The 225,733-nt window shown below is 49.1% G+C and overlaps 13 protein-coding genes, 2 long non-coding RNA genes and 1 other non-coding gene across 27 annotated transcripts; 7 read left to right on the forward strand and 9 right to left on the reverse strand.

The window, feature by feature from the left end:
• Nucleotides 1-1,523: 1,523 nt before the first annotated feature.
• SELENOS (selenoprotein S) lies at nucleotides 1,524-23,274 on the reverse strand. 6 transcript variants are annotated; one of them, XM_030456868.1, is made up of 7 exons: nucleotides 23,270-23,274; nucleotides 6,508-6,542; nucleotides 6,256-6,390; nucleotides 4,676-4,782; nucleotides 3,369-3,458; nucleotides 3,187-3,265; nucleotides 1,524-2,012 (listed from the first exon to the last, which is right to left on the reverse strand). In XM_030456868.1, exons 3-7 carry the CDS (start codon nucleotides 6,317-6,319, stop codon nucleotides 1,933-1,935), a joined length of 420 nt encoding a protein of 139 aa, XP_030312728.1. In that variant the 5' UTR covers nucleotides 6,320-6,390; nucleotides 6,508-6,542; nucleotides 23,270-23,274; the 3' UTR covers nucleotides 1,524-1,932. The 6 variants fall into 6 exon arrangements, with proteins under 6 accessions (XP_030312728.1, XP_030312722.1, XP_030312727.1 ...); XM_030456862.1 differs by lacking the exon at nucleotides 23,270-23,274 and adding an exon at nucleotides 21,158-21,176; XM_030456867.1 differs by lacking the exon at nucleotides 23,270-23,274 and adding an exon at nucleotides 17,449-17,454.
• On the reverse strand, nucleotides 7,697-10,582 carry LOC115598820. The gene is made up of 4 exons (XR_003987949.1): nucleotides 10,495-10,582; nucleotides 9,306-9,379; nucleotides 8,787-8,882; nucleotides 7,697-7,857 (listed from the first exon to the last, which is right to left on the reverse strand). It is a non-coding gene; the product is annotated as an uncharacterized LOC115598820 (long non-coding RNA).
• Nucleotides 11,593-14,244, reverse strand: LOC103526631. Its single transcript, XR_003987948.1, has 5 exons — nucleotides 13,953-14,244; nucleotides 13,251-13,406; nucleotides 12,691-12,770; nucleotides 12,308-12,355; nucleotides 11,593-11,690 (listed from the first exon to the last, which is right to left on the reverse strand). It is a non-coding gene; the product is annotated as an uncharacterized LOC103526631 (transcript).
• On the reverse strand, nucleotides 17,704-55,354 carry PCSK6 (proprotein convertase subtilisin/kexin type 6). Of its 3 annotated transcripts, XM_030456859.1 has the most exons (21): nucleotides 55,168-55,354; nucleotides 49,291-49,395; nucleotides 44,081-44,191; nucleotides 43,319-43,462; nucleotides 42,600-42,676; nucleotides 41,799-41,887; nucleotides 38,759-38,931; nucleotides 34,791-35,003; nucleotides 33,287-33,387; nucleotides 31,373-31,476; nucleotides 30,800-30,917; nucleotides 29,561-29,749; nucleotides 28,748-28,884; nucleotides 26,321-26,500; nucleotides 25,675-25,777; nucleotides 24,870-25,066; nucleotides 24,362-24,449; nucleotides 23,066-23,157; nucleotides 21,485-21,614; nucleotides 20,366-20,478; nucleotides 17,704-19,400 (listed from the first exon to the last, which is right to left on the reverse strand). In XM_030456859.1, the coding sequence occupies exons 2-21, from the start codon at nucleotides 49,300-49,302 to the stop codon at nucleotides 19,303-19,305; spliced, it is 2,469 nt and encodes an 822-aa protein (XP_030312719.1). In that variant the 5' UTR covers nucleotides 49,303-49,395; nucleotides 55,168-55,354; the 3' UTR covers nucleotides 17,704-19,302. The 3 variants fall into 3 exon arrangements, with proteins under 3 accessions (XP_030312719.1, XP_030312717.1, XP_030312718.1); XM_030456857.1 differs by lacking the exon at nucleotides 55,168-55,354 and having other exon boundaries at nucleotides 24,837-25,066; nucleotides 49,291-49,387; XM_030456858.1 differs by lacking the exons at nucleotides 20,366-20,478; nucleotides 55,168-55,354 and having other exon boundaries at nucleotides 19,332-19,400; nucleotides 24,837-25,066; nucleotides 49,291-49,387.
• Nucleotides 55,355-64,697: 9,343 nt separating this feature from the next.
• LOC115598822 lies at nucleotides 64,698-73,190 on the reverse strand. The gene is made up of 4 exons (XR_003987951.1): nucleotides 73,119-73,190; nucleotides 72,300-72,409; nucleotides 70,947-71,059; nucleotides 64,698-64,807 (listed from the first exon to the last, which is right to left on the reverse strand). It is a non-coding gene; the product is annotated as an uncharacterized LOC115598822 (long non-coding RNA).
• Nucleotides 73,191-73,266: 76 nt separating this feature from the next.
• On the forward strand, nucleotides 73,267-100,448 carry PLEKHO2 (pleckstrin homology domain containing O2). Its single transcript, XM_030456861.1, has 6 exons — nucleotides 73,267-73,563; nucleotides 78,044-78,196; nucleotides 85,105-85,221; nucleotides 91,657-91,761; nucleotides 93,812-93,910; nucleotides 96,076-100,448. The coding sequence occupies exons 1-6, from the start codon at nucleotides 73,555-73,557 to the stop codon at nucleotides 97,303-97,305; spliced, it is 1,713 nt and encodes a 570-aa protein (XP_030312721.1). The 5' UTR covers nucleotides 73,267-73,554; the 3' UTR covers nucleotides 97,306-100,448.
• A 13,357-nt stretch (nucleotides 100,449-113,805) lies between these two features.
• ANKDD1A (ankyrin repeat and death domain containing 1A) lies at nucleotides 113,806-126,082 on the forward strand. Its single transcript, XM_030457153.1, has 15 exons — nucleotides 113,806-113,870; nucleotides 116,019-116,122; nucleotides 116,770-116,868; nucleotides 117,447-117,545; nucleotides 117,984-118,088; nucleotides 118,893-118,991; nucleotides 119,213-119,311; nucleotides 120,340-120,438; nucleotides 120,767-120,865; nucleotides 121,108-121,206; nucleotides 122,096-122,194; nucleotides 123,462-123,557; nucleotides 124,135-124,336; nucleotides 124,973-125,104; nucleotides 125,313-126,082. Exons 1-15 carry the CDS (start codon nucleotides 113,837-113,839, stop codon nucleotides 125,372-125,374), a joined length of 1,527 nt encoding a protein of 508 aa, XP_030313013.1. The 5' UTR covers nucleotides 113,806-113,836; the 3' UTR covers nucleotides 125,375-126,082.
• Nucleotides 126,083-126,268: 186 nt separating this feature from the next.
• SPG21 (SPG21 abhydrolase domain containing, maspardin) lies at nucleotides 126,269-137,458 on the reverse strand. Its single transcript, XM_008506156.2, has 9 exons — nucleotides 137,318-137,458; nucleotides 133,916-134,009; nucleotides 130,498-130,659; nucleotides 129,594-129,674; nucleotides 128,842-128,987; nucleotides 128,218-128,326; nucleotides 127,637-127,744; nucleotides 127,188-127,328; nucleotides 126,269-126,918 (listed from the first exon to the last, which is right to left on the reverse strand). Exons 2-9 carry the CDS (start codon nucleotides 133,976-133,978, stop codon nucleotides 126,796-126,798), a joined length of 933 nt encoding a protein of 310 aa, XP_008504378.1. The 5' UTR covers nucleotides 133,979-134,009; nucleotides 137,318-137,458; the 3' UTR covers nucleotides 126,269-126,795.
• A 758-nt stretch (nucleotides 137,459-138,216) lies between these two features.
• Nucleotides 138,217-162,515, forward strand: CLPX (caseinolytic mitochondrial matrix peptidase chaperone subunit). Its single transcript, XM_030456679.1, is given in 16 exon segments — nucleotides 138,217-138,353; nucleotides 142,247-142,407; nucleotides 143,856-143,973; nucleotides 148,608-148,708; nucleotides 148,710-148,763; nucleotides 149,586-149,745; nucleotides 150,946-150,987; nucleotides 152,058-152,234; nucleotides 153,048-153,212; nucleotides 154,965-155,053; nucleotides 155,609-155,773; nucleotides 156,762-157,061; nucleotides 159,192-159,284; nucleotides 159,533-159,616; nucleotides 159,618-159,640; nucleotides 160,574-162,515. Coding segments are annotated over 16 exon segments (1,893 nt in total). The 5' UTR covers nucleotides 138,217-138,283; the 3' UTR covers nucleotides 160,665-162,515.
• A 658-nt stretch (nucleotides 162,516-163,173) lies between these two features.
• Nucleotides 163,174-167,258, forward strand: PDCD7 (programmed cell death 7). Its single transcript, XM_030457424.1, has 5 exons — nucleotides 163,174-164,010; nucleotides 164,853-164,991; nucleotides 165,294-165,530; nucleotides 165,957-166,044; nucleotides 166,355-167,258. The coding sequence occupies exons 1-5, from the start codon at nucleotides 163,279-163,281 to the stop codon at nucleotides 166,470-166,472; spliced, it is 1,314 nt and encodes a 437-aa protein (XP_030313284.1). The 5' UTR covers nucleotides 163,174-163,278; the 3' UTR covers nucleotides 166,473-167,258.
• Nucleotides 167,259-167,323: 65 nt separating this feature from the next.
• On the forward strand, nucleotides 167,324-176,962 carry UBAP1L (ubiquitin associated protein 1 like). Its single transcript, XM_008506155.2, has 6 exons — nucleotides 167,324-167,358; nucleotides 170,400-170,551; nucleotides 171,541-172,278; nucleotides 173,443-173,652; nucleotides 175,219-175,320; nucleotides 176,056-176,962. The coding sequence occupies exons 1-6, from the start codon at nucleotides 167,343-167,345 to the stop codon at nucleotides 176,188-176,190; spliced, it is 1,353 nt and encodes a 450-aa protein (XP_008504377.2). The 5' UTR covers nucleotides 167,324-167,342; the 3' UTR covers nucleotides 176,191-176,962.
• An 896-nt stretch (nucleotides 176,963-177,858) lies between these two features.
• Nucleotides 177,859-188,074, forward strand: RASL12 (RAS like family 12). The gene is given in 7 exon segments (XM_008506153.2): nucleotides 177,859-177,967; nucleotides 184,656-184,705; nucleotides 184,707-184,773; nucleotides 184,872-184,928; nucleotides 185,933-186,006; nucleotides 186,125-186,315; nucleotides 187,072-188,074. Coding segments are annotated over 6 exon segments (816 nt in total). The 5' UTR covers nucleotides 177,859-177,967; nucleotides 184,656-184,663; the 3' UTR covers nucleotides 187,457-188,074.
• Nucleotides 179,832-181,968, reverse strand: KBTBD13 (kelch repeat and BTB domain containing 13). Its single transcript, XM_008506172.2, has one exon. The coding sequence runs from the start codon at nucleotides 181,847-181,849 to the stop codon at nucleotides 180,464-180,466; it is 1,386 nt and encodes a 461-aa protein (XP_008504394.2). The 5' UTR covers nucleotides 181,850-181,968; the 3' UTR covers nucleotides 179,832-180,463.
• Nucleotides 188,075-188,386: 312 nt separating the features above from the next.
• On the reverse strand, nucleotides 188,387-197,035 carry SLC51B (solute carrier family 51 beta subunit). 3 transcript variants are annotated; one of them, XM_030457131.1, is made up of 6 exons: nucleotides 196,826-197,035; nucleotides 193,358-193,458; nucleotides 191,829-192,203; nucleotides 191,479-191,607; nucleotides 189,672-189,762; nucleotides 188,387-189,007 (listed from the first exon to the last, which is right to left on the reverse strand). In XM_030457131.1, the coding sequence occupies exons 2-6, from the start codon at nucleotides 193,395-193,397 to the stop codon at nucleotides 188,800-188,802; spliced, it is 843 nt and encodes a 280-aa protein (XP_030312991.1). In that variant the 5' UTR covers nucleotides 193,398-193,458; nucleotides 196,826-197,035; the 3' UTR covers nucleotides 188,387-188,799. The 3 variants fall into 3 exon arrangements, with proteins under 3 accessions (XP_030312991.1, XP_030312989.1, XP_030312990.1); XM_030457129.1 differs by having other exon boundaries at nucleotides 191,479-191,610; nucleotides 196,826-197,034; XM_030457130.1 differs by lacking the exon at nucleotides 196,826-197,035 and adding an exon at nucleotides 194,417-194,437 and having other exon boundaries at nucleotides 191,479-191,610.
• A 3,694-nt stretch (nucleotides 197,036-200,729) lies between these two features.
• On the forward strand, nucleotides 200,730-207,782 carry MTFMT (mitochondrial methionyl-tRNA formyltransferase). Its single transcript, XM_030456797.1, is given in 10 exon segments — nucleotides 200,730-200,893; nucleotides 201,809-202,021; nucleotides 202,213-202,335; nucleotides 202,744-202,846; nucleotides 203,126-203,201; nucleotides 203,761-203,852; nucleotides 204,392-204,473; nucleotides 204,989-205,071; nucleotides 205,385-205,534; nucleotides 205,536-207,782. Coding segments are annotated over 10 exon segments (1,149 nt in total). The 5' UTR covers nucleotides 200,730-200,756; the 3' UTR covers nucleotides 205,626-207,782.
• A 2,869-nt stretch (nucleotides 207,783-210,651) lies between these two features.
• CILP (cartilage intermediate layer protein) lies at nucleotides 210,652-222,369 on the reverse strand. 3 transcript variants are annotated; one of them, XM_030456800.1, is made up of 10 exons: nucleotides 222,271-222,369; nucleotides 220,445-220,571; nucleotides 219,169-219,252; nucleotides 218,143-218,196; nucleotides 216,579-216,764; nucleotides 215,120-215,434; nucleotides 214,906-215,014; nucleotides 214,281-214,438; nucleotides 211,974-213,682; nucleotides 211,665-211,875 (listed from the first exon to the last, which is right to left on the reverse strand). In XM_030456800.1, the coding sequence occupies exons 2-10, from the start codon at nucleotides 220,503-220,505 to the stop codon at nucleotides 211,753-211,755; spliced, it is 2,799 nt and encodes a 932-aa protein (XP_030312660.1). In that variant the 5' UTR covers nucleotides 220,506-220,571; nucleotides 222,271-222,369; the 3' UTR covers nucleotides 211,665-211,752. The 3 variants fall into 3 exon arrangements, with proteins under 3 accessions (XP_030312658.1, XP_030312659.1, XP_030312660.1); XM_030456798.1 differs by having other exon boundaries at nucleotides 210,652-213,682; XM_030456799.1 differs by lacking the exon at nucleotides 216,579-216,764 and having other exon boundaries at nucleotides 210,652-213,682.
• Nucleotides 222,370-225,733: the final 3,364 nt, after the last annotated feature.

Consider the following 225,733-nt stretch of genomic DNA (forward strand, 5'->3'; position numbering starts at 1 on the left):
TCTAAAGCAAAAGGTTCTCTGCCTTTCCATTTTACTAGCTGGCAACTTTAAAACTCATTAGCAACATGTTCCTGATGCATTTAGAGTCAAGAGAAAGCAGATACTGCTCATCAGTTTATCTACATACACACAGTGTATGCCAATTGGGCATTCATATCTACTGATAAACACAGATATTCCAGGTGCTAAGTATTTAAAGTGTTCAAGCAGCCCTAAGCTGGGCTAATGAAACAGGGATGCAGTCTTTAATGCCTCAGTCACAGGGATGCATGTCATACACTGACAGTTACTTCACTCCTCATCAAGGACAGCCTGGATTTTACTTGTCTTGTTGTATTTTGTCCTGGAGAGATCAAGGGGATGGAATATTTGGAAAGCTCCATTGCCATGCCCAGCTCTACCTTTAGTTTCTATCCACAGTGCTGGGTACAAGGAAAAAGATCTCAGAGGGATGCAGACTCCTTCCAGTCCCTCACTTGCCAGCTGGACACATTTGCTAGCCAGAACCTCTTTGTCAGCACAAACAACCCTCAGGCAGCAGCAGGTTAAGAACAAACCTCAGCCCTAGCTGGGATTTTAGGACAGCAACCCAGCCAAGCTGTCAGCTCCCACCCCAAGCCACGTTCCTAACAAAGAAGAGTAGTTACAAAGTGAGTTCTTAGGGTGTAACCTTGGTGCTGTGTTACTAAAGCTACCCACCAGAAGTTTGCAGCTTCCCTTTTCCCACTAAATACCTGGCAGTGCTTGGGGTGACCATGCCTGGGTGTCCCCTCCTACTCAAATCATGTTTGCCTGCAGTAATTAGCAAAAAAACCCCCTCCCTGCTTCATCACATTGTTGCACATATTCTTGATTTAGATTCAAATAGAGCTGGAGTGCTGAACAACCCACAGTGTCTGATTTCAGGATCACTTACAGCAGGTGGGGAAGAGAACAGGGAGTTTAATTTTTAAACCTGGGAAAACTTTTGTCTCAACCTGAAGGAGATTCTTCTAAATGTCATGATTTGGAACACAACCAACCTGTTAAAAAAAAAAAAGAAAGAAAAGAACAACTCAAACCCCCCTTTTCTTTGTGGAGATAGTCAAATGAAAATCATTTCACTTGACCTCCCATCTTGACTTACATGTTTATTGCACTAGAACAAATGCCTTCTATATAAAAAGATGCTGTAGAAAAACACAAGATGGTAAATACTAGATCTAGAATTTGTTTGCAATTATATTTAATATTAACAGTATTTTCTTTTTACAAAGCCACTGAAAAAAAAAATTACTCCCCCCCCCTTATCTGCTGCCTAGAATCAGTAATCCTCACTGGTTTGTTCACCATTTATAAGGAAAACATCATTGAAGATAGCTTGTCACAGAGACTTTCTGCAGTAAGTGGCCTGCACTGCAAATCTGTGCTGTGTGTCAGGTCATGTTTTGGTTTTTTTCTCAGTCCCTCCTCCTAAATGTCAAGGTCTCTGCCAAGAACAGCACCTGCTGACAACAACATCCCTCCCCTCTAAGGTACCTGCCTGCCAAACACAGCAACTCTCTGGTAACACATGTCTGAGGATGGTAAATATCCTCATTTTACTGAGGTAAACCAAGTGTAGTTAATTCAGTTTGCCCAAGACCTGTCTCCTGAACAGCCACAGAACCCAGGTCTCACATTCTCAGGTGGAGGCTTGAGCTGGAGACCATTCTTCCCCTCTATGGAAGAGTGAAAATGAACTGATGGCACCCAAATTGTCTTCAGCCACTCTCAAAGGACCAGGTGTTTTTTTCTTGTGTAGTCTCAGTTTCTTCACTGCTGTTTGGAAATGGTGTAAATCAGGTTTCAAGTCCACAGCAGCACTAAGCCCCAGCCCCAAGGAGTCACTGTGACATGCAACCTGTAGGCAGTTAGACAGTGGGGAAGATCAAAGCTGCTGGGAGGTTAACCTCATCCTCCTGCTGATGGACCTCTCCGGCCTGGCCTCCAGGAACAAGTGCCACCTCCTTCACCAGACAGGGGGTTATAGCCTGGAATTACAGAGGAGAAAGCCACTGGATTAATATTCATCCTCAAAAGGCTTTAACCAACACACAGGGAACACACACACACAAAAAAAATCTTATCATTTGCCCCTCATTCATACTTACCACACAGGCAACGTTTTGAGGAAAAGCAAAGCAGAGAAAATATCCAGCCTTGAGATGGGCTGGTTTTGTGGTGCTCCCAGTAAAAGGCATTGCAAAAGTTGTGGTTTAATTTGACCACTTTGGATTAAATTAAATTGAAATTCATTAGCAGTTAATTTCTAAGAGTCTGCACTGAGGCTTTAGTGCTGCTCTGCAGAATAAAGAGAAGTCACAGGAACTCACAGGAAACCCTGCATGAGGGGCTTTATCTTTTATCCTGGTCTTGAGAGGATGGGATACTCAGAAGGAGGAAAGGTAGAGCCACTCATTGCTACTGCAAGATGTTTTTTAAAAGATTTTGAAAATGGAAATGCAGGCATTAAGGCAAAGAGATGCTTTAGCTGAACCTCCAGTGCCACAGCTGTAGGTAACTCCATTTTCTGAGTATATACTTGAAAAGATACAACTCTGCACACATCCTCAAGTTTGTTCCATCCATGGAAAAGGACAAGCAAAATCCTAGAAGTGGTGCTAACCAAGCAGGTTACAAATCCACCTATTCCACCAAAATTGAAGTATCACCTCCATCTTTGATGTTTGTTTCTCTCAGACAAGCCAGGTTCTGCTTTCTAGCTTAATTTAGCAGCTGAAGAGTGCAGGTGGTTCTTTCACTTCATGCTGATCTACCTCAGGAGAAGATCTGGGACCTTTAATTGTGTCATCTTTTACTTAAGCAAAGATTAAGCACCTGGGAGGGTGCCTCAGCCCAGCTGCCTTGATCCCACATGCTACTTCTCCTGTATTTCTCATTCCCACAGTGGTGAGTATTCTGTGCAAGAACAAGAAGGGATATTTGATAGAATCAGCCCCTAGATTTCACCCTTATTAAACAGCTCAGAATCTTCCTGATGGGTTTTGCATCAAGTGCAAAGCAGCCACACTGGTCTAAGGAGTTTGTGTGGCAGGCACATTTTGTTTCCTCCTCAAAGAAGAGAAAAAAAAAGTATGTACAAGGATTGTGTAAGCAACTGGATAAAGGCTCTGTTCCTGGGACTCTCAAAGATTTCCTACTTACCCCCTCCTCTCAAGGGTTTTTTGTTGGGTTTGGATTTGGGGACTGCTGAAGAGGTGGAGGCAGCAGATTCTGCTTCTTGCTGTTGACAAAAGCAGAAGTTACTCAGAATTTAATCATGGTGAATTTCAGCTCATCTAATGACCCTGACAGAACTGTAACCTGATTACCCACACAGCTGTTACCTGGTTCAGCTTCAGGTTTCCTTTATAGCTCTTTCCTTCCTGCATACTTTCCCACATTGCTATCTTCTGCCTTCGCTTCTCTTCTTCAAGCTGAGGGACAAACCCAGGACACAGAAGATTTCAGAACCAAAAGAAAACAGAAACAGCTCCAAGACTCAGCAAAACTCAAGGGATCTGTCTGCATCTCTGAGCTTACAGAAGCATTTACTTTCTAAAACACAAACATCTTCCCAACCACCCCTTCACCCTGTGTCTGCAGCTGCTTTTGGCCACCTGCTGCTCTAAAACATTTTCAAAGCAAAACAGAACCAAGTGGCAAGCTGAAATCCTGAGGTTATGAACTGTCCTGAGCAAGGAATACTGCATGTAAAACAATCCCATGCTTAACATATGGTTCTGCTGAGTAAAGTGTGGTTTTCAAATGAACAAGACAGCCAGCTGCATATTTAAATCTGCCCAATATACATGAACAACAGTTCTCTTTTAAAGCAACCTATCCCCAAAACAAAAGAAATTAATGATTAAGACAAAATGCCTTCTTCTCAACAAACAGGAGGGAAACAAGGTGACTGCTCCATCCAGAGAAAGCAAAGCTCCCCCAGTCCATGCTCATTGACTGAAGCTTTTCACATGTTTTCTTCCACAATATGACTTTTCTTTTGTTTTTCACTGCTAATTTGTCTGGGAGCATCAGCTGTGGATTAAGGGCTGAATGTAGCTGACTGCACAAGGTAAAGAACTGGGGTTAATGAGCAATGTTACTGCTCTGCTGATCACCTCCATTTTCATGCTGTGCCTCCTCATCCCAAGCTGCAGCTCAAACCACTGCATCACAGCAACACTAAGCTACATTCCTAGGAACTTATGTTTGCCTTTAAGAACAGAAAACACAGCACAGAGTTACTCTGAACACCAGTAAATCCCCTTCAGCCCTTCACTGCACACATAACTGTGTTCCTGTAGCTAGAGACAGAGCCATAAAAACACCCCAAACCAACAAAACATGAGGCCCACAGCATCCCAGAGAGATGAGTGCTCCAGGAGGAGCAGAACACTTCTATGTATCAATCAACCAAGAGCAGGAAGGCATCAGACCACACAGCATGGAAGTGCTTGCAGGATGGGAGGTCCATGGTGGTGCTCAGTGCCCCAAAACATCTCAGAAGTGGCCCAGGGAAAAACCCACCCCCTACATTCCAGCACGAGGCTCCTGTTCTCTGGCATCCAGTTGGAAAAAACCTTCCCAACAGCTGCAAAGTGCCTGGTGACAAATTCATGAGCTAAAGCAAGAAAGGAGCCCTGCTCACCTGTCTTTGTTTTTCTTTGTATCTTTCTGCTTGTGCATTCAGCTCCTCCTGCATCCTGAGGCGAGCTGCTGCCAAGGCTTCCTGCCTCCTCACCACCAAGTCAGGCTCTAGGAAAATTGGGAAAGAGTTGTTCAAAAGGAATTCTAGCTGGTTCTCCTCAAAGAGCTGCAAGAAGGAAAGGCTCACAGCTCTCTTTGCAGCTGTTCTGCAGAAAATGACACCTCAAGTTCAGTTTCCAGACAACCTTTTACAGTAATTTAGATGCTGATTTAAAATTCCTCATGTCTCAATAATCTCTAAATTATAATTCCTAATGTCTCAATGTTTTTATAGCAATTACTTCAACAGACTTTTAATTAATAAGGACAATTATGTATAAGAAATTATAATTGACACTTCTGGGATGCTGCCTTCTACATCTGAAGGATTTTTCTTGACACAAATAATCCCAGAAACACCAGCCATGCCTCACACTAACTCCACTTTTACCCAGAGAACTTATTTTAAGTAAAAGCATGAGGCAAGCACCCACATTCACTCCTACTCCTGGCAACTGGTCCTGCCTGTTTCAGTGGAGCAGTGGCAGATTGACCATGTCCATCAGCAGAGAAATAACAAGCAGCACACACATCTCAAGAGAAAACTGGCAGCCTTGGAAAATTAACATTAAGTCACCACCTCTCTCCATGCCTGGCCTTTAGGATAACTCAAAATAAAAGTTATATCCAGGCAATGGCAAGTATTACTGTTTTTTCTCAGCACCTGAACTACCTCCACATTTCTTTCTCTCTTTTTTACACTTGTTACCATTCAGTGCTGAGCATGCAAATAAACTCAGATGACCTTTATAGGCAGTTTGGGCAATTAAATCAAGATTTAATTAGCATGGACATGGGCAGCATGGCAAAGTAACCAGAGCCAGGCACTCCTTGTCCTCTGCTTTAGGGCACCCAATGTCCAGAGCAGGCAGGGAGGATCCTGAGGCTGTAAGACTGTCAAGCTCTGTCAGACTTGATAAGAAAGGGAGCTACACCCCAAACATACACAGTCCTGCCAGAGTGGGAACAGGGAAGGAATAATTGGAAGGAGAGATAATGAACGTTAATAAAATATTAATTCAGAATGTTCCTGTTCCCAGTATTTAGATGTGGATCTTTTGGTTAAGTTTGATGAGTCCAAAAGGCATTGAATTATTGACAATTAATTTAAAATCCATGTTCTCTCAGCTCCTGCACGACCCAAGCCCATCTGCTCCCTTATTCTGCAACACTCTGCTCCTTCTCTCCCAACCTCCTTCCTCTGGGCCACGACCCCTCCTGGAAAGCCTTTTAAGTAAAACACTTCTCCTGATCCCACTTCTTCATCAAGGGTTTCCTCAATAACACAATCTGTCCACTTTCATGGGCCTCCTCAGTTACCCTGAACACCACTCGCCACCAAAACCCCTCAGAACCAAACCCTGTTTGGGTTGTCATTAAACAAGGACCCTGTGGGCAGCTGCCAGAGATCCCAGAGCATTCCCAGGAGCCGGGGAAGAGCCTCAAGCACCGCCCTAAGCACCCAGAGAGAGCTTCACTCACCCACAGCCGCCTCGGCTGCTCCCTGCTGGCTGCCGGGCCTGCCCGCCAGGCTCTGGGATACCATCTGGATGAGGAAATAGATGACGACAGCGGCCAAGAGGATGAACCAGCCATAGTTGGACAGCAGGGAGCACACTGGGACACGGACAAGACGGAGGTGAGAGGGAGCTGCGGAGAAGCAGCAGCCCCAGGCACCCCCACGACCCCTTACCCGTGTGGAGGGGAAGCTCCAGGCTCCCCCCGACCCCTCACCCGTGTGGATCAGGAGCTCCAGATCCTCCCATCCCCTCGCCCAGGTGGATCAGAAGCTCGAGGGCCCTTATATCCCTTCACTCGTGTGGATCAGGAGCTCCAGATCCCCCCCCATCCCCTCACCTGTGTGGAGGGGAAGCTCCAGCCCCTCCCTAGCCCCTCACCCGGGTAAGTGAGGAGCTCCAGACCCCCCCATCACCTCACCCAGGTGGAGGGGAAGGTCAGACCCCCCCAGCCCCTCACTTGTGTGGATCAGGAGCTCCAGACTCCCCCTATCCCCTCACCCGTGTCGATCAGGAGCTCCAGACCCCTCCAGCCCCTCACCCGTGTGGAGTGGGAGGTCCGGGCCCCCTCCATCCCCTCATCCGTGTTGATAAGGAGCTCCAGACCCCCCCATCTCCTCACCCGTGTGGAGGGGAAGCTCCAGACCCCCCCCCCATCCCCTCACCCGGATGTAACAGGAGCTCCAGACCCCCCCATCCTCTCACTCGTGTGGGTCAGGAGCTCCAGGCCCCCCCAGCCCCTCTCCCGTGTTGATCAGGACTTCAGACCCTCCCCATCCCCCTCACCCGGGTGTAACAGGAGCTCCAAACTCCCATCCCTCACCGGTGGAGGGGAACTCCAGACCCCCCAGCCCTCTCCCGTGTGGATCAGGAGTCCCACGCTCCCCCCTACTCCTCACGCCGTGTGGATCAGGAAGCCCCACGCTCCCCCTACTCCTGCACGCCGTGTTGGATCAGGAGCCCACGCTCCCCCCTACTTCCTCAGCTCCGTGGTGATCAGTGAGCTCCAGAACCCCCCAATCCCAGCCCCGGGGCTGCCCACGGCCCGCCAGCGGCCCCCCCGTTCCCTCAGCTCTCATCCCCGCCAGGCCGCCGCTATCCGCCAGACTCACACCGGGAACTCGCCCCCACCGCTAACCAAATCACCAGCCCTCCTCCCTACGCCGCCACCACTTAGGGCCGAAAACCAATCAGCAGGAGCGCGGCTTCCCTTTCGCACGTACCAATGAGAAGAGCGGCAGCGAGACAAAGCTTCGACGCAACTCGGCCAGCCAATGGGAGAGAAAAACGCGCGCCGCAGCCAATCAGCGATAAGGAAGATTGGCGACGCGGCCAATCAGCGTGCGCGGGGAACACTCCTCCCCCTCCCGCCGCCATGGCCGCTCCGTCCCCTCAGCGCCGGGAAGGCAAAGGCAAGGCTCGTTTATTGAACACCGAAATGCGCACGGACGGGGCCGGACGGAGCCCCGGGAACCCCGGCAGGGAGAGCGGGGCTGGGGCAGGGAGGCGGCTCAGGAGCCGTTGGGAACGGGATCTTCGTCATCTCTCCTCCGCGTCCTCTGAGGACCTGGAAAAGACATGAGGGTGAGGGACTGCGAGTCAGGGGGAGCGGTGATGGTAGCGGGGTCTGTGAGGAGAGGAGTTGTAACCCGCTGCAAAACTATCATAACAGAGAGAGAAGCGGCAATACTGACCCAGCAGGGATCTCTCACTCCCTGCTCCCACTGAGGCACTTGGAGGCAATGGAGGCCGGGGCAGGTTCTGTAATTAATATTTTTTTTTCTTTCTCTTTTTTTTTTTTTTTTTCTTTTTCTCTTCTCTTTTTTTTCCCTTTTTTTCTCTCTTTCCTTTTCCCCCCCTTTTTTTACTCTTTCCTTTTTTTCCTTTTCCTTTCTTTCCTTTTTTCTTTTTTTCTCTCCCTTTTTTTTTCTATTTTCCTTTTTTCTTTCTTTCCTTCTTTTTTTTTTTTCCTTTTTTTTCCTTTTTCCCTTTCTTTCATTCTCTTTTTTCCTTTCTTATTTTTTTTCCTCTTTTCCCCTTTTTCCCTCTTTCTTTCCTTCTTTTTTTTTCCTTTCTTACTTTTCCTTTTTCCCCTTTTTCCCTTTTCCTTTTTTCCTCTTTCTTTCCTTCTCTTTTTTCCTTTTTTTTCTTTTTTTATTCCTTTTTTACTTCCCCCCCCCTTTTTTTTTCCCTTTCTTTTTTTTCCTTTTTTTTTTTTTTTTCTTTTTTAATAAATAAAACTGCAGTTGCCCACCCAGTGAATCACTTAGGGCTGACATTTGTCACTTTGCTCTTGAGTGACTCCAGGTCCAAAAAACCAGAGCCCAGGCAGATGCTGGTTATGGATGGTGATCCTCAAGGAATTCTGCTCCATTACACTCATTTTTACCTCCCTGGTTTGGTTCTCCCCAGTGGAAATCCCTCCTGAGAATGAGACAAAAACATGAGGAGAGGGAGGTTGTGTTTGGGAAACAAGGAACAGGAGATGGATTAAACCTGATTTTCTTTCTCTGCAGGGATCTGCCCAGCCTGCCAGTAAATCCCTTCAGTCGTTCCACCTCAGCCAGAGTTGTTGGCATTTGCAATAGCAGTCTGAAAAAAGTAAACAACAAAAAACCAAAACCAAACAGCATGAATCTTCACCTCCAGTCCTGTTTTAAAATAAACATAAACGCAAGGTTTTTTCCCAAGTTTAAGTGAAGCTGAGCCTCTCTAAAGTAAGTTTTTAGGAGATTCCTGGTTCTAGAAAATTCCCACAAAGGACAAAGCACAACCTGACTTCCCCCCCTTATTAAAGAAGCTGCTCTGGCCTGGGCAGAACTCTGAGCTCAAACCAAGTTTTTCACTGAAGTTCTTAAAAAAAAAAAAACAGTTTAAAAGAAAAATCCCAGACAAAGCAGCTATCCCCAAGCTAGGACACACTGGGAACAAACTCAGGGGATGCAAGGAGGAGGGAAACATCTTTTCCATCTGGATCCCTGGCAGATTTTCTCCTCCAGGTGTGACTTTCTTTACCTTTATGGCCTCCACGTCCCCTGGGAAGGGTCCAGATTCTTCTTGTCAGTTGGGAGCCCTGCCCAGGATTGAAGCTGCAAAGGAGAAATGAAAACCCATCACACCTCCTGGAGGCCACCTGCTTCTCCAGCTTCCAAACCAGGTTTGGGAGCCTTCCAGCCAATCAAGTGTAGTATCTTATCTTTGTTAACAAACTGATACAGTGAAGAATTGCCTCCTCAGAAACACCAGCAGCTTCTTCCTGATATCCCATTTTTTTTTTCCCCCCAACCTTAATTTAGGGATTTTGCAGCTGAATGAAACCGATTGGATTTGGATGTTGTTTGAACACTCTGTGGCTGTTAGAGAACAGGGTGGATAAATAGAGTGACCAAAAACTGGGTTTTCCTGTTCTTTATGTCCAGTCTGGTAGCCAGAGCTGTGTGTATGACAGCTTACATTAGGCTGGATGTCTGCTTGACACTAAAAAGGTTTTATTGCTGCTGCTTAGGGAAAAAAAACAATCTGTAGTCTGTGAAAATGGATGTATCAGCTGGAGGGAACTTTGCTGACCCAGCATCACCACCACTCCTTCTGTCACAGCCCTGAACCCTTTTCCACTCATGAACTAAAGCCAGAGTCCACTCATGACAGTTTTCAATGCTGAATACCTTCAAGGTATTTTTAATTTCAAACAGTGAATTTGGGAATGCTGTTGTTAGACACAGCCCCAAGCTTGATTTTGAACAGGTTGGTGAAATAAAACACATGGATGTGCCACTTAGGAATTTCAAGTAACTAAGCATGGATTTGTAATGGCTTTCACTACAGTTATGCATTCTGCATTTAATCCTCCTTCACCCAACAGCAGACGTATTTACAGTTTATAGTGGCCTGGTAAAAGAAAGAAAGTTTGGTTATCCCAATCATCTTAGGGTGAATAAAAATAGTAAAGACTGGCAACTTCTTCTGCAGTTAAATAGCAGAGAAAAAATCAAAATGAAAGTTTCCTGCTTGTCAACGTCAGTCAATCCACCCTGCCCAAGTTGCGCTCTTTCGCCGAAACAATTCTGATGTGTTTCAGCACCACCCAAAAGGCCCAGGGGCTGCCTGGGGTGTGGTTTTCAGCTGCAGGCCCAGTAGCACCCCCCAGAGCAAGTGGTGTTTCTGAAGGAAGAATGCCAGTTGAAGATTTGGTTGGTTGCCTTACGTTTTTGTTTCTCCTTGCGCAAATATCCCTTTGCAAGCTGTGCACTCCCGTTTGCCCTTTGAACATTTTCTCTGCCTCCTGGTCGCTCCTACATGATACCACACACACACACAAAGTTAATTTAAGAACATTGCAGCAGTTTGCAAAGCTTCTGCCTTTGCAAAGAAAAAGACAATTTGGCTCCTCCTCATCACTCAGCCATTGGGATGTTGACAGATGGAAGAAGGAGCACATCAAGAGTGTCCCAACGCTCAGGTTTGGGATGGATCAGTCTCCTGAAAGTCAGAACTGTTCCCCACACCCTCACAGAAACCAGAGGGCTCTGCTGCCATTTTTTATTTTTATTTCTTTTTTTTTGACTGGGTTGGAAGGGAGCTCAGAGATCATCAAGTCCAACCCTTGATCCACTCCCCCTGCGGTTCCCAGCCCATGGCACTCAGTGCCACATCCAGGCTCTTTTGAAATATCTCCAGACATGGAGAATCCCACCCCTTCCCTGGGCAGCCCATTCCAATGCCGGATCACCCTCTCCATAAAGAAATTCTTCTAATCTCCAACCTAACTGCTCATTTCTCTGGAGCTCGTCTTTCTACCAACGAGGGCCAGAAAAGACCCAGACAAACAAAGGCAGTAAAACAATGAAGTATCATAAAAGACTGAATCCTTAACAGAATGAAACCATAAAGGAAACAGCAAATGGCCAGGTTGGTTTTTTTTTCAGTGGTGCCCAGTGACAGGACAAGAGGTAATGGGCACAAAGCAGAACAGAGGAAGTTCCATCTGAACATGAGGAGGAACTTCTGTACTCTGAGGGCAGCAGAGCACTGGAGCCCAGAGAGGTGGTGGAGTTTCATCTCTGGAAACATCCAAACCCACCTGGACACCAATCCTGCTCTGGACTGGATGAACCCAGAGGTCCCTTCCAACCCCCACACCATGCCTGGATTTCTGTTTTTAGAGCCACTTATGAAAAAGAGTTTCAATAAGTTTACAACTAAGGGCAAAAAGCTGAATATTTTCTCTTGAAAATGCACGTACAAAGACATAAAGATATTTCTCTTTTCTCTCAGCTGAGTAGAACAAACCAGACTTACTTTTGAGGTTTCACTTTTTGAAAATCCAGCACTCTGACCTGGGAACTTTGTGGATTACATATAATCTGTAATGCTTCTTATTGTTACAGGATTCCTTAAATGCTGCAAAGTAAATAAAAGTTAAGGAAAGAGTTCTTAATAGGAAATCTGCAAAAATACATTTATATTGAAATGCATTCATACACCTAAAATCTTGTACCTTCTGCTATATAAAACCCAGCAAACAGCACCACTAAATAAGCCTAGTGACAATCTTCTTTGATATTATGAAAATATAGTAAGGAGAACATAAAGAACAACCTCAGAATACCATCAAACCCAGCAGCTACAAACATCACATTTCCTACAGAATGTGGGACCAGGACACCAATCAACCAAAAAATCACAGGGCAAATTGCTTCCTTTTTTTGTTCCTTGCCACCAAATGTAACACTACTGAAAGGTATAAATGTGCTGTAAACTACTTTTTGTAACAACACTGAAAACCTTTACTTTTAGGGTGTTTTTAAAGATTAAGGTTATTGTTTGGATATTGATTTACAGAGATGTCACATCTGGCTGGGCCAGCCAGGAACACAGCACCAAGTTTCCTGAAGCACAGGGGTTTATGGATTCCCTTTTTACTCCTGAGGAATATGTCACAGCTCACAGAAGGGAGTTTCAGAACTACAGAACCAGAACCAGAGCCAGAGCAGTTTTTCCCTTCAGAACTCACTCACCTCAGGTAAGTCAGTGATTTAATCGTTTGCCAGCGGATCCAGTTCACCCTGCAGCAACAGGAAACAGCAAGGGAACTGTCAGTCCCTTCAGCAAAACCCAAACACTTGAAACAAACTTCCTTGAACTCACAGCTGGTTTAGAGACTCGTTAGAATCACTGCAATTAGTGCAGCAGGAAAAGCACTGAGGCTTTGTGAGGGCTCTCTCACTGCACACTGCAAGTCCCGTCAGCACCAGCTCATACCCAGCCCCCATGGTACTGCTTTAAAGAGCAGCAAAGACCAATTCCAAGAGCACATGGCACTGCACTCAGGAAAAGGTTGAATTAAAGGCCAAAACACAAATTTCAGCTTGTTTAGAGTCATGCTGTGTGAGGAGCTTACCAGTTCAGCAATGTTGTTGTTGGTGAGGACGAGCTCTGTCAGGCTGGGCAGAGCCTGTTCCAGGCTCCTCACCAATCCGACTGAAGAGGAACAAAAACCAAAAGGTTTAGTTTGATGAGAAATGAAACACAGAGATCGATAACAAGATTAGATCCCTGCACAGCCCCCCAGGTTGAGACCAAGGAGGAGTTTTGGTTGGAATCCTCTATTTTCCTCTAATAAATTGGCAATAAATGCCAACTGCGCTACTGATTAGATGCAGGATGAGATTTTTGGTCATCCCCCTGCAGGGTAACACCATTTTTGTTGTCTTTATGATCACTGAAATCCAGAGTCTGTGGCCAGATTCCAACCTCTGCATCTCATTGTCTGAAAATCAAGTGACTTTTGCACCGACTCAGGACAACTGGAGCTGATCTCCTCAGCAATTTCTTAATGACAATTTTTTCTCATAAAGCTTTTCCACACCCTTACCCACTGAACACTTTCCTCTCCCCAGAGCATTCTTCCTCTGCCCCCCCAAAGGTCCCATCAGGCCAGTATCCAGCTCAGCCCCTTACCAAATCCTGTTGTTTATTCATCAGAAGAGTTTTCAAGCCTCCTCAGCAGAGGGAAACCCATCCAGGCTTACGGATCTCATTTGTCAGAGAAATCAATTGCATCAAACTGGTCTAGCGTGGGCACCCAGGTTCTCAATAAACTGGGAATTTTATAGCCTGGGAGAGAGAGCAAGACAGGATCGGAGGGAAAAGCACACCCAGCAGGGCGCAGGATCCGGATTGGGACCGGAGGAACCAGACAGCCCCAACACCTCCGGGTCGGCTCCTCCACACCACACACAACCGAACTACCCCTTTTCCTCCCCCCACAACCCACTCAGCTCCCTGCGCCCAGGCACATCCTCGCGTGTCCCACCCACACCAACATTCCCGCATTTCTCCTCAATTCCCTCCCCATTTCCACCCCTCCCGCTGCAGGCTCCATCACCCCCAAACCCCCGGGCCATTGGCAAGGCTCCGCCACCCTCCCCCCTTGGGCTTCCCGCCTCCTCCTGCCGCCCCTCCTCCCTCGCAGAACCTCCCCGCAGCCCCCCATGCCCCATCGCAGCCCCCCCAGGCCTCAGCGTTCCCCCCGCACAGGCCCCATCCCGGTACCCCATCCCGGTACCCCATCCCGGTACACGCTCCATCCCGGTACAGGCTCCATCCCGACACAGGCCGCACCGCGGCCCCGCCACGGTTCCTCCCGCCGAGCCCTCGCACCTCGCAGGTCGAGTTCTCGGTCGCGAACGGCGTTGGTGTATTGTGCTGCCTGCTCGATCAGCTCCGCCGTCAGCTTCACCATCCCGACGCTCCGCTCCGGTTCTGCTCCGGTTCCGGTCCCGCTCCGCTGTCAGGCCGCACCGCACCGCGCCAACCCAGGCCACCCCGCCGAGCACCGAGCACCGAGCCGGGGCAGGCGGCACAGCCGAGCGCCGAGCAGAGAGGGAGGAGCTCCGCCCTCTGCTCCCGATCCCTGGCGGGACCTGGGTGGCCGCTAGCCCAGTTCCCAGCCCCGCTAGCCCCACTCCCGGACCCGCTAGCCCCTCTAGCCCCGTTCCCCCCCCCCCCCCCCAGCCACGCAGCCCGGTGCCGGGCAGGCTCAGGCCGTTCCCCCTCAGAGGGTCCCCGGGCTGATGAGGGGGAGCAGGGGGAGTCCTGCAGCACCACCCGAACCCCCCATCTGGTTCTTTATCCTCCGTTCGGGGTCTCCTCCTCAGCCTCCCCACCTTTTTCACGGCGATTTTCCCCGCGGTTGGACCCGGGGCAGCCGCTGTCCCCCGGCAATGGCAGCGGCAGCGTTTGGGCAGCAGAGGGACCCGGTGTCCCGCGAACCTCCGCGACAGCGACAGCAGTGTCAGCCGCAGCCCCCATCCTACCGGGCTGGTTCGGCGGCGGCAGTGCCGGTGAGGAGGGCAAACACCCCCCTCGGAGAGGCTGCTGGCAGCAAAACCTCTCCCCGGCTGAGGGGGGGATCCCCTCCCCAGGGCCATGCGCTGCCCTTTGGCCACCCGGAGCCTCCCCGCAGCCGGCGAGGGCGGCACGGAGGGTCGGCACCCAGCCCACCCAGCACCGGACTGAGCAGGGGTCCGGCTGTGCAGTATAACAGCAGCAACCAAGAGGTCACCGGAGGTTCCCTCTCAGCTCCCGGTGTTGCCAAGCACAAGGTCTGGCAAGGAATGGAGGTGGAGCAGGCTGGGGAGGCTGCTGCTTTCCCTTTGGACAGAGTTGGCTCCTCCGAGCTCAGCCGGTGGCACTGTGCTTGTTCTAACAGATGCGGCAAAGCAGCCGGGGCAGCCTCCTGCAGCAGTCACAGCGCTTGCTGCTTTCTCTCCTCCGTGCGAGCTTAGATTCGACGGGGCTGCCCTGTAAACACCTTCCCCTCGCAGCTCTGTCCCTTCCAGATGGCATTCCAGGTCTCAGAGGAGCCGTGAGGGGCTGGGAACACACCTCAGACTGCAGCATTGACCTTCACCCTTTGCCTGGGGGATAGAAGAGGCTTTCATGTGTCACCACATCCCCTTCCACCGGCTTGAGGAATTTGGGGGAGCAGAGGTGGCTCAGACTGCTGTGTCTGGCCAGGCAATTCCACTCCAAGGCAGAGCAGGTCAGGAAGTCCACGGCTGGAAAGCTGCTCCCAGGCTCTTGGCCTCGCTGGCAGGGCTGGGCTGGCAGCAGTTGGGCTTTGTGGGTGGGTTAACCACAGAGCAGATGACAAGGACTGAAGGTGACAGGCCAAGGGAAGCAGTTGGCAACCTCCAGGTCCCAAATCCTGCTGAATATCCCCAAGCTCTGGCTCCTGCAGCCCTGGAGAAGTAAATCCCCCACCCTGAAGGCCCCTTGAGGTGAGGCAGGATGATTTCTGGATCCTTCGCTGTCGAGGAAATGTTTGGGTTTTTTTTTTCCTGAGTTGTGTCATCTCTCTGAACCCAGGGACAGGAGGTCAAACACTCCAGTTTGGCACCACAGAGGGATGGCTCACACATTTCCTTTGGGAGCATCTCACAGCATCACCCTGACAGGGATGCCTGGCTCAGGCCCCAGCACGACAACGTCAGAGCTGGCTCTGCTCTGCTTGGTGATCCCTGCAGAGGTCTCAGCTGGGGCCAGGCAGCTCCTCTGCTCCTTGCTTACAAAACACCCACAGCAAAGCTCTCCGTGCACATTGTCAGGTTTTATAACACCTGTGTTTGTTTACAGGGAGGAAGAAAAAAAAAGAGCAAGCTGTCCCAGGCAGAAATGAAGAATTCCTTGTACGTGAGTCGGGAATCAGGTGGTGGAAAGGACAACAAACAGTCTGTGCTCTTCCCAAGCAGTCATAAAAAGGAGACTCTCTGCATCCCCCTGGAAAGCAGGCAAGGTGGAGCTGAAGCTCTTTCTCCCAGAGCTTTCTGCTGTAATAGAACTGTCACTGAGAGCAGACAGATTTCTGGTGTACACCAGCTCTGAAAAGCCCTTTCTTTCTAATGGAAAGTCACAGCAATGACTTTTAAGATGTGTGTTCCCCACCTGCCAGCTGCAAAATGGCAGATGGCCCTGGATGCAACCTCCCAGCCAAACAGCAAACGAGGAGTCAGGCTGCACTAAGAAGATTTTCCAGAAAACTGCTATTATAGATTTGGCTTTGGTGCCAAGAAACAATAGAGAAACAGGCTTTAATAAATTGCCTAAATATGCATTTGTCTTGAAGACACAGCCACTTTGATCCTCTGTGCATACCAGAGACTTTAAGTGCTCCAAGCAAGCATGGAAATAGCTTAGATAAATAATCTGAATTTTATTATTTTCCAAGAATGAGTTCTGAGGGAGTTAGTGCCCTGGGAAATGCTGGAAGCTGATGTTGTTGCATGAACCCAACATGTAGAATTTGTTTCTTTCCCTGGCAGGCTGGAGGGCAGCAGAAAGCAGGACACAGCTGGGAGTGCTGGGGATTGGTCATCTTAAATTGCATTGCTTCACCCAGTGTCTATTTTAAGTTATGCCAAGGATGTAAGGGTAAACATCTTGGGTTTTTTCACATTTCAGTACATCTAAATATACCAATGAGCAGTATTTAGAGGCAGAGAACTGGAAGGCAGAGCTGACGCAAGGCTCCTGATTCCCAGCTCCTGGTTTTTGACTGTGATACAGCAACAGAAATGAAAGTTTGTTATTTTACAAACAAAGGGGCAGAAGCCAGGAACATTTCACCCCAGTTCTGACCTGTGGTTTGGACGAGACCGAAAGGGGAATCCTGGAACAACAGAAGGAATCACTGTGTGTGATAAATCATCTGATTAATTCAACATGTATCATCTGATAAATGTTAAGACACGGGAGCCCACAGTAGCACAGCTCTGAGAAAGCATCTTCCCTTCTGGGAGAGCCCCATTCTTTTCTCTTTATTTTTTTCACAGTTAAAAAGCTCAGTTCCACAGATCCAAGCACTACCCTGGGCACCTGGCCCATGGTTAAATATTGCAAAATCCACAAAAGGCTCCCCAGCTCCCTTTGCTCCACAGCCCACCAGCAGCTCCTCTCCTTCCCTGGCCAGTCGGAGGGGGAAGGTGGCCCTGGGGTTCCCAGCTGCTGCAAACTGGGGTGGGCACAGGGGGCTGCAGGATTTCCCATGTACAGGTGGGAAAGGGGAGCAGTCCTTCCTGCCAGCTCATCCAGGATCCTCCACAACAGGAGAACACACCCAGCTGTGCCAGAGAGCAGCCCCAAGCCCCTGCTTGACAGCCCTGGGTGCACCAGAGATACCTCTGAAGGTAAAAAAAAACTTCTGAGAACAAAAGGAAGGGTTTTACAGATGCAGCTTATCTATGGTTGAGCTGTTTCTCCCACAGATGCTCTGGGCTGATGAGGAGCTGAAGCCAGGAGAGCTGTTTTATCCAGCAAAATAAAAAGAGCCACAATGGCATCACTGCCCTGCCCTGCCCTGCCCTGTCAGGATGGTGGCTGCATGGATTTGTAAAAATCACAGATTCGTTTGTCAGGGGAGATCAATAGTTTATTAACTTAATGGTCAGTTCACCAAAGCTCCATCTTTCCCTGGGGTTGGTCCAGGCAGGTGGGGACAGGTGACAGGGTGACTCTCCCCTCTTCACCTGGCTGAGGTAAAGCTCTAGCAGGCAAGCCCAGGCAGGGTGAGTGTCATTGCAACCGAAACCAAGCAAGGGTTTATCCCAGCTCCGGGAGGAACTGGTGACAATTCAGACTGTGGATTTCACTGGGAAAAGGTTGAACGACTCCTTAAAACCATCAACACAACGGGGATCAGAACATGCAGTGGAGGAAAGAGTGTTTAGGGACATCTGGTGCAAAGAGTGGCTCTGCAAGGTCAGAGAGGAGAAAACAAGGAGGCAAGAGACAAAAAGGTTCCCCGCTCCCATATAAAAAACAGTCCATAGAGAAAAAAACAAAGGATTGTATAAGTTATTTTTAAAAAATCTGTAAAACAACATAGCCAAGGATATTTTAAACACAATTATATAAACACCACATGACTTACTATTAAGAGAGAGCGTGAAAAAGGTTTGTTTCAGGGGAGGGTTTTGTAGAGTGAAGAGTTTCCTGGCTGGATCCCTGGAATGCCTCTTTTGGAAACAGATGCCCAAGAAAAATCAGTCATGAACAGGAGGATTTGGTGAGACAGAAGGGTGTACCCAGCGAAACCAGGAAGATCATAAAGCAAAATGCCAGAAGAGATTAATTGGGACATCATCTCGTGTAGAGGAAGGATCTAGTGCGTTCCAGAACTGAATTAATCAGCAACTGCCTACCAGTTCCAGGAGGGAAATACATTTCATGGTAAGGCTGTGACCCCCAGGGGCTGCTCCATGTGGACAAACCCCACCCGAGACCCTACAACCCCCTCCCCCCTAGCAGGCACATGGGTTTTGCCAGCCTGCAATCACCTGCAGGGCAAAGCCCCCCTGGGCTGACCCCCCTGCACAGCCCTGGGGAGCAGCTTTGGTCCTTAAATCTCCAGTTTATTGCCAGGGCCAGAGAGAAAGAGCTAGGCCTGAATCTGAACAGGAGTCCCAGAGGGGGCTGGAGGGCACCAACCCTGGGGAGCACCTAATTCATCGTTTGATTTATGTACAATGGTCAGCTGGCTGCAATGCAGGGTTCTGTCAGCTGTCACCTAGCAGGAAAAGGTACCAAAAACTGAGCCAGAAGAGGCTCCTTCTTCGCAGATGAGTGAAGTCCTTGCATCCCTTGCAGCCAAGGCTCCCACCAGCTGCTGGGAGTGGGCATCAGGAGGGTTTCTGCGAAGACCCAAGCTTGGATGCATGGATCAGGCATCGGTCCCTGCTCCCGAGGAGTGTTTGAGAGTATTAATATCACCACTTGTCTGCTGCCTTTCAGGGCTTGATCACTCAGGGTGTGCTCCAACCTCTGCTTAACATATTGCTATAGAAACAGCTCTGACAGTGATATTAAAGCTATCAAACTTACGAGCGAATGCTTGACAGCACCAGGGAAACTCTCTCCCAAAAGCTGAAAAAATAAAACTGTTGTCCTAAACGTTTGGCAAAAACTGGGCTGGCAGTTGGTGGAAGTCCGGGATGGATGCAGCCGTTGAACTTTACCCGGCCATAAGACACGTCTGACAGCAGAACTGCACAAACAGCTTCTTTTCACAGAGCTTGTTTGATTTCACCATCTCACAGAAAGTCTTGTCAGCTGGGAGGCCGAGGAGGAACAAGAGAAAATGAGAGCAGATTAACATTCTAAATAAACAAACATGGCACGTAACAGGCGGTGCGATTCGCTCCAGTGTTGGAAGAGAGAGGCTTGAAAAGGAGCTGCTTTTTAAAGGCATCTTTCACATGGTTTTCATCAAGGAATAAAGCAGCTTTGCAGCAAGTGGGAGAAATCAGCCTCAAGACTCAAACTGTAACCAGATAGAAACGCTTGGATGCCTCTGAGAAGAGGCAGAGATCCAGCAGCTCCGCCAGGTCAGCTGCCTGGCACTGACCCAGGGACCACACCTTGAGTCCTGTGTCCAGTTCTGGGCCCCTCAGTTCAGGCAGGAGATTGAGGTGCTGGAGCAGGTCCAGAGAAGAGCAAGGAGGCTGTGAAGGGACTCCAGAACAAGTCCTATGAGAAGGGCTGAGGGAGCTGGAGGTGTTCAGGCTGGAGAAGAGGAGGCTCAGAGGAGACCTCATCACTCTCTGCAACTCCCCGAAAGGAGGTTGGAGCCAGGGGGGGGATTGGTCTCCCAAGTAGCTACCAGTAAGACAAGAGGGCATGGGCTTAAGCTCTGCCAGGGGAGGTTTAGGTTGGATATTAGGAAAAAATTCTTTACAGAGAGGGCGATCAGACATTGGATTGGGCTGCCCAGGGAGGGGGTGGATTCTCCATCCCTGGAGGCTTTTATAAGAAACTGATGTAGCACTCAGTGCCATGGTCTGGGAACCACGGCTGCAGTGGATTAAGGGTTGGAGTTTATGATCTCAGAGGTCCTTTCCAACCCAAATGATTCTGTGATTCTGTGACCCACTGCAGCCCTGCCCCTCTGAGCCCAAGAGCTGCAGCACCTTCAGCCTACACACTGTGAAGCTGAAGGGTTAACCCCCCCCAAACCCTCATTTTTTTTTGCCACCAATGAAGCACCAGAGTACCAGTGGTTCTGCCACACTCCTTACCATTGGTGCAGGTTTCATTTGTCACACAGGAGCCACCCAGGAGGCTGAAACCTTCTCTACACTTGAGGCAGTTCCCACTGGAGCCCTCGCAGGCGGAGCAGTGGTCATCGCACCTGGGGACAGAGATCCCCCTGGGGTCTGAATCAGAAGTGACACCACCAGCTGAAGTGGGCCCTCAGCCAGAAAACAGATCTGCTGGCACTGCCACATCCAGACCAAACCAGAGGACATGGAAAACGAGGAATCTGAAGCTTGAAAGGTTATCAAAGCCCTGGGGAAGATGGGCTCGGTGGTGCCAGCTCAAAGTGACAACAAGTGACATCCCAGTAGCACTCCTCTCACCTGCTGGGAAGGCTCAGTGGGACGCATGCACCTCTCCCCCCAGCAATCCCAGGTAGAAAAAGGGCTGTGGGGGGAATCTGTGCCTTTCCCACCCATCTGCTCAGGGAATACAGCCCTGTCCCCTCCCACCTGGGGCTGGTGGCTTCCCAAAATCCCTGGGAAGGGAGAGCGGTCCCTGTTCTTCCCTGTTGATACCCAGCACAGGTGAGGAAAACCCTGGGCAGGCAGGGACCATATTGTGTGTTCCCAAGTCACCTTTAATCCTTCCCTTTCATGTTTCCTTTCATGAGGCTGAATCCACTCCCACTCCCCACTTAAAGTGCAGAGTGGGAGCAAATTGCTGCCTCCTGGCATCTCCCCATCTCCTGTGCCCAGCCAAGGAGAGCTCCTCAACACAGCCTCGAGGTGAACAGAGCAGGTTTGATTGAAAGCTGGAATATTTGCCTAAACATCCCGGGTCCTCCCACACCTCCTCCAGAAGAACTTGGAGTTGGAACTGTGCTCCTTTCACCGTAGCCCCAAGATATCTTGGCTGGCTCTGGCAGGGGAGCTCTTAAATCTCCAGGGAGGGGCATGCAGGGTCCAGCCCCACGGCTGCTCTGGCTCCTTCATCCCTATTTTAATTTCCTTAGTAAACAGCCCCAGCTGCAAGCCGTTTGCAGCATTATTTGTTGGCTTTGTGTTGGTTTGTTGTTACTGTTGGTTTGTTTTTTTTTTTTAAACTCCTCACCACCAGCACTCCCAGCTTTGCTCTGGTTTAGCAGGGTGGTTCCTTACCTCTTGCAGACTTTGTTGGGCAGCCCGTGGCTGTCGGCGGGGTAGAAGCCCGGGTGGCAGGCAGGGACACAGTGCCAGTGGGGTGCAGGGCCCTCGGGGGGACAGGAGGTGCATTCCTCCTCACCTGGCCCTGTGGGGACAAGGGGAGAGGGCAGATGATGTGGGTGGTCTCAGAGACAGGAGCCATGGGGCACCAGATCATGAGATGGGGAGCAACCAGTGTGGATCTGCCCTGCCCGTGCCCAGGCAGGAACAAGATGTTCATTGTACCACTGGATGCTTGGGTCCCATCCCCCAAAAAACCAGATCCCATCCCAAAAAACTCAGCTCCCCTCCCTCAAAAAAACCCAGCTCCCATCCTCCCCAAAATCCACCTCCCATCCCCCAAAAAAGCCCATCTCTCATCCCCAAAAAACCCAGATCCCATCCCAAAAAAGCCACCTCCCATCCCAGAAAAAGCCATCTCCCACCCTCAAAAACCCAGCTTACCATCCAAAAAACCAACTCCCATCCCTAAAACCTCAGCTCCCATCCCTAAAACCTCATCTTCCATCCTCAAAAACTCAGCTCACAACCTCAAAAACTCAGCTCCCATCCCAAAAAACCCCATCCAGGACCCAGCATCCCATCCCTCTGCAGAGCCAAGAGTTGGCCACAGGGGGTTGGGCAGGGCACATCAAAAGCCCCTCCAGGGCAACAGCCACTGCTCCCAGGTGTGCACTGGTGTGGTTTTCCCACTCTGTGCAGAGAAACGTGGAAAAAAGAGATGGTAAAGTGAGCTGTGGAGGAGCTGGAGGAGGAAAGGGCTTGGGAGAGGAGCTGGGGAAGCAGAGGGTCAGCAAGCGGCGGTGCTGGAGTGGGTATGATGAAAGGTTTTCCACTTGCTGGGTTTGAGAAAGGGTTATGCAGGAAGAGGAGACTAAAAAAAGGCTTGAAAAATGATTGTGGTGAAGTCCATTTACACTGACTGGAATAAGAATTAGAAGGGAAGTAATTTTCTTAAGGAATTAAGAGCCTGCCCCCTTCCACGCCTGCCAACAAGATCAATAAATATTTTGGATTTAGCCTTAGGAAATTGCCCGTGGATGATAGAGATGCACACTGCCAAACATGAATTGTCTGGAGATCATCTTATGATCAGATCTGTGATGATTTTGAGGGCAGATGCAAACACTAACAATGGGAAACAATTGGACTTTCAAGAAGCAAAAAAGGCAGGATTTAAAGGGAACACCGAGCGACTTTGGGCAGCAGCAGCAGCCAGCCCAACATGCCTCAGTTGCCCAACATTTTTACATGCTGCAAAACCACCTTCCATCACCCCCAGAGGGTTTTATGGCCTCCCCCACAACCTCATTAAACTAAAGCATCAGAGGAATCAGGAAATAAATGCTAGATCTAGTAAAAAATGTAAAAACTCCCTAAAAACCTTCTTAATGTGAATATACTCCCAGCTTCTCGCGGGATGGGCTGGAGAGCTGGGATTGCTTCCCAGCTCCTGGTGGGTACTGGGAGCACCAGCTCTCAATACATGAGGGTTTGGGGGTTTTGTGGGGGGATATTGTGGGGTGAAGGACATACCCATGCTGGCAGGGCAGGTCTCACACCGCCGGGGCTCTCGGCTGAGGTACATGGTGGGCTGGCACTCTGGCACGCAGCTCTCTCCTGCCAGGCTGCCAGGAAAGCAAAGGGGACATTTGAGATGGAAGCTACAGGCTCTGGGGACACAACACAGCCCATCCTCATCTCCACATCCCCCAGTGCCCTACAGCACCCTCAGCCCACAGCCCAGGAGACATCAGAAAGCCAGCTGGAGCTTCAGGAGAAATTAAAAGTCCTTCCTGGACCAAAGGGATGTCTGCAGTTCCTTAATTATGTCTTCAGGAGGAAATAAAATGATTTTTTTTTTTTTCCCATGGGCAGCCAGCCCAGCTCTCCAGAGGACTTTTTGCACCATGAGGCTCCCCGGAATAAAAGGAAATTGGTTGAGTGCCACAGGGGCAGCTTTCCCATGGTAGGGATGATCCAAAATCCCAGCTTAAAAGGATACTGGACAATAAAAAGCAAGCGCCACACGGATTATGTCCAACAAGTGCCTCCACTTGCTTTTCTGAGGGAGTGGATAATCTTTTGGCAATTTCCTGGTCTGAGAGAGTCTCTCTGCACCAGCTCTGGCTGATTTACAGCCCCTGAATGATGCAACAGGATTTTACTTCCATGGGTGCCATGGGATGAAGCACAGCTCCTCCTGGCACAGCTGGGCTCTGCATCCCACAGGAGTCATGGGACCAACTCCAAGGGTGCCCAGTGCTCCCTGCAGGGTCAGGGCTGCCCTGCCTGCACCCACGTTGCTGGAAAACCACTACTCTATACTAGCCCCAGGCAAGAGGTACATTGGGTAAAACTTTCCTGCATGGATGGAAGGAGCTGCAGGAAGAATTTTCAGCCTGCCTGGAGCTGCTCAGCCCAGTAGGAAAAACGAAGCCCTAACAGAGCTGCCCTAGGAGAGGAGAGGTTTGCTTTGCAGCCTTTTCAGCGTAAACCTTTTCAGTTCTTTTCTTCTTCCCCCATTTTAGATGTTGGGATCTCAGAAGCTGCTCAGAAGATCACCAAGTTTCCTGAGCCTGCAGGACTGTACTTACCACCACCCTGGCAAGTGCTGGAGAAAAGGAAACTCAGTTATTAAAGTTACACCCCACTTTTCATCTAAGAAAGGGCCACGAAGCATCACCTTTAAATTCCCAGCTCCACACCACCATGGAGGCAGAATCTTGGGTCTTTAACTAATTCACTCACTAATTTCCCATCAGTTTTCTCCAGTTTAACCTACAGGTACCAATGCTGCAAGGATGAACTCCTCCCGTGCTGGTATTTTACCTGAATCCATCTTTGCATGCAGTACATTTGTCTGCTTCACCGACACATTTTTTACAGCTTTGATGACATTTCAGGCAATGTTTCTGACCTTTTAAAAAACAAAGGCAGACAGGGAGAGAATAAAACCTGGACAGTGATTTGCAAGCAGCAATCCAGCCTCCCTGCAACCCAGTACCAGCTCCCTGGGGAGGAGAGGCACGTCCCCCACCCCGCCAGGCCCCTGCTGTTGCAGATGACCTTATCTGTCACTGCTTGCTGAGAAGAAATATGCTTTGCAAGCAGCCAGGATCATTAATTACAGCCTTCTAATTAAGGGCTGAGCTGTGTGCCTCTGCTTTGCACCACCCAGAGGTTTTTCCCTGGGCAGCGGGGGTCCTGGGGGAGAAATCCAAAGCTGCTACTCAAAGAACCAAAGAGGATTTCTCCACCCGGAGCGCTTCCGAATGGAAGCAGCCCCACGCATGCACATCCTCATGTTTTCTGGCAGCTAAGTGGTGAACATCCTTACGTTCCTCGGCGTAAAACCCGGCTGGGCACAGCACCAGGCAGGTGCCCATCTCCTGGTGGTGGTAGAGGTTCCTCTTGCAGGCGGTGCACTGGGTGGGTCCCCTCCCCAGGCAGCGCTCGCAGCCCTTGTAGCAGCGGCGGCACCTCCGGGCACCTTTGTCAGCGAAAAACCCGGCGGGACAGGAGCTCACACACATCCTGGGGAAGGAACCAAGAGCACAAGGGGCTTTGGTGCCACCACCCAGCTGGCACCTGGCACCCACCCCTCATTTGGGGTATCCTAGCCTTGATGCTGAAAGAATCTTAGAGCTATGAATGGGGAAGACCATCAAGGTCATCAAGTCCAACCATCAGCCCAATCTGGGCTCATTTCCTTCTTATTCTTAAGATTCAGGGTGGCTTGAACATCCTGGTTCTGTACTAAAGAGCCAGGGACTCTCTTAGCCACCAACCCCAACTATGGCTAAACTTTCCCGTGCCAGGGTTGGAAACCTTAATTCCAGAAGTGGTTTTGGCACCTCAGCCAGCTGTCCCCTGACATGGTGACCCCTGCCAGTGAAGCCAGTGCTTCTTCCCCACCAGGATTTGCATGGCCAACGTCCTCCAGGCATTCTCCATCTCTGTGTTCCAAGCCCCTTCGTATCCTAGTCCAGGGCAGGAATCCCCACACCTTTTCCTCCCTCCATCTCTTCTCCTGTATGTTTCTCCCTCCATGAAAACTTCCATCATCCTCCTTATGGTGTGAGCCCTGGGGAAAGCTGCTGCCCCCATCCAGGGAACCCCAGGGACCCCCCTTCACCCCTTACCTGCCAGTTTTCATGCTGCCCAGGCTGTAGTGGATGCAGTTCAAGCACTGGTCAGCATTGGGGCCGTCACAGCCCTGGTCACCACACTCGGGGTGACACGGACCTGGGGAGGGAAAGATCAGCTCAGTGGGGGGAGAGACTCTGAGCAGAGATGAATGCACAGAAGGGGCTGGGCCCTTCATCTTATGCTGTATCTATTACCTTATAGGTCTTACAGATCTTATCCCATGGTGCTGCACAGCTCCAGATGCTCACCTCTCCTCCAGCTCATCCTCCCCAGCATGAACCCCACCCAACCATCCCTCCTGGTGCAGCTTTGAAAGAGGGGCTGCACCCAACCCTTGAGGACCAGCAGCAACGCCCACCCATGCCCATGCCAGGGTCAGGGGGAGAGGGTTGGAAGGTGACAGAGGAGCTTTTTTTACTCCCCAGACATCTGCACCACCAATTTGTGGTGGGAGTGCTGAGACGTTGCATTTTGCTACCTTCTAATTTCCCCCTCCTTGCTGCCCCGCGCCGGCCACAGGCACCGCTCCTCCCAGCCCAGGCTCAACCCTGGGCAGGATCAGGCCTGGTGGCTCCCCTGGTTTGCATTTTTCTGGGTGCTTTTTGTAGGGGACAACGTGGTAGCTCAGCTGGTGCTTACCTGAGTATTCCTCCTCCTCCTCCACCACCTCCACCTGGCTCTGCAGAAAAGCAGCTCTTGATGGCTCCATCTCTGATGCTGGCACCTCCAGCATCCTCCCGCGGGGCTGGGGGCTTCCTGGTGTGGTGTAGGGGTGCTCAGCTGTCCCGTAGAAGAGGAGGCTCCACTCCTTCAGCTTTCCTGTGGGGCAGCCACAAGGTCACCCATCCCACTTCTCCCTGGGGAACCCCCCACAGCATGGCCCTGGCTTTGGGGGGAAGCAGGAGGAGGATGGACCAGACTGTCCCTCCCCATTTGTACAACAACGCCTCAGAAATGTTCAGGAGCCCCTGAGCTCCCACCCTGCACAAATGCACCTACAAGGGATTTTTAATGCTTCAGTTCATCTGTTTGACCTCAGCATCACCACACCCTTCACATCCAGCACATGGAGAGAGCCAGTAGCTTTAAAAGCTCCACAATGGATTATTTCTGCTGAAAAATACCTGCCTGACACATGCTGGATTATTTCTTGCTGCTTTTTCTCCAGCCACTCTCTTATCCCAACCTCTCAAAGGGCTGAGCTCAGCATCTCCCAAAACACCACGGGGGCCACCAGAGCCCATGAGCTGGGGACCCCCCCAGACACCCTTAAATTCATCCCAGGTCCTCCCTGACCCACAATGCTTTGGCAAAGGGATCCAAAAAAATACTTCTGCTTCTTTCCAGCACTGTTTTTCTTTCAATCCCTCACCAATGTGAGCCACTTCACACCTGCAGCACGCTCAGCTTTCACTGCTAATCCCTGCATTTCCAAGAAGGACTTAAAATTTCCAACACCCAAATCCCTTGGCTCTCCAAAAGGGCTGAGAGGACCCACCCTGCTGCGAGGTGAAGCGGGGCCAGCAGAGGGGCGAGCTTGGGTGGCATCAGCTGGGAAAAAACTCCACAAAAAGAATTAAATTTGCTTTAAATCTAAACCGTCCCAGGCTGCATGGTACTGGGCACACAGTAGTGCCAGTGCCAGGACACCCACTGGATTTAATTGGTATTCAATTAACCCATTTAAGTGGTTTAATTTAAAGCTCTTAAATTAACATTTAATACCCATTTCTGGGAGCATCTTCCTTCTTTTTCCTCTCCGCTTCAAACCCAGCACAGACCCTTTGAGGAGGGGACTCAACACCCTCCTTTTCATTTCGTTTTGCAAAGATGGGCAACTCCAAACCCTGACACCCTTGAGGGGCTCAGAAACAGCCCCAGCAAACCATAAACAGGGGGAGAAAAGCAGCTCCGTGGGTGCTTGGCAGCTGCTCCCTCACAGTTCAAAAGCCTTGGGGTGAAGCAGGAGCAAACACAAACACTGGCTGCACAATGAGCCCCCACGTGCACCTCCCACCAGAAAGTTGTGTGGGAGAGGTTTTTTAATATATACTCCTGGCTTCCTATCAGTGCTGGGGGGTTTGTCACACCCCCACAATGCACACCAACCCCAGGCACGATGCTTCATACCCTGCTGCCACCAGCCAGGGAGGTGGCTGCCCCTTCCTGGTGGGATCAGATCCCACCATCCCGATTCCGGTACTGGGAACAGGTGGCCAAGCCAGGGAGCTGGAGGAGGACATGGTGGGGTTGGGGACACACAGAGGGGGCCAGGCTGAGCACAGCAGGGTGGCAACTTGGAGAGGGATGTCCTCCTGTCCGTCCGTCTGCCGCCCGCGGGGCATCGTCCCTTTGTACCAGTTGCACAAGCAGCCCACGCGCCAGCTGTCCCAGCAGCCCAGCAAAACAAACAAACAACAATTACAGCTCCTGGGTTTCCTCCTTTTGACTCATTCCCGTTTAATTTTGGAAACCTGGCTCTGCCTTGCAACAAGTTTGCTTGGGGGTGAGAACCCGCTCCTGGCTCAGCCAGACCGGCAGCCTCCTGCACTCAGGGCTTCAGTTTTAGTCCCATTATGGATAAATTTGGGCAACACATAGAATCATAGAATCATTTGAGTTGGAAAGCACCTCTGAGATCATCAAGTCCAACCCTTAATCCACTGCCACTGTGGTTCCCAGACTATGGCACTGAGTGCCACATCAGTCTCTTATTAAAACCTCCAGGGATGGAGAATCCACCACCTCCCTGGGCAGCCCATTCCAATCACCCTCTCTGTAAAGAATTTTTTCCTAATATCCAACCTAAATCTCCCCTGGCAGAGCTTCAGCCCATGCCCTCTTCTCTTAGTTGGGAGAAGAGCCTGACCCCCCCTGGTTCCAACCTCCTTTCAGGGAGTTGCAGAGAGTGATGAGGTCTACCCTGAGCCTCCTCTTCTCCAGACTAAACCACCCCAACAACACCACAGTTTGGGTGAAGAACTTAAAACTCAACAGCAAAAGTCACAACCAAGGGAAGCAGCCCGGGAAGAGCTCTGGGAGCCAAGGAGGATGGGGGACCCTTACCTTGGACTGTGGGGTTGCGCACTTGGGATGGGGTATCCAAGATCTCCAGGGTCCATTCCCCTGCCGCCCGCTCACCCCAGCAGTGGACGGTCATGAACTCCCAGCCCTTGAACCCCTCGTTGGAGTGGTCAAACACTCTGCAACAGCAACACTGCCCGTCAAGAAGCATAATTTGGAATGTCTTATTAATTGGAAAAGGAAGATGAGGACTGAGGATTTTATGCGATCTTTGCAGGTGTCCACCCTCAAACAAAGCCCTCCTCCAGCTCAGACTCAAGCACAGAATCACAGAATTGTTTGGCTTGGAAGGGACCTTCAAGATCACCCAGTTCCATCCCCCCTGCCATGGGTGGGGACACCTCCCAGTAGACCAGGTTGCTCCAAGCCCCATCCAACCTGGCCTTGACCAGCTGCAGGCACAGGACAACCACAGCTTCTCTGGGCAACGTGGGCCAGGGTCTCACCACCCTCACAGCAAAGAATTTCTTCCTTACATCTAGTCTCAACCTCACCCTTTGTTCAGTTTAAAGCCATCCCCCCTCATCCTACTGCTCCAGGCCCTTCTAAAAAGTCCTTCCCCAGCTTTCTTGGAGCCCTTCAGGCACTGGAAGGTGCTCTAAGGTCTCTCTGGAGCCTTCTTTTCTCCAGGCTGAACAACCCCAACTCTCCCAGCCTGGCTCCAGAGCAGAGCTGCTCCAGCCCTCACATCACCAGCAGCACGACCACACCTTCCCAAAAACACCCAGCAAATTTGCAGCAACCCCTTCACCAAGGATGCTGCCTAGCCCGGGCGTGTCCTCCAGCCACTCTTACCTCCTGCCCAGGAGCTGTGACCTGGTCCCTGCTGGAGAGATGAGGCTGATCTGGAGGTCTCCCCGTCGGGGGTGGGAGATACTGAGCCTCACCACGACGTGCTCCAGGTAAAGGACGTGTTGGTCCCGGTGCTCAGCGCAGGCGTTGCTGAGGGTGCTGGTGCGCAGCACGTGGTCCACACGGATGTACCTGCCAGGGATGGGCAGAACATCACCCTGGGGACAGCAGCTCTCCTCAGTTCCCAGCAGAGTGGACACCCAGTTATATTTGAACCCGGGCTCCTACTGCTCCACGGCAGGAATTATTGCTCATCCTCCATCGCAACCCGGTGTCCTAGCAGGGGAATTTGCTGACTTGCTTGATGGTAAAGGAGATGGGTTTGAACTGCCTCGAAGATCTGTGCCTTATGGGCTGCAAGGGCAATGCTTTATTATAATTATCAGCTCAACGCTCCTCTTTGGGTTGTAATTAGTGTCTGTATCAGATAAATAGTTTCGTGAGCACACTTGGCTTCAAATTGGTTCCTGCTTTGCATACATGAGTCCTTCTGAAGCAACTGCTTCTCCAATGAACAGCTCAACTTGCTCTACAGCCAGACAGTGGTAAACCAGGAGGGTCCATTTGGTCAGATCCCTGGCCTCACCCAGCACAGACAGACCTACCAAGGAGGAGATGTGAAACTGAGCTGGTTTGAACTTCAAGCCAAATTCAAAGTGACTTCCAGGCACTGGAAATTTGGGAACCCTTGCAATGAAGCACCAATTTTTGGTGCCTTCCATCAAGGCAAGGTGTTTGATGGAAGAGGGAGGAGAACCCAACACATGTAGGACCCATTAGGTAAGTTGGTTCTGGTCTCTCATCATCAGCCCTCAAAAATTCCCTACTGATCACCTGGCTTGGGAAGCAAAAGCATGGAAAGGGAAAAAATAAATCAGCAGCTGTCAAAGCTGGTCATGGAGAGCCCTCGTGGGACCTTCTCTGAGTCAAGCCATAGGCACAGGCTGCTCGTGGGGTCTTCTGGGTCAATAAACAGAACTCAGGGCAACAGTGTGGGTCACTGACCATAAAATCCAAGAACTTGCCTGCACATGGGCTTGTCCTGGCCACCCTGACTCCTAATTTCCCCTTCCAAACAGCAGGAGAGGAGCTGAGCCTTTGCATCACAAGAGCCAGCTCCACCAAAGCTCCTTCCAAGTGGTCATGCACCTCAGAAAAGATGTCCCACCCCGTGACACTCACTTGGGCACCCTGTCCAAGCTTCCCACGCAGGAGTGCTGGGGGGGGACTGCCTTCCACTTCTTGGCTTCCACCACAATAGCATCTGCATCCACCAGACCGAAGCCATATAGATGGCTAACTGGAAAGAGAGAAGACTCAGAAACCCACTCCCTCCCAAGCAGCATCTCCTTCAGAGCTTGGCGGAGCATAAGGAAAGGGGTGGAGTTGATCCTGTAGGATCCGAGGCGCCCCAACACACGGAGATCATCATCCTGCTCAAGTTCCACCCCAAACCCACGTTGACACAATTGAAAACCCATTGTCAGGAGCAGCCCACTGAAAGAAGCAGTCAACACTACAGCTCAGGAGAGCCTCCACCAAGCAAAGCTTCTACCAAGCAAAGCTTCCAAGCACCACACCCCAAGAATTACTTCCCTCTCCTCCCTCTGCTCACCACCCTGGTGGCAGGAGCTCCCAGGGCAGCTGAGAGCAGCCATCCAAGGTGAATGCTCCCATGAGGGAACCTCAGGGGACTTTTATTGTCCCTGTCATGGCCATTTTCACTACGCTGCCATCACCCCCCTGGCCCCTCACCTTTAAGCCCCGCGCCGTTGGTTTTCCAGTCGGCCGCTCGCAGGTGCACTGGCCGGGAGGTTCTGACCAGCAGATGCTGAACATCCCTCCAGGAGAGCCTAGGGCTGCAAGAACACATGGCTCATGGCACAGATCTGCTGCTCTCAGGTCTTCCCAGACAGCAGCAAACCCAAAAAACCTCAAAAAACCTCTTTCCTCCTCCAAAAGAGGATGAAGCACTGATTTAAAAGCTGCCAACCTGCCTGGAGGCTGGCCAAAAGCAGCATGGGGTGCCCCATGGAGGGATGTCCCACACCCATGGGCATTGAAGGGTTTATTCCTGGCCCAGGGGATTTAGTTCTGATGCTCTGAGGTAAAACTGGAGCAAATCAGGGAGTTTTTCCCCATTTTCTTGTAGGAGATTGGGACTGAAGCCCATCCTGAGGCAGGGTACCAGGCATGGCAGCTCGCTGATGCTCGCTGCTGAGCAAACCTTCTCTTTAGAACAGCAAAAACAACTGGAAAAAAAACCCCTGTTTTGCTCATTTAACAGAAAAAAATAAACCCCAAAGTGTTTCTAAGCCCCTCCAGGCTGGGTTTGTGTGAAGTTTGTGTGTTCAGGCTGCTGGACACTGAATGCTCTGTTGTTTTGAGCCCCCATCTCCCCATGACTCCAGCCCAGGGATGTTGCTGAAAACATTTCCAGGCTTTTCTTACAGTTGTTTTTTTTTTTTTTTCAGCATCTTGAGCTGGGATTTATATTGTGCTCAAGCAACATTTAGGAAAAGAAATTCAATTTATTACTTCTCATCATGATGGTGTGCCTGAGCACCAAGCTCTGCTACTTAATGTTGCATTTTATGCCTTGGCTAAACAATGCAAAAATTACATCTAAAGCTTTCAATGTATTTGTAATGAAAACACCATCTCCAAAAACAGGTTCACCCAACCTGGGAACTGGGATCAAACTGGAGGAGAGGGACTGGAGCAGACACACCACAGTCACCAACCCTGGACACGAGCACAGAGCTGCCCTGCAGCTTATTCCCAGCCTGATTTTTATTTCCACCCCATAAAAAGAGTAATAGTGAGAAGCTCCTGAGATCTTAGATCCAGATCTAGATCCTAGATCTTATGAGGTTCTTCAGTATGAGGATGAGTCTGGAACATAATGCCCAGAGAAGCTGTGGATGCCCCCTGCCTGGAGGTGTTCAAGGCCAGGTTGGATGAGGCTTGGAGCAACCTTGGTCCCTGACCATGGCAGGAAGGTTGGAGTAGATGATCTCTAAGGTCCCTTCACACCCAAGCCATTTTATGATGAAGATGCTCCATGGAGCAATGTGGAGGTGACCAAGGGGTGACTCTGGATCTCCCACCAGGGCTGCTTCTGGGCTGGGGACCAGGATGGGACAAAGATGGGGACAAGAGGCAAAGGGCAGCTTGTTTGAACCAGGAACCTGTGGCTGCTGGTCACTCCATGTGGGATTTTGACATTATGCAGAAGTAACCCTTTTCCCCCAGAAATAAAACACTGAAAACCATCACTTCTACAGACATTTTCCATTTGCCATGATGTTTTTTGATTTTTTTTTTCTCCCCAGGAAGTATTTATAAAATCTCCAGTTGGAGCTGGTGCTGTCATTGGTCTCAGCACACCAAATGAGAAGCCTGATTTATCCCACCAACCCCAACTTTTTTTCCATGCATGGCAACAAGTGAAGAATTAGCTCAATAAAACACCTGCAGGGAGATCAGCTGCAAAACAACAACACTGCATCAAACGTTGCCAAAATAAGAGCAACTTCAAACAGCTTTGCCCCATTTTGAGCTGCTCCAGAGGAAACAAAAACAAAAAGAATCACTTTTTGGCTTTGCTTGCCAGCTACTAAGTTTGGAAACAACCCCTTGCACGTCTGCTGGTGAGGTCACACTTACTTTGCCTCCAAAGCCAAGGCGATGATGCCCGCGACCATGGGGGCAGACACAGAGGTGCCTGTGTGGCCATCAGTGCAGCGGTGCCGGAGGTCTGTGGTGACCTGTGGGGAGAGAGAAGCTGCTGGAGATGCTCCTGGTGCTGGTTCTGCTCCATTTAGCACCCAGGTTTGCTTGGGATGCTGCCAACGAGCACCCAAGCCTGCAGGTACCCAACCCCTGCCACCGCTCCTACACCTCCGCGGAGCTCTGAGCCCCTCAGAATAGGATGCAGCCAGATTTAACCCCCCCCTGCTTGTGTTTCCCTTTGCTCAAAGGTAAAAATTATTTATTATATGTTATTTGAAAGAGGAAAAAACAAACCCAAACCATTTTGCTGTGGGCAGCTGGAGGAAAAAGCTGTGGGTGGAGTGGTGTGAGCAGGGCAGGGCTGGCGTGGGAACGCACCCATGGGTGCATGTTGAGCTCTGCCATGGTAAAACTCTTTCCTTAAAAGCTCCAGTTCCTGGTGTGAGGCATGAATTGGCATGGAGGGAAAAAAAAAAAAAGGAAAAGGAAAAAAAAAGCCATTTCCAGCTTTTTCATTTTAGGGCAGAGCACAATGCTTGGGTACCAACAACCTGGTGAGAGGAGGTGGGCAAAGAGACACTCCTTTGGTTATATTTTTTAAAGGCTCCTGGGTTTTAAGTTAATTCAGTGATTTTTGGAGGGAAGTGGGAACATTTTCTCCCTGAGGTGTCCCTGGAGGCTGATCTGTGCCCAGTGATGCTCCAGCAGCCCTGGGTTGGTGATGGTCTCAGCCAAGTGTGAAAATGGCCCCGAGGAAGCTCTGGGATTCTGGAATTAAAACTTTGAGGGGCCACACAAATCACTCTTGAATTAAAAAAAAATTACTTTGACTTGTGAAAAAACCTTTCAAAAAACCAAAACTAATCTAGGTGGAAAATTCTCTCCCAGCTGGGGGAAGGCACTGTGCTGGTGGGGGATGTTTTACTGCCTGAGGTTTGGATGATGCACGGGGATGATGCAATAAAAGGTCTTGCTGTGACAAGACCACAGCAGCTGTTGGGACAGGGCAAATACAGGGAAAAGCAGACTGATCCACCCCTCAACATGCTTTCAGGCTGTTCCTGACTCCAAAAATCTCTGCTCCTTCCTTGGGGTTTCCACATCCCTGCCAAACTCCTTCATCCTCTCTATTTTCCACCCCCCAACCAATCCCTCTCAGGTTAAATCCTCAAAATTCTTTTTTTTTTTTTTTTCTTTTTTTAAGGAAGGGATAGTGAGAAAGCACTTTGGGGGACAGGTAAATATTTGCACAGGTATTTCTGCAAACTTCCAGCCCCTTTCACCCATTTACCAGGGAAAACACCACAACCCTGAGCTCTTGCTGAGGCTCCACCACAAAAAGAAAAAAAGCACAAAACCCACCTCAGAGCAAAAAACCAAAACCCAACAGAAAAACCCCAGGAGATGCTTTCTACAGTGATTTTGGGGTAAAACTTACTATTTTCCTCTCGTAGAAAGCCCCACTGCTGTAGGTGGTGGCGAGGGTGGAAGCACACTCCTCCAGGTACCAGGGCTTGTAGCCGTTCTCGGTGGTGCTGCTGATGGAGATGGTGTAGATGCTGTTGGTGTAACCATCACAGGAGCAGTAGTCACCCTCTCTGCCACCATTCCCTGATGCCCAGACAAAAATGGAGCCCAAACCCTTGCGGCCCTGTGGGCAGAGAGAGGATGGAGGGTGAGAGGAGGTGTCTGGGGGGCTGTCTGGGCGTGGGGAGAGGCTCTCTGGGGCTGGGATGCTGTTGGAAAGCCTGGGTCAGGAGGTGGAATTGATCATGGAATGGTTTGGGTTGGAAAAGTCCTTAAAGACCACTTAGTCCAACATTCCACAGGCAGGGACACCTCCCACAAGCCCAGGGTGCTCCAAGCCCCATCCAACCTCCAACACTGCCAGGGACGGAGCAGCCACAGCTTCTCTGGGCAGCCTGGGCCAGGGGCTCAGCACCCTCACAGTGAAGAATTTCTTCCCAGGATCTCATCTACACAGGACAGAAGGATGGGTCCCATTCTGCCCAGTGCTCAGCTGCCTGGATCAGCACCCATGAATGACCCTCTCAGCTCGGCCACCCCACTTTGACAGACAGCAGTTCCCAGTGAGGATGGGAGAGCCTCAGGTGATGGAGATTTTGGCACCTTTTGTGGGCTCTCCTGGGGTGAAACACTTCAGGGGCTCAGAGCCCTCACACCAGGAGGCAACACAAGCACAGCACTTCCCAGGGCTGCAGGAGGAACCAGCAGAAAGCTCTCCAAAAACCCCAAATCCCACACCCCCAAGCCCTAAAAACCCCTCGTGAACCCACTCAAACCATAAGACACCTTTCCTGGTCTATCTTTTAGGTTCCTTTTGTTTGGGTTTTATTTTTAAATCCCAACTTTTTCTCCTCCACCTCCTCCATCACTTGGCAGGAACATCTGATGGAGTCATTCCCAGCAGCTACAGCCCACCAGGAATTTTGGGGGAGTGGGTGCAGGAGGGGTTCACCATCCACCCAGACCTCCCTGGAGCTGGGGGAAAATCCCACCCAGCAGCATCATCCACGATGCCAACAAGAGAGCCCTTAACACTGCCAAAGGCACAAAGCCATCCAATTATTCCAGGGGCACCCAGGAATCACCCACCCTCCCCCCACAGAGGGGACCGTGGTCCCAAGGGAGGATTTTTTTTTGGTGACCCAAGGAGGATGGGGTGGGATTTCTGTAGGAAATGAAGCAGCTGGTTGGCTTCCTTGCCCCACAAGGGCTCCCTGGGGAGGGGGGTTGGATGCTGGGCTTGGCAGGGGATGGAAGCACACAGCAATGATGAAATCTTGCTCCTCCCAATGCCCCCAAGAGTGATTTTGGTGCTAGCCTGGGCAGATCTGGTGTTTCTCTCCCTCCCACTGCTCTGCAGCAGCTTCCTCCGCAAAAAGGATAAAAAAAAAATAATAACAATAAAACTAATAATAAAAGAGCAGTTTTTGCTCCAGAGGAATTCACTGGGATTTATTGTGGGTTTGAAGCTCTGGGAGGGAGAGGGATGGCTGGATGGTTTATTACCTGTCTCGCCCCCCTCCTGGGGCAGAGGCTTTCCGAGCTGACCCTGCCTCTGGATACACAGGCTAAGTCAGGCTCTTCCCTTATTTTATGAAAGTTTTCATTATCCTGGCTGCCTCCCAGCCAAACTGGGTGGGTATTTCCCGAGCAAAGATTAAATAGAGCTGTCTGGAGCTCAGCAAGAAAAAAAAAAAAGTGCAACTGCAAGGGGGATTCTTGCCCTGCCCCTCAGTCACGGAGAGCTCAATCCAGCTCGCCCGCCCACTGCCCCTGCTGCTGGCACCTCCAGTCCTGCTTTCCAGGGTTTCCTGGCTCTCCAAGGCACCAACATCCCAGCCCACAGCCAGATCCCCAATACTAAAATCCACTCATCCCTGAGGATGAGCCCTGCTGCATGCAACCCAAGTTTCCTGAGGCACTCACTGAGCACAGGAATCAAACCAGGCAGCGACCACTGAGGGCGTTTGGAGACGCAGAGATGGTGCTGATGGGGATGAGGAGATGGGGGAGCTCAGCCCTCCCCTGGGCCCCACACCCTGAGCACCCCAGCCATGGGTGCTGCTGGGCCTGGGTCACATGAACAGGGACATAAATGACACCCCAGCCATGCCCACCTAACACCCACCAGTGTTTCCTGATGGAACAAGGGCTCACTGAGCACTGCAGCTCCCTCAGCTTGGAAAACTCCACCCTTTCCCTCTGCCCTCAATCAAGCAACGCCCAAGATCTCCATGAGCAGACCCCAAACACCCAACCCCTTTTACTTGCCATCCTTCCCAAGCCAACACCATGCCCACAAGGGGCTTCTTGGCCACTCCTAAAACCCAGCCCCAGGCATGATTTAAACCAGGGGATGCCTGCCCAGCCAGGGCTGGGGCTGCCCCAGCTCAGCCCAGCAGCACATCACTCAGATATGGGATGCTCAGCATCTCCCTCTCCCCCAGCACCTCTGGGGCACTCCATGAGAGCCCAGGATAAGCAGCCCCTCCTTAGCTCAGGAACTAAAATAAGGAGAGGCTGGAGGAGCAAGAAAGCAGATGATAAATTACCCCAGTGCAGCCCTATTGCTAATAGATAAAGGTTATTTTAATGTTTCCACTGAAAACTCAATTTTATGGATTTCTAACCCAGTTACAGCTGTTTGCTTGGGCTAAAGGTGGTGGGGAACCATTCCCTTGCACCTTCCACTGTTCTGTATGGAGAAGCTGGCAATGAAGAGCTGTGCATGCAGGATAGTGGGTGCCACAAACACGGGTGGCAGGGGATGGTGTCTCCTGGGAGACAGAAACAAGCACCCCAAAAACAAGGGGCGTGTGGGGCATGTACCCTGCTGCCACCCGTTTACTGCCAGGTGGAAAAATAAGGTCTAAAAAGCAGTTTGTTCCTCCCCTGTATTTGCACGGCATGAACTCCCCAGCACTTCCATGGATTCCTCAGCAGGAAATCAAATAAATAGTGGGAAAACCACTCCACCCTATTTGTAGATAATTGGCTGCATCGCCCCGAGTCCCAGCACTGCCAGAGGAGGGATGGGGGGGGCAGGGAGGAAAATGGGGGGTTCAAAGCCAAGCCTGGGGCTGGTGGTGGTAAAACCTTAATCCCAAATTTATCAAAACAGGCAGGGGACACCTGCTGCAGAGCCCCAGGTCCTGGTGACACTTACCCGACCAAGAAAGGTCATTTCCCCCCTCGTTTTTAGCTAATATTGGGCAAAAAGTGCCCCAAAAATGAAGGGGTGAAGGAAGAGCAGGGTATCCCCAAGAGGATTGACAGCTGTCAATCATGGGTGACACCAGCTGAGCCCCTCTTGGTGGAGAACTTTAGGGACAATAATCCCTGTGCACCCAATGCATCCTGCATTGACACCCATGTCCCCCCCAAGCCAGGACATAACCACTCATTTTGGGTGGAAAACCTGGGAAATGCTTAACGTGATGGAGACTCCCAGGAGAGGATACCAGGGGCCTGGGGTGGAGGAAGGGGATGGAGATGGTTGGAGGGATGAGTGCTTCCCTTCGTGTGGGCACCCAGGGGGACGTTTTGAAGTGCAAAGTGTTGATCTCCCCCTCCTCCAAGAACCATTTTGGGTTCCTCATCCCAGCAGAGCTCCACAACAACCTGGGGCCTGCCTGCTCTGCCGGACACTTCCACCGCCGGGCACCTCCCGCTGTCACCAACCTCGGTCACCAAATCCACTGGAGCTCTTTGGGGTGGGGAGGGGGAGGGTTAAACTAGGAAAAAATTAGAGATGATTCACCTCCCTCCCACCCCCAACCTTAGCATCACCCGTCCCCACGCCGGGTTGTCCCCCGGCACGCGTTCCCCGCAGGGCATGAGGAGGAGGGCGAGTGCATCTGGGTGCTGGGGGATCCACACCTTTTTAATGCCATGCTCAAAAGCCTGCTTGGCCAATAGACCAGGTCCATCAACTGTCTTCCCATCATCATCTGGCCCCCAGCTCGCGCTGTAAATGTCAATGTAATCGGGTCTGATGCCAAGCGACTTCGCTTCAACAACATCTGTTACATCGCCATCTAACATACGAATGCCTAAAAGCACAAAAACATCAGACATTAGGGCTGGATGGCTCAGGGGAAAGGGTGAGGGTTGCAATCAAAAGGCTTTGGTAATGGTGAGGAGAAACCATCCGGGCTCAGGCAAGCCTGGAATGGCTTCAATTGAGCCTGGCAGTGGGGAGCGGGGAACTGTTTTGGGGAAGTTTTCCCTGTTTCTGGCTTCATGGAGAGAGATGGAGGGGGAAGTTAAAACTTGTTTTCCCTCCATCAGCAGGGGTTGGGTGGTGGGAGCTCTGCTTTACTCCCTGGCAGCAAAATTCCCTTGCTAAAAAGCATGGTTTTCCCCTTTTTGCATTAATTAACTCCTTTCTCCACCTGGAATGCTCACAGCCCCCCTGCTTTGGGTGTGCTGATGGGATGAAGCCTCTCCCCACAAGTAGGGGTGACTGTGACCATCCCCAAAAGCCATCGCTGCCCAACTGATGCCAGCAGTGCTTGGGAGTGGGAGAAAACCCAGGAGAAGCCTCCAGAGAAACCCCAGGACAAGCCCCAGGCTGTGATTTGCACCACCAACATCAAAGCCAGGCCCAGCCCATAGTGGGACAACACTTCCATCTGGGATAACCTCACTCTTCCAGCCTGGAATGCCACAGCAGTTTGCAGCCAGAGCCCACCAGCTCTCACCAGGAGAGCTGCACATCCCCAGCCTGAAAGTGATGCAACACCAGGTTTCCAAACCCCACCATTCCCATCACCCTTTCCCTTCCAGGCTGTCCCCTCCACGGGGTGTGCAGAGGCTGCCAGCACCCCAAAGAGCTGCCCAGGAAGAGTTTTCATAGCAAAAGGGCTGGAAATTTTAGCATCATATTTTGCCAGCCAGGGAGAACCCAGTTAATAAAACTGCAGTTCCCTTTCCACATTATTTTTTCTCAAAGCAAACAAATGCAGGCAGATGTCATTGCAGCTGCAGTCTGGACACCAGTCAACTCAAATAACTCTTTTTGACGCTGTCAAAAACAAGCTTGGAAACACAAAACGAGGAAGCAGAGCAGTTCCTAAAAACTTTTGTCACGTTAAGAAGAAAAACATGAGGAGAAGGGGGCACAGGGCCAAGCCTGGTGCTGGAGCTGCTCTTGGCTGTGGTTCAGCAAGCAAACCAGCCAAGGGGTGAAGCTTTGTGCTTGCTGAAAACACAGCGAGCCCAAAACAGCCCAAAAGCCAACCCAAAGCCAACCCAAAAAGTCAACCCAAAGCCAACCCAAAGAATCAACCCAGAGAGTCAACCCAAAGAGTCCACCCAAAGAGTCAACCCAGGATCAACCCAAAGAATCAACCCAAAGGATCAACCCAAAGGATCAACCCAAAGGATCAACCCAAAGGATCAACCCAAAGGGTCAACCCAAAGAGTCAACCCAAAGAGTCAACCCGAAGGATCAACCCAAAGAGTCAACCCAAAGGATCAACCCAAAAGATCAACCCAAAGGGTCAACCCAAAGGATCAACCCAAAGAGTCAACCCAAAGCCAACCCCACCACACACCAGAAGTTTACAATGTGAGGATCCCCCTGATAAATAAGCAGGAAGGAGCGGTGCAGGATGCTCCTAAAGACATGAACTCTTTGGCACATAGAGAGGAACAGCAGCCTTTGGAGCAAGCATTCCAGAAGAGAGGAAAGGAGGAGAAAGAAGAGTAGGAGCCCATTTAGTTTCTCAAACAGCAATGTAATTTTTCCCAGAGCAAATGAAAATCCACACCAGAGAGCTGAGGAGCAGCAAGTAAATTTAGATGGTGGCTCTCCGAGTGTGACAAATGGCTTTTCCCAACAAGTTGTGCTCATTAATTGCTGCTTTATTTGCATAATCCATCTAAAAACCTGCAGCAGCTCTGGTGCATTCTCCTCCCAGCTCCCAGGATTGATAGGGCTACAGACATTGTTTTGCCCCAGTGTTCACATTGATGGGAGCCCCCGGCCTCCACCCCTTGCCAGGTGCCTGGCACTGCTCAACACCTCCCCAGCACATGGCAAGACACTCATTAAAGGAAGGAAATCAAAATGGGAGCCATTAGAGAGTCTACAAGCAACATTCATCCCCATGGCTGCTGGGGAGAAACTGTCTCAGGATGGAGAGTGGAGGTGACAACCTGATTCTGCAGGGTGGTGGCTGGAGGGGTTCAACAAAAGCCCCTCTCCTGCTCCAGAAGGACTTGGCTCCAGGCCTTTGTCCCCTGCACGGTCCCATGGGCCACATGGACACGCTCCCACACATCCTTCAGCCCCCCCCCATGCCCCCAGCAGTGCTGTACCAGCCTCCAAACCTCACCAGGCTAATGAAGATGACCTCTGAGATGCTCATCACCCACAGGATCCAATTTGGTGATAAGAAGCCACTTGCTTCCCACCCATCATGTTATTTGAAGGACCTTGCAAAGGTCCCCCCACTCTGCAGCCTCAGGACCCCACCCCCTCAGGTACTTTGGGCATCCTCCCAGACCCCTCCAACTCCAAACAACTCCTCTGCAGACATTAAACCTCACAAATGAGGGATTTCAGCTCTGAAGCTAAACCGGAGCCACCAACCACAGCAAACACAGCCACCCCAAAAACCACATCTCCTCCCAACCAAAGAGCAGCCAAGGGCTTTTGGGGACCACATCCTCCATCCATGCTCATCCTCATTGGTGTGGATGGAGCAGAAGGTTTCCAACCCAAAATACATGAAGCTGGTGTCCCCTCTACCCCACATCACCCATCCTCCCTACAGCTGGCACACCAAGGGAGACAATATCCTGGGGAGCAGCATCCCACCACCCACCCCAGGAGCCCATCAGTGTGGTCAGGGTGGCCACAGTCCCTGGGGATGGGGAGGGGCAGGGAAGGCACAGGCAGGCACAGCCTCACCTCCAATGTGGGCGTTGTAGGCGATGCCCACGATGCAGTACGAGTTGTTGGCAGCTGCTGCCACCTCCCCTGCGCAGCGAGTGCCGTGCCTGCAAAGAGAAATCCCTCATCAGCTGATGTCTCGTGGTGACAGATCCCCCCAAAAACTGTCCCCAAGGTCGGAGTGGTGGAGGACAGAGGCCCAAGAGCTGGAAAGCCCTTATCCAAAACCCACCGGAAGAAACTGATGCAACAAAAGCAACTTGCTGTTTGTGTTTTGCATCTAAGTGCAGTTTGCTGGTTGCATGTTGCACCCTAATGCAATTTGCTGTTTGCATCTTGCACCTGGAGGCAATTTGCAATTTGTATTTTGCACCTAGGTGCAATTTGCTGTTTGCATCTTTAACCTCTATATCATTTGCTATGTCCTGCACCTGAGCACCACGGGTTCTTTGCATCTTGCACCTACACACAATTCGCTCTTTTGCTTTTTGCACCTAAATGCAACCTGCTCCTCACACTCCCCTTTCCACACCTGCCACCACATGCAGGTCCCACTTTCCTTGAAACCCAGAGAGTGTCCCCAAGGTGTGGCACCTCAGCCACACAGCCTGACTCAGTCCCCAACCAGGGCGAGGAACCCGTTGGATGGCTTCTTTACCAATTACCCTGGTTGCCAGGGGCTGGATTGGTATTCAGTGCAATGCCCCCTGTGCAAAGCCCATCCAGCAGCATCCTCAGCACACCTGGAAGACACCCTGGGGAGGGGACAGGGACACCCAGCCCTAGGGACAGCCCCCCACAGCAGGTGGTGTCACTTACTTATTCTCATTGCTGGCATCATAGCGCGGAGTTGGATCATGGTCGTTCCCGTTGACATCGTAGCTTGCCAGAGGGTCCTGAAAACATGTGGCTGATGTTAGGGTTGAGTGACCAACACAGAAAGGGACAAAGTGGCTTCAGCAGCAGCATAGCCCTACTCTACTGCAGTCAGCCTAGTGGCCAAAAAAGCCACACTGAGCAGAAAACGCCATTTCCCCCTTATTTTCTGACTTGGGAGTTTATTTCCTTATTATTTGCTCAGAATAAATAGTTTTGGGTTGGAGCTCTGAGTGATTCCCCCAGGGAAAAACCCCTGTACTGTCAGGACAGCTCCTCCAAACCCCAAATCCTGCTGGGCCCATCCCAGTTCCCTCCCCACCACAGCTCTGGGGGCTCCAGCAGGGACTCAGCAGGTTCCTTCAGACTTCTGGCTCTGCCCTGGTGAGCAGAAGGGAGGTGGCCACTTCCTAGGCAGCTGCAAAGGGAGTTTCCCCCCAAACCCTCTTGTCTAAAAACCTCATTTCCTTCTTAAAAACATCTCAAGTTCTTTATAAAAAAAACAAAACCAAAACAAAACGCAGCATTTACTTCTAACCTGCCAATGCAGAGTTGTTTCTACGCTGATTATTTCTTCTCCATAACTCAACACGCTGCAAGAACCAACCCCAGCCCATCCCACCCCCAGCCCGTCCCCCAGCCCACCCACCCCCCAAGCTCACATAGTTTTGCAGGAGGTCAGGGTGGTTCCTCTCTATGCCGTCATCCAGGATGGTGACCACCACGTTTCTGCCACTGTAGCCCCTCTGCCAAGCTGCCAGGACATTCATCTCCGACCTGCAGCGACTGTTCCTATCGCCGCAGTGCTACAGGGAGGGGAGAAACCCCATTTCAGGCCAGCAGCCAGGCTGGGAACCCATTTAATCAGCCAGAAGATATCATTTACATCCCATCCCCTGCCACGTAACTCATGGATTTCTCATAACTTGACTCCATTGATCAAAGCCATCCAGGAGCAGTTAATCCAGGCAGGGCTCTCTCCCTATTACTCTTTTCTCCTCTCCCATTTCCAACGCTGCAGGCTCTTTGGTTTTGATGCTCTGGTTGCTGTTTCTGCCCTTAATTTTCAATGAATTTCCCCATCACTCACTGGTCCAGGAAGCAGGAGAAAAAAAAAACAAACCACCACACCAAATAGATGGTTGCAGCTCCTGTATGGGCAAAATGCATCAGCATCCCAAATCTGACTATAACAAGCTGCTAATGATGCTAAGGGGATGCTAATGACACACTTAAAACTAGACCCTCCTCTGCATTAGTTTAGGATTTTAAACTAATGGGTTTTCATTAATAGGGTTTCATTAACCCCTTAAACTAAGGGGTTTCATTACTGGCCGGGATGGTGCATTTGATTTAAAATAAATTAAACCCCCCACCCATAAAGCAGTGGGTTCCTTGCAGGGCAGCAGAAGGGAGATACCCACCATGTACCACATGTTGGGCCACACTGGGTCGTTGAAGGACAAGGGGTGTGGCTCTCCTCGGACCTGCCTCTTCACCCTCCTCTTCACCTCCTGCTGCTGCAGCCAGTCCACCTGCAAGCACAGCTGGGGGTCAGCATCACCCATGGGCACAGAGCCTGGCATCACCCACCCAAATGGGATGTGGGATCCAGGAGCAATGGGAAATCCAGCCTGGACCCAGCCCAGCCTCACATAGGATGATGGCATTGTTTGGGTTGGAAATGACCTTTGAGATCATCAAAGTTTAACAGTTAGTCCAGCACTGCCAAGGCCACCACCAAACCATGGCCCTCAGCACCACATCTTCATGGCTTGGAAATCAGTCCAGGGATGGGGACTCCACCAGTGCCCTTAGCCAGGGACTGACAACCTTTTCCTTGAAGATACTGTTCCCAGGTTCCAATCTAAACCTTCCCTGGCACAACTTGAGGTTGTTTCCTCTCATCCTCTCACTTGTTACCTGGGAGAAGAGACCAAACCACCCCTCCTCCAGCTCCCACCTCCTTTCAGGGAGTGGCAGACAGGATCAAAGTCTCCCCTCAGCCTCCTCTGCTCCAGGCTGAACACCCCCAGGTCCCTCAGCCACTCCTCAGAAGTTCTCCAGACTCTTCCCCAGCTCCATTGCCTCTCTCTGGACACACTCCAACCCCTCAATGTCCTTCTTGTTGTGGGGGGCCCAAAACTGACCCCAGGATTTCAGGTGCAGCCTCACCAGTGCCCACCTCACCACTCCACGCTCCAGCAAGCCCCCCCTGATCCCCTTGGCAGTGCTGCTGTGGAGACAACAGCTCTGTTTGGGGGCAAATGAAGGATGGATGGACAGATGGACAAGGCAAGCTCAGCCCTTTGTGGAAGCCAGGGATCAGATTCCTCTTCCAGTCCAGCAAAACCCAGAGCACAAACAACACTGGCTATGAGCATGTGGCCAAACCAACCCCCCCTGGCTCAATGAAGCACTGCACATGCACTGAAGTCCCACTAAAGAACAAAAAAAAATTATTTAAGTGTTTAAGCAAAATATTGGAGAAGACTCAGGTGCTTGGCTTCATTCTGGGGCTGGTCCTTCCCCCCTGGCCAAGAGGCAGCAGCAGCTCAGCCCTGAGACTTCACCACCCAGCTCCAGGGCTGCTCATCCTTCCAGCTCCTGCTAAAACCATAAAATTGAGGTGGTTTTACCCCAAAGCACAATATGGGTTTCCCAAAAAACCAGGATGACCACTGTCCTGGGTTTGTGGTGTTTTGGAAGCATGGGAAGGGGGGCATAGGGGTGGTTCCTGGTAGAAGCTGCTGGAAGCTCCTCCAGTTCCAAGCCTGGCAGGACCTAAAGTGTGACAACCACACATGACAGGACTCAGGGGACATGGTTGGCTCCTGAGAGGCATTTGTGGCACCAGCCAAGGGCGAGGTGGCCTCAGGGCTGACTGCTCTGACATTTGTTTGCTTTTCATCAGGGCACAACATGCAAAGAGATCAACTGGGAAATGAGCTGGAAAAGGCCAGGATTGGGCAATGGCAGTGTTTGCCCACAGCACAGGCTTGGAAACAGCCACATCCCATCCCTGAGGAGCATTTCCCCACCTCAGATCCATTATTGTCCACAAAAAGTGCTCTCCCACCTTCAGCAGGAGGATGAAAGACAGATATATTAAAAATAAATTATAATAATAGTTTCTTGACCAAAGCTTCACCCGTGCTCTTGGAGGAGAGGAGCAGGTGATGAGCTGGGGAGGGTTTCATGGCACATCCCTCCTTGCTGGACATTTTCTTCCTGGTGGCTTGGAGTCTCTTGGGATGGGCACAGCTTCTGCTGGGGACATCTCTGTTCTTGGGACTGTGATTTATGTGAAAAGTGGTGGCTGAACAGAGTTTCTCTAGCATGGTTTCTGCTTCCCTGCTCTGATGCCCAATGACAGAGGTGGATGGGGAGCTGTGAGTATCAGAAACCCAACAGCTTCCACCCTCAGGCTTGATTGTTAACCATCTCTATCTAAAGAAAGAAGAAAAAAAAAACTGTTGAAAGGAAAAAATATATATACACATCTCACAGAAAAATGAGTTTCCAAGCTGCCTTGGCTGACAGCAGCCTGCTGCTCTGCTTATACCATGATGGATTTAAGGGCTGGAAGCAAAACTGCAACTTCATGGTCTGGTTTAAAACAAAAATTATATTAAATAGAGGCTACAGCTCAATTACCCAGCTTTTCTCCTTAAAGCAACACTTCCTAGCAGAGTCACTGTGGGTCCTTCACCCTCCCCTGTGGCTTTGCTGGCTGCAAGATGATGGGAAGATGTGGGATTTCATGGGGTTTTGCTGGGGTGCCTCGAGGGGATTTCTTCACCCTAAAGCTGCTCCTGATCAACCCCAGTGCTGCCAGCCCGGGGCTTGATGGAGAAGTCTTGTGTGGACACAGAGAAACCAGAGGTTTAAGGGCATGGGTTTCATGAGAGGTTTTGCTGAATCAGGGTGGCTGGTGTGGGAAATCTATGGGTGAGCAGGAAGGAGCCCAGGGCATCCTGCAACCAGGTTGTGAAACTCAGATCAGCTCCCAGCCTCATCTGGGGTGGGGAAAAAAAAAACCTCTCAAAAAGTCTTTTTGCTCTTAGAAATGGCCAAAACTGTTACAACACAGCCCTGAGCCTGGGGGATCCCAGATCCACCCTTGCAAACCCAATGAGTAATATAAAGGTGACCTTGAGTAGCACCAAGGGACCCTGCTAGGAATCAGAGAGTGGTTTGGGTTGGAACAGACCTTTAAAGGTCATGGGGTCCTGCAGTGGGAGGGCCATCTTCAACCAGATTTGGTTGCCCAGAGTCTCGTCCAACCTGACCTTGAAGCTTTCTAAGGATGGAGCATCTACCACTTCTCTGGGCAACCTGGGCCAGTGTTTCACACTCTCATTGTGAAATCCTTCCTTCTATCCAGGCTGAATCTCCTTTCTTTCAGTTTAAAACCATCACCCCTTGTCCTGTTGCTGCAGTCCCTGCTAAAAAGTGTCCCTTTTTTGTTTTTTTAAAGGCCTTCTTGAAGTACTGGAAAGTTCTTCTTCACCTCTGTGGACCACAGTCCACTGAAACCCAGACACAGGCATCACCAAGCCCAACTCTTCGCCCCTCCTGGAAACAGAGGCAGTTTCTCATTTTCCCCCTTTTGAGATTTTCAGTGGGTGAAGCCCAGACCCAGCCACCAAACATGATGACCTTGCAGCTCCAGAAAAGCAACAGCTTGACTTAGCCCAGTGGATGTGTTGGAATTAAGGCAGGGATCCAGGACACACAGGATGGCTCCAGCACATTTGCCATAAAAACACAGCAGAAATCATTCAGGGAGGGGTTGATTTTGTCACAACGTGTGGCTAGAGGGGACTGTGACATCTCTGAAAGAGGCTGGAGGAGTGAGCCTGAAGGCTCAAGCACCAAGAGGATCAACAGGAGCATCTCAGCAAGCCAGGAAAGTTTATGGCAATGAGAGGTGCAAGCAGAACCCACAACAGGGGTGGGATGGTGAGGGGTGGCTCTTCTCTGCCTCCTATTGCTCCTCCATGCCTCTCCTCTCACCACCATGATCTGCCCCCCAAAACTGCTGGATTTACTGCACCTCTCCTCCCTTTCCATCACCTCCCACTGGGGGGGCTCATCTCAGCCCCAAACAGAGCAGCTTAGGGGGGGCTTTTGGGGTAAGAGGGGAGCTCAGTGGCAGCTTGGACCCAGAGGAAACCGGACCCTGGGTCTTCCCTGCCCCAGCTGCCCCCATCCTCAGCTTGGCCTTGGTCTTCTTGCCAGATCCTGGCCATCCTGCCACCAACCCCCAGAGCAAACTGATAAATAACAGTGCTGGAAACAATAGCCCCTGGAAGCAGGAACCACCCAACATCTGCAAATGATTGGGTTTGCTGGTTCTTTAGGATTTCTGCAAGATTTCTTTCCATCTTCACTCTTCCAGCTCCTGTTTCCTCCTGCCTCTTGGTGATGTTTTCCTGCAGAGATCTTCTCCTGCATCACCCATGGTGCCTCCAAATGCCAAGATATCTCCCAAACGATTTGCAAATGTGCATGGGAGACACAACACTTGCCAAGAAGTCCTGAACTCCAAATGTTAAGGGCAGATTAGAGGAAGGGGAGCTAATTGCTGCAGCTTGCAAGTCCATAAGAACAAGGTAAAGTAAATGTTAACAAGACTAAAAGCCGATTGATCTGGTTTGCATTGTAACCACTCATTTAAATGGAGGTATTTCAATTGCAAAGCTGAATGCACCCTTTCCTGGGATGCCTGGGCACTTCCCCGAGGGCAAAACAGCTTCCATGAGACCCCAGCAGAGGTCCAGGGCACCCACAATCCTCTCACTGAGCTTTCCATGTGTCCCTCAAATGTGCTCCAGACCCTGCCTGAATATTTAATAGCCAATTTCTTGGGATGGGACACGTTGTGCTGAGTGGGTTGGAAATGTCTTGGGAAAGAGCAGCCCAAGGGTGGCTGGGCGTGGATGCAAGCACCAGCAACTCGCAGCCACATGGCAACCTTCACCCCAGTGGCTTTTTCTGTTTATTTCTCTCTCTCCCACAAAATCCAGACCCTCCCCATGCATTCCCCCTTCCCCTGCTCTGCAGCAGCAGCCACACATCACAGGGCTTGGGTGGAGCTGAGAGAGGAGAAAAGCCCATCAAGAGCCCCAGCCCTTCCTCACCACCCTGAGACCAGATCTCCCAGGTCCCTCCTGCCCCTTTTTCCCTTCTTTCCCCCCCCCCCCCCTCCCTCCCCAAAACTTCTGTCAATTCAGCTGTGCTGATGATCTCTTGGGATGCCAGCTCTAGGAAAAAGACGCGCAGCAACTGCCAAGGATTTCACACATAGCAACCATTGAGGCAGTGAGTGTTGTGGCAACTGGATCAACACCCTGAGCATGCAACAGTCTTTCTATCCTGGAAAGCTTTTTTTTTTTTTTTTCCCCTCTCCCCTCCCCTTTTTCTTCCTCCCGGTTCTCAGGCAGATGTTCAAGTTTAGTCACTTCGAAGTACTTTTTGATGTCCCTGTGCCCAATGAGTCACCCCACACACCAAGTTCAAGGGTAATAGGGCATTGTGAGATGCTTTGAGCTCATGCTTGACCCAGACCAAGTCTGACAGGCTCCTCTGGAAGGGGGAAAAACCAGGGACACACACCCCAGCCCCATACCTTGGGGTCCATGCGGAGGAAGTTGTGCGGTCCCCGGCTGCTCAGCGTCGAGCGCTTGAAGGTCTTGCTGTGGTGGAAGTGGTAGTAGTTTTCTAAGCTCCCAATCTGCCAAAAAAAAAAAAGAAGGTTTAGGTTTGGTTTTTGATTTGAGGGTTTTTTATGTGTGCCTTTGTTTTTTGTTTAGTGTTTTGTGGGTTTTTTTTTTTAATAAAAAAAAGCCGTTTTCCCGTGGTTTCCTCCCATTCCAGCACTGCCCCCCTCTCCTCACTCACACAAAGGTGCAGGATGCTGGCACCAACCCTGCTGTCACCACCGTGGCAAACACCACTGGTGGCCAGACACTGCTCTGAGCCCGGAAAACATTTGTATTATTATTTTTTTTTATGATTTTTCACCCATTAAATGCATCTTTACAAACTGCCTTCCATCAGCTCCCAAGCAGAACTAATGAGCTCAAAACTGAGCTCAGCAGCTGCAGGGGAGCCAGGGGAGCTCTGCCTCCTCCTGCTGCTTTTCCCTGGGCTTCACCCCAGCAGCAAGAACAGCCCCGTAGGGAGAGGGGAACACTGGGATGCTCCTGGGAAGCCTGGGATATAAATGTGCTTTGCCTGGAGTCAGGGCCCTCTCCAAGCAAACCATCCCTTCCTCCCAAGGGATGTGTGACACAGCACACAGTGAGTGTGGCCAGGAGCAAAGGGGAGCTGGGAAAAGCAGCCCTGACAGCTCAAGCAAACCCCACACGCCTCTTTTACAAGTTTTTGGCCTTGTTTTTCATTGCATGTCCCACACTTGCAGGGAAACAGCATACCAGGCACACCACCCTGCCAAGCCCCAAGGGGACTGCATTGCCTCCAGCCCTCCCAGCAGCTGGATGTGCTGCAACTCTTCTTTTTCCATCCCAAAAGCATGGATAAAGTCTCAGGGCTATCCAACGAGCTGGGCAATCTCACCATGTGACCAGCATCCCACAAAGATTCACAGTTCTAGGGATAGGAATGCCCCACAAGCTGCCCTCACTGCTATGCAGCTCCCAGGTCTCACACAGTTTTGGTACAAATTTGGTCTCTGCTATAAATTCCCTTTTCCCTGAGGTTGGTTTTCTTTCCCCCTGCCCCCCAAAACCCAAACCTGTCCCATGGCCAGGAGCAGGATGCTGCAGGGAGCCTGTGGCAATCCCTGTGCCTGGCTCACATCTGCCACCCAGGAGCTGGAGTGACATTCCTGGGGGTGACATTCCTGAGGCCAGGTGTGACCCAGGGGCCAGGGTGACATTCCCAAGGCCAGACCAGGGCTGGCTGCAATGGGACTGCAGGGGGGAGCAAACAGGTTTGTCTGGCCCAGATGCCAAAGCAGATGACAACCACTTACATCTTTATCACACTTAATACCTTGAGATGTGCCCCGTGCCTCTTCCAAGCATCAAATATTTCATTAGCCTTTTATTCCTGAATGTCAATTCCCCAGTTTTCCTGCCCTTAGTGGGATTTTGATATTTTGTTTCCACTCAAGGCTGTTTAACCCCCCTCCTCCTGCTGCTTTTTTCTTTGCATCACAGCTGTGCAGCTTCTTAAACAGCCACATGCAAAGTTGCTGCTCCTCACAGTCTGCATTTGGGCATGAAAAGCACCCCGTGCTCCAGGTTCTTCATCTTCCCTTCCATAAATCCCAGGAGGATAAAGAGAAACCTTTCATCTTTGGGCCTAACTGGAGAACCAGCCCAGCTCTGAGTAGAGGTTGGAGCTGGTGACCTCCAGAGGCCACCTTCTACCTAAGGTATTCTAAGAATAAAAATTTTAATAAACCTTTTATTTTTATTTTGATAGAAAAGCATTTTTCTCCTCTTTGAGGCCCATCAGCTCAGTGAGGGCTCTGCAATGAAACCCCTTGGGATGAGAGACACCCAAGAGCATTGAGTTTTCTCCTGCAAGCAGAAACCACCAGCAAGGCCACAGCGATGGGGACACTGGAAAAACCCCTGGAGCACCCAAGAGGGAGGTAGCAGGATGAAACTCATCCTTCCTGACTACCTAGAGGAGGAATCAAGACACCCCTCAGCACCCTACTAGCCAGAAGGCAGCCTGAAAGGTCCCAGCTCCACCACAGAGGAAATAGCCCAGGTTGCCCTCACCTGCAGTTACAAAGCCCACCCACCCACCTGCAGCCCAGGGGATAACTCCAAGCAGCTCCAGGAACACTCATTCACTCCCCAAGCACATCTACAACCATCAGCCTTGACTTGGTTTGGCCACCTAACTTCTGCTGAGAACCTGGAGGGGAGGTTCTCATTCCCACAAGGATCAATTTTCATTTTCCCCACTGATTCACAGGGGGTTCTTGAGCTGAAAATTCAGAGGAGACTCAAGATTTCTTGAGACATATTTAAGGTGCACCTCAATAAATGAGGTGGTTTTCTTCCTCCCTGTTAACCAAGGCAGAGGAAGCCCCAGTTGGTGCTTCCAGCAAGCCAGAAGCAACACGAGCATGCTCTGCACCCTGCAATCCCATTATTGCACTGGTGTCACTGGTTCTGCTTCCAAAAAAACCCACACTTCCAGCACCAAAACCCAATGGGGAAGAGTTTGGAGCTGAAGGAGCTACTCATGGCCCTGCCAGGACCCAAGTGAGAGAGCTGTGGAGATGCACACCAAAAGGATGAGAAGCAAGAAGCTGCAAGGGAAGAAATCCTAATGGGGCATAAAGAGAGCAATTTTTGGGGCAGGAGAGTGACAGATGGGCCTGAGGAGCTGGTGGATCTCCAAGGTTCTCCATCCTTGGAGAGCACTGAATCTCACCCACTTGAGGCTCTGCACAGCCTGATTTAGCTTCAAAGTTCATCAGGAGGATTGGAACAGAGCCCTCAGAGGGCCTTGCTAACAGGAATTACTCTACTTATACAGTCCTTAAAAGTGTTAAAAAGGGGTACAAGTTGCAAGGGGGTTGGCCACCTCCTGATCTCTTTTTCCAAGCCTCTTTTCCCCTAAAATCTGGTTCCACCTGCGAGCCCCCCCATAAGTGGCACCAGGATAGGGAGAGGCACCCAGGAGCTGACCAGGTGGAGATGAGCCCAGCACCTTCCCTGCTTCATTAACAGCCATCAGAATTTTGGGCAAGTTCAAGATCTCTTGTAGTTAATGAGACACAGCAAAGGAGAACTTGGGGTGGGGACAGCACCAGAACCTGTCAGGGCATTTTCAAGCCTATTCCTTCCCTCCCCATCACAGCAAAGTCTTGCAGCATCTCACCCAAAGCATCTCATTGCTACCCAACACAGCTGAGGTGTTGGTGTCCTCCAGGATGGATCCAGCTGGGGAGGTCATGCCTGCTCCCCTCCTGGGGACACCACCATCCCCATGGGGGCCAAGGGCTCTCCTGCCTTTGGGAATATTGCTCTCAGATGGTTATGGCTGTATTCAGCCCAGTAAGAACCAAGCCTAGGGTTGTGAGGACACCATGGCTCCAGCATCCCCCAGATGACAGGAATCCAGGAAAACTCCAATCCCAGCCCCAAATGGATCCTTTCCATCTCCAGCACTGCTGAGGATGTACAAGCCCTCCCAAAACTTCTAGTTCTGCTCATAGCACAAGAAAAAACTCATATAAATCTTGTTACCAGGACAGTAACAGGCTCATTACCACTCTGGGACATCCATGGAGGTCCTGCCTGGGGCACCAGCACCATGCAACCCTCCCAGAGCCCTTGGCCAGGGCCTGTCCTGGCTCGCCCTGGCACAACGTGGCAAACAAAGCCTGGCAAGGAGGAAGGAGCAGGCTTTTGGGGGTGTAAAAACTTTTCCTTTTGTTTAATTGTTTGCTTCAAACAGAAGTTGATGCAAAAATGTTTCCTCCCACCTTCCCCCCCCCCGGGAAACGTCACTCTGCCACGACCCAGAAGGGTTGGAGGGCATCTTGGTGCAGAGGTTGGGCACAGGGACAGCTGGGGGGGGGGGTGTGTAAACCCTGGTGATGTCCTTCACAGCCAGAAGCCTGTCAGGAGACTCCAAGATTTCATCTAGAGGAAAAGAAGCCACCAGTGTAGGGCTTGACCATCCCCTCCACCCCCCAAGCTGGGTGACTCCATGACCATCACCTCTCCTCCTTCCCCAGGGCATGGTGACAGCCCCTCAGCAGGGCTCTGCAGAGGATCAGGCCCCCGGGGAGGACACATCTCACTAGGGCTGCTGCTGCTCCACCAGAAGAGGATGAAGCAGAAGCAGCTGGGATCACCCAGGCCCTTCCCCAGGGCTTGGCACACCAGGAACCCCGAGCACAACCCAGTCAATGTCCCCCACGAGCACACACACGCAGGGAAAGCAGCTCCTTAGGGTTTGGCCCTGGAAAAACACCTGTGGGAAAAGCCCATGGAGGGGGTGGTGGTGGTGGTGGAGAGCTTAGGGCAGGGCGTTGCAAGCAGCTGGAGAAGCCCCAGCGGTGCAGGAGCTCCCTGTATCCACGGGAAAGGCGGGAGCCAGGAACACCCTGATGCAACCACAGAAATATTTCCCTCGCTCTCCAGCCTGAGCCGGGCTGCCCCGGGGAAGGAGGGAGGGAAGGAGGGAGACATGGATGCTCCAAGAAGACCACATCGTGCCCATGGGCCAAATACCTCCAGCATGGAGGGGACAAGCCCGGGAAGGCTGGGATGCTGAGCTCAAGAAAGCTGGGATGCGATGGAGAGGGGAGCAGCTGCTCCTGCGGGCAGCAAAACCCCAAAGCAGGAGCTGACGTTAGGCTGATGTCAATCGGGAGAGTGGGAATTTCGATCAAGATATTCCCTGGCTGAACAGGGATAAACACCCAAAAGCTCTTTGGGTTGCACAACCGACTTCACCCAGCCCCGAGACAGAGCCATTTGAATAATAAAACCGATTTTTCTCCTTGGGAGGGTTTGAGGGTGGGACCTGAGGGGTTTCTCCCCCTTGGGAGACGAGGGACACCCGGAGGAGGAGACAGTGTCCCCCATTCAGTAAATTTGTTTACCCAGCACCTCGTGACTTTAATTATACTTAAAAGCAGGGTTGCGATATAAAGCAAGGTTATAATTTATAGTCCAGGAGACACCTTGGGCAGGAAGACAACCTGAAGAGCCACCCAGCCAAAATACATAAATAAATAAATAAAAAGGCTGAGGAGCCGGGGGTGCCGGAGCAATAAAGTCCGGAGGAAATTTTTGAGGACACCAGCTCATAGCTGGATTTACGGAGAAAGGGAAGAAATGGAGAAGAAAAAGAGGTGGAGGGATGAAAAGTCGCCTTTTAAAAGCACCCCTGTGCTGAGGGGGACTGAAAGGAAAAGTTCTTCGTGTTCCCAAAGTCTCCGATAAAGCCGGGTCAGAGAGCTCAAAGTCTGCTAAATCCACAAATGTAACTCTCTGGGATGGGAAGAACTTGTGCAACCCCCAGGCACCAGGGGTGGAAGGGGGCTCTGCAGGGCCAGAGCACCCCGGGACCGGCCGGGAGGAGGGGAGATGGGGACGACCGAGTCCAAAGCGCTCCCCCAGCATCGTTGCTGCGTCCCTATCGCGACAGCTTCGGGGGGCTAGAGGGGCCCATCTGCAAGGAGGGACCCCCAGCGTCTCCCCAGCCTAGGGAGACCCTGCAGCTCCTCGGGGCTCCCGGCAGATTCCCCGGTCCACGATCCACAGTGCGGGACCCCCGGTAGCTCCCCAAGTCCTCTCCGGTGCCGGAACCCCTGGCAGCTCCCCGGCACAAATCCCCCTTCAGCTCCCGCTACCCCCGACAGTTCCCCAGGACCCCCACCCCGCACCTCTCTGCTCCGGGACCCCCGACAGCTCCGCGGTGCCGGGACCCCTCGCAACCTCCCGGTACCACCCCCGCTCCTTCACCCCCCTCCCCCGATGCCCCCCCAGCTGCCCCTTACCTGCCCCAGGCTGATGTACCCGTAGGCAGCCGCGATGCGGGCGGCCTCGGCGGGCCCCCCCCGCACCCTCACGGCCCAGTGGTTGGTGTAGAGGGTTCGGGAGGGTTCGGCCGCGGTTCCGCGCCCGCTCAGCGCCAACGGCAGGGCCAGGGCCAGCAGGCAGAGGCGGGCGGGCGGCGGGGGGGCCACGGCCGAGCTCCCCGGGCCGGGGCCGGCTGCGGCGGGCATGGTGCGCTCCGCGGTGCCGAGCTGGGCGGAGCGGGGAACTGCGCCTTTTAAAGCGGCCCCGAGCCCGGCGGGGGCGGGGGGATGCTCCGGTGGGGGGGGGGGGGGAAAGGAAGGCTGGGGGGGTTGGAGGAGGTGAAGAGGGGGGGAGGGTCCGGTTGGGAGGTAGGGCTGGGAAAACGGGTGCTTGGTGGACGGGGAGGGTCGCCAGCACCCACCCACCCACCCACCCCCGACATCTGGCTTGACGACCCCCCTTTCAGCCTCCCCTCCGGGGGGTGCTTCCCTCGGAAATCCTCCGGTGCATTTCTGCATCCCCCCTGTCGGCCTCGGGGCAGCTGCCCGGACGACTCCTTCCATGTCCCCTGCACGTCCCTGGAAAAAACATCCTGCGTCCCCCTCCATCCCCCTTGCAACGTCTCCGGCCATCCCCTTGCAGCTCCCTAAAAAACCTCTTCTGTTCCGCTCCAACCCCCCCCCCCGCGTCACTGCGGAACGCTCCGTACCCACCTGCATCCCCCCCAGCTGCCGCGGTGCAGCCCCCAGACCACCCTCCCCCTCCCACATCTCCCTGGACAAGTTCCTGTACCCCCTGCACCCCCCGGCATCCTTCCCGTGTGCCCCAGCGCTGCTTCTCGGACAGCCCTTAGCACCCCCCTGCATGTCCCGACGCTGCCCTCCGGGTTTTCCACTCCCCATCGTACCCCCGCATCCCCCTGGGCATCCCCTCTCCAGCCCCCGGACATTCCCTTCCTCCCTCACTCCACCTGCGTGCCCTCAGCCAACCCCTGGTGCATCCCCCACCTCCACTCGCAGGGCAGAGCTCTGCACCCCCTGGCACTGAGCCCTGGGCATCCCCCCTTCATCCTGCCCCACCCCCCCAATTCCTCCTGCATCCCCCCAGGCATCCCCCCATCCCTCTGCACTACCTCACAGGTGCTCCCCACTACACCTCCATCATCACATCTCTCCAGATCTCCTCAGCATCTCCCCTACACCCTCCTCTGATCTCTCTCCCCCCCCCCCAAATGCCCTCATACCCCTGGGCATCTCCCCTGCCCCATCACCACCATCCGTGCTCCCCAACATCCTTTCTGCACCCACCCCCTCACTGTCCTTCATCCTTCCTGCATCCCTCCACTGCCCCCCATGCCAGGAGGGGCTGGAGGAGGGGAAGACTTTGGGGCAGACCCCTCCAGGCAAACCTGTCCATGGTGGGCATGCATGAGGGACACCACAGGGAGCCATGGGCAAAGGCAGAGGGGTTGGAGTGCTGCCTTTGCCACCCCCAGGCACCATTTGGGGGAGAGAAGAAAGCTCGTGGGCTATCAGAAAACAGGCTTTGTTTGGGAGGAGGCAGCAGGACGTACAAAGGATGGGCTCAGGAGGAGGTCAATGATGCTCTGTTCCACAATCCCTCCCTGCCAGCACAGGCAGGGGCCAGCAGAAAGCTCACAACTGCCCCAAAGGCACTTGTGTTTCACCCCAAACACATCAGGGCATCACTCGTGTCTCATCAAATCTCCAGAAATGTCCCCCACCCTGTGCAGCCCCTGGGGCTCACAGGGTCCATGCCAGGCACTGAGGGCACAATCACTGGCTCTGGCCAGGATGGTTTTGGGGTTGGTCATCATCTATTTTCCAGGCCCTGAGCAGATTTGGGAAGTGTTTTGGGGCACAAGACAGGGCCCTGGGATTTGTCCTTGCAGCCACCCCACTGCAGTCCATGCTTAAGGGTGGGTATTGAGTTGGGAAATATGACTTCAGCTGCATCCATCTGAATGCAAACATCCCCAAGCTCCAAACAGCTTTGGAAAACCCACCTAGACACAGGCCCAGGGCAAGAGGGTGTCTGGAAAGCCATGTCAGAGGCAGGGAAGGGACATGGGATAGCAGGAGGGGGCACTGGGTGCATCCTGCATCCCATTGCTCGAGCTGGAGGGAAAAATCACAGTCTCATTGTCATGGGTTGGTACCCATGAGCTGGGGATAGCCCAAGGTAACAGGAAAGTTCCCCCCCCAGCAGCAAGATTAAACCAAAGGAAATTTATGGGGAGTCTGTTCTGCCTCAGACAGGGCCAAATTCCTCCAGCAGCTCCCATGCTGGGCTGGACCTGGCCCTATCACAGCCATTAAGTCCATGGAAAGGGGCAGACAGAGGTGGAGCCCCTCACCAACCCCAGGCTGGTTTCATGGAATCAAAAATAGCAGCAAAGTGAGGATCTGGGGGGGGGGATTTGTGTCTGCAGATAGAGGCCATGCTTCTGGCATTAGGGATAGGGCAATCTGCCACAGGCAAGGGGGATTTGGTGACTGGTGGTGCTGTTTCTCCTGAAAATCTCTGTGGGTGTGGGTCACAGCCTGTGGGAAGGCTGGAGCCACGTGCTCATGTTGGGTCTCACCAACCCAGGTATCTTCACAAGGCCACCCATGTGTGGGCTGGGCAGAAGTGATGGGTTGTGCATGGCCATTTCTCCTGATAGAGCAGTGAAGGATGGTTTCCATTAGTGTGAGCACCCTGAGAATCCATTCCTTGTTTCCCACCTGGTTTATGGGCTTCTCCTTCAGCTTCCCATTGGTTTAGGTGCAGGAGATGGATGAGCTGGGCTGGCAGTGCCACACGTGTTGAGAGCGAGGTGGTGAGGCAGAGGAAAGGGGAGACAGGAGGAAACAAATCCCATTCCTTGGGTCCCTCAGCATCCTCCTGGCTCTGCTGGGGCTGTCCACTGCTGGCAAGAGCTGTAAAGGAGGCAAGAAATATCACCATGGGGAGTGGAGAAGGTGGAATGGGCTCTGGTTGCTTGGGATTTGATGGTGGGAAAAGCTTTCTGCTGGCAGAGAGTGAAGATGGGAAAGGAAGGGGATGCAAAACACATTGCTCTGCACAGGGGGATGAATTCCAGAAGAACCAGGCACAATCCTTGCACTCTTCAGCCTGCTGCAATGGCCCCCTGGGCAACAAACCCCAGCAGCATCCTGCATCCCAACACTTTGTGCTCCTGATGGATCAGCCCAGGGGATAGTTACTGGTACCAGTAACCAGTGGGTTGGCAGTGCCTAACTCAGCTTGCTGCAAGACAAGGGGATTCAGAGCCTTACCCAGGTGCCCAGTTTGGGTGCCCCCCAGCCCCCACACCCCTCCTGCCCCTCTTCTGCTGGCACGATTTGTCTCCCCTTACATCCCAGATGGCAATTTTCCCTGTTGAGCCCGTGGGATTTACCAGGGGTGTCAGGGAACCCAGACTTTGGCCCTGCAAGCTTTGCAACAAATGTAAATGAGGGCTCCCTTTTAAACCCTTTTCCTGGGATTATTTGAAAACCTGGAGAATTACTGCAAGGCACTGCCCAGGCAATAAATTTTGCCAGCTGAGTGGTTGAACAGAAGCTGCTGCAAAGACAGCAAGGAAAGAGGCACTGCTGAAGCAGGAATGTCCAAAGCCTGCTGCAAAAAAAATTATAATCATCCTGGCAGGTTGATATCTGTGAATTACAGTCAAAATCTCAGCACCTACCACGTGTATCTCTTCATACAAGACAACAGAAAAGGGTTTTAGGAGGATGGAGCTGAACAAGCCGGGATAGAAGTGTCATTTAAACCCTGGTTCTTGGCAAACTGAGCCTTTCTGTGTCTTTTTAAGGCAAGTTCAGAAAAGGAAAGTGCAAATAAAGCACCCAAAAGCTGCTATTTTTTGCAAGGGAGGGATGGGAGGGCTGGCACTGGGCAGCAGTGGGGTTGTCACCGTGTCCCTGCCCACAGCAGCGGGGCGAGCAGAGGGAGTTGTGCCTCTGGGTGCTGAAGTGCAAGAAGTTAAGCAAACAAAACCCATTTTGCAAAAAAAATAAACCAAACCAAACCACACACGGCCCAGAGGCACCCCTGAACCCCCAGCAACCAAACCCTGCTGGCTGTGGGTGCTGAGGTTTTATCCTTTGCATGTTGAGGGCCTGGTGATGCAGAGATTACTGCAAAAATCAGGTTAAAACCCATTTATGTTCCCCATGTGTGTGTCCTGGGGAGGTGGGGAACCATCAGAAGGCTGATGACTGCAAACTGCCCTGGCCCAAGCTGGCAAACCCCAGGCAGGTGCTGCCTGCCATGGTTAATAAAAGGCCAGTGGTAATTAAACCTGCACACCTGGAAATAGCTCCTTCTGTAGCTCCCAGGCTTAACCAAAGGAGTGAAATTTGCAGTGGCATAATTAAAGCCATGTGGTTAACGATCTGATTGCACCAGGGAGTTACTCTGCAGCTTGATTCTTCACTCTCCAGTGAAAGTCCACCTAGAAAAACCCTGCCCAGTCCTGAAAAAAGCCCCTGCACAGCTCCAGCAATGCCTAACCTGACCTCTTGGTGCTCATTAACACCAGTTCATTAACAGAAAAACTGCTCTGGCAGCCCCTCCAACATGGGCACACAGGGAGACAGGGATGATAGCAAAGGGCTCCCATCACTGCTCCCATCCAGGGTCTTGTAAATCCTAAGGAGAAATCTGTATTTTTACATTTCTACCCATGCCTCTCCACTGATCTATTTTTGCTCTTTTTGTCCTTTTAGGTGTTAAAATAACCCCAGCCTCACTAGTGAGCAGGTGACATGGGTTGGGGTGTGTTAATGGTAAAATCCTGCATGCAACTGAGGAGCCCCTGGTGCTGGAAATGAGATTTTGAGCCTCCATGGAGCAGCCTCCCCAGGGCTGATGTGTCACCAGCACACGGGTGCTGGCAATGTCACCACTACTGCCACCACCACTGCCACCCCTCAGCAGCCACCATCTTGACAGCTGGGGAGCCCCTGGGTGAATTCCCAGGAGGTTTGTGCTTGATAGGAATAAAAAAGGTTGCTTCTGCCTTCTTCTTTTCCTTCCTAAATCTGGATTAATTCATTTTCAGACCAAACTGGTGATGTCAAATGTGACGGAGAGGAAGGATACAGAGGAGGAAGGTTCAGGGAGGGGCAGCTCTACACCAGTGTCCAACACTGTCCATGGAACCCCAGGCACAAGGAAACTAATTTCAAAGTGCCTGTAACAGCTGTATTAGAAATCTCTCATCTCTGACACTTCTTGTGGGGAGAATTACAGAGAAAAAAGAGTGAAAGAGCTCAAAACCATGGGGATGACCAAGGAGGGACATGCTAATGGTTTCCTACCAGCCAGCATCTCTTCCAAACACTGAAAACAGCAGCAAAAGGGATTTAAAATGGAGATTAGAGAGGCTGCCTGACTGCCATGATACACTCAGGGGAAGGAGAGTGAAGCATCCCCAGCACTGGAGGTTTTCACTGGAATTAAACCAACATCTGTCCAGTGATGGTTGGGGCTTGCGCAGTCGCTTTGTTGCTCCAGACTGGGCTGGAGATTTTCCTTAGGCTCCTCCTGCTCAGTTTTCTGTAATTTCAGAGAAATCTGCATGATTTTATTATTTTTTTTTTCTATCCAATGTATTCTTCCTCTCCAGAAAGATGAAATTTTGATTGTCAAGAAGTAGTGTAGCAGGCAAGAAGATTTCCCAGACTAGTCAAAATGTCATCCTGGTAAAAATGCCAGTAATAAAAAAGAAAAAGAAAGGGCTCACGATGGACTCAGGCCTGTAAAAATAGCTGAGAAATGGATTTGGAAGTTTAGAAACAATTGAAGCTCAGCAGCAAAAGGGCTCTCCAGGGACTGCCAGGCCCGACAAAGATATTCATAGTGGGGGGAAAAATCAGTCAGTTAAAAAAAAAAAGTTGTCTGTGTTCATGGTCTTGAATTAAAAGAAGGGAAGAAAGCCAAATGTTTTCACCCTTCTCAAATGGTTTGGGGCTTTATTGTTATTTTGGAAATCAGGGCAAAGAGGGAAATGCCCAAGTGAGGAGTGGTGGAAGGGGGAGACACTCCTGTTGCATCCCTGTGGTTCTGTGCCAGGGTTATCCTGGCTCCCACCTGCTGTTTTTGGGGATCCTCAGGGTGCAGGAGAGCTGATTCCCAAAGCCAGGGTGGTGGGACAGGGGAGGGGACCTTGAGGTGGCGCCCATCCTGTGTGACACTGCCTGCAAGGGAGGTCTGAATCCTTCCTCCTCCTCATCTCCTGGTCCCTGCCACTATCCCACTTCATCCAAGAACACCAGACTGGGAAAAAGCACCAGAGCCAAGAGGAGCTGGTAATAAACCCCAGGCCAACCCCATCCCTGGAGCAGCAGGACTTGGAAAAGCCGATTACACCGGGGCCGTGTCGTCACCCTGTGGGGGATGATATCTGAGGTCCCCCTGGAGGAAGCACGGCCAGAGCTGGTGGGATAGGGGCTCCAGAGCTGAATTTAGCCTGGAAAATGGGATTTCTGTGAAAGCTGGGGGTCAGCATGCAGGGACAGCACTGTCAGGTGGCTTTTACAGGTGGAATATAGCTCTTAACTTCATCCCCAGGTTGGGTGATGTCCCTAAGGCCATGGGTGTGACCTGCACAGGATGTGACATACCCCACACCAAACCTGGGACCTCCAGGTTTTCAGTCCCCAGCACAAACTGCTCTGCACCCCAGCAAGAGCCCGGGAGCTGGAACACGTGGGGGGAGAGAGATGAGCCTGGGGGTGGAGAGATGCAAAGTTCAAACCAGCAGCGATTTCAAAATAAAACCCAACAGCCCAGGGAAAACACAGCCTGTCCTTGCCCAGGCTCTCCTTTATGCCAATTAAAAAAAAAAAAAAAAAAAAAAGAAAAGAAAAAAAAAAAAAAAAGAAAAGAAGAGGAAAAAAATAAAAGAAAAGGAAAAAGAAAAAAAAAGAGAGAAAAAATTGGCATGGCATGGAGGGAGCTGTGCAGTATTTCCTGAAAAGGGCGTGGGGATCATCCTTGGAAAGCCTCCCCTGCACAATGTACTTGCTGTTTCCAGAAAAATAAAGTTTGCTGTGACCCACCTGTCCCTGAACAGCAGCTATTTAGGGCTGGAACATGGTCAGCCTGGAGTCGGTGGCTGGCTCTGTCCTGACTGCACCTTTGCCAGGCTCAGGGCTTTGGTTATTTACCTGCAGGTTTTGAATTGCTGCAAAATTCCTGGGAAAAAAAAATATAAAAGAATTAAAATAATGCAGGAGAGCTGCCCAAGCACCCAGGGCTCCCAGTTTAAGGTGTTTTCCCCCCAGCTTTGGGCTGGTGGACATTAACCCTCCCCCCTTGACAGCCTCTAGGCTGGCCAGACCCGGAGTGTTTTTTCCTCTTCACCATCTCAGCTTTTGGGGGTATTTTTTGTTCCAGTTGGGAATTTGGGGATTTAGAGCCTGGTGAGTAGCAGCTTTGGGGTTTGCTGGAGAGATGGATGTGGGAGTGATGGGGAGTCCATCCCTATGGGAATGGGCTATTTACCTTTAATTGCTGCAAAATACCTTGGAATAAAAATTAAAACTGCAGGAGAGCAGCCTGAGTACCAAGGACTCCCAGTTTCAGGTGTTTTCCCCCCAGCTTTGGCCTGGTGGCCATTAAACCCTCCCTTCCCAGTCCTCCCAGAGCCTCCTGAATAATAGCAGAGGGGCTTTGCTGCCTCTCCCCAGCTTTTGGCAGGGACAGGGATGTACTGTGGGTCAGTGTCACACATGTCCCTTTGTCCCCTGGAAAGCAGGGACCAGGACTCCCTCCCCAGCCCACTGGCAGGAGGTGCTCAGGGCTCACCAAGGGTGTTCCTGGAGGTTTCAGCAGAGTAACAAGACTTGCCAAAGCCTCATCTCCAGGAGAGCTTACCTTTGGCATGGTATTTCAAAGGGGAGCATGGAAAACAAACACAAACCCACAGCCTGGGTGGGGTTTTTTTTTGGTAGTTTCTTGTTTTGGTTTGGTTTGTGGCCCGAGCTCTGCTCAGAAGCTACAGCCAGGGGGGTATTTGGGAGATCAGACCTGACCCAGCATTTTCTGGCTGCTGAAGAGAAGCAGCTCCACCTAGGCAGGCTCTGGTGTTAAAGCAGAGCTGATCTCCACACCAGTTTAACCACCAACCATCGACCATCAACCACCATCTATGCCAGGGACAGCACTGTCAGCAGCCACTTCAAGTTTGGGGCTTTGAACCAACACAAAGGTCCCAAGTCTTGGGGTCAATTTGGGCTGAGCATTCAAAAGTTCCCTTTTACATGTTTAAGAAAAAAATACCTCTGGTGTTTATTTTCTTTCTGAACAAGGGTGGAAAACTGGGGGTAAACCCACCTATATTCAACAAATCACTTCTTGCATCTCATCACCTCAAGGCCCACGGTGGGGGAGGAAAATCCTGTGAAGAACCAAACTCCACAGCAATAAAAACCCAGGTGGAAAAAGATCTATTAAAAAAAAAAAAAAAAGTGGTGAAAGGCAAAGCAGGGTTTTATGGAGCCCTGGACATGTCTGGATAAAAATCAGCATGAGGCACTGGTGGTAAATATCAGCTTCCCCACAGGAGACAGTGGGAGAGACAATAACCTGGTCTCATTTTGAAAGCTGCTTATTAGTCCTCATCAAAGATAATTATACTTCAAACCCAAATGAGATGTCCAGCTGAATTCTGAACACATATTCAAGCATTTAAATGGGGGGTGAGGGGTAAGAAAAAGAATACATATTTACTGAATCTCAGCCAGGCTCAGAGTGTTAAAATAGACACTGCTAATGGCTCCATGAAGGGGCTCTGCAGCTTCTTTGAAGCTTTGCCAATTAGATGCTTGTTACTGACCAATTAGGCAGAAATCAACCTGGTTTTAAGTGATATCTGATCAAGCTGGTCCTGCAGATCAGCCTCAGTTGTTAACCAGGGGAAAGAAACACTTTGTCCCCTGACAGCTCTCTTGGGATGCTCAGACCAAGCTGGGTTTTTGCCTGACTATGAGAAATTTCCTTTTTTTTTTTTTTCTTTTAGCTCTGCAGCTCTCCTGGGGGAAACACACTCCATGGACCACCCTTTTGGAGCTGGGAAAGAAATGAAGGAAAAGGAAAGGAGCCCCATGCAGAGGGTGGCTTCACACTCCCCCACCCCAACTCAACAGGTTGCTGCTGCCCAGCACAGGCTGGGCCGTGCCCACTCACTGGCTTTTCCAAATATTATCCCAATTTTTTTCCAGTTCCCAGCTAAATGGGCCCCTTCAACAGGCTTTAAGCCTGCTCTGTTCCAACATTTTCTTAAAGGCAGCAGAGGAAACTTTTGGGTTACACAAAGATGCTGAATCCCACTTTCAGGGCTGAGCTGCAAGGGCTTTTCCTAGACAAAATAGGAGCAGTTTTGGGGTTTCTCCTGGTTTCATTAGGAAATATGAAGGAGGACACATCACCTCTTGATCTCCCTTTCTACCTGTCCACCTTTCCCATGCTTTCCTGTGGTCTTCAGGGGCTTCTGAGCACATTTCTTGTTTTCCAGCTCCTTTCAGAGAGGGCACTTTGCAGTCTCCACCCAAGATGTGAGTCCTCCACAACAGTACTTGGTGTCTGAAGTTAAACAACACAAACAAAACCCTTCTTGAAACATTAGAGAGTTTTTCTTTGCAGTTGCTTCTGTTCTGGGGTCTCCACCAAGCTCTGAATATTCTACAACAACTGGGATGAGGTTTTCCAGCCTGGTGGGACACAACCTGTGGCCACCACCCTGCTCCTGGCCTGGTTTGTCATGGCAAGCAGTGGTCAGAGAGTGCAGCCACACAGCATCCCATGGCTGAGCAGCAGCATCCCCCTGCTCAGCATCCTCTGAGCATCCTGCATCCCTCCCAAAGGGCCACAGCACCCCAGGGAGCTGAGGACAGTGCCCAGGGAAGAGCCTGAGGTGGTGAAGCCAGAGAAAAGGTAGGGAAGGAGAAGAATGAGCCAAATTTGGGTAAATTTTAGTGCAGAGAGTGACTTCCCTTTGAGGACTGAGTGAGATGACCTGCAGGGACTCCTTCCAACTAAAATTATTCTGGAGGGAGGATGCTGCAAGCCCATGGGCAGCCAAGGATGGTTGATTGCTCAGTGCCTGCTCCCTGGATTAGGTGCCACCTGGGTCACCTGGTGGGTCACCTCAGGCATCTCAAGAGCTTTGTGCAGCACCCAGGTAGGGAAAGGAGACCCCAGTTACGGGGATGTGGTGGCTGTGAAGCTGTCTGTGGCTCTGAGGACCACCAGGATGGAAGGGAAATTTTAGAAGAGGCTTTGGGAGTTTGTGTTGGGCTGGAGGGGGCATCACTAAAGGTTTTGTCTGGCTTCATTCTCTGGCCTATAACTGGTCCTTACTGGGCTGGGGCAGGCAAAGGAGATGATGCTTTCCAGGGGATATGGATACATGGGCTCCATGGGGATGTGCCACCTGAGGTGCTGAAAAACATTCCTGGAGGGATCCCAAGGGAGGTCCAACCTTGCTGGGATAAGCTCAGAGGCTGGGGGAGGATGTGACACTGTCCCTTGTCCCCTTTTCCAGAGCTGTGGGATGGGACACAAAGACACAAACATCCCCAGGGGACGTGTGGCCCCGCGGTGGTCACACAGGAGCTGCAGCACGTCCTTCCCTTCCGCTGTTCCTTTATCCTGGAGCATCCCTGGGGATCAGGGCAGGAAAACCCTCCCTCCCAGGGATTTTCCCCTGCCTCGGGTGCCACAGGACCCTGTCCCAGGGGTGCTGGGGGGGCTGCAGCCCTGCCAGCACCCCGAGCCCTGCCGAGGCGGGCGGTGCGCCGGGCCGGCACTAGGTGGGGATGGCAACCCACGGCTGCTGAGCCTCTGCCGGGGTCCGGGGGAGGCAGAAAGGGGACGGAGGCTGCTGATGGTTCTCTCTGAGGAGCAGCGGGGGCTCCGGGGACAGGGGATTGCTGGGCTGGGCTGAAAGGGACCGAAGGGAAAGGCTGCCGAGGAGGAGAGGGGGGATGAGGGGAGAGAAAGTGGCAGGGATGTGGGCGGTGGTGAGGTAGGGATGCTGGTGACAAAGTGGCAGGGATGCTGGAGGCAGCATAGCAGGGATGCTGGGGGTGATGTGGCCGGGATGCTGAGCTGGGTGTTAGCACAAAGGCTGCTGCTGGCAGAAAGTCTGAGTTTTGCCCCCCAAACTGGGGCAGAATTTCCCTCTGCACCCTCTCCAACCAGCTCCCCAAACTTGTCCTGGAAGGGACATGCACCCCAGCACACCCTGGCTAAGGATCAGTGTGGGGTGAGTACCCGGCACCCAGTTGGGCTCAGCCCAAGCATCTCTGGGTGCTGCAGCACCCAGGGCCCTCAGGCAGCTGTGAGGGGTCCAAAAAGCCTTTGAAATTTTGGTAGGTTGTCCTACTGGATGGGATGATTTTCCCTCCCCAAAACCATCCATCCATCCTCCATCTGGAGGGAGATGCTGCTAAGTTTTGGGGTGGTTGTTGCTACCCAAAGATCAGCTGCAAACAGCACTGGGAGGGCTTCCCACACCCAAAGGGGTCCCAGGGAGAAATGCTATATATTAAAAAAAAAAAAAAAAGGAGACTACTCCTTTTTTCTAGACAGCAAGAGCCTCATCCAGGCTGCAAAAAGACATTGCCAAATGCCAGTGGGCTTCCTGAGCCTGTACCCTCAGCCTTGCTGGGAAGGTTGGAAGCTGGGAGGAGCACTGGGAGAGGGATGCAAAGTGCTGGTGATACTCAGCACTGGGTTCAGGAGAGATGACCCAGAGTGGGAGGAAAAACCCATCCCAGGAGAGTATTTCACACTCCCCACTTCTCGATGGGCAACAACTCTGAAACCTGTCTCAGACCCAATAAACCCTTCACGTGGAAGGGTTTACTTGCTGTAAATCCCTCCAGAATCCATTTGCTTCAATCCTGCTTCCCAAGTTACCACCAAACTCACAGAACACAGCCATCAATCTCACCCCATCCCTGCTTGTGCTTGTGTCACCTTGTGTCCATCACCTCTGCCTGAGGAATCTTCAGGGGGACATCCCAAAATCCAGAGGATCTTCCCAGCCTGCTCCTGCAGGGACCTGAGCCCTGGCAGCAAGGATGGAGGATGCTCTTGGCCATCAGCATCCTCAGGGACAGCTGAAGGCAGCTGTGACAAGCCATGGGCTTGTTACTGATCACTGGGGGTTAAAAAAAGAAGCTGGCCTGGAAATGTCAAAATGCTTCTTCTAGGGTTCCCAAAATGAAGTGAAGCACCTCAGAAATGCTCAGCCTGTTCTTGAAGCTTCCACAGGAATGGTGGGGTTTGACTTTTTATTTGGAAATGGCTTTTTTTAAAAAAAAAAAGTTTTAGAAAGGGGTCAATTGATCAGCCTGCAAACACAAACCTTGCAGTTCTTGTCAATTTGACTATTCTGGGATGATCTAAAACCAGAATGTCTGGGGGATGTTATGGTTTGTTTGGTTTTTTTTAAATCAGGTTGTTTCAGTTTAATCTGAATTGATTTTTCTCTCCTTCCATCCCATTATATTTTCCAGCTCTGCCATTAAATGAAAAATCTCTTTTTTCACCCTACAGCATGTGGCCTTTCCAGGCCACCCAATGTTCTGGGCTACAAGACAAACCAAACCTGAGCCAAATGAGCTTCCAGCAAATTCTAAACAGAAGTGAGCTGTGAGGACCTGCTGCTGAGGCACTTTTTATACCAAATTTTGAGGACTCGGTCTCATCAGCTCACTCGATGCACAAACCACAGCCATGGGCAGACTCTTGCTTTATTCTGATTTTGGTTTTGTTTATTTCCCCCTCCCCTTCCCCCCCCAAATCAGCCCAAATCCTGCAGCACATCTGCCAGAATTCCCCTTCACAATAGAAACAGTGGCTCAAGCTCTGCCACTGGGGTCTGTGCCCTCAAAGCAGAGGGCAAAGGAAGGCAGCATGGCTTGGACAGGAACATAAATCTGGATATTGATTTAAACACAACTATTGATTTAACCCCTTCTGCTGCTTCCCTGTACTCCCCATGTGCTTGTCCAAATGACAGAGGACATTGTTTTAGGCAAACAAATTGTCACTTGCTGTGCAAGCCATCAGTCACCAAAATCTGTGGGTCCCTGCATGGGATGCTCACTGTGTCCCTGCCTGCTAATATATATATGAAATATATATATATTTATATACAAAATTATGTGTATATATTATAAAGATATAAATATAAAAATAGATAAATTTTATACATATCTATATTCCAGAAGCTCCAGGAGAACCCTCTGGCTACAAAGAGGACAGATGGTGGTTGTGATGTACCTTAAACTCACCCAGAAAAATCCCTCCAGGACTGCAGCCTTCCCCTTCTTCAGGCAGCATGTACTGGGCAGAGGAGTTTTGGGGAGTCCCCGTTCCCAGATGGAGTGGGGACCTGGCATGGGATCAGGGCTTGGATGCAGGAAACCCTGAGCCCAAACCCAGCCCAGCTGGAAAGCCTGGCGAGCACTAACACTAACAAGCAGATCCGTGTTTACATCCCATCTTCCTGCCGAGGCAGCAGGGAAGGGGGAGCATTACTGGGACATTTTTTGGGCACTTCTGGAGATGTGGGAGAAGGCAGAAATAGTTCAGAGCTGTTGGAAAAGCCCAGAGACACAGGGGGATGCATTAAGCAATGTGGGAAGCATGTCCCTGGCTTTGGAAGACCTGGGGATTAAAGGCAGTGTGGACTGGGGCAGTTCTTCCAAACCTTTATTCCAAGCCTACTCTGCTCCTCTCCACCCCATGCAAAGGCAGCAATGGAGCAGGAGAACCTCTGAGAATTCACCCACTGGGTGCTCCACCCTGTCCCACCCATCCTGCCCATGCAGTGATGTTCCAGCATCATGGGACACACCTTTTCCAGCTTTTTACCTTACTGCTAATGGTGAGCTGGAAGAGAAATGAGGAAGGAAACACAAGGTGTTCCCCATTTGCCATCATGCCACAGGGCCTGGCCACATCCCACCAACTCATTACTGGTTTTAAGATAAGTTAATTTCAAACACCCACCTCCTCCATTTCAATCCTAAAATGATTTGCATTGGAAGGAATGGTAAAGACCAACTAATTCCCACTCCCTGACATGGGCAGAGACACCTTCCACTACAGCAGTTTGCTCCATGCCCCATCCAACCTAATTTTGTCCCAGAAAGTGACCTCCTTGTCCATGGAGGATTCTCCTTTGTCCTTGCTCTGAGCCCAGGCTGAGGTTGCTGGCCCATGCTGGCACATTCAGGTGTCCTCTGCAGTAAGGACTTCTCCTCCTTACCAGATCAGCAAGATCAGTGAGGAGACCACGTGTGTCCTTCCAAGTGCCTGCAGGCTGGGGGCTTTGGGCAGGTAGCTGAGTATTTTCTTTCAAGGACATAACTTGGGAGCACGAGTGGCAGGAGAACCCCAGTTTGGTTGGGGTAGAAGCTCAGAGTGGCAGCAGCCAAGAGGAAAAGAGATAAAACCAGGACCTCAGCAGGTCAGGAGCTACTTGCCAAGCTTCAAACCAGCAGTGCTAGCTCCAGCTGCCCACCACAGCAAGGAGAGTGGTTGGGGACACCATCCCTTCACGTGGCTTGTCCATAAAAAATAAAATATAAGCCCAGAAGCAGGCAGGGTGGTGAGGAGAGCCATTCATCCACCCCAGCCCCCATCTGTGTGTCCTACCTCCTCTGGCCTGATGTATAGAATCATAGGATGGTTTGTATTGGAAAGGAGCTTAAAGATCATCTAATTCCAACCCCTCTGCATGGGCAGGGACACCTCCCAGTGAATCACCTGAGGACAGGGACACCTCCAAACTTTTTGGCACAGGACTGCACTCCACTGGTGATGAGGTTTAGCCCCACAGGCACGCTGCAGCCTTGAGGAGAAGGTGCCAGGGGCTCTGCTTGGCCTGACCTCAGCCCTGTCATTGGGCACCTGTACAGATTCAGCACTTTCTCTGAGCCCTTTTCATTTTAGCCCCAACCAGACAGCTCAAATGCATGTGAAAGGGCTGAGGATTTCTCCTCCAGCCTCTCTGGCATGTCCACCTCCTCCTCCCTGCTGCTGAGCAGGTAAGAGGGCAATTGTGATAATGAACCTCTGCCCTTCCAGCCCTGCTCAAAGCCTTTAACCAAGCCAGGCACTGATGAACTGGGCTCCATGGCACCCTGCAGATGGGTTACTGCCATTTGAGGTGGAGGGAACCCAAGGTGGGAGCAGGTGGAGTGGCTGACCCTGGTGACAAGGGTCAGAATCCAGAGGTCTCTGCCTGGAGCAGGGAAAGGACAGTGGGTAGACGTGATGGCGACCACAGCCCTCTCATGTGGTGCCTGTGGCTGGAGAGACAAGTTTGTCAACATTTGGGAGGACAGGGGGGACTCCCCACCCATCCCTGTCCCAACTCAGCCCTGGGCAGCTTCAAGGAGGCAGTTCCTCTGCAGCCAGAGCTCCCAATCCCCAGCACTGCTCTCCTCTGCACCCTGCTCCCCAAGTTCTGCAAGAACCTCAGCCATGAGGTGCAGAGCCAAAGGACTCCAGGGTTCCATAGAAAAGGAGCTTCCTTGGTGTTGTGACTCACCAGCCCAGCCTCCTTGGTGTCCCTCATGACTGTTTCACTTTGCTGGAGCAGCACCACACCACCTCTTATCAAGGAATAATACAGTGGTCCCACCCTGAGGGGCAGCAGACATGTGCCCAAAGCCTCTTCCCACAGCATTTTTGGACCAACCTCCATGTTCTCACATCACGAGCAACCTCCTCTTGCTCCTGGCAGGTGACAGGTCCCCCATCCATGGCTGCTCCAGAGTTCCTGTGGTGGGATCACGGTGCTTCCCTCTGGATCTGGTGGCAGGGATGAGGACAGCTGATAAATCACAAGGATGTGGCCCCCGTGTCGCGTGCCCTGACAGCACACACATCCTCACGTGGATGTTGATGGCATGCTAAAAATATTCTACACTTTTTTCACTGATTAAAATTTCCCAGGAGAGCTGGGACCACTGCCCACACTTATATGCAAAGCCAGGGGGTTTCCCCTCCCACTCCCAAGTCCCACCAGGAAAGCAGAGAACACTGAACAATATTTCTGGCACTGTGGGGTTGGTGGGGGTTTTTTTGTGGTTTTTCTGTTTGGTTTTTTTGGGGTTTTTTTTGTCATTTTGAAAATATCACCTGTTTCAGTGGTTCATTTTGTGATGGCTGGCACCACCCCAGAGCCAATCTCACACCCTGCCTTGCTCTTGGGTACCCACTGGTGAAGGCTGTGATGGAAAACCACTCTGTTCTGGTCAAACCTTTCAGAGGTTCCTGTTGTGACAGGTCAAGGAGAAATCTGAAAGATGCTCACAACCCCCAGGCACTGGCCAGCCCCCTCTGAGCCATCACCAGTGCTTCTGGTAGCATTTTCTTTGCCCATTTTGGCTCTCAGCCACAAGGAGGCCACAGGAGGTGTTTACACAACAAAGGGATCGTCTTGGTGAGACCAGAGCCTTTGCCAAACCCGGAGCTAAGATGATCTGAAGGAGATGGCATCAGTGAGATTTTGTTAATCATGGCTAATAATTATTTGTGTGTAGTTACTCTTAGGAGCCCCAGTCCTGGCTCAGCCCCTGCTGCTCTTTCAGCCTCATGCAAGTGGAACAAACAGGGGAGTCCAGCCCCAGAATGCTGGGGATGAGAGGAGAGGGAGGGCAAGTGGTGTGATGTCTGGGTCCCCAGTCACACCAGTTAGACCCTGCCTGCCCTCCCTTTGCTTTTCTAAGTGTGTTCAGCACTTGGGCCTCCTGTCAAAGCCCAGATTTATCACAGCCCATCTATTAGCAGCTCCCTCCCCCTCCTGGTGTGGGATATCTTGCTGCTGACAGGGCAATCACTTCCCTGTCAACGCGCCTTGACAGCTCCAGGATTTCTCATTTCAAATCCTGGTGTGTCCCAGGGTGATTCCCAGCTCCTCCATTAACCCCTGGCCCTGCAGGATGGGGGCAGCCAGCCCTGATGGATGCTCCCCTATCTCTGCTTAGCAGGAGCTGTCTCCTCTTTCCCCTCCCACCACTTGCCATACCCATGCAGAAGAGCATTTAACCTGGGGGCAGCGAGGGCCGAGACTTTTCTTCTCCTTTCCTTCTTATCTTCTCTGATGAGAACAACGGAGGCAAGGTTTGCAGAGGGAGGTAACATCTTTTTTTAGGCTCACTGAAATAATTAGAAGAAAAAACAGCCAGGCTGTTGGGTACATGAGCCCTCCAGCAGGCCTGAAATAGAAGCAAAAGTCTGCAGAGCTGAATACCAGCAGAGAACAATAGCTCTGAGCGTGACTACTTGTGTTAACAGTTCTGCCACCAAAGACCATTCCCCAGCTGTTTCCTTTGGCCTCAGGAACCGCATGTCCTGAGACCACCCCACAGCCAGATCCCACTGCTGTGGCCAAGGGAGCCAAGCTGCTGCAGAGACCTGAGCTCCAGGCATTGCTCTGCGTGGGTTTTACTATGGCTGAGGTCCACGATGGTACCCACCAGGGTATCCCGTGCCTCTCTGCACCCTGCACCCCATCCTGCTCCTCCTGGGATCCTGCTTGACCCAAGCCCCAAGGACATTGTCCCACCCTGGCTCCCAGGACCCCGCCTGAGGCTGGGAACCCTTCAGATCCAGGGAGACTTTCATACCACAGAGGTCTGGCTTTATCCCTGGGGATCCTCCAGTTCCAGGATTCCAGGGACACTGTGCTACCATGAGCGTCTGGCTTGCTCTCTGGAGATCCCATCAGATCCCTGGGGACCCCTCCTGACCCTGGGGACCTCTCCCACCCCAGGATCCTCCTCCTCCTCCAGAGACCCTATCCCAGCCCCCGGCCCCCTATCCCACCTCCTGGATACCCTGTCCCACCCCTCAGTCCTTGTCTCACCCTGCAGTCAGGGGGCTCCCGGGGGCTCCCAGCCACACGCCCCCAGCCGGGGTGGGAGTTGGGGGGGGGCCGGGGCCGGGCCAGGCGGGGAGGGGGGGGCCGGGCCAGGCAGCGGCGGGGCCGGGGCCGGCGGCGGGGGCATCCCCGCCTCCTTGCTCGTAGCGCCGGAGCCGCCGGAAACCCGGCACTGCCGCTGCCGCTGCTGCTGCTGCTGCTGCTGCTGCTGCTGCTGCTTCCCCGAGAAGTTGGTGCGGAGGCGAGAGACGCGGGGCCCGGCACATCTTGGCCCTGTTCTGCCAGGCTTGGCCCGACCCGCTTTTGCCCGGCCCGGCTCGGCTCGGCATGCCCGCCCGTCCGGAGCAGAGCGGTGCAGCGGGACGGCGGCGGAGGAGAAGCCCCTGAGAGGGCGGCGAGGAGAGAGCGGCCCCGTCCCGCCATGGAGCAAGTGAGTCCAAACGGGACCGGACCGGACGGGACAGGGAGGGGACCCCCGGGACGGGACGGGGCTGCAGGGGACCCCAGGGAGGGACATGAGCCCCTCTCTGCCAGCAGGGGAGGGGTCGGAGAACCGCACCGGACACTTTACTTTTTTGGGGGGGATCTCGGCTGGCACTGGGACATCCCCGGAGGTGTCGGGGGGACGGAACTGGAGAAGGTCCCCCAAGGCTGGGGGTGCCAAGGAAGCCCCCGTTGCCTTCTCCGCTGGAGCTGGGGTAGAGCATCCCCAAAGCTTCTCGGGTTTTAAACTTTCTGGCCGGCCGGGCGAGGCTGCCGGAGGACGGGCGCTGGCAGAGCGGGGCTTGTCGGAACGCCAGGCTTGCTCAGGCCACCTTGTGCTGACTCTTGCTGGGGTGTTGTACTTCCGTGCTGGAGCTGGGCCTCGCTCAGCCCGCCAGCTTGGCCATGGCCACATACCTCCCAGCCTTCCCAAAGCCCGTTCCTCCTCCTCCCTTTCTGTCTGGGACGGGTTGAACTGGGAGAAGGGCAGAGGAGCTGCTCCTTCACGTGTAGGTTTTCACATCTGTGGGCTCACACCCCAATAATCCATCCCTGTCTGGACTGATTAAAGTGCCACGGATTTGTTGAATATCTCTGTTTCTCCCCTCATTTGGCCGTGCAGTTATTTCAGTTTCCTTCAATGAGTTTTCACTGCTTAAGGACAAAGAAAGCTCCTGGTAGGGTGGACCACCAGAGGGGACTTTGGGCTTTAGGACATATGATGCTGGTAGCTGTGGCTTGTCTCTCCCCTCAGCTTTCTTCTTTCCCCTCCCGACTTTCTGTGGCAAGGCTGAGATGTTTTTTCAAACAGTGGGGAGCAGCAAAGCAGCCCAAGTTGGTAGTGACTGAGTTGTTATTATCCGCCAGCATCCATGAAATGAATCCACAGTGGAGAAGCTGCTTCCAGCTGGTGTCTGTGCTGAGGGGCTTCAGGATGGCCCTTGGGACTGGAGAATGAGGAGAGCTGGTGGCAGGGCTCTGCCTGGCCCACTGCCTCCCTAGCTCTGCACCCACTGGCAGCTCTTTGTTAACCATCAGCTAATTCTCCTGTAATGGCTTTTGGGAAAGGGTATCCCCTCTGTAGTTTTCCAAGTTTCACATGGATCTGAGCAGTTTCCAGTGAGATGGTTTCCCTCCTGCCAGGTCAGGGAGCAGCAGAAGTGCTGACAGCCAGGCTGGGAAGATAACGTGGAAGAGGAGAGGAAGGCTGTCTCCTGGGAGGTGTTTGTCAGTGCCTCACTGGAGAGGAGTGTGTGATAAATAAGATGCTGGCTTTAAATGAAGGTACTGTAGTGGGTAAGATGCATCTGTGCACAGTCTGCAACTTGAAAAAGCACCATGACAATTCAGCTGTTGGGTTGTTTTCTTTTTGTTAGAGAATGTGAAAAGTTAAGTGGGTCCGTGGGCCCTTAAATATGGGGGCAGAGGAGAAATCACCATCCAGTTGTTAAATAAAAAGCCATTCTGTGCCCCTAATGGGGCATCTCTGCAGAGCTGTGGATGTGAGTGTAAACCAGGCTGGAAGAGTGAGACTTAAGAAATGGCACAGTGATAAAAATTGCAAAAATGGCTCATTATGGATTGGTTTTGGGAGCCATGCCTTTGGTGTGAGCCAGCAACAGGATAACTCTTGGCAGTAGGTTTCTTCTCATGGATTTATACCAGCATCAGGAATGAATCCAGCCCAGGAACATCCTGGGTTGGATATTTGAGTGTTTCTTGTAGAAGGAATACACATAAAGCTGAATGAACAACAGCAGCTCATCTCTTTGTGCCTTGCTCCACTTTTAGTTGTGGAATCACAAGCAGAGAACACAAGCAGGACACAAAGCCCTGCTCTGGGTGTCCTTCTCTGGCCAACGTCCCCTCACCCACCCACTGCAGGGATGGCATGAACCAGCTGTAAAAATAAGCTGTAAAGAATAAAAAAAAACCACAAGTACCATCTCCCAGCCCTGTTTTGACTTTGCAGGAATGAACAGTCAAGTTGCATCATCTGTTTTTTTACACATGTAACCTGCAGGCAAAGGATCACATCCCCACCTTGTGATGGGGTGTGTGCAGGTAAGGAGGAGGAAGCTGCTGACCCAGCACCCTGGATCCCACCCTCATGTCTGTCTTGGATCAGGGACCAGAGGAGGCACCAAGCAGCTCAGGTTCAGGTGACTCCTGTGTAGGGCTGGGGACAGAGCTGATGGCTGCTGTCTTCTGCTGAGACCAGCACTCTCCATCTTACCTTGTCTTCCCTCTCCTGGGCCACTCAGCTTGGACTCATGGATCAGATGCTCCTGGATGCTGACAAATTTGCTCTGTGATGTCAGATAAGCCCTTCAGCCAGGTGGGGAAAAAGGGCAGGAAAAAATTAATCTGCAAAACAAACAAAAAAAAAACAAAACAAGGAGTAAAACCATGTTGCTCTGAAGTCTCTCAAATAAAACTCTTCAAGCAGCTCCATCCGTACAAAACCGTGACAAGGAAGGTTAAAGTCTGTGCCAAATTGTCTAAAACTGACATCAAAAGGGTGCTCAATCAGGAAACCAGCAGCTCTATATTTGTGCAGCAACTGATGTTTGCTGAAGTCGCAGATCACAGCTGAATACAACTTCCTGGCAACTTAAAAAGTCATGTTTAAAAAAAACCCAAACCCAAACCCAAGCAGTCCCCTCACTTCCCGGAAAACTTCTTCATGCTCAGTCATCCCATCTTGTGGCTTTATCAAACACAGCTCAGTATCATCAAAATAACTTCTACAAAGGGCAGCAGAGATGTTCCAGGTTTCCACCTGATTTTCTTTTAGGGGATAGACTATTTGAGTTTCTTCTTTGCAGTCTGAGCCCACCTGCAAAGCCAAGCCTCTTCCTGGCCATAGGGGGGATGGGAGTAAATGAGGGGACATGGGCTATTTAATCTGTTTTTCCTCTTTTTTTTAATGGGTGCAAGTTTTTTTGTGCTTTTGGGCTACAGCTGACCTGCAGCTGCTGTCCAAGGGCGTGTTCGTTGGGAGCCTGATGCATGAAAACAAATTCATTAGCAAGGATCTCCTCCAAATTTTTGGAGCTTGTCTGTACTCACTTGCTCTGTACCAGCTACAGGGTTGTCCAGCTCCAACTCCTTTCCATACACATGGGATTTCCTCTGTGTTATGAAATATGATGTCTAAGCTCCAGCCACTCTGGTTTGGCTTGGTTGGGTTTTTTTTTCCCTGTGAGAAAAAGGTTTCACTTAGCATCTAGCAAGGCTCATTTGGGGATGATGGGGGCTCTGCCTTTGTCCTCCCTCCTTTTTTGTGCAAACATGCTGGCTCTCTGCAGCTCTTGCAGGTGAGGATGTGGAGGAAACTTGAGTCTGGAAGGACTGGGGTATTCTTGGGAGGAGGCTGAAGGATTTGGGGTTGGCCTCTCCTTACAAGTCACAAGGTTGGCGAGGTGTTTGTATAAGGGGATTTGGCTCAGCAAGGGATTCCCCTCACCTTGTGCCAGGCAAAGAAGCTTATGGAGGGGTGCAGGGGGTGTTGGGAGCAGCAGGGCACTCTGAGGGAGGGGAAATGGGGATCCTGCCTTTGCCAAGGCTCTTCCAGGGCAATAGAGAGGAGGAAAAATCTCATCTTTAGCCATGTCTGCTGGTGACAGCACTCAGCTGACTGCCCCCATTCCCTGTCTTAGGTTTCCTGTCTCCATTTGATGCGAATACTGATATTGGATATTTCTGGAGGCTTTTTTCAAAGCAGGGAAGTTATGCATCTCCTGATTTTTACCAGGTCTGGAGAGCCAGCAGCCTCCCAGTGCAGGATGCTGGGAGGCACTATGCTGAGCAGCAAGGAGCTAAAGGCAGGACCAACCCTCCCCAACACTCTTGGTTGCCTTCTCTCTCTGTCCTTCCCTGGAGGAGCCTGCTAGGAACAGCTTAGTGTGGATGTGATGAAGTCCTGGCCTTCATGCCATGGATTTGCCCACAGGAGTTGGCTTGGGGCAATGACCAAATGTTGAGGCTCCTAGAGAAGTAACAAAACTAAGCATTGCTACTGATGCCAGCAGGATCCATCCCACTGGGGTTTACCAGAGAGATAAGTGGAGAGGAGGGTGCTTGTATTCAAGGAGCCCTTGGTGCAGAGTGAGCAGGGAGTACCTCCATGGAGAGGGGAGCAGAGTTGCTGGAGCAAGGTGGACTTGCTGCCATCTCAGTGTCCCTAGAGGTGGCCAGGGTCCATGCCCACTCCCCAGTCCTGCAGCAGCTCTGGGGTGAGAGCTGGTTGAGTTTTCCTCCTGAAGATGTCTTCTGGCATCTTCCTCTGGAAGTCTTTTCCCTTGGGAGGGACCATGTGGGGTGGGTGCTGAGGTCTTCTCTGGGTGACGACATCTTACTGGTGACCTTCATTAAATGGATGGGAAGTGTTTCTGATGTAATTCCTTCGCCCTTCTGTCCTATAGGATACAAAGGAGGAGGTCCCAGAGAAGCCAAAGCCTGCTCCTACTGCAGAGAAATATGGCTGGATCAAGAAAAGCAGTGGGGGGCTCCTGGGATTGTGGAAGGATCGTTACATCCAGCTACGGAAAACACAGCTCGTGGTCTTTGAGGATGAGGTATGGTCACAGCTAAGGGTCTTGACTGAGGGGCAGGATCAGGCCCTTGGTGCCACAACGTTCCTCCTGTGTTTTTCACTCTTCCCTCCAGCCTATTCCTTTCAAAAGAGCCTCTCCAGTTACCTCCAGGAAGGGTGAATGCTACAAAGAAGAGGCAGCAGCTGCATTTTAGAGTATATTATATATCATAAATATTTCAGCCAGTAAATATTTGGACAGTGTCATTTGCAAAAACAAAAAAATCAAATGGGGGCAGGACATCCTGTGAGGAGGTGAAGAGAGCAAAGCTTGGGACGGAAGCAGGATATGTGCTCCGTGTTTTTTGGATCTTTAAAGGATCAAACTGGGTTGTAGCAGCCTGACTTCCCACCTGCTGCTTGAGGGAATGGCAGGCAACTTTGCAGCTGTTTGGCACCCCTCAAGCAACTCAAATTGTTGCTAGCCAGGCTCTTCAGGGGTTTGTTTAGTCAATGATGGACGCAGGGTGAGATTATGAGCTGTCCTCCTTAAGCAGGGACACAGTCTGGATTTGGCTCATCTTTTCCTTTTACTTGAGCCAGGACTGAGCAAAGGACCCCTGGGAGCTTCATCCGGGACTTCCCTGGATAAATTGCATGCTTTAAGTTCATGGCCTCGTTTAAAACTGTTTCCAATCAACTGAGAAATAAGAGCCAAGCCAAATCTGTCCTGTGTCTTCATTTGAGAAGAATGGAGAGTGTGGGGCTGGTCCGGACGGGCTCTTCCCTTGTCAGTCCCTTGGTTCCTGGCCTGAAAGGGGCTTCTGCAAGAGCAGAGTTTGCCCTAAAAGGGAGAGATCACAGTGCAGAGCACACACAAGAGAGGTTTGAGATTAGTAGTCAGCAACTCTAAGCCCTGCTGGTTTACAGTGGGTAGAAGTCGGTGGGTACATAGGGATGAAGGAGCTCTTCTCACTGCCTGCTCTGCAGAAGGACCATGTGCCTGTGGCTGGCACAAGGAGATCTGGGTGATCCGTGGGCATCAGGATGCTACAATCCCAAAGTCATCATAAAAGCTTCTGTGCAAGGGAAGAAAAATGGGGAAATGTTTCTACAGCTCCATCGCTGTGATGGTTTCAGGAACAATGGGACTGACTAATGAGTGTGGTTCTTCTTTTTTTTTTAAACATACTATTGCCTAATAAAGGAGATTTTTAATGAACAGTTTAGGTTAAAAGGTATTACCTCCTCCTGTATGCTGAACCCTCCTGCTCTTCCCAAATCCCAAAGCTTTCCAGCAGTGTTTGTTCTTCATTTTGCAGTGTCACCAAGGGTACAAGAATAATGAAATGAGAAGTTAGTGTCAGGTGGGGAGCAGCTGGAAAGGGAGGCAGACCCGTGGGGGTTTCTCTTCCACAGGGAGGTGCAGCCTGGTTCTGCAAACAGGTGACTCTCTGCATGTCTTCCCAGTATCCTGGACACCTTCTGACTCCAGCTGAAGCTCCAGGAACTTGCAAATTTAAAATCTATAACCATGACGTAGGTGTTTGGTGTTTTTTTCCTTTAAAAACAAGATATATGGAGGCTCTCATTACCATGAGGGAAAAGGAGGCTTTTAAAGGAAGATTAATTTTCACTGAGGTTCAGAAGAAGGAAAAAAATCCCAACCATTTAAAGGGTTATTTTATTATCTCAACAAGGAAAATGGCATTTGTACCAACTGGGCATAATGTTTTCTGGTAGCCTGCGGATTGTGGTAACATCCTGTAATAAATTGTGTCTGTAAGCTACAGTAGCTACAAGGTCCCATTATTGTAAATAAGGGATCATGTTAATATCTATAGGCTATTAAACTGGCTTACAGTGAAGTCAAATGTCTTAGGAGAGGAAATTGCTACAAAATTATCTGGTAGCACAATAGGATAGCATGTGATTGTGCAGGCTTACAACAGGGGAATGAAAGGAAATGGCAATTTTCTGCACTCAGGAGGGGTCCCCTTGCCACAGAATTGAGGCAGTTTGTGTTTATTACTGTATTTATCTTCCTTTAACATGAGTTAGGGCAGTGCTGTTGTTTCCATCTTAGTTGGGGAACGGAGTATTTGAGATGAGAAGGGCCCTGCCCAAAGTCAAAGGAGAGTCAGTGTGTGGCTTGCTATGTTGGCTTTGATTCCTGGACTTCCAGCAGCCCTTTCCCCACTGGATTTTCTCCACATACCTGCTCTGCTTTGTGGGTCTTCAGAGCCAGACACATCATTCCAGAGCATCCTCAGGCCAAAACATTTTGAAGTGGGATTGTCCAGTGCTTTCTGAGTTGGGGCCCTGGAAAAAGAAAGGAGAGAAAACTGCAGGTAACAGGACAAGAGGACATGGTCTCAAGTTGTGCCAAGGGAGGTTTAGATTGAGTATTAGAAGAAGGTTCTCTGAAAGGGTCATTAAACACTGAGGCAGGCTGCCCAGGGAGGTTGTTGAATCACCATCCCTGGGGGTGTTTAAAAGCTGTGTAGATGTGGTGCTCAGAAACATGGGTTGACACTGGACTCGGTAGAGTTGGGTTATGGTTGGATTTGATGATCATAAAGGTCTTCTCCAAACAGAACAATTCTGTGAAAATCAAGCTGCTTTCTGTATTTATCCACAGTTAGACCTAAATGGGTTAAATTTAGGTCTCCTCCCTCTTGAGAGGAAGGTCAGCTTCTATGTCAGAGGGGAGGTTTAGCCTGTGAGTCTTTCAACTGCTCTGAGCCCATCAGATTTGCAGGAACTGAGCTGGTGACTTGCACACATAGTGCTTTTCAGTCCCCTGTGGGCTGGAGCCCTTCACAAAGGTGCTAATATTGCCTTTAGCAGTTGTTTCCTATGCAGGCACGTGTGTTTATGCAGTTACATGAGGCTGGCTGCACTCCGAGCTGAGGTTTGTGTGTGCCAAACAAGAGCAGAGGGAAGGGCCAGCAGGAGATGCAGGCAGTCAAGTTGCACCGTGGCAGAGAGCACAGCCTGAGCAGGAGATAAATCCTGTATTTATCATCATCAGTAGCAATCTCCTGGAATGCACTCCTGACCTGCCCTGGGAGTGTGTTTCTCATCTTGGATCTGTTTGTCAGGCTGTGGGTTTGGTTTAAAGCTGTGAGCGACCTCCCAAAGGCAAACTGCAAACTTTGGATTGTATTACCTGGAGCAGCTCGGGGGTGAAAGTCACCCCACTGGGCTTCAGGTTTCTTCCAGCTGATAGGAAATCAAGGGAGATGGATTTCTTGTCCTCTGTTGTGCCTCCATCTCCAGCACCCCACGTCTGTACCCTCCTGTAAATGAAGACTCAGTGAAGCAAGATGTCTCTAGGATATTACATACTCAAATGTCAGGAAAAAAAAGAGGCACAGACCCAGAGGAACTCCCCAGAACCTGAGGGAAGGCAGGTTGTGTGCAGGCCCCTGCAGAACCAAGCAGGTTATTTTCTAACAGGGTTTCTTATCTTCTTGTCTCTGCATATTGTTGCCAGAATAAAAATCAAGCCTTTCCAGCTGAAGATCAGGCAGTTCTGTGCAGAGGGATGACACAGATCAGTATCACCCCCCCATGGAATAGAAATAGACAGCACCAGTCTTGGGTTTGGACTTTTTTCCCTAAGCAGTGCAGTTGGTGCTTAAAGTTGGGTTCTTTTGTTGCTTTGGGTTGTTTTGGTTTGGTTTTTAGGTGTATTATTTTAGAAGGAAAAATCCTGCTGGACAAAGAGTCTTTTAGAGGATCCACTCAGCATTTAGCAGTCGTGAATGTTTTCATCTGCATTTTGCCCCTGGTAAAGTGATAGCAATGTATACCCAAAATGATTTATTGAAATGCTCTTAGATCCTCAGCTGGAGATGGAAATTATCATTTTGGGCAGTGTAGGGATTGTACACTGAGGGGCACAGCCCATGAGTGTGTCAGTGAAATTCTACCTTTATATATAGAAACATTTCAGTGGGTCTTTCCCCCCATTTTTAATCATTTTTTCTTCAAGGAAATTGTTTGCCAGGTAGGATTCTTTGGTTAAGCACATGCATGCTTAGGTTTTTAGTTATTTTCTTCTTAAGGGCCAAGCTTACAGACACATGGGTTTAAGTTGCAGTGTCTGCTTCATGCATAGCTAAGGGCATTGGTTTTCTGCATTAAATCATGAATGTAGGGTTTCTCTACCAGGATTTGAAACATCTTATTGATTGTCCCTTACAGCAAGCACAAAAGCAATTTAAAAAAACCCCCAAACTAAAACCAAACAAACCCTAAAATCCATTGAGGAAAAGAGAAAGGTGGCCTGAAGGGAATTCTAATGCAATGCTCTGGGACAGCCTGGCAAGCTGTGTGCTGCAGGGAGCTGTGACCACCCACTGAGGACTCAACCTTTGTGTCCTGTGATGTGAAAGGACTGTTTGAACTTTTCTGGGGCACTAGAGACCAAATCTAGTGTGAGCTTGTCCAGAACATGTGTCTGAGCCCCATGTGTTGGAGCAGGAGTCTGGAAGTGACCTGGTCTCTGCGTGATGCTGAGCATCCTCCAGGTCCCAGGAGGCTGAAGGGACCTGGAGACCTGGGGCAGGGTCATGCACTTCAGCCTTTATCTTAGTGGTGGAGGACAAATATAAAAGATCTCTTTGTGACCCAGGTAGGCTGACAGAGAGGGGCTGGCCACTTGCCAAGGGTTAAAAAGAAACAAAAGCCCCATTCTGGCACTCCCTGAACTCAGATGCTTTTCCTTTGCCCTCACACATGAAATTTTTCTTACTTCTCTGGCTGCTTTCTTCCCTGCCCTCCCTGAAGAGCACAACTTACTTAAGTTCACATCTCTGAAATGAAGGAGCCAGAGGTGGCACATTTAAACCAATGCCCCTGGGAGCCAGGGCCCTGTGTGTCCACCTTAGTCCCCAGAGCCTCCCCAGGGAGCAGAAGGGCAGCTGGAACACAAGGGTAAAACCTTGTCACAGTAAAACTACAGCTCTCCACCCTGCCAAGTCTCTCTTGTCCCCCCATCTTGGTGCTCCAATGTTTTTAGGAAGTGGAGACCAGCTTGCAAAGGATGGAAAGGCAGGTTCCTCTCTGAGAGGCGGGGAGGATGGCATGGACAAAGAGAATGACATGGACCCGCTGGGCTCTGCTGGGGACAGAGCTGCTCTAAAGAGCAAAGAGGGTGGGCAGGAGTCTCTGTGCTGGTCTCAGCATCCTGCCAAACCACCCACATCCTGAGCCTAGCAAACTTCGGCGTCGGATCTGGTAACCGCGCCGGCCCTGCAGCCGTGCTGGGATGTGGGCGGTCGTCCACCAAAGGGCAGGATGAGATCACCCCTCCCCGAGGCATGTATTCCTGACCTCACCCTTCTCTGTCATTTGTTGGCCACTGAGGGGTTATTATTTCCATCCCTGTCCTTTTGCAGTGACATTGCAATACCAGAATTGCAGCAGGAGCCTCGTACCTTCAAAGGACTCAGTAACGTCAGCAGGATTTTATCTGCGAGGCTTTAGGTCTGGGCAGGATTCATCTCCTCCTCCTAGTAGATGTTTTCCCAGTTCTCTGGTCACATTCACCTACTCAGTGTTAAATGAAATAAACAGTAATGTCATTAAAATAATAAACCTAAATGAGATCCAGACATCCCTCAGTAGCTCACAACCTGCTCTGTGTACCCACGTTGGCTCTGCAGGGCCCCGATCTCCACATAGGATGGGTAAAAAATTCTAAATGCAGCCTGAGCTCTGCACAGCGACTTCAGTGTCAAGTGGTGAAGGGAGGAAATTCCCCACAGCCCACTTCCCTCTGAACTCTCCATTCCCTGCCTCCAGCCACGGCAGCAGCTTCCTGGCTACAACTCATTTCCTCATCCCACACCCCCTCCCCGCTACAGACACCGCTCCGTAGAAACTCGTACGGATCCCAGGAGCTGCTCTGGGAGCAGAACCTGAGCTGGGGATGGTCATGGGCAATGGTTTTAATTTAGGGTGGTAACAGAGAGGTTCCTGAGATGTGCTGAGTGGAGCACTTTCCTGGCAAGGACTGCTCCGTGATTCTGGCTGCTTCTTTGGTGTAGTATTTAGGAAAAGGGAGCTGTGGTCTGCTCGGGGCTCCTGAGACACAGGGAATATTATCTGCCCTGCATTACACTGTGATTCCTATTAGGGATGGTGCTCTGCAGCTGAAAGGAGCCACGCACCACGTGTGGAATTTTAGTTATGTTGCTGGGAGAAAGGAGCCAAGATCTGGGCTGGCAGTGCTCAGCAGTGAGACACCAGGGAGAAATCCTCCCCACTGAGATGCTGGCCCTGACAGTTTTGCTGGCTGGCCTGGGCTGGATTTCCAATTCTCAGCATTCTGACAGTTCAGTGGCTGCACGAGGAGGATGTCCCAGTCACACGTGGCTCCCACTTGACCTTGCTGAGCATGGTGGCCGGGCTCGCCTCTTATCTCCCCTCTGCCTTGCACTGCTTTCCCTGGCAAAAAGCAGGATAACAACTCCTCTGTTCACTGTGGAGAGGAGATTGTGCCACCAAGCTAGAAGAGAGCCTTGGGAGCACTCTGATCTCATGCCAGGAGGGTTTATAGAAGTGCATCATGTTATTCCACCCGAGTTCTCAGCATGTGGCTCGGGCAGAGTGATGGGCAGAGACCTCCCCACCTTTCTTCTGGCTGCAGATCCCTGGATGAGGCCAACAGAGATGGCAGAAGCTGGTGTCACTGTCCACAACGTGTTATTTACTCAGCCACTGTGGACCACTGGCCACAGATCAGCCTGTAGCTTAAAGACAAGTGTTTTCTTAGTGAGACAGATACCAGCCCTGTTCATGGGGACTTGCTGTCTGCACGCAGGTTATTTTTAAAGCAGAAGAGCTTTAAGACAGATGCGAGGGGAAGATAGGCAAAGTTGGTATACAACTGATTTCAGTGCCTCCTATTCATAATAATGTTTCACTCCCTCTCTGCAGGATGAACAGAAGTGCATAGAAACAGTGGAACTGGAGAGTTATGACAAGTGCCAGGAACTGCGTGCGCTACTGAAAAAGAAAAACCGTTTCATTTTGATCCGCTCCCCGGGTAAGAAGGTAGGATTGCCTTTCTCATCACCCTCCAGTCTGCAGCCTCCCAAATGAGTTCCCCTGCAGCTGTGCCCAGAGCAGATGAAGGGCTCTGAGATTTAGCTCTTTGGCAGCTGGGAGAAATGACCTGTGGCTGTGGATGGTCAAGTGTGGAAGGAGGAATGCTGCTGTCTTGTTGACTTTCCTTTTGTGGTGGGGAAAAAGTCCTCCTGGCACTCAGCTTTATCCTCTTGATATTCCTCCTGCCAGTAATCCCTGAGCAGTGGAGGGTGATCATTCCCTGGAGTTTCCCCTTGTGCTCCAGACAAGGAAGTATCCCTGTCCCAGCTGAGGTTTTGCCCAAATTCCAAATCAGTGATCTCCATCCCAGTACTGAGACATTCCTGGAGCTGGAATCATTGATCTAAGAAACTCCATCTCTAAGCTATTTGCAGCCAAAGAGTTCCTAGGAAAAAAGATTTATTTTGCAGAATTTATGAAACTTTACATCTTTAGCTTCCTGTGGAGCATCTGATTAGATCCAGAACTTGACAGCCAGGGTGGCAATGCAGAGAAGCTCTACATCCACCTCAGCCCTCACTGTATGCAAGGACACCCTTGTCTTTCTTCCTCTGCAGGTTCATCTACACATCTTTGGAAGTTCTCCTTAGGTCCTACACATGTGCTCTGTTTCAGCATTTTTATGGGCTAGGATGCTTCTGTTGTTGCTTTACTTCTAATTTCAACATAATTAAGTTGGCCTAGAGATCATTTTAAATCTCCCTTTGCAGATCTGAGAGGTTGTGAGGGACAAAACATTTTCATTTCCTTAAGACTGTGAACAGGCAAAACCACCAAGTTGCCTGCATTCCCCCATCTCCATTTTGTTTAAATAAATGGAGATTGTTTAGTCCTTGTTGTCACTGTTGCTTATTCTTTCACTCCAGTCACTTAGTGTTTATTGGTATAATAAAACCCCAGCTGAGTTCAGAGCATCACTGTGCTAAACTTCATTCAGAACAACAAAACAAGGACTGTCCTACCCCAAAACACTCCCGTGGACCAGGGTGGGAGTGGAAAGAGAAGGAGAATGATGTTGGTTTTGCAAGTAGGGTATTAAGCATCATGCACTGAAGTGATGGTAGCCTGGAAATTTGGGCTGATCCCAGGGGAGAGAGGCTCTCCAGGCTGAGCAGAGGGTTAGGATTTGGTTTGTAATTTGCCTCCTCAGGAATAATGGATGGAAAGTGGCTAACCCTGGCAGGCAGGGTGTGTTCTGTGGAGGGGGGTAGGCAAATAAAAGCCCTTGTGCTCAGAGATGGGTGGCATTGTAGGGATTATTGTTTTTATTATTATTATCTGTAAGTGTTTTTACTTGGAGAGGCAAAATGTGCAATAGCTGCAGATGCCTCTGTGCTGCTGCATGAATCAACACGGGGTGAGACTTCTTCCTAAACCTTTCATATTTCTTGCATGGAGAAAGATATGCCCAAACCCTGCCCCAAATAGGGTAACTTCATCCTTTTGGCATGTTGGCAAGTTTACAGCTCCTCTGTTTTTCAGGCCACTGATTAAATGGAGGCCTAGAGAGAGGCTACTTTTTACAAGGCTCTTTTGGTGAAAGGAAGGGCTTTTATAAATGAAAAGTTCCCTGTTTGTAGCTCCCCTCCCACCCTCCTTTTGGCTGGGGATCTGGTGAGGGTGTTGACACACAACATACTTTGGCAGATGTTAGGACAGGCTTCAATTAGGAGGCCAGAGTACACAACTGTCCTTCTTCTGTTTTGAAACTGCAGCTGTGGTGATATATATCAGCTAAACATTTTCTATTTGGGAGGCTTGCTGTTATCCACAGTTTAAAATCACTCTGTGAGCTGCCTTGCCAAGCCCTTCCAGATTTTGCTAGGTTTTTAGTTTAAATCTTGGATGGGATGCTCTTGAAGAGGAGAGGGGATGAATCAGTCAGTTAAAACTTCTCTGCAGCTAAAGCTGCACTCAAATAAATAAGTTGCCTTGCTAAGCACTGGGATTTGATGGATGTACCCCAGATTCTGCTTGCCCTGTTCACCAGGATGATGTTTTTGTTAAGCTGTGACAAAATGAGCAATGTCACATGCCTGCACTGGGGTGGCACTGCAAGAAAGCACTGCCCATGGAGCTTCAGTTCTTTAGCAAAGGAAGCTGGAAGTGTGCAAAAGACCCATTCTGCTTAGAAATCTCAAATGCTTTGTTCCACCCGCAGCAATTAAATGAAAACTGTTGGATGCAGAGAGCTGGGACTGTAAAAAAAGGGCAGCAGCCTTGGCCTGGAGACTTTAAAATGTACTGATGATGCAAAAAGCAGAGCAAATGACACTACAAATGAAACTACAGAGGGTGGCATGAGTCTGGTATGCAACAGGTGTGAAAGCCTGTTGTAAGGGAAGTCTTAAGAATGGGAAGAAAGAGGGGGGTAGAAAGGGAAAGAATCTACGAGCAAGCAGGGAAGCTCCTCATGCATCCTTTCCAGGCACAAACTCTGCACCTCCAGTCAGAGGTGGAAATTTCCATTGCTTATTTTTCCCTCAGTTGCCTTTGGAGGTACCTGCAGCTGCCTTCAGCAGGGACCCAGCCTGGAAGCTGTGGTAGATCCCAGGGTCTGCATCCCAGAGATGCTGCGTTATTCCCAGGGATGCCGTAGCTCTTGGTTCAGCTGCAGAAAACCACAAGAATCCTCTAAGGGACAGTCCCTGGGCTTCCACTTTTCCTTTCATCATCTAACCTGATAAAGTCCTGCAGAAGAAGGCAGATGACCTTGTGTCTGGCAGATGGACTCTGGTGCACTTTTGATAGTTTAAGTTGCTACTGATCCAGCTCTCCTCTGGCTTCTGCTGGAGGTGACCACCCCGTGCCAAAAGTCAGCAGAAGGGAACACGTTCCCACACCTAAACCTGGAGTTCCCAAGCAGCTCACAGCCCAGTTTAGCCCAGTCCCACTGAAGCCAACACCAGGTTTTGCATTGGAACAGCTGAGGAGCAGGCCCAAGTTTCTGTCACCCACCTCAGCTGCAGATCAGCAGCATGGGACAGAATTGCTCAGCAAAGTGAAGATAAATGCTTTAAATCCCAGCTCTCCAGTGCTCCAGGCTCATCTGTTAAATCATTTAGTGCAGGTACAGCTGGCTGACCCTGAGAACACTTCTCTTTCCTGGAAAGCAGGGTCAGCATGAGACTGCCACTCCTTGAAGAGACTGATGTCCCTGAGAAGGCATGGAGCAATCAGGACACTGTGCTTGGTGCCATCAGGGACAGTGACCCGTGTGTGAGCCTCTTGCTGTGTGACATCCAGCCAGGGATTCAGCAGGGGCTGCCTGGCTGTGCTGTGCTCTGAGTTAGCTGACAGTAAATGGCACAGTTTGTGTTTGTGGCTTACAATGGTCACTATCACATTAGGTTAAGCCATGACAGCTTTTCCTGGCACACCAGCCTGTTGTTTATGGCATGACTCAGTCTCAGCTGGCTTAGCAAGAAGGAGAGCAAATATTTTACCCTGCCTGCTGCCTTCTTATACTGGTGTCACTGACTCTGCCTTAAATTTCTGCTGAAGAACAGACCCTGCTTAGAGTTTTGTTGGGAGTATCCATCTTCAGGTGCATCCTCTGACGTCTGTGAATACTCCAGTGAGTGGAAATACAGACAAGAGAAATTCTTTCTTTGTAGAGGACCTGGGGGGCTCAGACAAGTGTACAGAGCTCTAGTGGCAGGCAGGGCTGAGACCCCTCCTTCAGCTCTTCTCTGCAGCCATCTGCTTCATAGAGAGCATCCACCCTGCTCTGGGTTGACCTCTTCTCCCCAGTGTCATGGCTGAGGATGCCAGCCAGACAAGAAACTACAAAGCAACAAAAGAGACTCTGCCTGATTGCATCCTGAGCACCAGAGCCCCAGCACTATGACCCACATGGGCTCTTTCTGCCCATGCCTCTGGATCCCCTTTCCCCACCATCCATCAGGTTTTTCTTGGGTGGCTGTGGCTGATGGTCAGGATTCTGAGGAGGGTTGTGTGCCTGAGCTGACACGTCAGCTTCTTGTAAGTGACAAACCATCCCCCCAAGTCTTCTCTCCGCAGAGTTTCTGACACCAGCACTTAGTCACAGGCTCAGCTCTGGGAAGCCAGAGGCTTTTGTCAAGAATGAGGCACAGAAAGTGGCATTAGAAGAGGAACTTTGCAGTGAGGCAGGAATCCTTCCCTTGAACAACATGTCCAGAGATTTCTAAACCCTGCAGCAGGCTGCCAGGTCTTTGCCAGGCAGTGCAACAGCTCAGCTGCTCACAAGCAGAGCTTTCTCCTAAGCTTCCATAATCACCAAGCTTTGGGGGAAAATCGTTTCCAAACCAAAAAAAAAAAAAAAAAAGAAAAAGTTTTTAAGCACACACAAAACCAGGCCTGCTTGGACTAAAACAAAATCTGTCTGTTGCTGGTTTGGAACTTTGCCTTCCCTTAGGTTCCCTGGTCAGCATGGCCTTTCTGCACCCCAGACAAAGGGCTCTTTTTTGTAGCATCAGGCTGTGGTTCAGGCCCTAACCTCTCCTCTGAGCTCTCTGGTCCCCTCACCTTGTGTGCAAGCTAATGGAATAAATAATCTTTCCCCATATTGCTGCTTAACTCCCTGCTTGCCATGCTGGTGGTGAGGGTCTGGCACTTGGTCACTGTGATGTGCAGATGGAAAATCCTGGCCCTGAAGCCTGAATGTGGAATGAGGGGCATGGAATGAAGGAATGAATGCAGAGGGGAGGGGCAGTGGGTTTCTAGCTGGACAGAAGCAGTGGATGTAAGGAGATCAGGCTTTAGTTCTGCAGGATTTCTGATGGAACCAAATTTCTGCTGAGACCCAAAGCAGTTGCTGCTTTGTTGTGCCTTAAAACAGGGATCTGCTGAGAGCATTTGAGTGTCAGTCAGCATTAACTTTGTTACCCTCATTTTATAGTCAGTCCTTTATAAAGGCACTGTTGTGATTTCAGAATGTGAGGCCTCATTGGCAAAAACCTTGGGACTACAACTGCTCTTGAAGATAATAGGAAGGTGCAGGATACCTATTGGATGTTAAAACACCCAAAATAACTATTCCAAACAAACCCCCTGCTAGTTCATGTTCTGGATGAGCCTTTCTGTATCTCACCTCCCCACCTGTAAGAGGTGGATGATTTGAATTCCTCTGAAAAGTAATTTGTGAAGCTCTCAGATATTGCAGTGATAAGCAGCACAGTAGAGATTGCTGGGGTTATCAGTAATTCTGTTTTCAGGGCAGAGCTTGTGCAGAGTCCAATCAAGAAAACATATTGACCCAGGAGGATAAAACTATGGGACAGCTCAGGAAGAAGTGCTGCTCCTGTCATGAGGTGCTAGGAGGAAAATGCACAGCAGGCTGAGTTAAGCCTGCCCCAGCAGCATTGGGGTAGTTTAATGTTTGAGTGCTTGATTTTGCATCTTTGATGATGTTCTTTAGCCCTAATGTCTGTGTGCTCATGCAGCATGGATTAGGGCACCACATGGAGCTGTTTGGCTCCAAGCCAGCCTCCTGTAGAGCCACCTGTAATGTGAAGATGATATTTCTCTCACCTGAATGGATGTGAGGGGAAAGCCATGTGATACTGGTGAGGCACTCAGAGAACACAGCAGGGAAATATAAACCACCATACCTGTTGTTCCTGCTGTGGACAGTAAGATTTGAACCACTGAGCACAGCCCTGGAGGAAGGAAAGAGCTGACTGAAGGAAGAACAGGCCTCACAATTACCCACTGCTCCCTCCTTATTTGTGTCCCGTGCTCCTTGCCAGCTCCTTCTTGTATAGCTGGCCCTTCCCTTTTTCTTAGGACAGTTGTTCAAACCCCAGAAAGTACAGGCCTGGACCATTCACTGCTGTGTTTCTTTGCTGGCAAACAGAAAAAGAGATGATGACATTTTTTCACTGGCATTGCCCTTATGCCTCATCACATCCATACTTGGGCAGATGGGGGTTGGTCAGAGCCCTGGATTCCTCTATCAGTTCTGCTCTGCAGAGCCACAGGAAGAGGGAAGCAGGCAGAGCCCCCCACACCCTGGGGGGAAGTTGGAGTTAAAGCTCTTTATTGCATCTGAACCTGCACAAAATGAGTTGGCCTTTCAGTCTGCCTCTCTCCACAGCGTGGCCATTCACTGCTCTAAGAGCTTCTCCAAGTGTTCTGCAGAGGGAAGGAACTGTGGCTTTCTTACTACTTGAGTTACTAGTTGCAAAAATAGAATTACAGCAACAAGCTGTTCAGCATAACAAAATCCTGTTTGTGGGAGCTATCAAGTGAAGTACTTGCCAAAGCACAGAGGAATCTGTAGTTTAAACACAGACTGGAACTGGATGTTATGTAGAGGCTGAAGTGACAGAGCAGAGAGCTACCCCTCTGGTCCTGGCTGGGAATGCTTCAGCAAAAATTGTCTCTTTGCTCTTGCAGGTTCATGATATCAAATTTCAAGCTCCAACTTTGGAAGAAAAGGAATCATGGATAAAAGCTCTTAATGAAGGGATCAATAGAGGAAAAAACAAAGTATTTGATGAGGTAAGAGGAAAACTTTGGAAACTCCTGCATTTCTGTGTCACCTCTCATCCACTGCTTTCTTAGCTTAAAAGCAGAACTTGCCTTTGCCCCCATGCTCCCTGTCCTTCCTGCATGGCAGCCATGGTTGAAGGAAAGAGAGATGATATTCAAGACAAACCAGGTCACATCCCTGCAGGCTGGGAGCTTTTGGCCACTTCAGTTCCCAGCCCAAAATGGTAGAACATACAGAGAGCTGTTTGCACCCTCCTACCTCTTGCTGCTTTTCCCTTTCTTCTGGCCAGGATGAGATGCAGGAGGCAGCTGGTTGAGGAGATGGTGTGGAGGGATGGTCTGTGCTAAGAGCTAACTTCTCATGGGACCCAAGAGAATCAGTGTGAGATGGTCTGGTGGCTTCAGTGGGTTTGGGATTGGTGAGTGTAGGACTGTTCCCTTCTTCCAGCAGAAGCAGCTGGGACAGCAGAAGCTCTGAGTTGTGTAGAGCTGGGGCTGCTCCTGTCCTCCTCAGGCTGCCACCATCCTCCACCAAGCAACCTGGAAATGGAGATATTTGGTTAGGACCTGGCCCAGTCTTCAAGACTGGAAAAATCTCAAGTGACTCAGTCCAGCAGCTATTCTGCCTGCAGTCTGGAGGGAAGTCTGCTGGAAAGTTACTCCCCAGCCCCAGCCAAACCTCTCTGCTTCTCAGCTGGCCCCAGCACACCTGCCCTCCCAGATGCTCCAGAGATGAAAACTGCACATCTTAGAGCCTGACTCACCTTGCCCTGCTCCCTGTTAGCTTGTAGAGCATCCCTGAACTAAACCAAAGGAACAAGCAGGAGCTATTCTGCAGCTGTTTCAGTAACTGAAAGGAAGTGCCCCAAACCACCACCTTGGGAATGACTCAAGAAGAAATGGTGAAGGTAACGAGGGGAGGAAGCAATCAGCAAGATCTGTTTAGCAAAAAAACTGAAGTAATCAGTAAAAGTTTTGAGAAAAGGGCCAAGCACTGCAGGGATGGGGCTAGAGATGTGAACTCCGAGAGCTTGGAGTTTGCTTTTATTCAGCAGAGGGCATAGGCAGGAGGAAAGGCTGGAAGATGCTCCTTTTTGGGCAAGGCAATTGGCAGCCAGGGTTTTGCTGGTAGTGGGGTGTGGAGATTTCCTGGGCCCTTAGACCAAGTGGGAAGCAGCACAGGGAATTCAAGGAATCAGCTGGGAGCAGCAGCGACCTGGGAGGAAGAAACCCAGCAGCAAAAAGCTGAGCAGCCAGGTCTGCTCTAATGTTCCAGCAGGTAGGAGATGTGATGTCCTGCAATGCAATGCTGCTCAGACCCCTTTAAACCCTTATTCCCCCCTTAATTGAAGCCAGCAAATCCAAGGAGACACTGATGTTTCCCCCAGGTTTTAGCCTTCAGCCACCACAGCACAGGCAGTCACAGAGCCAGCACAGAGAAACACCTGGGACCCCCCTTCCCACGTGTGAGAGGGCAGTGGATTTCTCTCTGATTCCAGGAAATCCAGCTAGAGTTGCAATTAATCCAGGTCACTGCTCACACCTTCTCTTCAGCATCCTGCAACCATGAGAGCCGTGGGAGGGGAGAGGTGTGCAGCAAAGTGCTGCTGACACAGTTCACAGTCAGGTCAGGGTTATTAATGAGCTTTCACCTCTAAGACAGCAACAGAGCTTTCTGGGCTCTGCCACATGCAGGAGCCAGTCCAAGCCCAGGCTGCAGTGAGGGCAACAAAGCTGCCTTGTGTCCTTCCTGCCCTGCCCTTGAGGCAGAGGGCAGGTTTGTTGTCACAAACCTCCAAAGGTTGGGTGCTTTGCTTTGGTGTATCTGTTAGATAAAGACATCTCAGGAGAAGAGAGAGACCTTAAATAACCATCCTGCATGTGCAGGGTGTTGCGTGCAGGCTGTAACTGAGGTCTGAGGTGAGGACTGTAGTGGTGAAACACTGAAAACCCTCCTGGATCCAAATGCTCCACGTGTGACAGAGAACTCCAGAGATGTTTCTTGAGGAATTCATGACCCTCTTCCTTTTTTCTTTCCCTCTTTTTCTCCCTTTTGAAGGTGAAAGTAGATGAGAGCCTTTCCTTAGACCACGTAACTCGGGACAGAGTGAAAGTGACCCACGGGCGCAGACCACCCACGAGAAGTCACCTGAAGGAGGTAGGTGTGTGTCCCCACCCTGGGGTGGGCATCTCCCCAGCTGGGATCCCCCAGAGCTGCTGCTTCCACTGAGGTACAAAACTCCAGAGATACCCCCAGGTACAGGCAGCCCAGAGGAAGCTGTCAAGGGAAACTCCAGGAAAAGCTGTGCCAGCACCTCTCTAAGGAAGCTCCAGGTTCCCATAGCTCTGGAATTGCTGGACTATTGGGATACATTTAGCTTTCCATAACTCCTGAGCTGCTTCACTGTCTGGTGAGTGCCATTAGTTTCATTTTAGTCAGAAGAGACCAAAGCTCTTATGTCTAAGAAGTGATAATTTTGCAGCCACAGTTGTCTAAAGGTAGAAGAACTGCATGGTCTTTGTGGAGAAGCTGTGTTTTTTATTAAGCTCACTGGAAAAAGCAGACAAGCTTTCAAGTTTACAAGTCCTTCCTTAGGTCTGACACAGAATGCATTATTCTCCCAGGCAGTTTTATGGACTAACCTGTCTACTCTTAACTGATTTTCTGGATCCATCACATCAAAAAAAAAAAAGAAAACCCACCACAAAGTAATCCTGCAGTTCATGTCTGTGAGAGAAGTTCTTACTGATGTTTGATTCCTGTGATTTATGAAATAGTTGCCACAGACAGATTGACATTTTAGCAGAGCATCCATCTCAACCAAGGAAGGCTTTTATATCAAACCTTCTTTCTTCAAACTTCCAAGCCTCTGATGTGTCTGCGCAGCACTCAGATGATCCTTGTGCAGAAAATGAGGTGCCCTGAGACTTTTTACTTTGCACAGAAATAGAGGAAGGGTGTCTCATCTAGAGAAATGCATGGAAATGAATCATAGTTTCTCATCCACTCCTTCAGAAAACCACAGAAGAAAACATGAAAAAAGTCCCACAGCAATGAAGTGTGGATTCTCTGCTGCCTAATATGGGCTCAGGAAGGTGGGAAGTCCTTCTCTTGGCACTTAGAAGCTCTCTCTGCCTTACTCAGCTCACTAAATTCACAAGATACCTCTGAGTTTATACTTGCAAAACCTCTCAGCCAAATTCAGGGATAAACACACACAAATTCAGAACCAGGAATGAGGGGAAAGGGAAGGGATGGAGCCTGCAGAAAGATGAGTCTCACAGCTGCTGGCTGCAGTATTGTGAAGGAAATGGAACAAATCATGATTTTCAGTGTCAAAGCAGGGCCAGGTGAGGACAGGTCAGGGCTGAGCTGCCAGGATGCAGCTTCCCTCCATCTGTCTGAGAGGCTGGAAAGGAAGAGAAAGAGGCTCAGCCCTGGTGAGAAAGGGACAACAATCAGGTTGGAGGTAGCAAGCAGAAGGCAACAGAATTCCAATAGGATCCCTGGCCAAGTATTCTGAAGCTCAACTTGGTTTATGTGTTCAAGTAAAAATACAACAGGCCCCAAAGCAGAAAGCAGGTGAGGCACAGGGAGGAGAGGGATCCAGCTACTACAGGGATAAAGAAATCCAACATGGCAGAGCAGCCTGGTTAACACCAACAGGAAAACTAAGAAATAAGCTTATTGTGGGACAGGCTTTGGGACTTTCTTGTCAAAGAAAGTAGTAAAATAAGTTCTGTGCTTTTGTCTGAATTCTTGCCTGCTTCTGGTTGTTGGCTTTGATATCCTCGTGCAAGTTGCTTCACTATAGGGCAAAAAATAACTCTGCAGCAAAAACCCACATGATGGTCACAGAAAAAGAGGCTGAGCAGGGGGGTGGAAGTGCCTCACTCAGTGTGTTCCAGACTTACTGCAATGTCTGTGACTTACTCATCTTTCTTCTCTGCTGGGTGACTTGTTTGTTATTCATGATCATCACAGCTCATTACATTTTAGCATGTCAGCTCACATTGGGCTTCACCTATTGGTTTAAGGCTGGGAGAGCTGGCTGCTGCTGTTAGAGGGTAGAACAGGGTGATGCTGTGTGGAAGAAGCCCAAACTCCATAGATTGCTCTTGAGCTGCAGAAAAAGCTGCTCTCAGATTGTCCTCACAGTCTGAACAGATGTAAGTATAAACAGGATGGATGTGTGAAGCAGCAACCCCCAGCCCTTGTCTTGCTATTTTTGGGAGGTTTTGCACTTTTAACTTGAAGTTAAGGGGTGGAACAGAGGATTGATGATGGGACAGATATTGAAAAAGTTCTCCCTTGTATTTCAGGCTGCCAAGTTGACATCAGATGGGATCCTGCGACTAGACCTGGATATGGTTGACAATGGACCACCAAACTTGGGTTTCACTGTCAGTGAAGGTGACAACGTGCCACCCCAGAAAGAAACTCCAAAGCCACCTGTGCCACCTACAAAACCCACTGGTGCAAAAGAAAACCAAGGTGCAGAGAACAACCTTCCTGACCAGGAACATAAAAAACCTCTGTCTCCTCCATTGCCTCCAGAGAAGAAGTTTAAGGAGGACACATCATCAAAGGACAATGTGGATGCCAAGGAAGAGGACTCTGTAAACCCAGAGGAGAATGGGGAAGGATCCCAGATACCCAGTGAGGAGAACAGAGAGAGCCACATTGAGGTCAGCAACAGGGTAGCAAAAGCTCCAGTTCCTCTTCCTACAAACGTGCCAGACAAGCTAAAAGTGGCTTGGGATCAATCAGTCACTGAGCCTAAAAGCACAGAAGACTTGAAATCATCAGAAGACAGTAGCAGAGAGAACCTTGCTGAGATTGCTGCTGCAGATGCTACAAAGCCTCTTGTTCCTCCTAAGGTTCTGTCAGAAAAAACACAGCCCACAATGAACTCCAGCCATGCTGACCTGGAAGCTGGGGTTTTGGAAGGTCCTGAGCCTGGCAGCTCCAAGCCCCCAGTGAATGGGATTGCAGCCAGCGAGGCAGCAGAGCCCACGTCCTCAACAGCTGAAGAAGGAAATGGGACAAGCTCTGCTGAGAAGGAACATCAGACTTCAACAGAAGAGACAGAGACCTCCTTAGCTACAGAAACAGGCCATGAAAATGTAAAAGCAACTACTGAGAAGAATGAGTCTGTGGACAGCACTTCAGTGTTCAAACTTCGCAGTTCTTCTCTGGGAGACCTCCTGTCTGATTCCAGAAATAGATGGGGAGCACTTCCAGGCCAAGCTTTCCCCAAGGATTCCCATCACTGCTTAGCTAAAATGGAGGAGAAAGTTGCTAATGAAAGGGAAAAGGCAGAAAAACTTCTGGAGAAGGTTTTACGTGAAGGGTTGGAGCAGGCACAGGAGGGGAATGGACCCCCAGTGATGGCAGAGACATTGCTCAGTGAGGCAGTGGAACAGCTCCGGCAAGCTACACAAGTCCTGCAGGAAATCAAAGGTCTGGGAGAACTGAAAAAAGAAGCAACACAGAAACAGAAAGAAAAGCAAAAGGATCTAGTGACTCTTTACAGGAGAAGTGCTCCCTGACCTCTTCTTCCAAGACATTTCTTTCTCACAATCAAAGCTAAACATTTGCCATTTATGATTTGTATCATTGCTAGGCCAGTGTTTAAGAGGTGTTTTGCTGTGCACACACCGTGTCCGTGGGACAGAATTGAGCTTTCAGTTATAGCATCTTTCTCTCTTTCTACATGCTGTACATACCAGTCTGGTTCCAATCCTCTTAGCACAGCAGAAGGTTACTTTGAATGGTTTTGAAAATGTGAATGCTCTGTAAGGACTCGGCCCAAAGTCCTTCCAATGGATCAGGCTTTAAAAATTAGTAGTAATCAAACCAAGCCAGATTTTGGAAAGGAATAGGATGGCTGTTCTAGCAAAAGCCCCTGTCTGTCTGTACTTACAGACTAGCAGAGACCAGGCTGCACTGGCACCTATCTGGGTTTCCCATTGAAATATTTAAGGATAAAAGTAGTCAGTGTGTGTTTGCTTGCTGGCAAGGTTTCCCAGACCACCTGGCCCAGTGACATCTAGGAATGCAGAGAGAAACAGTTTAATCTTCTCCAAAGATACTCCTAAAACCACATCCACAGTTAAAAAATGACCTCACACAGAGGCAGACAAAGCTGGCCAACTCCTGACTGCCTGTAGTGTCCTCAGATCTGGAGCAGCAGGGTAAGGGCACTCCTCTGAGTGTGGCTCTGCAGAGCTTTAGGTGTGCTGAGCACTGCAGGATTGAACCCAAGTCTCCAACCAAACCTATCTGGTAACTCAGAATCCTCTCATCATCTTAGGAACAATTAGCTAAGCATTTGGAGAACTTGTCTCCAAGAGATTCCTCAGGAGCTTCTTAGGGAAAGCTGTCAGGGAGGGAGCTTTAGGGATGTGTGTTGCCTTAGCTGCAGGATGGCTCTCTGGGCTGTTAAGTGACACACATCAGGCAGCAGGAATGGGTGAGATCCCTCTTCCCATTTCCCAGGTCCGTATCTGCTGTGTCCTGGTTGGCCTGAGCACCAGAGGCTGGCACAGACATCAGGAACTGGAGTGCCTGGAGGGAAAGGCATTTTGCACACATAACTCTGGGGCTGGTCCCAGTGGCTTAAATATATTAAAATAAAAATCCATGGCTTCAGAAGGGGCTGAGGAAGGCAATGCAGAAGGCTCCAGCACAGCTCCCACAGCTTTTCTGCACAGAGAAGAGTCATCTTCTCAGGCTGGTTTTCAGGAGTGATATGATTTGCCAGCACTGTCCTCTTAGCTCAGCTGTTTCTTTTTCCTCTTTCTTTTATCATTTTCCAGGCTCCACAAGGCTGCAGAGGGCTGCAAACACTCCCCATAGCAGCAGCCCAGCTAAGCTTCATCTGAGCCTCTTGGATTAGGTGGGGGCACTTCAGGTCTGAGCACAGAAATGTTGGAGTTAGGCTTCCAAACATCCTGGGTTTTCACCACCCAGAGCCACCAAGCAAGGTTGTGACTGGAACTGATGCTTCTGCTCCTCCAGATGAAAGCAGCCTGGGTTTCAGTGGTCTGTCCCCCTCTCCAGACAGCCATAGACAACCCAGGGGAATTCACTTGTTAACCCCTCACATGGCAAGTTCTACCCAATGAAACACTCAGGGCTCAGGTGCCAAAAAGCTTTGCTTTGAAACAAAAAGTTCCCCATGTCCTAAGCCCACTCCTCCTAGGCACATAGCCCAGAGCAGACTGGATCTGTGTCATTTGCTGCTGTGGAATCAATGTGAACCATGGGTCCTACTCACCTTTCCAGACATACTTAAGCCAAGGGCTACTAACACAAATGATATTCAGTGCCTATCTGCTATCTAAATGTATTTTTCTGCATGTGCACTTTTGTTTACCAAACACTGTGTGGGATGAATGTGAGCTGTCAGAGCCTGGTGTGCACTGGAAGTTGAGGGGCAGCAGCTGCAGAGAGCAGGGAGGCTTTTGCAAGATGCAGTTCTGTAACATGAGGGAAACTTGATGGGGAAAAAGCAGCTCACACTCACAGGAATATACACAAACACTGGGTACAGGTTCATATCCCAAAGATGAAACCAGTCCTAAACTCCAGGATGGGCAAAACAAAGCCTGGAACTGAAAACCCAGGAGAATGGAAACAGCAGAGGGGAGAGCTCAGTCCCCTAATTTGTACACAAATGCTTTTGCTCTTGCAGGTGTTTTCTTGTGGCAGTGTGTTCTGTGGATGCCATCTGGCAAAAAAACCCCAGACATCCCTATCTTAAAGCCAAACCTACAGGTTGTGCTTATATTTACTGTATATTTTTATATTTTACTGAATATTCTAATGAATAAATGTCTGACATTTTACTGAATACCCATCTGTAGGAACCTTAACAGAAAAAAAAAAAACCTCATATGTGTTAAGAAATGGGCAAGGTAAATCATATTACAAGCTACAGCCAATTACTGGACTAACAGAACTTACTAGATTTGTATTATGTCTTGTAAATAGCTATAACTTAAGTCAAATCTCCATAACACCCCAGTAATTCTACTGCTGAAAATGCTGTGTTAGAAGTGCTTGGGTTTTAACAATTTTTTTTTATAGGGTTAGCAGTTCCACCCTAAAATGTCTAGCTCAGCTGGAAGCCTGGTTCACCTGGACATCATGTTCCTTCTGCAGCTCTCCCATTTGTTCTTTTTATTCAAGTCATGAGCCAGGCTCTGTCCAGGGCTGGAAAATGGTTTCTCCTGCAGCTGCCTGCTGAGGTGTTTTTAAACACTCCTCTGAAAATGACAGCCCTGGGGAATCAGGGATGGGATCCTGGTCTGCTCTGACCTTACACAACAACTCCCATCTTCAGTGTACATCCTGCCACCATGCACTTTTTTTTGGTTGTGTTTTTTTTTTTTTTAAATATAAATATCTTCCTTTAATCTTACATTTAAACTTGCATCTGTTTTCTGGCTGCACTAAAGCTGTTTGTTTGTGCCTGAAAACCCTCTGGGCATGGAGTGCTGGGGGGTGAGTCTGTGTTTTGGGCTGTGCCACCAGGTTGCATGTTTGTGACAGGAAGGAAGTGAGATTGCAAGCAAGCAAGTGTGGATGACAACCTGAAAAGCAGCTGCTGCAGCCTGTGGAAAGGCAGCACTTTCTCTCCTGCTTGTAAAGAGCTTTGAAATTTGGCAATAAAGACCCCCTTTTAAATACCAGCTGTTTAAGAACTGTTTGTCCCAAGTAGGAGCAAAGAGGAGCCACCACTGAGGCACTGCTGGGTGGAAGGCACATTGCACAGCCTGTGGTCAGCAAGATGCTGTGCTAACCACAAGCCTGGAGGAAGGAGAAGCACTGGGGGCTGTGGTTGACACAGAGCTGGAGCTGTGCAGTTCCTGAGTCATCCCTGCCTGCCAGCTTGGCCAGAAAGCATGGCTGAGGCCAGGATCTGCTCCTCTAGAAAGCAGGGAAACATCTCTGCAGGCAGCTCACCAAGTGATGCTGTCTGGGCTGCCCTTAACATCTCCAAGGTGGACTACCTGGTGTCTACAGAAATCTGAGCTCACTTCATAGTCATCCCCTTGGTGGTGAGCAGTGCCAGGACCTCATTCCTCTGCCCAGATGCCAATAAGCTACTGACTGCTTCCCTTCTCTGAAAAGTGGGTAGAAACTGGCCAGGAGGTTCAAAAGTTATGAGGAAGCAGGGCAAAGAGTGCAAAAATAAAAATAAATGCCATACTATTGCACAAGTTTGGCTTCATTTGGGTAAAAAAAATAAACTAGTAAATCTTCTAAGCCCTGATTGGGAATGGGGCTGTTGCTCAAAGGAAGCTCCAAGACACAGAGAAAGGCAATCTCTGCCTTTGGCACTTAAGGAAACTTGACAACACATCACATTTGGGCCTTAAATTCATGTTGGTAAGGAAGGGGAGTGCCTAGCACTATGTTACACATGATTAAAAAAAAATAAATGCAAACATACATAGAATTGGCATATGAAACGTTTCCCTGACTGCTTTTAATTCAATGTATAGTCATGGATTACTGGTTTGGAGAGACTGTGTTACTGTGTAATTTGAAACAGAAAATGCAGGGCCTAGGTTCCATCCAAATCCTGCAGAACTCGAGCTGAAAGAGCTCTTCCATCCCAGAGGGCCAAAGGATTTGCTACAGCATCGGGTAGTTTACTCTGATGACTTAATTATTCTTCCTATTAAAAAAAAATAAAAAGTGCTCTATCTGATATATGAGTCATCAACAGTGAAGCTCTCCAAGATTTCCCCTCTCCAGACAAAGAGAAAATTTGCAGGCACAGAAAATATCCTCCATGTTTGGTGAATGGAGATCTCTGTTTTGTTATGCAAGTTCACATACTTTGCAAATCCAGTACTTAATTTATTCCAGGAAACTTGCTCACTGTGTTCTAGCACCTTACCTCAAGACTAAGCAACCCACGAGATTCCTGTGACAACCCCCGATGTGGTGTTGCAAAACATTAATGATTTAATTTGTAGCAGCAATCCTGCTGTCTGAGGTTACTTTAAGCCATTTCTTTTCCGTCACCTCTGGAGTTTCACAGAGCCAGACCCCACCAGCTTCACCTCAGAGAGCAGCTGGAGCCTTAGTCCTGTGCAGCATCCATCCCCTCTGCCTGAGCTACCTCCTCAGGTTGGAGGTTGCAAAGTAAAGTGTGAGGAAATGGTAAAGAAATCCTACCCCAGTGCATCTCTGCTGAAGATTGGATGTAAAGTGCTTGTACTCACACCTATAGAAAAAAGAAACCAGAACAACTTCTGTGGACTATTGGAAAATCCTGTTTGTAAGTTGTAATTACAGGCGGGATGGCTGGCAACAGCTTGGCATAGCCACTGGGTAAAGGGGAAAAAAAAAACCCACAACATTTGAAGACTTCTGTTTATAAAGACTCTTCCAGGCCCAGGGTGAATGTATTCCTGAATGGGATTTGCAAGAGGATCTCCAGCACTGGGATTTCTTAGGAGCAGATAAGCAGGGAAGTTGGGGGGTGTATCACCCCCTCTTCTGCAGAGGATGGCAGCTCCTTCCCAGCAGTGTGGTTTCTGCAGGACACTGGCAGAGGCCTCAGCAACCAGACTGTGGCTAATAAATCCCACAGGTTTTTAGCCCCACAGGTCTTTAACCCTGTTTTCCCTCTCACTGGGGAGCTGTGGGATGATAAATGTGCAGTGGAAGCTGCCCCCAGATCCTGCTCACACCTCCTAAGCCTGGCCTGCTCTCCCTTTTCTCCTCCAACCTTCAGTTCTCACCTCTCCCCACTTACCCCATCTCACACCCCTTCTCTGCCAGAGCAACTGGTTCCTAAAAAGCTCAGTGCTGTGTTGAGAGAAGCTGTCCCCAAGTTTTAGTTGTGCTGTTGCCAAGAAAACCTCCTTATTATTCCTCACCCCTGTTGGGTTCACAAGGCAGTTTCTCCATCCCCCTGGGGGATAAATTTATGCTTTGGAACACAGGGCACTTTTCAAAAGTCAGGAAATGAATTTTAAAATTATTTGCTCAAAATAAAAGAATAGGATCAAAATGCTGGGAAACCAAAGTAGCATTACATTATTTATTTATTTATTTATTTATTTTTACAAAAGACAAAATTGGCAGTTTTTTAATAACATCTCCCTATATGAGGATCTCAAGATGGTTTTATGGCCATGAATGAATTCTGCCTTGTAGGGCAGTCAGAAGTAATGGAGCTTCTCACCCTGCAGAATGAAAGCAATGGCACAGAGCACTGAAGAGCTCCAAACGGGCTCCAAACCCAAAATACTTTTGGTTTTCATCAATGCAGTAGTGACAATTTGCAGCAAACATCAGGCAAACATCAGCTGCTCTGAATAGGAGGTGACTAAATGAAGGGCTCCGAAAAACAGCAAACCAAAAGTGCTGATTCTGAGGGTTTGTCTTGATGACTTTTCTAACCCTTAATAGGGATAGGAATGGCACCCCAAACTCTGCTTACTTGGGGTGATATGGCAGTTAACTATTCTTCCTAGCCCATAAGTGGAGAAGACACCAGTGCAAATCCTACAGATTGTGTTTAATCTACCACATTGTTTGTTTCAACGAGAAAAAACTCCAAAAAAGGAGGATTTTTGAGATATTCTGGGGGCAAAGACAAAGCCCTCTCCAAGGGGGGTGTACAGGAGAAGAGGTCAGAGGTAGGAAGAGGGCAAGATGTGGAGAGGCAATGGGAAGTTCCAGCTGCCTTTTGTGGTTAGGAATAGGACATTTTTGCAATGCAAATGGGTCCAAACTCTTTCCCTTCCAAACTGCACAGCAGGGTCCTATCCAGAAATGAGGATTTCTGAAAGCTGCTTACTGGCTTTCCCTTCCTCCTTACTGAAACATTTTATTCCCCCTTGGTCTCTAAATGTTTTTCAGATGCTTGGTAAATTTTAAAAATTATAATAGTATTTTCCCTCCCACCCCTAAAAACTCAAGTAGTTTTAGAGGAAATTTTTTAGTCTCCTTCTAGATAAATCTACCTTGTACCAAAAGAAACACTTCTTAGATGAAAAATGCTATCAATTTTAGATCAGCACACTGGGATATTTATCATAGAAATGGATAAAACACTCAAAGAGCTCCAGCAGTCCAACAGCCATGCAAGGCAGTGTGACTAACAGGGAGAGGATCTGAGCAAACAAAACTGAAGTTCCTCTGCGATTTCATTTGCAACAAGAAGTCAAGTTTTGAAATACTGGCAAAATACTCAGGGTTTGTTTAGACCACATCACCATGACAACAAAGCACTGCCCAGATCTTCACGGATTGTGTGTCTGTGCAAGGAACAGTGGTGAAGGGGAAATGAAGCCGAAAGAAAAAAAAACAACAACAACAAAAATAAACACATGGCCAGATGTCATATGAGAGACCACAGGAGATAAAGATTTGAACCTACCTTCTCCAGGGCCTGTCCTCTGCATGTAGATAACCTCCAGTCCCTGCCCCCAAGCCTCTGATCAGCTCTTTTTCTGGAGCAGTGCTGAATTTCCAACAGCATAGGTTGAATTTCCTAAAGCAGAGAAATAAAATTCCACTTGGTTTTGACTGCCAGGAATTAATGAAAGGTCATCAGTTCAAACAATAGCTGTGTACTGGAAGGAGAGGATTGCTCTCAGCCACCCTTTCACCTTTCTATCCAGCCACCCACCTCCAAAGGTGCAATCAGGGCCTCAAGGGAATTGCTGGTGAGAAATTTTGTGGCAGAATATTTTCAGGGCAAAAGAGGAACCCAAAACTGTTAACAGAGGACTCAAGATTTGGACAAGTGTCATGGTTTTTAAAAAATGAACAAAGCAAGCTTTGAAAACTTGTCATTTATCAAAAGGGGACAGTTCTGCTCTGCAGCATGAAAACACAATTTTTACACTTCAGTTAATTTAACATTTTTTAGGTAATTTTCCCTAAGAGTTTTTTAAAGTATGAAATTACAAATATTGGTGGAGCTCCCATGATTGCTTCATCTCTGCTTACAGAAGTTTAAAAAAAAAATACTGGGTTTTTTTTTCCTTCTTGCTCTAGATAGGGGAAGAGAATTCAAACCCTTGGGAAGGCTGAGGAGAAGGGAAAGCTCTTTCAGTCCAGCTCCAGCCAGACAGGGCAGGATTCCTGTGCATTTCAGTCCTCAAAATGGGGCACAAGGAGCCAGCCTGGTTCCTTCATGACTGTTTCTTCCAAGAAGCATCGTTTCCCCCTCAGATGATCCAGTCACTCCACAGGCTGTGGTCCATTTCTTTTGGCTCAAGACAACTGTAGCTGCACAGGTACAAGGGTTTGGGGGGTTTGTTTTTAACTGCATCTATTATTGCCCAGAGAGAAAATGCCATTTTTTCTCAGACAGTCACAATTTGCAGGTGTCAAAAGCAACAGTCCCTACAACTTCTCCTTGAGGAGTCAGGTCTCATTCATGTGAAACGTTTGTGTTCAAGCATGTCTTCTGCTAAACAGCTCACTGGGGTTTGACAGTGTTTCCAGCACTAAACACAAGAGATGTAAATTTGGGGGCTTGCAGCCAAAGCCACCATTCCTACAGAACAGAAAGAGCACAAGCTGTTCTCTACAACTCTGCACGCTCCGTCGTGACAGGGACAGAGGACAACTCCCCCAGCAGCCCTGTCCCACTCAGCATCTCCACCCCCAGGGACCATGGGATGTCACCACAACAGAAGGATTCGGGACTCTCGGAAGTTCCTCCCGTTCACCACAGCACGCTGAAAGGCAGCCACTGCCTACCCCAGTTCTCTGGCATTTAGCAGTCACTTGTGGCAGCTGATCAGCACCAGGCTTGTAGCATCCACAGCTCCTCAGCCCTGCAAGGGACTTTTCCAGGATTTACAGGATCTGCATACGGCCCCATTAATCCTGAGGGAAGAGCAGCTCAGTTTGAAGATGTCCACAGCGTGGCTCTGCACAAATGCCCTGATGGAGGGACCCAGCCTTTTGGGTTTTGCCCCCAATTTCTAGATGCAGCAAACGACAAGAGGCAAAAATTTTTTTTATGTTTTGGGTTTGTTTGTTTGTTTTTCAGAGCAGCAAGGTGTTCAACGGAGGGACTGCGTCTGTAACTCAGCTGTTAGAAGCCATCTCCAACAAGAAGGCACTGGAGCAGAAGGTAATTGAGGGTTGGCTCCCGGAGGGAATTTTCCCTTAAAAGGATAACTACATTGTCATGATGAAACCAGCTCGCTTCCACTGCCCGCAGAGCTCTCTGCAAACGCGGCTGCCAGAGCTGGGGGCGGTGGCGAATGTTAACAGCAGACAAGGAGGAGCAGCAAGGCAATGGCTGCTCCTTAAATGCCGGAGGAACTCAGCCGTGCTGCCCCACCGAGGGCAACAGGACACGGAGACAGCCCCAAGAAGGTCCCTTCAGTGCCAGCTCCTACCAGCTGCTCAAGGTAAAAAGAAACCAAAGTGAGGGCTTGCAACCAAAGAAACCAACCTCCCAAGGAGCACTCGCACTCAACATCAGCAGTATTTTCAGAGAGGGGTGGGCAGGATGCCAGCTGAAAGCACACCAAGGCCACACAGGAATTTTTCCACTTAAATTTTTCTGCCCACCAGAAAATTACCGAAACCCCAGCCTGTCATTTGGAAGTCCATGGGATGATTCTGATAAGAAACTCTTTCTATGAGATCAGGGTAAATAATGAGAGAGCAGAGCCTTAGAGAGGCTTCTGGCCCCAACAAAAGACAGGGCTGAGAAGGGAGAGCCAGGTTTGGGGCCAAGCTCACCTCTGCAAGGCAGACTGGTGACTGGAACCTCAGCCTCCCATAACCCAGGGGAAACTGAGGCAGCCCCTGCTCCAGGCCCTAAAGCCCTCGTCACCCTCTGGACAGCCCACCCACCTGGAGCTCTGCACTGGGCTCTCCTGTGCACTGCAGGGCAGGTTGCACTGTGGTATTTACATGGAATGAGGCTGAAATAGGAAAGACTGGGTTTGGCCCAGCTCTGGTGGCAGGCACTGGTTCCCCACTCCCAGCTGAAGCCTCTCTGTAGAGATCATTTTTAAATTGGGCTCAGCCTCATGTGGTCTCTGACACAGAACAACCCACCCAGTGTGTGCTGCAAGAGAAGGAACCAGGATCCAGTTCCCTGCACCCTGATGAGTGGACAAAATATGCAGGAGTGAGCACCAGCCAGGTTTCAAGTGAGCAGAGACTCCCCAGCTGGCAGTGCAACAAAGGCTTCCACAAAGTAAAACACCATCCCTCCCTCCAAGGACCAGCCACAGAACCCCAAGCAGTCCTCATGTTACAGTGAGGAGTCAAAGGATGGGACAGAAGCCCAGGGAGCTGAGGAGCCCAATTTCTGGTCACCCAAGAAGGCATTGTTGCTGGAAGCAGGATCTCCAAGCACCTCGCAGAGGCAGAGCACCAGCAGCTCCCTCCAGACCACAGAGGTCAGCTCAGGAGCTGTGGAAACAATTTGGGCATTCCCAGCTTTGGTGGTTGCTCCACCTGATCCCAGCCCATTGCTACCCCTGTGAAATGCCTGCTTGAAAATAACCCCATTTTGGGAACTCCACAAGCAGCCTCTTCCTCTTAGCTTTAGGGGTAGAAAACTTAATACTTCTCTCCACAGAGAGATTGATTACAAAGTAAAGAGCTTCATCAGGATAAGTGTGTTAGTGCTGATAAACAGAAACTCATCTAGAGATTAACAGCAGGAAGCTAGAGAATTACAGGTGTCTACAGGCACAGACTGGTTGCCATTTGGCTTTCCCTTTCCATGAGTAACAGCATGAAAATGAGCCAGGCTCTACAGCTGAGTCACAGCAAGTGAATATAAACTCCCTCTCCAGCCCAGGAAAAGCTGGGCAGGTGGAAGGAGAGCTCTGTATATCCCCTTGCCCTAGATAAACACAGCATGGTGCATCCATGGAGCTGTGCAAGTCCTGCTCCAGGGCCTGGGATCTGCAAGCCTGTCCCAGAGGAAGGCCCCAGGGTGGAAACATCCCATAAACCTACAACAACATCTGCCTTCTGTTTCCTGTGCTCTGTACAGATTATCACCCTCAACAGATAACCCTCTCCTCATAAGGGAGCACTGGGGTTTGTGCTTTTTAAACGTCTGCTGAGACCAACTACAACTTGAACCAGCTCATTCTACATCTGTTCTCAGACTGCACAGATCACCAGATCTCAGCATCATCTGCTGGGCAACTCAAGCAATGTGATCCCACTTCTGCCCCGTGGTTGTTTATTCACTCATCTCTCTTTATACCAGCACAGAGCTCAGGATCAGGACAGGCAGAGCACTCTCTGCACTCACACGTGCTTTCCTCTCCACAAACAGAGCAGAGCTGATGCCCAGCTGAGCTTCCCCACCTCCTCTCCACTGATGTCATTATTTTCCATCCTGCTTGTTGTGGCCAGAAGTGAGGAAGCCCCTGGAATGCAGAAGCTGGTTCTGCCCTGATCACCAGCAATGCTAACAGCAGACTTTAAAGGGAAGCCTGGTGGGCTGCAATAAAATAAAAGGCATCAGGCTGGGATTTGACATCAGCAAAGCTCCTTGCACAGCTCATGACTCTGGTTGCTGTCCCAGCCCCCTCTCTGCCTCCTTTTCCAAGACCATGAAATTACTCATTAGGCTTGGAACAAAACTCTTTTTGGTGCACTTGCGTGTGGCTGGAGGCAGAGACAGATGTTTCAAGCTTTGGAAGAAAATTGCTGAGGGAGAGAAATGAAACCCTCCCAATGCTGCACTGCTGCACTCCCAACAGTGTTCTGCCCTGTTCCTGTTGTACTCTGTAGGGTCAGAGAAGAAGGGAGCAATGAGATCACATCTTAGTGCACCTTTCCTTCCACCTTGCCTTTGTTAAATGCTCAAACACAAGAATTTTTTTGGTTTCACTTACAATTTTTTGCAAAGTCCTACAGCACAATGTGTGAGCAGCTCAGGGCGCTGCTGCTGGCATCAGGTTTCAGCATGTGAGGTTTATAGTTCTAAAATCCTACATTTCGGCTGCATTTTTGTCCTGAAAAAGGGAGAAAAAGGGTTGCCTTTAGGAGCCAGACAGCCCTCCGAGGCCCAGGAAGCAGATGATCCTCCCTCCCCTCTTTTTACACATGCAGGGAAGAGAATAAAAACACTGCCTGCAGGCATGTCAGTGAGGGGATTAGGAGTCAGTGTCCGATTATTGCTCGGATTATACAATAATCCATTCCCACCTCCCGTAACCAAACACTCAGGCACCACGTTGGAACCAGGAAAGGTCAGAGATCCACAGGAGTGACCTGATAGTCAGGGACAACCCCAGCCACAGCACTAATTGAGTGTAAGATTCACTTTCAAAGCCACAGAGAAGCTTAAGCCCATTTATTTTTTCAGGGGATTTAAAGGCCTATGGGCTTTGGGAAGTGAGAGTGATAGGAGAGGGAAATTCAAAAATCACCACTTGAAGCCTGCTGTTAACACAGAGTGAGCTCTCTGTACCAATCCCACACAGCAGCTTCTCAGAGAGCAAGGCTCACTCACCCACCTTCTTTCTTGAGACTCTTCCCTAAAAACAAACAAACAAACCAACCAGCCCTTCAATTTCTCCACCATGTGATTTCCTCCCAATCCTGTAATGCTGGATTATTCCTAAGCATAGACAGAGAACATAATTTGGTGATATGGGCTGCTTCCTGAGCTAGGAGCTCTGCTGAAATACCTCATTCTGCATTGTCTGAAACACTACACAGGATGAGCAGAGTCTGGGAAGGCAGGAAAAACAGAATTCCAGGCTTGTGAAATGGACACTGGCAAAACCCTGAAGCGTGGAGCTCACTCAGATGCTGTCTGTGTTTAATCTAGTGATCAGACAGCTCTGTTTAACTAAATATTTGACTGCAGAATTGGGCCTGGCTTTATTGTTGGCAAAGCTTCCAGGCTCCACAGGTCTCTCTAACAAGCTGCTCCACTTTGGAAGCCTTGCATGGAGATGAATGCAGCCTTTGAGCTGCATCCCTTCTCAGGCTCCCGTTAGGTGTCCAGGGTTTCTGACAGCTTCGTATGCTGCCTGCAAGAAGCTACAGGGCTGATGTGTGTGCAGAGCTGGGGTGTTCCCAGAGGAGGTCTGGATCCCCAGCAAGTGACAGCAACAGAGTTCTCAAAACAAGCACTAAAAATAAACACACCTGCAGGACAACTGAAAGTCTGGAGCAGACAGAAAAATCAATCAGATGGAGCCACACATGAAGCCATGCAGCCAGAGCTCTAACTTCTCTTTCGTTCTACCAGGACATACCTGGAAGCAGAGTTTGCAAACCAGGACACACAGCTGGTATGGTTAGGGGATTTCATACCCACAGCAGGGGCATAAAGCAGCACAAATACACAAGTCCTCGTGGTATCAATGGCAGATGGAGACCACAGTGCCCCAAGGGTCTGGTTTAGGCAGTGCCATGCAGAGCCCATGGTTGTTATCTCAGCTCCTTGCACTCTTCAACACCCAGTCATGGAAAAAGCCCATCAGCACTGGAAGAGGAACTTGGTCATCCCCACTCACATGCAATATTCAGTTTCCTGACTGTGACAGAAAAAGCCAATCCTTCAGGGCTGGAGGCTGTTCCCTGAGCCCAGCTCCTGGGAAGCAGAGGCTTTGGCTTCCTGGACTATGGGCAGCTGCAGGCTGGAGGAGTCACCTTCTAATTTTGCTTCCAAAGGAAGGTTATGAATTCAAGTCCAATTTGCCAAACCTTTAGGTAAGCATCTGTTTCTGCATAAACACATACTGGTTTGTGGGCTGTGTTACATGGCTAGCTACAAATCCCACTGACTTGAAAATCACAGTGTGTCCAACTAAAGCAGGGAGCAAACAGGGACCCATTTTAAAATGGGATGGATTGAAGCAGTCTGACTCAGGATTTTTGAATGGAGATTGAAAATAATGATTATCCTCAACTAACACATAAAAACTGTACACACAAGGTAAGAGCACAAAATGCTGTGCCAGAGAGCTTCACTTCTAAGTGAGAAAGAGCACGTAGAAGGCTTAGCTAAAATCATTCTTCAAGTGAAATAAAGTCAAAGACTTTAACACCTTTCTGAAGACGGGGTCAATATCTGGAATATATTAAAAAAAAAAAAAAAGAGCTCAAATTACTATCTCCCCATCATTTGTTCTGCTACAACATTAATGGAAAAATCCAAAAGCTCTTTTGGGTCTGTTAGCCAAGAAATGGATTGCTAAGCAAGTGTTCAGTGTCATTAGTAAATCTTGCACCATTCTGTACTTATATCAGCAGAAAGTCTTCATCTCTTCCACCCCTGAACACATAACCTATTTAGTAAGGACAGAAGGAACTGCCTGCGCTGCTTTTTTTCCTGCCCACTGGAAACATCCAAGCCCACAAATAGATGCAAACTTTCACCACATGTGTGTTCATTCTATTCCAAAGTTGGCATTAAGGAGCAGAAAAGCTGCAGGTGGTCAGTCCTGGCTGACTGAAGCTCTGAAGAGGTGAAGGCTGTGACATTAACAGTGTCAGGTTAAATCCAGACAACTTTCCATCCAAGGATCTCTCTTACAGCACAACAAAACACCAGGCAGAGCCAGAGGTCCCACCCCAGGCTGGGATACCAGGGATGTATGGACAAGGAGGGATTATTTTCTGTCCTGTTCAAGGGCAGTGTCCCCAGGCACTGGGCTACCCTGTGGAAAGGGCTGAGCCCTTCTGCTGGCGCCATTCCCATTTGTCTACAGACACTTAAATATTCATCGAGAGAGAGAGGCAGGGAGGGAGAGCAGGACTCAGTCTCGCCGGGTGCACAGACTGCTCTCCGGGGAGACAGGACACCTGCCTTCTCCACTCCCTGCTCCATCAAATCATTAATTATTTAAAAATAACAGGAAAGAGCAAAAAAGCCCTCTGTGCACCAGACATGCTCACAGCCTGCTCTTTATGGTACTCCCTGGGGTCTTGCAGAGAACAGGGTTTGCATCTCCCCTCTGGCAGAAGTGAGGATCAAACCCAGCTTCCTCGGGGAGGATGCTCTACCCGCTGATCTATTGTACAGAGGGAGGGCTTCTCCTTTATCCAGACAGACCTTATGTTTGGGTTTGGGTTTTTTTTTTCTTTCTTGATTGTTTTTCTTTCTCTCCCCTTAAATTTAAATAAAAGGCAAACCACAAATCCAAAGCTCTGAGACCAAGCAGCTTGCCACAGACCCCCACACAATCTGTGTTTGTTCAAGAGCTAAAGGTCTACATCCTCAGGCCAAGCTCTGCTCGTCGTCCCCATCCTGGCCACAGGGACTTTTGATGAGACCCTTGCCACAGAGACCCACAATGAAATGGAAACTGCCAGCTCAGCCCTTCAGATCTCCACCCTGGAGACAGCTCTGGTCTATAAGGATGTTTCTGAAGGAATAAAAGGTTTCCTTACCTTCTCACTCCCATGGCACATTCCTTAACTCCCCACATCTCCCACCACACTCACAGGAGCAGCACAGACACACACAAGGGTCTCCAGAACTAGGATGCCCCCCCAAAATTGTCCTGAGCCCCAGGAACAACCCCAGCTGCACCCTGGGGCTGACAGCTGCTGCAGCACATTGTGGGGGGGGAACAGCACGGGCACCCTCCTGTGGCCACAGAATCATAGATCATAGAATCAGCCAGGTTGGAAAAGGACCTCTGAGATCATCAAGTCCAACCCTTGACTCACTACTCAGACCATGGCACTGAGTGCTACACCCAGTCTCTTCTCCTCTATCCAGGGACAGAGAATCCACCGCCTCCCTGGGCAGCCCATTCCAATGCAGCCCAAACCCTTGGTATAGAGAACCTGGAGGGAAGGAGAGGCTCTTCCATGGGGTCCTGCTGAGGTAGAGAGGGACCCACTACAACGACCAAGTCCGTAGGCAAGTAACACACATCTGGTGTCACCTCTCCCATGCACCTCTCTCACCTTACAGCAGCCTGCTTGCTCCCTGTTGCTGTCCTGGCCATGCACAGGAGAAGCCAAAGTCCTTTTCCCCATGATTTAAACCCAGTCCTGCCCACCGTGGGTTTGTAGAGCAGATTATTCCTTTCTTCTCACATCACCTTTCTATGCATTTGAAGGCCAGCGAAGAGCGTTGACTCCATCACCATGGTGGCACTCAACTTGTCCCCACATATCTGGGGCAGGATGCCCAGAGGAATCCTGGCCCAGGAAATACAGGAAAGGAAAGAACATGCAAGAAGCACTCATGTGGCAGAATTACCCTAACAAATCTGATACAGAGGGAAAGCTGTGGGGGCCACACCAGAGACCTTGCACAGGCTTGGACAGAAATGGCCGTGGCAGATTAAGTGCCCTCCATGAAAGATTTGCTGGTCCTTTCTGAAAAGCCAGCAGCCTCTCTCCAACCATGAGATGGAAAACACTGACAGGACCCAGAACCCAGGTTTGTAATTCTGTCGGCTTTTGGACCTTTTTATTCTTTGCCTACTTCAGACCACCTGAAACAGAGCTGATTCTCTCTCCAGCCTAAGCTCAGCAACTGGCTGGTTCCTTCCTTCTCATACTATCAAAATAGAAAAGAAAATAAAAGACAAAACCAGACTCAGTTACTGAAGCAGAAGGATTAACTAAAACTCGGGGTGAAAAGCACTTTTAACCTTCTCCTGCACCCGCTGCCATGCCCACACCGTGAGGTAGATGCGAGCGCCTCATCCTTTGGAAGCGCCAACATTTCGACCTTTCTTTTGGGAATGAAAAACACAAAAAAACAAAAAAAACCAAGCACCCGCTACGTATTTCCCACAGAACCCTAATCCCTCGCCACCAAAAGGGGTTAGGAAACAGAATCCAAATCACCCACATCCTCCAAGCAGCACAACGCGGAGCAAGAGCCGCGCTGAGGTAAAGCCGCGTGACTGAAAATGGCGGCACCTGGCTCCGTCCCCCCTCCTCTCCTTTGAGCCATCCCAAAAGAGCCCCGAAAACACCGCGTGCGGCAGAAAAGGGGCTTCGTTTTATTCCCTTTTCCTTTAAACAACGACTGGGGAGGTGGCATGCAAGCAGGCAACCCGCCCCTCTGTCCGGGGGAGGGCCGAGGCTCTCAGCCCGCCCTGAGGCTCGGCGGGGCCGGGCATGGGGGACGAACGAGGTTCGGGGGGCGACTGCCGTGAGTGAGGGCGATGCGGGGGCTGCTCCGGAGGGTCCGGGAGGGAGGGAGGGTCTGTGCGGTCATGAGAGAGAAAGGGAGGGAGGGAGGGAGGGAAGGAGGCAGCCCTGGCTTTGCTCGGACCCAGGGAAAAAAGGGCTCCAAGGCAGGGCCGAGATGCTTTAAAGAATAACAGTAATAATAATAAATTCATGCAAAAACGAAGTGTGTGACCTACCTGGGAATTGAGGCTGCTGTTGCCTCAGAGCATCCTCTGTCCCTGAGATGATGCAAATAACACCAAAACCTTCTACTTCGGTGTTTCCCCCCCACAAAGCTGGCATTCTGGATTCCTTTTGTGTCCCCCAGCCCCAAGTGAAGCCCCTAAAACAGTTTAAAAGCATTTCTTTGCAGGCCTTTTATCTCCTTTGCTTATTTAAAAAAAAAAAAAAATCTCTTGTATAATAAATTCCACCAGAGTGGGTGCATTGCACCTGGGGGGAAATGACTCAAAAATTGTTTTCCATGCAGTTGGTGGTAATTGAATTGATGTTCAGTACCATAAAGTGTGAAATGCCCTGGAAAGAGGAAGAAAACCTGCTAAATATTTACTGAAATGGTGCTGCAGGACAGGTGCATGCCATGATGAGGGTGCATTGACATTTATCAGGTTGGTTTTGCTGGTGTGGATTCAGACCATCAAGTGGTGTCCCATGTGTTGCTGAAAATACATAAATTGCTGCTTAGTGGTGCAAGGATTGTTACCACATCTTCACAGGAAAGAATAAATAAATCAAGGGGCTCTTTGGTGCCTCCTCATTCTGGTCATAAAACTAAGAACATGTTTCTGTCACCTGGAGAGCCAGGGCACAATATTTGCTTAAGTAAAACATAAAGTTTACTCCATTGAACAGAAATAAGCATTTCAAGGAGACAGTCGAATGTGTGTAGGCACTGGTGGTAATAATTAACGTAATTTCTAGGGGTTCTCCCCAAGTTATTTTGGTATTTCTGTCCTGTTAATGTAGTATCCAAATGTTGCCACCTTCTGCTTCATTGTAGCAGCAGATCGAAGACTCCTGAATGATCCAGTCTGTTGTTTGTGTTTTCTTGAGCTAAAGGTTTTTGTTTGAAGCCAAGAGGAACCAGAACTGGAGGATGAGTTGATGCCTCTGCTGCCCTCAGGCTCCCCAGCAGGGATGCTTTCCTCCTTTCTCCAGAGAGGAATGGGGTAGTGCTGTTCAGACAGCAAGTCTCTTACTCTTCCTTGGTGTGGTGGAACAGGAACAGTAAAATGTTTTGATGCCTCTTGTGTGGCATGGAGTTAGTACCTAGTTGGTATGCTGATATAAACTGAAATTGCACCGAGCCTCTGCTGCCCTCAGACTGCAGCCTGAGGTCTGTAGAAATGTAAAAACGAGACACCAGCATCTGAGACAGCTCTCCAGTGGGATGTGACAGGCTGAGGACCTGCCTCAAGCATTTCTCAAAACAATCCTCCCCTAAAGCAGTAGGGCAGAGACCACCAAAAACTGACATCTTGCCAAACACCTTGAGAACCTCACTGAGGGACTGTGGCAGAGCCAGAGGCACAGCCTTGCTCTTGTTTTCCTGGCAGGAAGGTTTCTTCTATCACGGAGAAGATTGCTGGGGCAAGGCCCAACATGGAGACTGAACACCTTTAAATTGTGCCTAACTATGCAGGTTATGGTAAATTATGCCCTGAACTGCTACAGTCTATGAGGAGATGCAAAATTAATCACAGTCCAGATCATAGTGAGTGAAGGGATGGAGGAAAGGGTTTGTGTCACCTGCCTGAGCACTCACACTGGGCCTCAGAAGATGCCCAGGACATGGACTTAATGGATCAAAAGGTTTTGCAGCTGGAGCAAGCACATGCAGGGAATGGCACTGAATTAGAAGAGCACTGGTAGGGCTGGAAGAGCACTGATGTGGCAGAGGGGTACTCAAGGAAAGGGAGACAGCAGGAGAGGATGAGTCCAGCAAACATGCCAGTGGCTGCAGGGCTGGGATTCTTGCTGGAAGAATCTCTCTGTAGTTATCCTTCCTTGAAGCCACTGGGGCTGGTGAGGTGAAGGGGAGGTTTACTGGGACATCCTGCTCCCTGCCATCACTGTTTTAATGCCTGTTCTTCTGTCTCTGCTGCAGTGCTTCATTCAGAGAAGGAATTCCACGATGCAGCAAAGCGTAATGACACGGCCAGGATGGAGGAGCTCATCAGGAGAGGGGTTGACATCAAAGCCAAAAATAATGTAAGCCCTGGCTTTTTCCACCTCTAAACTGCAGGAAGTGCTGGGGCTCTGTTTCAGGACTGCAGCTCCTGAACACTGCTCTTCTCATTAGCTGCTGAACTGGGCAAAGATTTAAAACACACTGCACAGTGCTAAGGAGGGCCTGGGGCAACTGAGCAGTTCCCCAGCACACTGAAACCCACAGCACTGGTGTTCTGGCCAGACTGGAAAGTTGCAAGTGCTGAGGGAAGGTGATAATTTCTGTTTCCCCATGGAGCCCATGTGTGAGATGCACAGGGCTGCAATGGCAGCCTTTGCTTTTGGTACCTCAAGACTAACTCAGCTCCTGGTGCGGATCTCCCTTTGCTAACCAGATGGCTCCTGGAAATATGGGGATGCACCTAAACCCCACTGCTTCATTACATCCATCCATGCTCAGTGATGTTTTTTGTTCTTGTGCTGTCATTAAACTTCAGAAGTGCAGTTTTTTAGTAGAAGGTGACCAGCACCTGCCTGCCTGACAAGAGAGCAAAGAGACAGAGGTCTGTGTCCAAAGGAAACCCTGCACAATGTGGGAATTCTGGCTTCATGGATGACAAAGATCTTGGCCTTCAGGATGGCTGGTGGATACACACTCTGCCTTCCATCTCTCCCTTCTTCCCTTTCAGACAGACAGGACTGCCCTGCACTGGGCTGCAGGAGCAGGGAATGTGGATGCTGTCCGTCTGCTCCTGGATCATGATGTCCCACTGGATGACAAAGACAGTGTATGGTGGCAAATCTCCCCTGTGTGTCCTGTAAATGTGTTCTGTGTTGGGGACTGGGGGCAGGGCTGGCAGTTACAGGTTTCTCCTTAGCCCTGGGAGGGTGGCACAAGGTGTTGGAGTGCTTGTGAAGCTGTGGCCTCCCTGCTCAGGCAGGTGCAACACCTTTCTTGTTATCAGAGCTGTCTGTGGTCTCTCTTTTGGCCTTTTCCTTGCATGCACAGTTGAGTGGGAAGTGGGCTGGTACAAACTGTTGAGGTTTCCCGTAGAGCATGGGGATTTTTTGGCTTCTTCTGGTCATATTGTTGGGGCTGGTGGGAGGACAGTGACAGCCAGCAAGCTTTGTCTCCCCCATTACTGACAGGTTTATGCCACTGCCTGGGATGTGGCAGTCAAGGGACAGTGTCTGCTCAGCTGCTGTGACCATCTGTGGTAGGAGTAGTAGCACTTGTAGTTAGTAGGGCTGAAAAAAAAACCCCAGACAGAAACAGTTATCTGTGAAACTTCATGAAGGTAGAGGGACAGCTTCCCTCCAGGGTGGGGATGTTTAGCCCTAAGTATCTCTCTTCCCTCCCACCCAGTTTGGAATGAATGCCCTTCTCCTGTCTGCCTGGTTTGGTCACCTCCATGTCCTGCAGATCCTCGTCAATGCTGGGGCCAAGACTGACTGTGTCAATAAGGTGAGAGAGTCTCCCTGTGTGGGTCCATCATCCAGCTCCAGAGAGTGATGGGAGGGAGAGAGAGCTTTGCCTGTGTGCCCAGGTAACAGTGTGTGACAGCCATGGGGACTGCCAGCAGCACTTCTGCCTCCCTCCTGAACCAGCTGTAATAATTGTAGCTGTAGAGATGGAAGTGGCTTCCTCACCTCAGTGCTGAGGTGGAAGGGGTTGCAGAAATGAGTTTAGTAAATCAGCAATCCATGTATTTTAATGTAGACTTTGGTTGGGAAAGGGAGAGTTAATACTTCAGCCATAACTTGGTGTCTGCAGCACAAGCTAGTTTAGCCCCAGAGGTGCAGAGAGACACGGAATGGGTCTTTGCTAGGGGGAATAGGTTGTCAAAGGACAGTCCCACAGTCCTGGACTTGTTAAACAAATGGTCCTTTATCTCCTCTCCAGAATGGCAGGAACCTCCTCCACTGTGCAGCTCAGAGGGGACATGTCCAGGTGATGGAATTCATCCTAGAGGACCTGGAGGACATGTGTGTGGATAAGACAGACAAGGTAGGAAAGCCCTTCCCTGCTTTTTTTTATGGGGTCTGATCTTGGTCTGCTGCAAAGTCAGATGGTACTCTGAAAAACCAAGGGTATCCCATGCAGGTCAGAGCCATCCTGCAGCAGGACACTTAGGGATGATGAGGATTCTGGCTCTGATCAAGCTTCAGCAGCCAAGGTTTTTCCCAGTTTAGCTTTTTGCAGAATGAATTCAGGAATTCCTATGTCCTCCTCCTGTGCAGCTGATGCTCCAGGGTGTGTTGTAGGAGAGCAATAACTTACTCTTGCAGCATGTTCCAGCTGATCTGATCCTGACAACAGCACAGGAGCACACAGAGCTGGCACAGTCTTTTCTACACCCTGGGTTTCATGGTTCCAAAGTGATCCCCACTCTGATGCCTGAGAGTTAAAATGAGGCAACAAGGAATCTGCCTTTCCTCCTTTCCCCAGAAGGGGTTCTGACTTCTTAACTGGGGTCTCAGATATTAATTCAATTTTTTTGTAGTTGCTTTTAGTAAACTATTTATATGAAGTAAACCCTGAAAAGATGTATTTTCCAGTGTCTGGTGAGACCAGAGTGCTTGGAGTTGTTGGCCCCAGTGGGTAGTTTTGCTCTCCTTGTTTTGTCATTCCAAAGATAAAGCAGAGGTTAACAGCAGGATAAAAGAGAACTATTTTTGAAGTGCAGCACTTTTAACCCCCGTGGACTGGGAGCATATCACCCAAGGGAGCATTACATTGCTTGCAGCAGATGGTCTAATCTTGTGCTTTCTGAGCCTTTCTTGGACTGTATTTCTTTGTTTCCTTCTGAAGATGGACAGGACAGCATTTCACCTGGCTGCAGAGCATGGGTGGCTGGAGGTGGTGGAGCTCCTAATCCAACTGGGTTGTTCTCACAGTGCCAAAGACAAGGTATGGGCATAAACCACATGCAAGGGAGGTAAAGTTGAAGGATCAGAGGATGTGAAACAGGTTACTAAAGGAGGCTTGTGCAGGCAAGTTGTCAGCAGTTTTAACCATCGTTGAGGTGTGTCAGGGCTTTTCTTCCTTTATCCACTTGCCATTTGCACATCAGTCCATGCTGGATTTCTCTCCAGGACTTCATACAAGCATGAAGTGATGTTTACTTTCAGGAAGAAAATACAGCATTGCATTTAGCTGCTAAAAATGGACATCTCTCTGTGCTGCAGAAGATTATCAATGTTGGAGTGGACCTTGATGGAAAGAACTCAGTAAGTACATATGAATGAAATGAAAACCACAACACTTTTGCCCTTTCCCTCCCTAGAAATACTCTCCTGCCACAGTCATCAGGCTGAACACTCACCATTGACAGGGCAGGTTTAGAAAATAGCCAATTTTATCTAAAGCATCTGTGTGCAATTCAGGTCACACTTGCAGAGTATCAGTGAAAGGCAACAACCTTCTTGGACCAATTCTAAACTGTTGCCTCTTCTTCCTGCTGTATCTGCTGCCCTACCTTATCACTCCGTTTAATCTCCCTTTTTGTCCCCTACCCTTGTGCCCATATTGTTATTGAGTGAGTTTTAAACTAAACTTCACTGCACTTTATGCTATTCACTTAGTCTCTGAACATATGAATCTTCTGTTTGGGATCTCTCTTTGACAGACCTGCTTTGGAAACTTATGTGGCTGGAACAGAGTTAGTGATTTAGGTAGCAAATATTGGCTTAGTAACACTGTTATTTATTCCAGGGCACACTCTTGATTAAGTTTATCAGCAATTCTTTTTAAGTCTTATTTGCTTACTGCCTTTGAAAAGTGTATTTGATTGTGATTAAGATCTGGAAGAAAGATGAAAACCATCTTCTGGGGTGACTTTGGTAGCATTTGTCTTTCCAAGATGAGCTACCCCTTGTGTGAAGAGCAATAATAAAACCAGATTCAATCACTTAGGAATTCTGCTTATGTCTTGTAAAGAAATGAGGTGCATTTCTCAGGAGAGAGAGCTCGTGGTTGAGTACCACAGGTTTCCAGTTCACCCCCTTCAGGAGTAAAAAGATGGTGAGCACAATGTTTTTGTGGCCCAGCTGTTCCCAGTGGCACCAGGACAGAACCATACTTTGATACATCAGTGGCAGATAATTGTGGCCTTTATTTTCCTAACAAGCACCCTGGCCCTCAGAACTGATATTTTAATGTCATGGGTTCAGAAAATGAGGTAGAGCCTTGCTCATCCCACTGTTCTGTCTTAGCCTTGTCTACAAGAAATAATTCCTGGATCTTTTGCCTTGTCCAGGAGGGACTTACAGCTCTGCACCTGGCTGCTGAGGGGGGACACAGCAACTGTGTGAAGCTGCTCTTGGAAGCAGGTGCTGATGTCAATGCCCAAACCCAGGTGAGCTCTGTGGAGGTGAGTCCATTTCCAAACACCACTTTGTGGATTTTTGCTGAGACCTCTGGCCTCCCAGGGATGGTTCTTGTTATCAGGTGAGGCCGTGTGGAGCCCAGAGCTTCAGAAACAGTGCAGGGAGTCCTGGGGAAATGGGGCTTCCTACAGAGAAGGGAGTGAATCTCCCTTGTACCAGTTTGGTTGTGGAGACAACCTCTGTGAATTTCTTAGTAGGGGTGGAGGGAAGCAGAGAGATCTGTGGACAGTCTGTAACAACTGCAGCCTCTGAAAAGAAGCCCTGACTAATACCCATCTCTTCTGCTGTGCCTCTCAGAAGAAGATGAGCTGCCTTCATTATGCAGCATTACACGGCTATGAGGAGATAGCCAGGATCCTCCTGGATGCAGGAATCCACACGGATGCTGTTAATCATGTAAGTGTCCTGCTCAATGCTCTCATGGCTTCCAAAAAGGCCAAGCCAGCTTGTGGGGCTGTGCAAGAGCACAAAGCAAGCCTGAAAGGACCATTGTTGCTGTGGAGTCTGTGCTTATGGGGAGTATCTGCAGTCTGCCCCCAGTCCAGGCTGGAAGCTGCCTTAGAGTAAGATAAATGAGGCCCAGTGAGGTCCTTTTGGTGCCAAGAGCTTCTCCTCAGCACAGGATCTTCTATCCCCAGCAAAACGCATCCGCCACACACGTCGCGGTACTGCAGAACTTCCCAGCCATGGTGAAGCTCTTCATCGAGGCAGAGTGTGACCTTGACCTTCCAGATAATGTAAGGTTGCAGCTCTTGTTCTTTTGTCTTTGGAATGTGAAGCAGTTTCATGGGGGGTTTGATCACCTTGGGGATTAAAGAGGAGTGCTCTAAAGTGGGGAAATCCTGGAAGCGCAACTTAAGAAATGTGAAACCTGTGAAATGGCTCTGAGTGTTGCAGCCAGGTAATTGCCTGATGGGATTCAGTACATGAGCTGGGCCATGGCCCTGAGACCTGTGAGCAGGCTTTCTCCTCCCTGCTGGAAGCAAGTGGGAGAAATTTCAGGCTGGAGGATATTCTGAGAAATGTTTGTGGGGCTGGGAATGGGAGGCAAGCCTGGAGGTAGCTGGTTATCTCACCCAGCTGTCATTTTGTGTGGCTTCTTTGTCATGTTTTAGTTAATGTTCATTTTTGTAGTGATGTTCTCTCCTGATGACACCCTACGATGAGAACATTTAGTGTTTGATTTTAGCTGGTTGCATTAAACAGCCCCAAGGTGCATGTAGTTTTCAGTGTGTACACATTACTCTGACCTGGTTCAGCTCCTTTCCTGCCTTGGCCAAACTTATCTGTTGAGAGAAACTGTTTAAATAACAGGAAATAGTACAGTGCTGCAAGTGACTGTAGGGAGTTTTATGGAACTGCAAAGGTTCTTTCTTTAGACTAAAATGTTATCAGGGAGGCTTCCTGGTGCTGGTGCTGGGACTGACTGGTTCTGCTCAGCCTGAGGAACCCAACTCCAGTTGGAGGTAAGAAGGTGTTTGGCACTTTCAAAGGGACAGAGGAGAAAGGAGAACAGATCTGACAGCGTTCTTACAGCGCTTCCTCCCGGTGGTGGTCTGTCCTGTCCTACCCTTCCAGCTTCACCCTTGTCCTTCTCTGAAATGTAGTCCTGTCACCCTCCTGCAGAGGCAGCAAACCTCGCTCCACATCGCTGCGGACCATGGCTGGCAGGACATCGCTGAGATGATTCTCATTGCAGGAGTTAATCTGAATCGAAAAGACAAGGTAAACGTTCCAGGGGTTGAATTCTGGGGGGCTAAGGAGGAAAAATATGGATAGTCTTTGCCACTATTTTTCATAATTAAAAAAAAAAAAAAAAAGCTGGTACTAATATTAAAATCTGGATATTTCCAGGGATAATGCCTTCAATCTCTGCTGAAGAGGTTATTTTGATGTGTTTTCCAGGAAATTAGTGACTGGTTTCTTAGGAAGGTAGAAAACAGTTCATACAGAGAGCAGACTTCTTCTCAAAGTTGTTCTGCTTGTGCTCTCATGCATGCTATACCAAAGATCTTCTTGAATAATAATAGATAATAAACCTCAAGAATTACAGCACGTGTGAGTTCATAGGTTAAAAGTATCTGGCTGGTGTAGATCAGGCTTTTGCCCTGTTATTAAATCAAAAGGAAACCTAGAGGAATCAGAAACCCTTGTCTGCATTGACAGGGGGTTAAAGCTCACACAGACTCAAGCACCCTGGCTGGAATGGCTTCAGCTGTGGTGAACGTTTGCCACCTTCCAGCAGGCTGTGGAACAGCAGGGAGACTCCGTGCAGGGAACACGTTTATTTTTCTGGGTGAAGGCAAGAACTGTTTTCCTGAGCATCCCTGGTGGTTGGGCTCATTCTCTTGCCTTCATGTAACTTTTAAATCTTGTTGCTTTCTGCCACACTCCTTTAGATATAAATATAAATATAAATATCCCCCCCCCCCCATGCCAAATCTAAAATCAAGTTTGTGTGAGGGATGTAGTTCCATTTTCACAGCCCTGTCAGCCTGCATTTCTCCTGGGAGGCATTTCTAATCACGTGCATGCAGAGCATCTACAATTAATGAGGCTGTGTAAATCACATCAGTTCCATGTGTCAGCAAATCTATTGTGTGAAAGGCTATAAAATCACAGAATCATCCGGGCTGGAAAGGACCTCTGAGATCATCAAGTCCAACCCATAATCCACTACCACTGTGGTTACTATGTGGTTACAAATACCTTGGCCAGTAGTGCTGAGCTGGTCCTTTGACAGCCTCACACATGTCCCTGGGATCCTGAAAGCCCCCTGCCATCTCTATGGGCCTGGAGGAGATGCTGCAGAGCCTGGAAGGTGAGTCCCATGCCCTGCACACAGTAGCTGGAAGCTACCACACATCCCAGGTGCCTGCAGATGGAGAACAGGAGTCCTTCATCTCACCTGAGTGCATGGCTCAGCAGCTCTGGACTGCCAGGTGGGCATGGAGGTGGTAATTTCTTTTTTTTTTTTCTTTTCTAATTTCAGCAAGGGAAAACCCCTCTGGATGTTGCTGCCCGAGGCAATCACATCAGCCTGGCTGACATGATTATCAAAGCTGATAGGTTTTACAAATGGGAAAAGGTAAGAAGCTCACACCACCCTCCCTCCCCTGAGCTTTCCAGGGCAGATGTAGCTTTATCTTGGTTGTTCAGACTCCACCTTACCAGCTGTCAAAAGAAAAAAACCCATACAGGACATCCTGACTTCTACTTTCATCATTTAACTGGAAAAAAAACCCCAACCAACCAAACAGGAGTCCCCACTATGCCAACAATATCTATTCCAGGCTTTCCTTAATTAAAAAAGCTTCTGTTGTTAAAAACCCCAGGGTGTTCTGCAGGCAACAGGGGTTTTCAAAGATTCTTTGAGAGCTATTCCCTGTAGAAGGGAGTGGGACAGTTCCTTTTCCCAGAAGGAGAAATTGAGGCACTGAACAGGAAAAGGCTTGTCCTGAGGTCACCAGGTGGGCTGTGGGGAGTTTTTCAACAGTGGAAGGGAGTCAGGGTCAGAACCAGATGATCTTTAACCCAAACTATCCTATGCATAAAGAGAATTTAAAAGGTGTGCTGTGCCAGAGTGGACTCACAGAGCTGAGGGTGCAGGAGAGTGCAGGTCCATCTGCAGCATCCCATCTGACTGCCCTGGTTTGGCTTTGCAGGACAATCTGAACAGCAACTCTGACTCCTGGGTGGCAAAGCACCTGAGCTTTAAGCAGGATCACAGGCTGGAAACACAGCACATCCGCTCAGTGATGTGGAGATTGGCTACCAAGTACCTCAGACCCGGGGAATGGAAGAAGTTGGCACATTTCTGGAAATTCACAGATGGCCACATCAGGGCCATCGAGCAGCAATGGACAGGTATCAAACACTGCCCACATCTTTTCCTCCCTTCACTTGGACTATGCCTCGAGGAGGTAAGTCCAGAGTAACAGCAAAACATGAATAAAGCTGGCTGGCTTGTTAGAAACATCCAAAAGATTAGGTTAAAAATCCTGGTTTTAATGATTGTGGCATTATGTACGTGCTGGAATTTGTCTAGGAATAAAGCCCCTGAGCTTGGGGGTTCTGTGTGGTCCATTGCTCAATCCTTCTGAGGCAGTGCCTGTGAATTCTTGCTACATTTCTTGTTCTGTAAGACAAAGAACTTGCTGGGTTTCATTTTTTTCTTTTAAGAACAATAACCAAGAACACAGTGAGGCCCCAGGTGCTGAGTTTCAGAACCAGATCACTGCTGGCTCAGTTACTGCCAGGACTCCTGTGGTCTGCATGACCAGAACAACAAAATGTCTGACAAGCCCAAAAGCTGATCCCTGGCCCACTCCATGAAGTCTAACATTAATCTGGCAATCACACCATGACCAGAAATTCAGCTAAACTTTATTTTAGAGTCTCCTATTCCAAAGAGGTGTCCAAACCCACCAGTCCAGAAATCCATGCCATGAAGGTTGTATACTTGTGAGTGTAAGACTTTCAGCTGTGGTTTGATCTCACCAGGTACCAAAAGCTACAGGGAGCATGGACACAGAATGTTGCTTATCTGGCTCCACGGTGTGACCACAGCAGGAGAAAATCCAATCAAGGGGTTGTACGAAGGCCTCGTGGAGATTGGAAGAAGAGATTTGGCAGGTAATAGTTTTATCTCCCCCTCGAGTAACACGCTGCCTCCTAGGGGTGCATGATATACAGCAAAGCCAATTCACAAAGCTGGAAGCCACCCTGCCCTGCCCTGCCCCCTGGCTGCCATTACACATCAGTCCTTTCTCTTTTTGATAAATGAGCCCATCCTGCCCCTGCTCTGCACCCTCTGTGCAGCAGAACGTTCTCTCTCCCACAGAAAGCATTCGGAAAAAAGCAAACGCAGACTCTACCTCTCCACGGAAGTGCACGGCAATGTAACAGGGAGGGCATCGGGGGCTCCCTCAGCTGCTGGATCCTGGGAGCTACAGGAGAAACATTTGTTACTGGATCAGAAACTGGCTGCAACCTTCTAGGAAGAGCATAGGAAGCCCTTTAGGAGAAGCTGCTCCTTGTCCTAGAAGTGGCATCGCTGCTGCTTCCCTGACCATATTAGACTATTGTACTCCTAACTTGTTTACATGACATTTTTGTATGTTAATTTTTAACTGTCAGGTTTTTAAGTTCTTGAGGGGAAAGCCTGTGTTTTCAGGAATCTTTACTTACCATTTTTGGAGGGGTGTCTTATCACTTCTGTCTTCAATGTGTTCACAACTCCCCTGTCAGGGTGAGAAGTTTAGAAGAAAAGTCAAGGTGACCACCTGGTCCTTTTGGAAGCTGCAAGGGTTGTGATATTTAATGTTTTGGCTCTTCACAAGAAGTTTCAGGGAAGAACATAAACTATTTATAAATGTACATTAACATGCAGGTACTGTTTATAAATCTAATAGGTAAGTTTTCTCATGTTCCTAGGTTACAGCTTGAAAAGTGTAAGGTAAGAATGGTCACTGGTTATCTCCTCAGCCTCTGACCAGGACAGAGTTTTAAATACTACTTTGTCACATAATACTTGGTATTTATTTTTAGTGTTTCAAGGAGAAAATAATGCCTGTATTTCAATAAATCCAGATTTCACAATTAAATTCACAAGTTATGCCTTAGCCATTCTTTATAAAAAAAATACTACATATATCTTACCTAGAGCTAAACCAGTGCAACCTTGTAATTAGAGCTGGGGGTGAATTCAGGCAGGAGATTTTCTTAATTTCTTGAAGTGGCAAGGACTGTGGCAAGTGACACTGTTGTTCTCTTGTAGTCACAACAGGAGACACTGACTGAAAGTGAAATTTTATTGAAAACCATTTTTAAAGAGCAAGAAAGTTAAAAATTCAAAGGCTTTATTTCAAATAGAAACTAACTTACAACACATGAAGCAAATAAGCGATGGCAACATTGGCACTTAAACATCTTTTAAACCAAATATTCAACAAAAAAAAATATACCAGCTTATAAGTACACGATCTGCATGTGGCAATATATACAGCTGAGTGAAAAATATAAAAAGAAATATTGTTCTGCTTTAAGAACATGACAGTGAGGACTTTGGTAGCAAAAAATGTCTTTGTTTTTAAAACTGTAGTCTCCAAAGATGCTTCCTTGAATTCAAAGACTAAAAATGACCCAGATCTATCCCATCACACTGCTGGAGGTTCCTGTCCACGGGGAGGTCACCGACCACTGATCCTGTTGGAATCACACAGTGATAACTGGTTAACACAAGGAAGAAAGCAGAGTGGGAAGAGTTGATTGTACAACAGGAAGACCACCAAGCCCATTCCTTGTTCTCCCTGGCACTCCAAGCCCTACTGCTCTTCCTGCTCCTTGCTGGTGTGCAGACTGATCTTCTGGACTTCCAGTTCATCGGCGCTGACCATGGAAGGGTCGATGGCCGCGTACCGAGTGCCATGGAACTGCAGCAAATGGATCTGTGGGACATGGAAAGCAGCACTGAAAAAGGGGTAGAAGCAGAAGGTTTTGGTAAAAGAGAAGCATTCCTTTTGAGTCATTTTGGTGAGGATGAAATCATGGCTCTGGAGTACAAGAGCTGAGAGGAAGGACAGAGGAAAGGGGCACCAGGCCAACCCCCAAAGCTCTGCCCTTCCATACCAATGATCTGGAAGCCCAGAAAAGCAGTCTCCTCCTGCCACATGCCCCAGCTACACACTGATAATTAAGTGAGAATGTAGAAACTTACTTGAATGTATAGGTTGACCTCAGCACTCCTGCAGAGATAGGGGAAGTTGCCTCCTGTTTTGAGATGAGCTCTTCTGGCGTTAGGATAAAGCTTATACATTTCCTCTTTCGCCTCGGTCGAGAGCGCGCTTTGGTCAAACACCTATGGAAAAAGTCACAGGAGTTGGTTCTGAATCCAAACAGATTTTGTTTATTGCACCAGGCTGGATGGATGCTGCTCCTAGAAGCAACTCTCAGCTTCTTTGTATCACTGTGCTACTGCCCGGAATACTCAGTTCATAATGTAACCCAGAGGAGTCACAGCATTGCCCAGTCAGGACAAGGCTTATCTAAATATCAATTCAGCTGCTGCAGATGCTGATTAAATTGCTAACAAAATATCCAGGTCCCACGTGCCAAGGGCAGGAAAGAGTTTAAAAACAAAAAAGGATGACGTGGACATGAACTTACATCCATAATGGTTACAGGGATGTCTCGAATTTTATGAGGTTCTACGTAGGAGTTCTGGCAGTTGAGGGTAAGTCTTGAAGCTAACTCACTTTGGCCCAGACTCTCCAGCTTTCAATAGAGAGAAACAGTGATTAACAACATGTTTCACTGCAGGAAGTTAAAGCAATGTTAACAATACAACCAAAGAGAAGTTATTTTTAAAGGGAAACATGACTGTGCTTCAGATGAAGATTATAGTTCTAGTTTAGTAATAATACTCTGCATGAGACAAATGTTTAAAACATGTCCCACTAGTTGCTCCTGCCTCTGGAGCACAGCCTCCAGACATGGCATCATGCACTTTCTCCTCTTCCACCTCACTTTCTTAACTACTCCTCTTCTGATCTACAGAAACTGAGGTGTAAGGTCACAGCACCAGTTAAACTGCTGGAGCTGTGACAGTCATCACCTGCTAAGGATCCATTCCTGATTCCTCCCTTTGGGGTCACCCAGTGAGGAAAACAGCAGCAACACCTACAACCTCCTGCAGAGTAAATCTCCAGAGGCTGACACCACAGCCAGTGGAGTACACAGCTACCTACCCTGTCCACCATGAAATCAATCCCATCCGCCATTTCAGGATCTAGAGGACCCGATGCAAAATTCCCAAGGACAATTTTTTTCAGCATGAAAGCAGGCATCAGCCAAAAGCTAAAACAGAAACAAGATGTAACAATCTTCAAGCACCCAGGTCTCCAACATTAAGATGCTTTTTTCTATGTACTCCCTTTGCTTGCACTGACTCGGTGCTTTAACTTCCAATTGAATTCTCATCAGGCTTCAAGAGCACAGAGATGGAAAACCTGGCAGCTTGGTGCTCAAAATGCTCTGGGAAGCTGTTAGTCTTACATTGCAAAAGTGTATTTTAAACATGGTGAATTACACTTTTCTCACACTAAATGGTTTTGATAGAAAACAGGCAGAGATCTTAAATCTAACCACACATCCACAGATTAGGGAATGATACATCTGCCACATTCCATAGTCCTAGTTGTGAAAATTTCTCTTCTTGTGATGTGGCTTTAAAAATCACAAGTATTCCATCCCACACTTCCCTCACCCAGGCTAGATGCAGGGCAGACACGTGTCCAATCAGGTCAGGGTGACATTTCATTGCAAAAAAAATTAATGTCATCAATCTGACTGCTTGTCTCAATCTTCCTCACCTGTTTGCTGTCCATGTCTGATTGAAGATAGAAGTGTCACTGAAGGAATTACACAGGATCAGAGACTGAACTCTGGGAGATTTGTGTGTGTATTCAGCAAATTTTTGAGCCAGAAAACCTCCCAGAGAAGCTCCAAAAAGGTGAACCTAATTCAAGAAAAATTAAAAAGTGATCATGTTACACTTGTGACAGAACTAAGCTCTAAGCACAATGTTTCATTACAAAAGTCAGTCAAATTTTTCTCTGTCCTAATAACCCATTTTAAAAAGAATCAAACTCTTCTATTCAGCTTCAGTTATGTGTGATAGAAATGTGATAAATACTGAAAAAAAGAAGCGTTTCCAGGGCATGGTTTAAATTTTCATTTGCTCATCAAGCTTAAGAAAAAAAAAAATAAAAGGAATGTTTCTCTTTGTCTTTAATAGTTATGCCAATCCAAGACACTTTACTGTGGTATTCCATACTACGTGAATTAGGAAGGATAACTTTCACAGGACCTCATGAAAAATGAGTTAACCATTACAATTCAATAGGCCTTAAACAGCACTTGAATTCAGCCCAAGTGTGAGAATTTTCAAGAGTATTCACCTTCAAAAAGAAACTTGTTTCAGAAGTCAAATTGCATCACAGCCTCTTTCTGTTTCAGCCTGAGGTTTTGAGGCTTATTTTACACTTGCTCTTAAATAAGACTGACTCAAATATTAGGTTTTTATTGCAGCTATACATCCATTTCCCCATCTGGGAGCACTCACTTTATCCAGCTGAAGGTGGTCTAGGAGTTTTCTGAATCCATCACAGAACTCAAGGTGATCCCAATACACTGGATACTGCAACTGAAATATCAGGAAGTCAGAACAAGCCTGGCTTGGATCAGCACCTGCCAGGTGCCTGCTTGCAAATCACACCAATTCTCCCATTAAAGGTTTCAACCTGCTTTCCCTGGACCAGGAGGCTCCAGCTCCTCAGTCAGGTCCTCAGGGACAGAGGGTGTGAATGCCTCCCCCTGGCTTGCACAAAAACACAACTAAAAGCACCACAGAGCAAGTTTGTTGGGGAAAGTGCAGCATTGCTTCATCCTGTAAGCAGGGGGAAGAGAAGGTGGAGTGGTTTTTCAGCAGTTCTGTAGCATGTACAGAAACCATTAACTGCTGCTAGAGAAAGAGCAGTTCTTCTAAAGCCACAATGGAGAGCAGAAATATTGTACAAGTCAATTAGTTCAGCTCAGGAGCTGAGAAGCCACAATGCTGTTAGGAGTTCAAGGAGTGACTTGGCATTTTCAGCTAAAAAAAACAGGCTAAGAACCAGGTTATCCACCATCCCTAAGAAAAACATAGAAACCCTGAATTAACCTGAGTATGTTTGCCTCATGGCTAACAAAGAAACAGATGAAGGCAGAGATAAGTGGTGTCCAGGGCACACAAAGGAAAAAAAGAGACCAAGAAGTTAACATGTGTGCACAAGGCTCTGAGTTAACACTGCCAGAAATGCACAGCAGCTTCCAGCCTGGATCTGCCTGCTCCATACTCTGGAGCACAACCTACCATCAGTTTTTTGGTGGATTCTCTTTATTCAGCACTAAAAACTTCACCTTCATTACCCAGCCACTGATTAAAGCAACAAGTAGACTGACTGTGACAAAGAACTGAGAATACTCACAGCAATAACTCTGTAGCCCCATCCAGTCAGGGCCAAAATTTGCTGGAAAAACACATCTGCAGTCCCACTTACAGGAGGAAGAAATATGAGTGGGCACCGAATGCTCCTGGGTCCTGCATCATACAGTGACCAGACTTTACTGTCATCATCATCTACTATTATCTGGAAAAAAAGAGAGGCACAGGGTGGAGAAGACATAAACAAGACAGATCAGATTCTTCAGCCAGCTTCCAGGATTGCTCACAAAAAACCTTCTGTCATCTAGTAAATGTTGTAATATCCAAGATGCCTTTGAACAAGACTTGTTCTTCACAACAGGGATGACAGCGTTGGTGTGAACACTGCTGGAAACAGAACTGCAACCATGCTCTGTGTGTCCTGACACCTGGATCTGAAAATTCATATGAAATAAATGATGGGAAGAGCAAGGCTGTGCCCCCAAGGATCAGGTTTATGCAGTTTTCTACATACAGAAAAAGTATGGCTGGGAAAAGAGTCACTGTGCCATGGCCCAGGAGGTACCCAGGAAGTCAGCTGAAGTTACAGGGCAACAGCTGTAGGCTGGAAAAGCCACCAGTGTCCCCAGGGGCTGCCCCTTAACCAACCACAGATGTTTGCATTCACTGGAGAGAAGATGTTAGTGGTCTGGATACACACAGACCTACTGAGCCAAGCAGCTAACAGGGCAGACTATTGATCTGAAACAGAGCTGGCACAAACAGAGACACACACAGCTCCCAAAGCACCACTGCAGAGCTGTCCTGGAGAGGAGAACACTTCCATCATCTGGCAGCACCTTGGGAGCATCTGGAGTGCTGAGGACATGTGGCTGGCTGAAGCAGATTATTCACACCCCAGCTGCTACCCTTAATGAGCAGCTCCACACAGCATCCATCTTGGGGCAGAAGTTACAAGTCCTAGCACAATTAGGATCTTTCAAGGCTTAGGAATTAGATAAAGGTCTCTTCCAGCAGTGCTGGAGCCTGAGTTGTTTTTACAGTGCCTGTTCTAGCAGTAAAATGCTGTGTATATTTAGGATGCTCTTTCAACCCTCTACAAATCAGCAGAAGCCTGCAGCTGCCACCAGAGTAAGCAGCACAAACCTCTGGAGAGAGCCTGCATCCCACAGAGGGAATCCATCTCCTCTCCATCAGGATCTTATAGCTTTTTGAATAGCAATATACAAGCACAATTTGCCCTCCCAGCACTGCAGTTAAGCTTCTCAGGGAATCAGAGAACAGTGCTTCCCAAATCAGCTTTGCTCAACTAACAAATCTGCTTGCAATAAAACCAGTATTTCAGGCTCTGGGAGCATGTGAGGGATCATATGATGCTGTTGTTTTGTAAAGTCTCTCCAGAAAAAATAATATTAAAAAAAAGATTACATACCAGAGCGTCCAGACCACTGAAACAATTTAAAAATAAACCTTGTACAAAAGCCCTCCCCAAAAAACCTCAACCCTGTGCACACAACTCCAGAGCTCCCAGTCTCAGTAATTTTGGATCCATTCAGGGTAGTTGTTGGTGGCTATCACAAAGTTTACCCTTAGGATTATTTCCAAAGGCAAACCACTGAAATCCTGAAACCCACACTAATTCACTGCCAGGGAACTGATGCTGAGAGATAATGCTGCTTTCTTCCAGCCCAGACAGTGAAGCAAAGGGTTGAGAGAACTGTTCCATGGGATTTCCAGTCACACTCCCAATACTTTCACTCCAGCTCCCAAAGCAGGCTGAGTGCTGTGTCTGCAGTGTGGGTAACTGCTGACTTGGAAGGTCATTTCCTTGCTCTGATAGATCAATCAAGGTCACCTACAGTTTAAATTAAGGGTAAAATCTGCACTGCAGAGAAACAAGGGGCAGAACTTCCCCCTTGAGTCTTTCCAGGGTGTCCATGCTGAAGGCTTTTAGGAAGGATTTGTCTAGAACAGCAAGAGGTGGGAGCAAATGGAGGCTCACAGCCAAAGCTAAATTAATTTGAAAATGTCCTTTTCTGTGCCCCACTTCCTATATCTGATCTCTGCAGGAAGACTGATGGAGCTGTGAATTTCCTGCTCCTGTGAGGAGGAACAGCTCAGCCTGTTTTCAAATCAAGGGCTCTCTGCTTCCTTAAGGGAGATCTGACAGCAGCAATGTGCTCACCAGAAGCCTTGCTTGGTGGTTCCTCCCTCTGTACATGCTTTGCCTATATTTTGGGAGGCATAATGCAAGGAAATGTACTCCTAAAATCTGCTCCAGAGATTAATTACACATTCAAATTGTGCTTTTTTCTTTTCTTTCCCACCCTCTCTCTAGAATCCAGGACAAGCTTGTTCATTTCTGCCTCCTTCGTACACACCACACTCATCACTTCATTTTGGAGCAGTCCAAGTCACTCAAGAGGGTAAGTTAGTCCCTCTGCACCCTGCAGGTGACCAGGTTACCAGCAGCTTTGCTTAACCTCTGTCCTTATTTCTAAAACCCCAGCAGCTGAAGCCCCTGGCAGTGAGCTGCAGTGACACCCAGTCCCCAAGACAGCAGTAACACATTCTGCTGTCACCACAACCCCCACTTCACTGTGCTGCATCCCATAAACAGAACCTCAGAGCACTCACATCTGCTGAAATACTGCCTCCCAGCTTTGCTGACCTGCTGAGGCATTGCCTAGAGAGAACAGTGTGGCACAAACAGACCCAGCAGATCTGGTACCAGCCACAAACAGAAAGCTGGACAGCCAGAGCAGGACAGACCATGCCCAGCCAACAGCAATGGGTCCTTCTTATTTATGGAAGGCACAACCTGACAAGAATGAGTAAAAAACACCTGAATGGAAACTCCTACAGCTCCTCTATAAAGGTAATTTCTTAGAGAAAGCTGCACACCACTCAGTGGAATGAATGCTGGGCACATTTAAGCATTGCTCATCAGGTCTGAGATACAAAATCCCTTTTGAGTGGCCCAACTGCCACCAACTTGCTCCTGAAAAAGGCAGCATTGCTCTTGCCTCTGCTGCCAGCATCATGTTCATGCAGCCCACAGAGCCACCCACAGCAGGGAACTAAAGCAGCTGGAAATCAGCTTAACCCCAAACCAAGCTCTAAACCACCCCCAAGCTAGACAGGCCACTAATTCTGCTCAACTTGTGAGGTTACAGCAGGGAGGGCTCTTGCAGGAGCCCCAGGCTGGGGTGTAAAGGAATGACTGCCCTTCAGCCTGGCAGGAGTCAGGGCTGTGGGTGAAGGGCAGTCTGCAACCACAGCCCCAGGAAGCCTCATCTGCACAGGGTCAGGAGCTGTGTACCAGGACAGCACTCCCTTCCCTCTCCAAATTGGAATGAAGAGACCAGGAGCTGGAGCACTGCACACCTCAAACACTCTCCTGTGGGTCAGGGGCAAAAAGTGGAGAAATCCAAGCAAGGGGGGACAGTGGTTGGACATACCTTTTTAAGAGGAACAGTGCTTCTGAACCAGTTGTAATCAGGAGAGACTTTAATCTCTCCCATGATGTTTAGACAAAACTCAGTTTAGGGCAGCCTGGGAAAAAAGAAAGAGAGACAAAGTTAGAAACCAACACAACAGCTTAATTAATTGTAGGCAGCACCCAAAAGCTGTGCCATGTACATAAAGCATCTGCAGGGTGAGTTTGCTCTCAGCAGTTGATTTTGCTAACTCTGACTCACACTGAGTTTACTTATTCTCAGTTTTCAGCACAAACAATTTAGTTATTCTCCCAAGAGACAGCTACCTGCCTGCCTTACTGTACTGTGCTTTTGTAACAGCATTCCTGTGGAACAGTTGAGAAAAAGACAATTGTGTTGCAGGCTCAAAGAGCTAAAGCACTCTTTAGGTTTATTTTTAACTTCTGAAGCATTCCAAGTTCCTATCTACCAAATATCCATGCAGTCCACTCAGCAGTTCCCACAACAGACTTCCATTATTTCATGAACCTTCTGCTGAAGCATTCAGACCTCATTCTTCCACGTGTAAGTGCCCCCAAGGAGTCCCAAAGTACATCAGGAACATCAGCTGAGCTGAGGCTTAATTTAGTTTTGAATTTGAAGTTTTGATTCTAGCCAGACAGAAGCTGACTCTTGTCAGGAGTTACCAACAAAGGCACCTTTGAAGCACACCAATTAATACAGAACAGTGTTGGGAACACAGGAATGCCACTAATTCACCCTGAAGCCAGAATGTCCAAGAGACATAATGGGAGTTTTTTTATAAAACTCCACTGATTAATAATAAACATTCAGGTAACTTCTAGATTTTGATTTTTTTTTTTTTTAAAGCAACAAGAGACCATTAGCTTCCATTTATACAGCAGAGGGTTTGAAGTTTGGAGACTCAATAATTTTCCCCTGAAAAGCCAGCTGCCTCAGGAGATTATTTTCCTGCATTCAAACATAGCACTGAGCACACAAAAACAAAGCAACTTTTGCTCTTGTTACTTAACAGTTGCCAAGTACAAACCAAAAGGTTTTGGTCCTTAATTCTTCACAAAATAAGAGCTGGGTATATTCTGAAAGTCACTCCTGCTCTCCCTGCAGGAAAGTTGCTGGTGTGATAGTTTTAACTCACTGATTGGCTTACAGATGGATTAACAGTCATTTACAATTTCCTCACCTTTCAGGCTTCATTTGCCATTTTCCAAGCACAGAAAGCATGGATTCTAAGAAGGGAAAGCACTTTCTAAATTGCAAGACAACACTCATCTTCCAGAGAGCAGGTGAAACACCTTTCACATCTAACAAGTGGCTCAGAAGTGCTGCCTGGCCACTGCTTCAATTTTTCATGGCTTTGTTTTGGTGCTTGCATCAACTCTGCTGTTCTCTGCCATGGGCTGGCAGCAGGTAAAATTACACCAGGTAAAAAATATCAAGTCCAGCAGCCTGTGGGGCAGAGCAGGCACAACAAGAGCAATTCAGCCTCCTAATTCCTTTTTCTAGCCACACATTGACTGGTTATGAAGCTAAGCAACCCCTTGTGTGACAAAATTCTAGCAGAAAAAAAATCAAATTACAGCAAATGCTTTAAAACACCTCATCCTCTCTGAGCACTGTGCTGCAGAAGGGACAAGAAACCCAAGTCCTGGTCAGAGCCTCACCATGCCAGGCACTGCAGGGACTTTCTGCTTGCCATAAAGGGTCAGTGATCACCTTCCTTTTTCTGCTGCCTCACCCTAGAAGATCAAGAAACTCATTTAAGCTTCCCACTTCACCTGTTACCACTTGTGGAAGCAAACTGCTTGTCACCAAGCCCTACCTGGGCTGATTTCCCCCTGCTCCTTTCTTGTAAAGATTCATCTGCAACCACTCCTAAGGATTCCTCTTCTTTTCAAGCCAGACTAAACATTTTTGCTTTGCTTACTGATCTTTTTTTTTCTGAATTTGATGTCCTCTTACTGAATACTTTCTTTCCTTGGCAGCATTGCACACACAAATATCTGCGTCAACACCAACTATGTGCTCTTCCAGCCACAGGAAAGTTGAACCATGAACTCTAAACAGGGATCCAGCCACCAAAAACTCTCATCACAAATAACCTGATGCTGTTCATCATCCAGCCTATAAAGACCAGAATTTCATTTCCAGTAAAACCTATTGAAAATAATTATCCTAAAGGAAGAATCACCTGCAGGTGTGTTCAGAGAACTTGATAATATCCTCCTTGAGACTTAACCCTGCTACACTGGTAAAGTTTTCAATTTGTTATCGATTTAGGAGGACTTTGATCCTGTCACTGGTAGGGGAAACCCTGTCCAGGCTAGATCAGACCAGAGCTGCTCTCTCACTGTGCTGCCCACACACCCAGAATCAGCAGCACCATCACCCAGAGCTGACAGGGGCTGCAGGGAAACACCAGGGAGATGCCAGGGCTATGGGTGCTTTACCAACACCCAGCACAAGAAATAGGGAAGAAGAATTCCTAATAACTGGGACGTGGCAGCACGGGGTTCCCCCTTTTCCTAATCCTGTTCCTACAGCCCCCAACACTTGCTCTGTTCCCCCTACCCCACCACAGCCAGGTTGGAAAAGGACCTGGGAAGGAGGTCTGGGAAGGAAAAGGGGGCAATGCCCCCCTCAGCACCCCCAGCCCAGGCTCTCTCCACCACAGCACAGCCTGAGGAGGCTCCTTCTCCTGAGAACCCCGTCGGGAAGATGAATCCCTGGAGAGGTGCAGGGTGAGGTTCAGGCTCCCTGCAGGGGCTCCCCCTTTCCCAGTGTGAGGCCTCACAGAACCCACAAAAAACCCTTCCCCGGGGGGATCTAAAAGACCCCCCCCACAGCCCGACCCCTCCTCACAGCCCCCCCTGACCCCTCAGGACTCATCCCGGAGCCCCACGGATCGCTCCCATCTCCTCAGGGACACACCGACCCCTCAGGGCTCCCCTAAGCGGCCACCCGGACCCTCACGACTTCCCCCAGACCCCGGTTTCTTCAGGGACTCCCACAGTTTCCTCAGGGACCCTCCCGGTTTCCTCAGGGACTCCCCCGCTTTCCTCAGGGACCATCACGGTTTCCTCAGGGACCCTCCCGGTTTCCTCAGAGAATACCCTGCTTTCCTCAGGGACCCCCATAGGTTCCTCAGGGACCCTCCCCGTTTCCTCAGGGACTCCCCCGCTTTCCTCAGGGACCCCCATAGGTTCCTCAGGGACTCCCCCGCTTTCCTCAGGGACCCCCATAGTTTCCTCAGAGACCCTCCCGGTTTCCTCAAGGACCCTCCCGGTCCCCTCCAGGCTCACTCGGCCCCTCAGTGCTCTCTCTCCTCCCCCGGTCTCCTCAGAGCCCCCTCCCCAGCCCTGAGGGTCAGGCCCATCTCCACACTCAGAACCCCCCCCTCACCGGGACGGCGGGGACACCGCTCTCCTTCCTCTTCTTTCTTCTCCTCCTCCTCCTCCTCCTCCTCCCCGCTGCTCCGGAGCGGGGTCCCCGCCGCCGCCTGTTACTTCCGGGTGGAGTACGGCGGGGAGGAGGAGTGCGGGCGGGCGGAAGAAGGGCGGAAGTAACCGGTCCCGGACGCCATAGTGGCCGGGGAGAAGTCGGTTGTCCGCTCGTCGGCGCCGTGATGGTGGGCGGGGTGTGAAGAAGCGCGGCCGCCATTATCACCCCCCCACCGGCGGCACGGCAGGCTCTGAGGGATGGGATGGGTTGTTGCTCGTTGTGATCTGCCAGCCAGTGGAGAAGAAAAGCGTCTTTTTTTCTTTCTTTTTTTTTTTTTTGGAAATCTCGAGTGATTTCAGTGAAAGCGCTGGAGAGCGAAACGCTCTGCGTTCAAGTCTTGCTCTTCCTATTAAAAGAGGAGGCTTTAACCAGCTTTCCTGACCCGGGTGTTGCGCAAAGCTCGTTCTTCTAATGAGAAATCTGTGTCTTTTAATAAGATAGGCCTATGTAAAGTGTATTTAATTTTTTTATTCCAAGACTGCGGTAAAAACACAGGAACGAAGGTTAACCACAAACACCTCTGTGGAGAGGCCCCTCCAGGAGCCCCTGAGCTGCTGCCGCTACCCGGACTACATTTCCCATGATGCAACGCAGCCGCCCAGTTCCCCCCTCCCGCCTCCCTCCCCCAGGACTACAACTCCCAGGATGCAACGCGCGGCACCAAGCCCGCGCTGTGCCAGACACGCCGCGCACTGCCTGCCGGGAGCTGTAGTCCGCCAGGGTGTGCGCGGTGACGGCGGGCGGCAGCGCTCTGCCGTCACGGAGGAGGCGGCGGCGGGCGGGGGTGTTTACGGCGGGGGTGGGCCGCGCACCGAGGCCTTGTTCGGCGGCGGGGGGAGCGGGCCGGGCCGGGCCCGCGGCCGAACCATGTCCGCCTGCCACAGCTGCGCTGCTGCCGCCCGCTTGCTGGGCTCCACGCTGCCCTCTGCGCGGAGAGGTAACCGCCCGCCTCGCCTCACCTCACCCCGGCTGCTCCCCAGCGGGGCCCGGCCCGCTCTCCCCCGGGGCCTTGATGGGGCCGGAGCTCCGCGGCCTTTTCCGCCTCCCTGAGGGGGGAGATCCCGTTCCCCGCGGCTGTCAGCGCTCCGCTCGTCTCCAGCGCTGCCGGGGGAAGAGGGGGGGGAAGAGGGGAGCGGGGCAGGGGAGCAGCCGCGCTCCGGTGCCGCTCCCCGGGGCCGGGGTCAGGGGAGCAGCCGCGCTCCGGTGCCGCTCCCCGGGGGCCGGGGCTCGTCCCGCCCTAACTGCAGAGCTGTGATAAAGGCTTCAGCCCGGCCCCGGGGGCTGCTTCGGTCTTTTTGGGGTTGTTTTTTGGGTTTTGTTTTCTTAATGTTTCTGTTCATTCTTGGCGGAGGGAGCGGCCGGTCGGTCGGTGGCGTGTGGACAGGGCAGCGGTGTGCGGGAACAGTTCCACCCAGTTCTGGAAAATTATCCCCTATCCCTCGGGATTTTTTTTTTTGGAATTGCAATGAGAGAGCGGGGTTGGTGGCAACCGAAGGTATTTTTCAGCGGCGGTGGTGCGGTGTTTGTTACCCTGCAGTGAGTTTAATCAGCTGACTAATTAAAAGCCTCCCTTTTTTACAACCTCAGCTGGAAACAGTCCTCAGAAAGACTTCGGCTCAGTTAGCAAAAAGTCATTTTTTTAAAACTTGGTAGGAAGGCGAGGCCGTGCAAACCATTTAGTGAAACTTAGAGCTTCACTCTTCTGCTTTTTTACTCCTTTTGTCCTTTTCATCTTGTTCCTGTGGGCAAGGAGAGCTGACATCCCGTGTGCTGCTTTTACTGAAAGGCAGACTGCCCCCAGGTTGTGCTGAAGATCCCCACTGCTGCTCCACACTCACACAAGGGGGTTTGGTCAGCAGCAGCCTGGCAAGTCTGAGGTGATTTATTACCTTTAAAGAGGTGTGTGAACTCCTTGCGTTTGACTTTTGCCATCTTTGATGTTACCTGAAGCAGTACTTCCAGCTCCACCCTCTCTAACCTCCTGTGAACCCACCCAAACAATGAATTATAAAGCAAGTAACATTCTGAATTAACTTCAGGATTTATTTTTTTTTTTAAAGCTCTATTTTTTTGGTCAGAACTAAGTCTTAAAATGGAGATGTAAAAGATGAGGCTCAAAGCACAGGTACAGAGTAATGACATTATTTGTGCAGCAGCTTTTAATGAAAGTTTTTTTAAAAATTGTTTTGGTGCATTTTTGGTGTTTTAACAGGCTGTGTCTTTTGCCAGGTACTTTCCTGTTTTGCTGGTTGGTACAAACTTAAGAGTATTCCAAGTTTAGTTGCTCCAGTGCTGTGTGAGACAGAGAGGAGAATTCCCTTTGTCACAGCCTCCCCATCACTTCCTTGGGCAATACATTAAAGTCAGGATTTCTTTCTTCAAGTATCAATTAAAGGTTGAGGAGGGAGCCTCCCATTATTTCTTAACCCACTAATCAGAGCACCCTGGATACCTTTAAAGTTACTGTTTCATAAAGTCACCCAGCCCCTGACTGCCAGGTGAGTGTGTGTGTGAATGCTCCACCCTTTCCAGCTGTTGTGTGTTGGAATGCCCATCAGGATCTGGATCATTCTCTGGAAGTTGCCTGGGCTTGGCCTGGAAGGGTGATTTCTCCTGGCTGTCTGCCTCTGGGCTTCTTGATGCAAGAAATTAGGTGCAGTAACTTTTAGTGTGTCATTCTTTAATTGTCCAGTGATATTTTGTCAAACAAGAGTCTCACCCAGACCTCCTGATAAACAGAGGGGTGAGGCTTTTCATGTTTAGCCCCAAGCTGATGTAGCAGCAATGTGATTTTTTTTTTTCTTGTTTAGCCTGTCTGCACCCTCCAGCACGTGTGCCAGGCTGAGTTTCATGTTCTTAACTGGCCAGACTGTGGAGAGCTTTTTCTGAGAGCAAATTTAACACCACCAAAGCCCTTACAGCATAGGTGTAGTGCTGCTTTCTGTGTCACCAGGGCACTCTGGATTGAAATCAGAGATCTTCAGCTCACCTGCAGTGCTTAGAGGTAAAACTTTGGAGTTTCTGTAGCAGTGCTTCATTTTTTCTCCAGGGACCAAAGCTGTGTTGCAGAAAAGTTGTGTATGACTTCAGGTTTAGGTCAGGGGAGATGAGGTGGTTTGGGGTTTTTATTTTGAAAACATGATGAAAAAAAAAACTTATTATGAACTCTGCTCAGTTCCCTTTAGGAGTGGTAAAATAAATCTCAGCATAGGAAGCAGCAATGGAGAAATAAGCCCCTGATTACCAGAGAACAGCTCATGCATTGTAACTGTTCCTCACAGCCTGTTCTCTGTTGGCAAAGTGCACTTGGCACACATCATCTTCAGAGTTCTCTGCAGCTTCAGTGGGAAGAACACAACTGCTTGGGAAAGTGAGCCAGTATTTTTGAAGTTTCCTGTGGTGTTTGTGTAGTTTATCCTATGTAATCTGAAGTGCTGGGTTGCAGGAGGAATTCTTGGAGGGATTTAAAAGTGGGAAGCACGTTGTTCTTTGTTCCTCCCTCACGTTTGCAGACAGAAGTGATGCTGTTACTGATTTTTTTTAAAGGTTACATTTGTAGACATGTTAAAAATAACTCATTCATCTTCAAGTTGAGGGATTTTAAGTCCCCATGCAAGTCAGTAAAACAACTTCAAATCTTATTTGGCATTTTCTTCTTGGTTGTGACTTTGCAGAAGCCTCTGAGAGTTTTCCTGCTAAATCAAGGCTCATTGGTCGTGATTTTCTTCTTTATTTTTCTGTTTTCCTGTTGCAGTATCAAGGTGATTTCCTTAAATGTCCTCTTCCAACTCTTAGTTGTCACTGTAACCTTTTTCAGACCAAATGAAGTGCACCCCTCTTGCCATTCTTAATGTTTATTATTTATGTTTTTTTCAGAAGAGTTTTTGAGATTTCTGTAGGTTTTATCTAACAGCAAAACCATGTGTTATCAGCAGACTTTTTTTCATTATTGCTACATAACTTTTCTATCAGGAAGTCACAAAACTCCTAACAAAAACATAGAGCAAGTGAGAAATCTGTCACTTGAAATGAAAGATCCAAGGTGGGGATTCCAGGCTGGGTCCTGTGTTGAGAGATGTTGAAATCACAAACACAACATAATGTTGATTGACATCCTACCTGGTCATGAAGTGGAATCCTCCCCACTGTTGCAAAAGGAGGAAAAGGCTGTTTAGTTTCTCAACGAGCCTTTTGGTTTTGGTTTTTTTTTTCTTTCCATGTTGGCAATAAACTATTTCAACAAAGTTAAGATTGCATAAAATTTACTTGTGCCTGGTTGAAGAGGCTCAGCACATGCCAAGGACAATGCTACCTTTCAGTTTTCCTCAGGAAACCTTTTTTTTTTTTTGGTCAAATACCTCAAATTCCTGGCAACTGGTTTCTAGTAGAGCTCACAAATGAAAACTAAGTCCACATATGCAGTCTGCTGCTTTGGTAATGTTTTGTGTTCTAAGGAGATGCTTCAGAAGTCTCTGACTTACTTCAGGGCTTGAATTCTTTCACAAGAAGTGCTGAGTATTGATGGTATTTATTATCCTAAGAATCTGTTTCATAACTGGGATATTTCCTATTTCAGGACACAGTGACATTCCCAATTGTCCAGTCTGGAATTTTAGGTTATTTTTGGACAATCCAGGCAGCTTTTAATGAGATGAACATTAGGGTGGTAAAGAGAATTTATTTTAGATACCTGAAATTTGGATGTTCAGAGTTGAGTTTTGTTGCTGAAACCTTTGAGTTTCATTTGATGTAAAGAAATTCTGGGGTTTGGTGGTACTGGGATTAGAACTGGAGAATTTTTAGTGTCTCATTTTCTCTTTTTTATTTTAGGTATTACTTGTGGTCGTACACGCATCCCTGTTTTAGGGAAACTTGGGACTTTTGAAACCTGTTCCCTAAAACGAATTCCTCTCAGAAACTTCTCAGAAACACCAGCTTATTTTGCTTCAAAGGATGGTGCAAGCAAGGATAGTTCTGGAGAGGGAAGCAAGGTAATCTCCATGCATGACTTTTTTCAATAAATTTAAATGAAATGTTTCTTAAATGTTTTTAGTAGTATTTTTTCCTCCTCACTGAGAATCTTCTTGAATGTTTTTGCTAACTCTGGACATTTCTGATCCTTCAAACTGCTAAAACTAGCACTGGAATGAAAGTTAATAGTATTGTGAAAGTGTTGGCAGACAAACCTTATAAACATCCTGTATGGCTCTTCCCAGTTTCAGAAACCTTTTTACCTGGTGTAAAGGGGCACTTGAAAACTTTATTATAAATCCACACCAGGTTTCAGGGGCTGAGGGTCAAGTGGTGATCAGAATTATTCTTCTTCAAAAACCTGCTGCTCCCAAGCAGACTTTTTAAAATAAAAATGTCCTTGTTTTCAGCACTGATTTGGTAGTTGTATTAAGCAAGAGAAGCTTGTGAGGAGACCAGCTTTGTTCTTGTTAGTAAATTGTAATCTATTTTTATCCTAGCCTTTTTCTATAATTATAGTTAATAAACAGCTCCCTCAGATAAATGATTACCTGAGAATAAAACTGCTCTTTACTCAGCAAATAAGATTTTGAGAGCTCACAGGCAATAACTTTGCCTTGGTGTAGCATGTTGTGACATCAGAGGGGCTGTCCAGATGCCAAAGGTATGTTCTGAAGATCCAGGTTAAACTTTTTTAAAAAATAAAGAAGGAAGAGAAAAGATTTTTAACAATCTCTTGCTTGAGAAGGGTTCTGAGGAGAACTGAGGAGGGGAGCAAGTTTAAAAAAAAATGAGGAACTGCCTTAGAAAAGGGAAGAGAGATCTTTGCAGTTTCCTAAGGTACAGTAATGTGTTATTAAGTAAAAAGGCATGGAACAGAAAAATGCTAACATTAAGCAGGGTAACACAGAGAAAGACAAGTAGGGCTTAGGGAACTCTGCCTTAGAAGTAAAAAATAAAGTATTTCCAAGCACTTTTCTGAGCTGCTTGTTTTATAGGCCATATCTACCCTGCATCTACCAAGGACCTGAGGAGAGTTGTGGCTTCAGAAACTCTTAGAAACAACACAGCTGCTGTAATGAAATTAGTCAAACTATTAAGTATGGTTTGTTGTCTTCTCTGGGGTTAGCATAAATTAGATTGAAATAGATTATGACAACATTCTGGTCAGAGTTTAGCTTGTTACTGTTCTAGTTCCATCATAGATGTGGGATGCCTCTTCCAGGAGCATCCAAACTTGGCAGACCTGGGAAATGCAGGTGTGTGTTCACTTGCAAAACTTCCCATCCTGTTCCTCTGTGTTTCCAAAGGCTTTAAAGAATCCTTGAAAGAATCCATCTGCCAGGTGTTATTTTGCCAGTCAGCTCCTGCAATATTGACATTCCTGGATTCCATCAACACTTCTGCTGACTGCCTGATGTTAACAGCTCCATTGTTTGGGGCTAATTGTCTGGAAATCTTTTTTTAGAAGTCTGTCGGTGAGGGGAGTGGTAAAAAGGCAGGCTCTGGAAGTTCTGGGAAAGGAGGGAACCAACTGCGCTGCCCGAAGTGTGGGGATCTCTGCACACACGTGGAGACCTTTGTCTGTAAGTTGGAATTAATGCTTCCTTCTATCAGTAGCCACAGATGTCATTTCTGTTTGTCACCTCATGTAGTTCTGAGAGGCAGGTTGTAGTCTGCCTAGAACCTCAAAGAATTCTACAGTGTAAAAAAAAATAAAAATCCTCTTGTGCTTAGTTTGGCCACCTTGGTGTGAGCATGGGCTGTCTCTGGGTACCTTGGTGTCACCTCCTCTGGTGGCTTTTAGAGCACAGTGTGGAATTTGGGCTGCAACTGTGAATGTGCAGTTTCAAAGGAGTTTGTAACATTTTAGGGAGTGAAAGAGATGCTCAGGTAAGCAATGCCACTTTTAAATACTGTTGTTTCTTTCTGTCCCATATATATATATATACACACACATTTATATACATTGACATGTATTTACATTTATAATATCTGTCCTTGGTTTACTAAATAATAAAACTTTAATCCTGAATGTACTTTAACCAAAGTGCTTATCCAGCAGAGGGATTAGTAGATGACAGATGTGTTCCCTAGTGTGTTCTTCTGTGTTGGACTCAGATCCATAATAAATTCCAAATAAGAGGCTGGAAAGTCCCAACTAGAAAATCCAGAACAGGTCAGCTGCCTGGTATCCAGCAGCAATACCTGTTTTGTTTGGTTGGCTGTGGTTGGTTCTGGGTTTTTTTGTTGAGTCCAAATTAATGCAAGTTATGCTTTAAATTCTGTCAGAATTAAGACATTTCTCCTTATTTCAGTGCTAATGAGACCAACCTTGCAAATAGTTGTCAGAAAGCAAACATCCACTGTCAGTTGGTGGGGCTCAAGGAGAAAGTATCAAGTCATAAGCAGACTTGTGCACTAAGAAGCTTAAGGAAAGGTTAGCAGAAACTTGTTCAGCTGTTGTAAATATCAAAGAGTAGGTGAAAATAATGAGGGGATGTGCCATTATTTGCTGCTGCTCCTATGAAATACTACTTAATAAGCATGATCAAACATCATTAATCACAATACAATGCTAAAATAACAGTATATTGATGTTAGATAAAAGGATTTGTCCTTGTCTACTTATTATTTTCACCAAAAAAAGCTGTTTTTTTATTTGAAGTAATAGGCAACAAGTCTCTGAAAAACCTGTCACTGATGGAACTAGAAATCCAGTCTTGTGTGGAGTTCAACAGGTTGGCCTCTCCCTAAATTAGGTGTGGTTGAAAAGAATAGAAGGATTTTTAAACCTTGTTTACTTTCTTATCAGATGATTCATGAGCAAACAGAGACATTCTGAAACTGTCACTTCACTGCTTCATTTGCTGCCCTTCTTACAGGAGTTTGTGCTTTTATCTGGAAATGGCACTGGACTGAAACAATCACTGTATCCCTGGAAAGCAGAGATGTGCTGTAGCATGTTGTCAGTGCAGCTGGGAATGTTACAATTTTTGGGAAACTTCCTTAGGAAGAGGACTTGCTCCTATTAACATTATGTCTCCTGTATCCCAGCCTCCCAGGGATTCATCCCAAACTTGAACTGGGGCATCAGAGGGACCATAAAGAGCTTAGGACTGGGAACCCACTTCAGTTTTGCAGCTGGTTGTGTTTTCCAGGAGCTTGCAAGTAAAAATAGGAGGAAGTTTGCTTGTGAATAACTGAATTTATCTGCTGTTCCCATCCTTGTACCTTCTACTCTGAGGCTTTGCAGGCTTTAAATCAAGTCTGTTACTCCTTCAAACTAAGCACAGTGAGAGCAGGCAAAAGAGTAGAGCAAGATTTTTTTTTTTTCTTCATCTTGAGAACAGCAGTTGTCAGTTTTCTGTGAATTGGTAACTTAAAAAAAAAAAATTAAACCAAAGATAGCAATAACTCATAATTCCTCAGAAGTTCCTGGGACCTGTGGTCATGTTTCACCTGGGCCTGTGTCCAGGTTAGGTCAGTTAATTTTAAGCACACTGCTTCCCAGCCAAACTGTAGAGTGCAAAGGGGCTGGAAAACAAGATTTTAATCCTAATTACTTTAAAATGGTTTTACAAAAGAAAAAGTAATAAGAAGAAAATAATCTGCTCTGCCCAGCATGGATAGCTACCAGAAATACCTAAAGTGGAAGGGAAATATGTAATTATAATTTGTTTCTGGTTTTAAATATTGGCTTTTTCAGTCCTTTGGAGAGAATTAGGGAAGCAAAGTGCTGAATAAATTAGGGAACTAATTGCTGTTGAGTGGCATTGTGACAGGCTGCTTGTCCAGTGGATCTGGTGTTAACTGGGCTTCATGTTCTGTCTGCAGTGGCTTTCCTGTAATTAACAGTCAGGGAAGAACATGACTCAAAGCAGAAGGAATTTTGCTCTGACACACTTTCTCAGCAGTTCCTGTACTATTATGGGTTGTGAGAGAGTTTGTGATCAGTGAAATAAGATGTGAGCCTCAGATGTAGAGTGAAATCCAATAGCTGTAAAGCTGATTGACATAAGAAGCCTTATCCAGGCTCTGCTTTTACTGTCTCCACCTGATGCCAGTTCCTGTGTGCACTGTAAAATCCCAGCCTTTCTCTTTGGCAAGGTCAGCTCCTAGGGACTGGAAAAAACCCTGAATCAAACCCAACACTTGGATTTTACAACAGTGTCAATATTCCCAGGCATCTTCATGACAGTGAGGTAGGAGGAGATGAAGGCTCTTTGGGCTTCTTTGTGTTTGCTAGAAGAACACAGGAAACCATGCCAGTGTCTAAGAAGCTGCTTGCAGTTTTGAAATGCTCATTTTTAGGGAGACAGCAATACTTCAACTTGGTTTCCCTGCATCTCAGAGCAAACCTCAATTATTATTTTTTTTTCTCTTAAAACTCCTTTTAATACTTTTTTTTCCAGATTGCTGGGTAAGTGATAGAACCTGGCCAGTTTCACAGCTGTGTTTGGATAACCAAATCTCCTCCCCAGGGCACCCCACCCATCCAAGTCTCTCTGTAACCACCAACCCTATTGATCCTCCTGAAAATTACAAGTTCCTACAAGCCTTCCTCTACCCTGCTTGGAGTAATTGATTAAAAAAAAGTGGTAACATTGGACTCTGCACAATTTTTTTTTTCAGCAAATGATGTTTTAAAGATGCCAATAGCAGTCTTAAAGTCTGCTCTTTATTTTCTATTTTTTTGCTGTTCCTATGGATATCTAAAGGGGGCAGATATTCTCCTGGCTATTCCATCCTCCTGAAGCTGACTGAGCATTGCATAAGGAAGGACAACAACCTCACTGTAGTTGTTAAGAACATCAGAAGTGTTTTGAGTGAGCAGTGGGAGAAAGTTTGGGGTTTTTTTTCCCTACAATATTATTATTGCTAAATCATAATTCTGTAAGAGGGGTGGTGAGTGCATCCAAGTTGGTTCTCATTGCATTCTCACTGGGCAGATAAGTCATTTGGAGGGTTGCCAGGAGAACTTTCCACCTTTCACACAAATTTTCTTTGGAGCAGAGGTAATAAAGCTGTGATGGTCATAGTATTATGTGCTACATTCTTAAAATAATCTGCTGGGCTTGCTTACCAGGCATAAAGAGTGTTTAATATAAGAAAAAGATTAAGAAAACCCTCCTCTTTTGCTGATGCCAGCTCTATGGGAGGCAACAAGTTATAAATAAACAGCTTGTTGATTGCCAGAGGCTGTGATTAAAATCAGCTGGTGCTACAGTGTTCAAGCCATTTTCTAAAAACCTCTTATGGTTTCAGAAGTTTTGACATGAAAGGTTTTCATGCAGTTGCTTTGCTGTATGTTCTTGGCTTTTAACTTAATCCATTTACTACTATTTTTAAATCAGACAAGAGATAGATATATATATATATTTAATTACAAATGTTTTCTCTACTGCCTGGTTTTATTTCAACTTTTCTTTCCTAGGGGAAAAATAATACCAATAATAAAATAATAACCAAAATAATAACCTGTTTTCTTGAGACACAGCTCCCAAAGTCACCTGCTGGGGGGATTTGACTTTTGGAATGCGAACCAGATTTGTTCTGCTCTTGACAGTGCAAACAAATAAACAAAAGATCTTGCAAAACATCCAAGCCCTGATCATCTCTTGCATAGCACAACTGTCTCCTGGTGGCATGAGCCCTTGGTGTGACCCACACTGCTCTGTGTCCTGGGCTTAGGTGACTCAGCTCTGCTCCATGAAGTTCCACAGCCTGTGGGACATAGACCTGGACCTGCCAGGGCTGACTCTTCCTGAACCTTCTCCATGCTCTCTTGGAGCCTGTAGATTAATTCCCCACACCTTTCCCTTGACACAGGTTTGGGGTTTTTTTGCCTGCTTGAGAGTTTGGAACAATTCCAGGAAGCCTTTATTAGTTTTGTGTCCCTCTGAGGTGCAAAGTTTCCTCTTCCAAGCAGAGGGCTGCTGAATAAGTAGAAAATGTTTTTTTTTTTTTTTTACTTTTTAATGCATTGTTTGGTTGCTGCCCTGCATGGTGACTTTTGGGCAAATTCTATTCCCTCTGTGGCAAGTTTTGTAGTATAATAATTGGTTTTAAAGCTCCTAAGGGGGGAACAGTTGGGTAAACACAGAGGTGTTTGTGGAGTCCTCCAAGTGTCCCATGTGTCACAGACTCAGGCAGGTGAGTGGGTGCTGTCTAAATAATTCCTCTTACTGTTTGTTTGTTTTTTTTAATTTCTCTGCAGCTTCCACCCGTTTTGTGAAGTGTGAAAAGTGTCACCATTTTTTTGTTGTACTATCAGAGGCAGACACAAAAAAGAGCATCATTAAGGAGCCTGAGTCAGCCAGCAGAAGCTGTGAAGTTGGCATTCCAGCAGAAGCCACCACCTCCACCGAAAAAGGTCAGGTTCTTCAGGGCACCCCTGGAGTTTCCTTCTCTTACAGCATGGCTGAAATGTTTTACTTCTTAATCTCCATCAGATGTGGAAGGGTCCACTCTGACAGAGCACCCAGCAGTAAGCACCCAGCTCAACCTTTGAGAGAGCTGTGAGCCAGCAGAGCACTGAGAAAGGAAAATTTATTTTTATTCCAATATTATTTATTTAAAAATTTTATTTATTTTTATTCCAAGAGGAATTGGGCTTGTTTTCATCTGCCTTTGTCTTGTGAGTGAAGAGCAGTGCCTTTAACCTCAACTCTCACAACCTGTGGCATCTTTTATTTCCTTCTGTGGCCTGATATTCTGCACCCTTGTGCTAGCAGCTTCCTTCTGTAGCTGCAGAACCTTTTCTTTGGGTTGTTTCTGGCACTGGTCAGGAGCTGTGGCTGATGCTTGTGGCTGTGACCCATCCCAAGTCATTTAGTTTCCCTCTCCTCATTAGTGAGAGAGCTAATTGTGCTTCTCAGTTCCTAGTGGACCGTTTAGGACACTGAAGCTGCACCTGACCCCTGGATAAGTCTCCTTAAAGAAATTAACCATTATTGAACCCTCTGTTTCTCTTAAACATTTGGGTGAAAATGACCATGAACTGCCAGACACATGACTATAGGTGCCAGGTATTTAAGTATTTTTACACATTCCTATCAACAAGATCCTATTTGTGTATCTTTCAGTTATGTAGTGGGCTGTGTTTTACCCCAAAATCCACTTGGAGCACTATATATATTTCTTTTTTGGCTGCAAGGTGTTGTAGAAGTGTCACTAAAATTGAGTTATTTTTCAGATTTATAACTACCTCGACAAATATGTTGTTGGTCAGTGTTTTGCCAAGAAGGTGCTTTCAGTTGCTGTGTACAATCATTACAAGAGAATCTACAATAATATCCCAGCTAACATGAGACAGCAAGCAGAAGCTGAAAAGCAGACTTCTTTAACACCCAGAGGTTTGTGTGATCTTGCTATTTTTCCAGTCAAATAAAACTTAACCATTTTAGGGCTCTACCTTAAGAAACCTGAGAGGGGGTTTTACCTGGACACTAGTTCTGTATTTGGAATTATATGATTTTGTAATTGAAATGAAATGATGATTCTGAAAGAATTCCTGTTAAATGGGATTTTCACTGTGTGTGATTTATTTCCAAGTGATCCAGAGGGTTTCTGATGCCATGGGGATGGCCTTGTCGTGAGGTTAGAATTTTTTCCTGACGTAGGTTATTAGGTATTTCCCTTTAGCTTTATAAAGTGAGCCTCCTAAACTTGTCCTGCTCATCTCATTTACTGCTTAGCAGTAAATCTGCTGCTTAATCTGCAGACAATGCAACGTTTGGCATGGTGAATTTGAATAAAAAGCTTTTTAGTCTCTCTTGCTGCTGTTGGCAGCATCTATTGGTCACCACAGTATTGTTCCATATCTAGGAGGTGTAGATGGGGTTACTCTTGGCAGTACTTTTGTTACTAAGTGTGTAGCAATGTTGATCTAACTTATTTTTAGTAGTAGGATTAAGTTACTGCCTCTGATTCATCATGTAGCTTGATTTTGTTTGTTTGTTTTGTTTTTAAGGTGTTTTGTCCTGTCTTGCAATAAATAGCCTGCTAAGCAAACAGAATCTTTGTTTTTTTTTAATTTACATAAAGAAGATTTTAACTCAGAGAGAAACAGTAGAACTTTTCTGGTAATGATAGAACAGCTGTGGAGCTGGCACAGAGAAATTCCTGACCCTCCACAGGAAGATTGATTGTTGTGTACCCAGAGGGACAGCAGGGAATGTTTATAACCCATAGTACTTTGAAGTGTGTGAAATCCTACAGTGTACCACTCAGGTGCAAATGTGAGAGTTTAAGGAAGGTTTTTTTTTTTAAAAAAGGAATATTACAGCATCCCCACCCCTTCTAAAAGTGGCTTACAATGCAAATCTAAGCAGAGGTAATAGACTGTTACTGGTTTAAGTGGGAGAAAGCTTTGTTTTCATTTAGGAAATGTGCAAGTTGGGTTCTGGGTTAATTTTGACAGCAATTCATATGGAGACTTGTTAGCAATACATTAATACACAGTGATGAGTTGTATTCAGAAGAGGGCAAGAGGTGGAGAACTGAAAAGCTTTTATAAACTTATTTTTTATTACTGTTTTCATCCTCTCTCTTAGAATTAGAAATCAGAAGACGGGAGGATGAGTACAGATTTACAAGTAAGTGAACTCTCTCCTCATGTCCTCCTCTGCAATATCTACTCTTTTGGTGTTAACCTAGAATAATAGCCTTTAGTGGCTGCTAGTTTGAAATGCTGAGTAAAATCCTGTTTGCTTTTCTTCTGTAAGTAAATTTAATTGATGGCATTGAGCATATTTTTAGCAGAGGTGACCAGGATCTGACTCCATCTAGTTCTAGGAGTAAAGTGAGTAAAAATTAAAGACACCTTTTATGAAGCTGGTTAAATAATCATCTGTGCTTAGAGTTGTCCTCAACAGAACAAGTGGAAATGGAGATGTATTTTTAAATTAGAAGTGAGGTCTGATTAATGCCACACCAGATATGATAAGGGAAGTTAGGCAACTGCTTTTTGCAGGGTTTTTGTACTCTGAAAAGTCACCATCACCTTGAACCTGAGAATGCTTTTTATTTTTTCTTAATTTGAATGAGGTCAGGTCACCTGAACTCTCAGTGGCTACTGAACTTCCTTAGTCTGGTGTAGATCAATTTATAATCCCAAAACAGATTTCTTAGTCTTCAGTATTCTATCCTGCAAACTAACTAAGACTCTAGTGCTCTGAAAAAAGAAAATCCAGCTCCATCTATATCAAAGATCTCTTATCTTACCTATCAAGGATTTTTAAAAATCTTTAACAAAGACAAAACTTGTAACTACTGATCTAAGATGAGTTTTGAGAGTGGACCTGTGCATTGCTTTGGTAATTGTTCCAGCATACCAATTCTTGTACTTTTTCCATCATAGAGATCAACTGTTTGCATCTCTCTTTTCTCATGTGTTAAAAAGAAAAAGTTACAGTTAAACCAAGTCAATTTGTAAGGACTGAAAGTGTTTGTTTTTAATGTAAAGGAATATTTTTAGATAAACAGGATTGGGCCTCTTGTTCTTGTCATAATTGTGCCCTATTTCTGTTGCAGTCCTATCTGGAACCTCCTGTCCAGAATGAATTATAGTTTTGTGGAAAAGAACAGAAGAATCAGGGTTTTCTTGTGTATTTAAGATAATGGCAGACCTTGTCAGTGCTCACAGTCCTGTTATTGTTCTCTCCAGAACTGCTGCAGATTGCTGGAATCAGTCCACATGGTAATGCTTTAGGAGCATCAATGCAGCAACAAATGAACCAGCAGATACCTCAGGAAAAACGTGGAGGAGAAGTACTAGATTCACCCAATGATGACATAAAACTTGAAAAAAGTAACATTTTGCTGCTTGGACCAACTGGATCAGGTAACACAGCTGAATATTTGTATAGGTGTTAGATTTTTCTTAGAACTGGTTGTTAGTGAGTGGTTTTCCTCTCTTGTGGTTGTGCCTGTTTGGTGTATAAAATGCTAAATTGTGAATTCCAAACTTGGGATTGTTGTGCTTTTGTGCCATGGTAACAAGCTGAGCTAAATGTTCTTGGAAAGGAAAGAGGTCTGGTCATGTGGTTTTCTTTTTTTTTTTTTAATGCCTGAGTTTCCTAAGCTAAAATAAAACACATTTCAAGTTCCCTGCTTTGAACAGCAAGCTGCAGGTAAACTGTTGTTTCACCTCTGGGACAGATCAGTTGCACAGGGATTAAAATAAATTATATTTGTGTGTACATAAGAAGTGGCAATGTTTGTGTTTAATTGGCAAACATTTTACAGACTATTCAGAGGAACATTAAGATAATATTTTGATTTTGTTTCTTCCCAGCTTCAAAGCAGGAGCAGTTGGACTTTGCACTGCACCCTGAGTGTCTGCAAAGGACTGCTGATTTATTTAATCTTTAATCTCTGCAAGTACATGGATTTTGGTTTCTTCTCTGACATTTTATTTGTGATACTGTGTGGAGTTCAAGTTGCCTGAAGTGAATCTTTTTCATTTAATTCAGAAAGACAGTTTGACAGTGTGAAAAACACTGTTTATGAAAACTGATTCCCTTGGAAAACTTTCTTGTGGGATTCTGTGATCATTCAAAATGTGCAGCAATGGTAGTAATGGTCCTGTGGTAAATATATGGGGGGTTGTGCTTTAAAGAAATGTATAAATTAACACAGTTTCTTCTTTTCCCAGGTAAAACCTTGCTGGCTCAGACTCTAGCTAAATGCCTAGATGTACCTTTTGCTATCTGTGATTGCACCACCTTGACTCAAGCTGGTTATGTTGGTGAAGACATTGAATCTGTCATTGCAAAACTCCTGCAAGATGCCAACTACAATGTAGAAAAAGCTCAGCAAGGTAAATTCTACAGTCTGTTCCCTGAGGTTTATTCAGAGGCTTTGCTGTTATCACCTCAGTGCTCTGGCCCTTTGAGACATCTCTGTAATGTGGTTTGCTGTTCCATGTAGCTGAACTTTAACACTTTAAATCAGAAATAAGGAGAGCTCTAAACATACTTTGTAGTTATTGTTCTTGTCCAGAGTTTTGCTTCTATTCTGTTGCTACATTTTGACAATTTATAATAGGGAAGAAGAACAGAGTGCTGGGATCTTAAATTATGTTGTTCACTGTAACTTCCTACTTCTCTTAAAAAGTAGAGTCCCTTTTATACCCCCCTTTTATACCCCCCTTTTATACCCCCTTTTATACCCCCCTTTTATACCCCCCTTTTATACCCCCCTTTTATACCCCCCTTTTATACCCCCCTTTTATACCCCCCTTTTATACCCCCCTTTTATACCCCCCTTTTATACCCCCCCTTTTATACCCCCCTTTTATACCCCCCCTTTATACCCCCTTTTATACCCCCCTTTTATACCCCCCTTTATACCCCCCTTTTATACCCCCCTTTTATACCCCCCTTTTATACCCCCCTTTTATACCCCCCTTTTATACCCCCCTTTTATACCCCCCTTTTATACCCCCCTTTTATACCCCCCTTTTATACCCCCCTTTTATACCCCCCTTTTATACCCCCCTTTTATCCCCCCCTTTATACCCCCCTTTTATACCCCCCTTTTATACCCCCCTTTTATACCCCCCTTTTATACCCCCCTTTTATACCCCCCTTTTATACCCCCCTTTTATACCCCCCTTTTATACCCCCTTTTATACCCCCCTTTTATACCCCCTTTTATACCCCCCTTTTATACCCCCCTTTTATAACCCCCCTTTTATAACCCCCCTTTTATAACCCCCCTTTTATAACCCCCCTTTTATAACCCCCCCTTTTTATAACCCCCCTTTTATACCCCCCTTTTATAACCCCCCTTTTATAACCCCCCTTTTATAACCCCCCTTTTATACCCCCCTTTTATAACCCCCCTTTTATAACCCCCCTTTTATACCCCCCCTCTTATACCCCCCCCTCTTATACCCCCCTCTTATACCCCCCTCTTATACCCCCCTCTTATACCCCCCCTCTTATACCCCCCCCTCTTATACCCCCCCTCTTATACCCCCCTTTTATACCCCCCCTCTTATACCCCCCCTCTTATACCCCCCTCTTATACCCCCCCCTTATACCCCCCCTCTTATACCCCCCCTCTTATACCCCCCCTCTTATACCCCCCCTCTTATACCCCCCTCTTATACCCCCCCTCTTATACCCCCCTCTTATACCCCCCTCTTATACCCCCCTCTTATACCCCCCCTTTTATACCCCCCCTCTTATACCCCCCCTTTATACCCCCCCTTTTATACCCCCCCTTTTATACCCCCCCTTTTATACCCCCCCTTTTATACCCCCCCTTTTATACCCCCCCCTTTTATACCCCCCCTTTTATACCCCCCCTTTTATACCCCCCCCTTTTATACCCCCCCCTTTTATACCCCCCCTTTTATACCCCCCTTTTATACCCCCCTTTTATACCCCCCTTTTATACCCCCCCTTTTATACCCCCCTTTTATACCCCCCCCTTTTATACCCCCCCTTTTATACCCCCCCTTTTATACCCCCCCTTTTATACCCCCCCTTTTATACCCCCCCTTTATACCCCCCTTTTATACCCCCCCCTTTTATACCCCCCCTTTTATACCCTTTTTCTGCAGGAATTGTTTTTCTGGATGAAGTAGACAAGATTGGCAGTGTTCCTGGCATTCATCAGTTACGGGATGTTGGAGGAGAAGGTGTTCAACAAGTAAGGACTTTTCTGGAGTGATTTTTATGTAGTGAGTGAGCAGCCCCTCAAGTCTACATGTCACCCTATCATATGTCAAATAACACAGAGTCACAGTTGTTCAGTTCCTCAGATATTATTCTCTGAAACCCTTATCTTTCCTTTATGCTTTTTTCATTCTCAAAGAAGAATCATCTCAAAAAGCAGCTTTAGAACTTGTAGAAGTTTATAGATGTTAGCTGAAAAATGTCTTTGCAGCACTCAGATAGTGAATTGCATCGTGTAGGCAAGAAGAGAGAACGTTTTGCATTTTAACAACTCTTAAATCAAGTCATTCCTGAGTGCAGCTCATCATGTGCACAGGAGACACCATCCCAAAAAGAGGCTTTGTGTGTCCTTGAATGGAACTGGTTTTCTCATGTGGAAAGTTGATTTCTTCAGACACTGTTACTGTAAAGGCATAAGGGATTAGAAAAATAAAAATAGAGTGGTAAAAGCAAGCACAGCATGGTGTGCCTTCTTATACAATGCTACACAGTGGAATTTTATATTGCTTTTTTCTTCTTTCCTTCACAGGGCTTGTTAAAATTACTAGAAGGCACAATAGTAAATGTTCCAGAAAAGAATTCCCGTAAACTACGTGGAGAAACGGTGCAGGTTGACACAACAAACATCCTCTTTGTAGCTTCTGGTGCTTTTAATGGTCTTGACAGAATTATCAGCAGGAGGAAAAATGAAAAAGTGAGTGCATCAGGCTGTATTTGAACTCAAAAATTGTAATCCTTGTTGACAGTGCTGACTCCTAAAGGTCTTTGCTATATTTGTAAGCATGTTAAACTTGGTGTAGAGCAGCAGTTTTCCATCAGTTATCTGGGAACCTGAGGTCAAACCTAAGAAAGATAGAAGGGAACAAGCCTCTTGTTGGTTGGCTTAAGTAGCTTGCCGTGGTCTCTGCTTCTAGAGAGACACTTTTAGCATATACAAATAGGAGGAAAAAAGATTGAAAGCTGTTGGTAACTTGCTACCAAGTGGACATTATTTTACATTATTGCAACTTCCCTGTGTTTCTTGAAAACTAATTCTGTGAAGCAGTTCTGGCAATGATAGTAGAATTTCTTTAAGCTGCAGTTTACTGAGAATGAAACTGAGAAAAGGTTTTGTTCTGTGGGTATCCAAAAGTTTACTGTTGATACTCAGTTTGTGCAGCTGGTGCTAGAAGCTGTCTCACATCCTGCAGTACCTAGGCATGAGTTCAGTGTTTCATGGTTGAGTGTCTGGGCACAGAATTCTTCTGGCTCCAGCTTTATGACAGAATGTTCACTGTGTGTCTGGCAGGAGTGACTGAAATTTACATTACTTTTTTTTCTGATAATTGATGTTGCTTTTCATGTAAGGATTTTTGCATGCATTTACTTCACTGTGAAGAGCCCTTTTTAGTGGCACTGGTAACTGTAAATGTATCAGAACGTGGTACTAACCTTTTTTATTGTAAGAATAACTTGCTCTTATTCACTCTTGTGTTGATACCTTACTGAAGGAATTAAATGTTACAAGAAATTGATGGTGTGCAAGGTTCCCATTCTCCTAGAAGTAATTTCTTGAATTAATGCCACATCATAGTCACTCCTGATTATTTTTTTAATGGAATGTGCTGTAATTACCTAAAGAAAACCTGACTATTATAGTTCTGTAAGCATAACATGTCTGCTTTGTTTTATTTTTTTTGCAGTATCTAGGATTTGGGACACCATCCAACATGGGGAAAGGCAGAAGGGCTGCAGCAGCAGCTGATCTTGCAAACATCAGTGGGGAGTCAGATCCCCACGAAGATATTGAAGAAAAAGATCGTTTGCTGCGTCACGTGGAAGCCAGAGACCTGATAGAGTTTGGGATGATCCCTGAGTTTGTGGGACGTTTGCCTGTTGTGGTTCCTCTGCACAGCTTAGATGAGAAAACCCTTGTACGGATTCTGACTGAGCCACGGAATGCTGTGGTTCCTCAGTACCAGGCACTGTTCAGCATGGATAAGGTTGGAATTTTTCTTTGTCAATTCTTTGGTGTTCTTGTTTCTAAATGGTGTGAAAATGATTTAAAATATCAAGGGGAATCATAGAATCATAGAACTGGCTGGGTTGGAAGGGACCTCAGAGATCATCGAGTCCAGCCCTTGAACCACCATTGCGGTTGTTAGACCATGGCACTGAGTGCCACATCCAGTCTCTTATTAAATATCTCCAGGGATGGAGAATCCACTACTTCATTGGGCAGCCCATTCCAATGCCTGATGACCCTCTCTGTAAAGAAATTCTTTCTAATATCTAACCTAAACTTCCCCTGGCACAACTTAAGACCCTGCCCTCTTGTCTTGTTGAAAGTCATCTGGCAAAAGAGACCAACACCCCCTGGCTCCAACCTCCTTTCAGGGAGTTGTAGAGAGTGAGGAGGTCTCCCCTGAGCCTCCTCTTCTCCAGGCTGAACAGCCCCAGCTCCCTCAGCCTCTCCTCATAGGGTCTGTGCTTGAGTCCCTTCACCAGCCTGGTTGCCTCCTTTGGACCTGCTCCAGGATCTCAATCTCCTTCCTGAGCTGAGGGGCCCAGAACTGGACACAGGACTCAAACTGTGGCCTCACCAGGGCTGAGTACAGGGGCAGAATCTGGACCTGCTGGCCACGCTGTTCCTGATCCAGGCCAGGATGCCATTGGCCTTCTTGGTCACCTGGGCACACTGCTGGCTCATGTTCAGCTTCCTGTCAATCCAGACTCCCCACCCAATGTGCACACCTCCCCACTTGAAAAAAGCTGATTTATGAAAATCTGGTTGAGATTGGATATTTGCCCTTGTGGGGAGAGTAATCTGGAAGGAGTAATCTATCAGAGACCTGATAGAGTTTGGGATGATCCCTGAGTTTGTGGGACGTTTGCCTGTTGTGGTTCCTCTGAACAGCTCCTTGTACAGATTCTGACTGAGCCACAGAATGCTGTGGTTCCTCAGTACCTGGCACTGTTCAGCATGGATAAGGTTGGAATTTGTTGACTCTTCAGTGTTCTTGTTTCTAAATGGTGTGAAAATGATCTAAAATATCAAGTGGGAGAACTTCTTCCCTCCCAACGTGCACACCTCCTCACTGAAAAAAAGCTGGGTTGAGATTGGATATTTGCCCTTTAGGGAAGAGTAATCTGGAAGGAGTAATCTGTCAGAGACCTGATAGAGTTTAGGATGATCCCTGAGTTTGTGGGACGTTTGCCTGTTGTGGTTCCTCTGAGCAGCTCCTTGTACAGATTCTGACTGAGCCACGGAATGCTGTGGTTCCTCAGTACCAGGCACTGTTCAGCATGGATAAGGTTGGAATTTTTCTTTGTCAATTCTTTGGTGTTCTTGTTTCTGAATGGTGTGAAATTGATCTAAAATATCAAGTGGAAGAACCTCTTCCCTCCCAACATGCACACCTCCTCACTGAAAAAAACTGATTTATGAAAATCTGGTTGAGATTGGATATTTGCCCTTTAGGGAAGAGTAATCTGGAAGGAATCTGTCAGAGACCTGATAAGAGTTTGGGATGATCCCTGAGCTTGTGGGACGTTTGCCTGTTGTGGTTCCTCTGAACAGCTCCTTGTACAGATTCTGACTGAGCCACGGAATGCTGTGGTTCCTCAGTACCTGGCACTGTTCAGCATGGATAAGGTTGGAATTTGTTGACTCTTCAGTGTTCTTGTTTCTAAATGGTGTGAAAATGATCTAAAATATCAAGTGGAAGAACCTCTTCCCACCCAACATGCACACCTCCTCACTGAAAAAAACTGATTTATGAAAATCTGGTTGAGATTGGATAGTTGCCCTTGTGGGGAGAGTAATCTGGAAGGAGTTGAGCTGCTCTTGGTGTTGATGTTCAAATGGACATCCAGGACATTGTGTAACAGGCATCAAAAGCCACTTGGTGTACTGTAGAGGTACTTGACTGGTTGTAGGTAAAGGGACATAGTGTAACATTAGTCAAAACCAATTATAGCTGAAGCTTTATGTAGGTAGCTTAAATATTCAGTGTTCTGGTCTGTAACAAGTGAGTTACTCCTGTTATTTTCAGTCATACACTGTCACAATCAACACTCTGTTAGGTTGTGAATGAAACAATTCACTGAACTTACCCTTTTTCTCTATGTAGTGTGAATTAAATGTGACTGAGGATGCTTTGAAGGCTATAGCCAGACTGGCCCTGGATAGAAAAACTGGTGCCAGAGGTCTTCGATCCATAATGGTGAGTAAATGAAGTCTTCTCTTGAGAAAATGAAGCCTTGTGTGGATGGACCTGATTGGGGCAATTTCAGTCAAAATCTCACTTAGTTCTGGGGCTTACATGGACACAATAAGTCTCTTTCTAAAACTGGCTATTCAGATTTCTTCCAAGAAAACCCTCTAGCTCTGAAAGTAACCTGGTAGCCATTGTGTCCTAAAGCAGAGGACATACAGACATGGGGTGTTTTTTTCCCCTCTGTTTTCTTGCAGGAGAAGCTGTTGCTGGAGCCCATGTTTGAAGTGCCCAATTCTGACATTGTCTGCGTGGAAGTTGACAAAGATGTTGTAGAAGGCAAAAAAAGAGCCAGGATACATTAGGTAAAACCATAGCAGAAGTAGCAGAACAGTTGAGTCATGGAGCTAGACAGGTATTCTTATGTTTGCTGTAAGAACAAAACCATGCACACAGCCTAAAAAGGATCCAGTTTTCTGTACACTATACACAGCTGAACTAGAGCTTATTCTGTCTGGAGTTGCTGGGTTTGTATTGTTTAGTTTTTAAATAGAAATTTTAAAATAAACTTATATATGAAGTTACTTTAAGCTTTTTTCTGTGTGTGTGTGTGTATACCTGTAGAAATAGAAGTAAATTATATGAACACCATAAGTTAAAAGTAAAAACCTGAAGTTTAATTGTGACTACTGAAGTTTCTAGAACAGAACTTTTTTCTTCTTCTAATTTCTACCACTCAGAGGTGTTTTGGGTTTTCTGTTTGTTTATAAGCACAAGCTCCAGGCTGCTGCAGTTTTCTTCCTGCTCTTGTAGCAGTGGAGTGCCAAAAAGGCAGATCTATTGATTTGCTGAACTTGAAAAACAATCATTTAATGTTCTGAAGATTAAGTTACAGTAATGATGTGGTGGAACACTCAAAGCACTGGACAAACCTAGATTTTAAAAGAAAATTAAGAGAAAATCATAGTGAACAAAGAACAGAGTTGAGTTAGAGGGGGGAATGGTCAGGTTAAAACCAGAGGATTGAGATTTAGGAACTCTGGCTTGGTTTCTACCTCTGACAACTTTTTGGAGTGACTTCCTCCACTGAGGTATGTGCTTTGTATTTGTCTGTGTCTGTGCTGAAGCTTGGCTCGGGCACCCCAAGTGTCTCAGAAGGTGGTTTAGCAGATGGGTGCTTGTCAGAGTGCTGGTTTTTGGGGTGTTTTGCAGGTGGTACGTTTACCAGAAACTCTGGAAACTGTCTCCATTCTTTTCCTCAATTTCTAAAGCATCTGACCAGTTCATTTTACTTATAGGGCTCCCACTAAAGATTCATCTGAAGAAGAATATGACTCTGGAGTTGAGGAGGAAGGCTGGCCTCGACAAGCAGATGCTGCAAACCATTAAATACTGTCAGAATGCTCTCCTGCATAAAGCACACGTGGTTATTTCCAAGCCTCTGGCTTCAGTCTGCTACTTAAAGGCATTGGAACTATCTTGGATAGGTTATGTGATGAGGAACTTTATTAGATAAATCAGATCGTGTATTTTCTGGCAACATCACCTTGATTTATTTGGTGGACGTGGTGTGGACTTGGCTGGCATAATGTTCAAAATATGAATTGTATATTAAACTTCAATTAAAAATGTATAGCAAATGCAGCAGCACCTGGGTTGCTCTTTCTAGAAAATAAATCAGCAAGGCAGGTGCTGCCACTAGTTAGATATTACAATAATGTTACTCTACAAATGGGAAATCAAATTAATAATTAATAGAGGGTGAATAAACCATCAGCTCCTCATACAACTCACAGGGGGCTGCATTCAGGTCAGTGTTAGATTTCTGCTGATGTTTGAATCCTGATGGGTGCTGGAGTGTGACCTGTTACAAGTTGAGGAGGGGGAGGAGGAGGAGGGTGGAAAATCCCTTGCAACAGTTTTATGGGAAACCTGGGACACGTCTGGTGACACTGCTGGGAGATTTGGCTAAAATGTGACACTAATTTGTCATTTGAATGCAGTATCAGATAATATCCTTTCCTTCACCTCTTCTTTAGGAGTAAATTTTGATCACCTGGAACCCCATGAAAGAAGGTGAAGTCAGTAATTTGCTCATTTTTCCTGAAGGGGTAAGCAGGATGTCTAGGAAGTGGTAAGCCACCTGAATTCAGACAAAAAAAAAAGTCAACTTCAATTTTAATTTTGGTTTTTATTTTTAATATTCTAATCTAATACATTTTGTTGGACGTGTTGGAACTCTTCATGCATCAGTTTTTTGGTGCCCAGCCTGTCTTACAATGGCAAGAGCTGAAAGAAGTGAAATGTGGAATATTTTTGCTGGCAGCAGTGGTGAAGGTTGTAAGTTACACACTCAGGTGTTAGTGTTGCATCTGTGTTGTATCTCTTGGTTTTTATTGTTGGCTTTTGATGCCAGACTAAAAATCATCTTCCCTCTTCTGTTCCACCCCCAAATTAATTTGAGCCTTTAGGAAACTCTTTGTGAAGGCAAAAAGAAACCCAAAAGGACCTGTGAATGTCTTTGTGTCAGGAATTAAAACTGTTGCTTACAACTTTTTGTTTTGTCCTTCAGTGATACCTGGACTGTAAGTTTCATTAACCCCTTTTTTCCCCCTCAGACTTTAAATTTGTGCTCTTTACATAAAACTCCCCTCCTTCTTTCCAGTCCAGTGGATGCTGCAGGACAGGAAGGAGCCTGCTAATGTGTCACCCTTATTTTTGGTTGTTAATTTCTTGTCATGTAAATTGGGTGTTAATTCTTGTGTTCTTACCTAGTGTGACATGCAGCTGTAGCCCTGTGCAACAGAAAACTTCCTGTAGGAATTCAGATATTTTATTTTTTTTCACCTTAAATGACCCACAAAATGGTTCACAAAAAGCTGCTTCTGGAGTTGAGGATATTCCCAGGAGCAGCTCAGTCCCTTCAGGATGGGAACCTGTGGTGAACTATCTGTAAACCCCATCCTCACTTTCCTTTTTGTAGAGTGAAAAAAAAAAAAAGACAAAATAACTGCTTTTAATTCTGAATCCTTTAGTTCAAATCCTTTTTTTTTAAACGGATTGAAAAAAAAAAGTAACCAAAACCGTTTTGGGTGAAACTGTTCAACAACTTAGTTTTGAAAGTTGTTTGGAATTACATTGTAACCAAGAACTGTTTTTAAGGAAACAAAAAATGCTGTGTAACTACTGTTTGTACTTCACCTCTGGCGTTTGAATAAAACCAAGCGAAATATTCAAGCAGCAGAGCCTTGTCATCCCTCAGCTCAGCCCCAGGAAATGGAAATTTTAGGGGTATGTGGAGCTTTTTCAGGCTTTTTTTGGTTGGCTGCTTGGTTTTTGAAGCAGATCTGTATAAACGGGGGCTGAGAGGTGGGCAGGCCCTCTCCTCCCCTGCCTGCCATCCTTTTCCCCTCTCCTCCTTTCTCTTTCTCTCTCCCCTCCTTTCTCTTTCTCTCCCCTCCTTTCTCTTTCTCTCCCCTCCTTTCTCTCTTCCTCTCTCCCCTCCTTTCTCTCTTCCTCTCTCCCCTCCTTTCTCTCTTCCTCTCTCCCCTCCTTTCTCTCTTCCTCTCTCCCCTCCTTTCTCTCTTCCTCTCTCCCCTCCTTTCTCTCTTCCTCTCTCCCCTCCTTTCTCTCTTTCCCCTCCTTTCTCTCTTTCCCCTCCTTTCTCTCTTTCCCCTCCTTTCTCTCTTTCCCCTCCTTTCTCTCTTTCCCCTCCTTTCTCTCTTTCCCCTCCTTTCTCTCTTTCTCTCTCCCCTCCTTTCTCTTTCTCTCTCCTCCTTTCTCTTTCTCTCTCTCCTCCTTTCTCTTTCTTTCTCTCTCCTCCTTTCTCTTTCTCTCTCTCCTCCTTTCTCTTTCTCTTTCTCCTCCTTTCTCTTTCTCTCTCCTCCTTTCTCTCCTTTCTCTTTCTCTCTCCTCTTTTCCTTCCTCTCTCCAGAAGGGAGGCTCCTCCCAGCCGCTAGGTGGCGCTGCAGCGCGGGTGTCGGTGGTACCGCAGCCTACCAAGATGGCGCAGCCGCCTCCCTTCCCGGGCCGCTTTCCTCCTCCGCCGTTTCCCCCGTTCCGGCCTTTCCCGCCTCCCGCCGCTCCCTTCTCCTCCCGCCCGGCTCCCTTAACCCCTGCTCTCCCTCCGCCTTTCCTCCTGCCTCCGCTGCCGCCGGTCCGGCCTGAAGGTGAGGCGGGGCCGCGCTTCCCTGCGGGGGGCAGCTCCTATTTACCGGCGGCTCCGCCGTTCGCCCCGCGGCCGCTGTCTGAGGAGGAGGCGGCGGCGGCGCAGCGGCAGCAGGACGAGCTCTGGCTCTCGCAGTTCCTCAGCCGCCGCCAGGCCCTTCCTCCTCCTCCTCCACCTCCTCCTCCTCCGGTAGCCGCCAACCCCAGCAGTGCCCGGGAGCTGGCGGTGCGGGCCCTGGGCCCGGTGTCCCGGCTGAGCGCGCTGTGCCGGGCCCTGAGGCGGCGGGAGGAGGAGGGGGATGAGGCGGGATGGGAGGAGGTGCGGGAGGAGGCGGAGGAGGCGCGGCGGGAGCTGCAGGAGATCGTGCGGCCCCTGAGGGAACCCGGCTACCGGGAAACGCTGCGGAGGAAGGCGGAGAAGGCGAGGAAGAGGAGGCTGAGGCTGCAGCGCAGGAAGCAAGAAGCCAAAGCGGCCGAGGAGGAGGAGAAGGCGCGGGCTGCGGAGCGGGAGGCCAAGATCGACCAGTGGCGGGCTAAGTGCATCCAGGAGGTGGAGGAGAAGAACCGGGTACGTTCCCGAGTGAACTCATCCTCTTTGGTACCGGGCTGGGCCTGTCCCGCACCCTGGCTAAGGACCTCCCGGTTCAGTAGGTGCCACCTGGGTGCTTCGTGGGTTCCACTCACATGCTGAGAGCCTCTTTGCAAGGCCCACGCTGCTGCTTCCTCCTGTAAAGCCTCGGTGGGCATCTCGGCTTTGCCAACCATGGCCTGGGCTTTGGTAGTTGGGGTTTAAGGTGTTTCTGTGGTCAGGGCTGCTTCAGTAGCTGTTACCCTTGCCCAGGGGCTGCATCTGTGTTAAAGGTGCTTGTTTGCAAGAATTTTTGGTCTTGCCTGGGAGGGAAAAAGATCCAAAGCAAAAAAAAAAACAAAAAACAAACCCAAATCAGCTCACCAGACCACCCCAAAGGAGGCTTGCTGTTGTCACCTTTGTGTTGGCTGTCAGCCTAAGAGCTGGGCCAGCTGCTTGGGGTGGCACAGAGCAGCTTCTGGGAAAGGTTCTGTGCTCAGTCTGTGGGGTGTTCCTGGCCTTCACTTGCTGAGCTGTAGAATGGGGATGAGCAGTGCTTCTTGTTAATATTCTTCCCAGCTTCCTGTGGCTCTGTGTCATCAGCCTTTAGGAGCTCATTAGCTAATTTGTGAGTTTCCTGTTGCCTCTTTTTGTGTTCTGAAGCCTCTCATCTTTTATCTTATTTATAACAGCTCAGGCTGGATTTTTGCCTTACTTGCCATGGCTGTGCTAAGGATGTTACTCTGTTCTCTAGTGCTTCACTGATCTTTTTATTCTTATCTACACAGGGTGTTTCACAAGTCCTGTCCTGGTTGGTTTTTTTTTCCTTCTTTCTTTCCTAGGAACAAGAACTTAAGGCTGCTGCAGACAGTGTCTTATCTGAAGTAAGGAAGAAGCAGGCAGACACCAAGAGGATGGTGGAAATCCTTCATGGCTTGGAAAAGCTTCGGAAGCTGAGGAAAGAGGCAGCTGCCAGGAAAGGTTAATCAAGAGATTTTTACCAAACTTCTTTTAATACTGCACCTGGGAAATAGGATGTGTGTGCAGATGGAAGGAGCTGTTTCTTTATGAGTGAGAATAGCTGTAAAATGCTGAAAACAGGGATTGTGAGCTTACATTTCCAGGCTCTTTCTTGATAGAAGAGTTTTTCTTGTTGTTAGCAAGGTTAATTCTGAGAATTTGCCAGCTCCTGTCTGATAACAGACTTGAGAGCAGAAAATCTTACAAGTTAATTGAATTCAATGAAATCAAACATTTAAAATACGTTCTCTCTCTCTGTTTAGGTGTTTGTCCACCCCCCTCAGCTGATGAAGCATTTGAAAACCAGGTGGAGAGTCTCAAAACACTGCTGAAAAATCGCACAGAGCTGTATGAAGCTGAGGAGAGAGCATTAAGAGTCATGTTGGAGGGAGAACAAGAGGAGGAAAGGAAGAGAGAAATGGAAAAGAAACAGAGGAAGGAAAGGGAAAAACTGCTGCAGCAGAAACTTGAAATTGATTCCAAGCTCTTTGGAGATCCAGGTAAATCCTGTGTGCCATCCTTGGTATTTTCTACACCCACATCTTGTAGACACTGGGGTTAAAATGCAGGCACAGGGTTTAAAACAGAGGTTGTAAATGAAGCTGAAATAGAATAGACTGAAGACTTCCAGCACCCAAGAGCTGCTTTACCCTGGTGATTTCACAAGTGAGGTTGGGGTGATCTGTACAGACTCAGTGTCCATCTGTTCCCTGTGTTTAGAGGAGGGAAAAGTTTTGCAAGTTTTGACTCTCTGACAGCTCTGGTAAGGATGTGCAAAACATGTAAATTGTCCTTAATACATTCCATGGGGAAGTGATTTCAGGTTGCAGCTGGGAAGCAGCAAATAAATTTGCAAATTTGGGTCTTGTAGGGCTTAATACAATGGAAAGTCTTTCTGAAATGATTTGTGTTTTGTGTTTGAACAGCTGAATTCCCTCTAGCCCATCTATTGCAGCCATTCAGAGAGTATTACTTGCAAGCTGAGCATTCTGTAGCAGCTCTAATCCAGATCAGGTAAAATAAAAAGTCTTTATTTCATTATCAGTGATGACAAATGTTGTTTGTAGAGCTTGCAAAACTGCAAAAACCCTTTTTTTGGTTCATTAACTTCCATACATGGTTATGCAGGGAGTTGTCCTGATTCCTTTAACACAACAGCACACAGAATTTTCACATTTTTGTTTGAAAAAACAAGTTTCTGAGTACAATTCATAGTGGTTTGCATGTGAATCAGCTATGGAAAAAATACTCTGTGTACTTTTGTGAGTGTATAAACCAACCCTGAGCCCAGTTCTCCTCCCAGACAAGATTCTCTCTGTTCCAGGCACGAGTGGGATCGGTTCTTGGTGCCTGCTGACCACCCTGAAGGAAGCTGCATCCCTCCAGGATGGGTTCTGCCAAGCCTCCCCACAAATGACACTTGGGCCACAGCTGTCAGATAATTTAGTAATAAATTATTTTAACCTTGGAGGAATATTTCTGGATACTCAGATGTGTAAATATGAAAGGGTCCAAAGAGGAACTCGTCCTCTGTTTTGGTTCTTGAAGAACCAAGTGTAAGAAATGGTTTTTTTTTTTTCATCTGACTCTGGAGGGAAAGATCTGAGCAAGCCCAGAGCTGCCAGACCTCTGGTGGGATGGAATTACAGTCCTGCTGTGAGCTTTTGTTAACAAATCTCAATGTTAATAAAGCAATATTGTTGACAAGGATCTTTGTGCCACTATTAACACCCTATTTTTAGTGGCTTTTATCTTCAGAAGCCTAAATCCAGATGGTGAAATCTCCAGAAAGAAGGAAGATTAAAAAAAGGATCATTACTAAAAGTGTTTTTCTCCTGAAATGTCAAGCACTGCTGTCAAAATAGTTCCTGGATTTTTGTGTGTAGAAACAAACCATTGACAACTTCTAACAAATTCTGCAGTACTAACAAGACAGGGTTAAAGCAGCTGTTCACATTTTAACTTTTGTGGACTAAAACTGATACCACAACATGGAAAAAATTCCCTGTTGTGGGGAAATAAGTCAGGCAGCCATGTGAATACATTTAAATTTGATGAATAAGCCTGCTGGGAAAAAAAAAACCAACAACAAATGTGACATCTGAGTGACTGGAATTGGTTTTGCCTTTATAGCTATTTTTGTACAGGGGACTGCTCATGTATATAGTACTTGATTAAAAACCACAGCTCTATTTTGTAAGTTGTTGAATAAATAGTGAAAAACAGAATTATTTCTTTTTGTTTGAAGTGTTTTTACTCCGAGGGAGAGGTTTCTCTTAGCACTTGGCACCAAACACAACTCCAAAAGAGAGATGAAGTCTCCTGGAGGTAAGATTTCTGATTTTTGTGTCTTTACATCCTCCTCTCCCTCTTTCTCTTCAGCTGTTAGTTACTCCAAGGCCTGGGTTAGACCCTGGGGAGTCTCAAAAGTTCAGATGGCATGAAAAACAATTGTGGAAACAACTCTTGGAGTTCAGGAGGCTTAGTGACTGGAGGATGCTCTGCGTAAATAGGCTCCTTATCCCATCAGCGTGGCTGAGGAGACAGGCTAACTGCTTAAGCTGCCATAATCTTAAAACTGTCAAAGTCAGCTGCTTGTCTGACACTGCAAGAATTTAAAGAGCCAAGGAGGCAGTGGGAAAGCAGCCCTGTTCTGCCAGAGGAGCTCCCTGCTGTCTGATGGTAAGGAGAATTTTGTATTCTCAATAAAAACAGGACTGGAAAATGCCAGCAGAGGTTGTACATTCAGGTATGCTTCAATCTCTGGCTTTCTGTGGTTGGTTCTATGTATTTGCTCTTGTCTACTGCCATCTGCATTAAAAGGTTTTATATTTTTATATTTTATATTTTTAGTGAGGAAGTTTTTGAAGCTGCAGATGGAAGAGGAATGATTAAAATCTTAACTATGTGAACACACCCTTGTGTTCAGATTTAAGGTGCAAATTTATCTGACTGCATTAATATTTCCTACTGTTTCCTCTAGGATTTCCTACTCTTCAGGTTCTAAAAAATAGTTTAGCCCAGGAAAGAGCTTTGTTTGCTAGGAGTTCCTGTGACTCATTTGCATCCTACTCCTTCCCAGCTCCCAGTGCCCTTCAGGTTTCTCGTTCTTCTCAGGCACAGCTTCTTCCTGGTAGGAATTTGTTGTAGGAATTTGTTTGCCAGCCTGTGTCTTTGCTGTCAAAATGGGATGGCAGGAAGCAGATGAGGGTTAGGGTTAGGGTTATGGTTTGGGTAAACTCTTGTAGGAGTTGCTTTCTGGTGTAAGTTGGTGTTTACCACTGCCCTTCTCTTACTCTTGCCCAGGAGTGGTTTTGTTCCCACTCCTCACCCCAATGTGATTTTTTTTTTTATAAATAGCTGTTTTGGGGAATTCTCCCTCTACTCTGCCATGATGAGGCCACAGCTGGAATACTGCATCCAGTTCTGGGCTCCCCAGTTCCAGAGAGACAGGGAGCTGCTGGAGAGTCCAGTGGGGGGAGCAAAGATGATTGGGGGTTTGGAGCTTCCCTCTTAAAAAGAAAGGCTGAGAGAACTGGGACTCTTTAGCCTGGAGACGAGAAGGCTGAGGGGAAATCTTGTAAATGTTGACAAGTATCTAAAGGGTGGGTGCAAGGAAGATGGAGCCAGACTCTTCTCAGTGGTTTCCAGTGACAGGATGAGGGGACAAGCTGGAACATAGGAAGTTTAATTTAAATATAAGAAAAAACTTCTGTGGGAGCCTTCTCAGAGCACAGCGTGCAGCAAAACCCAGCGAGGTGTGCTACCATCATCTCTCTCTACTTCACCCTGACTTCAGCTCCACTCACAACCCATCCTTAGCCCGTAAACTCACCTTTAAAACCAACTCAAGTCATCCAAGGCACCAAACAAGGAGAAACTCCTTTCCTTTGCCCCCAGAACAGGGGGCAGCAGTCGATACCTCCTGGCGTCTGGGGAGAGCTGATCTCAGCCGTGCGCCAAGCAGCTGGTGAGCACTGGGGGAAGGTGGCTTTGCTTACAGATGTTTCCACACTTCTTTGTCAGCTCTGACGTGGGATGGAACTTATGCTGAGCCCTCTTAGGCTGGGGAGCAGATGGCCTGGCTCTGTGTGGGCTCCCAGCACGTTGCCTGTGTCGTGTGTGAGCAGCAGGACACGTGTGGGAGCTGCAAAGCTGGTTAAGGGGCTCTGCTTGCTGCGTAAGCAGGAGAGTGACAAGTCTTGTCACCCTGCTCAAACCCTCTGACTTGTACTGGGCAGTGGTGTGTGGTGGTCTGGAAGCAGTTTGTTAGCCTGTGCTAACAGAAGAAACTACCTTGGATGCCATTTCCCATGATAGACTCTTAGTTTTGAATAAAACAGGCAGCTTTTCTCTCCATGTTTACATTCATCTGCCAATAATCTTAAAAATAAAGAACTGGTAAGAGCACAAAGGAATATCACCCAAATACTAACTAACAAATGCTCAAATACTCACCCCTAACCCCAAATACTTACTGTTTGTCTTGAGGGTGAGTTTTGAGGGCTCTGGGGTGAGCAGGCACAGGCTGCAGGTAGCAGAATTTGTGGCAATCTGGTCATCAGCTCTGGACAGCTGACAGTATAAAGACAGCTGTTTGCATGCTGGGTGTGTGAGGTTTGTGCAGCAAGTAGTGATTTTTTTTATTAAATTGAGACTAAACAGACATTTATACAGAGCTGGTTGCTACATTGTAATATTGCAGTAATATTTTCCATGCCCCTATTCCCAGTTCCATCAAAATTTTTCTCTCTCCCTTGCTATTCTTGATCTAAAAAACACAACTGTGCTTAAACTGACTCAGTGGTTCTTAAAAACTAACCTGGCCTTAAAATTGGCTCATTTGACAGCTGTCAATCACAGAAACTTGCCTGGTGCTCCAGGAAGCTGCTGTAGGGCTGCCCTTGCCCTGGCTCCCTTGGGGTTGCTCTGTGTGACACTTTAGCAGCACACAACCTCCATGACCACATTTGGGTCACCCAGATCTGTGAGGTGTCCTCCTTGCCTGCACTTTGTGCCATGGTAATGAGAAAAAGTGCCTGGTCTGTCCATGGAGCATGCATGGAGGTGGAAATGGAAGAGAAAACCCTCAGGATATTTGCCTAATGAAGCTGTAAGCTTGGTCAGGTCCTGCTGGCTCAGGCTCAGAACAGCAAAGGTCAGTTCAAACACATCATCTCAGTATCAATAATTAAGAATTTGCAAGCCTGGGCACTGCACACTGCAGTTTTTACCCATCTGGCAGCATCCCCAAGGGCTGCATTCCTTGTCAGCACGACTCGAAATGCCTCATCTTCCTCTCTTTCCACCCAAGTTAGAAAGTGCCAGTCCTGCCTTTTACAGTTCTATTTTGTCCCTTCCTCTGGCAGCACAAAACCAGGCAGCAGCTATGAGCTACCTGGATGAAGTTCCCTTCAGGACAACCTGGAGCCTCAACGGGGACTCTGGGGGAGAGAACCCTTTGATCACTGCCCCGGCCATGGAGCTCCCCGACTGCACTGACATCCTCATGAGCACCATGGTGAGTCTCCTCTGCAGCCACTTTTGGGGGGATGCTCAAGGGGATATCAGTGGTGTGGGGAAGCTGATTTGGGTCCAAAGCTGGTGAGTGGCAGAGAGCAGTAAAACCAACATTCCTGGGCTGTGAATGTACTTGCCTGCCTGTCTGGAGGAGACCTTGTTTGGAGCGCTCTGGGACGGGCAGAGTTTGTTTGTTCCCGGAAAACCCTCAGATTTCAGTCTCAAACACACATATTTTAAGCCATGCTACATGGAAATGTTGACTCTGTTTGGGAACCAACTGAGCCCCCAGTGCTGCTGGAGACTCCTGCAGCTTGGCCTGCCTCTGCCCAAGGTGGCATCTCCCCCTTTGCTGGCTCCTGAGTCCCCACACCTGAGGTGGCTTTGTCAGGTGCCACAAACAAACTCTGGCACCCCAAGCCCTGAGGCTGGGTGCAGTGGCTCTCTGCAGCTGCCTGGAATGGGGATGTCTGCACCCCTTCCACAGTAGCCAAACAGACACAAAACCACCTCAGAGCATAAAGCACCCACCGAAAGAATTGTAGCTACAGTGCAAAAAAATAATAACTTTGTAGGCCAGATATTTTTAAAGTATAAAAGGGTGATGAGACACTGGCACAGGTTGCCCCAAGGAAGCTGTGGCTCTCCTCTCCCTGGAAGTGTGGAAGGCCAGGTTGGATGGGGCCTTGAGCCCTGATCTGCTGGAAGGTGTCCCTGCCCATGCAGTGGGGTTGGAACCAGATGATCTTTAAGGACTCTTCCAACCCAAACCATTCCATATTCTATAAATTTAGGGATTCTTTATAGGGATGATGCTGGCACTGCCCAATCCTACAGCCAGCCCTGGTGCCCATAGCCAGTCCTGATGTTTAGGTGAACAGATGCCAATATGGGAAGGATGAAGATCTTAGGATGCCCTCATGGAGCACACACTTTGCTCCATGCCCCATGTTCAGACGCCCTCACCAACTCCTTCTCATTCTTCCCCAGCACGATTTCTCACTGGAAAGAAAAGTGCTCTACTGGGTTGAGGTGGCCTCCCAGCAGCAAACCCCTGGCCATCGGGTCACCTCTGAAGTTGTGCCCACAGCTCCTCCCTGCTGGTTGCTGCTGGTGGACCCCACGGAGAGCTGTGGGAGCAGAGCCCGGGATGGGGCGGTGCGGCGCTCGGTCAGCATGAGCGCTGCCGATGATGGCAGCTACGGACACACCAAGGGCAGAGGGGTCTTGTCTGACACTGAGAGTGAGACCTGGCACTCAGATGAGGATGGGTACTTAGAGGATGATGAATACTCCTCGACCTCCTGGGAAGAGAGTGAGAAGGATGACAGGTTTTCCAGGAGGAGAAGCTCTGGGAGAGTTGTGCCTCTGCGTCCTGGCTTTTACCAGACCCGACCGAAGACGTCACCCGGTTTGCTGGAGCCCCCCCTGGAGAACAACAGCCACAACTCAGCCAGCCCAGAGCAGAGCAAGCAGAGAAGATCCATGGTGATATTTAACAACATGAAGAACGAGTTGGAAGCAGCCAGGAGGAAACTGGCTGCTTTGGTGCATCCTTTGAACAGAGCCTCCTCGGAGAGCAGAAGGATCTCGGTGCTTCCCCAGCGCCCCAGCACCAGCTGCAGCACCAAGCATGAGCCAAGGCCAGGGACATCCCCCCTGGGGACTTTGGTGCCAACTCCTCCAGCCAGGATCCCCCCAATCAAACAGCATAAGCCCACGGTGCCGGTGAGATGTTTTTCTTCTGACAGCCTTTTACTTGGTGCTGAGATAGGAGGGGGGGTGGAGGGCTTGGAATTTGTCCTGTTGGCTGGTGTCTGCCCAGCCCAAGTGGAACCAAAATGAAGCTTTGGGAGCACTGAAATTGGGAAGCTGCTGATGAGTTTTTAATAAGTTTGGTCCTAACCAAAACATCCCTGTTTTGCAAGTCATCTGAATTTGGTTTTCAATTGAAACACTGAAAATAAAACCAAAACTAAGCCAACAAAAAAACGAAGTAAGGTTTTTACCCCTTTATCCTTTCCATTTCCCTCCCCTACTAGCAGATATAAACAGAGTTTGGAGAAATGCCCCCTTACAGCCATCATGTCTTTTGTAGGAAACTTTAGAATTCAGAGTCTTCTTGGAAACACCAATTGTTCAATGACAGAGACAGCAACATGATGAGATGGAGTAAATACTGCTTCCCATCACCTTAAGCCTGAATTGCACCATGTTTTTTAAGAAATCACATCTCAGCCAGCTACTTGGAGAGCTGAATTACTTAAAAACCTGCAATTAAACCCCCCTGAGGACCATAAAAGGATGGGTTACTTATATGTAGTTGCATTAGTGGGAAGGTAATTAAGGAAAGATTAAATACCCCTGTGTATTTATACACTAAACAGCTGTTGCAACTAATTGCTAATCCATTGCCCCCCCTGCTCAGCTGCTCTTACACATGGATCATACCAAATACTAAAGCTTGGTACTCCAGCTATGTACAAGGTCATTTCTGGAGGTGGCTTTCTAACCTTAAATATATTTGACAAATATCATGGGCAGAAATGGGGCATCAGGAGAGGCTCCTCCTGCCCTGGCTGCTGAATCTCCTGCCCACAGACAACGTGGGGACATCTGGGGACATGATTGGGATCCCCAAGGAAAGGAGGAGGCTGGTTTTGCTGCCCATGAACCCTTCTGAGCACTGGTTTCTCAGATCTGTATCTTCAGCTGAGCCTGGATTTAATTAAGTCCAGGCTCCTTTGATGCCCAAGGGGGTTCACTCCATGCAGGGGAATTTTCCTTTTCTGGAGAGAGCAAGATAACTGCTGGTGTTGGAAAACAGTCTTGGGTTGTTTAACACCATTTCACTGGAGCAAGACCATCATCTGTTGGGTTTTTATCTTGCAGTCCCTCAGCCCCTACACCTGCCTGCCCCCTGCCTCCACCCCAGCACGACCTCTGAGTTGCCACAGATCTCAGCCAGACTCAGCAGCTGATCTGCTCTCAGCATTGAGCCAAGAGGAGAGAGACCTCATCGAGCCTGTCACAGCCCTGGGCTACCCCACCCGTAAAGCCATCCTCACCCTCCAGAAGACAGGAAAGCAAAGCTTAAGTCAGGTGGGTAGAGCTGGCACAGGGCTCTTTTGGTAAAGAAAATCTGGATTTTTTTTTTCATGGAGAAAGGGATGGCTGTCTTCTTGGGGTGGGCTTCTGATGGCCTTGAGTCCCCCACTTTATTGTCAGGCCTCAGCTGACAGGGTTTTTCCATGAGATCACACGTCTGCTGGGATAAAATAGCAGAGAGCTGCCCACAGCTTTTCAGCAAGGAATAACAGGCAGGTCTGGTTGTCTGTTCAAGCTGTTGTGTGGAGCATGGTGTCCTTTTGAAGTACAAATTTTGCTCCCGTATATGGGAACTTTTTTGCAGATAATTTTCCCCCAGCTGTTAGATTCATATGGTTATTGCCATGGCTCATCCTGGCAGAGCAGGACTGTACAAATTCCTTGGAGATTTGTCTGGGCTCTCTCCAAAGCACAAGCTCCCCATGCTGGAGCAACCAGGGACTCCCTGCAAGCATTGAGAGCTCTTTTCCTGGGGAACCCTCTGTAATTATCTGGGAGTCTCCAAGTAGATCTTCTAGCTGCATTCCAGTACCTGAGGGGGACCTACAAGAAAGCTGGGGAGGGACTTTTTGCAATGGCATGTGGTGACAGGACATGGGGCAATGGATATAAGCTGGAAGAGGGGAGATTCAGCTGTCCCTGCTGTGACCAGGCAAGAAAATACAGCAGTGAGCTGGGGTGTTCATTTATAAGGTAATGAGGAAAATCAGATCAGGTTCTGAATGCCAGTGACTGTCTTAATAACCTGCTTCCTAAGGCTGAGATTTCTTCAAATTCTTGCTCTGCTCTTTAGCCAAACTAGATCAACTTGATGTTTGAGGGGCTTTTTTTGGCTTTTTTCTTATCTTTTATGGTCTTTCACTGAATCCTCCTTGGCTGCAGTGCTGCTGGGGGGAAGTCTGTGCTGGTGGATCTAAGGAAATATGGATCAGCTTCACCTTGGAAGAAGACAGCCTGGCTCTGGGGAGACTTGTGGGATGTTTTTATCCCCCCTGCTATTGTATAGCTCATTTATTATTGTCTGTCCCATATGTTTTTGGACAGTGAATGATTCTGGTGGTATTTAAATGGTACTGCTGGGAATAGTGCTGTCAGCACTCCAAGAACAATGAGAGAAGCCAAAAATAACTGTTTACTTTTGGTAATGACAGCACACGGGGCTCCCCTGGGGTGGGCCCTGGAGTGAACCCATGGGTGCCTGAACCCCAGCACGTGAAAGGGGTGCTGGGTCCACTGAGAGCAGACATCTCACCAGGAGAGGTTCTGCTTCACCCCCAGCCTGCTGGATCTCCCATGGTTCAGAAGTTTTTGCTTGGTTCCTCAGCCTCTCTCTGCTTTATTCCCATTCCCACCTTGGGAGTGTAGGGGGGGACACCAAGACATTGTCTTCTCACAGTGGGAGCCCTGCTGACAGACAGACAGACAGCCCTGGCTGAACATCAGACAGGAGCCAGCAGGACAGTTGTGTCCCAGGTCCTTCACATGGCACAGAGAGCTCCTGAATGCACTTGCTCCCCATGTCTGCAGGGTTGGGTTAACCCTGGTTGTCTTTTTTTGCAGTTCCTGAGCTACCTGAGTGCCTGTGACAGGCTGCTGAAGCAGGGCTACGAGGAAGGGCAGGTGGAGGAGGCCATGGAGATGTTCCAGTACTCAGAGAAAAAGGTGAGAGCCAGATCCTGTCACCCCACTGTGCAAGCCCTATGCTGGCACAGCCCCTGCACAGAGAATCCTGACTCCCTCCCAGCTTCCCTTTTGCATCCACCCCCACAGAGAAGAACCATGGTGGCCCTCTGGGTGCTGGTCCCCATCACCAGTCTCCTTCTGAGGGCAGCAAAGAGTTGGGGTGGAAGAAAAGCTGCTGGGGATTTGGGGCTTGGTGGTGTCAGATGTGATGCCACCAGCCCAGGGCATTGCCACCTCACCCCTTGTTAGGGCTGTGGCAGCAGGAGGGTGCCCGGGTCTTGGTGTCAGCCAGGGGGTTATTTTTTGAGAACTTGGCTCCAGGAGATGGTGTGGTGCTGGGGCCAAGCCTGAGCCAAAGGGGAAGCTGGGCAAACAGATGTCAGCTTTAGCTCACTGCCTTTCCTCAGTCTCATTTGTAAGGCAGGAAACGCCTGAAATTCAGATTAAACTTGATAAGGAGTAAATGAAGACAGAGGCTGACTTGAATAAATATTTCTGATGTAAAAGGTTAATGTAAAGGCACACTTCTGGGGGCTGGCAGCAGGGTGTGTGCCCTGGCTGTGGCACCAGGAGTGTCCTTCAGGGGTAATGCAGCCCAGCCAAGGTGTCTGGCTGCAGCCTTGTCACCCAACCTGGTCCTGCTGCAACTCTACATAAATCCATTCCCCCCAGCCCCATGATAACATCTCTCCTTTCTCTTCCTTGCCCCTCCAGGCAGCTGAATTCTTGCATTTGTTGTCTCAGTTTAACGATATGGGGTTCCAGCAAAATGAAATCAAAGAAGTTCTTTTGCTCTGTGGCAATCAGAGGGAGAAGGCTCTGGAAGAGCTGGTGATGAAAGCCCAGTGACCACCATCCTGGACCCCAGTCACAGCTTCTCCTCTCCAGACCAGACCACCAAAGACCCTCTGGTGGGTCAGCACAAGCTCACCACAAACCTGCAGAGCACCACTGTGATGTCTCAGCTCATTTCATGGACATCTATCACAAATGTGATCATCACCATACTGAGGCAAGGGCTTTCCAGCAGGAGCATTTCTCTCCTCACCCACACATCTCCACCCCTGATCATCTCAGCTGTTCAGATTTGATGCAATAAGATCCGAACTGCCTTCAGCTTACACTTTGCAAAACCCAAACCAGAGTTTTCTTCCTCCACCTGAGGTGATGGGTGTCATGTTTTCAGCTATGTGGTTTCTTAAAAGATGATGGAAATCCACAGAAGAGATTGGTTGCATAAACACTGAAGGCTCCTGCAGAAACCTTTTTGTGGTTTCCTTCCTTCTTGGGAAGAGTCTCAGCTGACTTAGTCGTGGTTGGACATTGTCAGTGAAATCCAGTCTGATCACATTAGTTTCTCCTTTTAAATCAGAAACTTGAGCTAAATACACAACTTCATGAGGGCTGAGGAAAGAAAACAGGCTGCCCTTGCTCTAGAAACACATGGAAGTTTATCCAGTGCAATGCAAGGATTTGTGTTTGGGGAATGTCCTGAAATCAGAACAGAGACGGGGAGCAGCCTGGCTGCCCTCCTGCTCTGCCCAAATCAGGAAAATTCAGGGGATGCTTCCCTAAACTGTGGAGGCAGTGGCTCCAGATGAAATTAAGCACAGATGCCAGGATCAGGGACATCAGGAGCCTGGGGGAATTTTTGTCCCTAGCTGAAGGACAAAGGGAGATGCAGGTCACCTTGCAGGCTGCATTTCTTGGCTTGACAGTGGAACAGTGGTTGGTGTTTTTACCTAAGAGTCCATTATTTTCCTGTGAATTAGATACAGATGTAATTTCTTTGAGTAAAGATGATTGGAGGGGTTCTTCTGAATTGTGTTTGTGTCTTTTCCTGTGAGAATGCCAACTGGCACAACCTAGCAGAGAAGAAGCCTTCCTTAGTTGCATCAGTGCCATTTTTCCATTGTATCCTTCCAAACAATCTCCCAGCCTGACCTGCTGCCACTGAGGCCATGGCCCTTCTCCCTCCATCTCCAGGTAGGTGCCAAACCCCAGCCCTTTCATGGCTGCCCTCAGCCTCCCCTGGATGCAACAAGGACACCTGGCATATCCAGGTTTTGAAGGACTTGTCTCATCCATACCCAAGCACACTTTGTACCTTTCTTAATGGCATTAAAAAACCAAAACTTTGCACCTTGTGTGGCCAAGGGAAATACCCATGGGGAGATGTTCATGGAGAGAGATCTTTGAGGAGTTCCCAAGCTCTTCTTGAAGCTCCCAGCCCTGTTTTTCCTCCAGCTTTCCCTTGGTTATACAAGCTTTTATTTTTGATACGGCCCTTATAAGGCAAGTCCATTCTACAGACAGCTTTTGGGTACGTTCCTCCTTGCCAAGATGATGTCACCTTTCAAAAAAAAAAAAAAAAAAGAAACTTGCAAAAGGTTAAACTGTGATTAAATAGATCAAACTTTGCCTCAAACTGGTGGAGCAGAGACCCTGAAGGTTGAAAGGGGGAGATACAGGAGCTGTGCTGGTGCCAGCAGCATCATCAAGGGCTGAATCCTGGTGGAGCCAAGCAGCATTGTCCCCTCTCTCTGTGCAGAGGCTGAGCAGCCTCTCCCTCTCCTTAGAGACTTGTTTGATCCTGGATCTTCAATTTTCCCCCTTGCTTGCAGAGGTAAGAACTGTACCTTCCCCCCCTCCTCTTGCCCTTAAAATTATCTTTGATGATAACTTTTATCACAGTCTGGTTTAACGGATGCCACGAGTTCTCCCTTGGGACCATCTGTGCCTGCCAAGATCTTCTCTTTCCCCCAGGTGCTGCACTTGAAACCTGCAAATCTTTTGCCTTTTTTTTTTCAGCAAATATCTTCATAAAACCCTGAACTGTCTCAAAAAAGGCAGTGGCTGAAGGTGGGGGTGAGAGGTTGGATCGCTTGGCGGTCGCAGAGCTGGAGGGAAGGGGGAACCCTGCCAAGTTTGGGTCTCCTGGGTGAGCCACAGAGGAGCCCAACAGAAATATTTTAGTAACAGAATTATTTTAACTTGATTTTAATGGAGGGTTTAAATAGTTTGTTCAAGGTGAAATGGTTTGAGGGCAGCGTGGTTCCACACAAGGGGAAGACAGCATGAAATATTAATTTCCTTCATCTGGGAAGGGAACAAGGATCTAACTAATGATCTAACTAATCTAACCCAGCCTGGTGGGGACCTGGGTGAAGTCCACCAGTGTCCTCTCCCATGCCACCATCAGCCTTAGCACCTCCACCAGCTGCTGTCCCCATCCCGGGGGTGACAGTGAGGTGGTGGCCTGGCCTGGTGGTAGAGGGTAAATGGGGACAAAGCTCCTCAAGTGGGTTTCAATCTGGCCCCGGAGGCAAGCTGGGGGTTTCCTGTTTGTTTTGGTGTTGTGTGAGGTTTTTTTCTCAAATGTGGGAACTGTTTTGAAACCACTGAGAACTTGACGTGGGTCAGCAGCAGAGGCATTTGAGGCATCCCAGCTGGTATTCCCTTCCTTTCCATCTTGGTCAGGATAGCATGGGCAGCCTGGGGCCTGCCCCATGGATGGGAACCAGCTGAAGGTTGCTGTTGCCCTCATCCCTGATGCTCTCCCAGCTCTGTGTTCTCCGACTGTCCCCAGAGCTGGTGTTGAGCGTGAGCAACCTCCAACAGGAGTTGTGGTACCAGAGTCACGGAATCAGCCAGGTACCTCCTGGGAACCATCTGGTTATGGAGCTCAGCTAACAGGGACTCAGAGAGTCATAGGGTGAGAAGAGACATTTAAAGGTCACCTCATTCCAGCCCCCCTGCAGTGAGCAGCGACATCTTCAACCAGATCAGGTTGCTCAGAGCTTGATCCAGCCTGACCTTGGATGTTCCCATGGATGAGGCTTCTACCACTGTGCTAGTGTTTCATCACCATCACTGGTTTAGAGTGATTGTATCTACTCTAAACCTCCCTTCTTTCAGTTTAAAACTATCACCCCTTGTCCTGTGTCTACAGGACCTGCTTAAAAGTTTGTCCTCACCTCTGCAAACCTGGCCTGGCCTCACCATGCTGGTGCTTTCTCTCTTCCTTCCCTGTTTGCACCCTCATTTTTCCAAGGTTTGCCATCTCCTCAAACCTTGGCTCAAGTGAGCCTCTGAGGAGCACCAGCTCCTGCCATCCCGTTGGGGCTGTGCTGGGGCTCAGAGATGAGCCTGGAGGAGCCAGGAGCTGTGCCAAGCACCCCAGGGGAGGTGATGGATGGTTCCCAGGTCTCAGAAACCCCTCAGTACCTTAAGCACCCAGAAGATGTTTTCCTTCACTGTCCACCTCCCTTCCTCCTCCCAGGACCCAGCTCTGGAGAACTCCCTGGGGAGCTGGGGGCTGTGTGGGAATCATGTAGGGCCCTGGGACAGAGCCACATCTGGGAAAACCTTCAGAGGGCTTTTCCTTCAGGAGTGAGGGAAAAAAACAAACCTCAAAATCTAAGGGTAATGAAAAACACAGGGTGGTTTTGGTTTTGGGGGTTTATATATATATATATATATATAGCTTTCCTTTTAATTCCAGGATATAATTAATTTTTTCCCATCGAAGCAGAGAGGAGTTGGGATGCTGCACACCTTCAGGGTGTGCATGGAATAAATGCAGCCCCTCCTCTCATCTCTTTGGTATCTGTCCTCTGCAGAAGCCACCAAACCCTGCACACAGTTGGCTCATCAGCCCACGTCTGGTAGGACTTCACACAGAGCCCAGGCAGCATCTGCCTGCAGCCCCTTTCCCTCCAGCAGGGTCTGATGTCACCTCCAAGGTCCAATGTGACATGTCCCTGGACCTGTCTCCGTGGAGGAGCAGCAGGGTCTTGTGTCACATCCAAAGTCTGATGTGACATGACCATGGATCTGGATATGGCTCCATGGAGGAGCAGCAGTGTCATATCCAAGGTCCAATGTGACATGTCCCTGGACCTGTCTCCATGGAGGAGCTGCAGGGTCTTGTGTCACACCCAAGGTCCGATGTGACATGTCCATGGATCTGGATATGGCTCCATGGAGGAGCAGCAGTGTCACCTCCAACGTGACACGTTCCTGGACCTCAATGTAGCTCCCCAGAGGAGCCCAGGAGAGCAGCTGGTGCAGAGCCAGGTGCAAGGAGAGCATCCTGCCCCGGGTCAGGGGTCAGGGCCAGCTATGTGGCGATGCTGTGGTCCCTCCTCGGCAGCCTCAGCAGGAAGGTCTGCAGGGAGCCGCTGCGCGGGAAACCCGCCCGCTCCTTCTTGTACCTCCAGGTCTCCTCTTCCACGGAGTAGAGGAGGGTCAGCATTTTGTTGACAGTGTAGACGGTGTCACCCTTGATGACAGCAGTGAAAAGGGCTCCTTTGCTGTTCAGGAACTGCCCGGGCAGGGCTGTCCACTGCCGTGACCTCAGGTTGAAGCAGTCGATGGCGCAGTGCAGGAAGTCATCGGAGGGGCCATTGCGCATGATGTAGAGGTTGTCACGATGGGCCACCATGCAATGCCCGTAGCTCTGGTGCCTCTTCAGCTCGGTGACGGGGAGCCACGTGTCCTGCTGGGTCTCGTACTCGTAGATGACCGTGGTGTCCAGCGGCTTCCACAAGCAAACGTAGATCTGCCCCATGGCTTGGGCACAGGGCGCTGCCGTGCTGGGCTGGGGGAGGTCAGAGACGAAGGTCCAGGTGTTGGAGGCCAGGTCGTACCTCTCCACGGACTTCAGGGAGATCTTCCCGTACTCCCCACCGATGGCATAGAGGTAGCCCTCGTGGCCCACCAGCCTGACGTCGTAGCGCAGCTGATGGGGGCTGGGGAACTCGCTCCAGGCGTTGGTGTCGGCATCGTAGCAGAAGCTGCTCTCCACCACCTGCTTGCTGGCCCCGTAGACACCACCCACGATGTAAATCTTATTATCCATGGTCGCCATGCCTGCCAGGAAGGTGCTGGCGCTCAGCGGCAGGCAGGAGAGGGTCCTCCAGGTGTTGGTCTCCTCATCCAAGTAGCAGATGGTCCTGGAGAGGTCTTCCAGGAACTCGAAGGTGGGAGTGTGGGCTCCCACGGCCACGAAGGTGCTGGGCAAGAGGGTGTCCACGTAGGCCAGGAGGTCAGCAGAGAGGCAGTCCAGGTGCTCCTCCAGCTCGGCGTAGCTGTCCCTGATGTAGAGCGCGGCGCAGTGGAAGAGGTCGAGGAGGCCGAATATGGCGGCAGCTTGGTAGAGCAGGATGCAGTTGTCGGAGTTGATGGAGTGTATGAGATACTTGGCCAAGGGCTTCACCTGCAGGAAGGCAGCACACTCCACTGCCTGGAAGGTCTCCTCGCTGCCCAGGATGGGCCTCTCCCCTGCCAGCACCCTCAGCATGGCGAGGAACCCAGCGGCGCTCAGCTCCCCCAGCCCCATCTCCTCCTGGGTGCTCTCCCTCATGCCCGAGCGGAAGAGGGCACGGAAGTACTCACTGCTCTCCACCAGCAAGGTCTTCTCCACCCAGAACGACTGCTCCTCCACCCAGATACACACCCTCTCTGGGGGTCCTACCTGGGAGCCTTCCTCCTCCTCTGGGGTCATCCTCGGTGGGCAGCACCCAGAGCTCCTGGCTGCCGTGTCCCAGCTCAGCCTCCGCCACCCTTTGATGCCTCCTCCCTGACTGCCGCCACGCTGCTGCCCTGAGATAAAAATACCTTGGGCTAAAGATAACCCAGCTCGTGACCAGGACCTGCCACAGCCCAGCTCAGCTTCCCCCAAAACACACCAGGGCTCTGGTGTCACCCGACGGTGTGGGGCACACTGGAGGTGCTGGTTCTCTCTTGGCTTGTCCCATGGAGGATGCCCAGATGGGTTTTGCTCTCCCTGCTCTCAAGGATCCTCCAGCCCAGGAAGGTGAAATATTTGTGTGGCTGGGAGCAGCATGTTGCCAGACTTTTTTTTTTTTTTTTTTTTTTTTTAAAAAAAGTGGAGTTTCTGGCCACAGGGAGGTAACAGATGGCAGTAAATCATCATATGGTTTGGGCTGGAAGGGAGCTTAAAGGTTATCAAGTTCCAAATGGGCAGGGACACCTCCCACCAGCCCAGGGTGCTCCAAGCCCCATCCAACCTTCAACACTGCCAGGGATGGGGCAGCCACAGCTTCTCTGGGCAACCTGACCCAGGGGCTCAGCACCCTCACAGCGAAGAATGTCTTCCCAATATCCAACCTAAATCTAAATACCAATTTATAATCTCCCCACCATCCAGCCTGACCATGGGGAAGGGGCTTTGCCACCCCTGTGTCCCCACCACCTCACCTAGAGGGTGATGGTGAAGAGCTGTTCCTTGTGGCATGTCACCTATTTATGGGCTAGGCACAGCTTTTTCTGGCTAGAAGTCCCATTTTTCCCCTGCTGGGGAGGGCCAGAAATGGGGTCCCTGCACGCCCCTGCAGCTGCCTTTTTTTTGGTGTGTAATTAACCCCCTGTTGCCAAAGATAAATTTTTTTTCCCTCCCTCCCAGCATCCAGGAGCTCCCAGGTCACTTTGTGACAGCAAAGCCATCACCCCAGGGTGGTGGCTCCAGCAGGTTGCCCCCCGCAAAAAAAATACCTCCATTTAGGGGAGAAGCTTTGCACTTCTGTCCCTGTCACTGATCCTTACAGGGACATAGCTTAAACCCCCACATTGAGCCCCATTTTTGCTTTTAAGCATCCTTCAACTGGGTCCAAAAGGGTTGAGGGCAGAGCTGGGGGGTCCCCAGAGGGGGGCTCAGCTTCCCACATGGGAGTGATCCCCATACCCCTCCCCCATCACCCCCCTTTCCCCATCCCCGGGGCTCGCAGGGACTTCCACACTCCCAGACTATTTTGGGAGGGTTTAAAAATATCCTTCCTGCCTTCACGGGCAACCAGCCCAGGGGTGCAGCAGCCCGGAGCGGCCAGGGAGCAGCCTCCAACCCCTCCCCGCTTAAAGCCTCGAAACCCCTCGGGACCAGCCCAGGGACCGCATCCTGCGGGTGCTGAGCCCCATCCCAAATGCCTCCCGTTGCCGTGGCAACGGTGACTTCAGCCTCCTCCACCTCCTCGGGCTGGGAGCCCGCTGGGTGCCGGCTGATGGCTGGGTGCGGGCAGCGGTGAGTACTCCCCGGGCTCCCCTTTCCCCCTTGGATTCGCTCTTTTTTAATTATTATTTTTTTTTATCGGTGAGAAAAGTTTTTTTTTTTCCGCTCCCCCTTGCAAAGCCCCTGCCAGCAGCAGCAGGAGGAGGAGGAAGAAGAGGAGGTGGCCGTGCCCAAAGCACTGGGTGTGCGGTGCGCTGGGCTGGGCGGGCAGCATCGCTCCCCGGCGGCTGCTCCTGCCCGCCGGAGGTGTAATGAGTGCTCCGGCCTCAGCCAGGGGCGGGGGGGCAGGGAGAGGTGGGGTATGGGACATGGAGTGGTGCTGGGGACATGAAGAGGTGCTGGGGACATAGAGAAAGTCTGGGGGCATAGAGATGTGCTGGGTACACGGAGAGGTTCTGGAGACGTGGCAAGGTTCTGGAGACATGGAGGGGTTCCGGGGACACAGTGAGATGCTGGGGACAGGTTCTAGGGACATAGAGAGGTTTTGGGAACGTGACAAGGTGCTGGGGACCCGGTGAGGTGCTGGGGACAGGTGCTGGGGACACGGAAAGGTTCTGGAGACACGGTGAGGTGCTGGTGACACAGTGAAGTGGCTGCTGAATGGACACACGGTGTGTTTGAGGTCTGTGGGTCCCTACTTGAAGCCCCAGGAGCTGGGAGGGCTGATGAGTGTCCTGCTGGGGGGACTGTCCTCGGAGTGGCAGGAGCAGTGCTGGCCTGGCCACTTGCCTTACAAGGAGCTTGGCTGGGGCTGGGGCAGGAGCTCTGCTCGCCTCCATCTGCCTCCTCCAGCAGCAGATCTGGTGGGACTGGGGCTGCTGCTCCCCCAAACCTGACCCCAGGCTCCCCACATCCCATTGAGCCCCGTGACTCCTCCAGTGGTGGGATTTGAGGTGGGATTTGAGGTGGGATTTGTGGTGGGAAGTGGCGTTTCTCTCTTTCTGGGCTGCAAAGGGTGGGCAGGGGGATGGAGGGGAGGTCCCTGTCTTTGCTTGGGGGGTGGGGGATGGTCCTCAGGATGAGATGGGGATGCCCTGGCTCTAGGGTGTGGGTGGAGAAGAGGGAATCCCTTTCCCTGGTGTGGCTGAGCCCACCTTTCCCACTGGCTGGGGCACCCCTCTGTGGTCCCCATGGGCCACCACCACGGTCCCCTTGAGAAGGTCCCTGTGGGCCACCCTGATGTGGTTCCCACTGGAAGGTCCCCATGGAGTACCCCATGGGAAGGTCCCCACCTGCCATGGCAGAGGGTGTCCCTTGTCCCCCCCTCACCCCCTCTCTCCCACAGGACCCAGGATGTCCTCGATGTTTGGCAAACCCCGAGCGGTCGCCGAGCGGCCCCCCCCAGAGCCCCCTGGCCGAGTGCCACGTGGCCATCCTGGGGTGCCGAGGGGCTGGCAAGTCAGGTGAGATGGATACCCCGACACCACGGGGATGGCCGGGCACCACGGGGGGTGCTGGTGGGGGTGACCCCCACCTCACCCCCCCCTTTCACCCCCTGCAGCCCTGACCGTGAAGTTTCTCACCAAGAGGTTCATAAGTGAATATGATCCCAACTTGGGTAAGATGCTTTCTTTCTCCATGGGTGTTTTTTCTCCCCTGGGTTTGTTCTCCATCAGCTCCCGAGCAGCATCCTTCCCCTCCCCAGCAGTTCCCATGAAGGGGACAAAAAAAAAAACAACCCCAAACCAAACCAAAATAACAAAACAGTCTCCAAATTGCAAGAAAAACACTGGAAGGGTTGGATTTGACCCAAACGTGCCTGCAAAAACAGAGGTGAAAGCAGTGCTCTGCCCAGGGCACGTCCCATGGGGAAACATTGGTTCCTCTCATCATCCCCCACATCCTAAAAGCTGAATTATTGGGGGTCTAGGGAGAACCTTGTGCCTTCTGCTTGCTTCTGGGGGTGTGGGGCAGGAGAAGGGCTGGAGGGGGGGAGCAGGGGGGCCACAAAGCCCATTCTGGGTAATTTTTTTGTCCTCTCATTTAAGTAATTATTAATCTTTTCCTAGGCTTGACTCCAGGGTGTTGGGAAGAGCCATAAATAATTTATCAGGGAGATCTGGAGCTTGTCCCAGAACCGACTCCAGCTCCTAATAGCTCAGTGGCTCTTAGGAAAGAAGGAGAAATCCTTTCCTCCTCCCATGTTTTTTTTTGGTGGGAATGTGGTTTCATCTTCCCACATCAAAACCTTTCTGAAATGCTCCCGTCAGGACCCAGCTGGGAGAAGACATCTTTCTCCTGGGGGGGGAGGGACTCAGCTTCTGTCCCTGCCTGCCCTCCTTCCCTAAAAAAGGGATGCTCCACTGCCCTGATTTGTTGGGACGCAGCCTGGTGTCAAGCCCCCAGCTTGCTTTATCTCACCAGGTCGTGGCATTTAGATAAGGGCTGAGCCCTGGGTGCAGTGATGGCCACTCCAGGCTCCTTCTCCCTCTGATGTCTCAGTAAGGAGCGAGGTGGGAGGTGTCAGGGGAGGATGCTCATCACCCCAGAGCTTCTCCAAGCACCCAGGGCTTTGAAGATGATGGGACACCCTACCCCACCTTGACACCTTCTCCTTTGCAGAGGACACCTACACCTCGGAGGAGCTGGTGGACCAGCAGCCTGTGCTGCTGAAGGTGATGGACACCGCTGACCAGGTGAGGCACCGGGGCCACCACTGGTGCCAACCACCTGCCATGACGTGGCTGGAGCACAGCTGGACCACAGCTGGACCCATGGCTGGACCCACAGCTCAGCTGCTCCTCTTGCCCCCAGGATGGCCCCGGGAACTGCGAGCGTTACCTGCACTGGGCCAGTGTCTTCCTCGTGGTCTACAGCATCGAGGACAGGAAGAGCTTTGAGGGCTGCCAGCGCTACCTGGATGTCCTCACCCTGCATGCCAGGGGCTGCCAACGTCGCTGCCCCATGCTCCTGCTGGGCAACAAGCTGGACATGGAGCAGTACAGGTACTGGGGGAGGGTCCAGGCTGCCTGTTCCTGGAGGGAAGAGCTCACAGGTGACCCCCCAAATCCCTCCAGCTGGGGTGCAAAACCCAAACCTCGAGTTTTTTGGTGGTTATTTTCACCTGTGTGGGTGTTTGCCGTGTCCTCCCCCATCTCTGGGAGGTGGGAAGGTCCCACATCTCCGAGGTGTCTGCTCTCCTGCCATGGGGGTGATGTGTTTGGTGGTTTCAGCTGGATGGTAAAGCAGTCACCATCCCCAGGCAGGGCTTGAGCTCTCTCCAGCTCCTCATTCCCCTCCCAGTGTGCCCTTTCCCTGGACCCTTTTCCCCCCCTGTCCCTGCTGCCAGGACTGGATGTCCCCAGGTGTGTTTTTGTGGCCTTTGAGTGGCCATGCTGAGTGCTGGTCCCACAGCTCCTTGAGTCACATGTGATGCTGAACCCCCAGCAAGGACCTCCCCACTTCCCAGTGCTCCCCCATCCCATCCAACCCCCTGCACTGTGGCATGGGGGCTGGGGGACACTGCATGATTCCCCAGGGACCCCCTGCAGCCCCTCACTCTGGGATTTGGAGAAAAGCAAATGTCTTGTAGAGACTCATGGCCCCTGGTTGTGCCAGGAGGTGGACAACCCCTTGGTTGGTGAGCACCCCCTGGACAAGCTGGAGGGTGACGCGGGCTCCGTCGTCCCCCATCACTCCCCATTTCGGGTTGGTGGCAGCATCCCAAGGGATGCTTCACCCCTCCCTTCCTCTCTTGCCAGGCAGGTGCCAGCAGCTGAAGGGATGTCCTTGGCCAGCAGGTTTGGGTGCCTCTTCTTTGAGGTGTCAGCCTGCCAGGACTTCCTGGGGGTGCAGCAGGTTTTCCACCAGGCGGTGCGGGAGGCGCGGCGCTGGGCGGAGGGCAGCCCCATCCTCCGGCCCCTCTTGGTCACCGAGGAGCAGCCCTGCCCACTGGTGGCCACCCCGGTGGCCCTGCCCACTCGCCACAGCTTGCCCAGCTGCACCCTCAACACCCTCTCCACTGTCACCTACAAGGAGATCCCTTCGGTGGCCCAGGCCAAGCTGGTGACCGTCAAGTCCTCGCGGGCACAGAGCAAGAGGAAAGCTCCCACGCTCACCTTGCTGAAAGGTTTCAAGATCTTTTAGGATGCTCCCTGGAGGTCCGAGACCCCTTTCACCCCACAAGGGCTCAGACCACCGGGGAGGGACTCGTGGGCCAAGGGTGGCCCTGGTTTGTGGCTGTGGGGACAATTCAGTGAGCAGGTGGGATGCTCAGAAGCCAAAATCATCTCTGGGATCTCCCTGCCTGCCCCTCACCCCCGTTGCAAGCTCTGCCACCCTGTTAGGACCCTGTCCTGCCATGGCACCAGGTCAGCCCGGCTTTCCAGGAGGATCTGGGCAGTTCCTGGAGCAGCACCAGGAGGGGAAGGAATGTCCCCAGGGGTTGGGCAGGCAGAGAGGGAAGGGGCTCATTAATTAATCATTAATGAAGCAGGGAGGCACCTCTCGGGTTGGTCTCGTGGGTCCCTTGACCCAGCAATAAGTAGGAGGAATTTCTATTTCTATTTAATCCAAATGAGAAAGGTGCAGATCCTCTTTCAGCCAACTGAAAGCCTCAGGTGTCCCAGACCAATTCCCATGCAGGGAAAGAAGCCAGACCAAAATAGTTGGGGTTTTAACCAACTTTTTACACTGCAGCATTCCTCTTCAAAGGCTTTGCCCTTTGCCAGGGGAGATGCTTCACTTGACGAGGACCCGTTCTGAAAAGCCTCTGTTTAAAAGATTGATGGATTTCCAAAAATGTCTTAATTTATTTCATGACTTCAACGTAGGCCCAGGGAAGGGCATGAAGTGAATCCTAAAGCAGCCCAGATCCCTGCCTGTCCCCAGGCCAGGGCCAGGGGCTCTGCAGTTGGTTTCATTTGCTGTGCCAGGTTAAACTTGCTGCTTCTCCCTGGAGCAGCAGTTACTCTGCAGAGTAAAATATCCACTTGTATATTTGTACATATATACATATATATATATGTATATGACCTTCCTGATATGGATATTCAATATGGGATTGCAATTGACCACTTTGGAAAGTATTTTAATAAAGAATTTCTGAAAAGAACAGAAGTGCCTCAGCTCCAGCGTGGCTGTTTTCCTGATGGAGATACCTGGCTGACTGCAGGAAAAGCTCCAACCTCCTGCCTCCCACCTCCTGCCCTGCTCAGCTCCCACCCACGTGTGGTGATGGCATCTGAGGGAGAGGGAAATCTGGTGCAGGAGAAAAGGGGGAGGCAGCCAACTATCCAGCTGGGAGCTGAAACTTGGAGGCACGGGTTTGCCTCAAGGCCAGAGCCACTTCTGTGGGTGCAACTCTGCTGCTTTCTTCTTTTTTCCCTCTCTCTCCCCAGGCTAAATTGCATTTTTAAACTTCCATCACCAGGAGCTGAGATATCCTGACTTGTTCCTCAGGGCTTGAATGGTTTGGCTCCCCCCAACCATTACATGGCATCCTCAGGTCGTTCTGTGTACAGGGAGGTGACAGTCCCATCCTTCCACTGGACTGTCACTTCTCCTGATCTCTGATCCTGGGGTGCCAGCTCCTGCTTTTCAGCTTCAGTGGGGCTGTATTCCTGCACGGGCATCAGGGCTTGCTTGGCTCCCAGCTCAGCCTGCTGGGCTTCTCTGTACATGTGGATTTTCCTTTTCCTGAACACAAAGGAAATGCAGGGTGAAGCAGCAAGTTCAGCCTGCATCTGGGGACAGGCAGCACCCCCTGGGGATGTCACATTGTCACACCTTGGCCCTAGGAAAACCTTCAGTACACAAGGCTGCAGGGTTCCTCCTGGGAGAACATCACCCAAAAGCTAGGCAGGAGCACCCAGTGAGCCCTCCTCACCAGGAAAGCTTGGTGGCCCTGTGACATTTCCTGTTTTTCTCTCATTTTAAAGCTCAAGTTGTTCCCCAGCTGCAGGGTGGGGCTGGATGGCCCAAGGGAACACCACAGAATGCAGATGGGGAAAAGCTGGGGAGCCCTGCTCTGGGGTCCCTAAATGTCCCTGTTCTTATGGAAGAGCACTTCACATGACACACATTTAATGTCACTTCCAACAGCCCCACATCTGTTGCAGATGCTTTGCTAGTGAAGATCCAGAGCCTGGAGAAGTGAAGTGACTTGAGACACATGAGGAGAGCAGGGAGCCAGGAAGGGTTTTCCACCCAAAGGGAATTTTTCTTTGGTCCTTTCCCCATCTCCCAGGGCTTGGTCCTACTCAATATCTCAGCTCTGCCCCACCAAACCCACGTCTGCCTGCCTGGAGCTGTCTCAGCACATCACCCCAAACCAAAAGAACTCCAGATTTTCCTGGCTCACCTGTTTTGCACAATATCAATGGCCAAGAGGACAAGACCCAAAGTCATGGCCACGAAGGAAAGTGCAAGGACAGAGTAATTCCATGCTGATGCTGGAGGAAAGGACAGAGAGGCAGTGTCAGTGTGTCCCACAGAGCCTGGCCAAGCAGGTCCTGAGAATACCCCAGCTCAGAGTGCCATGGCCTGGCTGCAGGATGAGGGCAGAGGTGCTGCTGGTGTTCAGCTCAGCACCCAGAGCAGAGCACCCAGCTCACAGTTTTCATAGAATCACAGAATTTTCAGGGTTGGAAGGGACCTTTAAGATCATCCAGTTCCAACCCCCCTGCCATGGATCAGAACCTCCCACCAGATCAGGTTGCTCAGAGCCCTCTCCAGGCTGGTCTTAAAAACTTGCAGGGATGGAGGGGGCTTCCACTCCCTCTCTGGGCAACCTGTGCCAGGGTCTCACCCCCCTCATGGGGAAGAACTTCTTCCTAACTTCCAATCTAAGTCTCCCCACCTCTAGTTTGAATCCATCCCCCATGTTCTATCACCCCCTGACAGCCTCAAAAGTCCCTCCCCAGCTTTCTTGCAACCTCTTCAGATACTGGAAGGCCACTATAAGGTCTCCTTGGAGCCTTCTCCTCTCCAGACTGAAAACCCCAACTCTCTCAGTCTGTCCTCACAGGAGAGGTGCTCCAGCCCTCTGAGCATCCCCATGGCCCTTCTCTGGACACACTCCAAAGGATATTTGAGGATAATAATCCAAAGGATTATTTGAAGATAACCTCAGGTGTATCTCCCTCTTGGGCAGAAGACTTACACAGCTGCTTTCCACCACCTTGGCCACTGACCCACACCTGCCCCTCATGGCCTTTCCACTAAATAGTGGAAAAGTATTTTTTTTTTTGCCCCTGAACTGGGAGTAGCTGTGCCTGAGGGTGGGAGCCAGGCTGAGGGCTGCAGAGCTCAAAGGGTCCCTATCCTCTCCAGCCCTTCCCCCCAGTACCACAGTGGGGTTCTGCAGTGGGAGAGGAGCTGGGGTGTGCAGCAGGGATGGCAGTGGGTGCTCTGGCCTTGATTTTTTTCTTTTATCTTCCTTTTTATGGCTTTGAAGTTGACCCTCAGGGCACTGACCTGCTCATATCAACCTCCTACCTCCACCCTGCCAAAAATCACTGCTCAACCCAGACCTTTGCTCTCAGGGCAGGCTGTGGAAGAGGCTGAAACCTTTGCTGGGAAGAGAGAGCAGCTCAGCAAAGCCCCATGGCAGCCTTTACCTGTGGCCTTCTTCTTCTGGAGGTGAGACCAAGGGTTGGTAGCTCTGAGGTTCATCACCTCTTGGGGGAATTCCATCCTTACCAAGATGCTGAAGGGAGAGGAACATCTCCCTTATGAGGAAAGGCTGAGGGAGGTTGGAGAAGAGGAGACTGAGGGGGGACCTCAACAACTTTTAGGAATATCTAAGGGGTGGGTGCCAGGAGGATGGACTCAAGGGGTGACCAGCAGCAGGACAAGGGGCAGTGGTTATAAACTGGAGAACAGGTGGTTCCATATAAATATTGGGAAGAATTTGTTCACTGTGAGGGTGAGGGAGCCCTGGCCCAGGCTTCTCAGGGAGGCTGTGGAGTCTCCTTCCCCGGAGTTATTCCAAGCCCACCTGGATGTGTTCCTGTGTGTCCTGCTGGAGGTGCCCCTGCTCTGGCAGGGGGGTTTGGACTCAGTCTTTTGAGGTCCCAGCCCCTAATTTTCTGTGATTCTATGAGTTCACCCAGCAGGAGGGTTAAAAACCAAGAAGTGTGGATCTGAGGAACATGAGTGCCACTCACCATCTTCCCTCCGGAAGAACCAGAGCAGCTCCTCCAGCTCTTCCTGAGCCATCCCCAGGGTGCTATTCCCTGCTCTCTGGTCATACCCATGGGTGCTGGCAAGGGCTGCAGGGATGTGCACCTCCTGCTCTGCTGTGGAGGGAAAGAGCAGAAAGACACAAAGGTTGCTCACTGCAAACTTTAGCCTACAGCCTCCTGCAGGGCTCTCAGGGCCAGCAAAAGGCAGCCCTGAGGGCACAGGCTTTATCTCATGAGCCAAGAAATGGAGGATGTTTCTGCAGAGCCCAGGGGCAGCAGGACTGGAAAGCCCTCAGGACCCTGCCTGGGTGCAGTGTTGGTGCATCCCTTACCTGCTCTCTGCTCACAGATGCTCTGATCTCCACCATCTTGCCACTGAGCCTTCAGCCCTTGCCCATTACTGAGGGCAACTCCTCTCTTGTTGGCCACCAGGTAGCCCTGGCTGCTGCCCAGAGGAGAGAGCAGGGAATTGGAGCAGTCCCAGCTGGTGTGGCCCAGGTTGCTGCAGGGACTTGTTTGCAGGGTGCTGGTCCTCAGCAAGGAGAGGCAGCTCCCCGTGCCATGGTTCAGCAACCAATCCCCTTGCCAAGACCAGTCCTGGAAAGCTGACTCTGGATTACAGTCCTCCAGGATTAAATTCCCAGGGGCTGGGCTGGCTTGTAAACACAGCTTGGCTTTAGCATTTTTCATCAGGAAAGTTTCTGTGCCTGCAAAGAAACCCGTGGGTGAGGTGGCCATCTCCTCAGCACAGGACATGGGATTCATGGAATCATTCAGGTTGGAAAAGACCTTCAAGACCATCGAGTCCAGCTGTAATCCAGCTCCCACAGCCCCCAAACCATCTCCTGAAGTCCCACATCTAAATGCTGCTTCAGCACCTCCAGCGATGGTGACTCCACCACCTCCCTGGGCAGCCCATTCCAATGCCTCACCACTCTTCCAGTAAGGAAATTTTTCCTAATATCCAACCTAAACCTCCCCTGTCACAATATAAACCCATTTCCTCTCATCCTCTTAAATTTTCTAGAGCTTATCTCAAGAGCTGCTTATCACTTTTTTTCTTCCTTTTGGGGAGGAAGCCTTTGCCCTCCTATCTCCACTCTTCTGGGCCTTGAAGCCCATGGCCATCCCTCCAAACCACCACTTCAGAACCCCCTGAGACCCAGGAGATCCATGTTTTAGATACTCCCCTCTTGGATGAAGGCATGGGACAGCAGGAACCTACAGGAACCATCCTGTGACTGGGAACTGCCTCCAATGGCTCTGTTTCTGGGGAACCAAAGGAGGTTTGGAGCCCAGGTCTTTCCAGCTTGGTTCTCTAACCCTGAAGTGTCAGCTGCAACATCCTTCTGCACACCCAGACATTGATGCTGGGTTCAAAAAACATCTCCCTGGGTCAGGTTTCTGGTTGCTCACCAGATCCTTGGCTGCATCAGGAGAAGTGTGGCCAGCAGGTGATTCTCCCCCTCTCCTCTGCTCCATGGGAGTTGGAACTGGATGATCTTAAAGGTCCCTTCCAACCCTGAAAATCCTATGATACTATGAATTCTAGGTGTTTACCAAAGAGACTGCAACAGTGTTGGGAGCACAGGAAACATTCCCATGGCTGAGCTGAGCTGCTGCTGGTGTAGGTGGAGGAAAAGTCCTATGGAGAGGAAGAAACCCTCTTTCTAGGGAATGAGGGTCTTTAAGGCATCTGCCCTTTGCCATAAGGCCAGACGGTTTGCTGGACACTCTTGGAGGTGTCCAGTGTCTTGTGTCACCCCTGCTGAGCTGGGTGTTGGGAAGAGCCTGAGAAGAAGCCCAACCTCAGCAGGGGTGAGCTTCACCCACACCAGGAGCCTCAAAGCCAAGACTCTACCTTGCAGCAGGAAAAATAGGATTATCCAGCAGAACTTCATGTTTGTATGGGCAGCTGGGGTGGATCACACCTTCACTGGTGGTTCCTCAGTGTGCAGACACCTGGGAGAGAGAGAGAGAGAGATGGGAGGTGAGGGGCAACCTCCTGAGGTTCTCTGCCAGGTCCTGCTGGGCTGTGCCCCTGGGACAGCCCCGGAAGTTGTGAGCTACTCCTCATGGGGACAGCAGGTCAGGATGTTTCCCCTCTGGTGTCTCCAGCAGATGAAAGCAGACAAAACCACAAGTGAAAGTGATGATGATTTCAACAGCTCCATGCCCATGAAACTTCCCCTCCCTCTTCCTGGGGAGCAGAGGCACCCCAGAAGCTGTGACATCTGTCATCTGCGGTGTGAGGTGCCAGGACAAGGTGTGGACATCCTGGGAGCTACTGAGGTGACAGCAGAGCAGGTCTGGCCCAGGGCTTTCTGCCCTGGTGACCCCATGCAGCTGCTGGGAACCAGCTCCTCCCCAACCAACCCCTCTGCTCCTCTGCCATGAGCTTAGGGAACACATCCCTGGGCACAGGGATACCTTCTGCCCAGCCACAGGTGGGCATGGAGCTGAGGGAGTGGAGGGCTCAGCCCCCAAAGGAGGAAACCTGGTTGCCATTGAGCCACAGGTAACTCCCATCCCTCAGGGGAGCAGAAAGCTCCTCCCTGACCTTTAGTCCCTCATTTATCAGTGGCATCAACCCAGCTTTTATGGCTGCTTGTCCAGCTCAGTTCTTCATATCCTTTGGAAGGATCTGGACCTCTCTTGTCCATCTGCTGTGAGCTGGATGTGGTCAGGTTGGTTCTTTCCCCCCCCTCCCCTCCTTCTCAGCCTCACCTGAGCCATCACCCACCCGTGGGTGAATGAGCCCACAGGACACGATCAAGGGTTGGACTCGATGATCTCTGAGGTCCCTTCCAACCCAGCCTATTCTATGATTCTATGACACGTGTGTCCCTCAGAGGCCAGCAATGATTTCAGGAAGATTTAAGATTTTTATGACTGCCTGAGACTCTCAGTTTCCACCTACCTTGGTAGCATGGGCTGGCACTGTCTGAGCCACCCATGTCCCCCCGTGTCACCAACCCTGCTGCTGACTCCTCAGGGAAGCATTTGTCCTATGGGTTAGAGACCTCATGACTGTTCCTATTCCCCCCCTCCCCTTCTCAATGGCTTCACAATTCAAAGTTCACTTTTTATAGCCCAGCAGGCACAGAGCCTTGCTCCCTGCTGCAGGAAAAACCACCCCTCAGCACCTCCTTGAGGAGAGGGCTCTGAAATCCGTGGTCCTCTTTGGTTCACCAAGTAGGGTTGAAGCTGCTCCCTGGGGTTTTGTATGAAAATTATCCCAGCACCCAGGTAAGTTTGAGCTCATTGCCATGGATCACCCCTCAGAAAGGAGGAAATAAAGTCTTGGTGCCAAGGAAGTCAGGTTCCAAGTTTGCTCCACCCTACTATGAAGTGCAGCTTGAATGTGTGGGATCTTCTGCCAGAGGTTTTTCCAACAGGAACAGTTGAGGTGGCTGGTGCTGATTTTTTTCCAAAGGTTTTTCATAACTTGTGGGCCCCCTCCTGGCACCCCCCTAAAGCCACCAGGCACAGCAGGGATGCCAAGAAAGCTGCTCAGCCTCCTTTGTTACTTCCTAAGTCAGTGATCACCAAATCTCCCCCAGATGTGGGAGGCTGGAACTTCTCAGTGGGAGCAGAATGGGTTTATCTTGTGTTAGCAGGGAATTCAAGTCAAATATTTTCAGGAAAAAACCAAACAAACTTATTTTAAAGATCTTTTACATCTACATCCAACTGACCAGGCTACTTTGGAAGTTTCATTTATCCACAAAACAAAGTGTTGCTGTATCTACTCCAGCCTCAGCAGGGTCCAGAACACTGCCTGCACCACCAGTTTGCCCAGTAAGGAATGAGTGATTCCCACAGCTGAGCTGGACATGTTCTGGAGGGTTTGGATCTCCCAGGCTGAAAGGAAGATTTTTGAAGTCTTTTCCTCCAGCTTCCCTCCCATGGCTGCTCTGCCTGATGCCTCCACCCTGGTGTCACCAAACCAGCCAAGAGAACACGGGTGATGTCTTCCCAGGCAACTCTGATATCCAACTGCTGTTGGATGGGGATGAGTCCTCAGGCAACTCTGAGGTGTGGATTTTGGTCTCCAAGCCCTCTGAAGAGACCCAAGACCTTTCTAAGGTTGCTTCCCAGCTTGAGCACAACATGGGAAGCTCAAATGAGAGGAAGCTCCTGCATTTTAAGCTTGTCTGGAAGGAGGCAGAAAGAACAAAGAGGCCCCTCAAAGAAACATTTTGCCTCTGTTGTTTGAAGTTTACATTTACACCTGAATTATTTTGTAATTTTTTTTTTTTTTCAAATGGGATTTTCACTACAAAAAGCTGCAGAATTTATGTGGTGTGTGTATTCCAGGAAGAAAGAGTCACTTGCCAGTGCTGTCCCAAATCCTCTTGATCTGGATCTGTGGATTTCAGTGGCATCCTCAAATGTCCAGAAAAGAAAACTGGGAAGTGACTCCTCTGAATGGTAAAATCCTGATGGAAGCCTTTGGAGATATGAGCCCCACCACACGTGCAAGACAGAGCTGAGGGACTGGTGCTGTAGAATTTGTCACAAGCCAGTGACAGGGTTGTCCCATGCAAGAACACACATGTTCCCAACAGCTTTGTATGTTGGTTTTTATCAGGAATAACAGTAGAGGTTGCTCTACCAAGCCAGATGTTGCTCTTACTCTGCAAATGAGAAGTCCTGAGATATTCACAATACTGATATATGTAAAGATGGAGGAAAAAAGTCTTCTGGAAAGTCCATCAAAGATGATTATGTCCCTTTGGACATTCTACTCACTACAGAGTACGGGGTAATGCACTTAAAATAGTAAAATAGTCTCCTTTTGTCATTCAGCCTCTCTCTCTCTGGTGGTTATCTTATCTTCACTGCATTAAATTGTGTCACTTATTCCAAGGGAATGATAAAAGCTGGATTTCCCATCTTTGGGATTCATACAAGATACAGAATGGCAGCCACCCACCCAGATACAAATGGATGGGTGAGTTGAGAAAGGTACCAAGCTCAGTTAAAGAACACAACTGCTGAGTATTTGAAATCCTAAAGCCAGAATGCAATCTGTGCTGGTTTGCAACCTCTGTAAATTCAAGAGTTAGAGAACAAATCTGAGTTATATTAAGTATTTCTCTTTGACTGCTTTCCAGGCTGTTTATATGCAGGAGTTACCCCAGCTTGCTTCTCCCTTGCCACTCAGTCTCTCCCTAAACAAGTCCCACAGCCTTTACTTAAAATTCCCAAGGGTTTGAGCTTGGAATAAAGCCTCTAACTGAACTAAACAAACAATCCTTTTTTTTTTCCAGAGAACTACAAATTAACCCCACAGCCAGTGCACCAGTTTCCTTCTCCAACTCACCAGAAACACTCCTGCCAGCAGGGAGGAAATCACATTTCTTCTTTCAGCCCTGCAGCCTTCTCCTTGGCAGAGCCTTAGCAGGGTGAGGAGGTCTTCCCTTCCTCCTCCCCTCCTTTTGCTACGAGCTGTGTGTGATTCATTCTGAGTCCTGGGTGAAGCACAGTTCAGCAGGTGAGGTTCCCTCCAGCCCCTGGAGAAAAAAAAAACAACAAAAAAACCCAACCCAACCCAACCCAACACACCTCTTTAGTGGGTCCATTCCCAGCAGCAGGTGAACGACCTTTTCCCTTAGGAGGTCCAGAGGAACTTCCAGCTTGTTTGCTCAAGCTCTTGGCATGATCAGGGTTAAAAGAGCACTCAGAGTGACACTCAGTAATAAGTCACCCTGGGGTTAAAATAAACAGCAATGTTCACTCTGCATGGTTTGGTCCTTGTTCTGTAGAGGAAGCACGTCCTGATAAAGCAGATATTAACCTTTTTTTTTTTTTTTCTTTAAGCCAAGGCCATGTTAAAGCCCTCAGGGTGAATGACTCTGTGGGCAAAGCACACCCACCCTTAAAATTACCCCATTCTAATATCGTTGGTGTTGGGGGAGGGTCCACGACACAGGTTAGAGCTAAACCAGTACCAGTCAGTGTACGTTCAGAGATCCCAGTAACTCTGATGGTGTGTGCAATGGACCTGCCCGGTAATCTACAGGTGCTAATGGGCCGTGTTGTGCTCAATCAATTAGGAGCAATCATCACTACTGATAAAAGCAACCTTTTGAGTTATGGACACTGCTGAGCAGCCCCCGTTGTTTCCTTAAACTGGCTCTCTGATGAACCCAAGAACCAGGAGATGAACCAGGAGGCTGGAAATATTCCACCATCCCCAAGCCCGTGGAACACGCCCGTTTTCACCGTTCGAAAGAAATCTGATAAATGGCGTTTGCTGCATATCTAAGGAAGATCAGTTCACAAATGATGGACATGGGGCCGTTACAGCAGGGACAACCAAGTCCTGCTGTGTTACCCCAAGACAGGCAGACTTTGATTATAGATCTGAAAGACTGTTTCTTTACTATAATGAGCCAGGCTGGGGAGAGTCGGGCCAAGATGGGCCAGGGAGAGCTGAGCCAGGGAGAACCGGGCCGGGTAGGGTGGGGTGGGGAAGGGAAGGGAAGGGAAGGGAAGGGAAGGGAAGGGAAGGGAGGGAAGGGAAGGGAAGGGAAGGAAGGGAAGGGAAGGAAGGGAAGGGAAGGGAAGGGAAGGGAGGAAGGAAGGGAAGGGAAGGAAGGGAAGGGAAGGGAAGGGAAGGGAAGGGGAAAACTGAGCAGAGCCGGGCAGGGCAGGGCGGAGCAGGGCAGGGCAGAACAGGACAGGTCAGGACAGGGCAGGGCAGGGAAGAACAGGATAGGGCAGGGCAGAACAGGGCAGGACAGGCCAGGGAAAGCCGGGCTGGGGAGAGCCGGGCCAAACCGTGCCTGGCTGGGCTGGGCTGGGCCAGAGAGGGCAGGACAGGGCAGGGCCGGGGAGAGCCAGGCCAGGCTGAGGCAAGCCAAGCAGGGTCGGGGAGAGCCAGGCCAAACCATGCCTGGCCAAGCCAGGCCGGGCTGGGGAGGGCAGGGGAGGGCCAGGCCAGGCCAGGGAAAGCCAGACCAGGGAGAGCCAGGCCAAATAGTGGCTGGTTGGGCTGGAGAGGGCAGGACAGGGCAGGGCTGGGGAGAGCCGAGCTGGGCAAGGGAGAGCTGGGCTGGGGAGAGGGCCAGGCTGGGGAGAGCTGAGCAAAACCGTGCCAGACCAAATTGGACCGGGGAGAGCCAGGCCAAACTGTGCCAAGCTGAGCCACACCGAGCTGAGCTGGGCAAAACCGTGCCAGACCAAATCGGACCGGGGAGAGCCAGGCCAAACTGTGCCAAGCTGAGCCAGACCGAGCTGAGCTGGGGAGAGCTGGGCTGGGCTGGGCAGGGGAGAGCAGGGCTGGGGATAGCCAAGCCAAGCCAGGCTGAGCCCATCTCTCCCCGTCCTGTCTCTCCCCGTGCTGTCCCGTTTCTCCCCCTCCCATCCCAGCACAGCTCAGCCCAAGTCTCACTGGCCTGGTTCGGCCTGGAGGTTCCTCAGGGAGTTGTAGGGAGTGGTGAGGTCCCTCCATACATCTCCCAATATAAGTTTCCCTGACTTCTGTGGTGGGTGTCAGGGTAAAACTCACATTTCCCTCAGCTGAAGCCTCTGGGAGAAACCTGCTGGGAGGAGGCAGTGTCAGGATGCAGAGAGGTGGCCAAGGCACCTCTAGGAGTGATGTGTTTGAAATAAAACCAGTTTCCCACTGGTGTGAGCTGGACCTTGAGCCCAGGAGTCTTCTCCTCGGGATGTACTCAGGAGCAGCCTCTCCAGCAGGATCTCCTCACTTCTTGGAGACACTTCCAGGGTCTCTGACTGGGCAGCAAGAGGGATAAGAGATTGATTGGTGTCCTGCTTCCTCCTTGGATCCCCCTTCCCTGCCCTGAGGAAGAATTCACCTTTCATTTTGAGGTTTTTTTTTTAATCCCTTCTGTGTCTTTGGCCCAATATTACACATAACTAAACACTCCAGGTTGCTTTGTTGGTTTTTTTTTTTTTTTCCACTCGAAGCAGAGTTCAAACGCAGCAGGAAAGCAAGATTTGTGAGCTTTTTATTTATATATTTATTTTATATATTTATTTATCTCTGTGTGTGCAACAGATTTTTTTGCTTTCAATCTGCCAGGAAACTTTCACCTGGAAATAAATCTGCAGTTAAAAATCACAGACCCCGTGCCCAAGGCATCAGATTAAATAACAGCCTGATCAGTGCTCAGGAGGGGGGAGTTTTAAGTCCACTTTGTCAGCTCGCTGCAAACAAAACATTAATTATTCGTGCCTAAGGCTGCCAAAAACTCAGCCCCGACTTCCTGTACTCCCGGGAGCCTTCACTACAGGCAAAGAGAGATGAAAAAGGGAAAAAAAATACTCCAAATGTCACTTTATTCAGCGATCCTTCCCTCCCGTACCTCTCTGACAGAAACCATCAGCCAGATTCCAAGTTGTTTTCACATGTGGGAAATGGTTCTGGAGTTTCACATTCCATCCTTTCTCATTCCATCTTTTCTCATTCCGTGTTTCCTAAGCTCTTACCGGCAGGCACTGTGAGTTAGACACGCAGGGACCCCCTGTCTGCATTTTACACGAAGTTAAACCCTACACAAATAACTCATCTTCCCACGGCGCTCAGGAACGCTGTTAGGGGAAGGGTAAAACTACTTTTATTCTGATGTTCTGGGAGAAGCTGGCTCTCCTGAGTGGTTATTCTGAGCCCGAGGTTTACAAACAAACATTCTGTCAATTACCATCACTCCCCAAAGCCGCCTGGAGCCACCAGAGCTCAGCTCCGGGAGCCACCAGCTCCGTGCCCGCCGTGTCACAGCCCTTCCCGCCTTGGAATTTTTCCCTTCTCTTTGCAGGGAGGCAGAAGGGGCAATTCCTGCCCCCGGGGGGTCGGGGTTAGGGCTCCCCCGGCTCGGGAGCCGCTGAGCGGTGACAGAAACCACGCTCAGGAGTGAGAAGCCGAGACTCGGGCTGAGGTTGCGCTCTCAGGGACTGAAACTCTTTCCCGCGGGGCACTACGGAGCATCGGCCCGGCCCAGCTTCTTCCCCGGCCCCGGCCCCATCCCGGCTCCTTCCCCGGCTCAGCTCCTTCCCCATCCCGGCTCTGTCCCCTGCCCTTCCCTGGCTCGGCTCTTCCCCCCTCCGCTGCTTCCCGGTATCAAAGTGGCGGCTCGGGGCTCGTCTCGGGGCTCGGCTCGGCTCTTTCCTCCTCCGCTGCTTCCCGATATCAAATTCCCGATTCCGCTGCTCCCTCAGTCCCGCCCCGCCAGGCGGTCCCGGTCCCCGCCCGCCCTCCCGCGTCATCTGGCGGCGCCGGAACGGGAGCGATGCGGGGGCGGCTGCTCCGTGCCTGGCGCGAAGGGGTGAAAGCGGCGCGGGGTCCGGCGGGGCCGCCATGGAGAATCCTGTTCTTCGGTACCGACAGCTTCGGCATCACCGCACTCAGAGCCCTGCAGGCTGCCCGGTGAGCCCTGCCGGACCGCAGGGAGGGAGGGAGGGGTGGGGAGGAAGGGGCTGAGGGGGTCAGGGAAGGGCTGAGGGGGGGAGAAAGAGGGAGAGAGGGGCTGAGGGAGGGAGAGAGGGGCTGAGGGGGGCGAGAGGGCTGAGGGGGGAGAGAGAGGCTGAGGGGGGGAGAGAGGGGCTGAGGGGGGGGAGAGAGAGGCTGAGGGGGGGAGGAGAGAGAGGCTGAGGGGGGCGAGAGGGCTGAGGGGGGAGAGAGGCGCTGAGGGGGGAGAGAGAGGCTGAGGGTGTCAGAAAAGGGCTGAGGGGACCAAGGAAGAGCTGAGGGAGACAGGGAGGAGCTGAGGGGGTGAGGGAGCCAGGGAAGGGTCGGGTCGGGTCGGGCCGGAGAGGGATGGGCTGGGCCGGGGAGAGCCGTGCCGTGCCAAGGAGATCCGGGACGGAGAGAGCTGAATGGAAGGGCTGAAGGAGTGAGAGGAGGGGTTGAGGGGCCAACAGACCCTGTGGAGAGGGGAGCACCGAGGGGTGGGAGATGGGGAGCAGTCATGGGGGTGAGGGATGTTCTGGGGTCGGTGTGAGCAGGGCGTGTGGGTTGGGCAGAGGTTGAGGGGGAAGGAAGGAGGTGAGGGTGGGAGTGTGGTGTCACGGGTGGGTGAATGCAGAGGGATGACAGGGGGTCAGGATTTGGAAGGGGGCAGTGGGTATGGGCTGGGGTTAACCAGGGTGAGCCAGGGGTGAGATGAGGAGGATGGGAGAGGAGTGTGGGGTTGGGAGGCTGAGGATCCAGGAGGGGGATAGGAGGTGGAGGAGCAAAGGGCAGAGGGACACAGTGAGAGGTGGGGCTGAGCCAGTCTCTGCCTTTTCCTCTTTCCTCTCTCCTCTTTTCCTCACGAAGTCTTCAATGTTTTGTCCACCCCAGAGAGCCCAGCGAGGAGTCCCTGGTGTCCAGGCTGGAGGTGGTGACCCTCCCCTCCCACCTCCCTGGGGATCTGCCTGTCAGGAGCTGTGCCCAGGAGCTCCAGCTGCCTGTTCATGAGTGGCCACACACGGGCCCTGTGGGACAGTTTGATGTGGGTGTGGTGGCATCATTTGGACGTCTCCTGAGTGAGGAGCTTATTCTGCAGTTCCCATAGTAAGTGTTCTGTCTTCACTCAGAAACTGAAGGTTGTGTAGTGTGAGTTTTCCTTTAAACTTCTCTTTTTAAACCAGTAACGCTTCAGAAAGTTAATTCTTGAATTTCTTTCAGTGCAATAAGTGTTGCACACCCATCTGCACCTCCTCTCTCTGCTGTTCCTCTTCTAACTTGACAATATCTCAATGCAGTGGTGTGCTGAACATCCACCCCAGCTGTCTGCCACGCTGGAGGGGCCCTGCACCCATAATCCACACTGTGCTTCATGGTGACAGAGTGACTGGGGTGACAATTATGGAAATAAGACCAAAAAGGTAGGTGAGATATGCTTCCCAAAACAACTGCTGCTGTTGCCTCTCAAATCACCACTTAACTTGTTTAAATCATTCCCTGTGATCACTGTTTGATTGTTGTTGGTTTTTTTTTTTTTAATGTGTGTGTTTATTACTAGAAGTTGAAGCACTTGGAAGCTTTCACCTGATAATGAAACTTGCCACAAACTCAGTGTTTTAGTGAGCTCATAATTTGCACTTCAGGCTTTTAATTCTTCACACTGCTACAGGAAAGCTGGGGCAGGGCTTTGTGCAGAGGTTGGTGGTGAGAAGAGAAGGGGAAATGGTTTAAAACTGGAAGAGGGGAGATGTGTGTATGGAGTGGAGATTTCTGACCTGCCAATTGAATTACAGCTTCTCCACTTAGCTTGTGTCTTTTCTGCCTTCCAGGTTTGATGTAGGCCCAATCATTAAGCAGGAAGAGTTTGCTGTCCCTCCCTGCTGCACTGCAAAGGAGCTGGAGGGGCTGTTATCTCAGCTGGGTGCAAACATGGTAAGGTCACCATCCTATTTAAGGATTAATATTAGAGAAGACACCATAAAAATACTTTTTGTGGTTTTTTTTTTAATCATGATTCAATGTGAAGAATGCCTTTGGGCTGTTTGTTTCTTACTGACACAATTTTCTAAGTGCTCACAAGAAAGTTTCACTGATTACAAATAAAGCTTTTCCACTGATTAAAAGTTAAGTGCTGTATTTGCATGTCTTGGATGGACTGTTAATAATTACACTCCACTCTGCTAATGCTCTGAACAAAATTCCCTTTTGCAGCTGATAGCTGTTTTGAAAAACTTGCCTGAAAGTTTAAAAAATAAAAAAGAGCAACCCAAAGAAGGAGTAACATTTGGTAGGTATCATCTTTAATACAACTTCTTCATTTTTTTCCTTTTAGCAGCTGGAAAACAAACTTTCTTCCTCCTGTGCTGGGTTATGCTTTTTAAAATATGGTCTCTTTACTGCCTTTTCTGGCTTAAAAATGTCACACAGAGGGAAAATACTTCAGAATTCTTCAGATTTACTGCATAAGTGTTGTGGGGTTGTTTTTCCAGTCACCTGTATAATATCCAAAGCACTACTGATGTCACTAAACCTGAGTGAGTTTGTTGTTCTTCTGGCTGTAACAGGCAAAAGTGTTGCAGCTGTGCCTGTAAATAGGTGTGAGCAGTGGTGGTGCAGTGGGGAAATGAGAAGACAACTGAGTATAAACTATCAATAATCCAAACTGAGGTTTTTTTACAAAATCTTCCCTCCAGCTGTCACCTAAGGCACCCTCTGGCTAGATGGCAAAGCTGCCACTGGTTAGGATAAAAATGGGTTTAAAATAGGATAAAATAGGAAAGGTGTTTGTTTGCAAAAAAAAGATGCAAAACAAAACCTGAAGTCTTCTTGTTTCTTTCCCCCTCCAGCTCCCAAGATATCTGTAGAAAAGAGCTGTATAAAATGGGAAGAGCAAACAGCTACACAGATAATTCAGCTGCATAGGGCTATAGGAAGCATGGTAAGACACTGGGATTTTTTTAACCCTTTTTTATCCTCCAGAATGTCTGAGATGGGTGTAGACATTAATGACTAAACCCCAAGGTTACTTATTTTAGCCACTAAAACCTTCGTGGTGTTTTAAAATCCCAGCAGAGCTGAGTGCTGGAGGTGGAATTAGAGCAGAGGAGAATTTCCTTGTGTTTGATACCAAGTGGGAAATGAGCTCAGTGGTTTTGTTTCCTCAGCTCTGAGGTTCCCACTGATGCAGCTGAGAGGCTTTCAGAACACAAACATTACCTCTTTGCATGACATGCAACTGAGCAGCTACTGTAGCTGGTTGCTTTACTCATGACTGCACCTGCTAATGTTTTTCTTGTCAATGGGATGAGGAAGAGCAGGGAAAGCTGGATAGAATAAGGAAAGTCTCTTATCTGGGCCTGTACCTTAATTTTCTCCTAGTACTGGTATCAGGGGTATCTTGCATAAGGGATAAAAACCTTGACAGTTATTTGGAATATGTGAAAATATTCTCAGTGTCTCACTTGCTCCTCTTTCCAGTTTCCTTTACAGACTCTCTGGAAGGGTACTACTGTTAAACTTCTGGATATTGTGGCAGTGGATAATATCCCTGGGTTTCCTGGTATTTACTTCTCTAACTAATCTGTTAAATTAAATTTTCTTGGCCTCTCAAGCACACTGACTTGAAGCTAGTAACCTGCTGTACTGCACAACAGCTTTTAAGTACTTCTTTCTGAAGCTTGAACTAGATCAGTGTGATGATGTTGAGTGAGCTGCAGGTCCTGAAATTGGAGGATTTTAAAGAGCTGATTAGTTAGGAGATCCTCTCCTAATGCCATGCTCTGGGGGGCTCTCAGGAGGAAACCTGGCCCTCTGTAACGTTGCTGAAACCATTTTCTGTCATAGCCCCTAAGAACCATGTGGGCCAGAGCACACAGGGCTGGGTGGTGGTTTCTGGAGGAGAGCCACTGAGCCACTGTTCATTCTCCTCCTGTTCTCACTCTCCTTTGGGCATAATAAAACAGACTCCAAGAAAATAGCTTGGAGAAAAATCCTGACTTAAGATTATTGTTGTGCCCCAGAGAGAAAGAAGTGTTTCAAATGTTTTGATGCAAGACAACGTTGCTTTGCTTTCAGATCAGACACTGGATGATCATGGAGCTGTTCCTGGCTCACTCATCTACCATAAAGTGTCTCAAATGCTGGTAGCTCGTTGCAAGGTGAGTTTTCCCCATTTATTTTCTGCTCACTTGCATTAAAGTTGAGTTTTTTTAATCTTAGTGTGTTATGTAACTGAATTATCCCTCCTTATGAACTAGTTCAGGTTAGCATCAAGCTTTTAATTATGCTTTGAAGAACTTTTAGTCTCCACTAACAGACTTTTCACTTGGAAGCAAGAACTTGACTTGTAATCTAAACATAATGACAAATAAAATGTGTTCTGCAAGCCAACCAAGTGACACCTACAGAGCATCAGCTTAAGATGTGCTTAAGCACACTGCCATTTTTTTTTGTGTGTGTTTTGCTTTTTAGGAAGGCTGGGTTGGAATCAAAACAGTTGTATTAAAGAAGAAGCTCTCAGCAGTTGACTTCTACAATGGATATATGCACTCCTGGTTCCAGCAGAACTCAAGAACCTTTCATCAGGAGTGCAGATTTCAAACACTCAAACTTAACAAGACAAAAAAAGACTCTAAAAGGGAGGGAAGTACTGGCCCAGGACATAAAAAAACAGATGTGTTTTAAAATGTGGAAGAAAGTGTCCCTAAGTTGACAGTAATGTGGAGTATTTCAGTGCCTGCCTATAAAATCCAACTTGGTTGAGAGCTTTCCTCCCAAAGTGATCCTGCTGTCATCTGCATGTTTTCATCATGGTTCCTGATGATACTCATTGCTCCTTCCCCATCAAGGAAGAGAATCTCTGTCACTGCTGAAGATGGTGAATAAATTTCTGTTTCCCCTGTTGGGTAATGAATCTCTTTTTATACAAAGTTTTCAAGTTACTTTTGAGGACTTCTGCTGTAATTTTCTTCAAGCACTGGTTCTGCAGTTACTGGAAGTGTTAACCAGCTGTGCTTCTCTGGAGTTCATTTGTGGCATCACAGAAGTGAGGCTGTAGGTAGAAGAGATTTAATTTCCAAGTAATTCCTCAGGTATCTTCTCTTTAATATGATGTCTGGCAAGAGTATCTGTGCAGTGTGTTCCTTTGCAATATTACCCATGACAGATTTTCTAGTGATATTAATGGATGGGATTTGTCTGGAATATCTGCTCTACCTTCAAATTTAATGCTTTGATTTTCTTGCAGATCCTTAAGTTACCTTATCCCCACATTGAGGTGATTTTACCTGATGATGACTTATTAATTTAATCCAAGCTTTTCCTCAACCTGCCTGTGGGTAGTGGCATGCATAGGAAGGAAGATCTCATGGGAAGAGCCCCAGAACTGATGATTCTTTTACTTTCTTGTTTAAGAAGTAATATAACACTGTGAGGATTACAGCAAAATGAAGACTGGTCACATCTTAGGAGTTGCTCCAGTGTTTACTCCAAGTTGTAATATTTTTCTGAATACTATTGAACTAAAAGCAGAACTCCTGGAGCTATTGGGAGGCACTGTTCTACTAGCTTCATGTTTCCAGCATTATCACTGACATTTTGGAAGCCTCAAGAGGAAAAGAACCATAAATAGCAGGAGTAGTGTAGGGTGGGTGTTTTACTGGTTCTGTTTTGCTCCTGCCTTTTCCACTCATCCTGTTGGCTCTTTGGACTTTTCAATACATTCATGTTATTTCAGGGACTCATCAGGTGCTGAATCTGTGAGCCATGCCAAGGTGACAGGAGCTTGGTGTAACTTGGGAGTGACTCACTGAGGGGAAGAAAGCAAAAAAGAAAATAATCAAGAAAAATGTGTTAGGTAAAGTGGATTAAAATGTTTCTGAAGAAGCATCTGGTAAAGCAAGATGTCACTGGATTTTAATTCCATTGCCATTAGTCCAACAATTAATCTGCCTCTGACAGGTCTTTCAGAACACACAGTCCTCCAAGAAATCCAACCCTCTGAATCAGCATCAAAAACTGGAACCAACAGTGAAGTGGAAGTCAGGCTCCTATGGAGAATTCCTCTTGTCTCTGTCTGCAGACCCTAGGGTACAATTTGTGCTGCAGAAGCTGTAAAACCAAGTTTGTCTCCAAGCATTTGTGTGCTGTGCTCTCACCCACTGCTTGCCAAGGTTGTGAAGTCATTTTGCTTTTGCTCTGTTTGCTCTGTGGAAGGTTTGTTTTCACCTTATGCCAATGGAAGGGATGGTGGATGGAGGTCTTGGGATGTTGGGTGGGTTTTGGGGGGTTTGTAACATCACTGGTTTCAGTGGTATGGCTGCTTGCCTTCTGTTTTCCCAGCTGGAGCTTCTGGGAATCAGTTATTTTTAAAGAACACTTAACAGGCATCACTGGAATTCAAATATTTGGTGTTTGCTGAGGAGAAGAATGTTTTGTCTAAAGCTTCTTCCCATAGACAGTGAGGTTTTTTGACACTAATCAGCTGTATGGCAGGAGGCTGACCTCAGGCATGGATTGCATCAGAAGCTGGATTAGCAGAGAAGTGAGTAAACAAAATCTCACCCAAAACTCCTCCACCACAATTTACAATTCATTTCAAGCACAAATGAGAGAGAATTTTTAACTTGTGAGAAGTGTTCTAGTAATCTATTAGCATGGGTGGACCTACCTTTTCTGATGTTCCTGGTGCCCAGGCCCTGGAAAATAAATTGTTAATCAAAATGATGTCCTGAGCAAAATAACCAGTGAGATGTCACTCCCACAGAACCAAGACAATATCAAACGTTCAGGCAATTTAAGATTAATTAAAGCTTTTAGATGTCCAAGCTGTTACATCAACTTTACTCCTAGGAATGACTTCTGAGGAAAACTCCTTGCAAGTTCTTTTAACTGCTTTGCTTTTTAGAATCTGCTCTGGCACCATAAAGCTGATAGCAAAGAAAAGAAGTCTAAGGAGTCTGTCTTTTATTCTTTGCATCTCCAAAACGACATCTGGGAAGCTGGAGAGCAATTTCTGCATCGTTTGCAGTTCTAGATGGTGAGTCCTGGTGCCTGCGGGCAAGCGGGTGTTGCAATGCACCAAGCAAAGTTTCCCTGGTTTTTTTGGGAGAGCTGGAGGTGGTGACATGTCCTCAGAAGCCCTGTAGATGGTGCTCGCTGCATCTCTTCCAGGGTAAACCCGAAGTCAGCTGAGCAGAAGAGGGTGAAAATCGGGTACAGAATTTATTCATTCAGTTGTTTGATCCCAGATGTTTTCTAAACCATGTTATAGCTGGGATACCTGTACTGGTAACTCCATCTTTTCATCTGTGCAGTGTTTGCTTTTCTGTGCAAGAGGTTATCAGGGATTTGACAGTTCTTTCTTGATTAACATTTAATATCCTATCTGAATAAGCTCAATTTTACCCCAGTTGTTTTATGGAAGAAAACTGAGTAAAAATAAATCAATTTTTTATGGAGGAGATCTTTGGGATGCTGTTCTTGGCATGCTAGAGAAGCTTTAAAGGGAATTGGTGTGTTTCCCCAGCAGCTGTTAGCCAAAACATCTCTTTGGAAACTTTGCTTTCACTTCAGCTCTGTAGGGATTTAACTCAGTGGGTAATGAAAACCTGATTATTTTTGCAGAAGAGACAAAACAATAGTGGGGCATTGGCTGAGGAGGTGTGGAACATCACATCAGGGTTGATTCTGCAACGTGGGCATAGTGACCCCATCCCCAGCACCACAGCTGGGGTCAAGTACAGCCACTGTTAGCAACTGGAAAGAGATTCTAGCCAAAGAAACCTTTCCTTCCCTCCAACCAGAGAGGGCAAAGTAGCAGAGGTGTCCTTAGACCCAGCATCTGTTATGGACTGGTTCAAGATCACTGCAGCCAACTGACTGCTAGAACTGCAAAATGTTTGGGCACCAGAAGTGCTCTGGTGTTGGATAGGGATGATTTCATCTTGGATTTCACATGAATGTTAGAGGGAGTGGTATTTCCTAGGCTGTTAGGTGCATCTGTTGCATGATCTGAAATCTTGCTACTCCCTCTGCTTCCTAGGAAACATCTTTGGTTTCTGCTGAGTAAATTACAAACAAAAAGTGTAAGTGACTTATTAAAGGAGTCCCTGAATCTTTAGAAAGCTGGTTGCAAAATCCCTGAATAATTTGAAGGTTGTGAGTAGACAAGAATCTCTCCTTTTGTTTATCCTAACTGCTGAGGGCTTGATAGCTTCTGGTGAAACAATATTTTCCCTTTCTTAAATGCAGGAGGAGGGATAGGTCACCAGATTAATCTGAGTGTCAGAGACAAAAATGACCTTAATGGAAAATATTTTTGCTATTAGCACCAAACCTGCTGATGTTTGGGAGTGTGGTCTCTTCCTCCTGCCTGTTTGGGAGCCTGGTCTCCTCCTCCTGCCTGTTTCTCAAGGTTTGTGGTCTGAACCCAGGGAGGACCCAGTCCTTCCCCCATTCCTCCAGTTGATGCTCTCCTTTGATAGGTGTGGGGTAGGTTTCAGGTTGCAGAGAGGACACTGCTGACCATAAACACAAACTGGGGAGTGGGAACTGATGTTGAACAAGAGCATAAAAGTGGGGTGTGTGGTGGCAGCCAGGACCTGCTGTAGCTTTTCTCCTATATAAACATTTCTTCATGTATTTGGCTCGTCTGTAATGACAAAGTGTTAGCACTGAGTGGTGGTGGTGGTTGGGCCAAGGTTGTTTTGTGTTGATAGAGCTGAAGCACCCGTGTTGGAAACTTCTCTGTCTTGCTCTGGATCTGCCAGCAGCCTCCTCTGAGAGCTCAGCCACTTGGTGAGTGCAGAGATTAATTTGTTCCTCCAAGTCAGAGTTAAGCTGCAGTGGGGGGGACAGTCTGGGGAAACTTGGAGAGCTTCTTGCTGTTCCAGGCTCTAAGGCTGTGACTGTTTTGCTCCTGTTAAGCAGACTTTTCTCTGGAAAAGGAAGAGCCCTGTACTCGGCAGGGTTTGGCTCTCACATGCAGCCCAGGGACGAGATCCCCGTTCTGCATTTATCCCTGAGCCTCCTGGGTTGGTCTGTAGAAGTCATTTGTGTTATTTCACCCTCAAAGTGATGAAACTAAGTTCAGAATTTGGCTGGCTGGCTGCAGAGGAGGAGGGGGAACCAGAGGGAAGAGACATTTCTCTGGGAGTGCAAGCCAAGAGCTCTGTGGGAAGGTCCAGGATAATGCTCCCCACTGGCTGCCTTGGCCCCAGCTCACGCCAAGCTCTTGCAGCAGACCAGACACAAAAGAAAACACAGAGTCTGAATTCATTGGTATGAAGAGGATGTGCCAGAGTATTCCACAGCTCTTCCTTTTCTGCCTCTCTTTGATAATTGTCATTTGCATAAAAACATTACTAAGGTTTGTTTTGTTTTTTTTTTTACCTTTTTAAGCACAATTCAAGCTGCTTAAGCACTCAGTCCTGCACAGCTCTGTGTTTAATGCCCAGGATGTCCCATGGCAGACCTGAGAACATGTTCTGAAGATTGCTAAAGGCTGTTGAAAGATTCCCTATGCCCTCAAGAGTCTGTAGGTAAGGCTACATGACCTCCATAGCCATAGGAGGGGATTGGGTAGGAGAGGGAAATCCACACTTGAGCATGTGTTTGAATTCCAATTTTCAGCCAGGAGCCCACCCACCTTTTTGCCATCTCTCAGGTGAAATTATGTTGTCCTTGGGGTTCTGTAGGGTTTATTTGGGCTTGTCAAAGACAAAAGCAACACAGGGTTGTCAAAGTTACAAAATGACTTTTTTTATTAACCTACCCTATCACAGAGCATGGATTTTCTTGTCAAGTAATGCAAGAAGGAAGAGAAAACTCATTTTACCCAGGTGGAGCCTACAAATCCACGTGGCTTCTCCGTGTTATCAAGCATGTGAATTTTTTTTTAGAAATGCAGCTACCAGTAGTTTAGCTTGAATGCAGTAATTCTAAAACAAGCTAGAAATAAATAAAATACTTACATTTTCAAGTACAAAACCTTGCAGTTGCATTCAGTGTGAAGAAATCAATTTATTCCTTTTGATGTTACCAACTACTGTACAGGTACTTGGGCTGACAAAGTCTGCCCATGCAGAACAGGAAAATGTTTTATGTACACAACTTAACTGAATTATGTGTTTAGTCTTCCCTTCAGGCTATCAAATGAAGCTGTTTAATGTCAGGCAGAAAAAAGATTTTTTTTAAAAAATGGATGCATTTAATAAGACACAAACCCACTACTGCTGCCAGCCCCCAGTTTTTGCCCTATGCCTTTCCTTTCTGGTGTGTGTGTGTTGGGAGGGGGGAAGTGCACCTTAATTATTCCTCAAAAGTAATGACACCTACCAGCTCTGAGTTAGGTTATTAGCAGGTAGATGTTACTTTCAAATGGTGTTTAATCAAGTGTGAGTGACTTCACCAAGACACTCCTACAGCTCTAGTATCCAAGAGGCCGTTGACCTCTCATGGGGATCCTGCTTTGGGCGGGTCGGCGGCTCGCCGGCTGCCTCCCGTACGCCGGTCTCTGCCCTGGCGGAACCAGGATGGATTGCTGGCCCAAGTTCCTCTGAGACTGGGAGATGCTTTGCTCCGCCGCGCTCCTCTCCGAACAGGTGAAAGTCAACCCAACGCCAACGTTGCTCTTCATGGTTCTGGAGGTGCCGTCGGAGGTGCCATCGAAACATCTGCCCAGGGCGATTTCCTTGGCGGTCCTCGGGTCTTGATCGGTGACGGTGTAGATGCCGTAGTTGTGTCCCAGGGGGTCTAGAGGAGCCAGCATTGTGTACTCACTGGAGTCGTTGTTGGTAGCCATGGGGAGGTGGTTCACCAGGTACTCGTGGAGCATGCTGTTAACGCTCTCCCGGCGGCAGCTGCCTTGGGGAACCACTTTCACCAGCGTGCGGTCCACGCGGTCTTGGTCGAAGAGCATCCCGCTGCACTTGAACTCCAGGCAGGCCGCCGACACGTTCGACCTCTCGGGGTCCCGGATGCTGCGGACGTCCCGGATGCCGTAGAGCTTTCCCACGGTGCGCGGGTGAGTCCCGCCCATGTTCCGGGACCTTATGTTCACCTCTCGGGGTCCGTTTATTTTTACTTTGATGAAGCAAGCCCTAAATTCCATAGGCTTGGGCCACCACGCCAGGTAGTCGTCAGTCCAGCTCATGAGGTCATCTTCACTGAAGGGAACGGTGTTGTAGTCGTACCGGTCTCCCTCTATCCTGTAAAACCTGAAGTGAGCGGCGCTGTGCGGAGCTTCCTCACATTCCCTTTGGTTTTCATAGGCATAAATGGGGCCGTTGCTCTCCTCCGGGGAATTAGGGCTTGGCTTGGCCATGTTAATGCTGAAGGCTGTTTTCTTAACGTTGGAGTCCTCGTGGTCTGTTCTCCTGTAGTTGAGCTTGTTGAGGTACGGCTGCGGGACACCAATGGCGTTCGGGTTGAGTTTGGGAGCAGAAGCCACAGCTTCAAGCTCTTCTCCCCCCAAGCTGGCCAAGACATAAGCTGCGTAGGCCTCGGGGTTTTGCTCGTCGCAGAAGGCCGGCACGCAGGCGCCGTTGGGACCGGTGACGACGCTGTCGAAACGGCCCCAGGCTCTGGGGTTGGAGGAGAACCCTGGTTCTGGCTCCGTGTTTATAACGGAGATCACAACCCCTTGGATCTGCTCACTTTGCAGAAACCTCTCACTTCTGTACGCCCGGACTTTGATGTAGCACCGTCTGCTCTCTGGGACGTCCAGGTTGAAAAGCCTCCTTTCTTTGATCTCCATGTTCCCAACCAGAAAAGTTCTCTCCTCCCTTCTGCGCCGTCTGCTTTTCTCAACGTTGAAGTCCCCTTCTTCCTCCCACAATCCTGTCTCCGGGTTCAGTGACCAAAGCTTCATTTCTTGTAGGTGCTCTGGCACTTTCACCTGAGCAGCATCCAAGTGAACTTTCACTGCCTCTGCATTGAGAGACTCAGAGCCCCTTTCGTCGGTGAAGTCCACAGAAAACATCCCGTACGTACGGAGTGGGAATACATCTCCTTCCTCATCTACAAAGTTCAGGTCGCTTGGTGTCACAGGAGCTGTCGAGATGTTTCTTGGGTCCAGAAATGTCACACTGGCTTTCACTTTGCCTCTGTAGGCTTCTCCATTTTTCCTATAAAATGCATCGGGAGGGATTTCCAGTTCGGCGATGGGCTCATCCTCTTCCATTTCTCCCAAGGAGATCACATTGGTTTCGGTGGATTCCAGTGTAACAGGAGGTTTCTTTCTCAGCATCTTGATCTCGTGGAACACAGCCCCTCCGTTTTCCTTGAAGGGCAGAACTTTTGTTGTGTTCACAAACTTCTGCAGCCGATCTACAAAAGTTAGAACCAGCCTCTCTGTGTCGGCTGGGACGTGGACGGAGAAGGTTCCTTTGTAGCCAGTCATACTCACTCTCTTGTTCCCCATGTAGATGTGGCCAAACCTTAATGGTTCACCATTATCTGCTGCTGTAGCTCTGCCTCGAACTGTTATTTTGGTCTCTGTGCATTTTTTGCAGCCACATTGTGTGACAACTTTGGTGGGGAGCGTGTACCCGTTGCAGGAGATATCTCTGGTTTCCATCTTGGCCACCCCACAGCAGTAGGCAATGTTGTCCTTACACCGGAGTCCCTTATCCAGCTTCCCAGCACAGGTCTTGGCTGGGCATTTGCCCACGTCGTAGTACAAGGAGTTGGTTGCTTTTTGGAAGCAGTCGTGGGGAAGTCGGATGAGGTGACTTTGGGGCTTGGAGTCACAGGGTGCCTCTTGTCTGCCTGTGGAACAGCAGGAAAGGATTGTGCAGTCATTGCTCTGTGGTGTGAAACCCTCAGCGCTAAACTTTTAACAACATTGAGGTTTTCTGCAGCCATAAACCAGATGTTTTGCAGGATTTGGGTTAGCTGAACTCATCTGGCCCCCTTTCTGCTGAAGCAGGTGCTCTGGGTACCTGATGAAGAGCAGTGCTGTCTGCAGGAGTGTCCCAGCTTACCCACCCCTGCCATCCATCACGCCCACAGCTAGATGCTCTGCAGCTGCCTGGCTCGGTGGCTGTGGGCAGGCTAAAATGTCTTGAAAAAAAGAAAACACCAAACCAAACACCCTAAACAAACAGAAATATTCACTTCTGGCAGCAAGTACAGCAAGAAATCTGCTGAAAGCAGCAGATTGAGCTTGGCAGGTCACCTGCAATCCAGAGCTCCAGCTTGGAGAGAGCTTCTGGTTCACAACCAGCTCATGCAAACTTATCTGCTAACGGATGCATGAAGTAAACCCCAAATGTTTTTCCTGCTACTTTTCTTTCCACGATTTCTGGCTTCTGCACCCCACCACCTCCCCAGCTGCCTGGAGAGCACCAGGCACATTTTCTCTTACCTATGACACTAAGCTTGGCAGGACGGGACTTGGCTGACCCCCCGGCACTGCTGGCCTTGCAGAAATACTCTCCAGCCTGGTCTCTGTTCAGGTTCTTCAGAATCAGGTTGTTTCTATATTTGTATGAGGAGGGATCCAGCAGTGAACCATTGTGGTACCTGCCAGGAAGAGGCAACCAGTTAAGAGCACTGCTGACCACCGGGCTGGAGCAGAGTGATGGGTTCATCCTGTACCCAGCCTGGATTTCTCCTCTTGTCTCAGTTTCCCTGTTTGTATTCTGGCTAGATGGTGTCACCTAAAAGTTACTCCCCTTCCCCTGGCAGCACTTGGTGTGGCTGCTGGGTGGCAGGCAGGCAGGCAGAGCTGCCAGTTGGGCCTGCTGTGGTTTTTCAAACTCATATGTGTGTTTTTTCCCAGGAAATCCCTCTGCAGATGAGATTACCACACCTGTGAGAAACACTAGCTCTAGGAATTTCAAGGAAATCATCACTCACAGCCATCAGTTCTTGGCGTATTTAACTGGTTTAGAGCTAAAAAAAACACCTTTATGGAGATGGTAAGGAGATAGAAACTGAATCTGTGGCTCAGAATAAGACTTCTGTGTGATCAGACTCAAGTTCCTTACCAGAAGTAGCGATCAGGGCTCGGGCTCCCAAGGGCCTCACAGCAGAGTGACACACTCTGTCCCACTCTCCTGGCTTTGTCCTCAGGGCTCCTGAAAACGTAAGGTTTGCCTGCAGGAGGAGGAAAAGGCCATCTTGTTACTCCTAAAATCATGGAGCTTTTTTTCCCCCCATTACTGCCTAAAGCCTCCCATACCTCCCCCTCCTTGGGGCTACCTGATCGTTGCAGCTTCACTTGGATCCCCAGGTTTCTTCTGGTGCTCTCAGGGATGGTGACAGTTGAGGTTGCATATTTGGCTTTCTTTATTTTCAGGGTGTTTTTGCCATCAGGGCAAACCCCTGGGATCCTAAACATGCCCCTGTTATCAGCCATTGTCAACAGCTTCAGTTTCTTGGCTTGCAGGTAGACTCTGGCATCAGCAGCAGGCGACCCATCCTCGAGAGAGACCTTCCCATGCAGGGTGGTATCCTCACACATGCAGGCATCACAGTCAGCATTGACACGACCCATGGGGCAGGAGATGTTGCAGGCTGGAGGAGAGGCAGGCAGGTCAGAAAGCAGCCCCGAGGCCCCATAACGCTCACAGCACGGGCTGCTTTTAATTTAGATGCAATAAGGCAGATACTGCATAAGGAATAAGTTGGATCCAAACCATATTTCCACTGATTATCAACAGCTGCATGTTAGAAACACAGGGACCATGTCATTCTCAACCTGACAATTAGTAGAAAGCAGCCACGTGGATATAATTACAGCTAGGAACTGTTATTTACCTTCCCCCAGGGACTGAATTTCAGGGAAATTTGAATCCAAATGATCTTGTGAGCTCTTAGCTCAACCCTGGCAAAATTGCAAATCCAAGGTTCTGAGACTTTCTAGGTTTCTATAACCGACTCATGCCCAAAAGTTGTGACTTTGATCTGTCTTAAAAGTTCTCTCCACTTATTCAGTGGCACCCTGGCATGGGCAGGGTGTAGGTGAATTGCCAGAGGAGCATTACCCAATTGGTTTAATAAATCCCCAACTGTGATTCTGAGACATTTTCATTACCTGTAGTGCTTATTCCTAAATCATAATCTGTCTCTTTCCAAGGCAAAGGCTCAGATCATTCTTTTAACAATCACAGAGCATCCCTGTACAGGAGCTACTTGATTTTTTTTTAATTTATATATCTGGAAATAAATGGAAAAAATCAAGGAAAACATAAAACGTTTTTCTTGGAGAAAATGTAGACTGTTTTCAGAATTATATGCCTTAAAGGGGATTATAAGAATAATATCATTAATTACAAGCCCCTTCAGCAGGAGCTGTGGCAATATGATATTCCCAGCTCATCTCCTGCCTGGAGATTGCAGCTGCCTTCAGTTGCTGACTCCACCTTGAGAGCTGCTGTTTTAACAAGATTAATGAGATTATCCCTACATCCCCAGGATCTTTATGGGGCCCTAATGGTTCCCCATACCTGGATCCCACCCTTATCTTGCTGCTTGACTATAAAACCCCCTTGCTCTGCACCCTTAATACTCTCCAGCCCCTCTCAGGAAGGCACCGGCAGCACGAAATTTTTGGGGAGGGAGAGCAAGCTGGCAAAGTGACAGCCAAGGGACAGCCCAAGGGACAGGGTGGTGAGGTCAGGACATCATCCCCTGCCCATAAGTGAGGTTAGAGGAGCACCTGAGCAAACATGTCCAATGCAGAGCCGCCCTTCCTCAGTTGCTTCATTACAGTGCACGCCCCAGAGGCGCTCAGCTAGGCAGGATCTGGTACGCTTCTGCACACCGGTTTGGCCACACTTTCCTGAGCACTCGCTCCATTTCGACCATGGAGACAAATACCTTTTTGAATCTTGCACCAGTGGACCTTGAATAACATCAGGGGGGGGGTTACTGAGACGCACATTTACACGTAAAGCTGCCCCAAAACGGGATCCGCGTTCGGACATTGCGCACCACGGGGATTAAACAAACTCAAAGCGTGGTCAGGGAGCTGGGAAACAAAGCATGAGAAGGCTCCTGAATGCTTCTGATCTAATTCCCCACAGGCCACCAAATTCAGGATGGTTAAGATGAACTGGAGGGGAGGAAAGTGCAGGCAGCTCGTGTTTAGTATTGAATAACTTTGGCTTAAAGGAAATCAAATGCACATTGTCAGTTCGATGCTGTCTGTGGGCTCTCCTGCATTTCAAATGTGGTTATAGAAAAAAAGAAAAAGAGGGTGAAATTGTTGGTATGCTCATGTTGAGTGTCTTTAACCATACTTCAACATATGTTCTCTATAGGGGAAGTGTGTGTCCCATTGTGAGCACCAGTTTTACTGGGTGCAAACAGGATCTAAAGATGCTACTGAGCAGGCTGAGCATGCCAGGGGGAGCTAATTTGTAAAGCCCAAGGAGGTTTTATTGAGAGTTTAATATGCAGTTTAGATTATTAAAGGAATTTCTTTAACCACGCTACTATATGGTATTAATTTAAGCTGCTTTGAATGGATGAGATCCACTCCAAGTCTGTGGTTTGGGTTTCTTTTTAAATGGCAGTGTTCTAATAATGTTTCTGAGGATGTACTTGTGACTAAAGCTTCTAAAAATGAGGTTTCTTGGAGATACATGCCCTGTCATCTCCCACACCTACTCTTCCACCCAATTTATAGCAAATCAGGTCAGGTTGTTTCCTAGAAAGACAAGACAGGCACATGACTGGACTATTTGTGTAGTGACAGTTGAAAACAAACCCCTGGCTTACAAAAGCAGGTGGCTGGAAAAGACAGTTTAAATGAGAGCAGCCACGGGAGCATCCTGTCTGGTTTGGAACAAATGCTTGGCTTAGAGGGGTGAGTTTTTAATCTTGTTGGCATCTCCAGTGCAGCATCCAACTGGCACATTCATAGGACCTTATTTAGCAATTTGGGAGATTCAGGAGGAGGTGGGCTTGGGGTCATTGCCCCTTCTGAGGTAGCACATGGATAAATAACCCCTCTGTACTTGCCCTGAGCAAAATATTCGATGTGGAACAGCTTGAAGTGGGGTCTCTAAGACCCTAAGGGTGTTTGGGATCAGCAGCTTTAATCTGTGGGGCTGGCGATGGGAGGGATGGAGCAGAGGAGTTGTGTGGAGGAAAATGCAGCACTTTGACAGCAGGAAAAGCAGAAAGCAGAGGATGGGGGAGAAGCTGAGGGGCTCGAGGGCTGGCAGGGATGTGGGGAGGGATGGGGCTACCCCCAGGGACCGGCCAGCAGAACGTACTGCGTCTGATGTAGGTGAAGCCCGGGTCTCCCCAGCGAGAGTTGCTCCTCACACCTGTGGGCAGAGGATGAGTTTGGGCAGGGTTTGTCTGCTTCCCAGCCCAGCACCAGTCCCTCCCACCAGCCTGGCTGCCCCCAGCCCAGCTGCTCAACCCCACCAGGTCTGGCATACCCTGTCCTGGAGACAAAAACTGAGTTTACAGCCCACCGCTGCGAAGGGCAGATGCTTTCTTTTTCTTTCTTTGACCAATTGTATTGGCCAAAACCTCAATATTTTGCTTTATTTCTCCCTAGAGAAGCAGAGTCACCTCCTCCTCTCCTCCCCAGCCTCAGCATCACTGCCTTGTGCTGTCCACTTTGAGGGGAAAACAACATTCCTGGTAATTTTCCTAAAAATACCTCAGTGGGCAGAAGGGGCCTTTCTCTGAGTGTCCATGTTTTCCGTGCTCTGATTCTCCCCAGCAGCTCTCTTAGCTGGGAGGCTGGGAAAGTCCCCTAATCCCTCAGCTATGGCATCAGCACGTCCAGCCCTTTCAGTACCCACTGGAATTTAAATCCTGAGCACTGGGTAGTAAAGCTTGAGGGGTTAGGGTATCTCCTGGGGATTAATCAGAGCTGTCGTTAATGTCCCACGAGTTTTAATCCTAAAGAAACAGTGTCACCAACTGCTCTGGGTGTGGGGACAGGCTGGGGAGGGGAAAGGCAGGTTGGAGCATGTGCTTGCCCATCCCTGGGCTCTCCTGGCCCTCCCAACCCTCGCGTGCCTCCTGCAGGAGTCAGGGCTGTGGTCACACACTTGACCTTCACTTTTCCAGGAGAGGAGCCAACAGCCTGTGTCAGCATTAGCCAAAACCCTACAGGAGGTCACAGATGATTAACGTTTATTCCATTGCCTAAATGTCCTCATCTACTCAAATAATATTGTTTGGTTGTATGTTGAAGCTGAGAAAAAAAAGAGAATAAGGGTGCAAACACCCCTTGTTCTGGTGAGGGAAGGACCCTCAGCTGGGAAATAACAAGAACTTACTTTCCACGCTGAGCGTTGCCAGGGGGCTGAAGGTTTTCTGTTCTATCTGGATCCTGCTGAGGGCTGGTCTCAGAAGCCTTTGACCTGAGAGTCAATAAATGAGAGATTAAATTAAACAAATTCAAGGGCATGGGCATTCTTAGGCTTCTTTTTTTTTTTTTTTTTTTTTTTTTAGATTTCCCTTTAGAATCTGGCTGGTTAAAGCTGCTGGTTTGAGCTCCTATGTGATGTAGTGCAGGAGATGTCCCACAGCATCACTGTGGTTCAGGTATGATGATGATTTGCCACTTCCCTTATCACCCAAGAAAAACTTTTTTGTTTCCTGTGTTGGAGCAACTCAGATCAAATAATCTTTTTACAGATGGAGATGGAAAACAAATCCTGTCTCTCCCTGCCTGGGGAGAAATGAACCCAAGGTGCATGAGGTTGGTTGTGGCTATGGGATGTGGGTTGGTTGGGTTGGTTTCTGCTCTTGCTGGCCACCCAGGTGCCCAAGGGGAGTTGGTGGTCATGGCTGGTCCCTGGGGCTTGCTAGGACAGGTCTTGTTTAAACTGGGGTACTAAGCTGAAGCTTCCCAGCACTCAGCTGCACCCAGCTCCTGGAGGCTCAGCAGGACTTCTGGCCACCACCCAGGCAACAAATTGACTCTCCCTATTCTTGTCCCCAGGCATCCAGCCAGAGTACTTCAGGACAAAATTCCTCTATTGCCTCAGAAAACAAATCCAGGGAGCCTGCAGACAGGTTTTCTCCTCAAGCCCCAGCACAGCAGAGAGGCAGGTTGCTTATTGCTCAGCACTTTGGTATGTGTGACCCACCAGAGCCAGCAGTGGACAGGTCCTGCTGTTCCCAAGCATCTTCTCCTGGAGAAGAGCCATGTCACTGCTTCCTGAGGGCTCTGCTGGATGGTTGGAGATGCTTTGTGCTTGGGTGATGGGTAAGGCACCAGCCAGGGGGGTCTGCTTGGAGCAAAGGGGAGCCAGGATGGGAGTGGGGTGCGGGCAGAGATGGTCCCACCATAGCCAGTGAGCAGAAGGGCTCATCCCAGGTCAGCCAGAGGCTGCTTGGCTTGCTCTCAGGCTTTGGTCATGCTTTGGGGGCTGGACAGGCTGTGGTTTGGTCAGGTAAAAACCACACTGACCCAGATCAGCACCTGGCATTGATGTTGGGCCCACATCTGCTGGCTCAGCAGCCACTGGTGGCTGTGTCCTCGTGCCACCAGCATGGCCACGAGCAGGGGACAGCAGGGTGATGGGAATAGAAATGTTTAACCTTCACCTAAAATGGACGTGGCTCCCAGGAGGAGGAAGAGGAGGATTAATCCTTTTGTGGTGATCATCGTTGTCTCCAGGGGTGTCCAGGGGCCTCTTGGGGTATCCTCTGCTGTCTCACACCTTCCCCAGAGCTGTGGAGACAAGCCCAGCTGTGTCAAGTCTCACCTAGGGTCTTGCCACCTTCAGGAATCTTCTCCCAGGCTGAACCAGTCCAAACCATACTGAGAGGCTGCTTGTACTCACCCACCCCTAGCCAGCCCCCCACTCACCCCCTGGGGGGAGCAGCAAGGGCTCCACCTCTGTACTCCCATCCCCTCAGCTTCTTGCTGTCACTTCAGAGCCCAAATCTGTTCTGCAGAGCTCTGCTTTGTAATGACATCTCCTGAAAGCTTCTTTTAACAGCCTAAATACTTCTGCAGGGATGTTCTAACAGCCCACGCAGGTCTGTGGCCCCCCTGGCACCCCACTCTGCCCCCCACACCAGCAGGAGCATCTCCACATCTCCATCCCTCTGCCTGCAAACTGGGCACAGTGGGAGGAGAGCATCCCCAGCATGTCCCAGCAGCGTGGCAGGGGGGTGGTGGTCCTGAAAGCCTCTGAAAGCAGAAAATCCCATATACAAGCCAAGTCTTTGCTGCAAATATGAGCAAGGAGCCAAATATTTTCCTTTTTCTGCAGGCAGAGATGAGGAACTGAGGCTTTTGTGTTGCTCTTCTCCAGCCCAGTGACTTCAGATTTTAAGTCAGCCCCTCAGCCTCCAGCATTCAGGTATTTTAATTTCTGAAGGTAGCCAGGGAGCTGGTGTCATCCCAAGTGACACCAGCTGGAATTCCAGGTGCTTTTTTTTATGCAGGCAAAATTAATGAACTCAAATGGGACAGGGGAAAGGTGCCTCAGTTTCCCCATAAAACAAGGCTGACAAAGAGCAGCCAGCAGTGAGAACACCCAGTTATTTGTACAGGGTATTAAACCACCCCCTTGGAGCCCGGGGAATGTGGGACTGGGAAATACTTTGATTATGGCTCAGCAAATCCCAGTCAAGCAAAAATAACAAGCAACACATGAGTGGTGTTCTGTGGGCTCACCGTGGGGCCGTGAACTCCCAGCCAGACAATAACCAGGAAAAATTAATCCAGGCTGAAAGCCTGTTTCCCACTCGGGTGGCTATTTTGGGAGCTGGCTGGGACTTGTTCAGAGTTTGGGGTGGATGTGTCCCCTTCATTTCCCGGGACACCAGAAGCTGGGAAATAGGAGGCTTGAGAAGCCAGATCCCAATAGCTGAAGGGTTTGGTATCCCCACATCCCCTCTCTAAAGGAGGCTGGGGGAGGTGGGCTGGGATGAAGGGGATCAAAGAACCCCTGGAAGCAAAGCACCGTCCCCCCGAAGCCCCCCACCCCAATCCCATCAGCTGGGACGAGGAGGGGAGAAGCAGGACACGGAAACCCGCGTGTGTTTCCCCCTCCCCGATGTTTCCCAGCCCGCTCCTTCATCCGCCCATCAATTAATTTCCACCTCACTTTCAATTACAGCCGCGCTTAATTACTCCGCCTTAATCACACAGCAAAATTACACCCCCGCCAGCTGCAGCGACGGGGGAAAACTCAGCAGACTTGCCTTGGGTTTGCGGGAAAAAAAGAAAACAAACCCAAGCCCATACAAAAAAAAACCCCCAAAAAACCCAATTAAAGGGGAGTCCCGTCCTCTCACCGCCGAACCCCGCTGCGGCCCGGGGGAGGGGGGCGAGGCCAAGGGCTTGTCCGCAGCGGGTGAAGGGATTTGCAGCGGGTTGGGAAGAAGAGAAAAGAGGGGAGAAAAAAAATGCAGCTTACCCAAAGCTCCTGCGCTGCCGCCGAACCTCCCCACAGCCCCGGCGGCGAGGGCGCTTATATAGCCCGGCGTGCAGCTCGGGGGGTGGCAGCGAGCCACCGGCAGGCAGCACAAACAGATGGGACGAGCGAGGAAACCGCAGGCTGAATAATCCCGTAACAAGGTGACGGTAAACACTGACCCGCCGCGGAACTGCCGGGGATTGGGGGGGGGGGATGCCACGGAGGGGCAGGGCAGGGAGGAGGAGGGGTGGGAGGGATGTGTCCCGGTGTGGGCATCGTGTCCCGGTGTGGGGATCAGAGCCAATTGTGGGCACTGTGTCCTGGTTGTGAGCATCATGTCCCAGCATGGGCAGCGTGTCCTGGGGTGGGGATCACATCCAGTGTGGTACCACGTCCCTGTGTGGGTACCATGTCCTGGTGTGGGCACCAAGTCGCCGTGTGGGGATCACAGCCAACGTGGGCACCGTGTCCTGGTTGTGAGCATCATGTCCCAGCATGGCATCTTGTCCTGGTGTGGGGGTCACATCCACTGTGGGCACCATGTCCTGGTGGTGAGCACCATGTCCTACCATGGGCATCATGTCCTGGTGTGGGGATCACACCTAGTGTGGGCACTGTGTCCCAGTGAGGGGGTCACGTCCACTGTGGGCACCATGTCCTGGTTGTAAGCACCGTGTCCCAGCATGGCATCGTGTCCTGGGGTGGGGATCACACCCAGTGTGGGCACTGTGTCCCAGTGGGGGAGTCACGTCCACTGAGGGCACCATGTCCTGGTTGTAAGCACCGTGTCCCAGCATGGCATCATGTCCTGGGGTGGAGATCACACCTAGTGTGGGTACTGTGTCCCAGTGGGGGGGTCACGGCAACTGTGGGCACTGTGTCCTGGTTGTGAGCACTATGTCCCAGCATGGCATCGTGTCCTGGGGTGGGGATCACATCCAGTGTGGGTACCACGTCCTGATCGTGGGGGCCACAACCCAATGTGCATACCATGCACTGTATCCCAGTGTGGGGACCGTGTCCCAGCACTGTCACTGTTCAGGGTTGTCCCTGGGTCTGGATCCCAAATAGATGCCTCTGAGTGCTCAAGGTGGAATAACAGCAGACAGGCACACAGCACAATGACTTCTGGGGATATTTTTTTGCTCTTGCCTGGTCCAGTACAAATTTTGGTACCTGCATGGTGTTGGCTTTGGGGTTCCATGGGGCTGGGCTTGTCTGGGTGCTGACCCCCATGCTGCCCACTCATCTCTGTCCCCTGTGCTGGCTCTGGCAGGGGTGACATGAGGACGTTGCAGGGATATGGGGCCATGGGACAAAGCTGGGTGTGTGGTTTGGACACCTGGGGTGGTGCAGGGGCACGTTTTGCAGACAGATGTTTGCAAACAGATGTTTGCAAGAGCTGTGTTGAGATGAGACCCCTTGGATCCCTTACAAGGTCTTCCAAGTTGGCTTCTCCCTCCCAGGACCTTCCTCCTTCTGCAGCTTCCTTCTTCCCCTGTAACTCGTGGCAGCTGGTCCTGGCTTGGGGCTCCTGGGAGTTGCATGAAGACATGTGTGAGGTTATTCCCCATGGCCCCTGCACCCTGGGGATGGTTTGCTGCAGGAACCAGGTGCCAAAGTGTGTGGAGCATCCCGGAGGGATGGGGATGGGTGTTGGGGCAGCCAGGGGCCAGCGGGATGTGCCGGTTGTGTCCTGGGCTGCCTCTTAGTAATCCCTGCCAGCCCCAGTGCCAGAGGGAGCGGTGTGAGAGGAACATCCATCAAGGTGTCACATAAAATATAATTGGCTCTGGCCTGCACTGGGTCCTGTTTGTGTTTATGAGGAAGAAGTCAAAAAACAGCTGAGGTGGGCCAAAGCGTGGCAGAATATTCATCCGGTGGGCAAGGAGCACCCAGCAGGACAGAGGGCCTGGATCTGCAAGATAAACATGGAGCTCAGCCACAGTTCCTGGCCCTGGATGGGGATAAAATGTGGGAGAAGTGCTTAGTTTGAGAGTAAGGAATTAATCTTCTCCAGATTGCTGTGGCCAGGCTGTCCCTGGCACCACGCTGGTGCTCGGCCAGTAGCTCCGGTCCCACCGGCTGCTTGGCACGTCCTGGCACTGATTTCCATGGGTTGTGCTGCAGGATAAAAGACTTTTCTGCAAAAGACAAAAGAATTTATTCCTTATGCTATGGAAACCAGGTGTTAGCTCCAGCCCAGTGCAGCCACAGGTGTTTCTGCATAGGGTTTTGCAGCCTCCTTAGCAGAGGTGTCTCCTCCCCAGCATGGTTCCTGCAGGAGACACGTGTGTGGCTTCAGGAGCAGGTCTAGGACACGTGAGTTAGTGCAGAAAACCAGGTCTCTGGAACGATCCAGTTGTGTAATCTCTCTTGGCTTTGCCATCCCTTGCTGCAGCTCCAGCATGAGGCTGATGGATGGGAGCAGAACAAGCAGAACCCCAGATGTTTCCAGGGCTGAGCACCACTGGCTGCCACCGTGTCTTCAGGAGATGCTCAGCTGCTTTCTGTCCACACGAGATGCAGACAACCTGTGTGACGGAGGGGACAAGGAGATGCTGCCCCATGCCCAGGACAGTCACTTTTAGCACCTTGGCTGGTGGGAAAGGATGCAACCCAGACCAAACCTCTCACTTTCTTGGCTGTGGGTTCAGCTGTCCCAGGCTCATGTTTCCCAACCCATCAACGCAGCAGAGCCATGGCCCTACGGATGCATTCCTCTCCTGGATTAGTCCCCTTGTGACCTGCCTGACTCTCCTAGGATTTTTTCTGTGCTTTCATCACCAGTGTGTAATTACAAGGCCATAATACATCCATGTGAACTCTGCCATGCTTGATGCTCCTCCCAAGCCAGTGCTGAGGATGGGGCAGCACAAGAAAATGGTGATAAAAGGATGGTGCAACATCAGCTTCCTCTCCATGCTCTTCCACGGTTGCCTTCATCACTTTTCTCACATAACAGGTCAGTGATGCTCATCCTGTGCCTCCTACCATTTTGAAACAGTGACCACCACTGAAGCAGGGCAGGCAGCAGGGGTGGTGGGGCTGCTCTCAGGGCTGCACGTGGGCTCCATGGGCTTCTTTGGGCTCGCTGAAATGCCCTTTGGGGGCGAGGCCAGGCTCAGTTCCCCTCCTGCCCCTGTCCTCCCTCACCCCCTTCTCTCCACCAAAGGGAGCTGACTGTTATTTTCCCCTGCTGCATGTTTCTGGGCTCGCTTCTGTTTACGGAGATGGGAGTTAAAATAACTTGATTGATGACTTTGTTCCATCCCAGACACTTTGGGGAAGTTTGTGTGGTTTAGGAGGGTGAGCTGGGAGCTGGGATTTCATTAAGCACTTGGCTCCCGGCACTTCTCCAGCCATGCTCCAGGGGTGGCTAATGTTGTTTTTGAAATCCTGTTTTGCTCTCCCAGGAGCCGGGCTGGCCATTTCCATGGTTTTTAAGAGAATTTGGAGATGT

This window comes from Calypte anna, chromosome 10, assembly GCF_003957555.1.
Source record: "Calypte anna isolate BGI_N300 chromosome 10, bCalAnn1_v1.p, whole genome shotgun sequence".
NCBI lineage: Eukaryota > Metazoa > Chordata > Aves > Apodiformes > Trochilidae > Calypte > Calypte anna.

Excerpts from the sequence above, each read along its gene's own strand:
- SELENOS (XM_030456862.1), bottom strand. Across the intron at positions 3,459-4,675 it reads ACAAAGAAAAACAAAGACAG|CTTGAAGAAGAGAAGCGAAG; the intron begins GTGAGCAGGGCT and ends TTTGTCCCTCAG. Across the intron at positions 2,013-3,186 it reads AAAACCCTTGAGAGGAGGGG|GCTATAACCCCCTGTCTGGT; the intron begins GTAAGTAGGAAA and ends CTGTAATTCCAG.
- PCSK6 (XM_030456857.1), bottom strand. Across the intron at positions 42,677-43,318 it reads CTGACCTCCTGCAAAACTAT|GACCCTCTGGCAAGCTACGA; the intron begins GTGAGCTTGGGG and ends ACATGTTTTCAG. Across the intron at positions 29,750-30,799 it reads AGCTTGGACAGGGTGCCCAA|GTACATCCGTGTGGACCACG; the intron begins GTGAGTGTCACG and ends CATCCCTGGCAG.
- PLEKHO2 (XM_030456861.1), top strand. Across the intron at positions 78,197-85,104 it reads TCGTGGTCTTTGAGGATGAG|GATGAACAGAAGTGCATAGA; the intron begins GTATGGTCACAG and ends CCCTCTCTGCAG. Across the intron at positions 93,911-96,075 it reads CGAGAAGTCACCTGAAGGAG|GCTGCCAAGTTGACATCAGA; the intron begins GTAGGTGTGTGT and ends CTTGTATTTCAG.
- ANKDD1A (XM_030457153.1), top strand. The coding sequence starts at position 113,837 with ATGGGGGACGAACGAGGTTCGGGGGGCGACTGCC. Across the intron at positions 117,546-117,983 it reads AGACTGACTGTGTCAATAAG|AATGGCAGGAACCTCCTCCA; the intron begins GTGAGAGAGTCT and ends TCTCCTCTCCAG. Across the intron at positions 125,105-125,312 it reads TGGAAGAAGAGATTTGGCAG|AAAGCATTCGGAAAAAAGCA; the intron begins GTAATAGTTTTA and ends TCTCTCCCACAG.
- SPG21 (XM_008506156.2), bottom strand. The coding sequence starts at position 133,978 with ATGGGAGAGATTAAAGTCTCTCCTGATTACAACTGGTTCAGAAGCACT. Across the intron at positions 127,745-128,217 it reads TTGATTTCATGGTGGACAGG|CTGGAGAGTCTGGGCCAAAG; the intron begins GTAGGTAGCTGT and ends CTCTATTGAAAG. Across the intron at positions 126,919-127,187 it reads AGGTCAACCTATACATTCAA|ATCCATTTGCTGCAGTTCCA; the intron begins GTAAGTTTCTAC and ends CATGTCCCACAG.
- PDCD7 (XM_030457424.1), top strand. The coding sequence starts at position 163,279 with ATGGCGCAGCCGCCTCCCTTCCCGGGCCGCTTTCCTCCTCCGCCGTTT. Across the intron at positions 164,011-164,852 it reads AGGTGGAGGAGAAGAACCGG|GAACAAGAACTTAAGGCTGC; the intron begins GTACGTTCCCGA and ends TTTCTTTCCTAG. Across the intron at positions 164,992-165,293 it reads AGAGGCAGCTGCCAGGAAAG|GTGTTTGTCCACCCCCCTCA; the intron begins GTTAATCAAGAG and ends CTCTCTGTTTAG.
- UBAP1L (XM_008506155.2), top strand. Across the intron at positions 172,279-173,442 it reads AGCATAAGCCCACGGTGCCG|TCCCTCAGCCCCTACACCTG; the intron begins GTGAGATGTTTT and ends TTTATCTTGCAG. Across the intron at positions 173,653-175,218 it reads GAAAGCAAAGCTTAAGTCAG|TTCCTGAGCTACCTGAGTGC; the intron begins GTGGGTAGAGCT and ends CTTTTTTTGCAG.
- KBTBD13 (XM_008506172.2), bottom strand. The coding sequence starts at position 181,849 with ATGACCCCAGAGGAGGAGGAAGGCTCCCAGGTAGGACCCCCAGAGAGG.
- SLC51B (XM_030457129.1), bottom strand. The coding sequence starts at position 193,397 with ATGAAGTTCTGCTGGATAATCCTATTTTTCCTGCTGCAAG. Across the intron at positions 192,204-193,357 it reads CCTATTTTTCCTGCTGCAAG|GCACAGAAACTTTCCTGATG; the intron begins GTAGAGTCTTGG and ends GTTTCTTTGCAG. Across the intron at positions 189,008-189,671 it reads ATTGATATTGTGCAAAACAG|GAAAAGGAAAATCCACATGT; the intron begins GTGAGCCAGGAA and ends CTTTGTGTTCAG.
- CILP (XM_030456798.1), bottom strand. The coding sequence starts at position 220,505 with ATGATCACCACAAAAGGATTAATCCTCCTCTTCCTCCTCCTGGGAGCC. Across the intron at positions 216,765-218,142 it reads CTTCACCTACATCAGACGCA|GTCCACTGGTGCAAGATTCA; the intron begins GTACGTTCTGCT and ends ATGTTATTCAAG. Across the intron at positions 215,015-215,119 it reads AGTGAAGCTGCAACGATCAG|GCAAACCTTACGTTTTCAGG; the intron begins GTAGCCCCAAGG and ends CTCCTCCTGCAG.